The 244,768-nt window shown below is 39.9% G+C and overlaps 11 protein-coding genes and 3 long non-coding RNA genes across 40 annotated transcripts; 7 read left to right on the top strand and 7 right to left on the bottom strand.

Moving 5' to 3' along the window:
- Positions 1–18,015: 18,015 nt before the first annotated feature.
- LOC119120517 (alpha-2Db adrenergic receptor-like) lies at positions 18,016–26,342 on the bottom strand. The gene is made up of 2 exons (XM_037247489.1): positions 25,713–26,342; positions 18,016–19,519 (listed from the first exon to the last, which is right to left on the bottom strand). Exons 1-2 carry the CDS (start codon positions 26,022–26,024, stop codon positions 18,383–18,385), a joined length of 1,449 nt encoding a protein of 482 aa, XP_037103384.1. The 5' UTR covers positions 26,025–26,342; the 3' UTR covers positions 18,016–18,382.
- Positions 26,343–31,901: 5,559 nt separating this feature from the next.
- Positions 31,902–40,120, bottom strand: znf408 (zinc finger protein 408). Of its 2 annotated transcripts, none has more exons than XM_037248182.1 (9): positions 39,932–40,120; positions 38,320–38,590; positions 37,739–37,797; positions 36,375–36,589; positions 35,295–35,950; positions 34,358–34,564; positions 34,025–34,142; positions 33,673–33,906; positions 31,902–32,583 (listed from the first exon to the last, which is right to left on the bottom strand). In XM_037248182.1, exons 2-9 carry the CDS (start codon positions 38,587–38,589, stop codon positions 31,982–31,984), a joined length of 2,361 nt encoding a protein of 786 aa, XP_037104077.1. In that variant the 5' UTR covers position 38,590; positions 39,932–40,120; the 3' UTR covers positions 31,902–31,981. The 2 variants fall into 2 exon arrangements, with proteins under 2 accessions (XP_037104077.1, XP_037104076.1); XM_037248181.1 differs by having other exon boundaries at positions 34,025–34,148; positions 39,932–40,117.
- Positions 40,121–41,413: 1,293 nt separating this feature from the next.
- ppip5k1a (diphosphoinositol pentakisphosphate kinase 1a) lies at positions 41,414–74,977 on the top strand. 14 transcript variants are annotated; one of them, XM_037247613.1, is made up of 31 exons: positions 41,414–41,488; positions 43,198–43,655; positions 44,068–44,263; positions 44,438–44,528; positions 44,641–44,726; positions 45,009–45,163; positions 46,999–47,100; positions 49,941–50,102; positions 50,202–50,323; positions 50,423–50,524; positions 51,308–51,394; positions 51,477–51,552; positions 51,628–51,737; positions 52,216–52,301; positions 52,411–52,536; positions 53,088–53,209; positions 53,555–53,737; positions 53,821–53,962; positions 54,222–54,445; positions 55,288–55,415; positions 55,496–55,610; positions 55,694–55,801; positions 56,570–56,686; positions 56,783–56,923; positions 58,133–58,226; positions 59,689–59,814; positions 61,341–61,403; positions 67,789–67,968; positions 69,659–69,796; positions 69,878–69,994; positions 72,606–74,977. In XM_037247613.1, the coding sequence occupies exons 2-31, from the start codon at positions 43,512–43,514 to the stop codon at positions 73,238–73,240; spliced, it is 4,278 nt and encodes a 1,425-aa protein (XP_037103508.1). In that variant the 5' UTR covers positions 41,414–41,488; positions 43,198–43,511; the 3' UTR covers positions 73,241–74,977. The 14 variants fall into 14 exon arrangements, with proteins under 14 accessions (XP_037103508.1, XP_037103507.1, XP_037103506.1 ...); XM_037247612.1 differs by having other exon boundaries at positions 56,570–56,698; XM_037247611.1 differs by having other exon boundaries at positions 43,198–43,682.
- Positions 74,978–77,840: 2,863 nt separating this feature from the next.
- map1aa (microtubule-associated protein 1Aa) lies at positions 77,841–105,334 on the bottom strand. 3 transcript variants are annotated; one of them, XM_037247602.1, is made up of 8 exons: positions 105,110–105,334; positions 104,090–104,191; positions 88,141–88,223; positions 87,070–87,210; positions 82,657–86,976; positions 80,178–81,048; positions 79,877–80,091; positions 77,841–78,606 (listed from the first exon to the last, which is right to left on the bottom strand). In XM_037247602.1, exons 1-8 carry the CDS (start codon positions 105,282–105,284, stop codon positions 78,451–78,453), a joined length of 6,063 nt encoding a protein of 2,020 aa, XP_037103497.1. In that variant the 5' UTR covers positions 105,285–105,334; the 3' UTR covers positions 77,841–78,450. The 3 variants fall into 3 exon arrangements, with proteins under 3 accessions (XP_037103497.1, XP_037103495.1, XP_037103496.1); XM_037247600.1 differs by having other exon boundaries at positions 80,178–86,976; XM_037247601.1 differs by lacking the exons at positions 104,090–104,191; positions 105,110–105,334 and adding an exon at positions 96,830–96,928 and having other exon boundaries at positions 80,178–86,976.
- Positions 105,335–107,320: 1,986 nt separating this feature from the next.
- tp53bp1 (tumor protein p53 binding protein, 1) lies at positions 107,321–133,174 on the top strand. Of its 6 annotated transcripts, XM_037247605.1 has the most exons (30): positions 107,321–107,434; positions 112,654–112,859; positions 114,705–114,783; positions 114,877–114,973; positions 115,050–115,102; positions 115,179–115,286; positions 115,402–115,524; positions 118,165–118,216; positions 118,295–118,446; positions 118,660–118,786; positions 118,874–118,968; positions 119,038–119,225; positions 119,824–120,459; positions 120,538–120,895; positions 121,711–121,827; positions 121,920–122,102; positions 122,187–122,253; positions 122,406–122,501; positions 126,063–126,306; positions 127,211–127,363; positions 127,891–128,114; positions 128,361–128,510; positions 128,675–129,066; positions 130,108–130,299; positions 130,481–130,654; positions 131,253–131,438; positions 131,517–131,611; positions 131,686–131,882; positions 132,626–132,762; positions 132,836–133,174. In XM_037247605.1, the coding sequence occupies exons 2-30, from the start codon at positions 112,680–112,682 to the stop codon at positions 133,042–133,044; spliced, it is 5,064 nt and encodes a 1,687-aa protein (XP_037103500.1). In that variant the 5' UTR covers positions 107,321–107,434; positions 112,654–112,679; the 3' UTR covers positions 133,045–133,174. The 6 variants fall into 6 exon arrangements, with proteins under 6 accessions (XP_037103500.1, XP_037103498.1, XP_037103501.1 ...); XM_037247603.1 differs by having other exon boundaries at positions 119,824–120,895; XM_037247604.1 differs by lacking the exon at positions 107,321–107,434 and adding an exon at positions 112,275–112,547 and having other exon boundaries at positions 119,824–120,895.
- Positions 133,175–133,551: 377 nt separating this feature from the next.
- tubgcp4 (tubulin, gamma complex associated protein 4) lies at positions 133,552–140,576 on the bottom strand. Its single transcript, XM_037247625.1, has 17 exons — positions 140,397–140,576; positions 139,270–139,398; positions 138,704–138,826; positions 138,566–138,619; positions 138,423–138,479; positions 137,294–137,373; positions 136,936–137,137; positions 136,691–136,856; positions 136,492–136,616; positions 136,226–136,276; positions 135,989–136,094; positions 135,460–135,567; positions 134,845–134,983; positions 134,572–134,749; positions 134,210–134,344; positions 134,010–134,126; positions 133,552–133,932 (listed from the first exon to the last, which is right to left on the bottom strand). Exons 1-17 carry the CDS (start codon positions 140,472–140,474, stop codon positions 133,789–133,791), a joined length of 1,992 nt encoding a protein of 663 aa, XP_037103520.1. The 5' UTR covers positions 140,475–140,576; the 3' UTR covers positions 133,552–133,788.
- Positions 140,577–140,806: 230 nt separating this feature from the next.
- LOC119120597 (CDKN2A interacting protein) lies at positions 140,807–144,454 on the top strand. 3 transcript variants are annotated; one of them, XM_037247628.1, is made up of 4 exons: positions 140,807–140,891; positions 141,203–141,449; positions 141,536–141,642; positions 142,937–144,454. In XM_037247628.1, exons 2-4 carry the CDS (start codon positions 141,205–141,207, stop codon positions 143,494–143,496), a joined length of 912 nt encoding a protein of 303 aa, XP_037103523.1. In that variant the 5' UTR covers positions 140,807–140,891; positions 141,203–141,204; the 3' UTR covers positions 143,497–144,454. The 3 variants fall into 3 exon arrangements, with proteins under 3 accessions (XP_037103523.1, XP_037103522.1, XP_037103521.1); XM_037247627.1 differs by having other exon boundaries at positions 140,811–141,088; positions 141,185–141,449; XM_037247626.1 differs by having other exon boundaries at positions 140,812–141,088.
- Positions 144,455–146,734: 2,280 nt separating this feature from the next.
- LOC119120794 lies at positions 146,735–148,494 on the top strand. Its single transcript, XR_005097577.1, has 3 exons — positions 146,735–146,746; positions 147,490–147,491; positions 148,366–148,494. It is a non-coding gene; the product is annotated as an uncharacterized LOC119120794 (long non-coding RNA).
- Positions 148,495–149,244: 750 nt separating this feature from the next.
- Positions 149,245–150,522, bottom strand: LOC119120995 (cocaine- and amphetamine-regulated transcript protein). Its single transcript, XM_037248303.1, has 3 exons — positions 150,291–150,522; positions 149,866–149,949; positions 149,245–149,755 (listed from the first exon to the last, which is right to left on the bottom strand). The coding sequence occupies exons 1-3, from the start codon at positions 150,489–150,491 to the stop codon at positions 149,648–149,650; spliced, it is 393 nt and encodes a 130-aa protein (XP_037104198.1). The 5' UTR covers positions 150,492–150,522; the 3' UTR covers positions 149,245–149,647.
- A 16,939-nt stretch (positions 150,523–167,461) lies between these two features.
- cartl (cocaine- and amphetamine-regulated transcript-like) lies at positions 167,462–169,392 on the bottom strand. Its single transcript, XM_037248323.1, has 3 exons — positions 169,136–169,392; positions 168,248–168,322; positions 167,462–167,770 (listed from the first exon to the last, which is right to left on the bottom strand). Exons 1-3 carry the CDS (start codon positions 169,271–169,273, stop codon positions 167,663–167,665), a joined length of 321 nt encoding a protein of 106 aa, XP_037104218.1. The 5' UTR covers positions 169,274–169,392; the 3' UTR covers positions 167,462–167,662.
- Positions 169,393–172,929: 3,537 nt separating this feature from the next.
- iqgap1 (IQ motif containing GTPase activating protein 1) lies at positions 172,930–213,208 on the top strand. The gene is made up of 37 exons (XM_037248276.1): positions 172,930–173,176; positions 174,492–174,594; positions 187,166–187,322; positions 188,659–188,736; positions 190,213–190,289; positions 191,307–191,374; positions 191,753–191,866; positions 192,338–192,516; positions 193,002–193,089; positions 193,193–193,350; positions 193,430–193,520; positions 193,990–194,153; positions 195,422–195,582; positions 195,670–195,794; positions 195,987–196,150; positions 199,792–199,882; positions 199,985–200,152; positions 202,072–202,214; positions 202,291–202,461; positions 202,711–202,794; positions 202,890–202,961; positions 203,339–203,408; positions 203,493–203,857; positions 204,902–205,065; positions 205,772–205,996; positions 206,402–206,542; positions 206,638–206,722; positions 207,511–207,743; positions 207,829–207,961; positions 208,108–208,210; positions 208,781–208,916; positions 208,997–209,084; positions 209,692–209,901; positions 209,988–210,154; positions 210,246–210,365; positions 211,459–211,567; positions 211,655–213,208. The coding sequence occupies exons 1-37, from the start codon at positions 173,131–173,133 to the stop codon at positions 211,766–211,768; spliced, it is 4,965 nt and encodes a 1,654-aa protein (XP_037104171.1). The 5' UTR covers positions 172,930–173,130; the 3' UTR covers positions 211,769–213,208.
- Positions 195,467–197,916, bottom strand: LOC119120982. Its single transcript, XR_005097602.1, has 3 exons — positions 197,835–197,916; positions 195,927–197,415; positions 195,467–195,871 (listed from the first exon to the last, which is right to left on the bottom strand). It is a non-coding gene; the product is annotated as an uncharacterized LOC119120982 (long non-coding RNA).
- Positions 209,091–209,475, top strand: LOC119120983. Its single transcript, XR_005097603.1, has 2 exons — positions 209,091–209,276; positions 209,326–209,475. It is a non-coding gene; the product is annotated as an uncharacterized LOC119120983 (long non-coding RNA).
- Positions 213,209–213,587: 379 nt separating the features above from the next.
- crtc3 (CREB regulated transcription coactivator 3) lies at positions 213,588–243,416 on the top strand. Of its 4 annotated transcripts, none has more exons than XM_037248278.1 (15): positions 213,588–214,785; positions 220,242–220,352; positions 221,945–222,073; positions 224,150–224,211; positions 230,051–230,113; positions 231,180–231,283; positions 232,775–232,813; positions 232,905–232,990; positions 233,602–233,651; positions 235,385–235,605; positions 237,246–237,481; positions 238,911–239,084; positions 239,185–239,268; positions 240,328–240,532; positions 240,754–243,416. In XM_037248278.1, exons 1-15 carry the CDS (start codon positions 214,654–214,656, stop codon positions 240,957–240,959), a joined length of 1,902 nt encoding a protein of 633 aa, XP_037104173.1. In that variant the 5' UTR covers positions 213,588–214,653; the 3' UTR covers positions 240,960–243,416. The 4 variants fall into 4 exon arrangements, with proteins under 4 accessions (XP_037104173.1, XP_037104172.1, XP_037104175.1 ...); XM_037248277.1 differs by having other exon boundaries at positions 232,763–232,813; XM_037248280.1 differs by lacking the exon at positions 230,051–230,113.
- Positions 243,417–244,768: the final 1,352 nt, after the last annotated feature.

Genomic DNA, 244,768 nt, shown 5'->3' with positions numbered 1-244,768 from the left:
AGTATGAGACAGACATAAGTAATTTCTTTCAGGGTTTTTTTTTTTCAGGAAACAAAAACCTGAACCGAATACTGTTTGTTATATTACTTACCTTTGATTTCTGGGGTGAAATTAACTAATTGACTAAATCGACTGAAATTTAGTAGTTGCTCGGAGCTCAGGTCATTCAAGATTAAAAAAGATTTAAACATTGAAAATAAATATAATGATGGTAACAAAAACGATACATAAGCACAAACATAATGTATTATTATTTTTTCCATCCATCCATCCATCCATCCATCTTCTTCCGCTTATCCGGGGTCGGGTCGCGGGGGCAGCAGCTTCAGGAGGGACTCCCAGACTTCCCTCTCCCCAGCTACTTCATCTAGCTCATCCCGGGGGATCCCAAGGCGTTCCCAGGCCAGCCGAGAGACATAGTCTCTCCAGCGCGTCCTGGGTCGTCCCCGGGGTCTCCTACCGGTGGGACATGCCCGGAACACCTCCCCAGGGAGGCGTCCAGGAGGCATCCTGATGAGATGCCCGAGCCACCTCATCTGGCTCCTCTCAACGTGGAGGAGTAGCGACTCTACTCCGAGTCTCTCCCGGATGACCGAACTTCTCACCCTATCTCTAAGGGAGAGCCCGGACATCCTGCGGAGAAAACTCATTTCGGCCGCTTGTATCCGGGATCTCGTTCTTTCGGTCACGACCCATAGCTCGTGACCATAGGTGAGGGTAGGAGCGTAAATCGACCGGTAAATTGAGAGCTTTGCCTTTTGGCTCAGCTCTCTCTTTACCACGACGGACCGGTACAGAGTCCGCATTACTGCCGACGCTGCACCGATCCGCCTGTCGATCTCACGCTCCATCCTCCCCTCACTCGTGAACAAGACCCCAAGATACTTAAACTCCTCCACTTAGGGCAGGATCTCATCCCCGATCCGGAGAGGGCATTCCACCCTTTTCCGATCGAGGACCATGGACTCGGATTTGGAGGTGCTGACCCTCATCCCGACCGCTTCACACTCGGCTGCGAACCGCTCCAGTGAGAGCTGGAGATCACGGCCTGAAGAAGCCAACAGCACAACGTCGTCTGCAAAAAGCAGAGACGCGATGCTGAGGTCCCCAAACCGGACACCCTCAACGCCTCGGCTGCACCTAGAAATTCTGTCCATAAAAAGTATGAACAGAATCGGTGACAAAGGGCAGCCTTGGCGGAGTCCAACCCTCACTGGGAACGAATCCGACTTACTGCCGGAAATGCGGACCACACTCTGGCATCGGTGATACAGGGACCGAACCGCCCTTATCAGTTGGCTCGGTACCCCGTACTCCCGAAGCACCCCCCACAGAACCTCCCGAGGGACACGGTCGAACGCCTTCTCCAAGTCCACAAAACACATGTGGACTGGTTGGGCGAACTCCCATGCACCCTCGAGGATCCTGTTGAGGGTGAAGAGCTGGTCCACTGTTCCACGGCCAGGACGAAAGCCACACTGTTCCTCCTGAATCCGAGGTTCGACCTCCCGACGGACCCTCCTCTCCAGCACCCCTGAATAGACCTTACCAGGGAGGCTGAGGAGTGTAATTCCCCTGTAATTGGAACACACCCTCCGGTCCCCCTTCTTAAAGAGGGGAACCACCACCCCAGTCTGCCAATCCAGAGGCACTGTCCCCGATGTCCACGCGATGCTGTAGAGACGTGTCAGCCATGACAGCCCCACAACATCCAGAGCCCTTAAGAAATCCGGGCGGATCTCATCCACCCCCGGGGCCTTGCCACCGAGGAGTTTTTTAACTACCTCAGTGACTTCAACCCCAGAGATTGGAGAGTCCGCCTCAGAGTCCCCAGGCCCTGCTTCCACAATGGAAGGCGTGTCGGTGGAATTGAGGAGGTCTTCGAAGTATTCTCCCCACCGACACACGACGTCCCGAGTCGAGGTCAGCAGCACGCCATCTCCACTGTAAACAGTGTTGACGTTGCACTGCTTCCCCCTCCTGAGGCGCCGGATGGTGGACCAGAATTTCCTCGAAGCCGTCCGGAAGTCATTCTCCATGGCCTCGCCGAACTCCTCCCACGCCCGGGTTTTTGCCTCAGCAACCGCCGAAGCCGCGTTCCGCTTGGCCACCCGGTACCTGTCAGCTGCCTCCGGAGTCCCGCAGGCCAAAACGGCCCGATAGGACTCCTTCTTCAGCTTGACGGCATCCCTTACCGCCGGTGTCCACCAGCGGGTTCGGGGATTGCCGCCACGACAGGCACCAATGACCTTACGGCCACAGCTCCGGTCGGCCGCCTCAACAATGGAGGCGCGGAACAAGGTCCACTCGGACTCAATGTCCCCCGCCTCCCCCGGGACGTGGGAAAAGCTCTGCCGGAGGTGGGAGTTGAAGCTCTTCCTGACAGGGGATTCCGCCAGACGTTCCCAGCAGACCCTCACAGAACGTTTGGGTCTGCCAGGTCGGACCGGCATCTTCCCCCACCATCGGAGCCAACCCACCACCAGGTGGTGATCAGTTGACAGCTCCGCCCCTCTCTTCGCCCGAGTGTCCAAAACATGCGGCCGCAAATCCGATGACACGACTACAAAGTCGATCATCGAACTGCGGCCTAGGGTGTCCTGGTGCCAAGTGCACACATGGACACCCTTATGTTTGAACATGGTGTTCATTATTGAAAATCCGTGTCGAGCACAGAAGTCCAACAATAGAACACCGCTCGGGTTCAGATCGGGGGGGCCGTTCCTCCCAATCACGCCCTTCCAGGTCTCACTGTCATTGCCCACGTGAGCATTGAAGTCACCCAGTAGAACGACGGAGTCCCCAGAAGGAGCGCTCTCCAGCACTTCCTCCAGGGACTCCAAGAAGGGTGGGTACTCTGAGCTGCCGTTTGGTGCATAGACACAAACAACAGTCAGGACCCGTCCCCCCACCCGAAGGCGGAGGGAGGCTACCCTCTCGTTCACCGGGGTGAACCCCAATGTGCAGGCGCCCAGCTGGGGGGCAATAAGTATACCCACACCTGCTCGACGCCTCTCACCGTGGGCAACTCCAGAGTGGAAGAGAGTCCAGCCCCTCTCGAGAGGGCTTGTACCGGAACCCAAACTGTGCGTGGAGGCAAGTCCGACTATATCTAGTCGGAACTTTTCTGCCTCGCACACCAGCTCGGGCTCCTTTCCAGCCAGAGAGGTGACATTCCATGTCCCAAGAGCCAGCTTCTGCAGCCGGGGATCAGACCGCCAAGGTCCCTGCCTTTGGCCGCCGCCCAGCTTGCAATGCACCCGACCCCTTTGGCCCCTCCCACAGGTGGTGAGCCCATGGGAAGGGGGACCCACGTTTCCTTTTCGGGCTGAGCCCGGCCGGGCCCCATGGGCGAAGGCCCGGCCACCAGACGCTCGCCTTCGAGCCCCGCCTCCAGGTTATTATTTTTTATTACATTTATTTTTTATATTTGTTTTTTATTTTCACTTTTATTCATAAATTTATTTTGGCGGTTTTCGACCTCCATAACCAAATGCTGGATGTTAAAAGTGGACGTGTGGGCAAAAGAGGACGTTTGGTCATCCTATAATAAACAAAAGTAATACAATACATTAAAATAAAAATAAAATAAAAGCACATCATGTTAAATTCTGACTTGCCTGTTTAGTGTAAAATCCTGTTTAAAAATATTAAATTAATAATAATAATAATAATAATAATAAATCATTTAAAATCGGATGTAGTCAGGGCACAAACAATGAACTGTGATAAAGCAGGCCAGGATTCTTGTCCTTGCCGTCCTTACAGCAGTCCTGTATGACATTTTGAGGTGCAAGTTAATAGTTATTGTGGACAAAGCCAATGATCCCAAAAGAAACAACGCTCAATACTGTATTTTTATTCAAAGTGCAGGTGCATAATGAAAGAAAAACGTTTGATTATTCTCTTAGGTGAGCCATTGTCAGCGATGCAACTTGAATGTCCCTAAGCCGGAACCTCCAAATGAACTGAGTAAGGTAATGGATGCTGCCTATTTGCAACGAGATGAATGAGCATAAAAGAAAAGCTGGATATTGAATTGGAAAACTGATAAAAAGCTATTTTCTCAGGTTAAACAACCCTGGGAGCTTGTTTTCATGGATGTCATCGGCCCGCTTTGTGAAACAGACAGAGGAAATAAGTATATTGTGTCCATGACTGACCTCTACAGCAAATGGGTTGCTGCCGAATCCTTGAGTTGTAAGAGTGCAGACCAAATTGCTGAAGCCATCGTGACCAAAATGTATACATTTGGCATCATTAGGAAAATCATTACTAATCTATGTGCGGAGATGGTGAATGCGGTGAGACATGCTTCGTTATACATTGACGTCTTTGTTATTGTTCTTTGTTTGCATTACACAAGTCCTCCCTGTAACTGCTCCAATTGCTGAACCTTCCCCCAGATAAATGAGTGCATCTTTGAGATGCTTAAAATCAAAGAGGTCGTAGTAGCAGAGAATTACATCAGGACAAGTGGAAAGGTGTGCTTTTTTTTGTTCTTTTCTGTTATCTTACATGACGAGGTCTTGCAGGTTTAACATAAAAAAACAATTGTGAATATATTTCTGAACTGTATGAATTTGTTTAGGTAGAAAAATTAAATCATAGCGTAAAGCGTGGTTTGAGGAAATACTTCAATGAGACAAATAATGATTGGGACCTCCTGCTACCTGCAGTGGTATACGGTCTGAACACATCTTTGAAAGTGGGTCTTCTTGTTTTTGTCATCTAATCTTTTCACGTCTACCTAAATGAGATGTAAGGATACATAATGTATTTTTTACTTTGCAGGCATCCACGAGACACAGCCCTTTTTTCCTTATGTTTCACCGGCATCCTAATTTACCTGAGGTCATGAATGCATGTCCCATGACCAGTGTTGTGGAGGTTGCCGATCCAGAAGAGGACATTGACACCATTGTTCACGAAAAGATGGAACTGACTGAAATTGTGAGTTCACTTCAAACTACAAACATTAAAACAGTATGTGACCTTCCAAGCACAAAACATGGGTCAAGTTTAAGAAATTGACCTACGAGATACAAAAAAAAAAACTTCCTATTATGTAATCCTTAGCAGTGCATATCAGCATCCCAGACATAAATTACCCTCATAACCTTTATATTTCCACAAACATGACACTGACCGTCCCAAATTTTTTATACAGACAGGCCAACCAAAATTTGACCTTTTTTTCCCAATTTCGTTTTTCATGTATTTATGAATTTCAAACTGGGGGAGCAAAGTAGTTATGGCCAATCAGAAGTGGCTTTTCAATGTTTGTTTAGCAACAAGACTGTTTTGTTTCCAGCACAAGGGATTGTACATTCAGAAACTTAGAATGCTGCTGTTTGGTTTATCCCAAAGGTGTGCCAGAACCTTCTCTTGGCACTCCAACATGGAACATGGCGCACCAGTGCATCAGGCAGTACCGAAGGAACCATTTCAAGCACCTTCTATGAGAACATGGACTATGTTCACAAATTAATGGAAGGAGCGTGCGCTCGATGGTGTTAGGGCATCAGAGTGAATTTCCAAAAGCACTCTAAATCTGGCGCTGCAGGGAACCTCAAGCTTTCAGTTGATACCAGACATGACGCGTTTTTCTTTGTATTGCATGCTTATATTAGTTTACCGTTTTTTTCCGTGTATAATACGCAAAATTTAACTAATTTATTGTCCTAAAATCTGGGGTGCGCATTATACATGGGTACAAATTTTTTTAAATTTTTTTAAATTTTTTTTTTTTTTTTTTTTTTTTTTTAAGAAAATCATGGTACTGGTACGAGTATTGATTTATGTATTGTTCTCTTCTTGTCATGTTGTGAAAGAATGTGGGTTGAATAAATACCGAAAGAACAATAGTGTGTTTGTACTGTGCTCTGGTCATTTCGTCAAAGAAGGGATAATAGTCCTCTTCTCTTCTTGACTGACAATGAATGTGATAGTTTAATACAATCAGCAAATAACAAAATGCGTATTACAGGTAATATTTTATTTCACAACACTTTGCCTTGTTCCTTTCGTCTCTGCTGTTCACTTCAAATACGCTCCATACGAACGCAATGCTCTCGTATCAGACGCTTGCTCGATCACCTGCTCGTTTGCTGTCACAATGTACCCTACACAAATCCGAAACATTTGTTGCGGCTCCGAGTCACGACGAGGGGCAAGTTTTGGTTTCCAAGGGTGTTTTTATTCCTCTTCAACGTCTCTCCCATACAGAGCCGCCTTTTTCACATGTCCGCACGTCACTTTCCTCTCTTTTCATCTGATCGCGGTGGTGCCTCTAAGGGCAGTCGGAGAAATCAACGCCAACAAAAAAAAATACATCCAGCCTAGTTAAGACCATACCAAAGACTATAAAAATGGGACCCATTGCCTTCCTGCGTGTGTGACGATCATTGGGACTTAAAAAAAAAAGAAAAGAAAAAAAAAAAATTGGGTGCGTATTATACATGGGTACAGGCTTTTTTCCAGCATCAACATGACATTTTTAGGGTGCGTATTATACACGGGGGCGCATTATACACGGAAAAAAACGGTAATTGATATTTGGACTTTTGTCGTGGAGATGTCGCTGCACCTCGCATTAAGCTAGCTAATTCACTTCATTTCCAAGTGGGAAGTGAGCTTTACTATTTTTTTCTGGTGTTTGAATCACAAATATGAAAATTTATCTTTTTCACATTTGGGTATCTAGCTAGAACTGGCGATGTGACTTCTGATCAGTTTTGTGCTGGAGGTTCACATCAAGATCATTGGTGCAGTAAAATAAAAGTTAACTCACAACCAGAATCTGAGAAACTGGTTTTTTTCCCCAGTTTGTGCACTTTGTGTATGTTGTAAAATTTCAAATGTATTTTTTGCAGGTTATAGACAACATTGAAAAGGACAGGCAGAGGAAAACATTTGTTCCAATGTGCTCAGACAATACTGAAGACAATGTTTCGGTCCCTGACAACCCAAAGAAGCAGCATTTTATGGGAAGTCTATAGATTATGGGCTAAAGAGAGTGAACCAGAAAAAGGACTGATTGATTGTAAAGACTTTGCTACTTTGTCCAACACTGTCACAATCTCTGTCTCATGGATACCCCGCCCCACCACCACCCCACATACTGCCCTCTCTTGGCTTGGAGGCGCATATCAAACAAAACAAGGGTCACCAAATCTACAGTTTGATTCAATTTTCAGTTTTGTGCTAACAGTTTCCACAAAAATAAATGTTCTTTTATTAAAAATCAAGGCGTATATTCACAGCATTATTTTTAATTACTATTATGAATGATTGTTTTTCTGTCTATGTCAGTTGGATATAGTGGCAGGCATGACAAATGCTAACTTATCTTCACTTGGATGGCAAAATGTACAACAAAACTGTATAGTTTGCCAAAAGAAAAGGCATGGTTCTCAACAAATATATCAGCTTATTGTTCAACTCAACAAGACTACATTTCACACTAAACACTTTTTATTTTGATTTGGTGGTTTAACATGAAGGTTTTCTTACACAAAATGCATGTCTTGGCAACACAGGTTGAAAAACACAGATTTTATAATCAGGTTCCTAAATAAAAGCTCAAATTATTTAATGTCTTCTATGATGCACTTATATTAAGCTCCATCTGCAGACTTTGGTTGAAGAACTTTCACGATGGATTGTGGAAGTACATTTGGTTGACGTATTGCTCCATTCTCCGGACATCTTCTGTTAAAGTTCCTTGGCACAGTAGCCGAAATCAAATTAGTGTGTGTGTGTGTGTGTGTGTGTGTGTGTGTGTGTGTGTGTGTGTGTGTGTGTGTGTGTGTGTGTGTGTGTGTGTGTGTGTGTGTGTGTGTGTGTGTGTGTGTGTGTGTGTGTGGAGGGAAAGGGGGGCTGCAGGGACAACTAGTTACTGAGGACATTGGACACATGCCACCACAAGATCATCCTTTTTAAAAAGGCCTCGGCAGTAGGCCCAATATATTAAATCCCTTCTCTGTGAACCATTTGAAGGTTGCTTAAATGGCACTAGCTGGCCCTCTTCTAATTTGAAAACTCTTTTATTGTGTTTGAAATTTCCTTTGTGGTGAATGTGATCAAACTGCTTCTTTGTATCAGGTGACCACTTTGGAGAGATCAAGACTTTGGCAACATCACTTAGCCCTTGTGTGTGCAATCTAAATGACAAAGACATGGTGCAATACAAGCAATATCAACTTGCTTTTTTTATTTTTTAAAAGTGATTTGTTCTCTGCTGGGCCAGTAATGTGGTTGACTCATGCAACTGGGGAAAGACTCAGCCGGATACATCTGTCATTTGATACAACTAAATCACTTGACCTTGGACAATCAATCATGTTATACATTGCATTGGAACTATATTGGGACATCTGACAGGTGTTTCCAATGCACAGTGCACTCTTTCAGAAATGCACACATGGCCTTAGTGGGCATATGCAACGTACACCAACGAGGGGTCAACAGCATAAAAGTTTCCTGTAGTTTTACAGCAAGTGTTTGGTTTTCTGATTGGGAGCTGAATTTTGGTACCCAAACCGCAGGAGATCCTCATGAGTGATGTTTTCCCCCGATAATGATAAAGATTATGAATACCTACTGGGCATGCTGTGTCTTCTGTCAGAAGATTAAGAGCTTAAAAAGTCAATGAAAACAAATGTGTGTATTTTGCTCACACTCCAAGAGATTTGGTAAGAAAATCGTTGATGGAATTAGAATTTTTACATTCTTATCAATTCCCCATCTTTGTGAATATATTGTTCACGTTGATAATGTTGCACAATAATGATCAAAAATCTTTTAACAAGATAGGAAATAGATGAATATAAATATGCAGAACTTTAACTGAGAGACAAACATTTGCGACTGTTGGCTAAGGTAGTAAAATACGCGTACACGCCAGGACTCGTTCAAGGTCGCAAACGTTCACCAAAGGTTCAAGTACACAGTGAAATATGGTGAGTGATTTTAAAGGGAAAAGAATAATGCCTCTTGAAGCGGGTCAATATTTGAACATCGGTTGGCCATACATCCTGAGAACTACCCAAATATTTTCACTTCCGCCACTTGAATGAAATTCGTTCCTCCACGGAAGATTTTATTGGGATTTTACTTCACTACCAAACAGTGTTTTCTTTACTCCCACTTTTATTTCAGCATAGTTTGGCAATTTACTTCCTTACATTAATCAATGTCAATGAAATTCATTTGCATTTGAATAGGATTTTCAGAAAAAATACGACCAAAAATAACAAGAAATTGCAGTTACTACCAACATAAATTCAGAAATACAGTATACAGCAATCAACCCGCGCATTTGAGAGCTAATATAAAGCAGGTGATGCACAGAGCATAAGCCGCTGGTCTTACTGTCTTTATTGCCTGCCTCCTCGGGTTTGTGTTATTAACTCCTGCACATTGTGGTTTGTTGCTGCTGTAACATCATAAAGCATCTCCCGCTCTGTACTGTTCAGCCGTGACTTGGGATGCTTATTCTTTGTCTTTTGACTGACTTACTGATCTTCTACTGTATATTCATTTGTGTTTCAATTTACTGATTTTAATTTCTTTGTGGTTGTCCATTGCTATATGTCAAGGGCTTTGTTACAGCTGCAGTTGTTGTGAAATGCAATATATAAATAAAGTTGTATTGTATTGTACATTCATTTCAATTTATTCCTCTTTCCTTTTATTTTACAGACACATGTTGATTTGAAAATAAGAGTTAATGGTCATGATTAGTTTTGATATACAGCAATTATATTGAAGTTCAATTTCCATTTAATTTCTTTGGTGGCCTATGGATTCCACTGAGCCCTTAATTGGCTTCTGCCTATTTCACTTGACCTGACCCGGTGACCCCTGCACTCAAGGGGAATTCCAGAAACTACAACTCCCCACAACTCAAAACTTTTTTTATTTTTTAACTATGATTTTCTCCTGATTCACTACAGAGACAAGTCTCTATATGATATGAACTGGGAAAAAATCCATCCAAACAAGAGACACCAGTAGCCATGGGAACAAGATTTTCAACCGCATGCTTATATCTATTTAACTCTGCCTTTGTGTGAATGGACCGTAAATTGCCAATATCTATTCGACGCATCTTCTATGCAATTCATGTTATTACTGACCCAATGTTGAGTGTGTCTGTCAATCAAACGCAATTCAGTCTTGACATGTATCTCAATTTTCACACTTAAATTCAACACCTCTTGTGCTTACCGGACCTGGTAATCAAGAAGACAGGCAGGTAGAAATTGACTCAAGAAAGAACAAGAAATACATTGGTAGAAACTAATAAATTGCTTTAGTTTTAGTTACTATACTATGTACTTATTGTTTGACAAGAATCACCACCCCTGTCATCAGTGTTGGTAATAATTGATTATGGTGTGAACTGTGAAATAATTTGTGACATGTTGTACGACTGCTATATTGTATGGAGTGGTGACTTTTTGTTGTTCAAGGAGAAACAACAGGCACTTTAAACTTTCTGAAGAATGTCTGCTATCATTGACGAACAATGAGACTGCCGCTCAAGGAAAGTCGAGAGGGCGTCACAGACTCACCAGACTTTAAAAATCATCCACCACACGGTGAAACAAAACAACAGCACAACAAAATTAAATTCAACAAGTAAAAAAAACAATTACAATTGCTATAGGAAAAAAAAGAAATGGAACACTGATGACATCAAAGTCAAAGTCAAAAGTCAAAGTCAAAGTCAGCTTTATTGTCAATCTCTTCACACGCCAAGACGCACAAAGAAATCGAAATTACGTTTCCACTATCCCACGGTGACGAGATATAGTACACGATATGCATACAAGTAAACAACACAAAATAAAAACAAGAAGGCACAAACAATGAATAATAAGAGTGATGAATAAATCATAAATAAACAAATAACACAACAAATAAGAGGAGCAAAACGGAGCAAGTGTGCATACAGCAGACAGTCAGAACATAGCGCAAAAGTACAGGACGCTACGCAGAAGGGGGGAGAGAGTTCAGGATCCTAACAGCCTGGAGTACGAAGCTGTTGGCGAGTCTGGTGGTGCGGGAGCGTAGGCTCCTGTACCTCTTCCCAGAGGGCAGAAGATCGAACAAAGAGTGAGCGGGGTGACTTACATCACTCACAATCGTGGTCGCCTTGCGGGTGAGATGGGAGGTGTAAATGTCCTGATGATAACAAAATAAAATAAATAAAAACACCATTCAAATACAAAGCAGTTCATGTTCATTGCATTATAAACAAGTATGTATGCATTCAGAAAATATGTAAAAAAAATCAAGGAAAATTTTACCTAAATTGATTTATTCCGCAACAAATTTGGTGGAGCCGATTGATTGGCAAGTTATGGTTAGGGGGCCACGCCCGGTCTGACCACAGTCTCTGACCGGCCCTCACAGTGACCATGAAGTCAAAGTAAATCATACAGTGTATTTATTTTGAAAATTGAGCTTTCATTTATGTGCACACCTATGGATGCTAGCACGAGCAAGGTTAGAAGAAAGAGCTACAATTTGTGTGTGAATGTTGCAAACTTCCTGAATTTCCAACTCTTCTAGCAACTGGTGGTGGTGGCTCCTTCCGGCTTTTCCCCTCAGAGATCGCCACAGCGAACCATCTGTTTACCAGATAGTTTGCATGAGAAGTTTTGGCACAGGTTTTACGCCGGATGCCCTTCCTGACGCAACCCTCTGCATTTACCCGGGCTTGGGAGACACTGGCTTGTGTCCCCCGATGGCTGCATCTGGTTCCCTGACCGGGAATCAAACCCAGGCCACGGCGGTGAAATCACTAGTCAAGTGACTAGATCATCAGGGACATCTTCTAGCAACTACTTTTCTAAAAATATGACATTAGAAAAAATGACAACAGTGGTCTTAGCAACACTTTTATTTTTTGCACAGTGGAACAAAGAAGGCCAAGAGGATTTGGGTTTATAATACTGTATGCGTTTTTCCCATTCCAAATACTGTATGTATTGGTCGCATCATAAGTCTGGATCATTTATACATCGCTGTTAATAATACCATACTTGACTGATTATTGAATCTTTTCTCATCTTTATAGATCGTGTTCATTTGGTTCATTTGGTGTTTGCGGTTCGTCATGTATTTGTAAGTCATGCTTTTTATTTAAATATCAGTATACAATCAGAAACAGAACAAAAACAACAACAACAAAGGTTAAAGTGGAAAATCTTTACTGCCACCTGACCTTACACAACTCTAGAACTTTTTTCCAATTCTTTAAATGCAGTAGACTGAGGAGAGTGTTTTTTTTTTTCAGAACATTGTATGCACTTGCACTCCAGTGTAATCAATAGCAAATTAATGAAAGCTTCCACTGTTTCAAATGAGGCTGGGTTGAGTGAAAAGTTGAATGAAAGAGGTGAAACCTCTCACTCTGCATCCAGACAGAATTTCAGAATTTTAATAAATGAACAAACAGTCTTAATTCCATGCCTCCGATGTTCATATTTACATTTTATTTGAAAAAAAGAGTCCTCATATTTCTATCAGTTAGCCAGCACACAAGATCACAATATCTATGGAACTGAATGTCAAACAAACTGAGGCTTTCAAGACTAAACAGAATAGAATGACTTTATCGTCATTGTACAACAAAATTAAGGTATTCTACCAGAGGGGAATGCGGCCATGTACCACTGGGAGCAATTCAGGGTCAAGTGTTTTGCTCAAAGACACTTCAACATAGTCACCAGGGATGAGGATCGACTGCACAACCCACGAGTTGGGAGACAAACACTGAGCTACACCGCCCATGGAAGGTTGGACAGAAAATAAGACCCTTTTGAAAATTACACACCTACCTACTTCAAACAATGAATTCAAAATGAGCTTGATCACTGTAAGTGGGCTGTTACGAAAGTGCACCTGGGTGACATTTTCTTTCTCAGCATGCCTCCAGCTCATGCTTGTGACTGGCGTCTGTTATTTAGCATACAGCTATGTTTGGATGAGACAATGTTATGATAAGACACAAGAAAAGAACTACAGGAAGAATTTAAAACCTCTGGACGTTTTGAAAATGATTTTTCTTGGTATGAATACAAGACTGTCTCAGAAAATTTGAATATTGTGATAAAGTTCTTTATTTTCTGTAATGCAATTAAAAAAAACAAAAATGTCATACATTTTGGATTCATTACAAATCATGTGAAATATTGAAAGCCTTTAATTATTTTAATTTTGCTGATTATGGCATACAGCTTAAGAAATCTCAAATATCCTATCTCAAAATATTAGAATATTTCCTCAGACCAAGTAAAAAAAAAAAGATTTAAAACAGCAAAATAAAATCAAACATTTGAAAATGTACATTAATGCACTCAGTACTTGGGTGAGAATCCTTTTGCAGGGATTACTGCAACCAATGCGGCGTGGCATGGAGGCAATCAGCCTGTGGCATTGCTGAGGTGTTATGGATGCCCAGGATGCTTCAATAGCAGCCTTTAGCTCATTTGCATTGTTGGGTCTAGTGTCTTTCAGCTTCTTCTTCACAATACCCCACAAATTCTCTAATGGGGAATTGGCAGGCCAATCGAGGACAGTAATGCCATGGTCAGTACACCATTTACTGGTGGTTTTGGCACTGTGGGCAGGTGCCAGATCATGCTGGAAAATGAAATCATCGTCTCATAGAGCTTTTCAGCAGACGGAAGCATGTAGTGCTCTAAAATCTGCATTTACTCTGGACCTGATGAAACACAGTGGCCCAATGATATGACAAGAATGTATTGACACCAGTGTGGCATGTTGTTATGTCCGGAAAAGAGGGTCACGTGATTTGGAGAAGGCGGGACTGCTGTTTTTTTTGTAATAAGAAGGTGAAATAAAGCTGAGTGCTCAAACGTTACAGCGTGACGTTTCTTAACATCCACAAAACAACACAACCAGTTTCCTGGGTGCATGTCATGTTTATAAAACTATTGTTACAAAGCATATTTATACTGTCTGGTCTGGTTTGTATTCAAAGGTTTTGTGGCAATGGCTTCATTTTCACAATGACAATCCTTCTACTTTTCTGCTCTCAGGTGGTTATAAAAGATTCGTCTTGGTCTCTGATGATAGTTGTGATTTACATTTATAGACTTTATTGTATTTCTGTGGCATATTATCTCAGCCTTGACATTTTCAAACATTAACACATTTTATGAGCTATCATAAATTTGATATTCCACCAACTAGTTGCTGTTACATCATAGCAATATGGAGGCAGTAACAGTAATGTTTGCTGCATCCCTTACAACAGCAATGGATGAATAATTTAGGAATGATCTTTAGCCAGGGGTGTAGCCATCACAAATGAATTTTCATTCATGTAACCGGGTGACTCATCTTCTCACCGATAGCGTACATTTGTGTGCTGTCAAGCGATTAAAATATTCATTGAATTGGATTTTTTTTTAATTAAATTGGATTCATTTCATAAAAAGTCACACAAACAGCCCCACAACAGTTCATTCTAAGAATTCAAAATTTGGGCAATATAAAAAATAAATCAGGCATATGAAATGTAAACAAGGACAAGCCGTACAACGAACAATTTTTAAAGTTTGTTTTTAAATTAGTAGCAATATAATAGTCTTGATTCACCATATTAACCCAACCCCAATCACAAACAATCGCATGGTGCGATGACAGATGATCCATTCGATGAAAACTCTGTTACTTTAAATATTTTGTACATCATTTGTCTGACCACAGTCATGATTTTGTTTCAATGAATTGAAATGAATGTATTTCAGATTGTAGGGCGATAGCAGCAACTGTATACTGGGTGAAAACAATGAAAAAAAGCTCGCTGCAACTTTTTTTTTTGATTGGGGAGAAAAGAAGAACTATGAACTTTTCATTTTTAGAACGACAAACTTACTTCATAAATTTTCAATTATGAACTATGAACTGAACGAGTTCATTTTAAAAATTGTGCACTGAACTTTGAACTAGTTCATGTAGAAAATAAACTTTCTCGACACGGCACTCAGACTATACCAATTGTCCTGATTAACGTTAGGAGTTGACAACTATCCCGACTTACTTTGAGCCGCATACGTACAATTTGTGTAACTAATTTGTGTGTAATAGTCGCTCCACTTAATATGAACACATCTCTGCAGCACAACCTTTGACTTTTTTCTTATACACTATACAAGCGTGAGTTGGGATTCAGAAAAAGAGAACATACAAACTCCACATAAAAAGGCCAGAACCTAGATTCCAGCCCCAAATCTCAGAACAGCGAAGCAGATGTGCTAACCACTCATCCATCATTGTATACAAGAAATCTCACCTTTATTACTTGTATTCGCTATTACCGTATTTTCCGCACTATAAGGCGCACCTAAAAACCTCCAATTTTCTCAAAAGCCGACAGTGCGCCTTATAATCAGGTGCGCCTTATATATGGACCAATATTGAGCCACGACAGCAGGCGTGTCCAAAGTCCGGCCCGCGGGCCAAATGTACACTACCGTTCAAAAGTTTGGGGTCACAAAATTGTTTGGGTGACCCCAAACTTTTGAACGGTAGTGTATATATTTATTTAGATAATTATTTACAGATTATATATATAATCTTCTGTGTAAAAAATCGTATAATATATATGTATACTTATATTCATAGATTATATACAATCTTATACAAATATAAGATATAATTTATAATATTTAATTCATAATATTTTATTATAATAATATTTACACTACCGTTCAAAAGTTTGGGGTCACCCAAACAATTTTGTGACCCCAAACTTTTGAACGGTAGTGTATATATCTTATATATGGTCAAAGTTTTAAAATGGGTCATTCATTGAAGGTGCGCCTTATAATCCGGTGCGCCTTATATATGGACAAAGTTTTAAAATGGGCCATTCATTGAAGGTGCGCCTTATAGTGTGGAAAATACGGTACTGAATGTGTTGCTGCAATGCAACCAAAATGATGCACACATTTGGTGGCCTTGATTTCCCCCCACTACTACTAGAGGGGAAGAAAAACATCAGGAACATTTCTATCTCTTACATACATAAAGGCCTTGTCTCACTGAGCCGCGGGTGTTTGCGCATGTTGTTGCAGTTGTTTTTTGCAGTGGTTGACAACTATTAAAACTGTCGGAAACTATTAAAACTGTTGGCGAATGTCTGCCCAACGTCTGTGACCATTTGCGACCTTGACGAAAACTCAGCATTCAGGCCGTGCTCAAACCCTCGATAACCTTCGGTGCTTAGTGAGATACAGTCTTAATTGAAATTAACAGATTATCTCTTCTTGCCCAAGACAGTCTTCAGTTAGAATGAAGCAATTGATTCAATCTAATTATGTGGAATTCCTGATGCAGGCTCGACTCGCCTTGTCTTCGAAGTTAGATCCCCCCCCCCCCCCCCCCCCGAACTCATTACAGATGTGAGCTTTGTGTCTTTGTCCCACAGCAACACGCCCCATGAATTTGCGGTGAGCTTTAGGGAATTATTATCAAACCCATGATTTGGAGGATGATTACTATATCTATTGAGAAGCTGCTTCGTTCTCCTTCTTTGTCTGTCTGCTCTTTTCGAGCAGCTCAATGCATCTGATGGCTGCACTAAATGTTTAATGCATTTAGCCCAAAGCTGTGTGGTGTCAACAGTCTTGCTGTGTTCAAATACACAAAAGACAAGCAAATAAAGGCACACACGAAACTGAAAAACACATTACAAAAGATAAAACACAACTGAAAAAGAAACAAGCAAACAAGAAATGCAAATCACAAACAAAAAAGTAAGCAAACTCAAAATGGAATCGCAAACATAAAAGCTAGCAATCAAGAAAAAGAATCAAAAGCAAAAAAAACGAGCAAACAGATGAGCGACTACACAAAAATGGAGACTCCCGGGATTGAACCTGAGAACGCACACATGCAAGGCGAATGCGCTCAATTTTCAGCGATACTACGATCAAAAGCATTTGCTCGCTTCTCAAATTAACCCCCCCACCTCCTAAGAGCACATTTAATAATAGTTAACCCAAGTAAACAAAGTGCATTTGTTTAAATGATATTTTTATTTTTGAGGGTAGTTAAGCCACATGGCCCCCGTGTAACAAAAAGTGATGAATTAACTAATTAATCACTGGGTTTTTTTCTGCTGTGCAAAAACAGTGATCAATTAGTTAATTCATAATTTTTGGGACACAAAATGAAGTTGGTCAAAAAGCCTCTGAATGTCACAATATAAGAAATTCATAAACAGATAAGGAATAGAGCAATTAACATCTATCAGTCTGTAGAGCGTTACAAAGATATTCTTAAAGCTTTAGGAGTCCACCCAACCATGGAGAGAGTCATTATCCACAAATAGAAAAACATGGAGTGGTAGTGAACAGCCAGCCTACAAAAAATGACCGCAAGACCACAGTGATGACTCATCCAGGAGATCATGAAGGAACAAAGGATGCCAGCCAAGGCAGAAAACCCCCCAAATAATAATAATAAAAACAACCTCATCATCATCGCTAAGAAGACAAAATTCTATGAAATGAAAAGACTAAAGTTGCACTTTGCGTGTATCTCATTACATCTGGGGTAAATGTAACACAGCACTCCAGAAATAGAACATTATACCAAGTTTGTGAGTGTGATAGTCTGGGGCTGCTTTACTGATACAGGACCTGGACGACTAGCTGCTATAGACTGAACCATGAATCTGGCTTTTTGCAAGAAAATCCTGAAGGTGACAAGTTGGATTCTGCAACAGCACAACGATCCAAAATACACCAGCAAGTCAACTTCTGAAGGCTTAAAAAATATAGGTTTTGGAGTGGACTTTAGTCAAAATCCAGATATGAATCCAATTCATTTTTACATTTGTTTGGTGACTGTAAATATAAAGTGTGGAAAAATACTGCAAAAAATAAGAATTTGATAAGGCAGGTACTTTTATATGGCACTGTACATCTCACTAGTTTGTACAAATATAACCTAAAACAATGCTCTTAGTTTTTCAAGGTCTAAAACTTTAGAACTAAAATGTACTTTTGGCTGTCAATATTCCGATTACAATGCACAGACATTTCCAGGATGACTACCCTCCAGTCCTTTTCTCCAATGAATATTTAAACAGGTACAGTAGTTATACATGGGAACTGTTAAGTATTAAGAGAGCTGAATTAGAAAAAATGTCTTACAATCATTTTGCCCTGGCTTGTTGCTTCTACAAAAATGGTTATTAAATGAATTATTCTGTAGGTAGATAATAAATGAATCCTCAAAAGACAAGCCCTTTAATGCTCATATCACAGAACAGTTGAAAATGAGATTAAAAGTGTGCACACATTTGTGTTTGAACACATACATTCACAGTTTAAGTTTGTTTATGAGTTCGAAAAATAATCTTCTTGAAGGCCTTCCTAAAGTCTCGGTTAAAAATAGTGTAAATGATTGGGTTCAGGCAACTGTTACAGTAGCCGATCCAGAAAAAGAGGTTAAAGAGTTCATCGGGGATCGTGCATCTCTCTCCGCAGAGAGCTTGAAGACTGTAAGTAAAGAAGAATGGGAACCAGCAGAGGACAAATCCTCCCATCACTACTGCCAGAACAAACGTGAATCGCTTCTCCCTCATTTGTGCCACTTTGTTTTTGGACAAAGACATCTGCCTCCTTCGGAGCATCATGGGAGAAGGGAGGAGGAAGTGTTGGGAGCAGTGATCAGATGATACCCACGATATGGAAGCACAAGATGGAGGAGGAGGCTTCAACCTGTTTGCTGGTCCCTCAGTGTCTTTTCCCTCCTCTGCTTTCCTCTTCCCACCAGCTCTCCTGGAGATGTGGAGCGAAGCAGAAAACAAGGAGGATGTTTTGATGTTGTCCCCCTGGGTCTTCTCCTCTAAGTTAATAATGTCCAACTCTTCTCGCTTGTGGCTGCTGCTGTTACTCTCTATGTTTGAAGAGCTGTGCCTATTCTCAGGCGCTTGGTTGTCTGGCTTGTACTGAGATGCTCTGCACTTGGCTCCAACTCCTTGGACACCACCAAAACACGTCTCAGATTGAGATGGTTGCCGCTCGATCACATTTTTAGCCACAAATACAGTGGAGGCTCGCTGTTTGGCCACACGGTATATCTTACAGTAGACCAGTATCATGATGACTCCTGGTGCAAAGAAGGACACAAGGCAAGAGGAAAGGATGTACCACGTCTGGTTGTTGAGTAAACACTCCTGCCTCTGGGGGTCTTTCTGCTCATCCAAGTCCCAACTCTTCTGTGTGTGCGCCATGAGGAGAGGCGGTGAAGAGATGACGATAGATATCAGCCACACCACACTGATCATTAATTTGATCCGTTTGGGTGTCCGTTTGCGGTTGTAGCTGACGGCTTTGGTGACTGACCAGTAGCGGTCGAGGCTGATGGCGCAAAGATGGACGATGGATGAAGTGCAAAACAAAACGTCCAGAGCCAGATAGAAGGAGCACCATGTGGAACCAAAATACCAGTAGCCCATCACCTGAAAAGAAGAGAAACCATTTAGGATGTGGCAGTTTAGTTACAAGGAAGTTGAGTGGAAATCAATGACATGCCAGCGGTCCTATGTCAATCTGACAAGATATAATTGCAGTTATCAGTGAGGTGACACTGTCAATATTTTCGACTAATTTGTCTCAAAGTGAGACAAGATTTTTGTTTTCATTGAATGAAATGAAAATGAAAGTTCTCAAGCTTGTCATGGGTTTGTCTTTAATATCTACCGAGACCATCGAAACATGAGATCAGCTTTAATTAGAGTCTATATAGTTTAGTATGTTTAAGGAAAAACCCAAGAGGTGTGAATAACATTGTTGTTTAATTCATATACAAGATTTGGTATTGATCACAGCTATTGCATATCATTAACTTTATAATTACCCAAAATACCGTATTTTCCGCACTATTAGGCACACCGGATTATAAGGCGCACCTTCAATGAACGGCCCATTTTAAAACTTTGTCCATATATAAGGCGCACCAGATTATAAGGCGCATAAAATAGAAGCTATACTGCAACAAACTGAGGTTGACTAGGGTTGCGGTATGCATCCACGAGCCAATAACCAACGAGCCCTCTGTAAACAATCGCGTTTCTCAAACGATCTCCTATAAAATGATCGGAACTGACTAAAGTTCGATCTAACGCATTGGTACTACTTACCTATGTTTCCCTTCCATATCGATCCGTAGATTTACTCGAAACATTAACGGAGCAGCCTATTTTGACATGAAATAGCCTGGTACGTATAGCAGCTATCGTTATAGCATTAGCCATCCGCAAAGTCCCATGAGCCTCAGCTCGCAATCTCCCATGAGCCTCAGCAAAGTGTAAACAATCACGTTTCTCAAACGATCTCCTATAAAATGATCGGAACTGACTAAAGTTCGATCTAACGCATTGGTACTACTTACCTATGTTTCCCTTCCATATCGATCCGTAGATTTACTCGAAACATTAACAGAGCAGCCTATTTTGACATGAAATAGCCTGGTACGTATAGCAGCTATCGTTATAGCATTAGCCATCCGCAAAGTCCCATGAGCCTCAGCTCGCAATCTCCCATGAGCCTCAGCAAAGTGTAAACAATCGCGTTTCTCAAACGATCTCCTATAAAATGATCGGAACTGACTAAAGTTCGATCTAACACATTGGTACTGCTTACCTATGTTTCCCTTCCATATCAATCCGTAAATTTACTCGAAACATTAACGGAGCAGCCTATTTTGAAATGAAATAGCCTCGCGGGTACAACAGCTATTCGGTGACGCCCCCTGACTACAGTTGCCGTAATGTTGGGAAGCGATGCGACCTTGTAATTTACTAGTCGTACTAAAACGTACTGAAACATTTTGGCAGAGCACTGTGTACAACCAGTATGGATCAACAAATTCATCAATTGATCCATATATAAGGCGCACTGGACTATAAGGCGCACTGTCGGCTTTTGAGAAAATTTTAGGTTTTTAGGTGCGCCTTATAGTCCGGAAAATACGGTAGTACAAATAAAAATTTGTCTACGAGCGAGCTAAGCTAGTCAAGCTAAAAATGTTTCTGAATTGGGATTTATATGTGGAGCTGATATACAGACACACTTGACGTGTGTGCGTAAAAGAAATTTGCTTTCAGTCTCTGCGAACCTCTGAGATATCTAAAATGATTGTGGACCATTTCAGCCTAAATTGTGGGAGCTAAGACAAAGATCAGCTGAATCATCGCAAGATGGTGTATAGGTGTTGAAGCAAGGTGGACTGAAAATGCTGTGAATAGCTCAAGGCAGGCCTTAACTTTCACGAGAAGAAAAAGAGAAAATGTGTCAGGCAAGAACGGAAAATGTGCACAGCACAGGGTTGTTGCATAACAATAGTCCTCCTACAAAATATGGACCTGACACAACAACAAGCGGTCTTATGTCAATTATACAGCAGATGACTTAAGGTTTGGGTTCTTCCAAATCAGAAATTTGTTTGGCCTTCACAACCAAAATGTATTCAAATTAATCATGTAGCGCCATAGTACTGACATATATTGTACATAAGATGAATGGTAGCACAAACATAATGCAAATTGCAGACTGGCAAAAAATGTGTGCCTTTAATCAAACTGACTTATACTATTATAATTGGCAACTCAATTAATATTGACATGAAACCCACTTTAAATCTTGACCTTAAGCGTAGTTAGAAATGTTCAATTTTCATCGCAAAACTACAAAATACTCACACACAACAGGGCCATTGATTAAAAATTTGACAATGTACACAGAGTTTCTTTTACCAAATCCATTTAATGTCACAAAAATTAGTACACAGCAAAAGTGTTGTAAGGCTAAATTTTTAGATTGAAATAAAAAAGCTTAATTGTGTACTCATTTAATTTGAACAGCGTAATCCTAGAATTTAGCCTTAAATGATGTTTAACTAATTATAGAATAATAAATATTGGTTTTGGATCGGAGTGACGGATGAATTTGTTAAGAATCCACTTGGATAGACTAAAGCTGGATCTGAGCCTCGTCTGTTCTCTTCATGGTATAATTCATGTTGCAAACTACTTATGCTGCTTTCACAGCTAACGTCAGCCAGAGGAAGTGTGAAATCTGGTGTAAATACAATGATTAGTGCATCAACCTCTTTGACCTGATAACTGCGGGACTAAATGCACTAATCGGATAAATTATGATGCAAAAGAACAAGCTGGTGTGCAAGTACATAAATGAATGCACGAAACTAGCTGGTGTCTGATGAAGTGAAAATAATAATCAAACATGTTTTTTTAAAGTTGTCAAATAATTACGAAATGTAAAGAACACTTCAACAAATCAGTTAAACACATAAAAGATCGACTCAAAATCCCTTCACATTTGCATTCAGCATGGACGAGCTTGTATTCCCTTTTGTTGTGAAGCTGTTAGTAGATAATTGAAAGGAGGATTTGAAGTCTCCAACAACCTGGATCATCGATGTCTATGGCCGGGACACTCAAACTGTAATCTTGTGATCAGAGCGTCAAATAGCGCCTTGGTTCTTGGGTTCAATTTTGAAGGCAGGCAATTTTGAAGGCCACGTTTAATTGATTTGGGGATCGTGGCCATGGTAAAGCTTTAGTAAATGGTTTTGAAAGCCTTACCAAGTTGATGAATGTCATTGACTTTGTCTCATCTGGTATTTTGTTGCAGTTTTGTGATATCGATGGTGACAGGCTGTGTTTGGCTTTACGTGATCAAAATCCATCAGAACATCCTGGCTCGGGAGGGAAAGTAGAAGCTAGAGCACAGGCCGAACTTCTTTGAGCCTCCAGGATTAACGGGCACGATTTCCCCACAGTTAGTCTTTCCTCTTCTTTTTGGCTTGTCCCCTGAGGAGTTGCCTCAGCGTGTCATCCTTTTCCATCAAAGTCAATCTTCTGCATTCATCTCTCTAACACCAACTGTGATCATGCCATCCCTCACTACATCCCTTTCCCTGGCAGGTCCATCCTCATTACCATTCAACCAAGAATTCCCAATCTCTCCTCTGGGTGTGTCCAATCCATATCAATCTTCTCTCTCTAACTTTGTCTCTAAAATATCACCCAAATCATCTCCCAAATGAGCTCTTTTCTAAAGTTATCTCCAGGTACTCCTAATCACTTCTAATCATTCTTCTCCTTTCCAGCGCATGCCTCCATAACTCTGCACACCATCCATACGCTTAAAAACTGTCACGGGTAAACTTTTGCTCCATTCCTCTAAAATTCCACTAAACAGCCTGAAGGAAAAACTTTACAGCCACCTTGCCTGGATGTTTCCATATGTCTACACGCATGTTATTGGGACTGACTGACTTTCCATTTTTCATGCTTTTTAGTGCCTTCTTCCATGCTAAAAAAAAAAAAGATACCGGATTTTAGGCAGATTGAGTAACATTTACCCAAGGTGAGTTAATTATTTTAAGACGGCAAATTGTGCTGAAAACTGTATTTGTGTGGGCTGAAGAACTGAAGTTGGTTGCCATGTTAGAGTTTGCTGGTTTTGGACACTGGGATTGGAGTTCAAATCAGTCAGGGAAGGTGGCCATGGGTAGGTCACGATGCTTGCTTCTTCTCATTAGAACATTGATAATAAAATACATTTTATTCAACTATACTGATAACCTGGTAACCCATTTCTTGGTAGTGTTAACGTATCATAGTTTTTACCTGTTGCTGGACCAAAATCTTGATACAATCTGCTGGGTCAAATCTTGAACCCAATGCACAAGGCATAAATAAGCCAGCTCAGATGCACTTAGACCTAATGTTTGGTTAGATATTTCACCCAACTTTATGGGTTATTTATTTGACCCAGAGAAATAACCTGGAAAACAAGCCATTTGGGGTTTTTTGTCAGGTCAGGCATGGGGGCACGCGCTCACCATCCTGCTCCACTTGCTCAGTGACCGTCTGGCATAGGTCCGAGCGCCTGCCGGGCCCGATGCGTCAACACTCTTCAAATGACTCCCAAGTGCGGCAACCATCGTGCACGTGGCCTCCCTACTGGGTGCTTCCAGCCTTTTGGGTCCGGCTCACAGGTTATTCTGTTTGCCGGGTCCGTCAGCGGGACGATCGACTTCTGCCTTGCACGAGGTGGAGCGGTGAACCACGTTGCCGAGGTAAGTGAACTCTTCCACAATCTCAACCCTCTTGCCTGCCACGTCAGCCGACTCAATAGCACCATCCAGAATCTCGCCGAATGCCTGGATCTTTGTTTTGATCTAGGAGACACGTAGCCCTAATGGCTCCGCTTCCTCATGTTTCGAGGACATCCAGTGTCTCTGCAAAGATGGTCTCCTTGGCAACCCCAGGATTGAGTCTCTGAATCCCTCCCACAGCGCCTGTGGACCTCCCAAGGAGCCCAGCCCTCCAAGCCTCCCAGCCAGACTCTCGACGTACGCTGCAGCCACATCAGGCTCCCGTAGCTGGCCAATGTCCAGCCATATTTGGCCAGGTGCCGCCCTTCTCGGGGCCTTAAGACGGAGCTGTAGCGTAGCGATGAGGAGTCGGTGGTCAGTATTGAAGAACTGAGCACTCCCGAACACCCCACAGGCCAGCAGCAGGGACCACGACCACCTACGAGAACGTGGTCGATCTCCTTCCTGGTGTGGCCGGTATTAGAATACCAAGTCCAACGCCATGGATCCAGCCTCGGTAACCACGAACCACCAACCCTCAGACCATGACTCCTGATAAAGTCCAGCATCAGGGAGGAGTTGGTGTCGCGTTCCCCGTTGGGGAATGTTCCAGAGCCGTGAGGACCGATGCACGCCTCGTAGCTAATCCTGGAGGTGCCTGTGACAGCATTGAAGTTCCCAAGGACAATCAGGGTGTCCCCACTCGGGACCAAGCTCACCGCCGAGTTGATTTCGGTGTAGAAGGTTTCCTTAGTGGAGAGCCCGGTGGCAGCATATACTGCGACGAACGACACCACGCCCAATAAGTGAGCGAGGCGCAGTCGTATAATACACTCCGAGACCGGCGTGACTTCCTTCACCTGCGAGACTACTCGGTCAGCCACCACCAACAGCACCCCCTGGAGGTGCCGGCCATCACACCGGCCCGACCAGTGGTAGGTGTAACCACCCACTCTGGTTTCGCCCGAACGTGGCCACCTCACCTCCGTGAGGGCCACCACCACGATGGCCAACCTGCAGAGCTCTGCAGACAAGCAAGGCACGTCGGAGTCTTCCTTGAGCGAGAGCACGTTTCAAGCGGCCGCCCGCATCGGATGCCTCAGGCTTAACCGAGGTCTTCTCAATCCAGTGAACGACTCCTCATTACCGCCGCAACGCGACGCCGCACCCACACCAGCCTTGCAGCTCCGTGGTTTTTCCCCCAATCGGGCTATGGGGGTCTCGAAGGCTTTGCCCCACCGCCTTCATGCGGTGCTGGATTTTGGCATCAGGGGTACTTGGTAGTGTTTTTTGTCGTTTTGTTGCAGGGAATTTAGAGTATAGGTGGGGGCACAACTCTCTTTCCAGTCCAGAGGAACCGCCTCTAACCACCGTTTTGTGACGATAATAGAAACGTTGATTTTTTTTCTGCATCTAATACTTATCTGACCAATACATCTCATTTAAATAAACAATGCCGAAACTAAGTTTGAAAACCCACTCACTGATTTACAGATGAGATGAATCCCATTTTTTTTTCTCCTCACCTCATTGGCCAAGGAGAAGGGGATGACCAACGTCGCCACCAGTATGTCCGCTGAAGCCAGAGACACTAGAAAAAGATTTTGAGGAGCCCGCAAGGCACGGCTGGTAAACACGGCCACCACAACCAGTACATTCCCCACAACTGTCACTAGGATGATGACAGTGACAACCAGCAGGATGAGCGCTGATGCTGCCTTAGAGTGCGGAGGCAGAGAAGCAGACCTTGACAAGGAAGAGGACGTCTGACTAATATTCTCCAAAGAAGAGGTTGTGGAGATAGTGGCCATTACAGGTGAGAGCACATCTGAGTCCATTCTTCGTAAATTACAGTCTCTGTTTTTTACCTGACTGCATTTAAATCAGACTTGCCTTATGCCAGTTAGAAAAATGTGGGAGAAGAAAGCAAAACAATCCTCCCAAAAAGTCTTTGAACACAGAGAAGGTCCATCATCGTAGCAGAACAGTTGTCAAATTAAAAAAAAAAACAATTACAGATTTTAAAGTCTCATAGTCATTTCGTCGGTATAGAAGGATTTGCAAAATAATACGTTACATTCCAAAAGCCAGACGTTGATGTTACAAAGACTGTACTTGTTTCCAATATACCAGGCGCACAAAATACGATGCCAAGTTGGAGTCATGTGGAGTGAAGAAAGCTTCCACAAAATCTTTGGTAAGGAGCGAAACAGACAAAAAGGAAATAAGTAACAAAAAAAAACTGGAGGAGGAAGAAGAGAAGGTAAGGCATAAAAATATCAATGATGCAAATGGTTGAAGCGCTGAGTGAAAGTGCTGCCGTTTTCCGATGCTCCACTGCTGGAATAAGCAGGAGACGGAGTGAAATGAAAGAAGAGGTGTGCAGTGAGGAGAGTGAGAGATGTTTGGGGAGAGTATTTTAACACCCAGGAAATGAGCAAGGAATGAGAGGAGAGGAGAAGAGAGTAGCAGATGAAAGGAATCTGAGAGCGGAATATGGCACAGCGAGGAAGAGAGGGAGGGAAGAAGGAAAAAAGGAGATGATTCATGGATCAAGCAATGTAGACAAAAGAGGGAAATAAAATAGAAGTGACGTGCAGAGAGGAGGAATGACAAGTTGATGCACAGGAGCAGCTAAGAAAGGAGCAGAGGGGGAAAAATAAAATAACAGAAAAATATTGGTGGAGAAAATAAAGGAAAGATAAGGATAAATAGACTCCATTGGAAAAGGTCCAGGAGAGAGAATATGTGGAGTAACAGCAGTGGGAAACAGATAGCGCTTTCATCAAATTAATATTGTAACAAAATGTTTTACCTTTGAATTGTCCAAATCCTTTAATGTCTTTTGTGTTTGATCAAAACAAGACCTTTGCAAACGTCTGCTTTGACTTGAGAAAATAAAATAACAGCACGAGACAGTTTGGCAAGTACAGTATTTTCCGGACTATAAGTCGCAGTATGTTTCATAATTTGGCCGAGGGTGCGACTTATACTCAAGAGCGACTTGATAGTTCGGTGAATCTTAAATTTCTGAATATGCGCACCTTTAGTTAGGAACATCAAGCTTCTTGGAGATGGTCTTTTTGTCACGTCTCGTCCCCAGCTGTTCCACTACGTGTCTGTTGTCATGGTTTCTGTCTGTGTGCTCGCCCCTCCCCTCCTGTGTGCCCATGATTAGTTTGATTATTCTCACCTGCCTCTTGTTACCTGTCGTGTATATAAGTCCTGTCTGCCTCTCACGCCCCGTCGGATCATTGTTGTGTTGATGTCTTTTTGGTTCCTGTTGTCGTAATGTCCTCACGTCCTTTGTTTCACGTCCCTGTCGGCTAGTCCTTTGTTATTTTAAGTCATGTCAGTTTGCCGAGTCTGTCTTTGAGTTCCCTTCAATAAACCCTGGTCCAAGCTGCATTTGGTCGCCCTGCTCTATCCGTTCCGTGACACCTTCAGGGCCCACCTTGGTTGAACATGTCTCTTTAAAAGAATGTGTACCACCATTTTCATCCAGGACTGTTGAAATAATTCTATTGGACCACAGTTCAAAAGCAATGTCTGATTTGCGGTTTCCTTTTAATTTTCATTTTGTCAGATTCAAGGTGCAACTATTGAACCCACAACCTTCAAGTTGGGAGAAAAACACTGTACCACTGAGCCACATCACCCTTACTATGTATGCAGATTCATTCTTCTCTAGTAAATGGCTTACTCAGCTCATGTTATATTCAAAACATCACTCATAGCTCTGAGACCTTTGAAAAAAAAGCTTGGAAAGTTGATGCAACTGCTGTGGCACGCTAGCGTGTTGTACCCTTTTAATCAATGGCAGTGAAATTAATTTGTGATTTTTTAGTGGCCTTCATAAATGAATATACAAAGGCATACGTGATATTTTAAACTTATTTGTTCTTAGAATAAATACACTTGCTGATAAAGAAAGTATGCTCATTTAAATTGTAACAGAAGGTTTAGACAGCTTGGGTTGAGTTCCCCTTCAATGAACGGCTTGTTGTCCCTGTGTTATCCAAAAACATATTTTCATGCCATATTTGAAATATATTTGGGTTGAGAAATTGAGTAACCTGTCTCCTCTGGTCACATACAGTATATAATACATGGTAAGAGGAAAAGCCTACATTGAATAACCTCATGGTGCTCTTAATTTAGCTGTGTGCAAAGATGGATAGCTTGAACTCAACCTAAAGCTGTATGTATATTTAACCCAATTACTCCTGTTGCCTCTAGATGCAGCCCACACCACCGTGGGAGGTGAGTGATGCATCACTGGATCCAGTCAGAGAGCAGGTTTCAACATCAATCCATATATTTTCTATACCATTTATCCTGTTCTGTCTCACAGGGGAGAAAGAGCCTGTCAGAGACAGGTCCTCTGTCAATTGCAGGGTTGACAGGCAGAAAATCTTTTAAACTCTCACCTATGGATCCATCCATTTTCTGTACCGCTTGTCCCCACGGGGGTTGCAGGCGTGCTGGAGCCTATCCCAGCCATCATCGAGCAGTAGGCAGGGAACACCCTGAACTGGTCGCCAGCCAATCGCAGGGCACACAACCAGCAATTCGCACTCACACCTACGGGCAATTTGGAGTCCTCAATCGGTCTACCACGCGTATCTTTGGAATGTGGGAGGAAACCGGAGTAGGCGGAAGAAACCCACGCAAGCACATGCAAACTCCACACAGGGAGGGCCGGAGGTTGAATCAAACCCGCACCCTCCTAACTGTGAGGCGGATGTGCTCTAGCGTACCGCCCCACACCCATGGATAATTTACATTCTCCACTGAGAGTAATTTATATGTTGTTGGATTGTAGGAGGAAGCTGGAGAGAACCCACAAGGCTTGGGGAGTAAGAGAATACATAGTATGTACCTAGTCAGGATACAGTAACCTTTTAACTGTTTTCTGTTCTAGTTACAGGAAGAAATAAAAATGGTAATCGGATTATAAGTACATTTAATAAAATTTGGATTGTTTCGCAGGATTACAAATTTTACACAGACGTGACGCCTCCAGTTTGTTGTTTATTAACAGCTTCATACACCAGGCTGAACTCGCTCCCCCCTCCCCCCTCGGCTGCATAACGTCCTGGCCTTTTGGACCACAATGGCTGCCTTGCACTACTCCACTTGTACTTTTGCACTATTATACTGACTGTCTGCTGTATGCACAGTTGCACCATTTCCACCAAGTTGCTCTTATTTATTCATTGTACGTGCCTTCTTATTTTTACTTTTTATATTGCTGACTTGAATGTTTTGTTTGTCTGTGGACCAATTGGGTGTAATATGTCTTGTCTCCACCGTGGGATAGTAGGAAACGCAATTTCGATCTCTTTGTAGGTTTTGGCGTGAAGAAATTGACAATAAAGCAGACTTCGACTGTGATAAGCTACTTACATATCTTATCTGCGCATGAGTGAGAATCGAGTGTAAAATAAAAAAGGTTACCCAACAACTAGCAGTTTTTCAACAACTAGCCCTGGCATGGAACGCCCAGAGAAAGCGGAAGAGTGGAAGGCTTAAAAACAGCTAGAGGCGAAACAATGAGGCAAGGCTGAAGAGGTATGTTGCAACCACGGGGAAAGACAGAAAAGATCGGGAAGATTTGTAAATGACCCATGCTCCTCTGGGAGTTAATGGGCATAAGAAGACGACACTATCATCTCAAAACATTGCTGTGAACTTAGAAAGACACTAACATCTGAAAACCAAATGACATAGTTGGTCATTAAAACGAATCATATTTTTTTTATTGAAGAGGTCATATGATGAAAAAACAGCTTTACAAAATGGGCTCTCTAGGCTTCGACAGCAAACTCGTTTGATTCACAAGTCATTAACTACTGCCTTAAGGTTCATTGAGGGGATAATGAAGACTCTCTGAGAAGATCTAGGGAGCTTACGCAAATACCAAATGTCAATCATAGCTTCCTATGGAATACGTAAACAAGCTCAACCTTTTAGTATAAAGAGGTAGTAAAAGATAGAAACATGTCAACCATGACTATGCAAATGCTACAGTTAAAAAAATGGTTCAGAGAGCTTTCACAAACCAGCCCAAGTTATCTTACTTGGCTGTACTCAAATGTTCACAATCACAACCACACCACTGTTGGTATTCCAAACTAAACGTTAGCCTCCCTTTCTATGGGTTGAAGTTAGATTGCCAATGGATTAATTCCGTGAGGCGCAAACCACTCTTTTTTTGCAGGTGGATGGAAAAACAACAGCCCCCACCAATTCAACCCCCTCACCGCCACACACACCGAATTAGCCCTCACCACACCAAGCCCCCTTGGAATCGCCCCCTTATCGAACATGCCCACAACCCCATGGACTCATCACTCATCATCCGTGCTCTGGACGGGACAAGACGCACTGGCACAAGACAAGGGGAAGACTCTGACTAAATACACACAGAAGGGTAAGGGCCCAGGTGCAGACAATTAGGATCAAGGACACAGGTGCACACAAATGAGATCAGGGAATACAAGTAGACTGACGCACAGAGGAAGGACCCACGAACTGAAACGAGAGGAGAGTTATCAAAATAAAACAGGAAGTGACAATACGACAAACAGGACAAGACAACAATAACCCACAAAACATGACGGCATGACATTGTGTTTATGGTCACATTATTTTTTCTGGCTTCAACATTAACAGCTTTAATTTTCAGTTGAGTAAATCTAGTTATGTAAGTTGTCTTGCAAATCTTTGATTTCTCTCTGTCTGCTGCATCACCTTCATTAAACCTGACAATTTAATATCAGTAAACAACTGGACAAGGCTCATTAATTCTAGCATGAATTTTTGGCGAGTATTGCCTAAATGAAAAGCACCCCCCCCCCCCCTATCAGGTTTTGGTTGCGGTTAATTTTGCACCATAGACAAATCTATTCCAGACCCAAAAGCAGGCAGGAGCATATGTCCAATTCTTCCACGCTCACACATGAATGCTTATCAGATTTCAAAGCACTTTGGGTAAAGTTTAGAACAGATTTGGTATAGATTTGTTTATTTTTAAGATAAATGGATGAAGAGAAAAATAGACAGCAGCAAAAATTGTTGGATATTACTGACTTCAACGATTTATGGCTGGAAAATGTGCGGCATTTTGTTGCGGCAGCCTGAAAATCAGAAGCTTTTGGTGCTCAGAATCTCAGTCTAATCTGAAAAAAAAAAAAAAAGATAAGGAGGTATAAGGTATATTTTTTCAGGTATCGGGAACTAATTTAACATATTTTTTTGTTAGACAGTTGACAGAGACAACAAATCAACGATAACATATTTACCTTTAGCCAAAGTGTACTCTTAAACTGCTGGCGGACAGCCATTATCAAATCCTTTTTTACTCTACCATGTTAATTTCTTTTTAGTATATATAGTCAAGCTTAAAATTAATATGAATAATTTTGAGCTTGACTGTAGATAAATACAACTGAATTTCTGGATTCTTAAAAGATATTTGTATTGTATGTATTTGGCTGTGAATGAGGTTGAAGTATCTCTGTTAGTACTGTTCTCCTTAGCATAAGTACTTTTTGTCCACTCTGCTTTTGGCCCTAATATGACATGCATACTTCAGAGACTGACCATAAAATAATACACTAAAGTAAAGGGCTCAGTAGATATTCCGAATTTTGTAATTGGCAAAACTTTGTTGTATGGAGGCAGAAAGAAAACTGCATTTTCAACGGTTGTCAAATGTAAACACATTAATTTATTCAATCAAATGCATTTTGTGTCCAATGAAGATTGTTCAACCGATAATGAATACGAGTTAAAGCAACACAGTGTTTATCTCAACTGTCTGGGCCACAGAGCAGAGCTCCTCCTCTTGTACGATCATCAGATCTCCGACTGCCTGCTGCTCCTGGACCACAATGCACTGGTCTGCATCGCCTGATATAACCACTTCAACCAGCTCCTGTCCCGTTCTCGAAAGCAAGTCATCTGAGGTGAGCAGCAGAGGGCCGCAGCCTGGTGTAGCTGTAGCGTCAGTGTGAACGAATACAACGGAGTGTTGGGTGTCATTTGAAGGCTTTTCATCCTCCCGAGGTGAAGTCTCTGATGTCCTTAAAATTGTTCCTGTTCCACTTTCTTCTCCCTTTCCTTGTCCTCTTCTCTGAACCTTTTCATCCTTGGACCCTTTCTTAGGTCGGCCTTTGACTGGCCTTGAGTGGCAAGAGTTTACTTTGTGTATAGTTGGTTTGGCCTTCTGTCTTAGTCCTGCCTTGAGTTCCTCCTGTGAATGGTGCTGTGCTTGATGCCTCAAAAGACTTTGTCTCAGAGTGTAGGACGCACCGCAGTGGCAGCTGTGAGGCTTTTCTGTCACGTGAGAAGATTTGATGTGCCTCCTCAGCTTTGTTGCCATAGTGTAGCCTAGTAACCCACAAAAAAAGGAAAAGGTAAATATGTATCCTCTAGTAAGTTCATGATATGTGGAGCTGACATTTTTATCCAAACTGTTGGATACAATTTTTTCTTCATAAACCATATACTTGTCCTTCTGAGCATCACAGGTACACTTTAAATGCTAGATATTAGTATCATCAAATACACGTGGTTGGGTAGTATATAATGTTTTAGAAGCCACATTCTCTCAGGAAGAAAAGTTTAAAATAATTCACACAATATTTTTGACAAGAATGCTGTCTTTTTACAGCAACTATAATTAGATTCAGTTGGTAAAGAACGGATGACTAAAGGATTTGAAAGCAAATAAAAGTTTGCCTCTTGTGCTTAATTTTTGCTTTTCCTTGTTTGACTCCCGTTCTAGCTGATCTGGGAGCTATTGGGAACAACTCAATGAACTACATCACATTTGATTTTCGTGTGGACGAGCCTTTGAAAACATCATTTCATTATTCTAATGGTTTTCCCAAATCAGATCTTTTCCCATTCCCAGCTCAGTGGCCTAGTGGTAGAGTGTCCGCCCTGAGACTGGAAGGTTGTGGGTTCAAACCCCGGCCGGGTCATACCAGACTATAAAAATGGGACCCATTGCCTCCCTGCTTGGCACTCAGCATTAAGGGTTGGAATTGGGGGGTTAGATCACCAAATGATTCCCGAGCGCGGCGCCGCTGCTGCTCACTGCTCCCCTCTCCCCCAGGGGATGGATCAAAATCACATGGGGATGGGTTAAATGCACAGGACAAATTTCACCACACCCAGATGCGTGTGTGACGATGATCATTGGTGGACTTTAATACAGGTGTGAAAGTCGAGGTCCGGGGGCCAGATTTGACCCGCCACATCATTTTAAGTGGCTTGCAAAAGCAGGTAAACCTTTATGACCATAGCTAAAATCTGAAACAAGATTTTAATTGTCATGTGTAATAACTAATAGCGTTCACATATCGGCGGCTCGTGTCCACTGGGCTTTAGTGTGACAAACTATATTCGTTGGAGGATGACAACATTGATCAAGTTTGCTCTGTTTAAGTTCTAACTTCCACTTTATGTGCTCACCTTTTTCACAAATCGGGCAACAATGGGGCCGGTCACCAGTATGCAGTCTTTCGTGGTATTTGAGGGTATGTGGGTCCCTTAATGATTTTCCACAGTAACTACAGAGGAACACGCCTCCAGTGTGGGAAAGGCTGTGGCGGCGAAGTTCAGGCTTCTGAGCAAATCTTTGGTCACATTCAGGGCAGGGATATGGTCTCTCTCCATTGTGAATTCTCAAATGGCTATCAAGGTTCCCTGCGAGAGAGACAGATGCGTCATAGACTACATTTGTTGACGAGGCTGTTCAAATGTGTTTCAGTTCACTGATAGTCATTCAACATCAGCTCTGACTTGTTTGTTCTTCCAGAATTACCTTTTTGATTGAAACTTTTTCCACAGTACTGGCAGATGTGAGGTTTCTCTTCTGTGTGGAGTTTCATGTGATTCCTCAGAGAACCAGAGTTTGCTAGCAGTTTGGGACATATAGTACACTGCAACTGAGAGAAGAATCCCAAATCAAATTTCTTTTTCCTCTTTGTATATTCTTGGTGTTGAAAGTGGATGACAGTCAGGAATCTTGAAAGGCTACATTAAAGATTTATACATCTGACTGAGAAGTAGAGAGTTCAACATTCAATTTATTAGGGAAAACTAGTATTGAGAGTGTAATATTGATGAACTTGTCCTGGAACACGCACGCACGCACCTTTGGAGGCTGGGGGTAAATCAATCTGCAGTGAAGGAGACGGTGATTTCGCAGCGAGGATCGATGCCCAAATGCTTTGCTACAGCGCTCACACACATATGGCTTCCCTTCTGTGTGGATGACCAAGTGCTCATGGAGGTCCTGCTTTAGGCCAAACGTCTTGTCACAGTGAGGACAGGAAAAAAGACACTCCCGATGGTGGCTCAACTGTAAGGGTTCACACCATTATTAATATACAGCATCAAGTTCAAAATCTGTGTCTAAAATCCTGTTTTGACTGGTCATGTTAAAAAAACTATTTTGCCAGCCATTATTCAAATTTAAAACTAGGCAGGAAACACCAAGAAAGGTGCATAGAGGACAGAAATGGTCTGTTAATGACTGTGGATTTGATTCATTGTTGACTGGATAGCCTGATAATGATACAAGTGTGACAGATTGCAATATGTAATTGTGTTCTTTTTTGGAGCAGCATATTTTGCAAACATCCAACAACAAAACAATCTCATCTGAATTGGATAAATAATGTCCACCAGTTCAATGATATTCTATAACAGGGGTATCAAACTCATTTTTTACGCGGGCCGCATTGTAGTCATAGCTTCTTTCGGAGGGCCATTATGACTGTCAACCCAAATAAATGTATGAGCACCTCATATATTCAGTGCTCAAGCTACAAAACAAACCGACAAATAACTCGCTTTCAAATCAGATGAGTAAAAACTGGTCAAATGTTAAAAAATATATATATATTTCAAAAGTGAAGACAATTTGCAATTCTAGTAATGACACACGAATTTGATGCACAATTTGTCTTCGCGGGCCACATAAAATGATGTGGCGGGCCGTATCTGGCCCCCGGGCCTCGACTTTGACACCTATAAGATACATTTATTTGAAGAAAAAAAATAATAAAATGCATTTAGCTAAATCCTACCTGATGGGCCTTAGAGGCCTCTGCAGAGGTACACTTTTTGCCACATTCCTTACAGGTGAAGGCTTTCGTCTTTGTGCGACTAAACTGATGTTTCCTTAAGTGGGCAATCTGATCAAACTTCTTTCCACAGCTGGAATACCTGTAACGCTTCTCTTTCACCTCTGGGCACCAAATAGAAGCTTCAACTGTTGCATTTGCTGCTCTCACAGGCACGGAATCAGAATGTGATGTTGCCATGGAAACCGCTGCTTCCGCAGAGGACTTTGTAACCAATGTGAAACTCTCCTGCCTGTCTATATGTCTGTCTGGGTGTGTTTGACTTGTGAGTTGTTTTCCTTGGCTGGTCTGACAATGAACTTGTCGTGGTTTAGCAGCCAGGCGAGAGCTACAGCGGACAGAGGGAGCTGGGCCACCTAAGGTTCTCTGCCTGTCTGTTGAGTTCAACTTTGTCCTGACACTATTGGCTCCTTTAGCAGTAGTGGTAAAAGCTGTGCTACTTCCCTCCAGTCTGCCTTCCTTAGGACCAAGTGAGAGTTGATAAGGTTCCTTGTTTTCTTCTTCCTCTTCATCTCTCCGGTCATTTATTTGTTTTTCCTGAGTGGTCTGTGAGTTGGGCACAGCCATTTCTGGATCCATAAATTGTTCCACTGGGTAATCTGAAAATACGGTGTCAAAGTGTTAGTTGACTAGATTGAAAATATTTAGCCACTTAAATGTGATTTTCTTTAAGCATAATAATACAATATCATTGAAAATAATGGAGCATTTGTGTTGATGTGATGTTCCACTGTAGCTCAATTCCAATATTTTTGCCCGATTTTTCAAAAACGGCTCAATTACGATTTTCTTTCAAGACCGATCTGGGCCACTTTCATATTTTTTGCAACGCAGCCATAGTCTGAATGCGCCACAGATCCAATACTCCAATTGCAAAGTCTAATTTGGCGTTTTGATGACTATGAACTACTGCCTCAAGAAGTCAAAATGTATGGTTATGTCTTACATTTGTTTTATTTTGTCATGAATTTAAACTTGACCCTACAACAAAGCAACCGAAAGAAAATTGTAGTATCCATTTACCTCTTTGTTCTCCTTCAGAGATGTTCTGTGCATCAAATCTGTCTCTTGCATCATTTCCCCCCTCAATTTCACCACCTAACAAGAGTTCAGTTCCTGGCTGGATCTCATGACACACACGCAAACGCATACTCACACACATGCCCACACATATCTCTGCACACGTGCATTGCACTGCTACATTCTGCGAAGCTTTGCTTTCCACCTGGCAGGCAAAACTGTGGAAGACAAAAACAACAATTATTTACGTTTTTTTTCATCCATCCATTCTCTGAACCGCTTTTCCTTACATGGGCGTGCAGGACCCTATCCCAGCTGACTCTGGGGGACACCCTGAACTTGTTGCCAGCCAATCGCAGGGTACACATGGACAAACAACCATTCACACTCACACCTATGGGCAATTTGAAGTGACCAATCACCCTATCATGCATGTTTCTGGAATGTGGGAGGAAACTGGAGTATGCGGTGGAAACCCCTTCCAAGCAAGAGGTGAACATACAAACACCACACATGGAGGCCGGAGCTGGGATCAAACCCGCAACCTCTGTACTGTGAGGCGGACATGCTAAACTGTGGCCCACTGATCCACAGTCTAAAAATGTCTGCTCATACAAGGGCAGAAAAATAGTTTGCGGGGAAGCACCTGGGATCAAATGCACAGCTGTAAAATGTTTAATATTTAATATGTAGTCATTGGCTCATATCCAAAAACATATTAAAATCATAAACTCTGATTTGTGCCCCATGCCTCTTGCTTGCTTCTATCTATGTTTACTCACGGATAGAAAATGTTTTTTTTTTTTTTTTAATCAGTACAAACTCCCTAAAGCAAGTTAAAGTGCTGGCACTCTTTATCTACAGCGATGGTGATAAAGAGAAATTGCTGGAGAGGAAAAATCACGACATAAGCGATGGGAGAGAAAGGCTGTGTCTATGACAATCCTTACGGTGAACAACAATTATGCTGCTGCGCTGATTCACTGTCTGCAATGGTGATACACTTGAGCTGGGCATAACAATGATTATCAATTAACAATTAATGATGTGAGTTCAGAACATTCAGAGAACTCTTCACCCCAAAATAGCATATAATCAATGAACTGATCGTTGCTTCTGAGTAGCTGAGCAATAATGTTGTGCCAAATGCCCATTGCACACTTCTTCATGGACATCAACATCTTTGGTTTTATAATACAAGATTGCATATACAGTAAATTGGAATATTGGTGGAGGAAATAGATGATTAAAAATGACTTTTTTGAGGGATACAATTTATATTTGCTCTAAAGGATGAGATGTACATTAACTCTCAAAATAAAATAAAACAAAATACAATAATGCCATTGGTTGTGAAGGCAGCTCACCTGATCCAGACAGCGTCACGCACCGGAACAGCATTGTCCTCTGCTATTTGCGTAGGTGCCTTCAAAACAAAACAAAACAAAACAAAACACTAAAGTAAATATAAAATGAAAATATATTGTACAACACTCATCATGTATGGGTGATCTGACTAACGTATTGGCTGACATGTGGATGTTGGTGCCCTAATGTGCCATTTTGTTTTTCACTGAAAGCTGTTGGAAAAAGACACAGATATTACAATGAATTTACAGCTAATTAGTCAAATCTTCAGCGTAGTATGACTATTTGTAAAATTACCCACCAAATATTTAAAATCATTATAAACGCCGACTGAGTTATTTACATGCACACCTCTTTCTATATGTTCAGAGACACAATGCTGTTGTTCATAGCTCACTCAGTATGGGCGACAGCACTCACAAAATGTCATTAATATGAGCCTGCAGGAGTGTTGAACTGTGATTGTCCACTGTTTGCTACACTCTTTTATGCAGGTTATGTAGTTGCCTTTTTTTCTGTCTCTAGTGCCACTTTAAAGGCACTATTTCTTTAAGAAAAGAAATGCACAGATTTTTCGTACCCTCTCTTCCTTGGTGCTGTCTGTTATGGATTCCATTCTTGTGATAAGGTCTTGAGGAGCAAGTCGTCCAGTCTGCAACTTGTGTATCCATTCTGGGTCCCCTTCCCTCCCCAGCAGGTCTCCAACCTGCAGAACTCGACCAACCCACCACAGTCCAAGTCTTCCCTTACAGGATATTGAAGGCCCCACAGCAAAGCCAGGCGGAAGTATTGTAGAGAGAAAAGAAGTCAGAGCAGTAGGAACGCAAGGAGAAAGACAGGAGGCCATCATCCTATAAGAAACAGGGAGAGAAACAAGAGTCATTATTAACTTAATTGAATGTTACACAGTATTAACCAACTTTATGCGACACAATTATGTGTAGTTGTACTTTATGGTGCTTTACGGTGATGTAGACCTGTACTGCATCATAATCAGACGGCAATTTAATATTTTGTTACCTCAAGTAGTTGCATTGTACTATAAAAAAATAGGAATTAAGGCTGCACAATACTGCATGTCGAAATAATATCGTCATCACGATAATGACACATGCAATATGCGTATCGCAAAGATGTGTGATAAATTCATTATGGAATTGTGAGATATGATCTGAGTTTGACTAATAAGATATGCATCGTCATCCAGTCGGAGAAAAGTATTTAGAGGCATTACTAACACTACATAACTTAACCCATCTCACCCGCAAGGCGACCACGATTGTGAGTGATGTGAGTCACCCCGCTCACTCTTTGTTCGATCTTCTGCCCTCTGGGAAGAGGTACAGGAGCCTGCGCTCCCGCACCACCAGACTCACCAACAGCTTCGTACTCCAGGCTGTTAGGATCCTGAACTCTCTCCCCCCTTCTGCGTAGCGTCCTGTACTTTTGCGCTATATTCTGACTGTCTGCTGTATGCACACTTGCTCCGTTTTGCTCCTCTTATTTATTTATTATTTGTTTATTCATCACTCTTATTATTCATTGTTTGTGCCTTCTTGTTTTTATTTTGTGTTGTTTGCTTGTATGTATGTCGTGTACTATGTCTTGTCACCGTGGGATAGTGGAAACGTAATTTCGATTTCTTTGTGTGTCTTGGCATGTGAAGAGGTTGACAATAAAGCAGACTTTGACTTTTTTGACTTTGACTTAATTAGATAACAATACATTGAGGCTGCTTATTTTCCCACAAATCTTTGATTAGAAATAATTGTTTTAATTTATTTTGGTACATGTTAAATTTCGAATTTATATTGATATAACAATATTATTAAGAAAATGCCTGATTTGGGGCAATTAAGTTTGAGAAAATTATTTGTATCTCGGAAGTAATTTCAAAAAGGCAATTTTATTAATTCAAATGGGTCAATGGGTTTTACAAAAAAAAAAAAAAACATAACACACAAATAAGTACGATGTGACCCTGCCTTTAAAGAGAAATTTTGAGTTTTGTCACAGATTTATTCATAGTGCGACTGTAAAATCAACGGCATACGGTTTAGTTTACTCACACATCATTTGGCTAGAAATTATAAATATCAATCATTTAAATGTGTCAATTGATATACGTTTAAGTAACTGCGCGAAGGTATTGCTAGCCTAAAGCAAGTTTACAGTAGACCGATTATTTCTACCGTTGAAATTCTTTGGTATGTAATACAATATCCTTTAGCAACGACAGAATAGCCACAGGAAGTCCGTTTTTGTTATTAGTCCGGAAGGAACTGAGCGCTTCACGTCGTAAAGGTTCCGTGAATATTGCATGAGTATGATGTTACCCGAACACATATGAACTACATGCACTATATTTGTAAATTAATAACATAACATGCACATACAAAAATGAACGATTCAGCTTACATTAAGCCTATCGGTACGCGTCATGTTTGCGTATTTTGATGACCGGGGAAAAGAAATAGATGTAAAAGCTCCTTAAAAGGTCGATTTTTTTTTAACTTGCACATTCCATTGATCAAATGGTCTGCCTTTACAAAGAAAAACAAGACTCACTTCTCTGACAGTGACTACCTTAATTAGTTACACAAGAGGGGGAAAAATTATATATTTCAAGAGCTCTGTTCATCAATCTAAGGCACAAAAAGAATATACGGTAGTGTTTAACAGAATTGTAACAGTGTCGATTTGCAGCAACAACAAAAAAAAGGGAAATAAAAGTTTATTTTTATTTTTATTTACAACAATTTCTCACTACGAGTGTATAAAGCTCAGTGATTGCAGACAGTGAACGGGTGTTGAGCGTGGAGACGGATGAAAAAACAGCTTGAAACGACTGCACTGAGTCACAAGACAACGCTGATGTCATGTGTAAACCGCCCTTTGGGATAAATACAAATTAAGCATCATTTTCTTATTTCTCTGAGTCAGTATTACCGGTACATTCCGTTTACCTTAATGCGCACAGCTCTCTGAAACTCAGACTAAATGAAAGCAGTGTTTTTGTGGTTTGAATAACAGAGATGTGCCTCTATCTATCTATCTATCTATCTATCTATCTATCTATCTATCTATCTATCTATCTATCTATCTATCTATCTATCTATCTATCTATCTATCTATCTATCTATCTATCTATCTATCTATCTATCTATCCATCCATCCATCCATCCATCCATCCATCCATCCATCCATCCATCCATCCATCCATCCATCCATCCATCCATCCATCCATCTATCTATCTATCTATCTATCTATCTATCTATCTATCTATCTATCTATCTATCTATCTATCTATCTATCTATCTATCCATACATTACTTTGAGATACAGAGTAACTCAATTGAACACATTTTGTTAATTTAATTTTCACGTAAGGGGTTAAAATTATCCATCGATTTTCTCTACGCAGCTGTTGAGTTCTCAGCTGAATTAGGACGAAAAGGTTGACATTTTATGACCCCACGGTCCACGGTCTCTAATCAATGCTAACGCTAGAGGCCGCTAACGCCCCACCACGTACTTCACGAGTGAGGCCATACCCATTAGGTCGTTGATTATTGGCTGCTGTGTTTTCTGTGGAACGCCTCCCTAAAATTCTTCCCAACTGCTATTGGTTAATTTAAACGTTGCTCTTATGTTTTGTAGCGAGAAAAAAAAAAAAAAAAGTAAGATAGGTTTCACACGCAAAGTGTCAAGGCAGGAAGCAATTATTGCATAAAGGTCCAGCAGCATTGTAAGTTTTCTAATTTGAATATTGTAAAGGAAGTATTGTTGACCTTCGCCAATGCTAATATTTATAATCATAAGTCACGTTAGCAGATTTATCTGCTTCCGATGCAGACAAGAGCTTTGTGAAATCAATGTTTACATTTTTGACCCTGTCGAATGCTAACGTATGCTAACATTAGCGTTACCCTACAATATGAATTTGGACTGTGATGGGCTTTGTCTTTTAAAACGACTGTCGAGAGTTGGTTGCAATGATGACGATTGCCTTTTATGGACAAGATGAATTGCTGACAAATTTCGCACATACATGAATCTGCGTAGCCTACCTGCATTTGTCAAAGAGACGTCACAACAGCAACGTTAGCAATTGTCACCCTGCCTCGTCTATCAAGGCGACAGCGTCATTATTCACATCAAAGCAAAATATTATGTCGTTTTGATGTTGTTGCATGCTAACACTTGCATTATTTGAAGAAAAAAAAAAAGTCCAATAGGAGAACAACCGAGATATAATCTGCCAGAATCAGAGAATCAGCGAGTAAATGTCTAAGTTTGCATACACAGATGGAAAATACAACATGGTCGTATTGGATGTCTCTTCGTGCGCTTGTCATGTTATTTAAAGCAAATGTGATCTCTGCACAGCAACCTTGAAGTATTGTCATTTTGTCATTACTCTGTGGAATTTAAAACTCATCTGAGATATAGTCAGGGAGAAAGTTATGTTGCTTGAGTTTTCCTTCAGTTACGGGGACTGATTATTGCGCTATTAGTTTTAAAAAGAAAGTATTAGATGACTGGAACTTCACTTAATGTTCACAACCCATAATATGATCATTAGCTAATTTGCGTATTATCATTTTGGCAGCGCTATTTTACCATAACAACACAAAAAACGTTTGGGTGTAATAAAATACAGTACTTCAGCTAGAGCAGTCATTATTATGGAATTAATTAATTAAACATTTCCCCTACACAGTGTCCGCCCTGAGACTGGGAGGTTGTGGGTTCAAACCCCGGCCGGGTCATACCGGAGACTATAAAAATGGTACCCATTTCTTCCCTGCCAATGATATATGATGACTTAGACATCTTAGCTAGCAAGCATTGCCTTAAGCACGCAGCTCAAAAGGGGCGTGTTGTATCGACAGTAGGTACCATTACCGTGATTCAAATCAAACTCAAGAAACTAGAAACTTTCCACAAAAAAACCCCTTCTAAACATGAGAAATCTGAAGCTATCAAATTGCTATGCAGATAATGTTTTTCAGCATGGATACGAAAATAAAGTATGGTACTTAAAATTCATGTTCCAAAGAAGTTAGGTTTGTTGTTGTTACACTGCCTGCTTTACACGGGTTCTGCCAAAATGATGCATCAGAACTATGATGGAAGATACAAAGGCAAATTTATCAATTTTTGCCTTTTGGACAGAATTCAGCAAACGTGTCATATTGACGCAACATGATGCTAGCGTCATGGTCTCCTGCAACCAGATAATTGCATGTGTCAATATCACAGATGACATCTGTTATAATATAGAAGACCGTGACAAATGCTTTAGCACAGAAGATTGAGAAGTCTTGAAGGCTAAGTCGGACTCCTACCCGTTTGTTTTTTTAAGCCCTGCCTCTGTTCGAACTTGCATCCAGAAAAACTGCCAAGGTGACTTCACAAAATTATTAAGATGTATTGCTTTTGTTTTTCTGACAGAACTATCAGCCTTGTGATGGACAAAAGAAAGTCCAAGAGATAGATGTCATCATCACTTACAAATTCCAGTGACAGCTTTGTTGCAGAGGACCATTGAGACTTACTGTCTGTCCCCTGCCACTGATTTGAACGCCAATCTTTGAGGCCCATTTTTCTCTTCCGCATCCATCCTCACCTATCCTGCTGTCCCACTCGGGCAGAGTGGAACCCTTTGTGTCCTCTGGCCTCGTGCCCTTCCATCGGTGGCGCGCTCCGGTGGTGTGGTGGTGTACGATGGCGCGGTGGGACGCTGTGGGCTGCCGCGGGAGACTGTGATGTCCGAGCCCAACAGCCCGGGCGAGAGCCGGTGTGGCGCTCCCAGATTCTTCGTGGGCTGCGAAGACGATGAGAGCGAGGTCGTGGAGGATAGCATAAGAACAGACATGGAACTGTATGAGGACGACGAAGACACAGACTCTGTAAGGACTTCCACACAAACTCTTGATTAATGTAGGGCTCTTGATGTATGTTAATTATTTTCTTGAATAAAATCATATTTGATTACATTTATAAATGACGTAACTTTTAATCAGAAGCAAGCGCTTTACTGCCAAGTTAAACCAAATCAATTCTGATTAGGCTTGACTTTTATTTACATCACAATTTAAATGGACTGAACAGATTCCATGTTTTAAAAGCAATATTGTGGACATGCAGTAAATGATGAGACAAGTAGGCAGAGTCGTGTCTCTACTGTCCACAAACAAATGGATATTTTACAGAAGACGTAGTTGTGGATCATCACAATATGTGCTAAACTGTTGTTTGATATAGGGGTATGATAAATTCATAAAAATATTGTAAAAAATCTTCTCTCTCATTCTTGTTCAGCCACTTGAGCAACAGATTGTTGTGGGGATATGCTGCATGATGAAGAAGTCAAAGTCCAAGCCAATGACCCAGATCCTGGAGAGGCTATGCAGGTTTGAGTACATCACTGTTGTCATCTTTCCGGAGGACGTCATCCTCAATGAGCCCGTGGAAAACTGGCCTCTGTGTGACTGCCTCATCTCTTTTCACTCCAAAGGTGCGTCTTCACCAGATACAATAGCACACAGGCCCTTCGAATTATAAAAAAAACAGTTGTATGATGAGACTTATGTGCCTTGAACACAAACTGTTAAATCACAATTAACATTTTGCATATTTATGCAATAATGAATGAAGCCGATTGTTAATTTTTTTTCTGTTTGCAAACCAGGATTTCCGCTGGATAAAGCTGTGAGCTATGCCAAACTTAGAAATCCTCTGCTCATCAACGACCTCAACATGCAGTACTACATACAGGACAGGTACAGCTTTTCAACTCTTTGCCAGTGTTGTTTGAATCATGCTTTACCAAATAAATAGCATTGAGGATGCAATTGAATCTTTTTTTTTGACCTGCTATCACATTTTTGGCAGGAGAGAAGTATATCGCATTCTGCAAGAGGAAGGGATTGATCTGCCACGCTATGCTGTGCTGAATCGTGACCCAGATAAACCAGATGGTTAGTAATGAGCTCACATTGGCATTATGTTTAAAACAGTTAACATTAGGAAAAGTAGAATGTGGAAAGTGAAAAGTAAAGTTAGGGTTAGCAGGGGGGGGCGGGGCATTGATGTTCATGTGTGCTCTCATGTGTATGATGTGGCTCTTTGCGGTAACACAGTAAAAAATGTGGCTCTTAGTCTCTGACTGGTTGGCCACCCCTGGCTTAGATGGTGAGGTTCTTATGAAAAACAAAAAAAAACTAGCTTGCAAACAAAAACATTTGCTGTGATGTCTCCAGAGTGTAACCTGGTGGAAGGAGAGGACCATGTGGAGGTGAATGGAGAAATATTCCAGAAGCCTTTTGTTGAGAAGCCCGTCTGTGCTGAGGACCACAATGTCTACATCTATTACCCTACTTCTGCCGGTGGTGGAAGCCAACGTCTCTTCAGAAAGGTCTGGTCTCCTAACCTTCATGTATCTTAAAGGTGTTGTGCTAACTAGCTATCAATCAATCTATCTATCTAACCGATATGAATTTTTTCAAGGCCAATGCTGATATTTGAAAGAATATTAAAACAATTACTGATTAATCAACGGATTGTAAAAAACACATACGTACTCTATTATCTTATTTTTTTCATCACTTCCAATAGATATATGAATTAAAGATAACATTTGACTGTTTTACAATATGTTGCCCTTCAGTATTTTTTTTTTTAACAACGAAATTTAGGGGCAAAAACTTGCAGAAAGTAGAACTTGATAAAACCATTAAACCTTCGTATTTAATAAAAATAAATCAATTCATTAATGAGTTTAGAAATATTCCTGGTCTTGTACTTGTTGCTGCAAAAAGGAGGTAGGTTATTGTACAGGTGGAACAACTTTAAAACCTTAGCAATGCGATGCAAACAAAAGCAGACAAATGAGTGACAAAGAAAGTTCAATTAAGATTGTAGCCATTGTGAGTAACTTGATTTCACAAGTTTATCTGTAGGAATGCGCTTACAGCCCACTATTGTAAACAGGCCTGGCTTAATTTGTCTTTTTCTTCTTTATATGCATTTTATGGCTGGTGCGACTTATAGTCTGGAAAATGCGGTAGTTGGAAATTTCATTTGTACTTCTGTAACTGTTCCCCAGCTTCTTAATTTCAACAAAAGACCTCTTTTATTTTTTATCTGAATGGCCACATTTTCACAGCCTGGCAGATCTGTAAACTTACCAGCAAGCCCTCTCCAGCCTCACTCTTAGAGTTAACCTTTCAGTGTGATGAGTTGTTTGGACTGGGTCCTTTAGATCTAATTTCATCCATGAGTACGTTACCCTCCAGAAATATCAGCGCTGCTGATATATTAGGAAAACAATTTGTAACACTAGTTCTACCTCCGAGAACATCTCCATTTTTATTTAAGTAACACAGTAATATTCAACTTTTGCTGCCATACAGTACTACTCTGAGAATGCCTGAACTTTTCTGATCCAAGCAGGGTCAGACCTGGTGATTACTTGGATTGTACACCAACTGGGAATAATACCATTTACACAGCTTCTGTTGGTGCAAGCTAACTCAAATTAGTGCTGGCCGTAAGACCTGGGTAAATAGAATAAAAATAGAAGTCAGGATTAGAATAGCATCTGTTGATCGAAAGACAGCCACATGCAATAGGGAAGAAAGGATGGACGAAATAACCCACTGCCATATTGGGGTTCAGGCTTTGCAACCCGAGCTAATCACTTTTTTTTTTAGTCACTGATTCACCACTATAATGCAGCAACCGAAACTTACCATGTATTGTGCCTGCAGTATAAGCTGATAACTTTGGGTTGTTCCATGCCAAATCGCTCAGTGGGTTTGACCAAGCAAATTTGGATTTTCATGAAACTTGGTGTATATGTTGATAGTCATGGCACAACACTAAACCTCAAATTTTAGGCAAGTCAGAGCAGGGCTTTTCAGGTTATCTTTGGGGTGATTTGGCATGGAACAACCCCTTTGCTGCACAGGACTGGCGGATTTAGCGCACTCTAAATTCACAACACAGTACCGTAGAACGCAAACGCATTACTTTTGCCTGCAGATTTTGGGAAAGAAGGGTGATTAGTGTAATGTAATTATTAATTCAAACATTATACGACGCATTCTATTGTGAAAAATATCTTAACTGTATTCTTCTGAGTTTATTGCAGATCAGTGCCTGTAAAACATTCAGTGTTTCGCTCACTATAAATTATGAAGTGCGCATAAATGTTGACATTGTTTAACATCAACTTTTTGACATGTCTAGATTGGGAGCAGAAGCAGTGTGTACTCACCAGAGAGCAATGTGAGGAAGACTGGCTCTTATATCTATGAAGAGTTTATGCCAACAGATGGTACAGATGTCAAGGTAATGTGTTTTTTTTTAAAACATTTTTTTAAATCCGTATAGAAAAGGTCTGGATAAGACAATAGAGATTTAACAGTCAAGGGATTTGTGTGTGCCAATGGGGTTAGCTGTCAATTTCATATACCGTATTTTCCGCCCTAAAAGGCGCACCTAAAAACCTAAACTTTTCTCAAAAGCCGACAGTGCGCCTTATAGTCCAGTGCGCCTTATATATGGCTCAATTGATGAATTTGTTGATCCATACTGTGTACACACAGTGCTCTGCCAAAATGTTTCAATACGTTTTAGTACGACTAGTAAATTACAAGGTCGCATCGCTTCCCAACATTACGGTAACTGTAGTCAGGGGGCGTCACCGAATAGCTGTTGTACCCGCGAGGCTATTTCATTTCAAAATAGGCTGCTCCGTTAATGTTTCGAGTAAATCTACGGATCGATATGGAAGGGAAACATAGGTAAGTAGTACCAATGCGTTAGATCGAACTTTAATCAGTTCCGATCATTTTATAGGAGATCGTTTGAGAAACGCGATTGTTTACACTTTGCTGAGGCTCATGGGAGATTGCGAGCTGAGGCTCGTGGGACTTTGCGGATGGCTAATGCTATAACGATAGCTGCTATACGTACCAGGCTATTTCATGTCAAAATAGGCTGCTCTGTTAATGTTTCGAGTAAATCTACGGATCGCTATGGAAGGGAAACATAGGTAAGTAGTACCAATGCATTAGATCGAACTTTAGTCAGTTCCGATCATTTTATAGGAGATCGTTTGAGAAACGCGATTGTTTACAGAGGGCTCGTTGGTTATTGGCTAGTGGATGCATACCGCAACCCTAGTCAACCTCAGTTTGTTGCAGTATAGCTTCTATTTTATGCGCCTTATAATCCGGTGCGCCTTATATATGGACAAAGTTTTAAAATGGGCCGTTCATTGAAGGTGCGCCTTATAATCCGGTGCGCCTTTTAGGGCGGAAAATACGGTAATTAAGTCTTCAAAATGCATCGGTTATCCTGCATAGAATTTTTTTAATTCATAATAAAAAAAAATAAAGAAAAACAAAGCTAGGACGGTGATCCCTCGCCACTTCGCGCTTCACCTTTCACGAATGCCCTACTTTGCAGGTTTATAATTGACGGGAGTACGGCGTTTAAATACAAGCTGATAGTGCAGGGTGTGCCACTGAGCAATGTGTGTCACTTCGGACAAGCGCACGAACAAAGCAGGACAACCATGTGCAACACATACTGTTTATTTAGGGGAAAAGGCAGGATAGAACACCACCAGAACGGGTGCACGAGACGACTGACGAGCCGGTCAGCAAGCTCGCGTCATGCTTCGTGGTGGCATCACGTTACATAGCGGGTCAGGCAAACAGCAATCGGATGGCAGGCTGTGTGTGACAAAGCAGACGAAACAGCAAGGACTGACTGGCGAACGGTGTCTATATACATGGCCTAATCAGCGGGTAACACGGGACAGGTGGTGGCGATTAGCGCCAATTAGCACGCACAGTTTCGTATTGGCAACGCGCATCCCTGAGGTCTAGCGCGGAGGGCGCGTCAGCCGGCCAGCAGGGCGAAAGCGGAGACGTGACAGAGCTGTGCATGAAGGAAAAATGCACCACTGTGCAGAAACAGTAGGGACCGCGACAAGGGTGGGGTAAGAAAAAAGCAATGCCGTCAAGGGTAGGGACATTGGCAATGAGCCCTGATCGCACGGGGCGTGCCTCTGAGCAATGTGTTTGCCTGAGGACAAGCGCTGGATGTGCAGCCGCGCACGTAGGAAAAAAAGCACTGCTGTCCAGGAGTCGGGACAGCAGCCAGCCACGCGCAAGGGAAGAAGCACCAACAAGGGCACAGGAGGAGTTGGGACACGCAACAATATTATGTGTGTGTTTTTTATTTACTGTAAAGGTACAATACAGTAATCCCTCGTTTTTCGCTGGGGTTCCGAAAAGAACCCGTGATAGGTGAAATCCGTGAAGTCGAAACCTTTATATAACATTGAAACCAAAGGACAAAACTTGTTTTCAGGCCCAAGCGTTTGTTTAACAAAGAGAAGTAAACACTTTCTTCCAGATAACTACAGTAAAATAATAATTTCAATCATCAATACAACGTACGTACTACGTAGTGCGCCTCTGCGGCCTGACTCCGCTCTGTAGTGTCTTTTTCTTCCGAAGCCATAACACAATGCATTATGAGAAAAAATTTGTGAAGCAACGAGGCCGTGAAAGGTGAACCGTGATATAGCGAGGGATTACTGTACATGCGCAGACCAGTGTGGGAATGGTTATTAAGGGAAGGGAAAGGTTTATGTAGCATAAAGGTATTGGGGAGGGTTTAAAAAAAACTTTATTATTGTGTACTGGACCACAATGCAACAGGAGATTCATGCGCAACCATGACTCACTTTGGTTTTGCTATGCATGATGTCCCCCGGTTAGTGTAGTGTGGCAATTCCGAAGATCGACACTTTGCATTGCTTTGCAAGGTAAACCATACTTTTAACTAACTTACAATACACCCTCTAGCGGCCAACAAGAAACACTGTGTTGGAAATTTCAACACAGCGGTGTTTAAATTTCTAGATAACTAACCTTTTCTACTTTGTGGATTTCTGTTTTTCGCGGATGGTTCTGGAACGCATCTCCCGCGAAAAACGAGGGATCACTGTATTATCTTAATCTACCACCAAAGTCAGCAAAATACCAAACATTTGCACATTTTCTTCACTTCACATTAAGTTTCAGAGTTTTTCAGAGAATTGCTTGGGAATTCTAGAAGCCAGTGTATTTTCCATGAGCATCACTAGATTAGTAGTCTGTCTTGTACTCCAGGTCTATACTGTGGGTCCTGACTATGCTCATGCCGAAGCGAGAAAGTCACCTGCGCTGGACGGGAAAGTAGAGCGTGACAGCGAGGGCAAGGAGGTTCGTTACCCTGTCATGCTGTCAGCCATGGAGAAACTGGTCGCCCGGAAAGTCTGTTTAGCCTTCAAGGTAAGCAAAGCCTTTGCTGCTGTTTTCTGTTCAACACTGTTACTATACCTTTAATCATTAAAAATACAAGTGTTTCTCTCTTTCACTATTCATTTGTAGCAAACTGTTTGTGGTTTTGACCTTCTTCGAGCCAATGGGCACTCCTATGTGTGCGACGTCAACGGTTTCAGTTTTGTGAAGAACTCTATGAAATACTACGATGACTGCGCTAAGATCCTAGGGTAACAGTCTGCGTGTTGAATTAATTGTGTGTTTTGTATTCGTATTTGACCAGAACATTTTGTCTTATTGTTTTCCTTTGTTTTTTTGTTTTGTTAAAGGAATATTGTGATGCGTGAGCTAGCGCCACAGTTTCAGATTCCGTGGTCCATTCCTACTGAAGCAGAGGACATTCCAATTGTTCCCACTACTTCAGGGACCATGTGAGTACTAGGAGTACTGTAGTTTTATACATAGTATGCTATTTTAATAGCATAATTTTAGTTTAGCTAATTTTTATTTTGTAGCTGTGTTCAGTGTAATTTCTCAATTTAAAGACACCGCAAAGCTGCTACGGACTGCCCATATTTTGTTATGGGAATCACTGATCGCTGCTGCATTATCGTAATGTTGACGATTACTGATATTCATGATCAGTAGAAGCTAGCAGATGAGTCAAACGTTAGCCCGATTTATTCATATCAGCATGTATCGTGTGGATTTATGTTGGTCTTGCTAGTTGCCACGTAGCTGTAGCTGATGAGACCAGCATGAAAACAAAATCATGGTCATATATTGCGATGATCGTCCCGGTAATGTTCGTGCCAGAATTGAGAAAATATGAAATTTTAGAGCTATTATTCTGGAAGTGAATTTCAATTGGTCGGCAGCTTTGCCATAGGATTTTGCATTTTAACCTGATGAGCAAAGCATCTGTGCTTGAACAGTCATAGGCTCAAAAGCTGCAAGGATATTCTGCACTCTCACACAAGTGATGAGTATATTTAAGTATGTACTTTCTTTACGACTATTCTTTCAGAATTAGTGTCTAAGATGTTATCAAAGCTATATATAACCTGTATGAATAACTGGTGGAAAATGACATCCAACAGATTCCCTGTTAATTCTTATTCGGTGCATTTCTTTTGAGAAAGCAGTATCCAGCAGCATTTTTAAATGATTTGATATTACTAATCTAATAGTCAGTTTATATTTTGACATTCAAGGATGGAATTGCGCTGTGTGATAGCTGTCATCCGACATGGAGACAGAACACCAAAGCAGAAGATGAAGATGGAAGTTCGCAACCCCATGTAAGTTGGTAACCTTTCTACTGCAGAAACGATATTTTACGCCCATTGGATCAAATAAAGTCTGTATTTGTTATTTACATAGGTTTTTTGACCTATTTGAAAAATATGGAGGGTACAAAACTGGGAAATTAAAACTGAAGAAACCCAAGCAACTGCAGGTAATAAGTCGTCTGCAATTGTTGTGTGTTTAACTTGGTGTAAATTGATGCCGCTTGGTTTGTGAACCGCAACAGGAGGTGCTGGACATCACACGGCAGTTGTTAGCAGACCTGGGCCAGCAGAGTGACTGTGAGATAGAAGAGAAGAAGTCCAAACTTGAGCAGCTAAAAACTGTTCTCGAAATGTAAGTGATTGGTCACTTTTCTTCGTTCATTATCATGCATTTTAAAAAAAGGTGTTTTGGGAGCAGACCCCTTTTTTGGAAAAACATTTGGCGGTTTATCCCCACTTATAAAAGTATCTCTCGCTCACGCTCGCTCTCTCTCAATGATTTTATTCCTGTTTTTTCCCCACTTTGATTATTTTTCCTTTTCTGTCATGGTGGGGGTGCCAGTGAAAGCATCAGTGTATTTATTGATGGCTGAAAATGTAGTATATTAACACACTAGTTTTTTATTTTTTTTATTTCATTTTTTATAAATACCGGAAAGTTTAAAAAAAAAAAAAAAAATCTACGTAAGAGGGGAAGCATCCAAGATTTTCGAACAGGGGTGTGTAGACTTTTTATATTCACTGTATTTGCAGGAACAACATTACAAGAAGCATTTGGTAGTCATTTATTTTTATGATTCCTCAATTGTCATATTTTTCTACAATTAAAGGTATGGACACTTCTCTGGGATCAACAGGAAAGTGCAGCTGACTTACTTGCCCTATGGGCAGCCCAAAACCTCGAGTGAAGAAGAAGGCATGTACTAAACAACTGAAAATAAGCATATCTAAGAAACTTAAAAAAGAAAAAAAACATGCTGCAGGGGAAAATAGACGATTTATTTTTTGTTGTTCTTTTGTGACAGACACACGAAAGGAAGGTCCATCACTGCTGCTTGTACTGAAGTGGGGAGGAGAGCTTACACCTGCTGGAAGGGTGCAAGCTGAAGAGCTTGGAAGGGCTTTTCGCTGTATGTACCCTGGAGGACAAGGTAAGATACAAAGCAGTCTATTTCGTGTTTTTAATTGAAAACTGGAAATGCACTCTGGGTAGTTTTTTATTTTTGTTTACTTTTGAACTCAAGTATAGTCGTACTTTCCAAGAAAAAGATATTGCCTTATACCATTGTCAGAAATTGCTTTTCAAAATCACAAATAATAAAAAAATTATATAGAATTTTAGAAATGAATGAATTAACCAACCACCCTTTTAATAATGGAGTCATAGTACCGTAATTTTCGGACTATAAGTCGCACCGGAGTATAAGTCGCACCAGCCATAAAATGCCCAAAAAAGTGAAAAAACCTCATATATATGTATATAAATCGCTCCTGAGTATAAGTCGCCCCCCCACCCAAACTATGAAAAAAAACCGCGACTTATAGTCCGAAAATTACGGTATTAGTATGAGTAACAATAATGTTTTCTTCCCAAAATTGGCATGTGCCTCAAAAATCTATATTGATTGCGCCCTATAATTTATGTATTTATATTAAGCCTTGCCTTAATGCTAAAACTGTTTCGGATCTATTGTTCTTCTAGGAGACTATGCTGGCTTTCCCGGATGTGGGTTGCTGCGGTTGCATAGCACCTACAGACATGACCTTAAGATATATGCATCTGATGAAGGCAGAGTGCAGATGACTGCTGCAGCTTTTGCAAAGGTACCAGAAAATGCCGTAGTTATGCTTTTGCAGTCTTTCTTTTACATTGCTGATTCTTTTGTTCAGACAAGTAACATTTTTAGATGTCTTTCTTTTATTAGGCCAGTTATTGCTGGAGCTAGCACATCATAGATGGGAGCTCCTTCGCATCTGCACCATGTATCTATCATAATCTTATTCCAAATGAAGCAATTGGCCCATTATATTAACAAAATTAAGCCACACTTTAGCTGACATACGCCAAACGCATCAAGTGTGTGCATGCTCCCATAGTCTTTGTTTGGTAATTTGATGGTCAACGGGCGAGTGAATAACCATATGTTTTGTGTGTGTGTGATTGAGCAGGGTTTGCTTGCCTTGGAAGGTGAGCTGACTCCCATTCTGGTGCAGATGGTGAAAAGTGCTAACATGAACGGGCTGTTGGATAGTGACAGCGACTCGCTCAGTGGCTGTCAGCACAGAGTTAAAGCCAGACTCCATGAGATTCTACAAAAGGACAGGGACTTCATTGATGAAGACTATGACAGGGTGAGTTGCCCACCATGACTATTAACGAGTTTGGTGTAATGACTGATGTAATATTGATGTGTGTGTGATTCTGTTTGTGACAGCTGGCCCCAACATGTAGTGCATCATTGGTGAATTCTATGAAAATAGTGCAGAACCCAGTGGCCACATGTGACCAGGTTTACGCCCTCATTCAAAGCCTTACCGCACAGATTCGCAAAAGAATGGAAGATCCCAAGTCAGCAGGTGAGTCGTTCAATTATTCATGAATTAATCTAAAATTTCATCTTTACAAGAAAAAAACATTTTGGCACGTGTATCAGAGATGGAGGATATATGTGCGACAGAGATTGGGGACTCGAGTCATATGACTTCACTCAAGTCAGATTTGAGTTGTCATTTTTTAAATCTTTCAATTGGCTTGCCTCCAACTTAGGCAACAGCAATAATTTTGGAAATTGTGTGCATTAGTAACCAGCATGTCTTCTGTGCTTGCCATCCTCAGACTTACAACTTTACCACAGTGAAACACTAGAGCTGATGTTGCAGCGCTGGTCCAAACTTGAGAGAGACTTCCGCATGAAGAATGGCCGTTATGACATCAGTAAAATACCTGACATTTACGACTGTGTAAAATATGATGTCATTCATAATTCTACTCTGGGTTTGGAAGACACACTGGAGTTGTTCAGACTTTCTCGTGCTTTGGCTGACATTGTCATCCCACAGGTAAATCAGAGTAAACAATCCTGTAATACTAATTGTGTCAAAGAGAAAAATAGAAGTTAATCTTTTTGTTGAAACTATAGAAAGAAAAAGAGAAGAGTTAGAGATTATTATTATTATTATTGTTGTTATTATTTATTTCTTACGCAACACTTTGTTTATTGCTATGCGCTTTATTTATGACTCTCCTCTTTACTTCTTACTCATGTGCAATACGTACAAGTACTCTTGTACTATTTCTGTGTGAGCAACTGCAACCAGAATTTTCTGAGGGAGCAATCCCAAAGGATGAATAAAGTTGAATCTAAGTCTAAGAAGCAGTACGTTAAACTGTAACCAGTCAGATAAGTGAATGTGCACTCAATTAAAAAAAAAAAAAAAAAAAATCCTATTAACAAGTTTTGATTTCTCTAAACACATTTTCCCATTGAGATGAATGTGTATTTTATTTGAATCCTTGGCACTGTTGCCATTCAAATTCAAAACAATCAACTGAAACCTTCAAATCAACCCTAAAATTAACTTTGGACTCTTACCTCTGGTGGATAGCATTCTTCTCTTGACCATTCAAAATAAATGTTGGATAGAGTCAAAATTAACAGCTCAAACCATTTAGTTGCTGCTTTTCAGCTAGCTGAAATTTGGTCTTTTTGAAGATGGGCAGCAGAAAACATAGCCTCCATCCAAAAATAGCTTTGAAGGATTTTTAGTTCATTTATCTATTTTTTTCAGATCAATTTCGGTTACACTACAAACTGCAGAAATTTGAGCCTTTGTACTTCAAGTGCCAGGACATTATTTCATCAGCTCATCCTGACTATATCAATGTTGTTTTGTTGTTGTAGGAATATGGCATAAATAAAGCTGAGAAGCTGGACATTGCATATGCCTACTGCCTTCCACTGGTCAGAAAGATTCAGCTTGACCTTCAGAGGACTCATGAGGATGAGTCTGTCAACAAGCTTCACCCTCTGTGAGTCAAATGATGATGGGCACAAATCTATAAAGGACAGCTGAGAATGTTTTGGATTAACTGGCGGATCTTGTTTCTAGATATTCCCGCGGAGTCATGTCGCCTGGACGACATGTGAGGACACGTCTATATTTCACCAGTGAAAGTCACGTCCACTCTCTGCTGAGTATTTTCCGTTATGGTGGTTTACTTGATGTAAGATGTGAATCTCTTTGATAGTCAACTATGTATATTCAAGCAGGTCACACTAAAACAATTTTTGTCTTTTTTTGTCAAAGGAAGAGAAAGACCAGCAGTGGAATCGTGCTATGGATTACCTTTGTGCCGTTTCTGAACTCAACTACATGACTCAGATTGTCATTATGCTTTATGAGGACAACAATAAGGTGACATTTTGTAGTTATTATCATTCATTATCGTTAACCAAGATCAACAGCAGCAAAAATGTAAATTAATAAGAGCGCAATATATACAGTAATCCCTCGTTTATCGCGGATAATTGGTTCCAAAAACCACCTGCGATAAGTGAAATCCGCGAAGTACGGTCACCAACAAGAAGTACTGGGCAGGCTAACGAGTTAGCGGCAAGATGCTAATTCGCGATCGTCGGGATCGCTGTACTTGTAAGAAAAAGTTTGCAAACCCTTTGGAATTACCAGGGTTTCAACATTAATTGGTCGTAAAGTGTGATTTGATCTTCAAGTGATAACTTCAGACAAATGGGTTAGTGTCTGTATAAACGCAATGCTGTGTTCTTATCGCTCTGTCATTATGAAAATGTGGCACGATTATCAAAGTCTGCTCAAACATTTGCATGCATACCAGGAAAATAATAAATCTAGAATGGCATCAGTCTCTATTGGTGGCATGTAAAGCACAACCATTATTCTGACAGAAGGGGGGGTCGGAGTGGGAATAAATTCTTAACACACTTTTTCTACACTGGTATAATTCTAGGGAACATTTATTATAAGATTTTGAATTTAGTTACGATAGATGAATTGCCAAATGTAATATACAATCATATAGGTCAATATTTAACTGTTGAAATTTTAAAATGGTATGATACAGCTCCTTTTAATCTGTGCATAATGGTAGTATTATATAATGTACCTGTAATGGCAGTATTATATATTGTACTTTATTCTTTAAAGGATCTCGCCTCAGAGGAACGCTTCCATGTGGAGCTTCACTTTAGTCCAGGGGTTAAAGGTGTTGAGGAAGAAGCGAATGCACCCACTGGCTTTGGCTTTAGGCCAGCTTCGGCAGAGGTAGCACGACAGGTACAGTGCAATCATTCCTTGCAACTACAGTAGATGGTGGTCATTTGCAGATAATGTCGTGCTCACTTTTTGTTTCTCATTCAGAATGGACAAAACCAGACAGACCCAGGAAGTTTGGAGGACCTCTCACGCGATGAGACGGACAGAGCTGTACCGCTGTCTGAGCCTATCACCATACAGAGGAGATCACCACTTATACGAAATCATAAAACTGGATCTATGGAGGTTCGTTGTACACATATTGTGAATTATTGTTAATTGTTAATAATCACACTAGTATCCTCTGAGATTTGCTGGACGAAAAGTTGCCAGAACGGCTATTTTTCACTTCTCAACATACAAATGACAGCACAAATTGTAGTCGTTTATTTTATCTCTGCGATATTGTAAGCAGTGAAATCTGGTGATTGATTAGAATACAATATTGACTCAGTGAGTCAGCGTTTGACCATGCAATTGGACTACACTTTTAGAGAATCACTCGTATGTCTGCCCATCCTGCATTACTTCACATTTTAAATTTTGAAAATTTAGTAAACCTGAAAAGCTGCTCTGGAAGAGGTCAGAACCAATTGTCACTGCACTTCAAGAACCCTTGCTGACACGGGGAAATGTAGCGTTAATAGATTGTCAGTGTTTGGTGACATGACATGGCATGACTTCTTTGAGTGACTGGCTCTTGGTCAGCCCCTCGGATCGTATTTGTCCTATTTGACTCTTGGCCAGGCCGCGGAACAGTTTGAAATCCAATGACTACTGGCTGAGAGCTTTGCGGTTCTCTGCGATGCTTGCTTTATAAATCTTTGACATAATGAATGTATTCACCTGAGACCAAAATGTCATTAATTGCACTAAATGTGTTTCTTGGGGTGACAAATTCATCACCACCAAAAACAGAAATATTACAGTTCAGTCTTCCCTTGCTATATCGCGGTTCACCTTTTGCGGACTTGCTTTTTCTCAAAAATTTGGGTGGTAAACATGTGTATGTGTATCATGCCCTTATTTATTTCACAGGGTAGGAATGGTAAATGTCAATGGTGTGCACTTATATGTTGCCTTTATCAACACCATCAAAGTCTCTCATTCAACCATACACACAGCCATTCCGTTTGTGTTCTCTTGAAGCATGCCCCCATTTTGCGGAATTCCTTAAAGTGGTTGTACTACCAATATTGTGAAGTGTATTATTTATTTATTTATTTTTATTCATTTGGTCAATATAAAATAAATGAACAGAACATTACCATTCATTTCATGTAATTTTAAAGAAAAATAGAATCTGAATATATACAGTATATCAATTTGGATATATAACATTTTGACACACTTCTATCCCAAAATGTGTTTGTAGGCCTCCTCTGCTCAAATTTATAGCCACCATTGGTGACAGGAATATTTCATTGAATGTCTTGAAAATGAATTTCCCGCCAGGTCCTGTCAGAGACGTCATCATCCAAAGTAGGAAGTTATCGTCTCTTCTCGTTTTGCTCTCGTCAGTCGCCTGAGATTAAACAAAGTGGGTTAGGTAAGTATCACGTTGCTTTTAAGATGCATGTGGATAGATGATGCAGGAGAGGAATCAGTTTTGTTTTGTTTTTTTTGTCATTTATTTGGAAATCTTTGCTCAGGATACTACACCAATTGTTCTGAATCAACATTTACATTGTTACACTACACTAAATAACAATATGCGTAGAGCAGTTATGAGCCTCCTGTCAGGTAAAAGAAATTGGTGTGGCCAATTCATTTACACTGAGGGAAATATGAGAATAATGATCAAACTTTAACAATATATAAACTCATTTTACTGGTTCTTTTATCACAAACAAAATATTTAGGTTTCATTACCTGACATGTTTCGGCTATCACTTCCGCCTTCATCAGAGTGTTAGCTGAAACATGTCAGGTAATGAAACCTAAATATTTTGTTTGTAATAAAAGAACCAGTCAAATAATTGACAATTGAAAACAAGATGAACATAGTACAACTAATACATAAACTTGCAAGACTTATTTAGTCTAAATATGGCATTCTGAATTTGTGTTTGTGGATTAAGCAGCAAAATCCACACGTTTTCTATCCATCTCAGGGAGTGGCCATTTTGCCACTTGCTGTCGAAAATGACATCACAGGTGCCCAACACCTGTTTTCTGAGTTTGGTCATGTGACATTCTCACACTGAGCAATATTTGGTTGTTACATGAGCGCTGAGCAACTGCGATGTCATTTTTAGTCGACAGCAAGTGGCAAAATGGCCGCCATCTTGGATGGCTAAAAATGGGTGCATTTTGCAAAACCGTGTTTAGACTGGTGGGGCTATACAGAATATATTGACATTTTCTGGTTAGACTTCCCATTTGAAAGTTTCAACAGGTCTGCGCCCCTGTGCAATGCTGGTTTTTGGATTGCTGTTTCTCTAAGCCCTTTTAATATCACAGGATAACAATTACATCTATTTCATTTTTTAGGTGTCAAACATCTTCCTGAACTCCTCAAACTTGATGATTCTGTCTTAGAGCTTTCATGTTCAAGTCTTTTTAAAACTGAAATCTGGATTTGCATTCAGATGATTTTTGGTTGGAAGTGAGCTTGTCATGATGCCAGACACACTACCGGGACAAACAATTTGCGGATCAGTGAGCCCTTTTTTTTAATCTTAAATCTTCAGATGTACCCTAATTTCCAGCATTCATGCAGAAAGAACCTGTAACTGGAAGTTACAGATAAATCCCTTATTTTGAAGACAGTGTTTTCTTCTGTGAGCATTCAATGGTGGTTTTCTCAGCCTTGTGCAAGAAGCACAGAGAGCGGAGGGAAGACATGAGTTCAGGTCGCATGGGTTCCTCTGGTACTGTCTGCACGTTTCTCTTTTTCTATATTCTTTATTTGTCTGTGTGTCTTCTCTCTTTGTGTCGCTCTTTGGATGGTAATTTGAGTAACAGCATGTTATATGTAGTGGTGACTAACCCCCCCGCCCCCCTCGCAGGCTCTCAATGTGCCGGGCTGTTCAGCACCACTGTCCTAGGTGGGTCTTCTAGTGCCCCTAACCTGCAGGACTACGCGCGCGCACACCGCAAAAAATTCTCCACCAGCAGTCTATCCTACAAAGACGGTATGTGTTTGAGACACAGCACAGCAGAAAAAAAACAAGTGAAAATTTCATCTTTGACCTCACTATTTAATACAACATCTGGAATGAGGCCCTGTGGAGACTGGGCATGTAAATGCACTGTATACAGATATACAGCTACACATGTATGAGTTAAATTTAAAAAGATTACAGCTGTAAGGATATACAGTATAGTACGTGTTAAGCAAGGCAATGTTTATTATTCATGCCCATACATCAAAAATTAAATGTTTCCAGTCCTGTTTTAGTCACTGCATATTAAGATCCATATCCATTTTAGTCACACAAATGTGTTTTCCTCATCATTCTTTCTCCACACCACATTGATTAGCATGTTTCATTTCAGTAGTTCATATACATGCTACTTCAAGGCCAGTTCAAAACGTTATAGGATATAAAGAACAATAGTTGTTGGCTATTGCACAATTGCCTCTTATAATTTCAGATGAAGTCTCAGATCATTGTCTGTCCGATTGCGGTTTAACGCCAACACATATTTTGCAGCGAATGTTTAATGACATAAAAATCCCATTTCACTGGTTTAAATCTAGTAAAGAGTAGTTGTAGTACTGTAATGCTCTTGGTGTGTTGTTGTGTGTAAGTGAACTTTCAGTAGTATTTGTTTTTTCGTCAATAGAATCTGATATCACTTTTGGAGAAAAAAATGGTCGCCTTTGTTCATCACCTGGCTCTTACACTCCAAATCCCAACATGCCGTTTTTATTTCTCTCCATGAGCCCTGCTGCACTGACTTTCTGTCTGTCCAGTGGTCGGTTAATACAGACACTTAACTTGAGGAGCAGTCCATCTTCAGATAAGTGCAATCAAAACTAAAACAAAACATTTGTGCTCTAGAGTTAGAGAAATCATACAACGTTTTACTGTATATTAGCAGTTATATAATGTGACTTTCTGTATTTTGGCCTAACAGGTAGAAATACTTGCCATTACCTTTCCAATCAATACTGTGTGATAATGTATAGATAATTAGAACTAAGGGCGCTATGATGCGTTTGCCTCTGCTTCAACGGTTGCGTAGCTGATATTGAAGTCTGTAATATTGTTCAGTAGGTGTCAGTGTTGTATCATATAAACATTCTTCTCGTCACTGCTGCCATCCTCATCGCACTTTCGTTCGTCTTTGTCATCCATCTTGTTGCGTCTCATTTTGAGGTTTACTAGTGGAGACATTTTAGTCTTGATCCAGTCTGGATTTTTGTTTCATATTTTTATTTTATTTTATTTTTTTCATGCTAAATGCAGTAAATGGAGAGGGCCACTAAATCTAGGTAGTGTTTTTCATTGTCATTATATTAACCTGAGTACTCATAGTGACAGCTCTTAAAGTTTGTATTTGAGGAATTAAGTTGGGTGCAAATACAAGGGAAGGGAAGGTAGACTTAAAAATTTTTCCATATTAGTATTTTTTACTAGCGAACGTGCTGATAACATATGATCAACAACTTACTGTGGATCCTAGTAACATTAGTGAATTTTTGTTTCCTCAGAATTGTTGTCTATGCCGGCAGTAAAACGATTTTCTGTGTCGTTTGCAAAGCATCCGACTAATGGTACGTCTGCCTCTTTCAAGTATATTATTATCTCACCTTTTGTCTTGCATGTCTTCAAACTTTTTTTTTTTTTTACCTTGGTTTTTTTTCCCCATATGGCCCGCCAGCATTTTAGTTTTGGTTATGTTTGTTTTCAGTTTGTTAGAGATCTATCGTTGCTCTCGCTTTTCTAACATTGAAATTCTCTTTCTAACTAGGATTTCAACTAATTCATAGATTTTTGTAATGGAAAGTAGATTTTTTTTAAATTACATATGGACATTCTTTCCATTTTGGTATTGCTTTATGCTGTATTTATTAAATGTCCTTTTTGAAAGATCCAACAATTCCCTGACTGGTAGATTGACTTAATTAATGCACAGTATGAGTAACTTCCATTTTGATTAACTGGTGGAGCATGAGTTGTTTTAAAGCTCAGTTGCGCTTAAAGTCACTGAAAATCCTTTATTACGCTCGAAACATTCACTGTCACTGCTATCAACTTGTGATTTCACCCTTTCCTCATCAGAAAAGTGCATGTTCAGCAATTCCATCCACACTGCATCGATTTTGTTTAAAATATACAGTGGCGACTCTGTATGTTTTTCATGGCAGTACTACAGAGTATGAAGGTTAATGACTTCAGAGTCATGTTTTTCAGAAAGATTTTGTTCAGATTCTGGTCATTGTGTATTAACGAAGCATTGAACTTTAGAGGAAGACTGACAGTTGTTTTATAATATTTTGGGACAGTTTCTTTTGGTTTTGTTCTGTTAGGGAATAATATGTCATGTATTTGAAAATCATGGGTTTTTTTTCAATTTCTTGAATTATGGATTAAAATTCAGATTTTGTGATGAATAATGTAAAGGAATTACTAGTAATTGACTTGTTAGTTTGTGTTTAGCTTTTGAACTAATCAGGATGGATAGTTTTCTAATGGCTGTCTGGATGAATAGCAACAAATTGTATGGGCAAGTTTGTGTTTGTGTGCACACTTATAATACGGTGCAATTTTTTAAAATTACTTTGCTCTTTATTTTGACACCATGTTTATCTCTTTCTTCAACAGAGCAAATACATTTTTTGTTACAATACCTTAATGTACGCTAAGCCTGTTTATCTGTTATGACCAAGTCATTCACAAGAGGGCTGCCAAGATAAGTTGACAAGTTATGACTACATTGACAATCAAAATCATTGACATTCAAAATCCGTGATTATTAATTTAAAGTAGACATCATGCTTATAAATCTTTTCTTTTTACATTTTAATCATTCAGTTGTGGTCTATATAAAGTGGAACAGCAATGCTTTTGTCTAAACTCCTCGTTATCATAGGCCCTTCTTTTACCCCTGTTCTGAGTAGCATCTGCAACCAAGGCGTTTTGGTGCGGTCTCTTTAAATGAAAGTGAGATACTTCACACCCCGCCACCTCCAGCCCCCGGTCGGACATATTTGTAGTTTGTTAGCAGAGATAAAGTCTTACGGTGCACAAACATTTTTTATTGATTAAAATATGTCAACAACAGAAGACTTGTCCTTCCAACCATATACAACACATAACAAAATAAATCCCCTCATAATATTTATGAGCACGTCCTGTAAACAAGCACTGCAGCCATGTTAAGAAGTAAGCTAATGCTAGCGAGAAGCTAACGAATGCATTTAACAAGAACAAAACAGCACCTTCAATGCAATTCATCTGATACAACTACTCAAAATACATCCAAAAAAAGTGAAAACATACAGTGCACAGAGCTAACATCAGCAGAAAGACTCATGCTAATATTATGAAAAGACTGTGACGTAATTGTTCAAAATACGTACATAATAGAGAATTTATCAAATTGAACGGATTAAAAAATATCCTCCAAATTATTATTATGATAAAAGTATCTGCAGCACTTAGAGTGATTAGATTAACATTTTCTACTATCCTGGATACTCCAAGTGCACAATACAATTTATATAAAAGCGGATATATATAAGTGGATTTTACAATATATGTCTCTTTAATAGTTAATGAGTCAGTGCTTTATGTATTTATTTGGCAATTTGTTTTTCTTTTGAACTTTGTCTCCTGCTTCTCCCGCTAGCTAATCCGGGTATTTTAAACATAAGTATTGTGGGCAATTCAGTGCTGTCGTGCTGTTTGCAAGAGTCGGAAGTTGGGGCACGTTTCACCAAAAATACTGAATACAATGCAAACCTGCCTTTCATAGCAGCATGATGGCAATGCTCGATGGCTGATTTCTTTTCTGACATAGGGACAGTCGCGTCTGTAAGATAGCTGTATTTGGCATCTGCTAAATGTCCAAATAATGAAAGACTTTCTTTTTAGACAATTTCTCAGTACCGTATTTTAAAGAGGCTCCTCTGCAGTAAGTACCAGTCAGAAAAATGCATCCTGAAGGAGAAAAAAACCTGCCTGTCTGTGTCATACGTTTGGCAGAAATTTATTCCACAAAAACCAAGACCAAAAACTGTAGGAATTTCATCCATCCGGATCTTGTTTCTAACTACGGAAAAGTTTTTCTTTTTAGTTCAAAGTAGCTTTAACAAGAAACCTGCATTGCATTGTGGCCACAAATAGAATCCTGGTCAGTTATTGCGACTTTTGTTGCTGTAAATCAGGTTTGTCTTTAAGTTTCAAAGCTTGTTTCCATCAAGAGAATTCTCTTGCCTTGCTAAGAGTTGGGCTGTGACTCAAGTCTTTATAAGACCTGTCACTCCATCCTTGGGTGACGAGCCTAAAAACAGCCGATTGGGTCAGGAAACCTTCAAGATGAAGTTTGGTGACCCGACCATGGCTGCATTTCATTTGTATTTGGTACCATTGCCTTTTGGCAGGAATTATCGCCTGATTCTCCTGACTGAACTGGTCTAACAGAACCAGGTTTGTGAGGCTACAAGGCTTACTCATTCTTTTCAGGTCTGCCCATAATTTTTTTTAATAGGCCTGAGATCAGGTATTTTAGATGACCCTGCCGATAAATTCGACTTTGTTCTCCTGACTCCACTTTGTAACCAGTTTGGTAGTATGCTTCATCTCATTGTGAATTTGGAACACTCATTTGTGCCCAACCTTGGACTTCCTGGCTGATGTCTTGAGATGTTGCTTCAGTATTTCCACATAATGTTCTTTCCTCATGATGCCATCTATTTTGCAAAGTGCACCAGTACCTCCAACAGCAAACCACCACCTCAACATGATGCTGCCACCCCCCATATTTCACTGTTGGGGTGGTATTCACAGGATTGGCCGATAGGGGTAACTCACAATTCAATTCAATTGATTAAAGTGCATTAACATGAATATCACATCACTGCTAGACACATTAAAGAAAATGTAACTTCATAGTTTTGTAAACAAGAACAGCGTACTGCTTTATACTCTGTGATACTCTGTGCACTCGGCGACCCAAAGGGAAACAACTCCGCAGTAGTGATCGTTGGTTGACTTAAAACACTGTATAGTTTTTAATTAAAGTGCATTAACATGAATAACACTACATTGCTGGACATATAGTAAATGAAAATTGATAGTTTTGTAAACAAGAACAGCGTACTTCTTTGTGATTCTGAAACACTGGTCGAACTTGCATCACACGCATTTAGCTTCACTCCCTTCACTTTTGCTATAGCATTAGTATACAATGTGGGAATGCTGTGAAGTGTGATTGGGTAGCGCACAACTGTAGTGATCGTTGGCTGACTTGGTTTGTCTTTATTATAACCTTCGTGGCGTTCACCATGAGAGCGAACAAGATGGCTTTGTAGATTCATAGTGGTGCTGTTACGGCTCGGAAAACAGTTCTTGCAGATTGTATATTTTTTATTTTTTATCCAGTGTTTGTCAGTCAAGCTGAAGAGTCTCCACACTTTTGGGTCAAATCCTGCAGGTGGGTCTTTGCATCCTTTCTTCTTTGAAGGCCTCTGCTTCTGCCTATTTTACCCAATTTATGGGATTAGCGCCCCCGCAACAAGAACGAGCGATTAAGTACTGACGGTGACAACGGGTTAAATCTATTTTACGCATTATGTGCGTTGCGTTAGTGTGTTGTCATAAAATATCGATATTTGCTGTCAGTGTTTCAGTTATTTATTCCAACAGAGATTGCAACAATATATTGCAATATCTAATTTTTTTCCCCACCCTTATTGCACGTGCTATCATTTAGAATGAATTCTGATTCATCGTCGTACACACAGTTGCGCGGGCTGGTGATTTTGCGTCTAAACATTCCTACGCATTTATTTGAATTTGAATGAAGTACATTGTTTTAAACCACACTAACACAAATGTTTTAACCTTTCTCCTGTTCCCTCTGAATCTCAAAATGATTGCACTCACAAAATAATTGTAACCTGTGATTGAGCTCTTCCCGACAGAACAACAAAAGTGCATGTTTGGAGAAGTTTTTATACCTCCCTCATCTTCTGAGCAGGTTCGTGTCAGTGCCAAGTTAATCGTCGAAGTTTAGTGATTTTGATACCTAATGTTATGAAGCTATTTTTTATATTTTTGTTTAGCACGTGTATTGGCTTAGCAGCTTGAGCTTCTTCTAACTGTTTGTTAGTTGTTAATATTTGATGACTGATATTTTAAAAACATTTTGATTATTATTATGATTATTTATAAGTCACATGGAATATCAAAAGAATTGGTTCAGGAACAGTTTTTTCCTTCGTCCAATAATCGACCATCTTCTCTAATGTCAAATAGCTCCAATCAATCTAACATTAGCAACATCTGATGGAAAAAGTTACCTGCTCTCAAAATAGTTTTTGGTTGCATGCCAGACAAGCAATTACTGCTTTTATGGCAAGTCACATCACATAAACATCTTAAATTTCCTTCCTAGCATTTATAACTGGTTTTCATGTTCTCCCGGTACTGAGGCTTCCTCTGAAAACATGTATGTGAGATTAATTGAAGGCTGTAGAATTCCCAGGTTAGTGAGAGTAGTTATTCCCTGCAATTGACTCGCTACCCTATGTCAGCTGACCCATGACCCCATTGAGAACAAGCGGTGTAGGTAATGAATAATGCTGCACATTCTTCAATCAAGACCAAAAAGAAGTTGACTGGTGTGAAAAACGCGAACATTAAAGCATCACCTTCAACCAGTGTAGTGGTGGACAGAAATGAATGCTTGTGCCTCTGAGGTGAGTCACTATTAAGACTGAATCCAACTGATGTGTTAACTCAACCTAATTTCTATTACACCTTAACATACATGTGCAACTCAAAGTGATACAGATAAAAATAAATAAAACAATTTAACAATGTAAAAGCAACCCATAAAACCTGACCACAAAGACCCAAACTCACCACCACCAAATTCCTCCCTCACACCCACCCAACCTCGGGACCCCCTGCCCACCCAAAATAGTACTGATAAACCATTTGAAAATACATAGGTATACAATATATACATTCATTTAAAAAAAAAAAAAAAACGGCTTTTTAATGAGGCAGAGAGCACAAGTGACTAGAATGAGGATTTTTCTGTATTACTGTCAACTGTGCATTCGTCAAAAGAAATGTTTTTCTTTTTTTTCCCCTAGCAAATCAGTCTTTTGAAGGTTTTTAAATTTGACTTGCGCAATGCAAATTTTACCATGTGTGTTAATCTATAGCTACAATGATTCAGGAAACTGCCATGTAACCCTTAATTCATAAATATTACTAAATATATGACTGTTACATATTATATTATAGTATATTATTATGAAAACTTGCTACAGAAAAAACAAGGACGGATTTGGGTTCAGATCAAAAAATAAATCTACGAAGGTTTACTTACACCTCTGATTTTCAAACATATATGTATAATAATAATAATAAAAAAATAAAACTTTGTTGACCAGTGTTATTGTCAACAACAATATTGTATTGAGCAGCCAGACAGACATGTGTACCACTTTTCCATGTTGAAAATAAGTTTAAATTTCGGTCATCACAAACGTTTACTCATTGCAAAATTCCCAAATCCTGCTGCGGTGCCAAAAATAACAAAAAAAGCAAAAATGGTATATACCTTTGATATGCTCACTGTGTTGCAGTCCCACAAGATTTGCTGCTCATGTTAAAGTTGTACTTCCACACAATGACCAATAGCTTTTTTTTTGTTTCTTAACAGCTTTAAAATGGAATGTTCAGTAGAATTACCATTACTTTAAAATAACTGCACAATTGGGGCGTCTATGACTTGACATCTACATACAGCTCGCCCCCCATTGACAAACTATGAATGTCTCTCTCTTATTTTCCGCTCATCTACTGCAGTGTCTTCTTGCCATCTCATCTTTCAGCCTTACAATCTATCATCCCATGTCTTTGGTATTGTTGGTCTTCTGTTCCTTTGTGTCCATCCTCGCTCTCCCTGTTCTTCTCCAGAGCCATTGGAGGAGCACCATGTGGCCCAGTTGTTGAGTCGGTTCTCCTCAGAACTCAGTCTGGGCTGCCACCTCTCTCTCGACGGTGCACTCACCCATCATCTCCACCAGTGCTCCTACCACCTCCGCCTCTTCCGAAACTGGCTTATCTCTGGCCAGGACCCCATAGAGTACCTTCATGGTTAGACCCTGGCCCGCCCTAGATGCCCAATCTATGCCTCGTCCAACCACTGCAAACGGTGTAGTCTTGGACTGTGCTTGGCCTGTGGTGGACTCGTGTTTTGCCACTTGATGTTGATGCATGCTTGCCTGTTTCTGTGGCTATGCAGACTGCAAGCTGGCTTGGTGCAAATAAAGCTACCTATTTCCTTCCCCACCCTGGTAAATTGAAGGCAAATTGTCTGCATCTACTAATTGATTAGATACAAAGATCTTACCAAAAATATCGGGGGGGTTTTAAACTGATATGAATCAAATAATGTTTTAAATTTATTTTTTGTAATTTTGCATATGCGTATTTAAATAATAAATTTACTACGGGTACAAGACAAGCTATTAGAACTGGAATGCCAGTGATATTGGTAGAAGTAGTAGAATCTACAGCGTATAAATATTTCCATCAATAAATAAGCATCTAACAACTTCTCTTTGTAATGTCCTTATCAGCTTACCAACACAACATGCCAATACCTGTCATCTTGTGGATCTTTTTTTTTTTTTTAATTCATATTTATTTATTCATTCATTTTACTGACTTACTGACCAAAACACATTTTACTTTTATGCAATATTCTAAATTAAAATGTGTTGAAATTAGCTTTATTCATTCTTATGTTTATATATAACTAAGTGTATTATATAAATATAATATCACAAGTTTGTGAATGCGTTCCACGCCACTCACAAAAAGTTAGGGCTAGGTATTCGGTTTTCAAGTGAAATTCTGAGATGAACCTGAGATGCACTGCAACATTTATAGTTGAACTCAATTTGATCTTGTGTAAAATTTTGAATGTCCAACTGTTCAAAGTTTCAGTATTTTTTGTTCAATTTGCTGTTCTTTAACAAGGACCTGAATGGCAAAATTCACAACAATTTTTTTAATTGCCAAGGACATGCCTTTTCCAGTTTCTCTTGCTCTGTTGCAACCTGAGGATGACACTGTGACTCTCGAGGCAGGAAATGTGTTGGTTAGTTCAAGGATCAAATAACTGTTCTGAATTTTGCCATTCAGCTTCTTGTTAGAGTGCAGAAAGTTGGACATAAAGTAATGAAACATTAAACAGTTGGACTTTAGCAAAGATTTGTTTCAAACGTCACAATGCATTCTAGGTTCACCCTGAAATTTCATCCAAATGCCGAATAGCCGTAACTTTTGCTTGTTCTTCTGCATCGCTGAGATTGTAGATGATGAAGATTGAGTTTGAGCTCAATGCTGTGCAACTGAGCAGCTCTGTTGACTACTAACACCAGTTAAACTGACTTTTATAACGTGTCAGACCTGATTTTGCAGCTGCTGTGTGCTGCTCGAGGCAAGTGTGTGCAGGAGGGCTGTTGGAGTTTTAGAATCTGCTTGGGCCTCTGATTTGTAAGACTTGTTATTTGATATGGCACAATGTTGTGTTGACATCCAGCATGGGTTTTGAAACATAGCTGTGTGGAGATGAATGTTAGAATCTGGTAGCAGTTCTCACAACATGTTAACCTGTGTTGTGAAGAAAGCTGGGTATTGAGTATGAAGTGCGGAGTATTGAACCCGCTTTCTCATGTGGCACCCAGTGTGGTTCAGTCCAGGTGCTCATCTGGCCACCCAGACCAACTAAGAGCTTTTAATGTATGTCTGTCTATATCATTTCTCTCCTGTACCACAGGCTTTGAAGGATGCTCCATGGTGCCCTCCATCTATCCTCTGGAAACACTACACAACTCATTGTCACTCAAACAAGTCAATGAGTTCCTCACAAGTGTGTGTGAGAGTGCTGGAGATCCGCATACAAGGACCTCCAGAGGTTAGCCACTATATATGAAATTAGACTAGTGTGAATATTTGGACTAATCACCGCTTCATGTTTGGACTTCTGTCTCCGCAGCGCTGTCAGCCATGTTTGGGGCACACAGCCATCCATCAGGAGATGGTTCGTACATCCCCCACAAAGCCCTTTCCTCGTCCATGTCTCTCAGGTCTCGTTCGGACAGACCTCCGTGGTGTGAGTATTGACCTTATTTGAGTTAGACTGTTCAAGTGTTCCCTTTGCTTACTTACTCGTGGAAATGGGGCTCATCACCAAGCAGTACAATTAGGTCCAAGTTCAGTCACAAAATATTTTGAATATACAGTGCCGTGGAAAAAAATATTTGTGTGGGTGTTCTTTTTTATTTTTTTTTATTTGGGGTGTTTTTTAATGGCGTAATTTTTGAATGATAATTTTATTTATGAATCCATCCAGCCATCCATTATTTACCGCCTACCGGCTTGGCAGGAGTGCAATGGTACAATAACAAACGCAAATTCACTGTTTTTCACCTACCGTATTTTCCGCCCTAAAAGGCGCACCGGGTTATAAGGCGCACCTTCAATGAACGGCCCATTTTAAAACTTTGTCCATATATAAGGCGCACCGGATTATAAGGCGCATAAAATAGAAGCTATACTGCATCAAACTGAGGTTGACTAGGGTTGCGGTATGCATCCACTAGCCAATAACCAACGAGCCCTCTGTAAACAATCGCGTTTCTCAAACGATCTCCTATAAAATGATCAGAACTGACTAAAGTTCGATCTAACGCATTGGTACTACTTACCTATGTTTCCCTTCCATATCGATCCGTAGATTTACTCGAAACATTAACAGAGCAGCCTATTTTGACATGAAATAGCCTGGTACGTATAGCAGCTATCGCAATAGCATTAGCCATCCGCAAAGTCTCACGAGCCTCAGTTCGCAATCTCCCATGAGCCTCAGCAAAGTGTAAACAATCGCGTTTCTCAAACGATCTCCTATAAAATGATCGGAACTGACTAAAGTTCGATCTAACGCATTGGTACTACTTACCTATGTTTCCCTTCCATATCGATCCGTAGATTTACTCGAAACATTAACAGAGCAGCCTATTTTGACATGAAATAGCCTGGTACGTATAGCAGCTATCGCAATAGCATTAGCCATCCGCAAAGTCTCACGAGCCTCAGCTCGCAATCTCCCATGAGCCTCAGCAAAGTGTAAACAATCGCGTTTCTCAAACGATCTCCTATAAAATGATCAGAACTGACTAAAGTTCGATCTAACGCATTGGTACTACTTACCTATGTTTCCCTTCCATATCGATCCGTAGATTTACTCGAAACATTAACAGAGCAGCCTATTTTGACATGAAATAGCCTGGTACGTATAGCAGCTATCGCAATAGCATTAGCCATCCGCAAAGTCTCACGAGCCTCAGCTCGCAATCTCCCATGAGCCTCAGCAAAGTGTAAACAATCGCGTTTCTCAAACGATCTCCTATAAAATGATCGGAACTGACTAAAGTTCGATCTAACGCATTGGTACTACTTACCTATGTTTCCCTTCCATATCGATCAGTAGATTTACTCGAAACATTAACAGAGCAGCCTATTTTGACATGAAATAGCCTCGCGGGTACAACAGCTATTCGGTGACGCCCCCTGACTACAGTTGCCGTAATGCTGGGAAGCGATGCGACCTTGTAATTTACTAGTCGTACTAAAACGTACTGAAACATTTTGGCAGAGCACTGTGTACAACCAGTATGGATCAACAAATTCATCAGTTGATCCATATATAAGGCGCACTGGCCTATAAGGCGCACTGTCGGCTTTTGAGAAAATTTTAGGTTTTTAGGTGCGCCTTTTAGGGCGGAAAATACGGTATATTGAATGAGTATGATGTGCTCAAAGCTTTCCACATTTGATGAAAAATCTGTTTTAAAGGCATAGTTGACTCATTGGAGAACCGCCTGCCACAAATTGGGCTTCGTGCGTGGTAATAACTTTGGTAGTAAAGCTATATTTGAAGTGGGTTGTCTGGTATTGACTGTGCAATGCATCTTTTTTTTCTTCTTGGGCATACATAGGCTCTTGTGTTGAATCCTCATTAGGCCTTTTCCCCATTGCAAAGATACTTTCCAAATATATCTGTTTATTTTACTCATTTTGCTAGCTTGGGAATATAATATTGTCACACGACCGAAACAACTTGTCTTGTGTCAAGCTTCACATTTCAAAATAACATTAACTTATACTTTAAGGTTTATGTTTTGTCAAAACTTACCAAATAAAATGTGGATTTAAATCACTGCAGTTTCTGTAACTATCATGGTAAAATGCAGCAGAATGTGAATAGTTTTCCAATTTCCCATGTGCACCCCTACATTTATTTTTAAATCACTGCAGTTTTTGTAACTATCATGGTAAAATGCAGCGGTATGTGGATAGTTTTCCAACTTCCCATGTGCGCCCCTAAATTGTTTTTAAGCGCAACCTAAAGTAAATTAGGGGCTATGTGCTTTTTGTAAAACATGTTAGTTTGTAGACCTGACTTTACAAATGACCACAGCTACATGTACATAAAGTAAAAGTCAGAAATATAAAAACACACACAGTTAAAACAATAAATTCCTAACATAAACACCATAAAGCTCTAAAATGGTGCAGTCTCATGCTGAGTCAAAAGCCAAAGAATAAAACTGCTTTAAGGTGAGTTTTAACGATGGAGGGGGCTTGCCTAACATTTATCTCAATGTTGCAAATCACAATTTTGGCTTATTCTAATTTGTACTTTGGTTTTCCTATACCAACAGATAGCAGTGGTCCATCCAGTACCGTATCTAGCGCCGGACCATCTTCTCCGACTACAGCCGACATCTCCCCACGTTTCAGTTTTAGTGATAAGATTTCGCTCACTCCTCAGAGTAGTGAGGAAACCCATTCCTCTCAAAACCTCCCTTCCCAGTCAGCACCTCCACTGGCATCGCAGGTTTTTGACCCAAATTTCTCTGCTGTCTCAACCCTCCCTGAAGTACCACAGACTCCAAATAACTCACCAGAAGATGAGAGCGAGCAATGTCACGGTACTGATCGTCAATTTGATGATCCCGAACACACACAGGAAGGCCAAGAAACTTGTTTAGCCGCGGACCTTCCCAGTGGTGGCGTTCTCGATGCTGCTTTGAGGCCACCCTGCTCCCCACTCGCCGAGCTCTCTCTAGGTCGGATGGAAGGCTTCTGTCTCCCGAGCTCGCTGCCTGTACTGCTGGAGCTCCGAGAGAGCAGCAGTGAGGCGGGTTCCAGCTCCCAGACGCCTATGTCTCCCGAAGGACACGACGAGTTCTTCGACACCCAGGAGTCGGTGGACTTGTGGATAAACAATCCAGAGAGTCTCCCAGAGTCTGAGACACCTTTTGAGGTCAAGGCTGATCCTCCAGCAGAACCATGATGCAGATGGACAAGAAACTACCAGGCGTTAGTGGGTACTGAACAGAATACTGGCTCTCTCCTCTGTCCCGTGACTCTGTTATCTTGCCAATGCTGTTTGTTACCCGTATAAATATGCTGACATGAGCCTAATCTAACAAACTACTTGTCCAGTCCATCAGACGTAACCTTTAAAAGGCAAGTCAACCCCTGAATTTTCTTTGTAATGTGTTCTGTGCAGCCCACCTCGTCAAAACTGTTCTGATTAATAGGAATTTGTATTCATCAGGCAAAATCCACCTGTTTTTATCCATCTCTGGGCAACCAAGTTTTCTGAAGCCGAGCAATAATTGGTTGTGACCTGGCAACTGTGATGTCATTTTCAGTCGACAGCAAGCGGCAGCCCCTGAGATGGATTATAAACAGATAATTATTGTAAAGAATTTGTGGATTGACTTTCCCTTTAACAATGCTGTTCTCTAAGGACAGAGATCTCAATGTTCCCCTTCGCGTTTCCGTAAATCACAAGTGTTAACTTGGTGTTTGGAAGGTAGTGTGTTATATTTAGTTGTATGAAAAAATACTGCTGATCATTTTCCAGATTATCCTTTATGAATCGTTGTTTTTTCGGATCAGCAATTTCAGGTAAATATATAATATGACAGACAAACTTGGAGAAGGGAAATGAATTTGATTGGATTTACAGAAAGTGCAATATTAGTTCTAAAAAAGGGGGCAGTTGGAAAAAATTTAGGCAGAAAGATGACATCAATAATTTGCAGAAAGAACAGCCTTCCTACAGTTTCCAGTGAGGGAGTCTGGTTCGAGGCAATTTGGAGCATTCTTTACAAATCCTGGACATGATTTGTAAAGAATGCTCTAATTCAGTCCAGTCATCAAACAAATTACATTAACATTTATTTGAGTTGATTTGTCTTCATTTTCATTTGTTACAGTACAATTAATCCCAGAGGCTATCGTAAAGGCGGCTAAGAGTAAATCAAACCTGTTCCTATTCATGTTGCAAATCATTGTGGTAGCACCTCGCAACAATCGTCGTTGGCTCCTAATCAAACGGCCGCTTGAACTGACACTTATCGCTTGCCCAGAGCTGCATCGACAGAGTTTGTACTATGTATAAAGTGGAGATGTGTGTAGTGTACTGCTAACTGCCAAAGTCCTTAATACTTTCAAAGTTTCTTGTTAGAAAAGAAATATTTATTTTGACGAGAGAACAGTATATTCAGTAACAGTTGGGCAAAACTGACCCCGTATTGTGGCAACTTTTCAAAACAAATACTTTAGTCAAAGGTGATATTTTACTTTTGAAGGTGCTTTTATTGTGGCAAGCACTTATGTAGCAAGCATAATTGTGTTTTGCTTTGTGTTAGAAAGTTATTCAGGTATACGATTAGGCTGATGTTCCACTTTAATCTACGATCCTATATGGCGAGATGGCACAAGTGAGTTGTTGAAACTTTACAATCATCTATTCCGTGTGCACTGGGAAAGTAATGGCACCATTGTGTTTATGCGCTGCTTTTTGCTTCAGTGCAGGTTTCTTTTTGCTTCATCAATAATGTGGAAATCTTTTAGCGTAAGCGTTCTGACAACTCCCTTGTATAGATCAAGACAAAGAATTATATCAAATTTCAAAAGTATTTATGTTCAGGAGGGAAAATTATTTCATTATATGAGTGACCTAATCATGAAATAAACAAATACACTGTTTCCTTGAAACAGATGTTTTGATTAATGATTTTTTGGGTTTTTTTTTTATTGCAATTCTTTAACAATTTAAAACAGTTCCCATGGTTTGATAACATGAATATGCTTTTGTCCAAATTCGACATACCCTTTTTAAACCCCTTTGTTTAAAACATCCATGCCACATAGAGGAGTCAAAAAATACAACTGCTTCATTCAGCTGATTGGAAGCTTTGTTTTCCCAACACTACCAAGAGTAGCATTTGCTCCTTAAATGTATCCTTTCTTAGAGGTTGGCTTTCCTCTATTGCAACTTTTCACGCTGTATTAGTAACAATACAAGATTGGAAACATTTTGCTTCAGTAAATGATCATTTATTTGTCTTCATCGCACTTTCCTCTTAAGACAGTAGCTATCTTTTTATTTTTTTACTTTTACACATTTGAGGAGTAAAACAGAATATTGCACTCAAAACAGGAGATGGGGGAGGGTACGAAGCAAAAAGAATAAATAAATCCCAAGGCTTTCTTTGCAGTACAACAGTCATTTCACGTGAACTTCCACAGTACTGGACGGAGTATCCTTAATCTCGAACTGTAAAACAAAAGTTATTTTCTCATGTACTATAGTCATCTGGGAGAATTCAGAGGGTACACATGCACAGACAAGCATTGCTCAGTGGAGGACAGCAGGACTCAAATCACATTCAGTGAAAATGTAGCAGTCAAACATGGATAGTTTACTATGTCTGAATCATAGGTAGTACAGTCATGTCCTTCTCATATGCAAATATCATAGTTATTACTAGTCTGTTTAATGCAGAAGTATTACATATAACATCGCTCATAGAGGCCGAAACAAACAAAACACCATCTTGACCTTTACTCGACATTGTTTCCTGTCACCCAAAGAAACACATGGATCGTTAAATGATGCATGCTCGTTTTTTGTGAAAAGTGCTCTTCATGACTTGGAGATGTGCTGCTGGCCACAGTAAGCCGTTAGATGTGCGGTAAACAAGGCAACCAGGAGATTTCTAAGTCCTCCACAGAGAACATAAAGGTAATCTGCATCATCACATTCAAATCAACTGAAGCTTCTGCCTGCAGCCTGTTTTCTGTTAAAGAGAAGAGCCATTGTCCTTATGTACAATACAGTACATACATCACTATAGGAAACTGATTAATATGCCACAACAACCGTATAGACTTGCGGATCTAAAAATGTTGACCCTGGTTTTTGTTGGTCCTGTAATCTGTTCGATTATTCATTTGGTTCTGGTTGGTATATGAAAATAATACAAATTCCACAACATAAATGCTAAGAATCATTATTAAAGTCACCAGTTCAACAAATGAATAAATAAATCACAAAGCAATTCAATGAAAGTTTTAAAAAAAAAAAAAGCCACTTGAATAGTAATTTATTGATAAACAATCAATTATGAACATTTTCAGTCTATGAAAGAATATCAAAACAGAAGTATAATTTGTTCAATTCAGTCTTTTGTCAAGAAATGTGTTATTTACTAAAGTTTTCAGTGACAATCCTGTCCTCATCACATTTGAACAAATTTGCTTTGACTCAAGTTTTGACAGAATGTCAATTAGAATTTTACTTCAACTACAGTGATCCCTCGCTACTTCGCGTTTCGTTTATCGCGGCTTCACTACATCGCAGATTTTTTTTCCAAATTAAAAAAACATTTAAAAGTCAAAATAAAACTTCTAAATTAAGGAAACGTGTCTAACCTTTAGGACAATGTAGTATTGCTCCAAATGTTCGTTTACATTCCTTTAGAAGTCCGTTTTCGCGTGTTAGCACGATCGCGAATTAGCATCTTTCCGCTAACTCGTTAGCCTGCCCAGTACTTCTTGTTGCTGACCGTACTTTGCGGATTTCACTTATCGCGGGTGGTTTTTTGGTACTAATTATCCGCGATAAACGAGGGATTACTGTATATTCGTATTGCTTTTATTTTCCACCAGAGCCCTTTAATGTTGGAGCTCAGAAGTTTTGAAAGGGATGTTTCCTATTATCCCTGCAGTCTGCAATACAGTACAAGTCTGGACCTTTATACTGAGGCCTGGCGTGATGGATGCGAGAAGCAGAATTTTTAGAATTCTACAGCATCCCAATTTTATGTTGCGACTGTCTCGGTTTCTGGATGATAAGTGAATTTTTGGGAAAAATCTAATAAAATGATTGCGTTCAAATACATTAAATCATTTAAACCTACTAAAAAAGTTTGTAACCATTGCATTATTATTGTCATAAAGTAAATGGGAAAAACTGCTTTTAATTTTCTACACTGGTTGTTATTTGTGCTTTTTTTTTAACTGGCAGCTTGTGGAAATCAATGACCAAAACACTGATTTGATGCTTTAGAAAGTGCTATACTTGCAGTACATGCTTTTTGTGCACTCGCGTCACCGTCAAAAGTCACAAAAACTATTGAGACTAGCTTGTCAAATCCTCTTTCACAACTGCTCATGTCCAGTCTCAACAACAAATAAACATCTCCACCCTTGCACTCTCCTATCACAACAGGACTAAAAGGCACATGGGTCTCCCACTGTAATAATACCAGCCCACATTTTGTCCAGTGTGCAAACACAAACTCTCCCACTATCCTCGTACATTCTTCAACCTTGGACACAGCTTTGGAAAAAGATCCCAAAAATGCAGCAGCTGATATGAGGTTCAACGTCTTCCTTCAAAAGCACTTTATGAAAAGACAGAACATCAAGGATTGGTCGACCGTTTCTTTTGACATCACATCTGACTGCATTTCTCTAAACAGGATACCAACCTCACATAAACGGAAAACAAATATCAAAGACTATAGGAAAAAAAATTACTAAGAAATTATTGGTCAAATTCACATCAATTCTAAATGTAACGGGTTATTATCATCATAGAAATAGTTCACAACCATATGGAAGTTTGAATAAAATCGTTCCTATGCTACAGCAAATATATTTGAAAGACACTGAAAGGACACTGTGGCCTCTATTTTAATATTCTCTATTTCACGATATCAATCGGAGGCACAAAGTTCAAACACCGGAACTATGAGAAAACTGATCACAATAGTCATTTTCTACCATCACAATGTTTCAATCTGATCAGCTATACTGCAAAAATAACTTTAAACTGAGATACTGGGGAGGGCAGCAAATAGTATTGGCCTTAAGGTGCAAGAAAAGTGTGGTACTTACTGGATATATAAACCATTTGAAGGAAATTCTTTGCAGAATTGGCCTTTTTACCTTTTCTATTGTTTAAAAATTAGTGTCATGACAGTGACAGCCACTGTCTCTGAAATGATGTCATGAGGACATGTAGTAATTGTTGTGACAGACAAAACAAGCTTAATGGTTAATGTAAAGTAAAAAAAAAAAAAAAAAACGATATGAATTTATTTGAGTTTCTGTAAAGTTACCACAAAAGGGACAAAAACACATTATTAGACTTGAGATAGTTATTCAAACAGTATGGAGGCCAGGTGTATGACAGCATTCCTAAAACTCGATCTTGCAGGCGGGGAAAGATTCATCCTGCATAACAACGGTGCTGCTTGAGGCCAGGACCATGATGTTGAGCTCCTGCTGACGCTCATGTTTCTGCTGGTACCACTCACGAGTCACTTCTGTGTCATGAGTCGGGATCAACGTCACCTGAACACAAAACATCTGGATATATCACATCTGATGCGGGAAATTTATTATTCAAAAACTTCCAAATTTCTCATTATATTTCTTATTATTTTATTATTCAGTTGTTAATTTTTAGACCACCATCCTCATGAGGGTCGCAGGTGTGCTGGAGCCTATCCCACTGGACTTCAGGCGGTAACCCTGAACCGGTTGCCAGCCAACCACGGGGCCCACATAGACAGACACACTCACACCTACGGACAATTTGGAGTGTTTAATCGGCCTACCATGCATGTTTTTGAAATGTGGGAGGAAACCAGAATACCCAGAGGAAAACATGCAAACCTGCCACCCCTGATCTGTGATGTGCCACCCTATTATCTTATTAATTTCTTAGCTATTTTAATTTCAAATTTCTTATTCTTGAACTTTGTTTCACACAGCAACACATGAGAGACCTCAGACATAATAATAAATAAAAAAGGACCCATGATGGATATGAACAAAGTCTGATTTGAGGATGCCTTCCCATGGGCTGTGGGAGGGGTCCGTGTCTCGACCAGGGATCGGGAACCTTTTTGGCGGACAGAGCCATAAATGCCCATTTTTTAAAAATAATTTCCCGTGAGAGCCATACCATTTAAAAAAAAAAAACAATAGGTCAAATACAATTAAATGCATGTATTTGAATTAAGATTAGTATTCTTTTTAATAACGTTTTTAACATCGCCATAGGTTCCCGACCCCTGGTCTACACGTTGCGACTAGATATATTCTGGCTCGTTTTATGGGTTCTCTAAGGTGGATGAGATCTGCCTTGGGGTGGGGAGATGGGTCCTAAGCCCTATCCACCAAACGACAGTTCAAAAAACCCAACCTTTTAGGACTCCTTTACGTCCAGTGGGAGGCGGAAGACACTTAACGTAAAGTCAAATCTCTCACACACCGTTTCCCACTGACATATGCAAATCACAACAGCAACCACACAACTCGCACAGTGAAGTTTTTGTTTAACATCACAAGGCAAAAAGATACTTGCCCAGAAATCTCATAAGACAGAAAATAAAAATTACTCTGTCTGCTTTCCCCTCTCTACCTTTCACCTCCCTTCCTTACAGCGTCTCGATGAATATTTAAATGGAAGCTTTTACATTGATAAAACACCTTTTATCAAATCGGAATTTTTTTTGCAAACGCAATTAATTGTTCATCCTTATTTATAACTTTAAAATGTGTTAAGCAGCAATATAAGTTTCAATAAACGCAAAACAATTGAGCGCTTTAAATTCACCTGAAGATTTGACCCCCATTGGGCTTTGCCATCCAGCAGCGCATCGAGAACTGCTCGGCTCGGTTCACCACTCGCAGCATCATTCCCGCTCACCACATAGTATGCAGAGCGTACACGTTTGAAGAATTCTTGATCTACGTTCTTAGCGCTGCAGTGGTTGGGAATATAGGCCATGTCAACATAAATGGGAGCCGTCGAACCAGCCTTTTGAGAGCCTGGTAGGTCACAAGAAAGGAAAAGATGAAACACTTTCTGAAAAGCTTGTATTTTTCTAGAGCATGTACTATAATAATTCTCTTACCCAAAGTCAGCGCTTTGCCAGGGTTGTAGCTTGACCTGGAGAGATCATCATCTTTTGAGCCTTGTCCATCCGACAAGCGAGACATACGTGAGCTCTTGTCAGCTTCCTTCTTTTTCAGTGACGCAGCGCGAGGAGATGATGTCTGTTTGCCAGGCAAGGGGGACCGCTTGCGTCTGGCTGGTGATGCTGATTTCATTTTCCCGGATGCTTTCTTCAGGCCTTTAGTTTTAGGGTCTTTTTTAACATTACCCAAAGAGTCAGGATCCACCATGCAGACATCAGGGCGAGGAGGGTGGGGGCAAGGGTCTTTTTGAGGTGTAGGAACCGGATCGTTACTCTTCCAGGAGGCAGGATGACGACTGCTTTCACCTGCGGCAGATATTTTGTCGATAGGCATGTAGTCTGCATCCTCGTCGGAATCATTGTTGCCTTCTCCGGTGACTGACGGGTACTCCTCTGTTCCCGGAGGCACTTCAGAGTCTGACTGAGAAGCGAGAGACTCGCTTATTGAAGTCGGTGGCGTGTCCTCTGTCGCCAGACCCAACCGTGCTGACGTGCCGTCGGCTTGATGGAAAGAGCTGCTGCTGTGATGGTGGGGCTGCTTATGAGCCCTTCTCTTAACTGACATGTCATGTTCATCTCCCTCCTGCGACTGGTCACTTTGCTCTTCCTGATCGTCATCATCTTCATCACTACATAGCTGCTGCATGCATGGGTTGATAAAGGAAGGTGAAAGGTCAGTTTTACGCTGCTTGTACTCGCAGGATGAATATCCGGGAGAGGTGTGGCTTGCATATGGAGCGGCTGCTCCTTTGGGTGCTTTACCAGCAATATCCTGATCACTGTCATCATCATCGTCATCATCATCATCCTGCCCTTGTTGACTGCACTCATCGTAGAAGGGAGAGTGAAATGGCTGATTAGTCGATGAGAGAGAAAGTGGGCGTGCTGGGTGCTCTGGCTCCATTTCACACTCCTCTTCAAACTCATCGTCATGACGATAATGGGGAGGAGAGTCACCAGGCATCCTCCCTATCTGAGGCTTGGACATTTCCCATTCATAGGAGCTCCTGTAGCCTCCAGCACCCTCTCTGGCCTCCACCCTGGCTGTGCCTGCAGCTGCAGTGCCAGCAAGATTGGTTGAACTTGCACTGACTTGTGCGGTCTCGTTGGTTGGTTCCGGCTTGCTGGCTTGATGTGGTGACAACACGTAGGACCCGAGAACATCGGGGAATGCACTGCTTTTCTTTTCACTTTCAGTGAAAGAAACGGGCTTGTCAGAAAATGTCAAGTTACCCATGAGTCCACTGGAGGGGGATATTCGAGTCATTTCCTGCATATAATCTCCCTTGTCCTCTTCTTCGCTGCTGTCAGTTTCCTCAAAGTAATGTTTTCCTTCAGCGTCCGGTCGTGGTGAAGAAGTGACACCGAACAGAGCAGCCCTGGCTGCCTCTTTTGAGAGTGTTGTTTCTTGAGAGTGCAAAGTTAGTGAGTCCCCAAAGCCTTTTGCAGAGTCCAAAATTGACACCTGAGACCACTCAGGCTTATAGAAGCAGTCTGATTGAGGGTGTTTATCCAAACGACTGCCCAAAGATGCGTGTTCCTGTTTGTCTTCAGCAGAAGCAGTGGATGAATGTAGAGGGAAGGATTTGACTCCCTCAAATGGGTCACGGGGTGAAAAGTGGGCCAAGTTAGAGGTAGATTCTGCTGTGGTTGTAACAGTGTTCTGTTTCTCAGACACTTCAAGATAATCATCTTTGGTGCCAGTTAAATTGGAAAAGGGAGCGTCTCTAACTGGGGAATGTTCTTCTTTAAAGGAGGAGTACTCAAACAGTGGCTCAGCTGAGGCAGGTGTCTCCAGCTCTTCTCCAAGCTGACGACTTGTCGAGAAGGAGCCTGAAGTAGATGAGGAGTAGCTATAGGCAGAGGAAGAGGAGTACCCAGGGGCAGCAGTGGTCGTGTACTGAAAGCTTGTGTCTGGCGATTTCTTGCTTAGGTGATCTGGCGACCGAGGTTTGTCAAAATCAAGATCATCGTCATCATCATTCTGGTAAAGATTTCTCTTTGATAACGTCAAGGTAATATCTTCTTTACTTTTGTCTGTGGTCTGATTTGGTAAAAGGGATTCCTTAAGATCACTTCCCTCAAGGTGTAACTCTGAGGAGTAGCCAGAGAAACATGCTGAACCCTCTTTTGAATTTCCACCCAAGAATATGCAGTCTGCCTTCTTTTCATCTGCTTCTACTTTTGCGAGTGAGCCAGGGAGGTTTTCTTTCACAGCTGGTTTCTCTTGACTTTTAAAGCCATATCCAGCCATGGAAACCATGAATTCAGGCTTGTTGGAGCTAAAGATTTCACTCACAGGACTTTCTATTTCCTTCTCAGACTTTTCTTTGGTACTTTTTTCCATATCAGAATCAAGAGCACTATTATCATCCTCATCTTCTTCATCTTCCTCCTCATCATCTTCATCGTCAACCTCATCATCATCATAATCTTCCTCATCCCTGGCTGTCAGTTTCTGCATATCAATCTCCAAACATGCACCTTTGTTGTTATCATCATGACCAGCAGCTTTGTCGGCATTGATGGCTGTCATGGAGGAATACGTTGATGGTTGAGAGAGGTGGCCTTGCACTGGAAAAGACAACGGCTCTTTCTCTGATGAAAGGAAAGTAGAAGATGCTGGAGACTTATCTACCACTGAAGGAAAATGACTTCCCGCAATTGTTTCTGTAGCCTCTTTGACCACTGACTGGATAGCTGCCGTGCTTTTAGAGTCATACCATGATGGAGTGGAAGGTTCTTTTCTAAATTCATCCTTCTCTGTGACTTTTTCTGTTGCTGTTACTGTGTCTGGTGGCAAACCCATTTTATCCCTTGAAATGTCTTTCTCAGTCTTATCTAAGGACTCCTGACGAAAGGAATCGGACTCCACAGAACTCTGTTTGCTATCATAAATGTCACCGTAAGAGAATGTTTTGCCATGCACATAAGGTGTGTCTTGCCTTATATAGATGGCTTTCTCTTTGGTCTCCTTCTCTGGAAAATCACAGGTACCAAATTTAACACTTTTCTCTGGCTCTTTCAAAGACACATCTGTTATTTCAGAGGTTTCTTGACACTTTTGTGAAATGTTTGGATTTGCTGGAGAGAACCTTGATTCTAATCCACTTGGGAAATGATTTATTTCATCCTCATCCAAGTTCATAATTTGAGATTTAGGTTTGTCATCTGCACTTGGAGCCTTTTCGAAGGTTTCAATGTCTGTCTTTGTCTCATTTGTCAAGTCATCATCCAGGAAGCATCCTTCTTTTGCCTCCATAAGTTTGGCCTTAACAGCTGGCTGAAGATCTTTTTTTGTGAAATAGGCATCTTCCTCTATACTGTCCTCTTCAGATTCTTCTGAAGTCTCTGATGTTGTTTTGTCATCTGGCAGTCCAATGAAGGATGTATTATCAGAAATGGTGACTGACCTCTCTACTTTGTCAAATTTCAGTGCGGTCACCGCTTCATTTTTATCTTCAGTCTTTAAGGACTTTTCTTCTGCCGGAGAGTAGCTACTGCTTGTCGGCACTGACTGTGTGGGTGAAGCGAGTTTCATAGTGCTGTCATCTGGACTCGGACATCTGTCGTCACTGTCTTGCCTTCCGTGGGACACACCGGTGACAAGAGGTAAAGTTGGCGATACGGGTTGTATTCCAGTGATGGTCACGATTCCATCTGTACTAAATGGAGATATTTGTTTGTTGACAATCTGCATGGGAGACTGTTGTTTGGGAGGAGAAATAGCTGGAGAGGGTGGTTTCTCTTTCTCTCTAAGCAGCAAGGATGCAGCGTGTTCATAACCCTCTTGGAGTTTACCGAGTGGGATGTCAACATTGGGAGTTTGATCCTCATCCTCGTCTTCCTCATCCTCATCTTCATCATGAACAGCATTGGCCTTGGCATCGCTTTCCATTTCATGGATGTTGGGTTGGTATTCGTCAGAGGAAGGAGACTTAAAACATTTGTCGTCTTCCAGAGAGGAGGTGGGCGAAATGGTGCCTGCAGAATGGAGATAGTCCTTTCCTTGGTTGCCTTCTGTATGTGACGGTGCATTGTTAGTATCAAGAAGGAGGACGTTCCTTCCAACTTCCTCAATCTGAGGGGCTGTAACAGATGCAATGGATTGGTCTTCAGCGACAGATGTAGCAAATGAAGACATCTTGTCATATTCTGTTATGGATGTGGCAGATGATATGTGTTCTTCTTCTGCAAGAGGAGCTGTAATAACAGCAGGGTAAGATGGAATCTCAGACTCCTGACCTCCCATGAGGGCTTTGGGTCTGACATCTACAACGTTGGAAACAGCAGAGCTTTTCATTTCTTTCAAACCGTGGATGGAGTCAAAGGTTTTCAGGGCATCGGGAACCGAGACGTCATAAGATCCAACACTATATCGTAACTGTGGCATTCTCTCTTCTGTATCATCATGGATCTCCTCATCAGAGATGGTCTGTTCGGTCTCCGAGTAACCAGGGATGGTTTCATCTTGGATAAAAGAGAAGAGCTCTGAGGCTGATGCTCCGAATCCTTGTCCAGACGGTGCTGCTGTGGATGAGGTCAGTTGTGTGGTTTGTCTGTTTTCCAATTCTTTTCCAAACTTCTCTTTTTTAATCTCCTGTGTTTTATACTTGACAACTGCATCATCTTCTGTTCCCTCAAGCTCAGCTTTTTCAATTACATTATCATCCTCCTCTGAGCTATCACTTTTCTTTGACATGTCTTTTGAGTCATCCTTTGCAGAATATCTGCCATAATCATCATCAAATGTCTCGTCTTCATAATTCTTGTCAATGCCGCTGTTTGAATCTTTCCTTTGAGGAGATTTTGTCTGTTCTGATGTTTTCTTGTCTGTATTGTATTCATCTGGTTTCTCAGGGAACATTGATGAAATGGTCTCTGTATTTGTACAAAAGGATGTCATTTTGTCTTCAGGAGGAAATGACTTGGAAACTTTTGTATCTTTGTGAAGGGAGACCTCAGATATCAGGTTAGCCTCATTCTTGGGTTTGGATAGCTCTTCTCTTTTCAGAGCCTCAAAGTCCTCAGTAAGGTCCTCCGGGGATGACACAATGGACCTATCTGCAAGTGCTGCTGCTGCGACCTCTTCATGAAGGTTCTCTGGAATTTGGTTTTTACCATTCACATGCTCCTTACCAGTTGCATTTTTTTCTTTCTTGGTTTTAGTCTGAGTCTTGACCTTATGTAAAGTTTTTCTCACTTCAGGGGTGAGTGGCTTTAGGTCAGGTTTCATAATTTTTCTCAATTCTGGCTTATTGATGTCCTTTTTGAGGTCCTTCTTTTCCTTCTTCTCCTCTTTTCTTATATTTTCATCCTTTTTTACTTTGTCCTTTTTAATTTCCTTTTTCTCCTTGTCTTTCTTTTCATCCATTCGAGACACTTTGTTAATTTTGCCACTTTTGTCAGCTATCTTCTTCTCTGACTTTCCTGTCACAGGGGCAACCTCACTATTTTTCAGTTGTTTGGTAGCCTTCAGACTTTGACTTTTTATCTTTTTATCATCTTTCTTTTCCACTTTATTTTCTTTGGTAGTTTCACTACGGGACTCTTCATCCTGCCCGACATCTTTCTTGGTTATTTTTGAGTTTGGTTTTGGTGAAGCTTTGAGACTCTCTTTGCTTTCAGTTCTTGATTTCATTTTCGTTTGTTTGATAATGGGCAGCGGTGCACCAGAAGAAAGGTCTTTTTGAGTAGCTATTGGGTATCTCAGAAAGTCAAGGTGTTTTAATTTCTCAAGGCCCTCAAATATTTTATTCTGTGGTGCATTTCCAGGAAAGAGCACCCTGACTATCTTTTCTGTAGGACGGTGAGGAACCCAAACAATGAGGGCAGTAACTGATGTCAAATAGGGAACAGATATTTCACCTTCTTTTCCATTGGACATCAGAATACCAGTCTTGGCTTTGCTGTTCCCAGACCATTTTTGCATAAGAAACTGCATCTCTTTGCTCTCTTTGACAGGGTTGAGCACATACATGTCTAACTTTCCCACTCCAAGTTTATGAAAGAGCGTGATGGGTTCAATAGTGTTAGTCACCGCCCTGTGAAGCGGTTCAGGTGTGATACCGAGTTTATTGAGGTACTGCAGTGTGAGAGATGCTTCCTCAATGCTTCGTTTCACTTTTAGACTGGATTCTGGCATCCGAAGCTTCTCAGGGACATTCAAAAACACAATGCCAAGCTCAGGGGATATTAGGTTCTTCATCGACTCGGCACTGCTGCTTGAACCAGATCCTTGGTTGCCCTCCTCCTCCTGTTCTGCAATCTTTCTTTGGAACAAGCCATTAATGCCAGGAAGGTTGTCTGCCCCGATATGGGTGAGCAGAACAGAGTCAATCCTATCAAGGTGCCGAACCAGCTTCCAGAAGCAAGACTTCCTGTCAGAGCCACCATCCACCAAGATGTTAAACCCATTGACAGCAAACAAAGCAGAGTCTCCTCTTCCTCCAGGAAAGATGTAGCAGCAAGGTTTGGAAAGTTTCAGAAATCCTCCAGAAGTTGGTGGCTCTAGAAGTTCAAAGGGTGACGGCACATCTACTGTCTCTGAGACGTACTCTGTAAACGCTGTTACCCCTTCCATACTGGGAAGGTGAGGCTCAGGGTTCAAACGATATTCCAGAATATTTTGAAACTCCGGGCTTTGGCCCAGGGAGCTCCAGCCCCCGTCTCCTTGATAGGAAACAGTAAGCCTTGATGGCTGCTTGGGGGAAACCTTGGAAAGGACTGTTTGCACCTAGAAACATGTGCATAGAAGCAAAAGAAAAACGGTCTAAAAAACTAATCACGATAAAGTCAAGAAATATATAAATATATATATTCCACTTACTTGTGTGCTGGAGATGATATCAGAGAAGTGTTGCCAGGTAAAGGCCCCACCTTGCAGAAGGATGTCACCTCCCTGGTCAGAGCTCTGCCCACTTAGTATCAGCAATTTATTTCCAGCCAAGTCAATGAGCAGAGAATGGACCTAGGGAGAGTGCACAAGCATTTCACAAGAACCTGTCTAAATTTAAACCGCAAACATGACAAATGAAGAAAACGGGGTCCCACAACCCAAAATAGTCACACTTAAAAGCCAGAGAGACAAGACATGAAATTCAGCCAACCCCATTTTGAACGCCGCTGCCCACAGTTTGACAAGATTCACTCGCACAAGTCATGCTTGTCCTACAGCAACTTCACTGACTTCACGACACCAAACTGCCCATTACACCCCGCATTTCATAAAAGAACCTCTTTCCTCATATTCAAAGCCATCTTCTTCGACGTTAACATCGTCTCACATTGGTCACACTTATCTGTTTGACTTGTTCTACCTCCTGTCCGTCCGATCACCATGGGTTCAAAAGCCTTCAGTTGCTAAGCTTGCCACTTTCAAAATGCACTGCCACGTTCAGCTTTAATTTTTACAAGAGGAACTTTGGACAATTTTGAGATGACGTAGGACTTGGTGACCATGGAATGCCTGAAGGCCAACCCTGTAGGACTTGTATGACAAAGTCTTGGTGGTCCAAAGCCTTGATTACTAAAAAGGCTGAAGACCAGATCCACTGCAGAGGTAGCTGGCACTTTCAGTTGAATTACACCACAGCCACCGCAAATACTGCAGGAGAACTAGTCGTGATTCTGCTGCAAAATTTGACCCCTTTTATTATTGGGAATGTAAGAGTTAGCTAATACGTTTTGATATTTTAGTCTATTGATATTGCCTTCCACCTTGCAAATGTTTTGCACATCCCCAGAACATAATCTTTCCACTCCACCACCAAACTGAACTGTTTTCTGGGTGAATCTTGGATCCATACAGGCTCCAGTATATAAAAATATACAACAATGGGATAAAGGTTTAAGACTGTAACCCGTGTACTCATCCTTGTCTTGCACAGGTATGGCTCACCTCTGAAGAAACAGACTCTTCTGATGGGTTAACCAACACCACTGTCTCAAGGATGTCACTCTGATATTGGAGAATCCTCTGACCTAAAGAGAACACACAAAAAAAAAACATGCTGTAGAAGAGAAGTCTCTAATGTTGTGATCTGATTAGTTGAAATTATTTTTAAAAAAGACTCTCAACAACCTAAATACATTACTTTCCTGACAGTTTTAAAATGCCCGCAAGTGAAATCCACAAAGTTGGGGTTGTTTTTTATATTATTATTATTTACATATTTACTTATCCATTTATCCATCTATCATCCAACCAACCACTCACAGAATTACCTATTTATTTATTGATTTATGGGGGATTGACTAAATACTTGTTAAATTTAATAAATTGAACCCTAAAATGCCAAATGAAAGCTGAATAGTGAGCTGCAGGGTGTGAGAGGAGCCTGCTCTACCACCCCAACAGAGGACAAATACAACGGAACATTAACCAATATCGACATTAAAGTTTTGTATTTTTATCTTAAAATAGTTCATGTTACTTTAACTAGAATCATGTAGTGTATTTCAGCCAAAGGTACAATCCTTTGTATGAACGCAATTTGAAAACCTCGTTGTTGTTATTGTTGTGTAAAACTAAATTTGGTGGCCATGACTCATGCTCATGACTCTTGCTGCTCCTTTTTCTTCTTTGGCATCATCATCATTGTCATTTATGCCGTCAACTTTTTAAAAGAAGAAAGAACAACGGAGAAGAAACCCTGACAGCAAGTGTACTCATCGCGACTTACGCTTTGAACAAGAATATAAAAAGGAAGAAAAAACGTGCAATAGGGTTGTACCTTTGACGGGTTACAGTTGAGGCAAGCTGTTTTAAGACAATCTTTAAACGTTATTTGGCAATGTTTTATCGTCCTTGTCCTGTGGTCGGCTTCCCTCCCCGTGAATGCATGTTTTCGGTCATGCTCATACATATTTTTCAAATTCAAGCTTTCAACAAACATGCACTAACATGCATGTCAAAAGAATGGCCAGGACACGTAGACAGAATTAGTACACACTCATCTATACCATTTATCAATGAAAATAAAAAGTTTATTTGGGTGTGAGTACTCCTTTAAGTATCGAGAGTACAGTAATCCCTCGTTTATCGCGGATAATTGGTTCCAAAAACCACCCGCGATAAGTAAAATCAGCGAAGTACAGTCACCAACAAGAAGTACTGGGCAGGCTAACGAGTTAGTGGAAAGATGCTAATTCGCGATCGTGCTAACACGCGAAAACGGACTTCTAAAGGAATGTAAACGAACATTTGGAGCAATATTACATTGTCCTAAAGGTTAGACACATGTTTCCTCAATTTAGACGTTTTATTTTGATTTTTAAATGTTTTTTTTAATTTGGAAAAATAATCGGCAATGTAGTGAAGCCACGATAAACGAAACGCGAAGTAGCGAGGGATCACTGTATGTACTTTTGCCACCTTTGACAGCAATTATGTATATTATCATGGACAAACAATTAATTACTGAATCGTACATTGACAACGATAAATTGAAAATATCCAAAGAATGATCTGGGACAGGCTCCAAATCCAAAACCTTTCTCACCATAGTATGGCTGAGAAAACACAACCAAAATTGAAATATGGGATAGGTTAGAAATATTGTTGTATTGTTGTTCTTTAGCATATGTACTGAGTACTATATGGGCCACCACCCAGCCTTCCCCAACTCCTCTTATTTCTCCCCGGTGTAATTATAAGCCTATTAAAAATATTCTCTACACACACAGTCACACACGCACACAAAACTTAAGCAATCACAGGGTTTCCAAGCCTCACTGGCTGTTGCCATGGGGACACTGATGTGGCTGTCTCTGTAAGCTGAGTTACACTGACCCAGTCTTAGCTGAGGCAGACGCATTGCAGCATTTCTGCAAGAGGGAGGGATAGCTTATGCTGCATGACAGTGGGAACGCACCATCACATATTACGTATAGTAACTGAGCACATGAAAGCAGTCACTCACTTCTATAGTGTGAAAGACTGATGTTTATTTCAACTAAAATGAATGACACTTCATTATTTACGTTTGATTTGATGAAACCTTCATTAAAATGGTCGGAAAGAGACAATGAGCCGCCATTGTTTAGCATAATCTTTGACGACTGAACAAACTGGTTCTCTGTGATGCACTAAAAATCTGTTTGCGCAGCTGCTAACCGAATTGAGAAGGTGATAGTTTTTTGTTTTAACCAACATGAAAAACCACAGGCACGAGTGAACAATAACATCGACCCAAATATATGTGGATATATGTCAAACATTGTCTTTAATCCAATCATTATATTATGTACATTAAGTGAAGCTAGAACAGAGCTATCAGCTAAAGTTGGCACATAATCTGACAAAATCTGTCAAAACGGAGGCCAATACAAATTTCAATAACACTGCAATATTTGTGATTGTTATTAAAAGGCACCAAAAGGTCCAGTTCAGTCAGTTCACCACACCCTGACCCATTTTAGAATGAAAATACATTTTCCACTTTAAAATAGAACAGCAGCAAGCCACATTGAAAATATTAATCAGAGTGAGGCATGCAATGTTTCACCATGTGGCTGATGGCCACAGTGAGGAGACACTTTTATTCAAGAGTAAACTAAGGAATGAAAGAAAGTGGGCCATCGCAGCAATGTGGAGACTTTGGGGAACATTGTTGGAGTGGTAAAGTAAGGAAGACGTACAGGCTAAAGTTGGCTTGTGTTGATTTTATATCTTTCCAGCTATGGATTGTCAAACATTACAATGGCATGGGTAACAATTGTGCTCAACTAATGAGCAACCAAAATGCAGAATGTCCTTGTTTTTATATTTCTGATTTTAAATTCATTACAGCACTTTGTATACGGCTATGGATGTTTTTAAAGTGCTCTACAAATAGAGTTGAGTGATCTGAGAATATACAACATGTTTGATCACACAATGCTGAACATGCTGACATTCAATGTATTGATGTCTAATATATTTCATGAATCTGTGTCACATAGCCTTTCTGATCAGCCGGAAGAGAGTGCACGTGAAGAAGGTACCATGCATTCAGAACATAATGGTAGGACCAAATCTTTTTTAATTTTAAAAAAGTGCATGTATCGCGACAAGTCCATTGATGAACGTGTTACCGTGCGTTGCCACTGTTGCAATCATACGGCACCAAACACTACACGTCCTAGACGACGGCTAAATTCCGACGCCATTCTTGCAGCAACATGTCCGATAGGTCACTTATGTCACTAACCTTATCCCAGCTGACTAAAGGCAGTAGGCGGGGGACACCCTGAACTGATTGCCAGTCAATTGCAGGGCACACAAACAATTTGGAGTGCTCAATCGGCCTACCATGCACCAACCCGCCCCCCACACTGTGAGGCAGACGTGCTAACCAGTGTTCCACCGTGCCACCCAACTTGATTCAATTCAGGTCAAAATTGAAATACAGGATAATCTATTATTTATCTGGGCTCAAATTTTTATATCCGCTCCAGTGGGAATCGGTGCCTCACCACTTATGAACCTCACCGCATGTCACTAATAAAAAGATTTAATTATTGATCTAATAATTTTAGTTTTTATTAGTATATTTGATTTAGTGCCCTATAAGATGTCCCAAAAAAATAAGAAGAAAAGGTGGAGGAATTGGCAAAATTACTATGACATCACTGTTGTGGCAAAGCTCAGTTATACCTGCCAAATGTCATCAATGTGTTGCATTTCTGAGAAGTCTATTAAATGCCTCACCGCCCTTCCGTTCAAATTTGCAACAAAAAAATCTCCTGTATAGCTTCTTCTTTGCTAAAATGTTTTTATACTGATGTAATAAAGATAAATGCAGGGAACAAAAGTGCGGTTTAATCACTGGCTCAAAACACACTTATTAGCACTGATGGAATAAAAAGGTACAATGATTACAAATATTATTTGGTGTAAGACTGAATTAATGGTATATTTCCTCTTCAATGGTGGGACAAATTGACCATCACTTTAGTCAACTGCAATAAAATATTCTTTATTGCTTATCTCACCATAATTCACTGGACTTGATAGGCAGACGATGTGAATCAAACGAATGATTCTGTTTATTGCTGCTAGTGGTGATGTTAGTTATAAAACCGGTATTTAATTTTAATTTTTTCGCCATAAAGACAATTTGTAAATTCAAAAGTAAATTGAGTACAAAACTATCTTTTCTGCACCGTCAAAACGTTTCTGACGCTCACCTTGCTCAGAAATATTATTATGTTATTGTTATACAGCTACATAGTGTTAATAATTAATTTCTGAATTTTTCAAATTTGTAACCATACATTCCATGCTGCATGGCAGGTGCAGCTGCAATATTGTTTTTATTGTGTAAGGTGTGTCGATAGGCGTCTCCAAGTGATTATATCATCCCTGCACAGAGACGCAGATTTGCCTCTCTCAGATCTGCGAGCTTGCACTCGTCTAATAAACTACTATCACCGGGCCTAATCTATTTCTGCGCAAATGGAGTCTAATATATTTATGAACGACGATAGTGTCTTATTATTACAAATAATTCTGCCATACAGATTGTTACATAAATATGTTCTAGTTGGAGTGAATCTCTCAAATGAAATTGAGCGGAAAAAGCACTTTCCTCGAGCTGAAAGCTGTAAGAGAAATGTCTAACCGTGTGGGGGTGTTTAAAGGAATCAATCGAAAAGCTAAAGAAGCCTACACATTTGTGCTTCTGGAGCATGATGCAAAGTGGTTTGCAGCCTCCATCATCTGAGCTGGCAGCAGCACATCTACGGCCTACATAAAGCCAACTACAGCTTCATTTGCTGTCACCTGAACCTGAAGATGAAGTTTCCTTTTGCCTACTGATTGCCGCTGTTAGCATGTGTATTTATTTTTGGTCATTATATGTTTTCAACATGGTATGCCCAGCTGAACATCTTATGCCAATAATGAGTGAGAAGAGGCCATAGTCAACCATGTTATGTTTGGGCATCCGCTACGGCACTGTACTTTGGATGCCCCGCAGTGAGCTAGCAATCAGCCCCTTTGTTTTATGCCAAACCATCTGGGATGGACTCCAGATGCCCTACAGCGCTGAGGGGAACAGTCAAGACCTTTCAGCAGTTAACCAGCAAGCCACATTCTACTTGACATAATAGCATTGGATCAAAACTCAAACTATTTGTTCAAAATTTTCAATGACATTTTTTAGCTGCCAATGGCATCAGCAGAGACAACTTTGATAAGCTGCTGAAAAAAAATTGTTTTTCACTGTATATTAATTGCACATGTGCCTTAAACTAATTTAAAAATATATATATTGCCAACGAAAGTGTTTGTGTTACAACAAAATATTGATTATGTTGGCTACATAAAGTTTTCAACTTTTTCAAAAATTTGATTACCGTATTTTTCGCACCATAAGGCGCACTGGATTATAAGGCGCACCCTCATTGAATTTTTTATTTTAGAAATTATTTCATATATAGGGCGCACCGGATTAAAAGGCGCATAAAATAGAAGCTATACTGCAACAAACTGAGGTTGACTAGGGTTGCGGTATGCATCCACTAGCCAATAACCAATGAGCCCTCTGTAAACAATCGCGTTTCTCAAACAATCTCCTATAAAATGATCAGAACTGACTAAAGTTCGATCTAACACTGGTACTGCTTACCTATGTTTCCCTTCCATATCGATCCGTAAATTTACTCGAAACATTAACAGAGCAGCCTATTTTGACATAAAATAGCCTTGTGCGTATAGCAGCTATTATTATAGCATTAGCCACCCGCAAACTCCCATGAGCCTCAGCTCGCAGACCCCCATGAGCCTCAGCAAAGTGTAAACAATCGCGTTTCTCAAACGATCTCCTATAAAATGATCGGAACTGACTAAAGTTTGATCTAACACATTGGTACTGCTTACCTATGTTTCCCTTCCATATCAATCCGTAAATTTACTCAAAACATTAACGGAGCAGCCTATTTTAAAATGAAATAGCCTCGCGGGTACAACAGCTATTCGGTGACGCCCCCTGACCACAGTTGCCGTAATGTTGGGAAGCGATGCGACCTTGTAATTTACTAGTCGTACTAAAACGCACTGAAATATTTTTGCAGACCACTGTGTACAACCAGTATGGATCAACAAATTCATCAATTGATCCATATATAAGGCATTATAAGGCGCACTGTGTTTTTTTGAGTAAAATGTAAGTTTTTAAGTGCGCCTAATAGTGCGGAAAATACGGTACTGTAAAATGCTATGACTTTTTTCCATCACCTTTCATTTTTGTGGCTTTAACAAAGAAGAAACTGATTCATGTTTTTTTCCGGTTGCTAGGAGCGTCACATTCTCGTCTCGTGTTAGCTTTTCTTTAACTCACCAACCTTATAAACCGCTGCGCTCAACAGACCAAATTTTATGCAATGTGTGATGTTTCTTCTTTATTGGTAGATTTTGAAATCCCAGATTCCTAATTGGTTTTCCATGAGCCAACACACAAACTAAACTGAATACATTAAGGATAGCATTGCACACATGCACGACTGTAACTCAAGGTGATTTATGAATCTGAGATGAAAGCAGAAGCATGGTTGTTGTGATTTGTACTTGCTGCTTTCACTGACCAGGATATGAACACTGAAGATGCAATTTGGAGAACATTGAGGCTCACAACTGCAGCTTTTATTCCATCATATAGTAACATTGTTCTATCTACACCAGTGATTTCCAAGCTTTGTGCCCGGGCACATTAGTATGCTGTGAGAGCTCTTAAAGTGTGCTGTGGAAATGATCAAATTTCGCTTAACTGGTCCAAAGATAATCACTTCCTAACTATTCATGTATTTTTGCTAATCTATGGATGCCAGTGACTTACCGAGTCAGTCAGAAGAAAATGAATTACCTAATTGCTGGAAGAAAGTATTTAATTGACAGTGTCCACTTTTTGTGACATTTTTTGTCTGGTGCTGTGCCGTGAGATTTTTCAACCTTAAAATGTGTGACTTTCATCAATAAATGTTGGGAGTCACAAATCTAGACTATTACTATCACTATTGGTAGTAAGTCAAGACAGTCAAATGCACTATTTGACATCACACATCAAAATAACAATATAAACGCTAAAGGGTTATATAGTAACTGCAGTCGTTTTTATATTCTTGCTGTGACGTCGTCATTGATTTAGGACATAAGGGGAATCAATAAGTGGAATCATCAGGCAAGCAAACAAACGGTTAACAATTACTGGGAATGGGTTCTTTTTCAGAACTGGTTGTAATTCCCATCCCATTTGTTCATTAAATTTGCTTTTTCTTGTCATTTTAAAACTAGATTCTTGTAACAATATTTTTTACTTTTTTCACTTTTTTCCTTTCATTGTGACTATACTCGTGAACATCTGATGTTTTACATCAACACTTTCCATTTTGTCGCAGTACCTTGAAAGAAAGCTATTAAAAAAAAATGTTGATGCTAATGTTAGTACTAATTGTTATGCGTATGCAGTACCTGTGTTGTTATTTTATCTGTCCATTCATGCGGCAGTATTGCTATTATTCTAAAAGTGGTGAGAAGCTGAGATTGTTACATCAGAACTGATGACTAAACTGGCATTTCAGTGAGTTTTCCTCATGAACAATTAGTTATTTCACAGTCTTTGTTTATACCATTAATATCCCTCCACTAAAAATCAGTTAACAAACCATCTCTCCAGTGACATCATTTCTAATGTTTTCATAATTACCAGCATACTCTCTCAATGACGTCATACATCCCATGGTCATAATATTCATCGATTGTTTCACTCAATGAAATTTTACTCGTATCATGTTCCAATTGTGGTTCTAAAACCATGTGACTCAAAAACAATGTGACACAGGAAAATGTAGCCCTATCCCACTCACTCGAATGTTTCTGGATTAAAACATCAGGAGTTCAGATTTCTATTTTGGGGACTTTTTGTCAAGCCTGTTGCATAATTCCAGGGTCATTTGGAGAGTGAGATTTAAGCCACATCGCAACACAGATTTGACCCTGATGACTAATGTTGTGGCTTGCCCAATTCAGAGACTCATCAGTCTCACGACCTCAGATGTTGCATTTAGGTCAGAAGATGTTGCTTTAACTATAAATTAGGTCACCCAAATTTAGTGAACCGAAACGACAGTAGCAAGAAGCGCATAGTGACACATAATCTGGGCCCATGGCTGTGTTTACACTCCAGGTACAATGTATAATCTGGTACAACACCTGAATTAATTTAATCACAATATTAAATATCACATTATTTTAAAATACAGTAATCCGTTGTCAAGGCAGCGTCTGTCTTTCCAAAGCATATGTAGCAACAGTTATTGAAATGGCCGTGTGCTTGTTTCTGCAGCCTGTGAAATGGCCGGCAATGTCATCATCCATGATATTACTTACTTAATCACACCACGGCTCCTTAAGCGAACCCCTGACAGTGCAGTAAGATTCCTCCAGAAATCTGCATACATCGATCGTGACCGACGTGCTGTTTAAAATCGGACTATTCTACCGACAGCTGCGTCGAATCATTCGCCTGTTTCGGCATAAGAACACGAAAGAAAGGGTCCAGACGTCCAAGGTTAACAGCGTCAAACCAAGAAACGGTGAGGGTGCTTACCGTCCTGGGTTTGTGGATGGAGAAGAGGGAGGGGCGGTGATGCTGCTGGGCTACGGAGGAGAGATGAGGAAGGAAGGAGGGCAGGATCGGCCAGCTTGGCTCAAAGCCTGCTCATGCTACATTCAGGAACCGCTCGGAAAACCTAGACCGTCCCCGGATCCCGATTGTGAGTGAGGTTATTCGTTTTCAGCCAAACAGTCAATTTGGATTTGGAGGCAGTCCAAGATACTCAAAATAAATACCTCTCAAATTATGAATAGATGGATAAATAGGTGTTTCAGAGAATAGAGGAAGTGAGAATTGGTAACTCACTTCATTTCAATCTTTAATTCGTTCCGTGACCAAGCTCGTAAATTAATTTACTCATTCCATTTCCCTGTCATTAAACTGTTAAAGTTCCCCCCATAACACAATTTTAAATATTATTCTCGACACATAAAAATGTAAATAATTCACACATACACACATTACGCATTTAGTTAAACGTAAGCATCTTCTCCATGCGGTATGTGAAAAGCGCTTCACCAAAATTGTTGCCTTGTAACAAGGAAAATAATAAAATAAATATGAAAATGATACAAACTCATTAGTCAAGGGTATTTGTTTTTGTAGGTGCAGATCTCATGCCTAAAAGGCATCCACTTATCTCCATGACTCTGAAGATTAATAGCATGTAGTATGTGGGGGAATCTGTGCAAATGTGGTACCCACACAAACCAGTTCTTGGGATTGTTTTATTGTTTAAGCTCACCCTTAAACACTATTACGACTGTCCCATAAAAGACTCTTGTCATGTCACACAATTTCAGCATTTTCATTTAAGAGCTAAGTATTGAGGTTTAAACTCTTGATAGCCAGACTAGTAATAGGCAATACAATTGGGTGGTAGATGAGAGACCAAAATAGCTGCGCGTACATTTCCACATTTTTCATCAGTATGAGTCTTGTGTGATGCATGCGGATCGTCTGTTCTGGAAAAAGGAACTTTTCAAACAGTTGCTGGTGGAAGAGGGACAGAAATAATACCAGCTAAACAGACTCAAGCTTAAAGGAACTGTATCATGCTATTTTAAGCCTTTCACATCTAATTATAGGCATACATATGATTATATATTACCTTTGTCACAATGGCGATCTAGTTCCTTATGAAATCAGAGTTATTTGGGTGGCTATACAGTGATCCCTCGCTACTTCGCGTTTCGTTTATCGCGGCTTCACTACATCGCGGATTTTTTTTTCCAAATTAAAAAAACATTTAAAAGTCAAAATAAAACTTCTAAATTGAGGAAACGTGTCTAACCTTTAGGACAATGTAGTATTGCTCCAAATGTTCGTTTACATTCCTTTAGAAGTCCGTTTTCGCGTGTCAACACGATCGCGAATTAGCATTTTCCACTAACTCGTTAGCCTGCCCAGTACTTCTTGTTGGTGACCGTACTTCGCGGATTTCACTTATCGCAGGTGGTTTTTGGAATCAATTATCCGCAATAAACGAGGGATTACTGAATTTCTAACGCTGACGTAACGCCTGGCTTACTAAAACCCCACTTCCGCTGTACAGTACTCATACACGTTTGCCGGGTCGACTTTCCAAAGTAGGACATCTCAAAATTATTTGATAAAAGCTAATTTAATAAACCCAAAAACAATGATTTTTACTTGAAGACATTGCAAAACTGGAAAACTGGGCATGTGTTTAGTTTGCAGGGACGGTACGAGGGTGGACCGTCCCCGGTGGAAGAAAGCCATATTGAGAATCCAGTCCAACCCAGCGGCGCCTGGAAAGCGGACTTTAAACTGATGATGATGATGATGATGATGGTACGAGGGTGGCTCCTCACATTACACAGTGGGGACCCGGTCGTTTTCTTTCTACAAATAGTTGTCCTTCCAATTCATATTCTGTTATCCAACCCCTTTATTGTATGCTTGCTGATGCGTAAATTCGGATGCAGGATCATTCCACACACAGTAAATCTAAAAACCTAGAATTTAGTTCATGCCACAGTACACTTGGTGTACGTATTGTATGTGTTGATGTGCAATCAGGTTCAGATCAAATGGAATGGGGGCAGGTAAACTTTCCTAATGGACAGCAGTGCCCACTCAAAACTGACTGATCAATAGGAGCTGCTGAATTATTAATCGGCAGACATTCTCTTGGCTCCGGTCAGTCAGCATACGTCTAGGACATTTTTACAAAATGCCATTCAAATATTAACAGGGTAAGACGCATGAAACGACACAACTTTGACATATTTTCCTTGCATGTTATCATATCACTGTTTCTCATCACTGATGGCTGATTTTCAGCTCACTACCTTTGCATGTTGTATACTAGACACCCAGACTTGCAGCAATCAATAGAAACACCGATTCCTGTAAGTCATGCATGCAGTGGGGAACAGAAACCCATAACCAAACATTTTGTTGGCTCAGCATCATTACACAAATACCCAAGAGAGAAAAACACAATCGAAAATTTACTTTGCAGCAGGTATACTCGGATAGACTAATATTGTTGTTTTCACACCCAAGAACTACACAAGCTGATCTATTATTGCCCACTCTTGCATTTGCTTCCTTCAAAATATTTTCCTGTCAGTGTACAGTACAGGTGTCAAACTCAAGGCCCGGGGGCCAGATACGGCCCGCCACATCGTTTTATGTGGCCCGTGAAGACAAATTGTGCATCAAATTCGTGGGTCATTACTAGAATTGCAAATTGTCGTCACTTTTAATCATATATTTTTTTTAAATATCTGACCAGTTTTTACTCGTCTGATTTGAAAACGAGTTATTTGCCAGTTTGTTTTGTAGCTTTTAGCCTATATAATATGAGGTGCTCATACATTTATTTGGGTTGACAGTCATAATGGCCCTCCGAAAGAAGGTATGACTACAATGCGGCCCGCGAAAAAAAATTGTTTGACACCCCTGGCGTACTGCAGCTGTCATCTGTACATCTACTAAGAGTTAATACATGTTCACCGATTTACATAGACAGTAATATATTTAGGAAACAGAGAGGCACTAAAAATGCAAGTTCTTAATGGCCAAATACAGTTAAGAGATTCAATTTTGTGTGTAAAAGGTTTGATGTATCTCCAAGTAGCAAATGAATGAGGGACTTTCACCAATTACTCCACTTGATTTGATTTGTTTAATTGGTCAAGTACACAATCCACAGTCATTACAATTCCATTTTACGTTATGTTATACATGAATTGTCAAAAAGGGAGACGGGTCGAATTCTGCTTATCGAGTCCCATCCCGATTTCAACCAAGGATTTCACTGCCAGACACACGATCTACATATCTACAGTGCTATCTAAAATATCACCATAACAAAAAAAAAGGAAGAAACAAAGGAAACAGAAATTTGACACAGGATAACATATGATTTGAATACAGCAATGACAAGTTAACTGGAAGTTTGATAGCAGTTTGATTTGAATGCAGCAATGACAAATGAACTGACAAAATAACACATTTTGACAGTTTCATTTGAATGCAACAGTAACAAGTTAATGAATTTTGAGAGGTTTGGAGTCACAATCTTGCAGGCACCCCATACGGCGCTTGCAGCGACCGATTACAGCTAATCGTCTCCCACGCTGGCCTCCTGTCGCTTGTCCATATTATTTTTGTGTAGAGACATCTCGTGAAGGAGCAACTTAGAGTTGACTGGTTGGTTCACTTTGTTTTGTCACCTGCGTAGTAGAGATATGCTCTTTGCTAGTTTGTTTTGGAGGTATTTAAAATATGGTTTCCATCCCAAGAGGTTGTCAATAATGATGCCCATTTATGTAGTGGTGAAAGTCTGGCTTAATATCTTCATTTGGATAGTTTGTTGTTGGATGATTATTTATTTCCAATTGAATTTTCTCATATCTCGCAGCCAAGTCTGTTAGTTCTTGCAATTTGACTTGATAACGTTTCTGTTGTAATTGGGTAGAATGTAGTTAGGCTTGATATACCTCAATTAGCGTATTTCTCCAGTTCATCCATCGCTTTGATTAGAACTGGTTTGGTATTTTCTGGGGATGATCCATTCGGCTTTATGTAGATTTTGCAATTTGTCATCCAAGTGCTTTGTATTTTTCCTTATGTTCTCCATGCAATGGTTGCGTTTTGCTTGTTGAGATTTCCGTTAATGTCAACATTTGATCCTGTTTCAGTAGAGCAAATTTGTGCTTAATATTTTGTGCTTAATCTCAGTAATACCACACGATTTTCATTCACCCTACGTCCAGTTGCCCTTCTCTTGGACAGGAGTCGTCAGAAATCCACACTTGCCTTGTCCACCGATATGTTTTTTGTTGTAAGGAAATCCACCACTTGCTGTTCCACGGATTGATTTTCATCCTAATCTCCACCACCTGTCCAAATCTCAGCAATACGGCGTAGTTTCGTGGCGAGATCTTGAGCCCAGAGATGACCACATCATTCATTTTATACTGTTGGTCGATATCTTCTACTCTGTTTGTGAGAATTCTTATCAGCTGATCTTTCTTGGCATTCTCAGCTTTGAGAAGTGCGATTTCTTCCATCTTGGTTTCTAAGCCAATCGACCGAGTCTCCATTCCCATAATATGCTTCTTAATGTCTCTCCTCTCTTCTTGAAGTGTTTCCAAAGTTCTCAGCTGTTTTTTGATGTCTTCCAAGGTATTGTCCTCATCACTCCAAAAAAATTCGTTCTTCTGCTCCTCCCATGTACAAGTAAAGCTATTTTGTGTGAAGTACGTAATTTGTATTCTGAATGTCTGCGTGTTTGTATATACCGTTATCTCTCAGTTCGCAGCTGTAACCTTGCGAGGGGAGCAAAAAAGCGTCCTACTCCCACAGGGAGCTTGAACTTTGCCACATGATGTCCACTATGGTGCTGATGTTGAGTATGAGTCAGAGGCCAAGGCAGGATCTACAGTACTTATACATCGACGTCATAGAAATCAGCCTCTTGAGTTTGTGTTTTTGCACCCCATTATATCTGTTTCAAAACCTTTTTGATACAATAATCGAGATTGGACTCATCATTTTCAATCACTCAAAGGAAGAAAAACAAGTTAATTTGAGATATGTTATCATATAATTTTTTTTCACCAGCTATCTGTCTATAAATGATGCTATTTGTATCTTGCAGATGCTAGCTGCATTCAAGGAAGTGATTTCAGTCACCTTTTTCCTCCTCCTCCTCCTCTCCTGACAGGAAATGTAATCTCCCATGTGAGATTGCCTCATCAGTCGAGACACTCTTGTCTGAGCAGTGGAGATGGAGCTGACTGGGACAGTAATGGAGTAATGCAGTGATGGATGCCTGATTACCTGTGTGTCTTGATTACCGCATGTCTCGGTTTTATTATGTCGCAGCATGAGTGTGATATGGAGAGTGTTTGGGCATTTGTAGTTTGCTGAAATAGACCACCTAAGATGAAAACAGACTCCTATTTTAACTATTAGACATTGTCTACACACGCGCACATGCACGAGCACGCACGCACGAATAAGGTCTTTCAACATTTTATGCGCCATGTTCAAACTCAAAAAGAAATTTCTTCCTTAAGAGGTGGTTTGCAAAACCTAATACAAAAAGATTAGACTCACTCCATTTGATCTTACTTTGAATTTCACTTCTAATGGATGATGCCTTCACAGTCCGTCTGTGTTTTTTTTCTCACACGTCTTCAGTTTGAAAGAGTTTGCAAAATTTGGATTCCAAAACAATTCAAAAACAAGATCGAGAGTATTCTTGTGGACTTTTCTTTGTCTGCCATGATGACAGCATACAAGCTAGGTAGGTTATTTGTATTCAAGTCACAGATGAGTAGGAGCGATAGAGGCAGGCAGATTCCTTAAATAAAAAGAAAGCAGGAATATACAGTTGCCCCCTCTGGGTATTACTAACATCAGAGCCCTACTGGAGCAAACTGCTTTTCAATACAAGGGTGAATGAGATTTCCACATCCAAAAGATCAATTTTTCAATGTGACCTTTGCAAATGACTTACATATGTTCACTGGAAGCTGAGCAGTTGAACTTTGAATAAATGCATCTTCTGTAAGCCCAATAGAGTTTCAGTCAGGCTGACAATTTGACATGCAACAAGACAAAGACAACTCTTTCTTCACATTTTCCACAAATTCATTATATTTTCCTTTTAAAGAAGTGATTTATCATTTTAAATGATTGTAATTATTATAATAACTATGTTTTCAATTACATTTATAATTCTCCATGTTTATGTTCTCTTCCTACTCGCACTTGCCACCATTGGTTAAATCATTGTTCCTGCAATCATGTTTTAAATTTAAAAATAAACAGGAATCGTAACCCATGGAAACACAATACGTACAGTGAAAATGAGGCATACTTGTGTAAACAGCAAACCAGCAATAAGGTGCATCTTTGGACATATTCACTGTCTTACTGCATGGCCTAATTCTGTCTCCTCGCAATGATGTCACTGATTCCAGATCCTTAATTAGTTAAGTGTGAGAATCTAAGAAATACTGGTTGCTACATTCCCAGCACTTTGTTCATAGTACATGCATGGACCAGCAGCAGAAAACTACTATACAGACAGAGAACAATTACCGTATTTTCCGGACTATAAGTCGCTCTGGAGTACAAGTTGCACCAGCCATAAAACGCATAATAAAGAAGAAAAAAAACATATAAGTCGCACCGGAGTACAAGTCGCATTTTCGGGGGGACTTTATTTGACAAAATACATACATTAACACACAGACATGAATAGGCAACAACAGCCAAAACGATACGGTATGCCAACAGTACATAAATAAACGAGGAACTGAGAACGTGCCTGACATAACATATTAACGGTTATTAATATAACTATAACATAAATAACACGTTTATCGAACCATCCGTGTCGCTCTAAATCATTAAATCCATCAAAATCTTCGTCCTCCATGTCACTTATAAACAATGCCGCTGCTGACTCCAGAAGTACATGTGGCACTGAGGTCAGATTCATTGTCAGTGGCGGCTCCAATTATTCCACAGGCCTAGTGCGCCCTCATGCAGTTTAAAGTGAAAATAACATGTGAAGTGATCAACAATACAATAGTAAGTAAGTAATGTGTTAATGATCAAGTAATAATGTGTTAATAATTTCACATAAAAGTCGCTCCTGAGTATAAGTCGCACCCAAACTATGAAAAAAAAACCTGCGACTAATAGTCCGGAAAATACGGTATAATAATAAGGTAAATCCAAACTCAACAACAATAAACCAACCTTTGACCTCTGAAGAAAATCGTGCTGTGTGTTTGCTCTCAAACAGCTGTAGCTCCTTGTTCAGGTCGCAGATACTCAAATCAACATTCCAGGAAAGCAAACCTGGATTAAAATAAGTGAAGCATGAATCATGTAGAACGTGCTAAATGCTCAGCATCTGACTGTGTTATTCCTGATGATTTGTGTTTACAGATTTTTGCATTCAACTCGTGTTTTCCATTTATTTGGGGGGATGGCCTAAATTTACTCGACTACTTGAGGAGGAAATTAACGATCCAATTATTTCATTTCTATCTTACATGAACTATTATTTTAAAGAAACCTGTCAATCCATCTCTGAATGATTTGAACTCTTGCTGCCTGGAGGAGTTGTTATGGTAAGAGGTGAGAGTTGTTCTTATATTTATGCTGCTAACAGTTGAAACTCAATCAGCAACACCTTTGTTGGTTGCAATCGCACATCAAGTTGCGATTATTAATTCAATACAATTTACAGGTTTCTTTACTGAATGATTGATTCATTGATTATTCTCCTGTCTCTAGTAAACATTTCCCCCATTTACTTAAAACGGTACATGGAGAAAAGATCAAATAAGAAATACAGCCTTCGTACCTTTATGGGCACTAGAAAAACATTATTCATGACAGCTCAACCTCGATTTGACGCGCTTCGATTCTACGCGGCTTTCTGTCGAACACGGTTTGGTCATGGACTCCAAGATTTTTTGTCGTATTTTAAACGGACGGACGATATTGTAGAAATTGCAGTGTGAAAAGACAAGAGGCAATTTCCCAAACTCTGGACTCTAAAGTCCACGTAAAATTGAGGTTGAGCTGCCACTCACAGCGTATTCAGCTGTGCACTGAATTATTTTATTGCGTAAATTGTATGGAAGTTTGACTTGTTTTTCACCTTATTCAATATTATTTGAACATAGTACAACAGGTCCTAATTCACATGATTTTAGCAAATTAATCCACACAGGAGTACGTCATCAGACAATCCCATTCCAGTCTTACCTTGTGTGATCTGTTTTTTGGCAGAGTCAAGGTGATCGCTGGTGGAAATCTCCCCAATCACAATCAGCATGCGATATTTGTTGTGTTGTAAAGCAGCTCCAGCATGACGTTGATCCTGGTGCTCAACTGGCTTGGCTTGCTTTACTGGACTCGCTATGACAAAAGGAATTTCCATGGTAACAGTAGCACTCGTGGACGCTCAACTCTTCTCCATCTCCATGACAACTGCGTCTAGAGAAAGGATGTTGGGTGCAGGATGAACTGAGTGGACTCGTAGGTGTGGCCCTAGTGGAAGGAGCATTTTTCATTGGATAACGTGTTATGTGACTATTTGATGTCGCAAAGAAACACCAGCCGAAACAAAACAAGGGAATTGAAAATTTATGTTGATCAAATTCACAACACAGCTGAAACAAACATACTGAGATTTGAACAATGAAGGTGAATGTATGGTAGGAAGTCAATTTTTTACCTCACTATTGACAGCATATGAGCATTGATACTGTTTATCAGAGGACAATATTAAACATACAAATATATGAGGGTAATAATTAAAAAAACATAGTTGTTAAAAAGGCAAACTAGTTCTTGGGATTATGAGAGTAATTAGCAACACTACACTCACCTCCCTTAAATTGCTCATGTATTGAACTGTATAAGACAAAATGAGCTGAAAATAACACTAAAAGGATCTATTTATAACATTGGCACAAATCGTACCAGGCAATGCAATTCTATGTGACTCTTCTTTGTTCCCATTGTGATCAAAACAATGTTTCATCTATGCACAAAGCCAGACAGACAACAGAGGCCTTAATAAGCATAGGCATAGTTATTTTAGACTTTCTGGGTCATGTGAATAAGTTTGGTCTGTGCACCCCCACCTAAAAAAAAGCTCCTATTATAATCATCACTATATTAGACATTATTAGACAGAATTAAGACACGACATTACAATGTATATCATGTTAAAGTGAAAATATTGATTATGGGGTAAACTAGTGACATAAACATGAGGTATGTAAACTTCTTGTTGCTTACCTAATGTGAATTATGTGGAAATTTGTTGGGCTTCTAAGGCGCATAAAAATCAAAAGAAGACTATGAGTATTTTTTTGATTGCTCAAACCACTTTTGGGTGCCGTTCTCACAGTTGAGATTTACAGACATAGCCGAATATCCACAACATTATCGACTTTTTCATCTAAGGACCTAAATTAAAACTTTGGTTCCTCCCCACAGATCCAATTTACAAAATGTAGCATATTGCTTAGTTTACCGGCTTACTTCAGAAAAAAAAGTCCCTTTTATTAATGTGACAATAATATTGCGTGACAAAACAGTTTAGCTACGCACTCCTAAATCTCTGATCCTAGAATTGGTCCTGCAAACAACCATCCACAATTAATCTTCAGTGAACCTGTTTCATGTATGTTTTTGCACAAGTACAGGGAGAAGATGCAAACTCCAGACAGTAGGAGAGCCTCACCACTTCCAGGTTTTTTAGAATGTTTATCTTGAAAACGCTGTGTGATGTTTCCTTTAATCATACAGACAGGCAATTTGATGTAATTGCTTACTTGTTTATTGTGTACCATTATTTTCGAGAGTGCTGCAGTTGCGCTTTGATTTTCCACCGGTGAGTCAGCAAAACGACTCTGTGTAATATACTGGCCTCTGCTGGTTAGAGTGGAAAGTGCTAGATGTTGTCATCAACATGAAAGGTGATAATAGCAGCGTGGAACTTCTCCCTTGCTAAAATGATATCTAAGATGCTATTCTTCACTGTTTTGTCGTATTTTGTTGTTATTATTGTTATTAATATTTGTGCTTTGTCTTGAAAGTAATGAATGTTTAAAGTTAGGCACAAAAAGGCTCGGTACTTCTCCCTCAAGCAATGTTTAATTATATTTAAAAAAAATCTTATTGTGAAAGTAGGCAAGTAAATGAAACAATACCTTGGATGGTTACAGTGCTTTTGATTCTTCTAAAGACAAACGAGACTTACATTTTAAAGAGATAGGAAAATACATAAATGAACATTACCAATTGTTTTAATTTACATTCATATGCATTACAGTACATTTTGTAAATGTTCTTTGTTTGACGTTTATTGTGGAATGATTGCGTTTGCCAGTAGGAGAAAATGAACAAATAACAAATTTGTTTTTAAATGCCATTATATTTACGTGCACTGTATGCGTGCACTCCACACCCTGACTGTTCTCCAGAGGAAAGGAGCAACGGAGCGATGGAGGACGTGTTTTCACTGCGTGCAACGCCACACTGAAACACACGAGTGGAATATTCGTATTGTCTCCTAAGGTAACGTTCTAAATGTTCCTTTTTTTGTGGGTCGATCTATGGTGTCGATGAGCAATGGAAGTGTCGTCAAATATCTCCCGCGTGAGCTTCAGCGCGTGCCCGTGTGCTCCAGTGGAGGGGGCGAACGTGAGACATTTTGGGTAATGGCTGAGCATTCGTCTGAAAACCTCTGCCCTATCATTAGATGACGATCTGGCATTTAACTTGGCTGGAGCGTCTAAGGTTACGTTGACTGTCGCATATGTGCGTTCATTGTGGCTCCCGTTATCTATAAACCAAAGCTTCTGTATAAGAGAACAGTGCAGAGCAATGTCAATACACGGCAGTATAGACAAAAGGCATTGGACACACCTCTTAATCAATTAGGGAGCCAGACCCATGATTCCAATGTTGTTGTTTTTACATTCTACATTTTGGACAAATACTGAATATGCTTCTATTTCAGCATGGCACACTAGTAATGAGCACTGCTCTTCTGAGATTTGCTTCCTATGTGGCATTTATGTTATTTCTCTCTCTTAATATATTTAGAATGGATCATTCGATGCCATCAAATGATGGGTTCAAAATTTATTTTGCATCCAAGTGTATTCCAAACCGTATGACCTATGGTTTATTAACCAGTTGTTGGTTATTTGGTATTGCGGAGTGATTAAAGCAAAATAAAACACAAACACTACACAACAATTAAACATTATCACACAGGACGGGACTGATGTCGTACTCACCAGCCTTTTTAAAACTGATTCTGGTTTGGTTGTTGTTGATGTTTACAAATGTCTGATTTTGATTTTAAAAAAGCCCGAAGTCAGCTGGGATAGGCTCCAACACGCCCGTGACCCTCATGAGGAAAAGCGGTTCAGAAAATGGATGAATGGATGGAAAAAATATAATCAGTCTTCTTTCATGAAAGACTGCACAAATCAGAGAATAATTACTTTTGTGAGGCTGAAATCAGAAGATTTGGACATTTTAATTTAAAAAAAATGGCTATAAATGATTAGTTGACATTTTTGATTAATTTGATCATTGATTAGTTAGGGTTAGATTAAAAGATTAATCAATTAATTTCAACATATTTACTCCCCACATGCCCAAATCATGCATGTGGTGGATGGTTGTCAATATGTGCCATGTTATTGGCTGGCGAGACAGACCAGGATCAGATTGTCCTCGCTTCATCACTTGGGATAGGTTCCGGCTCAGCCACAACCCTAATAAGGACAAGTGGTATAGAAAATGGATGAATGGATGCGTCCAATCTTGTTTAAGGATTTCAGGGAAGATTTTATTTTCCACATTGGTGCAAAAATCATAGCATTAAATATGTGGAAAACTTGATCATCAAGCCCATCAAACAGGTTTCGGGTGAACTAGAGCAAAACAGACACTCTTCTGGGCGAATGGATAAAAATTCTCCACAGACAAACTCTCAGTGGGATAGCCATCAGTTCAGAAGCGGGGCTAGACAAATTGTTCAGGAGCGAGGCAATTTTTGAGCAAATGTACACCCTCTCCCATTCAACTGTTCCGCTCTCCATTGTGGTCCAAGAACAAAATAACCGAACTCTGGTTGAGGTAAAACATAATGACAGTATAGCATGAGTAGCCAAATAATCGAATGTTTCGTTTCGTTTCAATGTTCAAAGGCAACACAGAACACAATTAATTATTAGACTATATGGTTGTTGCTTGCATGTTTATTGCAAACAAAATTAAAAATGAATGATCAGCCTCTCAGATGTTATTACTTTCTTTTCCTTAGCAGACCATTTGTCTTTGGGCTTAAGCGAAACAAGACATTCAGTGACATAAGTTTGGATTGAAAACTCATCAACATTTTTGCCCAACATCTGATTGACATGTTTTGTGTCTGAAAATCCCCTGAAGCCCACAATAATCACAAGATCACATGAACTTTAAATCAGACAATTTACTTACTCAGCAATGGACACATGTTATTGCACACACAAAAAAACAGCATGGCAGTGAGGACAAATTCCGAGCAGAAAGTCAGGATCTTATTTGTTTCTAGCATGTACAGCAGGTAACTGTGCAGTATTGCAATAGTGTTAGCGCTCTGTTTGACATAATAGATGATGTTAAATCGTTAACTATTTCTGTGATGGACATCCGCATTATCCCATGTAGTAATGTAGTAACCACTACATTATCACCATGTAAATTTCATTCAAATTCATTTTCTTATTTGGAAGAATTTGTGTCTATGGCAGTGGTTCTTGATCTTGTTGGAGGTACCGAACCCCACCAGTTTCATATGCGTATTCACGGAATTTTTTTCAAATTCAAGACATCGATGTTTTTTTACTGGTGCACAAAATGAGCCGTGCATGAACGTCACCTTGTTCAAAGAACGAAACCAACACAATGCATGAACTCAAAACAAATGACATACCTGCAAATCAGTGTAACTTCTGCTGTTGCCTTTGCGAGACCAGTTCAGATATGCATTATCACAAAGTTACACGATAAATCAGGTGTGTTCGCTCCTCCGCAGTGGAGGCTCTGGCGAACCCCTGAGACCGTCTCACCGAACCCCTCGGGTTCGATTGACCCCAGGTCAAGAACCACTGCTCTACGGTAAAATATATGCAAGTATTTTTGACATGTTTTTTTTTTTTTATCTCAAATATTATGTGATTGATGGGCATAATGCATGTTCATTAATCAGTGAAGGGTAACGTTGAAAAACACATTAAGAGGTGTTGAAAAATCGATTGTTTGATTGCCAAAAAAGGCAGCATGTGGCGCACTGGTTAGCACATCCAGTTCAGAGGTGCACGGTTTGATTACCGCTCTGGCCTTCCTATGTGGAGTTTGCATGTTCTCCTTGTGCCTGCGTGGATTTCCTCCGGGGTGCTCCCACATTTTGTGTTGTTTACTTGTATGTATATTGTGTACTATGTCTTGTCACCGTGGGATAGTGGGAAACGTAATTTCAATCTCTTTGTGTGTCTTGACATGTGAAGAAATTGACAATAAAGCAGACTTTGACTTTTGACTTTGACATTCCAAAAACATGCATGGTAAGCCGATTGACAACTCCAAATCGTCCGTAGGTGTGATTGTGAGTGTGAATAGCTGTTTGTCTATGTGTGCACTGCGATTGGCAACTGGTTCAAGTGTACCCCGCCTGTAACCACACACTACACTACAGACTTTATTGAAAACTGTTAACAGCACTAAAAAACATACTTCTAAACGACCTCATTAAAAAAAATCATTACAATAGTAAATTAAGTCTGGACCGATCAGGCAGGGCATGCTTTGTAAAATGACATCTTAAAGCAGCCATTTTCTGGCAACACTTTTTTTGTCTTGATTGATGTCTTGCTGTATCGAAACAACCTAAATGATTTTGCTTTGTGCTTCCTACTCTGGTGTCTTGTGTGCTGTCTCCATGGAAACTGAGGTTGTACAAGTGATATTTGATTGGCTGTTACATCTTCAAATTATCAGCAGACTGTATGTACAAATAAAATAAAAATAATTTATGTACAAGTAAAAATAAATACATTCATTAAATACATTCATCACTTTACATTTGTGGTTTATAGCATTCATACATTTTAAAAAAACATCCACATATCCAGTAAAATGAGTTTCAGTAAATGACAAACCTGCGCTTCACTTTAGTCCAATAGGCACTTTTATACAATTTATAGATTAAAGGTAGATATTTACAATAGTGCCGTGAAAAATATTTACCTTTTCTGAAATTCTTAATTTTTTGCATTAATTTCACTTAATTGTCGAGATAACCAAACAAATGGAATGTCAGACATAAACTCAAATAAACAAAATTTCAGTTTCAGATCAAAAGATAAATTAGAAACAAAAGTTCAGAATTCCAGCTTTTATTTCAACTCAGGACATTGCACCTTTGAAGCCACTCACTTTTTAAGTCTGCAAAGTATTCATTATTCATTGTGAAAGTGATTAACATTCAATATTTGGAGGCATAACCCTTACATGCAATAACTGCATCAAGTGACCCACTGACCTAACAAGACTATTACAGTCTTCATTTGAAATGCTTTTCCAGGCCTTTACTGCAGCCTCTTCTTCCTTCTCCCTTCAGTCTCCTCTGGTGATTGACGTAGCAAGTCAGACTTTCCATTCAGGCGACTTGTTCTCGATTTGATGACTTTCATGCAGTATTTCTCTTTATCACAAAGAGCGGTATAACTCATCTTTGGCTGCCTAAAAAGTGTGTTAACGGTACCTGCAACATTTTATATTGACCATTCTACGGGACATGCAAACAAAGTTCATCAAAGAGAAATGAGCATTGCGTTGCATATTGCTTTTATGGCATTAGTTGTACCTTATGCTATACAATTGTTCCATTACCCCAGCTCTTTCCAGTGACATCCGTCTTGTTGGAAATACAGAGGATTTTAATTTTGTCACCTCCCTAGCATTAAAAAAAAAAAACTTAGAGTAATTCAAATGCAATCAACTCATAATACAGGGGTGTCCAACTAATTTTTTTCATGGGCCGCATTGTAGTCATAGGTTCTTTCGGAGGGCCATTATGACTGCAAACCCAAATAAATGTATGAGCACCTCATCTTATATACAGTAAAAGCTACAAAACAAACTGACAAATAACTCGTTTTCAAATCAGATGAGTAAAAACTGGTCAAATATAAAAAAAAAAGATATTAAATTTGAAGACAATTTGCAATTCTAGAAATGACACGAATTTGATGCACAATTTGTCTTCGCGGGCCACATAAAATGATGTGGCGGGCCGTATCTGGCCCCCGGGCCTTGAGTTTGACACCTGTGTCATAATGTATAATATCTTTTAGTAGTAACTGGCTCAAGACAACTTACGGAACCAAACATAGAAATCGAAAGTACCGGATACAAATGAAAACAAATGTTCAGTAACCATAAAACCAATCAAAAGAAATGTTCGGTCAACATAAAACCAAGCAAAGGCTTTGTGACGTCACAGCATCGCTCAAGCCAATAGGCTTGTTTTTACCGCGCTGAGCAGGAACCGGTGGAGAGGGGGTGTGTGTTTACGTGCGGGACGAAATCGACAATACATAGCCACCAAAATAAATACATGCCTATATAGGTCATTGAAACGCTTGGCTAATTTAGGTTAAGTGCGAAAACTATGTTTAAAGCATAGTAAACAAGCGACTGCTTCACACATTCCTCTTTGTATATGTCGCACTCAGTCAGCTACTGATCACGGCAAGACCACATGGATCCCGACGGAAGTGAATTGGACTCCTGCCTGCCTCAGCCGGAGAATCCGTGTCTCATTGTGGAGGATTCACAGCCGGACAGCGTCGCCTTGGAAGACGACCCCGAGAGCAGCTACCGTGCTGTGCTGGCTCGACGTCTATCAAACCTGCAGCCCAGCGCATGCAGCCCGGTCCTGGTAAGCAGCGTCGCGAAAAGAAACGTAACAATACGCCATTCTCGTCACGGCCATGAAGCAGTCAGCGACATGGAAGCCGTGCTCTTTTATTTACAGGGACGTGAAGAGTCACGGTTGACTTGCTGTTAAATCGCAAGACGGCTTTTGGTGCTTCGTGGTGGTTTGCTTTTAACACTCATGATTCTAACCTTGCGGCCTTAACATTAGGTAGGCCTCCACAATTCATCAGGGCTAACTAAACATTCAGCCTTTCGAAAGAAAATACGCTCCAACCCACCAGCGACCCTCGTGAGGATAACAGGTTTGGATAATGGATAGATGGATGTTTGGAAAGGTACTGTTTTATTGACATTGCATAATAATTATGCAATGCAGTAGTACAGCACTTCAAAATGCAGATCTTGGTCGTTTCATTTGAAACATATCTTTGCGTCAATCTAAACACCATTGCTGTACGCTAATGTACAATAGCAACAAAGCAGATTTCTTCATTGTATTTCGTACTGTGTCGGAAGTGTGTAATTACTCATGTTTGAATAACACTATATTACGAGGCCAGTTCATTGTGTTCATATTTTACAGAGAGTGGTTTGAATAAGGCTGGCATGGTGGGGCACTGGTTGTTAGCACGTACGCCTCAGTTAGGAGGGTGCGGGTTCAATTCCACCTCCGCCCCTCCCAGCGTGGAGTTTGCATGTTCTCCCTTGCCCGCGTGGGCTTTCTCCGGGCACTATGGTTTCCTCCCACATCCCAAAAACATGCTTGGTAGGCCGATAGTGCGGATTCGTCTCTGTGTGCCCTGCGATTGGCTGGCAACCGGTTCAGGGTGTCCCCTGCCGACTGCCCGATGACTGCTGGGATAGGGTCCAGCACGCCCGTGATAGTGCGGATTCGTCTCTGTGTGCCCTGCGATTGGCTGGCAACCGGTTCAGGGTGTCCCCTGCCTACTGCCCGATGACTGCTGGGATAGGGTCCAGCACGCCCGTGACCCCTGTAGGGACAAGCGGTCTAGAGAATGGATGGTTTGAATAATCCTGGTCGTGTTCCCTTGAAAGGTTCTGCCAGGGGAGACATCAGAACAAAAATAACTTTGGGCCCCATCATTTCAGTGCCTCAATTGATCGCAATCTATTTTTGAGGCACCCTGTTAATTGGTCACCAGTAGAATCTTGATCGCGTTTTGCTTCTTTGCAGTGCCCCTGGCTCCATTAATTTCTTAACAATGTTAGAATGTAATACTGTATTGGCCCGAATATAAGACGACACCCGATTATAAGACAACCCTCTCTTTTTCAAGACTCAAGTTTGAAAAAAGCCTTTGTCTAGACCCCGAATGTAAGACGACCCCCCACCTTTTTCAGTTTTATTTCAATGAAAAGAAACATCATATTCGGGCCAATACGGTAATTGTTTGGGTCTTGTGTACCCCAAACTTGGTCTTTTTAGCATGAGTAAGTACCCTCTTGCTCACGTGTTGATGATTCTCAAAAAGTAGAATGTATCTTTAAAGGAAAATCATTGTATTTTGTCTTCATTTTGAAATTTCCTTCTCAGGCATTGTCTCCTTTTTAACTCTGACATGCTGCCTTGAAACTAAATATGGGAAATAAGTTGAAAAAATATTTAATCAAAATAAATATTAAGCCTGCCTTTGTTACATGCAAAATTGCAAATCTATTTATCGCTAAAACTGGAACTTATTCGATAAAGTCCCCTGCCTCAAAACATAATCTAGATGCCTGAAGACGTTATTGGCACATGATTTTTGCCAATGTGGACCCTGCGGCAACTTTAGAATTGTATGCATAATTGACTTTTGTCTTAAGTAATCACTTACCTTTCCAGGAGCTGATATCACCACCTGGAAGTAGAGGCTCTCAAAGCCAATCTGAAAGCTGCCGCAGTAACAGCCAGGCTGGTCTTGGTTAGTTTTTTCCCCCCTAACAATGTAAGCATTCACCCACCTTGTATTTAACAGCCTTACAGAAACCCTTCTCTTGTATTTGTTTATGTCTAGGCATTCTTGCTCTGCCCAACCACAGTTCGGAATGCCAAGAGGATTGTCAAGAAGAGGAGAGTCAAGTTCTCACCATTAACCCGCCAAACAAACTAAAGTACCCATTGGCCATTGTTTTAGCAGATTGTTCATGCTCCGAAAAGTATTTTTAAATTTCTATCTAAATATTTCAGGGCTAATGTGCCAATGGATTCTGATTCCACCACACCTTGTCAGCAGGCTGAAGGTAAGGAGCCTTGTCACATTTCTAGGAAGGCCCAGTAATGAATACAAGTTTACGCATTAACATTTTTGTCTTTCAGATGCAAACTCGCAGTTTGGTTTCCTTGCACTATCTCAGAGTCAGGATTATGTTATCGATGAACTGAATAGCCAGAAGGGAGATGAACGTAATAAGCCTCGGACAGTCGGTGAGATAAATTCCAAATTAGGGATTGAATTTGATAATTTAGAGAAAATATGCAAAAAATGTTATCATACTTAATGTTTTTTGAAAGTTTATTTGATAAGACTTTTGTCTTTCAGGTGGAAACTCGCACTTTGGTTTCCTTCCTATTTCTAAGAGTCAGGATGTTGTTGAAGTAAATAGCCAGAAGGGTGATGAGCGGGACAAGACTCGAGCAGTCAGTGAGACAGACTCCAAATTAGGTAATCAAGAGTTCAATCATTTAGAAAAAATGCGAGAATTATTATTATACTGAATACATTTTTGAAAGGGAGGGTAAAGCGAGCCAACTTTGGCACTTAAGTAATAGAACTGTATTAAGAAATGATATCAGTGCTGTAAGTCCCCCTTGAAAAATTGTATTTTGGAACAGAAGTGCGGTACACTTACTGACGCCCACTTTTTGGGCCAAGTCTGCTCGATTTAACACAGTGGTTCCCAAAGTGGGCGGTACCGCCCCCCTGGGGGCGGTGGAAAGATCTGGGGGGGCGGTGAGGAAGAAAGGGGCGGTAGGGGGGCGGTAGGGGGGCGGCAGTCGATTTGTACACAACACGCCGCTCTGGCCCAGTCAGATCCGACAGCATAGACTACAAAAGCAAAAGCTCAGGTTTGTAATTTCAAGCTTGTAATGTTCAGAATTTTATCTTATAATAAAAACCGCATTCTGGCGGTCAACATCATCTTGAGTTCAAGTCAACATGAAATTGGGGACTCGCCAGAACGCGCCGTGTTGTGTTGTGTTGTGTTGAGCTGGTTAGGGCAGTGGTCCCCAACCACCGGGCCGCGGACCGGTACCGGTCCGTGGGTCACTTGGTATCGGGCCGCCAAGCCGCACAGAATTTTTTTTTTATCGACGATCAATTAACTCAGGTCAAGACACTCGTCCCGGTCACGTGACATGTTTCCCCAGTCGAGCCCGCAAAGCTAATATGTGGCGACAGGCTAACTAACCAGGCAGTGAAGCATTCAAAACTGCTTCAACACATGGAGACCAAGCATCCTGCAATAAAAGACAAACCTTAAATCACTTCGGGTGTCAAAATAAATTGGTTTACTAAATTGGGGGGGGGGGGGGGGGGGGGGCGCTAGGAATTCACTGGGGAGCCAAAGGGGGCGCCAGCCTGCAAAAGTTTGGGAACCACTGATTTGACACAACCTGACTATCTCACGGTAATTCTTGTGATATGTTGAAGCGCACCCAAGTCTCGATTTTACATGCTTAGATTCCACGCGACCTTTTGTCTAACGCGGTTTGGTTATGGACCCCAATTTCTTTCCGTCGTAAATACATTTTCAAGTAGTAATTTAAATGGATGACAAAAGGAACATATAAAGCTAAATGACTAGCACGTAAACCTTAGCGCTAGCGATTTGATAAATTTCTGTGACCAATTAAAAGGAGTTTGATAATAAGAAGTCAGGCTGTTTGATCTTTATGACTGCTTTAGTACAGTTTTACGGATAGCTTGGATTGTTTTTGATTTGGAAAGGGGGAAGTTCTCATCCACACACGTCAAAGCGCAACCGGACATAGTAGTAGAATAAGTGTGGCTGCTTTATTCTCACTTCCATCCAATTCACATAGCAAAAAACAAGACTTTCTATACAATGCCCTTTCAGGGTTAATGCGATTCCCAAATTCTGGATCCCAGAGTCTGCGTAAGATTGAGATAAGTAGAGATGTCCATGTAAAGTTTGGTGCCAATTCATAGCTGTTTTGGGACATTTTAAGTGATAGTTCTTTAAAATTGATTTCTAAGAGGGAAATTGTGATCCCTTTTTTGACATCAACTAAGACTTGGAGGGGAGGGGTGCATGCGTTCTTAAAGGCAATCTTTGTTTCATTATTTCTCCAAAATGAATGGCTAAAATAGAAAATGCTATCTTTTTTCATTTTTCCCCATAATAAAATGCATAAACTGGCTAGTTAGAAAAAATTAACCATCTGTTTACCCTCCCTTTAAAGTAAAACTGCGTTCAGAAACGATCTTGCCGCAAAAAGTAAAAACGGAGTCGGAGGCTGAAGGCACCAGATAGGCCACAAGGTCCAAATAAATAGCCCACAGGGCTACATTAAAAATCACCCACCACTGATAGAAGATTTAGATTTTCTACGTGGCAAAGTGATAAATTAAAAACAAAAACAATGGCAGACATTTATGAATGAGTTCTTGACTAAAAATAATATTAAAACAAACACATACGAGTCTTTTTATTAAAAATATGTAATTTGAGCAAATTCCATTTTTTAGAACCATGGAACAAACTTTGTACAAATCAGTGCCCAAGAAGTAGTTCTCACTTTCAAAAAGGTTGGTGACCCCTGCTTACAGTGGACCACCCCCCATACACATGGTTCATTCCTTGCATAGCCACCTATTTGTGTAATTTGTAAAATTATTTTATGTTTTGGGGGAGCTTGTGAGACAACCTCTGTTTTTTGTGGAGAATCCATATTAGTGTTTTGCTTTTTTAGAATTTTGGGGGTTATGAGTCCACTCCAATGCATCTCAGTGGGCATCAATTCAACATGGATTTCCACCATTAGGAAGCCTGCTTGGTGCCTATCCCGTGCAAAGCAAATTACATGCAAAGAAACTGACGTTCTTTGTAACTGGTCGATTTTTGTCTAATGGTTGGTTGTGAAACATTGCTCATCATTGCTTATCCTTATACAACAAACTATAACCACAAACGGTTTTATGGAATTAAAGATTCATTTTACAAAAGTATCCTTTGACAAAACAGTTCAGATTTATTGATTTTTGGGGGAAAAGAAGCACCATAAGACTCTCATAATCTCTGCTGACAACTTCGGGTAAACATGTCCCCCTTTCTCTCAGAGCACACCATCAACACTGTGACATCGCAGGATCTGATATGCAAAGTAGTCAGGTATATAACCTAATTTTTCATTTTATTCTGTTCATCTGAGATGCATTTGCCAATTCAAGGTTGTTCTATCTCCAAAAGATCTGAAGTGAGCTCCAGCAGCCAGTCAGAACAAACACTGAATGTTCAGGTTTTGCTGCAGTCACAGTGCCTCAAAGACTCTGGTGAGCCAGAACAACGGGACGGTGGAATGATGTCATCTCAGGAGGACATGTTTGATGCTGACAAGTCAGGTATGTCCCTTTGCATGTGGCGTACATTGACAATTAAGCAGACATGCAGATAAATTCAATTAGTACCGTATTTCCCGCACCATAAGGCGCTTTGGGTTAACATTGACTGTTGGATTGTTAGCTTCGCATGCTTCTTAACTAGCTGCCGAGACCACCGCTTTAGATCAGAGCGTCCTTAAAAAATTCTACTATTGTATGTTTTGTTGCCCTCAGGTGCTGCAGTAGACAGTACAGTGTCTGAGCCGGAGCAACAAGGTTATTCCACTTCAACACCAGCCCAAACCCTCCGGCTATTGCATCTTTCTGGACAGGAAACATTGATACAGCAGAGTTTATCGCAGTAAGTCACATGACAATTGTACAGTGTTATGTGGTTCAAACGACCACCACAGAGAGAAATGATCTGAAATTGTCAATTACCCACTAGGAGCTCTGTTGATTATGTTGCCCCAACCCCAGACAACTTTCTCCACGCACCTTTGATTGTCCCCAACTCACCAAGAGGAGCAGAGAGCCAACATGGTAAGACAACATTTTGTTTTAATGAGAATTCCAAAGATGAAATGAGACAAGCAAGGTTTGCTTTGTCAGGTGCCGATGAGTCCATGGATAGCCTGCAGCCTAAAGAAGAGCGAGCTGCTCCAAAGGAAGAAGTGCCAATGGAAACAGAGGCCTCCTCTAAACCACAACTACCCACCTCAACTGCTGTATCCCAGAGTTCTTTTTGTTTTGTGTTAGAGAAGCCTCTCTCTTTACCTTCTCAGCCAGAGTTCTCACACGTATGTACCACATTTTATTAGTACTCGTATGACTTGCTGTTTGTTTGTTTTTTTGGGCCATTAATGCACCAGTCAAAATGTGCCGCATGAAGAAGAAGAAAAAGTGGATCTGAAGTACAAGTCGCATTTTTGGGGGGCAAATTTATTTGACAAAAGCAAAGACGAAGAAAGGTTACATTTAGACTGGCACCCAAAATCCCCATTCCCTAATTGTGTTGACGGCTGTAAATGAGTTCAAGTTTATTAGAAACTTCCTGTTTTTCTTTTTCGTTTTTCGTTTTCATTATAGTTTCGTAATGGGAAACTGTCGCATCGTAGGAAAAGGAAGAATCTTCATCACTTATTGTGCCTTTTGGTGCTGAATTTACTATTCATAGCACCAAAATAAATCACAAATCATCTTGAATCTTTGTTTCCCCATTATTAAATTGTTTAGCCACAAGAATCAACCCCAATGATTCATCAAAATTGAAAGTTGGTACTTCATATATTGAGCACTGTATCTCTGGTTCTGGCGAGCACTATATTTTGCAGGTGTCCCAAATTTTGTAGTAGCCCTCTGTCCTCATGCTTTTTTGTTTGTTTTTGTTTTTCTCAGGACGTGTTTGTCCCAACACAGAGTCAGGAGGCTCCAAAGCCATCTGCTAACAAGACTGAGTCCTTGTCTGTTGAGTCTCCTCGCAAGGAATCATCGTCTGCTTTCACATTGCCTTTACAGCTCTCTGTGAATATGGATGACGACAACTCATCCCAGATGTCAGAAGAGATCATGGAGGACACCCAGGATACACAAATTGAAGAACTGGAAGAGCGGTCTGTAGTAGATACTACTGACTCTGCGTTTTCACACAGTGATCAGAGGAGTGAGTGCAACGGTGTCCGTGCTGAATCACAAAGTGCCCCCATTTCTAAACTGTGCACTCAGCTATCACCTTTCTTGGATTTACCCAACCTGAATGTAAAAGCATGTGAGACTGCTATCAAGGAGTCAAGCCCTCCTAAAGTTGTGTCCTGTTCTCAATCCAAGATTCAATCTTCAGATGTGATTGTAAACAGCTTTGTGCTTGAGACTCCGTCAGAAGTGAATCCCTGCAGTCTGGAATCGCAGCCAGTCATCTCCCATATGTCTGTAATGGAGGTGGCAAAGAGCGGCGTGAATGCAGCACATTGTGTACAGTCTCAATCACTGTCACAGAACTGTGGCTCCATTGGGAGTCCGATGAGCAAAGTTGAAATGGATGAACCCGCAGATATTGAACACGCTTCCTCAGAGGAGGAGGAAATGGCGATGGAGGAGATGAGCAAAGATCAAATTGATGAACCTGCAGATATTGAAGATTCCTCAGAGGAGGAGGATGTGGCAATGGAGGAGGAGGAGGAGAGTGCTTTGGGAGCGGGGGCTTCTTCAAATATGGGTTTAGTCCTCTCTCAAAACAAGCTGATGTCTTCTGGTGACAAGGAGGATGCATATGGGGATGAGAGCATTGTTACTGTTGCAGAGAGCAAGAGAGACTCACAGGATCACCCCAAAACACCCTTGCAGCTTTCAAAAGCCACTACTCCCAGTTCAAGCACAAGCAAGGTGTCATCTACGTCCACTAATGGCCATGAGCCCATGGTACAAGAACCAGAGATGCACAGAAGCAAGAGGTTCAGTGATAGCTCAGGAGGTAGGATGGCCCCATTGTTTAAGTTCATATTAGCAGCTTGTGACTGATACTGAGGTGTGACTTGAATTCAAATTAGAGCTTGGACTCGCACCCAAAATCCTTCCAATCATGTTGATGGCAACAAATGAATTCACTTTCATTTTGAAACTTCTGCTTCTCAATACTGCTTTGTCTTTTTTGTTTCTTTGTGGATTCATATCGAATTGTGGCCAAACGGAAGAAATCTGGTTGGTTATTATTTCTTTTTGGTGCTGAAGATAGTAAAAAAAAAAAAAAAATGGTGGTGTATGCTGCATGCTAAACTAGCGAGCTGGCTGGTGTTTGTTGCCTTGAAAAACGGCAGCAAACTAACAGATCATGTAACATTATTTGCCGTGGCTACTTTTCTTTCAGTTCTTCTAATTTGCTTTGGCAAATACCTGGTGTATTACTACCACTATCACATGCGGCATTTACCATGAGGATTTGCTCTTTATAGTACCAAAAGTTACAATAACAAACCAGGATTTTCCTATTCCACAATGTGGTGCAGGATTCTAGTTCAGCTAAGCCATTTTTAAACAAACAAAAAAATATGAAGTTACATTTTATAAGTGAAAGCTTCTAATCGAATCGGATCTCGTTTGCGTTCGCTCATTCTCGTCACCATGATTAAGAAACGGGGATTTTGGGTGCCAGTCTAAGCTCTATTGTTATTTGTCTCGGTTTTTGCTTTTCAGTTTCAAATACCCCTCCCCCAAAATGCGACTTGTATTCTTATGCATTTTAACTGTGGTCATCTTTTTCTTATGCTTTTTTTTTTTCCTTCCTTCCAGAAATGTCCTTCCATTTCACACTGCCTAAAGATGGTGAGTTCATCGGTCCAGTTGTTGGAGCAACTCCCCCGATTATCAGCGAGTTGAAGGGGACGCTAAGGCACAGCACTCCCATTGGTGTGTTCCTGTGAAAAGCATACAAGGCAATCTTAAATGTCAAGTAGCGACATTATTTTTAAATCGAACGTCTTTGTTTTTCACTTATCTAGAGACATTTAATGAGAAGACGGTGACAGACAATGTCAGTGCTGATGTGGTGATGGCAGCCAAAGATGATGTTCTGGAAGAATCTGGAGATGAGTTGGCCGAGACAGGAGACACAAGGCTGAGTTTGAGAATGAAGTTAGTGACCCCGGTTGAAGAGGGAAGCTCGGAACGATTCAGTTTGCAGAGTACGCATATTCTGTCTCGGTCGTAATTGTAGCCATGGATACTGCATTCACAGTACTTTCTCAGTAACTACTCTTCCTCTGCAGAACCAACACTATCAGAGGAGGATGAATCTGTTGCCAAGGTTACCACTGTCACTAAGGCTGAAACCAGGTACCATAGTTTCCGATGCATCACTCGTTTACTTTATTACCACCTCATACATTAGAAATAAAAGAAAACAGTTTTCACTGTGGGAAAAGGTAAATTGGTTGGCCACATTGTTGTGAAAACAGTTACTTGAATAATAATTTCTGTTCCATCAGTCCGTCAGTATTCAGCCGTGTCAGGCAAGTGCACAGACAGCAGGAGGAAGAGGAAGAAGATAGCAGTCTTCCAAGAGGCAACAACACACCTGTTAGGTGAGCCCTGGTCTTTTTCTATGTGCCGTTAGCTGTAAAATGAACTGTAAGAAAGCACACAGATTACATTTATTTCCAATTTGTTTCGAAGTTTGCACGAATATGCCCTCACTGTAGATTTTGAAATATTTGCCTAAATGCATTGGAGAAAGAGATATTTGCTTGACCAAGCTAAAGTGGTTATGAAAAGGTACTTAAGGAATATAACTTTGAGGAATGTTTTTTTTAATATAGTTTTCATCTATATTCAGTGGAAGATCAAATTTAGGTGTTTGACCAGGAATTGTTGCATTCCCTTGTCGAATATATTTTAGTTGTCATAAATGGGTCACCTTGAGTATGTGTATGAGAAACGAGGCAACCTACTTTTGCTTATCAGGCCGTTGGGCAAATGGTTATTTTAAGCACTACATGCCTATATATATGCTTGGAACATGCTTTGTCTTCAGGTGAAGATTTTTCCTTGTCTTTCTGAATTACGATGTCAGCAAAGTAGACTATAGAGAGAATACAGTGTTAGTACACTATCATTTGTTAATGTTTTTATGATTTAAAAAATACTTAATAGTGACACCAAAGCTATTACCGTATTTTCCGCCCTAAAAGGCGCACCTAAAAACCTAAAATTTTCTCAAAAGCCGACAGTGCGCCTTATAGGCCAGTGCGCCTTATATATGGATCAACTGATGAATTTGTTGATCCATACTGGTTGTACACAGTGCTCTGCCAAAATGTTTCAGTACGTTTTAGTACGACTAATAAATTACAAGGTCGCATCGCTTCCCAGCATTACGGCAACTGTAGTCAGGGGGCGTCACCGAATAGCTGTTGTACCCGCGAGGCTATTTCCTGTCAAAATAGGCTGCTCTGTTAATGTTTCGAGTAAATCTACGGATCGATATGGAAGGGAAACATAGGTAAGTAGTACCAATGCGTTAGATCGAACTTTAGTCAGTTCCGATCATTTTATAGGAGATCGTTTGAGAAACGCGATTGTTTACACTTTGCTGAGGCTCATGGGAGATTGCGAGGTGAGGCTCGTGAGACTTTGCGGATGGCTAATGCTATTGCGATAGCTGCTATACGTACCAGGCTATTTCATGTCAAAATAGGCTGCTCTGTTAATGTTTCGAGTAAATCTACGGATCGATATGGAAGGGAAACATAGGTAAGTAGTACCAATGCGTTGGATCGAACTTTAGTCAGTTCCGATCATTTTATAGGAGATCGTTTGAGAAACGCGATTGTTTACACTTTGCTGAGGCTCATGGGAGATTGCGAGGTGAGGCTCGTGAGACTTTGCGGATGGCTAATGCTATTGCGATAGCTGCTATACGTACCAGGCTATTTCATGTCAAAATAGGCTGCTCTGTTAATGTTTCGAGTAAATCTACGGATCGATATGGAAGGGAAACATAGGTAAGTAGTACCAATGCGTTAGATCGAACTTTAGTCAGTTCCGATCATTTTATAGGAGATCGTTTGAGAAACGCGATTGTTTACACTTTGCTGAGGCTCATGGGAGATTGCGAGGTGAGGCTCGTGAGACTTTGCGGATGGCTAATGCTATTGCGATAGCTGCTATACGTACCAGGCTATTTCATGCCAAAATAGGCTGCTCTGTTAATGTTTCGAGTAAATCTACGGATCGATATGGAAGGGAAACATAGGTAAGTAGTACCAATGCGTTGGATCGAACTTTAGTCAGTTCCGATCATTTTATAGGTGATCGTTTGAGAAACGCGATTGTTTACACTTTGCTGAGGCTCATGGGAGATTGCGAGGTGAGGCTCGTGAGACTTTGCGGATGGCTAATGCTATTGCGATAGCTGCTATACGTACCAGGCTATTTCATGTCAAAATAGGCTGCTCTGTTAATGTTTCGAGTAAATCTACGGATCGATATGGAAGGGAAACATAGGTAAGTAGTACCAATGCGTTGGATCGAACTTTAGTCAGTTCCGATCATTTTATAGGAGATCGTTTGAGAAACGCGATTGTTTACACTTCGCTGAGGCTCGTGAGACTTTGCGGATGGCTAATGCTATTGCGATAGCTGCTATACGTACCAGGCTATTTCATGTCAAAATAGGCTGCTCTGTTAATGTTTCGAGTAAATCTACGGATCGATATGGAAGGGAAACATAGGTAAGTAGTACCAATGCGTTAGATCGAACTTTAGTCAGTTCTGATCATTTTATAGGAGATCGTTTGAGAAACGCGATTGTTTACAGAGGGCTCGTTGGTTATTGGCTAGTGGATGCATACCGCAACCCTAGTCAACCTCAGTTTGATGCAGTATAGCTTCTATTTTATGCGCCTTATAAGCCGGTGCGCCTTATATATGGACAAAGTTTTAAAATGGGCCGTTCATTGAAGGTGCGCCTTATAACCCGGTGCGCCTTTTAGGGCGGAAAATACGGTAGTTACAAATTGAAATGGGGTAAATGATAAACCGGTGCAATTCCTTTGAAAAAGAAGTGTTGTGAAAGGGAAATGTGTTTTTAGAACACAGAGGGCCGTCATCTTCTTAACGTCATCGTCACAAAGGATACTGCGCTAATGACATCAGCGCAAACATGCCCACAAAGTTAAGACAGCCGAGTGCGAACCCCCCCCCCCCCGTTTGCATGCAAAGAAAAATACACTCAAATCTTGATTTTACTCGCTTTGATCCTACTCGACGCAGTTTGGTCATGGACCCCAATTTTTTTTGACAAATACATTTTTAAGTAATATTTTAAATGGACGATATAAGAACCGTATGAAGCTAAATGACTAGCGCGTAAACCTTAGCGCTAGTGATTTGATGAATTTCCGTGACCAATTTAAAGGCGTTTGATAATAAGATGTCGGGCTGTTTGATCTGTATGACTGCTTTATTACAGTGTTACGGATAGCTAGGATTGTTCTTGATTTGGAAAGGGGGAAGTTCCCGGAAGCCTCTCATCCACACAGACACAAGTCAAAGAGCGTGGCCAAACACAGTAGTAGAATAAATGGCTGCTTTAGTCTCTCTTCCATCCAATTCACATAGCATCAAAATGTCTTAACTCAAGCCGCCTGACATTGTCATCTGCGTATTAGTCTCTTAATAAAAGGAGGTGGACAGCAAACGGACCCCTTTTGGCTGCCCAACAATACGCCTGACATAAATTAACGTAATAAAGGACCGCTTTGGCTGCCTAAAAACATGCCTTTCCAAAAAAAAAAAAAAGACTATGAATCGTGCTTTCGGGATTAACGTGATTCCCAAATTCTGGACCCGAAAGGCTGTGTGAAATTGGGGTACATATAAATGCAGGCCGTCTTTAAATTTTAGCAGCCCCTTTGTGTTTTGTAATCAGTCTCCCTACAAGTTCTTATTTACTTTGTAGATCTAGATCTTGGCACGGAGTGAGGGATATTCAAATATAATTTTGCTTTAGTGTAGACATAGTTGATTTCTTTCCTAACCGAATTTTTCACACAAAAATGAACTAGTACAAGACAGTATTTGTTCATAAATCTCTTACTTTAAGTGTATTTCTGAGGTTCTCTACAATTTTTTCACTTTTGTAGGGGAGAGCTCTTCACCTCATTACGAAAAAGATCTCGGACAGCCTCGCTAGGATGTGACAGCCTGCCCAATAGCCAGTCAGAGTCTTTACAACTGGAAGTGTCGGCAGTGCCACAGGAGGCTGCTCGACAAACGGAAGCTGAGCAGTCTGAAGAGAGGCGAGGACCAGAGCTGTCTGTCCCAAACCAAAAGGACGAATCCCGGCACACCTTAGACAACACCGTTACTGCTCACCCATCCAACAAGGTTCTTCAGTCACTATATATACACGTTATTAACCTAAATTGATTAATAATTAACCACTATGGTGGACATAAGCGGCGAGCAAGTGCGCATGTGTATTGAAAATAGTCACTTATGTGCTGGATTCAATTGCTTCAGCGCGCATTTTCAGAGCCGCCCTTTGAAAAGTCAAAGTCAACAGCCAAACCGCTTGTGTGAAACGTTTATTTCGAAGATGGCATCGTGGCATGGATTGAACAAACATTACGATGGCTCGACATCTCGTTGCGCTACGGCTTTGATAGTCTGACAAAATATGGTCATTATGTAAAATCAGTCTATGGTGCAAAAAAGAGCACTGACAGCTTAAATTTTTAAAATGTGCTGTAAAAAAAACTTGCACCGGTAGCTGTTAGCAAATCAGCAAATCATTGCCAGGTTAAATTCCTCTTTCCTCGACTGCACAGCAAATAGGAATGTCGCTTGCGGACCACAGATGATGTTGATGCTATTCCCTTGAGAAAAAAAAAAACCTGATACGGTCAGAGAAAATAAATACAAAATTACATTAGTCGTGTGAAAGTATCAATTAGTTGTGAAGAGATATTTGGATTTTTTCTTTTTTAAATTGGCGTCTGAGTTATATAAATAATACATCACTAATTCAAAAAAGGCTTCTGCCAATATCCAGTTGCATGTTTTTTTTTATTAAAACCGCATCTATATTCAAAATATATCTTCAAATGTTGATTTTTTTTTTTTTTTTTGTGTTGTATCTTCAACCAACTTGTAATACGTTTATCAGCAGGCAGATGCCCATAAGTATACAAATGCCGTGCTCACCAGCAGGCATGGTGCGTACCATTATTGTTTTTCAAATGAAAAATCATCTATATTTTGTTGAATAGCTAACTTTGATCTTTAACAGGGCGAACCGGAAACCTCATCTTTTCGAAGAAAAGATGGGCCCTCCCACCGCAGACACGTGCGCACCATCCAGGAAGTACGGACCACCATCACACGGATCATTACAGATGTTTTTTATGAAGATGGCAAAGAGGTGGATCGCAAAGTCACAGAGGTTAGTGAGTCACATTATTTCTTTCACCCACGAATGTTTTCCTTTCATGAAACTTTTGTGTTTTGGGGACACCTGATATGTATAAGGGTTATTGATTTTAGTGCAGGCAATGCGACTTCAGTGACAGTGAATTTAAGTATGGGTGGTAGGTAATGTACACTGTGATTGATTGACGACCAGTCCAGGGTGAAGATCCCCTTTTGCCCAGTCAGCCGGGAAAAACCTTCAGCTCTCCACTGGCTGCTCTGTTAAGAAGTGGTTGCTTCGTCCGCTCTAAAGTTTTGAGGTCTGGGCTTTGGTTCTCTGCCCTGGCCTTCTTGAGTGATATTTGCATGTTGTCTTCATGCTTGCGTGGATTTTTGAGTTCTGACTTTCTCCCACATTGCAGAAACATGCCCGTTTTGGTCAGTAGAGACTCTAAAGTACATGTGAAGCGCGCTGAATACCGTTTGGATGCACTGTACACATTCACACATGTAGGTCATCCTATTTAAAACCCCAAATAAGTGTCTTGTCATTGTTATTAGGAGAGCGAGGACCCAGTGGTGGACTGTCAGGTCTTGGACAATGACATGTCCCCGTGCCGCACAATCAGCAGTTCCCTAACATCTGGTGACCTTGGTGACATCAGCTCCTTGTCGTCCAAGGCCTCCAGCCTACAGAAAGGTTCTGGGGGAGGGCGTAGGACCACCAGTGGTCTCTCCAGGCCAGAGTTCATCATGCCGCCCAGTCGAAGCGCCAAATCTGCTAGGTACTGGTTCATCTTTGATCAGAGCATGGACTTCTCAGATTTTCTCTATCATAGTACAGCATGGGTGAAAACACTACCTTTTCCTGTGTCACTCCTTCACCTTCTTTGACTAACACCCTAATCTCTCAGTGATTCACTAATCACACCTCCCAGGCATCAATCTGTGGTCACTCATTATTTGAGTGACCTCAAATCGGTGCCTGTGCAACCTGACTATCTCTATTTGTCCCCTCTGTGTGTCTGCAGTCTTAAAAGGGGAGGCGGACAAAAACAGAGGGGTAATAGGGGTCAAAAGGGAGGGTCAGTGGTCAAAAAGGACAGAGGTACCCCTGAGTCTGGGGCATTAGTTTCAACCACCCCCAGAGGACGGGCTAAACGTGGTCGACCCCCGTTCAGGTGAGTGCTCTCAGAGGCTCGCCATGCATGTTAACACCACTCAAGTAAAAGGAGGTCACCTGCTAATCTACACTTTTCTTCTCACTTACGTTCCTCGTGTTGGTTGTTTATTTCCGTTGTTGCTTTTCAACATGTTTGGTTTGAGCAAATCTTTTGGCTTACAGGGGAGGAGGTGCTGGCTCATTGCTGCTGCTCAGCACTCAAGGTCAGCCCCTGTCTTCCTCAGAGGATGAACCTTATATACCTCCCCCACGCGTCCCTGTCAGCCCCACAGACGATGAGGTCCTGCGCCACTCCAACTCCCCACGGTCGTCCCCAGAGGAGGCAAGCTCAGCCGGAAGTAGCTTTGTGGGACTGCGAGTGATGGCCAAGTGGTCGTCCAATGGCTACTTCTACTCTGGCCGCATTGTCAAAGATCCTGGCGAAGGGAGATTTCGCCTGCGTTTTGATGATGGATACGAGTGTGAAGTGGCGGGAAAAGATATCCTGCTGTGTGATCCCATTCCACTGGAGACTGAGGTCACCGCTTTGGTGGAAGATGAGTTTTTCAGCATAGGTAGGTAAAGTAGAAAAATGTCAACCCACTGCACGCCGCTTTGCCACCGAACTTCATTTGATCGGATATATCCGACTTGGACGTCGCTCTGTGGAGTTTTGCTCCCTCTTTTTACCGCCCAACTGTGTAAGGGGCATAAAAATGAGGGGGGGGGTGACCTAAAGTTGATCAGTTTTGAACATTGCATCTTTTGTCTTTTTGTAGTATTCAAATGAACATAATTTCTGGTGCACCTGATTCTTCTAAAGCTGCTACAGCCAAATTTAGCCATTACATTTTTTTTACATACATATATAGGTCAATTTGCGCTGGGATATTTGCAAAGCTTTCACACAGATGGATTTTTAAAATAAATTTAACCTTTACCAGTAGCCTCCCAAAAAAGTCATTGCACAGTCTTCATCTTAAATAATCTTGCTTCTCTGAATATGTAACGAACTTAGTTCTGGTTGCTGCCACCTTTCTCAAATCAAATTAGTTACACCATCTTCACTGGGTGGGTTTCCATCTACCTAGTTTGATTTGAATTTTCAAGAATAGTGAAACTAAACCTGAATGGAAATGCTACAAAATTTACCCTTTATAAACGTATCAAAACACGGAAATGTCATTCGCTTTTGCCACCAGTATCAACACAACGACATCCCCCATAAATGTTTAATTGCTAAAAATATATATATATATATATATATATTAGGCTGAGAGATAGACAACAGTCTTGTGGCAGAGAGACGCTATCGTATGCCGCCATCTCATGCCGCCATCTCATGCCGCCATCTCATGCCGCCATCTCATGCTGACATCTCATGCCGTCCTCAAAATGGTGATAAGTCGCATGTTCATTTTGCACATTTTTACAAAATTTACTGGAATGAGACATTTGAATGGAAACCCCTCTATTGTTGGTCAGCAAGACTTGGGTTCACCAGCAATGTTTTTTTGAGGTGGAAAAACCAATGAGGCTAGTAAGCCTTGTTTGTGCAACGGGAAATCAGTACCAGCCTAGCGCATCTTGATCAAGTGTATCTTCTGTGTTTTTAGGTGTGGTGAAGGGTTATAAATCAGAAGGGCAAGACCTCTTCTACAATATAGAGAGGGAGGGCCAAGAGGAGTGGTACAACAGGACTTCAGTCATCCTCTCGCTGGAGCAGGGAAACAGAATGAGGGAGCACCACAGCCTTGGTCCCTATGAGCCCTCCACTCCCCTGGCCAAGGCCTCCGACATCAGCCTAGGTAAGTACCATCACTTTGCAAGACAACAAAATTAGCCTGGAGGAATAATTCCCTCCAAAATTGTGAGGCCTAAATATCAAAGAAAGGAATGGATAGCTTTTGTTTTCTCTTCAAATCTACACAATGAATGCGTTGGGCATAATGTTTTCTTTTTAGTGACACAATCCTGCTCACTTTGCAGATAATTTGGTGGAAGGCAAAAGGCGCCGCAGAGGACCCCCTGTGGGATCAAACACCCCTGACCAAAGTTCCTCCAGCAGCCCACGTAAAGCAGGCCCGTCCACTAAGAGAAGGCTGCGGGTCTCTGATAACGAGCGCTCGCCGCCCAAAAGAAGCCGCAGGGGCGCCAGAACCGGTACAGAGACTCTCTCACCAAAAACATGTCTGGAGGGGAGGGCACGTCGTCATACTTAAAGTTTAACGACCTTTTTTTTTTTTTTTTTTTTTAACAATACCTGTGATTTTATTAGATAGAGTAACCATATTTATACTTTCCTAGTTTTAAAATAATTGCTGATGGTTTTAATAGGTTCTACTTGGTGCATTTTAAAATATTGTATTAGTTTTTCACTCCACTCCTGGGCATTTTTTCCCCCAATTGAATTATGGTTTTTAAATCATTGATATTTTTAATATTGTAAGATTTCATATGTGTGTTGGAATTGGTAATAAGTGTGTTTTGTGCTGAGACATCGGTCTTATCCATTCGAGTCCTTCCTACCATGCTGTATGCGGGCTGCTGCTGCTGAGGCTTATTTGGTAATGAACAAAGTTTCCACTGGTGGTACTGTGGTTCACAGGTGGAGGGAAGATGGGAATAAATAGAACATGCTGGTGTTTCTCATAGCAGTAATCCACTACAAGTCATCTTAATGATTATTTTTCTCTTGATTTGGGTGAACTAAATTCAACAATTTTGATACTGTATATGTGACCGTACTGTTGTCCCGCAGCTCAGCGGGCCGGTGTCTGTAACACGTCTGGCAGCGGCACAGATGTGGCTGCACAGCCAGGCAATCTGGCTGAGACTCATGGCCCAATGCCTCAGAACACATCTCTTTTCATGGGCTTCGCCTTCATGCTAACCGCCTCATCTGAGATGGACCGACTGAACAATATACTCATTAGCGATGAGGAGGGTGAGGCCGATTATCCTCAGAGCTGGCGTAACCATCCCAGTGGCCGGCTTGACATCTTTGTCTCTATTTTCCAAGCAGATAATGTTCAGATTGGCCCGTTTAACAAAGCATACACTGAGTCCCAGCTACTGGCAGGTGGAGGCTTTATTCTGCCAGACTTCAATGAAGAACAGGTAAGTGCTGTGATTATATGAATATGCGTTTGGGTAATGAATTCAGCCTCACGTGGCTCCCGTCCTCCCCTCAGTGCAAGGCGGCATACCAGAGTCTTCTCATTGTAGACCAGCACTGCCGTACCAGGAAGTACTTGCTGAGCTTAGCCAGCGGTGTGCCATGCGTGTCGCATTTTTGGGTGAGAGACTGCTGCAAAGACAACAAACTGCTCAACTACAGGAACTATCTGCTACCTGCTGGTTTGGGACCAGATGGTGCCATTGTGGAATGGTATGAAGATTTCTTTTTTTGAATGTTTCTAAATCTGAGTATTAGGGGTATATATCTCTCCAACAAAAGAATTTGCTACAAATCTTGATACATGGGGTTTGATACAATAAGTCATTTTTATGTTAAAGTAAAATTATTTTGTTAGATTTTAGGGGATTTTTTCTCATTTTATAACATGATTGAACTTGTCCATGGGTTCAAAGATGAATCTCCAATAAGAGAATATAATTTCAAATGGAACAATTCGATGCAAGCAATTTCTTTTAAAGCAAAATTGATATTTTGATTCCAAACTTTTTTTTGTTTACTGTTACATTTTATGTCATTTGGATCTTCTGGTCCGATATGCAGTAAATAATTTACTTGTATTCTAAAAAATCTTTTAAAACGTTGTTTTATTGCCCATGTTATGTTTTACAATTATTGTCAACCGGTGTGCCGTAACAAATTATTCAGTAAATTTTGACAAAAAATATATATTCTACAAAATCATGTATTTTAGCCAACCATATATAGTCACAAATAAAATGCTCTTCCACTAGATGACAGAAGGTACATCATTATACATACATACATGCACTGAATAATTTTAATAAGTGGTGTGCTATAACTTTTTTTTTCTGATGTGCAGTTTAAAAAAAACATTTCTTGCAACTATTATTTTATTTGTTGCTAATATCAAACATTGCAATTAAAAGAAACCGTTGAATAGCAATTCTTAAGTAGTATTTGTCTTTTCTCAGGCATCCTCGCTCCAGTCCTTTCAAGGACTTGCATTTTTTTCTGGTGTCTGAGAAGCCAGAGGAGCTTTGGGCCCAGCTCGTCACTATGGGTGGCGCTTCCTCCTTCCGGCATTTCTATGCCGACAAGGACGGCTCTGGTAAGATTGACATCAACTACACCAATACTCTGCTTTGACAAAGTGACCAACATTTCGTTTCCCCCACTCGTAGACGTCCCTGCAGGAAAGTATGATGTTGTGGTCGCAGACCATTCTTGCCCACCGCTCATAGAGAAAAATGTGACATCACTTCAAGTGCCGCTGGTGTCTCCCGAGTGGCTCGTTCAGAGTATTATCTGTGGGGAGTGTCTTGGGTTCCAGAGCAAGCCTCAATATCACCACAATTACTCCTCCTTGACATCGCCATCAACAACATCATAAGATACTGTACATGTATGCTGCTTTTAACCGTGATACTCACCGTTCAACATTTGTTCTGTTGCATGCCTACTGTACATAACTTCATTGTGTGTTTTTATGGAAGAATAAATGTCATCCTTGTTTCGTTTTAGTCAATTGATTTTATTTTAGACACAAAATGTTTCAGTATATATACAGTTTATACAAAAGGAAAGCCTTCAGTCTGTCGGTTCGAGTGCTCAAACGATGGAAACAAGTTTTCTTGATGAACTGGTTGCATCGAGCCATGCACATAATTAAGATTTATAAGCCGCCTCCAAAGCAAAAGCTGTTGCCACTTGAGATTTAAGTATCAATGTTTTTAAATACACCATTGTAAACAAACACTCTGGTTTTCTCAAACACTAAAAACTAAATAATTTAGACAATAGCAACAACACTGTCTTTGCTAATAACAAGTAGGTAACCTTTTGAAAGAAATTTGAAACAGCCATCTTGTTAGATGTGAATTTGTTTTGTTAGATGTGAATTTTTGTTTGTTTTTGTTTTACACAGGCAGTCAATGTTCTACTGCCTCATTGTCATACTCAATCTTCACCAAAGAACATGTCATCACTTTTATCCCTTTCAAACATCTTTTGTGACATAAGCAATAGTCAGGCATGTTTTTGTTTTAGCTCTCAGCCTTGCAAACTTGCATTGTTAAACAAAGATATGGTCACAGTTTCGTTTTGGAAGTTATATGGTGAGACTGAAGTGTGAGGTTCACCTTCCCAGGGTGCCTCCGGCCTGGGTGTAATACTTGTTGTAGTCCAGTCGCAGAAGTAGCTGAGCAAGATCTGAGTTGATCTGATGATTCCGCACGCTTGACAGGATTATGAACAGTAGTGACGACTGCCGTCTGAAGCCCTGAAAATAAAGACGGAATGTGAGGCAAACATATTTTCTCTCTTCTGTAAAAACAATGGCAAGACTAATAAGCCCACCTTGACTAGAATGTCCAACTGAGCGGTTCCCCTCTCATCCAGCGACGCCACACTTTGACTAACCAAAGAGCAGAAATTGTGACACAGCTCCAGGATCTCATTAAGGCAGTGGAAAACCTGAAAGCAGGAGCATTAGAGGCTTGGATTTGTCTCACAGGTTCTATTTCAGTAACTATTCATGGCAAAGTTGGATTCCATACAGGCTTCAGGAGGATGAAGGACTGGGCGAGCAGGTTGCTAAGGAAATGGTCATGGGCTAGTCTAATACTCTCAAAATCTCTGGTGGAGTTGATCTGTTGAAGCAGCTGAGAGAACTGGGATTCCAACACATCCACCTGAAGACAAAAGCAGCTTGTGTTAGTCCGACTGATATTGGGATACTCAATGTCTTCTGGAAAAACAAAAAATCACACCGGTAACCTTAGATGTATTATTTACAGCTCTTACTTTCATCATGGCTCAACATGCCATCTGCTGTAAACCATCAAGAAACCACTCATATTGTTTGGCCGGATGACATGATTTCCCCCATCGTTATGGGGATAATACCACAGTCAGTTACCTGCAGGTAGTACTGCAAGTTATCAATCAGGAAAGCCATGTGGTTACGTAGCCTCCACTTGATAGCGTCTGTCTGGCTGGACTTGAGATGTTTCCTCTGCATCTGCAAAGCCCAGCAGTGTTGGAGCTGGGACTGCACCCGCCGCACACTCAACAGGTACCTGAACACCACGTTGTATCTAACCATAGGGAGACAGAGAGAACACAATGCTCACCATATAGAAGCCTACTGCATTTTAGGATGGGAAAGAGAAAAATATTATTTAGTACTGACTTCTCCAAAACAGCAGGAGTGAAGAGGATGTGCAGCGGCCACTGAACCTTGTAGATGAGGCCGAGAGCAGCCCACCCAGTGGGAGGCACTTCGCGGGGAGAGATATCTTGTGGAGGAGTGGTTCCGGAGCCCACCATGTCTAAAAAAAAAAGAACAACCGAGAACAGAATCAGACAAACGAGCAGTCTTTTTGTGACTATGCCAGTTAAATTTCTTAGGATGGAGCTACCACATTTTGCAGACTAAGTCGTTAAATTGGATGTTCGGAAGATTTCTTTTACAAAAACCAAGCCCAACAACATTGAACCTTAAGACTCGCCCCCGAAATCCTCCTTCCTTAATTAAGAATGTGTTTGGAAATACTTTTTAGAAGTGATTTTATTTTACTGTGACATTTCTTTGACTTTCTGTAGCATGGAAAATACAATGATAATGACAATCAAAACCAATAATTCAGTCACTGATTTATCAAAAAAAAGTCGAATTAAATAAGCATCCAGTGACATTTAAATGGCCTAATATAAAATAATCTTTGTATTTGCTTGAAATAAATCTCAGTCATCTAAATGTAAGTAGCCTATATTTCAACATTGCTGTGGTTCACAGCCAGCTGACCTTTGCTATCTTTGCCCTGGTAGTCAACTGTGAGGTGCAGCAAAGGCAGCAAATTGTCATCATCCAGCAACACCTTATGAGCCGCTTGCTGGAAGGCCACATTCACATCTGGGGAAAACATAAAACATGAAGCAATGAAATGCATCACCTTTCCCAAAAACATCCATTTTACATATTGAGTTATTATGCAAGCATAAAAGCTCCAACTATAGCACTGTCGAATATTTAATGACTCACTAAGTCATCAAGTTCAGTCTCTAACAAAAGGCTTGGGAACTTTAGGGCAGTCACGTCAAAAGCTGCTATAGATCAACAGGATGGAAAGTAGGAGTGGTGTATAGAGAGAGGTCCGTTGTCTGAATGGAAGTGTTGCAGCGCATCAGACAGAAGAAAGTGAAGCAGACTATCTTGGGCTCCTCATGGTTTTAAACTTCAGCCTGGTAGAATTGCAAGACAAGTGGTTTGTTCCACTCCACCTTAAAGGGGAAGAAAAGGCTCAGAAAGAACCACAAAGCTTGACGTGATTTACCATGCTCCGTGACGGCTGTCGGTGGGGTCTTCAACATGTGCTGCGCGAGGTCAATAAAAACCTGGTAGAGCTCACCACGACCCAGCAAGTAGAAGTCCTTGATAATCTGAAAGTAGAAGACAGTAAGAGAAGAGATTGTTTGTGTACATATCGTTTTAACATAGCAGAACGATAAACATACCGATGTAGTCGTCAACCTCAATTTGCTATCAAAAGAAATGTGGTAGTAGATCATACCTTGAGCTGCTCAATGAGCTCTGACTCCTCCACCATCAGTGTCCAAAGATGCTGAAAAGCAAGCCAAAGTGCAAATTTTGCATTATTATGAAAGACCTACACTATTCGTAAAGTAAGGTTTTGGGTGAAATTTGAGAATAAAATAAAGTAGGTGAACATAATTTAAATCACGAATCAATAAAATAAAATCATGAAACACACACCAAATCAGAAAAGCCCGATGTTTTTGTGAGCAGTGTGTGTATTATAATCCGAGACACGTTTACCTCAGCCACTGTGCTTCTGATGCGATCTATTAAATTTTCAAAATCAGGAAGGCTGAAAAGAGGCTGTTGCTTAAGTCGGTGCAAATCAGCAGCAAATGTGTCCTCCTGGTGCTTCAAAATGGAGCCTAAAACAATCACACAGCTATATTCACACCAAGCCAAATGGAAATACGAGCCCGTTTTTGGTACAATACGGTACCTGCTCTAGAGGGACTGTGGTTATGGTTTTCAAACATCTGCACCGATTCTCCAACAAAAAGGATCTTCTCGGCCACTCGTATTGGAATGTAAGAAGGCAACATCTCCGCTCGCAGGGAGAACTGCTGCAGGGACGGAGCCAGCATGTTCTCCTCCTCGATCAGCCTCTGCCAAGCCATGCACGCACGACGACGGCGTTGAGCAATCGTTGGGAATCCCGAGTTCGATGTCAATGGCGCTTCTCACCAGGTCTTGAAGTTCTCTCAGCTGTTTGCCGCTTAAGCCTCCCAGCCCGAGATCCTCCTCATCCTCCTCTTGGTTGGCCAAAGCCCCTCCGGCACTTGGACCCTGTTTCACGAAAAACTCCTCACTTTGGTCTAGCAGCAATCCGTGCAGCATCCAGGCGGCGAGCTGCTTGTACATTACACCATGGCACACGGCAAGGATCCTAAAGAACGGCGCACAACACTGATGTTTTTTTCTGAGTATATTTGAAAATGAAAACACACAACAAAAGGCCAGTATCGCTAACTTTTTGCGCATAGCATATGACACCTGCAACGACATAACGGTCCAATGAAACAATGCAAAGGGAATAACTTACTTTTCTAATGCCATGCGGACAGGAGGAAGCCCCCCACAACTGTGCTTGTATACCGTTTCCAGGATTTGGCAGCCATGGATCTGAAGCGGAGGAGACATCGGCTTCAATGCTTGTCAGCACAGACACCTCTTTAATACTTCCTACTGGAGGTGCAACGATTTATCGACAACTCATTGATTATCAATTTGCACAATAAATATGTTTCATTTAAAATCGTCCAAATCTTCAGTATGAGTCAATATTCCTTGATTTATGTAGTCCTCAATGAAAGCAGACTGATAACCCGAGTTAACAAATTTTTACGCTTTTTTTTAAGCGATGCATGTAAACTTTTTTTGTGATGATTCTGAATCTGCTCTCGTTTTTCCCCCTAGCACATCAGGTTTTCATAATGATATACTAACAACAGTATAGCTAATATAGTCAAATACAATATTCAGTAAAACTTATGAATTATGTGTGAGGTTAAGCAACAGGTGAATTTTTCCCCTGAAAAAATATAACTGAATTGCACCACATTAAAATCCATACTCAATAAGCTTTTATAGGTCAAATTTAAAAACAAAGATAAAAAATGAAGATATCTCGAAAATCTGATGTGCTAGGAAAAAGGTAAAGGCATTTTTTAAAATAGCATCCAAACATGAAAGTCATCTCTGATTACAATTTGCTGTTGGCCAGTGTTATCTCTCTCTTGAATTCAAATTTTAAAACATCCGCTTTTACTTTGAAATTCAACAGTTGGTATATTTGCTTATTTTCCAACATGTTACGATCCAAACCAATAGCTGAACCATAATTTAATCTATGTTTGTGCCTTTTCTTCATTTATCATTTTCGAATAATGGCATGATTTTGGAAAAAAAGGGATGGAAAATAAAAGATGTTTCATTTTCCACTCAATTCATCGACAGATGTATCAATTATCAAAATAATTGTTAGTTGCAGCCCTACTTCTTATTAATTTCTTCGAACATAATTATGGTCAACTTCAGCCTGCAGTTGATCTTATTAAGTGTGGTCATTCAATTAAATTCAGTGTGCTTGAATTTGTTTCAGCTCACATACAACTCTTTTTTTTTTTTTTTTACACTATTGCAATTATGTTTGTCAAATAACCGGTCCTTACCTTTTGTGATTTAATCGTTTCGACCACCACCATCACCGAGGGAAAAAGCAACTGAAACTTTAGAAAGAGTACAAATGTAAAAGCTGCTCAACCTTACCTTGGTCAATATTCCTTTGCATTATTAAAGGGGTTTACAAGCCTACCTGATCAAGCTTATAATTCACATGGGATATTGTCAAGTGGGGATCACCGAGGAACTGAAAATGACACGCACGTGCACACGCGCAGCAACGCACATTAATCTTCTGCGCTCTATACTCAGCTTCGTATTTTTCTTTTACCTCCTGTTCAAGGTCCAGTAGGGCTTGTCTGTATGGCTGCAACATTGAGTCCAAACCTGTGCAGAATGCACGCAGGTAAATGCCATGAAGTCCCATCGGGCTGGCCTGATTTGTGTGATGCTCCTACAAAGAAACAACGCGATGAATCTAATTGTGGCAACAAAACAACACAAATTCAATCATATTACCTTGTTTGGACTAACACTCCCAAATGAGTCAAGTATTGTCTGCATGCATCTGATGACAAGATTGCTTTCAAACTTGCCCTAAAACTGGGGTCACCAATTTCGGTCCTCGGGGTCCAGTGTCCTGCATCTTTTATATGTCTTTGGTGCAACGCACCTAATGATCCGATAAAGAGCAAGGTCTGCAGAAGCTGGATAACATTAAAAACATGCAGGACCCCGAGGACCGGAATTGGTGACGCCTGTCCTCAAATTTAGTGCATCCAATGAAGGCAAGAATTCACTCTTCTGCTCTGAGAAACGTGTTTTGGCGTCCAACACCACATAAAAAAAATTAATCTTACCAGGCAAAATACATTCAACTGGCTATCTATTACTTACTTGTTGATGTACATGGCCAGTATGTTGCTCGATGAATTCCGTAAAGCGAATGTAATCCGATCCCAGTTTACAGAGCCGATTGAGGACACTGGTCTCACTAGGGTGAAGGAAAGGTAGGTCCTGGGACACCTGCACATAAAAGTTTCACATTCAATAGAAAATAGCTTCATTAGCTCATCAGGCTTTGGACATAGTGAAACTGCTGGTCAGAACTGATGATTAGCGATAGTTTGATTATCACCGATACTTGACATTTTGATAAATATCAGCATTGGTCTTTAAAAAAAAAAAAAAAAAGATGGCCAATAAGAGATCAATGTAAAACTTTTAACTTCAGGCAATCATTTGTTTCAAATTTCTGTTCATATTATAAAAATAAATTCTGCTGACCCTGGGGACTTGTACCTTTAGTTTTTATTTGAATTTTAAGCAAAGCTTAATGAAAGGTTATTATTTAACTTGGGAAATTTAAAACTTTTGTTATTGTGGAAAACTGTAGGGAGTTATATACTTATTCAGGTTTTCATTTCATTTTTTTACGACATGCTGAAGTTATTAAGCGCCCCCTAAACGTTAGTGGTTTAAAACCAAGATGTTATAGTTTCTAAAACAGTGGTTCTTAACCTTGTTGGAGGTACCGAACCCCATCAGCTTCACCGAACCCCCTTTAGCGAAAACCTTTGTTTTATTTTTTTCAAATTCAAGACATAAATGTATTTTACTGGTGTACAAAATGAGCCGTGCATGATCATCACCTTGTTCAAAGAACAAAACCAACACAATGCATGAACTCAAAACAAATTACATACCTGCAAATCAGTGTGACTTCTGCTGTTGCCTTTGCGAGACCAGTTCATATATGCGTCTTCACGAATTTACACAATAAATCAGGTGTTCGGATCTCCGCAGTGGAGGCTCTGCCGAACCCTGAGACCGACTCACCGAACCCCGAGGGTTCGATCGAACCCAAGTTAAGAACCACTGTTCTAAAATAAAGACCCACATTTGGAAAATGAAAAAATAGACTCCCTTTACTGGGATTCACGAATGAATGATTGACCGCGTCAACTGATTATTTTGCAAATAAATGTCTAAAGGTTTTCAGCTTGGGTCGTGTTGTGCTTTACCTGCAAACCTGTCCGTTTATTGCAAGTGAAAATGGTCCCAGGGTACCCACTCAATGCCAACAACAATTCGTGAATCATCTTCTTTGAAAGTATAAATGAAACTCCACAGCAGTGAAGTCTGCAACCATCAAAACAAAACAAAAAACACCGCCGGAACAGTCGCGGATTGATGACGCAATCTTCCCAAAGCATGCTGGGACGGGATAGCAACTAGCTAGTATTTCATTTTTGTTTGAATTTGTTTGCACTCCATCAACTTTCTGGTAAATATTGAGATTTAAGGTTTTAAGATGTTTTAAGTTCGACAAAATGTCACTTTATGCCACAAATGCTTCATCAAATCGATTAAACATACGGAAGCTATGCATCAACCAGTTGCTTTTTCTAGAGTCTATGGGAATTGTAGTTCTTTACGGTAAACGGAAGCTTCCTGTCGTACGTCATCAGTCGGTCATGCAGTAGCTACTAGCAACAACTCGCAGCAGAAAAAGCTTGGTAATTCGATATAATAAGTTGAAAAGATGATGTTACCAAAGTCTTAATGTTACTAGACGTGTATAGGTCGTGATTAATGTCACTATCGTTAATAAGCACTGCTCATAATACTCCGCTTGTCATCATTGTGTAACGTTACCAGTTTATATGAGTCCAGAAGTTGTCTCAAATACATCAACGAATTAATCATTTAAAAGGTACGTAAGCAACAAAACGATCGTATTTGATGACAAGAACATATACTGTTCCTCCGCCTCGGTTTTAAGGAATCTCTTCCCATGTTTACGCCATAGTGGTTTGTTAAATCGCAGGCATGGCGAAGGTGACGACGGACGACACAGTTTCGGAGTACCTGGCCCAGAACCGGGAGGTGGCCGAGTGGGTCGACACTTTGAGGGGCTACTGCGAAAACAACAAACAGTGGTTTGCCCGCAGAGAGTTCATCCTAAAAAACATGGACGCATACCCTACAGTGAAACCAGGTGTCTCCAACAGTAGTCTGGACAGGCTGCTGTCTCTCTCCATGGTTTGGGCGAACCATGTTTTCCTCGGCTGCAGGTAGGTAGAACACTCAACAACAGCGGAGCACATTGACAAACTGGATTGTAAATAGGACGATAAATATCTTCCTTCCCATTTCAAAGCTATCCAGAAGTTGTCATGCTCAAGATTAAAGATATGGCTGAAGGAATAACTGTTCCAGATCGTCCAGTTCATACTACACGCAAGGAAAAGTTCGGTGCGCCATTTGGTAAGACAAAAGACATTTTTGCAGAAATTGAGTGCTGTAGTTTTATTTTACAGTTAGTATTCTGTATAATTTTGACAGTGGAGATGGACATTCACAAAAAGAACACTTTTGTAGCTCAGCAGGTTTTAACCATTGAATACTTCATACGTACGAGATGAAATTTGAAGTGATGGAACTGAGATTGTTAGTGGAAGACAAGCAAACACATTACAACAAAATCTGGCTCCGATAATTTTACGGAAGCCAGCAACCACGTAAATCATTTTTTTGTTGAAGTCAATGTGATGTTTTAACATGCTTAATTGTCAGAGAAGTGTAAAAAGTTGTGAGTTAAATTCTTTTGGGAAACAGTGACAAGAACCCTCCAAAGAAAGTATAACACACGGGCAAGTCAATCCTCTCTTAACTAAAATATAATGATGTAGTATGTCTACACAAAACCGCCCCCACGGACGGAGTCATATAAAATAGGCTGCTATGTACTTAGTATTTGTATATAATGAGAGCTGGGAACACTAGTAGACTGACACACAGGACAGTCTCCCTTAATAAGACCCAAAATGGTTGTGGTCATCTCTAGTTATTCCCACATCACATCAGAACAATTGCACCAACGTTTTGTGTTTTATGGGCTGTTTTCTTCATGAACTTCACTGCCAGCCCAGTTAAAATGGATATTTGATGTCTATAGCTATCAATTGCAGTGATTAAGTCAAAGGATATCAGCTTCTGTAGTAGGAAAAATGTTTATTGTCCATAAAATCAAAAGTATTTGGGCAATCATTTTAATATTTTCAGAGGTAGAAGTGAGCATAAGTCGAGATGTCAGCTTAAATTTCGGTAATGATTGCAGTTTTCAGACATGAGGCAATGTCATGTTTGCTACATTACATTTTTAAGACTCACCGTTGGGAGGACACATATTACATGGGGGTCGCCAACTAAAGACCCATTTGAACCCGTTTCATAAAACTACGGGAGCAAAAAGACAGATGGCTCGTTTCCAGTCAGCATGTCGGCCACACTGGCAGTATTACCCGTAAAATCCACAAATTATATTTGTAAAGGGTGAAACAAAACCAACCTTGTGTCTTTTAATTCACAGCCACATTAGCAAAAACAAAAAGTCTGGTGGTACTATTGCAGCTTGTTTGTAAAATGGGACATAGTGTACTGTGATGTTTTCATCCTTTCTCTTCATGCAGCGTTTCCATGTTTACACGCCCACACTTGAAGCTGCAGTCTGTTACCTCATTAAATGTTGTTCTTCTCTTTTCTTGCTCATCTCGTGCAGGAGCGCCCGACGAAAGCTGTGCCAAACGATCCAGATACGCTCTTAATGAGCCCGACGGTCGACTGGCCGGGAAAACATCGGCACAATCTATGAGTCAGAAATCGGGGCCGTCCTCGCAGGCACCGGCGGAGCACCAGCCTTTCTTCAACCGCCTCTACAAGGCTGTGGCCTGGAAGTTGGTTTCGGCGGGGGGGTTCGGCCCCAACCTTGACCATTTTGAAATACTTTGTAGCTGTGTGGAGTCATGTAAGGAGACCTTGACGTGCGTCTTTGTGCCGCTGAAGGACATTGTCGGCCTGCCCACAGCTCGCACGCAGAAGGAAGGCCACGTGTGCGAGATTCGCTGTCAGACCGTCTACATGGGCACGGGCTACGGGCGCGACGAACCCGCCGCCCGAGCCATGGCTTCCAAAGAGGCGCTGAAAGTCTTTCAAGGCAGAAAAGTGACAGTAAAGATCGCCAGACGGCGGTATAAAGGGAGGGATGTGGAGGATTTGTTGTTGCTGGATGAGCAGCCTCGGAGTCAGGGCTTCCCCCCCGCGCTCAGCTACCCTTTTTAGTACGACTGTGCGGGAGATGCGGACCGACTTGTGATTTTGGGGGCCTGCTGTAATGACACATTGGCGTCTACTGGATGGAGCACTGAAGAATGACACTTTGGTTTGTGGACCACAGCCTTGTGCACTTGATGCCAGTTCGAATCGCATCAACAGCGGCAAGTTTTGTTATGCACTTTTTTGAACCAGGCCATTCTCACCAGTTCAGAGCCGTCCTTTGTTCAAGTTACCAGGGAAAATAATTTGCCTTTGCCATCCTCACATTAGCGGCTTTACTTTCCACACAGGCCAGCAACTAATATTTATGTTCAAATCTATTGTAAGGATTATGGCATTTTCTTTTTTTTCCCCCCCCCCATCTCCGTTTGCTTCGTATTTAAAAAAAAAAAAAGCATCAGGCTGAAGTGAAATCTTAAAAAATGCTAGTTCTTATTATGTTATCCTGGTCACTCTTTCCCTTTTCCCATGAATTGTACTTTCAGTCTTTTTCTTTAAGGTAACTCTTGTTGCTCTTCATTGACTTTTGACTGTTAGATATCAGATATTAATATTTGCCTCACACTACCCATGGTTTTGGTTTTCCATGGGTTACAGCGGAGTTCATATTATTTGCTAAAATCGTTGTATGTGTGACAAAACCTCAAACATACCGCTTGCTTATAGCATGCTGTCATTGTTGTAATACTGCCCAGAGCTGAGGGAAGTATTTCTTTAAATTGGAAACCATGCATTTCCTTGACTACTGTAACTTGTTTCCATTTGATTCTATTAAGTTAGGATGTGAATAATTGGGTAGGATCAATGCTGCTCTGCTTTGTGATTTGTGTTTGTTCAGTCAGGACCGACAATGAAATGCAGGTTTGGAGTGAAACGATAATTCTTCTCACCTCCTTTTGTTACCCTAACTTTATTGCAGTGCTTAAAAGTTTTCATTTTGAATAAACGTTTTAAGTCAACCCAAGGCTGATTTGTGGTCTTAGCATGAATCCATGCCAACTTGCCGTCTGCTTTTACTCCCTCAACAAATAAATATAAAATAACTTCAATCTTCACATCATTTTAGGTGGTATGAGCAAAGCCCATCAGAGTTTCTGTACATTTAATTGAAAATCAGTCTAATTTATCTTGTTTCAAGTTATTTTGTACATGCTACACTCATTTTTCAAAATTATTCATATTTAATGAAAAGTAAATTGACACTTTTGTCACTTTGAAAGCAACACGAAAGCTTTCCAAAGCATACAAGCTTATCGCGTTAAACCATTCATAGTAAACTAAGCTGTCATGTGCTGTAATGACATTCGATTTAATGCTCGGCATAGCTTAAAAAAGTGTCAACATCGTTGGCTGTTATACTTACTGTACTGCTACCAAAATTTGTTCCAAAAAATGAGGGCAGATATTTGGAGATGGTCCCTAGTATAACCACTAGAGGGGAGCATTGCTTGCATGTCTTTATAATATCACAGTACAATACATTTTGAAATCTTGCAAATATCAAGATTATTTCTGCACCGGATAATAAAAATGACAGACCACTCACACATTGAAGACGCCACACACTTATGCGATGGTTTCAATTATCATTTTAAAAGAACTAAAAAGGGCTTTGCTTTTTTAAAAATGTTTTAACAAATTTTGCAACAAATTATTTCAGCTCTTTTGACAGATTATTTAATTGCATTGAAATGCTGTTTTGTTGTATCTTGATCTGATTTGTGCAGGGTTAAGCACACCTTGAGTTAGTGAATGTAAGTACAGTAGACAGTTGGTCAGGCAACCCACAGTAAAGAATAACAATGTAAAGCAAATTGTTGCTTTCTTGTTTTTGATTAATTAAAATTGATGATACAGTGATGGGGAAACGAAGCTTCATGAAGCAATTGGGATATTATATACTTACTTGAAAAATAAACTATTCATTAAGCTTCATTTCCCCATCAGTAAATATTACACTCGTCAACAACACATTTTAATCTGATATGGTTTTGTGTCCCTGCATGTGTTTTGATACTAATTTCAAAAGTGTCTATTGTTTCCAGCACATTAGGTCAATTTAAAAAAAAATACATATTTTTGTCTTAAAGTTTGACCTATGAAAGCTTGCACAGATTTCATCATGGGTTGTAATTTATAGCTTGAACATTTCAGAAATACAACTTCCATCTGAAGTTAAATGTATTCACTTAATTCATAAATATTATTGAGTATTCTGTACTACAATATTAGACACTATAAAAATGTTACGATATTATTATTATTATTATTATTATTATTATTATTATTATTATTATTATTATCCCATCCATCCATTTTCTGTACCGCTTTGTCCCCACGGGGGTCGCGGGCGTGCTGGAGCCTATCCCAGCCGTCATCAGGCAGCAGGCGTGGGACACCCTGAACTGGTTGCCAGGGCACACAGAGAAGAATAACTATCCACACCTGCACTCACACCTACAGGCAATTTGGAGTGCTCAATCAGCCTACTAAGCATGTTTTTGGGATGTGGGAGGAAACCCACGCAGGCACAGGTATAACATGCAAACTTCACACAGGGAAGGCCGGGGGTGGAATCAAACCCACACCCTCCGAACTGTGAGGCGGATATGCTAACCAGTGTTCCACTGAGGTGGAATCAAACCTGCACCCTCTGAACTGTGAGGCGGACATGCTAACCAGTGCAACACCGAGCCGCCCATTATTATTATTATTATTATTATTATTATTATTATTATTATGAAAACCTGAAAAACAATAGTAAAAATTTGTTGACCAGTGAAATATGTCTGATATCATAGAAGTCAACAGAAATCAAGAAATACTGAGTTTTTGGACAAACCTAACACCATCCATCCATCCATCCATCCATCCATCCATCCATCCATCCATCCATCCATCCATCCATTTTCTATACCGCTTGTCCCCACGGGGGTCGCAGGCGTGCTGGAGCATATCCCAGCACTACAAACCCAACACTTAATTTGTAAATATGACTAAACATATTACTTTGTTACATCGATCTATCGATCTATCGATCTGTCTATCTGTCTATCTGTCTGTCTGTGTCTGTCTGTCTGTCTGTCTGTCTATCTATCTATCTATCTATCTATTATTATTATTATTATCTATCTATGATTATGATTATGATTATGATTATGATTATGATTATTATATATAATGATTATTAACATTATATAAGAGAATAATAGACAATGGCCTTTCTACTCGACAAAGAAACTAATCAGTATCATCAGTTTTAATTACAATTTCATTTTATTATCTTGACCATAGTTTGCCATATCAAGTGTTTGGTAGTCTCTAAATTGTTTGTAGCTGCGGCGGGCTTTGACGATGCCTATATGTACCCTCTTTTTGGCTGGCGACGAGTCTGCCCAAGAGTGACAATGTGTGATATATTCATCATATTATATGATTTGGGCGTGGAGATGGGGGACAGCATGCTAGAATAATGGTTAGCATGATGCCCTCAAATGACTTATTTGCAACCCTGAACAAGATAATGGGTATAACGTGGCTAGAAGGATGGCGGAGGAAAGTAAACTGCTACAAACATATGACGTTCAATTAGAGATGTATTCACATATTACTAATATAACATCATGTACCTCACCATCGCTGCCTCAGGAAATTTGTCGGTCGTGTTGACAGCCAGAGATGTTTCTAGCAGACATCAATCCTGTCGCAAAGCAATACCTGTTTAAAGTTCTGTCATTTGTTTACCTGTTCTATGTCTCAATCCATCACGTTCTCAATCACCCACAGCCTCTTTTTCTTATTTGACTTCATCTGTCTCTGTCAAATTATTGCACTGCCGGCTTGTCGCTTTGGACGATGTGGAGAAAAGCCATAACATTACAATTGGAGGCAATTCCTCCAGGGGATCAGTGACAAATCCTCTCTGTCTGGATGTATAAGAAGTAAGATTAAGAGGATTTGGGGTCAGGCAGAACACAATTAGCATTGCTGTGTATACAGTCGTTATAAAATGATCAGATGGATGAGAATATTTTTTGTTTTCAAGCATTTATGTATGCAGAGTTGCCCTCAGAACCTTGTGAAGCCCGTTTCAATGCTTCCTTTATAATGACTTTCAGTGTGTTGAGAGTTCCTATACTAAGCCATGGCCACATTTTACAAATGGAAAGTAGTAGTACATTTATAGTAAAATCTTAAGATCTTGCCACGTGACTTGTCTCATTATTTTTATTTTGTAGCTTCCTATTGTAACATGTGGGAACCTAACAAGATTTTTCGCCTTGTAGTTTTTCCCTAGCTGTCCGTGAATTATTAATACAAATTTGTGTTTGGCTGACAGAAAAAAGGAAAGTGTTTCTTTAGTCCCATGCGGACTTCCCAAATGGAAAGACGCGCACCCAAAAAAAAGGACAAGCATTTTGCACTTGTCTCCTCTCAATATTTATGAGAGCTGACTGGCTGCAAAAAGGATGGTTGGGTAAGAGACAAGTGATCATCAACAATTCTCAAAGTCAAATGAGAGTCAGCAGCCAAGTGCCACATTTTAAAGTACCTCTGATTGAGTAGGCTTTTCCTGAGATGTTTTTGTTTACTTGAAGAAGAATGGGCAAACACTATAGCGATCTATGCGTAATAATCTCTGCGTGTGCTTTAAGATGTGACAATAAAAAGTCAGGAAGAGTCTACTGGAACAATTGAAATTGATTTGGGGTGAATCAGAAGCACTTTTATTGGTGGCCAGAGCCTGCTAACTGCCATTTAACATGGCTTTGAATGTGAATGATAAAGTATGAACAACGCTACATGCCAACTTATGATACTAAAGTGGGCTGGTAACTTTCTCGGCTTTTGAGTACGAGATCAAATATGTGCTAGACCATAGGTGACAAACTCAAGGCCGGGGGGCAGATACGGCCCGCCACATCATTTTATGTGGCCCGCGAAGACAAATTGTGCATCAAATTCGTGTCATTACTAGAATTGCAAATTGTCTTCACTTTTAAAAATATCATTTTTTATAAAAATTTGACCAGTTTTTACTTGTCTGATTTGAAAACGAGTTATTTGTCAGTTTGTTTTGTAGCTTTTACCGTATATAATATGAGGTGCTCATACATTTATTTGGGTTGACAGTCATAATGGCCCTCCGAAAGAAGCTAGGACTACAATGCGGCCCGTGAAAAAAATGAGTTTGACACCCCTGCTCTAGAATGTTATTAAAAAGCCTTATCCAAAATTCCACAGCCACCACTCGTCTCTTCCATTTTGCATTCCATTCTAACTTGTAGGTTAGCTGCACCATCGGGGGTCAATGTTTACCTGGGCGCAGGGCAGCGACCGATCCGATGTGAAATTCTGTGGATGAACGTTCATAATTATTGTGGACAGTCGAATCATACGCCAGCTGACTTTGGTTGAAAGGCTGACTCATGTCTTGGACACGTTGCTGCTATTCAATGAGGGCACATATAGTACGTAGAGAAAAGCAATTTCACTCTCATTCATATTCATACTGCGCTTCCTGTGTGGAAGTCAGGGTGAACGACTTCATCCCCAGCGACTTTATGTAAGATCACATTTGAATATCTATCTTTATTTTGTAGACATATTTATATTGGTGTGGTTAAAAGATCAATTTTGTAGTGTCTGAGGTCAGTTTATTATATGAATGTGTCACTTGCTTTATCTCTGTCAAGCTTCATTGTGGTTGGTGAGTGATTCATCTATTTTAAAAAGATTACATGACAAGGGCACTGCTTTACAAAACACGAGTCACCATTTATTATTTCTGCCATGATAACTAAATACACAAACATTTACCTGAAACAAGATTTTTGTTATGTAACAATTTTATGCATGTCATGACAGTCTCAATCAAAATTAGCATTATTATTGTACAGAATTCGGCACTCAGTGCACATGGACATATGTGACAATAGCTTGCCTCAGCCCTCTGCGGGTTTCTGTGGCTTTATTGTGCTTCCAGTATATTATTACAGACTTGATGGTGATAAACAAAATACATACATGAAAATACATATTCTTCAACTGTCATCCTCCTGCTCATCGAGCTTTTCATCAAAATATGACATTATGATGGGAATGAGTGACAGTTTCTTATCTTGATGCTACATTCTACATTGAGAGCCAAGCAGCCTCATAAGCACTTGAGCAAGAAAAAATTGCAGAAAGCTCCTCGGGGACAGTCGCACATCTTCCCGATGCGTGCTCCTTTCCTCACCGCGCACTGTTCCCCGATGTCACACTGAAGGAGGCGCACAAGACAGCAAGATTCAGTCAAAACAGAAAAGCACCGCGTACTGAAAATCTATAATAGCCTAAAATTAAAACCATTAAAATAAAAAAAGTCGGTACCGTCGGGACTTGGCCAAATTTTTTCTCCCACACCGGCAGTCGTTTCGTCTGCAGCTTTTCAAGAACTTCCTGGAGAGCTCCAAGCTACAAAGGGCAACATTACGTTTGGTTTAACCAAGGAAGAAATTAACACATCTGAAGATCAAACAGCAACCACATAAGGGTCAAATTTCCAGAAAAAAACAAAACAAAAACGCGGGTAAATGGTCTTTTCTGAGTGAATATGTAAATGACAAAAATCTGAACTTTTCTTTTTCAGTGATACAATACAGCAATTGAAGAATAGTTTTCTAAAATATATTTCAAACTTTACTGTACACGTATATGAGTCAAAATCAGCTTAGCCATTACATATTTCATCCCCCACAAAAAAAAACACACATTTGTTATTTTTGTGCATATCTATTAGAAATTCTCAAGCTTACCAATTGCTTCTCACTTGTCAGGTTCGGACCTTTTGGGTAAAAATCCCGCAGGGCCCTGGGAGTCAGATCCTCCTCAGAATCGGTGTCGGTGAATTGGGCTTGAGAGAGAGGACAGGAGTGCAGGAGCAGCAGCAGCGATGCGCACAAGAGCGCGCCACTGAGCCGCTTGGAGCTCTGCTTGGTGCACGACATCGTCATCATGTGGCCTGTCTCACATACAGGGACAAGAGCGCTTAACACCTTTATACTTGACGCCTGGGATCATCTTGCTCCACCTCGCCCTTTCATTCCCCCCCCCCCCCCCTGCAAAGTTTTCTCATGCGTAACAGGCGCCTTGGGTGAGTCATCCATTAAAAGTTGCTGGGCAAATTGAGTCTACTTTGTCAACAAGAAAAAAACAACCATGCTCCAGGGGGTCACACCAACAAAAATGAAAGTCTGAATGCAGCGTGGATGACTGAAAGTATTTATTTAACATCATTTAACATTTTAGAATTGCAATCCTAGGGTAATTACATGAATGCTGACAACACCGACTTAATTGATTTGGTAGTTTTTAATGTGCCACCTCCAAAGAGAGATCCTGTACACAAGTATGCTAATTTAAATAGAAAGAAAATAATTACATTAAATAGGAAAAAACGTGATTTGAAAGGAAACATTTGTTATCAGTATTGAAAGAGAGAAAATAATCACAACAGTGTGTTGATTTCATTGATGAAAGCAAACAGCAGTACAAGGTTATAGTTATCCTTTGGTTCTCCTTGCTTGCATGGCGTTTCACACTTATTAACCAAAGGCTAAATTGTCACACACAAATACACACACACACGCACACACACGCACACACGCTTGCTTGCTAAGGCGGTCTATCGTAGTCGAAGATGACGTAGCTTCCATTTTGTTGGTCTGATTGGTGGCTATCGTTGCTGGCGACGATGCCATTCCATATGACTATGAAGTCCGATCCTGGAGCCACATGTCCTGCCACAGTGAGGACATCTAAGGCCTGGATCAGGGGGCTGGTATGGTTCTGGAACTGCAGGATGGTGTCTTCGCCTCCGAAGGTCCCGCCAGTGTTGATTTCGACACTCCTCTAGGTACATGATCCTGTCATGGCACAGCGAGCGCCACAGCGAGCGCCACAGCGAGCGCCACAGCGAGCGCCACAGCGAGCGGTTAGCTGCAGCTGCCTCAGGTTCATTGGGTTTGATGTTGCACCTCTTCAGTGGTCCTTTCAGTTGGTCTTTATACCGCAGCTTTTCTCCTCCGGGCTTTCTGCTGGCTGAGAGAAGCTGACGAGGCAATCGGTGTCCTGGCATCCGAATGATGTGGCCAACCCACCGGAGTTGTCTCTGTGCCAAGATTGCCTCTATGCTAATGGACTCAGTGCGCTGCAAAATGTCCATGTGAGGAACCCGGTCCTGCCATGTGATGCCAAGGATGCGTTGAATGCATCTGATGTTAAATGCATCAAGGCAGTGGATGTGTCTGCGGTATAGTGTCCAGGCTTCTGACCCATACAGCAGAGTCGAGATACACGCTCCTGGATGTTGGAGTCTGCCATCTTCGTCTTTGCCTGAAGGTGTCGGATGTTGAATAAGCTCCCATCCAGGCGAAACTCGATGGAGACACCGCTATCTTCCATGATGGACTGATGGAATAAGAGTGTGGCTGCTGCCAGGAAGAGGTTGAAGATCACTAGAGCCAGTACACACCCCTGCTTCACCCCTACTTTCACGGGGAATAAGGTTCACTGCCTACAAGTACACAGGCCTGCCTACCATTGTGAAACTGGGGGGAACATTGTGAATTTGGGGGGAACACTAAACTTCATGAGGATGCTCCTGAGCAAATCACGATCAACTGTGTCAAAGGCCTTGGTGAGGTCAATAAAGGTGATGTGTTGTTCCCTGCATTTCTCCTGGATTTGACGGGGCAGTGAAAATCATGTCCAGTGTCCTTTGGTTCTTTCTAAAGCCACACTGTGTCTAAAGTGCTTTTTATTTAGATTTGTTTGCTGCATTTTTGTCTTCTCTGGTTACACATCACTGATTTTCTTTCTGCTTCTGTTTGGACTGAGATGGAAGCGCATAAAACTTTGATCATGCTTGAGGCTGTATGACTCACATCCCCCCATTTTTAATGAGTGGGCGATCAATTTAACTTTTCATTCACAACCACAATTTCATTTGTTTTTCTGCCGTACAGTTGTCTATTTGGTCCCCCCAGTTGGTCCAGTTATGTAACTTTAGTGGTGATTCAGATTCTTTAAGCTCAACACAAAGTGAAATAGTTTGTAAGTTGGGGTAAAGTTAGGACTTGATTGTAAGGAGTTCTCATTACTTTGTCAGAATATTGAAGACCTTGTTAATTCATATATCTGTTAAATACATTCTTCAAAGTCTGTTCCTCACGTCACATCTTTGTAAAGTCTATTACTAGCGTGGCTGCATATGAGTGCTTCATAGTCAGCCATGTGCATATGTCTTGATAAGAATGTCACGAGTGCCTGCAAGGGAAAAGAAAGGGAAATTTAAAAAAAAGACCAGACTCGACAACCAGCGTGTGGACCAGGGCTTCATGCTGGTGTGGCTGCTTTAGAGAGCCTCGTTGTTGGCAGCGGAAATGGATATGTCATGGGGGGATTCTGCAAAAACAGAATTTAATTGCAGCATCCATGCATTCGTCCATCGGTGTCACCATGTTTGGTTTGTTTGTTTCCCCTGGCCTCATTGCTTCTTGTTTTTGTCACAGCCATATAGCCCACCCCCAAACATACTGTTGCTTTTTGACTGATCCGCACCACCAGTGGTAGAACTCGGAGAAAATCAGATGGCAAGATGGATTTTCTGAGTTTTGTGAGCTCCCAAATACCGAGGGAATTTAGCTTGCAGGCAAGGTTAGTTCTTGAATGACGTTGGCATCGAGCAGCAATAATAATAATAATAATAATAATAATAATAATAATAATAATAATAATAACAACACATCAGATATACTATATATAGGGCTTTTCTGGACACTTAAAGACGCTTTACAGTGGATACATTATTCATGCATTCACACATTCACACTCTGGTGGTGGTTAACTACATAGCCACAGCTAAAGAGCCAACTCTGGTTATTGAATGACCCGCTCGACCACGGCCGCCATCGCCATTGCATCGCCTTTGTGTCAATACTAATATTTCAAATTGTCTTCACTTTTAAAAAATAGAGATGTTGCTAGCAGATTTTATTACCATCCGTCTTTTTTTTTTTTTTTAATTTGAGCAGCTTTTACTAGTCTCAGATTTCAAAACTAGTTATTTATCAGTTTGTTGTGTAGCCTATACTGTATGTATTATGAGAACGTCATACATTTATTTGGGTTGACAGTTATAATGGCCCTCCAAATGAAACTATGACTACAATGCGGCCCGTGACAAAAAATGAGTTTGGCACCTCTGAATTGTAGCTGCTTCTCTTCCTGTGACCCTCAAGTGGACAAGCAAGGATTGATGCTACTATTATAGAAGAATTGAGTAGTATAGTAACTATTGAGACTCTATAGATAATTTGTCATCTGACATGTCAAATCACTAACTGATTACTCAACAACATCAAAGTGAAGCACGCAATGCACTTCCCTTGCTATTCTTGCCGAGATTTGCTTTTTGGATCGCACAGCAACACTGATGTTACCATGCTACTGTTGCTATGGAGCAAATATGGGTCTTAATATTTCTCATCATCTGCTAATTTCTAATTAGACTATGCTACAAGACATTGCCTTTCCGTAAACCAAGTACCATGGCTTTGTGCCCACATAGCATTTGTTAACCATTGCATTGATGTTGTTGTTTCCAACAGTAGAAACCAATTTACCTTACCATTGAATACACCCCAACTTAAAATGGTCATTTACAAAAAGTACATACATCGACAGCTGGGCGATTAATCGTTCATTATCGATTAATCAGAGTTTATTTTTCAGGAAAGTTAAATGTTCTTTAAAACCCCACCATGATCATCATCATTTTTTTGACTCTTTATAATTATTCTGCTGCGCAGTAGTGTTCTTAATGATTTGCAATATGCTGTCTGGAAAAAGTATTTGAGCACTCTGTGCTAATTTAGAAAAACAAATGATCAAAACAAATTTATGAGAAAAGTGCCGGAATACATTCCTTCAATTACCCCATTGAGTGTGAAGTGATATCGGCCACATTACAATGTATCAGAATCAAGCTGCTGAATATTTGGACTATTTTGTGTTTTAGATAATAGATGAAGTTACCTTTATTTTGCATCACGCTTCAGGTAAATTGGAATTTTTAAGTCAAGGAAAGGTGGATTGGGACGGATAAGACATGGTAAAAGGGCACACTGACAGAGAAGGAGCCTTCATTAAGTTCAGAATTTATGCCGGGTTCAGTGACAGGTAACAATATGGCTGCATCTGAGCTGTCTTGTTAGAGAAGGGCAATTTTATTAGTATGACAATTCATAAAGTTTATGAGTTTAACCATTCAAAGACAAGGGAATCCATGTGTCAACATCAATTCATTCCATAAAACATGAAAAAAATCATTACTTAATTAAAAATGAGGAGTGCTGTTAAACTAATTTCAGTTGTCATATGCACAGCTAAATAAAACAGTTTTTCAGCCTGTATTTAAAAAGGATCAAAGTTGAGGGCTGTTTTAAACTTTCTGACAGACTGTCCTAGATTTAAGCAGAATAAAGCTGAAAAACAGTCTTGCCATCTTTAGTCCTGGCTCTTCGGAGCCCGAGAAGGTTCATTTGGCTCTAATGTGTAAGCAATGCACATTTGCACTAGAACGTGAGACTTGTACACAAGTAGAGCTGTTTTGAATTCTATTCTCTGAGTGAAGAAGCCAGTGGAAAGACATGAGCACTGGACTAATATACTATAGTTCTATTTCCTGCTTGTAGTCAGGGTAGTTATTTTTGATGTACTGCTGTTTTACAGCCTGTCGAGAAAGCCTAGTGAACAAACTGGTACAGTTTCATTTGTCCATCAAAGTCAGGGGTAGACACTATTCACTTTATTTTGGAAATTACTTTATTAGTTTGGCCATAGAAATTCAGGTCTGAGTCCAATAGGGTTAGGTTTCTTGGGTTCGAATTTGATTATTACATTAAAGAGGTCACTGATAACATTTTAATTTGGTTTCTTTATGCCACAGATAATGGGTTTAGCTGGACTTTTTTTTTCCTCCACACGCTGATTTGTTTGATACAGTGACAGAGCTAATTCTACAGGCCCATGTTTACCTGGCATCAGTGACACAGATGTGGTAGGACACTTTTTACTGTGTATTAGCTGGCCTCATGGAAGCACATAAAGATTGAACAGTAGGGGTCCCAAGATCGACCCCTGGGGAACACCCTCGGTCATAGACATCCTGTCCTTAAGATAGGACTTGAACCAGAGTAGTACCAGAGTCCCCCCCTCCCCCAAGTGTGCTTATGTATAACAGAACTGGCTCAATCACAATACCCCACCTTACTTCTTATCTTGTCTCTTCCCCCTAGAAATGCACATTCATGAGAATCAAGACATTTCACAATTTTCCGTAAACTTGAGGGCTGTATGACCAAGACAGACCCCGACCTTCCTAGATGACAAGACTCCTACACAGTCTGCCACCTCTGCACCGAGCGACATGAATATTGTCAAAAGATAGGGGAAAACCACCCATGAAAATATTATTTATTGATTTTCATTGTAATGACACTTGTGGTTGAGTAGACGTTCTATACTTTGGTACGATTACATGCTCTATGTTGTTGTTATAGAGCCAGTTTATACGGCCTCTGAGCAAAATAGTCTGCTTACAACACAACCAGCACGCGGCTAACATTGACGACGTCACGCGTCTACTATAGTGCATTCCCAGGGGATTAAGAGAAAGGAATGGGATTGGTTAAGAGGTTAAGAGAAAGGAACGGGATTGGACCTATGTCTGAGGGCTCTATTTTCATAAATGGTGCATGCGGAAATCCTGGCGTAGTCAAATTGTTTTTGCAGACACAAGGCAAGCACCATGCTGGGCATTCCAGGTGTGTCCTTGAAGATATGCCAGGCGGGATGTCAATGTCGTGGCAGAAAGTCTGTTTGACGTTATTCCTCGTGTAAATAGTGGCAGCTGGTCTGACACCATTTTGGTGAATTTGATTGCGGCACAGGTAGGCAGAGACTGAGCCTTGCAGACACATATTTCCTTCATAGATATAAGATCAAATATTAGTAGTTCTCTTAATCATTAATGTTCGCGTAAACAAGCTCGTTTACCTGCTGGTTGAATAGAAGCATACATGGCTGTGGCTAAAGTGGCAGGGTTTTTCTAGACCCAGATATCCCATGTCTAGTCGTGAGTTGGTATCATTTTCAAATGCTTCCACAATAATACAATTAATTGAGAATAATTGTCAACTGTGGCCATGTAAAGGCCTTTGAGACACGTTTGTGATTGAGGGCTATATAAGTAAAATTGACTTGACAATTGACAGTCGACTGGAATATTTAAGAGGAGGGAAATGTGTGGCATCCGGAAATATTTCCACTCTGGAATACACTGAGCTCCATTCTTCCACAAGTGTTTGTAAATACAGTCTACAGGCTTGTATGTTTAATTCTATATACCCGTGGCCATGGAAATGCCACCTAATCCTGATTATTTGCATGGGTGCAAATACTTTTGGCAATGCAATGTACATCAAGTCCGCAGACGTGTAAGTCACAGTTAACATGACTGCACGCAGACTTACGTCACGCGCTGAGCTGGATTTGCTCCGGTCTTAAATATAAAGCCCTGACACTTGGCCTACATCTTAGCTCAGTGCTGTAGTGGGGCCTAAAGCTTGATTGGAAAGTATCCATCATCCATCCATCCATCCATCCATCCATCCATCCATCCATCCATCCATCCATCCATCCATTTTCTGTACCGCTTAGTCCCCACGGGGGTCGCGGGCGTGCTGGAGCCTATCCCAGCCGTCATCGGGCAGTAGGCGGGGGACACCCTGAACAGGTTGCCAGCCAATCGCAGGGCACACACAGACAAACAACCATCCGCACTCGCACTCACACCTAGGGACAATTTGGAGTGCTCAATCGGCCTACCAATCATGTTTTTGGGATGTGGGAGGAAACCGGAGTGCCCGGAGAAAACCCACGCGGGCCCGGGGAGAACATGCAAACTCCACACGGGGAGGGCCGGAGGTGGAATCGAACCCGCACCCTCCTAGCTGTGAGTGCGCCACCGAGCCGCCATATTGGAAAGTATTTAAAGCATTATTAGATAGGAGTAAATCAGTAAGCTTTTGGTATGCAAATCTTTCCAATACTTTCTCGGCTTAATTGTAGCAAACTCAGCCGGACAATGCTGAAGCATACTGATTTTCCACAAAACTTTTTTTCCTTAAGATGCCTTGTTTCTTTATGTGGACACACAGCGTTACAGCATGAATCAAACAATAAACATGAATGAGAGCCCTTAAAAACAGACAATCCAGTAAAAATGCTAATGACAGTCTGTAATGGGACAGACAGGACAACCAAATGCGTCACAGTACTCTCGTTTACTGTATTGGAGGGAAAGAGGAAGTGGATCGCTGGATAAGTCAGCGCAGTTGGCAAGGACGAAGCAGGCTCGTGGTCAGGACAGGCAGAAGATCGTACCTGGGCAGAGAACGAAGCAAACACAAAGCTTAACCGTAATGATTATAGGACAAAAAACACCTTTCCATGGGTAATTAAAATCCGAAGAATTTTTGATGAAACAAATCAAATAACAGAAATACCTTGTCCCTATTCCAAATCTACCACAAGCGTAATACACAACCTGTGCCACAACTTGAGCCTGGTGTCAACTAGTCTAGTCTATTTCCCGTGACCAAATTGTCAGGTGCACAGAAAACGTGTTTTTACTCCTGTCTACAAAAATGGGGCCGTAGGTGTCTTAAATGACTTCAAAGAATGTAATTGTGTCATTAAGTAACAATTTATTGCATTTTGAATCTCTTGAACTTTGTTATGAAAGACTAGTACAAACTCATTCCACTGTAGATGTACAAGCTAATTCTAAGGGTAATCCACCTGGAGGGTTTATTGATCTGTTTTCCGAGGCAAACAAGACACAAGTGTTGTTACACTCCCTTGCTTCATGCAAAGTCTGATTGAGCACAAATAACTTTTCTTTGGATATTTCTTAACGAGCCTGGAGCTTTGACTTTCAGCATTTCCAAGCATCTGCCTTTCACGTAGGGAATCGAGGGGTTGGGAGGAAGAGAGGGCGTCATGAAGATGAGGAGACATAAGAGGATCACATCACAGCTCCTTTCTCAGCTTGGAGCTCTTGAACTCATAAATCACCATGTCCTTCCCGTGCATTAGTTTGATTGGTCATCAGCCGGCGTACAATCAAGAATCAGCAGGGTGGACTTGTAATTCCTGTAGTGACTCATCACTAATTGCTGCATCAGAGTCTGTGAAATAAGCCAGGATTAATGTGCATCATTACAGCTCTGGTGTCAGAAATGTGATAAAAAAGACCCCAAAAATAATTAAAAAGAACGTAGCTTTCCTTGAGGCTCTTGAATCCAATTATATGACCGAGTGAGTCATGTGAAGACTTCGACGCACTACGTTACTTTAAATCACACTAATTGAAAGCTGTTCATTAAGAAATCCCGATAACTGCACTGAAACTTGGCACTGCTGGGTGAACATTTTAATCTTTGAGTAAATAAATCAATGTTTGAAACTAAATGTTTTTTTAATACATAGGGAGAACATGGACACAGGAAGGCCACAGCTAATAGTAGAACCCAGAATTCAGGAATTAACTGTGATGCAGACGTGATAACCACTTGTCCACGGTGCTTGCCTTGTCAATAATTCAGCATTACTAACCGACTTTCTAATAATTGAACACATTCTTCACTTTTACAGCCAAGGGCTGATGTGCTTGTTAAATTGATCTGCATGTTTAGCCCTGAAGTAAATGGCACAGCATTCCTTTGGCACTCAAATGATATGTTATATGAATGATTGTTAGATGTTGCTCACTGGCACTAAATACTGAATGGGAAGCCTCACAATTGAGACAGGTTTGTTTTATATGAATAACTAAAATAACCATGTATGTTACCTTTCTTTTATGAAGCCATACAATGCCGTCAATTAGTTGCACTGCTCCCTAGCTCATTTAAGCCAGTTTGTTATGAAACCTGTAAATATGCAGCACTACAGTATTTGTAGTTGCTGGTCAGCTGGCATTCCAAACTGATGACATATGGGTGATATTAATTATTGCTGGATTCTCACTGGCAGAGCAGCGTCTTTAATGTAAATAAATTGCATTTGACAGTTGGCATTTGAAAAAACCAATTCATACTAGATTCATGTCAATTAATTCGATTGGGAGCTCGGGGGAAATTAAATTATTGATGTCATCGTATCGCATTTCTAATCCTGATAAAATGTCGGGCAAATTTACCGAAATCGTAACGCTAACAGTTACTAACTTGCTAGCATTTCAAATGTAACTTTTGAGCCTATGTGTGGTAAGTAGAAATAAAGGGCCTTTTGATGACAAACGGACCAAAATAATCTGGATAAAAATCAAATATATGGTGGATGGGCCATGGCTCATAAAGAAGAACAATGCCAAAAAGGCATTCTCGTGCAGTATTTTATTCCAATGAAGACCATCAATGATTCATTGCAGTTTCATTCACGAGTTATTGCAGCGCAGTGTAACATAACTGCAGTACTAATTACAGTTAAAAAAAATATCCAAAACGAATCCAAAAGGTGTTTAAACTCCAGTTCTAGATATGACTAAAGTGCATTTGTTTTTCATCCCACATATGTTTAAATATGACTCAATTTTTGACTACAGCAAAGACATTTAGGTTTAATAAAAGTAGCTAAAAGAAGAGCTGAATATTCACTTTTATGATCTCATGAGGGGAATTCTGAGGCTCCATAATAGCTGGTTGTTTTGATTGCCATTACGTTACATTGAGGCATCAATCAGCAGTGTCCATATCTGACAAGATACATTTACCGTAGCAGGGGTCGGCTCCTCCATCCTAACCATGATCGTAATTATCTGTTTTCTGTCTGTACGTTTGTTATTGATGATATCAATACTCTTCCAATTAGTGGAATACAAGATGGCCTGATTGCTGCAACTTAGCCTTGCACCTTCTCTCAGACAGCTTGGTAGAAACCTGCAGGCAAAATTCATGCAGACCTCCTGTCACTCCTTCACTTAATCTGTCACAATTTACTTCAACCCCAACGTGGCCAGAGCAGCAAACGACCCGATAGTTCTTATAGAAATTCTCATTATTCTTCTCTGGAAAAACTCACATTTTTGAGGGACTAAACGTGAACTAAAATTTTCGCACAAACATCAGGCGTGACATTTGATATTTTAAAGTCGGCATACACAAGTTAAAAAAAAATGGGTGTGTCACGTCCCCCTGAGTGGTTTATTGGAGCCCTGTCCTGGTGCATTCGACCTATGGCTACAAAAACTGAAAAACGTGGGGCACCCTCAGACGTACAAAAGGAAGTGAGTTATGCAGCAGTGAGTTTGACACCCCTGTGCTACAGGAAGTCTGTCGCTTTGACTTTCTGTTGGAATTGGGCACAATTTTTGGCCTTTTATAGAGGTCAGATTTGAACAAACACCTAGAGATTTCATCTCATCTTGAAAGTTTGGGTGTTTGTTCTGAACTTAAAAAGTTATTTTAAGCTTTTTATATATTAAAGAGTTGCTGCCTTACGTAAGTACTACAAACGTGCAAGTACCCCAACGTGCCAGTACCACAACGTGGCCAGGCAGCTCTGGTTTTATTTTATGTTTTCTAAACCAATCTGCATGAAGAACGTGATGAGACAAAAGCATGTGCATCCAAAGGAGGAGATGATTAATGCAGAAGCTGTCAATCACCTCCCATTAAATCACAATGCCAAGTCCCTTGAAGGCTGGCAAGTTCAGTGAAGACACAAGATGTGCTGCATGCGTGGGTGGTCTCTTTGAACAATTTCAAGCGTTACGTTGCGTAATATTTCAAGCGCATTAAAGCAATGGTGAAGCAGCTTTGATCTGCCTTTACTTTTTGGATGAATATTCAAGCTTCTCTGAACTGAGAGAAATACATACTAAACACTGTCAGTGTAAAGATAGAATAATGACATTGTGGTAATAATAAAGAGAGAGAAAAATTCACTCTGCCCTTTTGCGTTGGAACCCTCAGGACATAAGAAGTTCACTGGATTGGTAAATATCACACACTTTCATGAGTTCTCTGCGACAACCCTGCGACATCCTGCAGAGGCCCTTTTGTGCGTCACTGAGGTAATTAAGGGTTGTGAGTTTGGGACCTTTTAGCTTCTGTCTGCCCACAGGACTCACATTTGTGGTTGAATTATGCAGTGTTCCCTCTCCAGTTGGTTGCCAGTGCAGAGATAACTTTTTTAAAACTCTTCTTATACATGCATTTGCCTAAAGACATGCATAAACACACAATAAAAATCGAGCACAACTCGAGTTGTGCGATACCTGAGATTTTGGTATTGATCGATACCAAGTAAATACCGGCGCCGGTATCGCTGATACCGATACCAAGTACTTTTAAGTTAAAAAATGATTATGCCATTTTAAATTGCTTGTCCTATTTAATAACATGTTTTGTGAAAATGGAATGTTCTTGTTTAGTTTTTAACTATGCCATACTATTTTCAATGGAAACATACCTGGACAGTTGTTTTTAGTTGTAACGTACAAAATAGTAGTAATCTGCCTAGTCTTAGTCTCTGCCTCTCTGAAATCAAGACACCTTCTCCGAGCTTGTTTTGATTTGATCCATTAAATAAGCCAATGCAACCTTATTTACCATTGTTTTGGTTTCCTTTCCACTGGCCTTGCAATCAGAGAACACAAAAGGACAAATTGCGGCTTTTGCTTTGCAGTTAACTTCAAGCTATTCTCCCTTAAACTACTATGAAGCACATGGACATATGAAAACGTCCACAAAAAGTGTTGCTCGAAGACTCAATGAAAAATCATATGAATAAATGTACACAAATGATACTGATTGGAATGGATGATATACCGATACTCATTTTACAATCAATTTTGATACTTGGATAAAGCCCAACATTTTTATAGATTTTAAAGTTGCTTGCCAACGTCTTAGTGTTATTTTAGACTACTGTTCCGACTACATCAAAATTATTACAACTTTGATATTATGGACAATTCTGTAATGTTTTGTAACTAAATCCACTTTTTAAAGCATAATGCAAATGAATCCATGATACAGTGGTATAGAAAAGTGGAGAACGGCTAATAGGATGGAGGTTTATTTATTTATTTTTTATTAAATTCGATTCCACATGGACTCTCCTGTCACTTTTATAAAGTATACACACATATTTCCCCAATGTAGGATAGTGACGTCACATTCTAATCTTTCTTGGATTATGGTGATGTCCAAAGAAATGTTTCTGTTTCCAGTCTCGCCGCTTCGAATTCAGTTTATTACTCTGCCAAAATTTACTAGGGAAAATGACTTGTATTTTATATTAAAAGAAAAAAAAGATAAACTGCTTCTAGCAAACACCAGACTCAGTAAATCTGTTTTGAGCTTTAACATAACACAGTTTACTGAATTATCAAATTGCAACGTCCTATCAAGAGAACATTTTGTATCGATATTTCTGCGAGTCCCTGGTGGTGCTGAGGCACATTCAGCGCCCAAGCGTGGTTGAAGGCATGACTGTGAGTACAACTGAAGAAATATGGGCTGATACACATTGTCCCTCTTAGACATTTTGGCTTATCTTCCATTGTCTTCCAGGTATGTGAGTGGCTTGGAAGAAGAGTGGAGATGGACAGAGCCTATATTGGAGTGAAGAAAACACAAAATGGCCATGCGGCAGGTTGCCACATTTGGGTTAACGCAAGAGGAAGAAGCTGTAAGTTCTTGAGTTTCTAATATGCTCAGTACAGATGCTCAATACGGATTTCCTACCGCTCGCATTGTTTTGGTAGTCCAGTAATTGCCCACTTGACTTCCAAAGTGGTTCCAAGTCTACTTTGACCACATTCGACCATGGTAAGTTAAAGTTAAAGTCCCAATGATCGTCACACACACATCTGGGTGTGGTGAAATTCAAAAACATGGCTTGAAATGTTTGACATTGAGTGAAATATATATATATTTTTTTGCATGAATTCACAAATCACCACGTGGCGCACAATCATTATATGAAATCACATTATACTTGGGCCCTGAAACTCACATTCACATATGCTATGCCTCTTCAGAAAGGTCTAAAATTCAGCTTTCCAATGAGATAGAAAGCTCCTAAACACTGAATCGTGCTATCTGGAAATATTGTCCAGCAATTACTGAAATGTGTCTGTGTCGTGCTCTCTATGTATCTTTGATGAATTGTCTCCCGCCACAGTTGTTGGTAGAGAGTCATGGAATAAAAGACATGTTCCTCCCTTCTACCACAGTATACCTTTAAAAAAAATAAGCCACTACAATCTTTACCTGTCTACAATAAAACAGCTTTGTTTCTGCACACAGAGACACGTGTCGTTCATTGTTCACAAAGTGCAAAGGTACAAACTCAAGTGTCCATTTTGAATTGCGACAGAACTGATGAATCAAATATTCCAAAACAAGTTTGTCATCCCTCACGGCCCACATCTTCATGGTTCAAGTTTGAAGCATTACACCAAAATGTAACCTTAGGCGCATATGTGATGAAACGTTGCCATCTTCTGGCGGCAGGAAGTTAAGTGTGACATTTACACTAACATTGTGCACAGCAGTTTTGTACTTTGATTGTTGCACTGTAATTGCACGATAAAGAGACATTTGCTCATAAAATAATATGGACCATGGCAAAGAGCTTTTGCTAGCAAGTATTTTTTTTTATTATTTGTTTGAGAAGTCATTGCATGCATTTTATAGAAAAAAATGACCTCTTTCAAAATGATGTATATATCCTGCCATCAAAGTTCTATTGCTCCACTCCTCTTGGTCATATAGAGAACAAACAACCATTGATGGTCACATATTGCTGAATATCTTTGTCATTTAAGTTTACTCTGCACAAGACCATGTTAGGGTGAAAAAGTACTGGGGAAAAAAAAATCTGCAAATACTATGTTAGGGTTCACATTATTTTGATCGTATGATTATGTTGGAATGTTGATTAGAATCATTAACTTTGTTAATACCTTCCACCTTACCTTGACATGTTGAAACTTTCCAAACGATGTGGAAACATTCTTGCTTTGTAATCTAAAAAGGCTCCACTAGTATCTGTTTCCACAATCTTGGGAAACAAAGAGCATTGATTAAGCAGTTTGCAGAGGTGACTCCCAAAACCTGTTCACTCAATAAATAGTCCCTTGCAATAGGCGAAAGTCAGACTACTTTAAAGCACCTCTGTACCACACAGGGTGATGATGGCTTTCTCCGCTTGCAAGAGGTAAAAAGGGTTTGCCCTCACGTGTGGTTCTTGCATAAAAGGTAGAGTGGGGCCCAGCCACGAATGTTTCCATGTTTATAATCCCCCACCCCAAAACAAATAAACAAATGAATAAATGAGGTGCAGCTCAAAATGAAATGTGTAAATTTAAGAGGCAACTTTTGGATTGGATTCATTATATGGACTTCATGTTTATAGCAAAACGCTTTTGATTCTACTCAATTTGTCCTTAATGTCCTTAATGTTGCTTTGGGGACGTGAGTAGCGATGTACAATGTTTATATTAAAACATTCTCATACAAATATCAGAAATAGTATGTGCAATTTACTGCAAACAACTTTTGCTGGTTAGTAGGCTACCTGGAAATGAAGGTTAGAGTAGTCAGAATACATTTAGTTGTGTGATTAAGTGCAATGGATAAAATACATTTTCATTCACGATACTCAATAATAGCAGCATTCATATCAAACACAGAAGTAAAATAACATGTTTTGCATCATGATTAATTTCCAAACAACTTCCTTGGTGCTCTCAGGTCGTTTGTTAGGTTTAAATAAAATTTTGGCCGCGAGCATAATTTCAAAAGACACTCATTTTTCACAGTTTTCTACATTGGCATACAAAAGTGCTTGAGCACCAAATGTTTGGGGTTTTGTATCATCGAGCGTGTATGTAATAATACATCCAAGTAGGAGATGTAATTCATTTTCTGCTCTCCTGGCTTGATATTTAGAAATTTTGTTTTGAATAACACTGACTACATGCACTGACTGGTGATTAGTCTTACTTTCAATCAAATTGTACTTTTATTTCGTGCTTCCGGGGCTATAATCAATCAGTAAGACCACAACATCATTAACAAAATGAGTGTGCAAATTGTACGTTAATTAAAGCATTAATTAAATTAAAATATTCAGCTCAGTGCAGATCTGTATTGCGCTGTTCATCTTGAGGTGAAAGTCACGCTATGCAGTAAAATAAACGACAATACCTGGATTATTTTCAATTTTCTATTTTTCAATTATTTCAACAAACCTCATGGGCTCTTTTTTTTAGCACATGAAGGTAAACCCAAGCTTCAGAATGTTCCACTGCAGACAGAATGAAGGTCATTAAGGACAGTCAAGAACGAAGCTGATTTGCTCACTATTGACCCGTTTGCTGACACGCCTAATTGCTTCAGGCATTGAACGACTCAACCCGGGGCTTTTATTTGTCTTGTCTGTCCCTCAAAGCCCAAAGGAGTTTTACATGAGCTTGTCAGTCTTTTATGGTTTGGTGGATTAAGATTTTGCTAACAAGTGAAGTGTGCATATCCAGCATTTTCATGTCACACCGTAGCTGGCTAAAATTTGTCTCAGTTGTATTGAATTACAGCAAATAAATATTGAAAATGTGTGGGGATGTCTACTTTTTTCCCCAACACATCAGTTTCTTTGAGATATTTTTATTTAGTGTTTTAAGTTTATACTATAAAATCTTGTGCAATACAGATTGCTTAAATTTATAGCTGTGATGTTTCAGGAAACAAAATCCACCTGTTGCTGAACCGAGCCTGAATTCTACCAATTCATAAATATTGCAAAATAAATTACTGTATACTGTATTAATATTATGTCATGATGTGCTTTAGGAAAAGCAAAGGCACATTCAGAAGTTCATCTAGAAAGTTTATTTGCCTCTCTGGTTGAAAAATGTACCTAGTAAAAATTTGCTGACCGTTGTTATAGTTTTGCTGTCATTATATTTATCACTTGCTTCTAGAAGCATACGGTTATTAACATGTGTCACTTTTTAATTTCTCACCTTTAATTACAGGTGGTTGTTTAATATTAAGCACCAAAGGTAGCGTTACACGCTCCTTAATCATGTCCAAGCAGCGCAAATTCAGTCTGACTCATGTCAAAGCAGGTTCAGCTCAGCAATTTCAGTTCCTGCTTGGTGATAGTTTTGTCATAAGTGTGAATATTTGTGCTGTAATTAACTAGTGAACATTCTAGGATAGCTTATTGATCATTTGACTCGGGTGTGTTGGAGTAAGAGGAGACACAAAACATGCAGTCTATGGCTCTCCCGGAACCAGACAGGATTGATTGATTGATTGATTGATTGATTGATTGATTGATTGATTGATTAAACTAGTAGACTTCATAAACTCTCCTCATAAAATGAATTTCTGAGTGGAAAAACATTTCCTCACCATTTTTTTACAGTATGCAGTCAAGTGCAGGTTGATTTGCTAAGCACAGTGAATGGGAATTTATGGCACCACGCTACTAACAAATTGCTTTTCATTTTTTTATTCGTTTTTTGTAAATGATTACAATTGTCAGATAAGAACAACAACAAGAATGATGCTGTTTGCCTGTGTGTGTATATAATTAAAATGTGTCAATGTGAGGACTGTGATGCATGCATGGGCCGATATCACCCTTTTACTGTATGTGCTGAGGGATCACCTTCCAGCTAAGTACACTTCCTTGTGTATTATACAAACCGCAGTAATATTCAGTTGAATAATTATTAAGATTATATTTAAGTGCATTTATGTTTTTATGTATGTATGTATTATTCATTATCCTTTGAACTTTGTATGTCAACATAATTCTGTCCGAATAAAATTCAATCTTAAATTCAAAATGTTTACTGAATGTGAAACACTTACATGCTACACACTATCAACTCATGCTGGACATCCAACATGAAGACAACCACAATGCATAACGTACAGTTAATGAGGGCACAGTAGGCCTACAACAGAATAGAACAATAGAACAGTTTTGAAAATGTGCACATTCCTGCAGACATAACTTTCATATTGCAAATGATTCAGATGCACTTGAGCAGGTAGGAATTGCAATTGGCTCCTCTGCTGCAGTCGCAGAGCTTTCCGATTCGTGGCCCGAACTTCATGGCACAACGGTCGCCCATCCCACACTAAGGGTATAACACAGATAACAATAAAACACACATGCACACACGCATATGTCAAATCAACTACAAATTTTCAATATGTTCACTTTCACAGGTTTCATTGGATTGATTCTATGACCAACAAGAATTGGTCAGTGAAATAAGTGAAATAAACAATTCTTGGTCTGCTTGATTTGAAATTCAGTTTTTTTTGTATTTGTTTCAAGAGAACTGAAAGAGAACTTTTTTTTTCCATCTTAACAAATTTGGTGTGAAAAGCAATCTAACTTGCTCTGTAACTACGACGCTCAGACAGTCTGTTTACTTTATCTTTTAATTAGGCTGGCAACTCACAGCTTTAATTAGCAACAGTGAAGGAAACACATCACACTAAATGAGCATTGACTGGTGGCTGCATTGGACTCGACCTTTTATTACAGAAAACACGGTGGATTTGTATCATGGGCTCATTTGCATAAATGTGTCAATACATTGCCTTACCAGCGGGATACTGCCTCTCTTTTCTGTGGAAATCCGATTATGCATCCTGCCCAGCAAAACATCCAGTGCTTCGACCTGCTCAGCAAGATCACCAGAACAGAAGAGAACAGAACAGAACAGAACGGAACAGAACAAAACAGAACAGAACAGAACAGATTATTGGGTGACTATATGTGGGAGATGGGTCAAAATAAAGTCGTCTGTATGGTCATACTGACACCTCTTAACCTTTTCCTCATGAGGGTCGCGGGCATACATAGGAAAATTAATCATAGCATGGCAAGTTGTAGGGATTTCTTTATGACAAAGAACAATTATTGTAAAAACTTGTGTTCGAAATGGTGACGAAGAAATATGAGTGATTCCTGATTTGTATTATTTTTTTTATATAAATTATTGTCACCATTGAAATCTATTTACAGTGCAAGCATAAATTTTGAGCACAGGATATTCGTGCAGTGAGAAAGCGTATTTATAACTGGTTTCAATTTGGAGGAACTTTTTTATGGCTGAAAAATGACAAAGTGGCAAAGAAGTGATTGTATGAATTTATGTTAAAGAGAATACAGAAAAAAAAAATTCATTACTTGCTATTCCAGATATTATTTCTTATTGTTGGTTTATACATTTTGAAAATTAATATCATAGAAATATTCAATGTACTTGTGTAGTTTTGAGCACTGGATATGCACGAAGAAAGAGTATTTGTAATTTTTATGCCATGTAATATTTTGTATATTAAAAATATGTGTACACAACTTGAGGTATTCCAAAAAATAGGTGGGTTTTGTTTCTTCTCTTTTCAAAAGACAACATTCCAAAATTCACATTAACACTTAAACAAAATAGATACATTATAGAGTTATACAGTAGTGTAGCTACACTGACCAAGTCTCGGTCCGCTCCTGGTTCGCCTCTGTCTCCTTCCATGTCCTCAACAGACACTTCCTGGGACGTCTGGCCATGACACAAGAGGACGAGCAGGCTCACCAGCATCAGCGCGCGGAGAACAGCGGAACTCTCCATGGTTCTGGTCCTGCTTGGTGGACGGAGGAGCGCCGAGGTCGCACTGAGAAAGGGGGCGGGACAAGTGAAGGAGGACAAGTCGTGAACAGGTTGACGTGAAAATGTCCAACGGTCGGATGAATTCTGCCCTCTTATACAGACTCGTGGCCCCGCCCAAAAGGCCACTGCGGCAGGCAGAAGTGTTCTCGCAATTTAGGCCTGCTATGGATGGGGTGGATGTTATCAGAAGGCGTCAGGATTTGACCATATTATGCTGTCATCATCTTATCACATCTTCATCACCACCATCGTCATTGACAATTTTTTTTTTAAACACAATTGTTACTGTGGTTAACACATTAAAATACACGTTTTAATTGTGTTGTTATTGAGACGATGATGATGATGATGATGATGACTTATTAACCAAGGCAAGTCAGCTTTTTTTATGCAGCACATTTAAATAAAATACAACATTTAAGACCATTCACAAACGGAAAAGAAATTTAAAAGCAAAGTCAAGAATTTTTTTTTTTTTTTTTTAAATCATTGATGATTTATTTTAAATCCTTTAAAACGGGAGCTCAGCGTCACGGGCCAGTGGCCATTTGCAGCCCACATATTTTACAGCTCGGTCACATATATACATACTTGACAATGTTTTGTATTTACACTGGAGACTCATTTTTAACTCCGGAGTGCAGGCAGACAGATTCTGTACTCTGCAGATATGTATGGTGGATGTCATCGTACTTCATTCACATGACAACAGCGTGCATTAAATCCTCTGAATCAGTGGAGAAATCAATTCTAGCAATTATTATTCCTATTTCTGCTTCTACAATGTCAAAGACTGTGTGGACTTTAACGGGAATGAATGGAGCCGCTTTCATTGACCAGGAGGTAAATAGGCTGTGCTTACTTTCACAACGATGCAAATGCATGTTTACCTGCGCCCTTCTACGAAAATACCAAAAGAAAGAAAACTGCATTAGACCGTGATGTATGCTAAACTTGCACAGGGCACGGAAATGCCCCAAGTCAAAGGTCACAACATCTTATCAATGTCTTTTTCCCAAACCTGCCATGATGAGAAACAACACAAACAACCAAGAAAATCAGGAGTCGGAATGTGACATGTCTTGAATGCAAAGAGAAAGTTGCGGCGCTCAAGAAATCGGATGTCTACTCAACGAGACATTCTTCTGTTGACATTTTACTTGACTAGAATGGGTGGAAAGGTCATGGAAGTCAGTCAACTTCCGGCTAATCAAAGCGGCTCCCCTCATTCTGTCTGGGTGGTCGAAGCGCACAAAGTGCTTGACATTGTGAATGGATAAATTGACTCTCTGGGGTACGTGAATGTGATGTAGACAATTGCAGACCACCCCTCCCTCCATAGCACTGGGAGTGCTATAAAACATTTTTACGATGATACCGATGATAATTTGCTCAATAAATTGATTTCTACAATGCTTCTGATGGATTGTCCCACGTTGTTGTCATGTTTATGAATAAAATACAATGACATCCACCACAGATGCTGACTGCGTCTCAAATCAAATTACTAAATCAAATCAAATCAATCTTTATTTGCCAAGTTTGAGCATTCCAAACAAGGAATTTGACTCCGGTACATCTCGGCCTCTGTACAACATTTATGTAGCTAACAACATTCAGGACAACGTGCAGAAATTGACAATTATTCTCAAACATCCCCTGTTCTTAAACTCCCAGGAGGGCAAGGAAAACTCAAAACTCCTACTAGGGAAAATAAGAAACCTTGAGAAGAGACCACAGATGGGAGGATCCCTCTTCCAGGATGACCAGGCTGCAATGGATGCAGAGAGGACACATAATATGGACAATCCAAAGGTAAAGCATCGAGAGCAGGATATTATTGCACAGTAATGACTCTGAGACTCTATGAGTGGTGTGAGTTCATCAGAGCGACAGCCTGGGGGAAGAAGCTGTGTCTGTCTACTGGTTTTGGTGTACAGTGCTCTGTAACGCCGTCCGGACAAATCCTCCAAAATCACTCCACTTAGACCCGCTTCTAGCAGATTTATCGTATAGTCTACTTTTTGCCATCAGATTGCAAAATGCGCCGGGGGCATGGCAGCTCCGTTCGTCAGAGTACCCAGCGAGGCACAACACAGTCCAAAACACAATAAACTAGCATTGCCCTGACACAAAAATGAAGATGTGGCCACAGGCAAGGTAAGTGTTTACTAACGGCAACACTCTGTATTGTCAAAACAGGGACCTCAGTTTTGTTTTGGTTTAGTTGAAGGAAATCTTTATTCATCCAATTATTAATTTGCTTTCAACAGTGACATGTCGTTTTTTGTGTGTGTGTGTGTGTGTGTGTGGGGGGGGGGGGGGGGGGGTCCAATATTACAGGGGGTCCAACAAAGATTGGTTTTGTGTGATTGTTTTGGCCCTTGGGGACAGTGACAGCAGTAAATTCCTCACTAGGTCTTGGTTGACGTGCCACCAATCACATTAGCCTCCGTCCTACTTGCAACCATCAATAACTGGTTACAAGAAATCAACCTCTTGTGAGAGAGAGAAATCGGTATTCTGTAGCAAATCTGTAAAACAATCAATGTCAGGTGCAATCAAAATTACAATGTTCAGAATTTTATACGCAATCAAATTTGGTTGCAAACAGGCAGAAATTCTTATTTGATGCTTTAAACAGGAAGCCACATAAAAAAAAGAATACTAGTCCAACATTTAAAAAAGAAAGAAAAAACACAACGTTACTTCCCAACTCATTCCCTACATGCATGTTAGGGTAATTGAAGACTCCAAATTTACAGGAATGAGAAGCAAATATTTGTTTTTCTGGATGAATAATTTGTCTTGCCCAAAGTCAACTGGAATTTGCTCCAGTTCATCCGTGACCCCAATGAGGACAGGCAGTATTGATGGACATTTGAGTGATAAAGCTGAATGGCTGAAATGAAATATTTCGCATCGTCAACAAGACCATTATCTGCTATAGGAAGCAAATATTTCCAGATGAATAAAATCCAAAGAAATAAAACAGTATGTGCTAGTGAAGGTATTGATGTAGTATTTGTATTTAACTATTTAATTATTTTTACAGTGACAGCTGTAAAATGTAGAACCAGTGAAACAGAAAAGTAGAAGAGGGACTACGATGTAGTTCCAGGCTGGGTCCCAGTTAGAAGGTCGACCAGTTGTCACATGATCCTTGAACAAAAAACAGAAGCTAGACTGCTTGAGTGAAAATTAATAATTGAGAGGCCCAGAAGTCGCGTGTACGTGTTTTTATTCTCGTGTGGGTTGTCTCCATCCAGCTACTCCATCTTTTCTGCACATTTCAAGATGATAAATGTTTGGATAATTGAAGACGCAATATCTTTCATTTCATTTGAATGGCTTTGATATCTTCGAAGGCTCAAATGGCATTGAGATCTTTGATGTTGATAAATCCTAAAGTGTTTTGAATATAAGATAAATAATAATAATAATACGATATTTGTTCTTACGAGTAAGATAATTCAGCAAAATAGAAGAAGTCGAACAACTGTTTTTTTTCTTTGAGTAGGACTTGCTGTGTCAGACAGCAGGAGTCGCTGCGCCGTCAGGTATCGCCCGTAGGAGAGCTTTCAGTACTCCGTTTCCTGAAACGCATACTTTTGGATTAGGAAGAACACACCCAGTGACACAAGTGAGGTTTGAAGGAGAAGAAGAAGAAAAAAAAGTTTCAACTCCAAGTGTGCAGTGAAGTAACAAGAGGGCCGAAAGGTCCTTGCCGGTTTTCTTTTGCTTGAATTAAGTTTTCGAGTTTGGAGTTTGAAGTGAATCTCGGAGTATAGAAGGTGGACGTTTGTCAAGAGAGGAGGATGTCAACTTCAGACGAGACAGACGGGCTGCGGCCGAGATATGGCTGTAAGTTTTCGTTCTTGCTTGCTTTTTTTTTTTTTTTTTTTTTAGATGCCAGACTGGCGCCTTTTCTCTACGTTGCACGCATGAGAGCCAGTCTGCTTTTTTTTTGCAAAGCAACGAAGACGAGAGAAAAGTGTCTGATTTATATGAAGAGTTCACACCCAGCTCTGTGCGAGTCCTGGAAGCGTGCTTACAGCCTAATTCACACTTCCGCGTTTTCGTTCAGTAATTTGTCCGTTACTGTCTTTTCTCCTTTGCACACTAAACACTACTATCTTGCCTGCTATTATTTTCCAGTAAAAAACAAACAAAAAAACATTAACAGCACTTTGGCAAGTTCATTAGTTAATTAAAAATCTACAGGTAATGTGTCAATGATCCGAGAAAGAAGAAGTTTGCAGTTTATGCTAGAGCACAGGTGTCAAATTCAAGGCCCGGGGGCCACTTATGGCCCGCCATATCATTTTATGTGGCCCGCAAAGACAAATTTGGAATGGACTACTGTCAATACTAAAATTACAAATTGTATTCACTTTAAAAAAAAATTGAAATTGCTAGCAATTTGTATTACTATTCATCTTTTTAATTGTTTTACTAGTTTTCACTAGTCTATGATTTCAAAACTTGTTATTCATCAATTTGGTGTGTAGCCTATACTGTATATAATATAATATAAGGTGTTGACAGTCGTAATGGCCCTCCGAAAAAAACTATGTCTATGAGTTTGACACCCTTGCACTAGAGCATGAAAAGTACATAAGGCGTCAAGGAGGGAATATGTATACACAACTTTGCCAGTTGTTTTTGAGAGCAGGATCTATCTGCTGCTGATGTAGCCTGTGTTGCCATTCAAGGCTACCTATGATCAGAGGATTCAAAGGGGGTCTTGTATCGCTCCCCCCCACCCCCCGCCCTTTCGAAACAACCCCTCCCGACAATTATGAAACACTACTGCGCTCTGTACCCTCACGGGAATTACCCTATAAACATCCACTGCATCGTTTTTTTTTTTCCCAATGTGTAAATAAGCACAAAAGCATACCCACATCAGACAGGCTAGAAATCAATTGCGTTAAGAAGCCACACAGATGACAAATAAACGAGCTTGGCTTCCTTTGTGAATTCCCTCAGTGTAAGGAACTATAGAGAAGCCAGCAAGCTGTGTGGAAAGTGGGCAATGCAACCAAGCAAGAAAGGTCATGTCGTAATGAATGATATTAAATTCATCGCAGGTTATTTCCATTATGTATTCTGCCACCCAACAAATGCAAATCTTTTTGTTTTTAACACATCTTATCATATCCCACTCATGCTCCAGCTGTCCTGGATGGTGTGGAGCGACTCACGGCGGAGGAGATGGATGAGAGGCGTCAGCAAAACATGGCCTATGAGTATCTCTGTCATCTCGAAGAAGCGAAAAGGTGAGAGCTAGAAGAAGTCCAATCCAGTGATCAGCGGTGCAATTCGTCACAACTAACTTTGTTATAACTTGAGAATCAGCGTGGCCTTGAATGCCGTATTGCTAGGCTATTGTTCAAATTTGGAATTGGACCTTGTGGTTCGCGATCTCATTAATAGGTAGGACTTGATTATTCACAAAACATGTAAGGCCTTTAGTACTCACTCAATGTCTAGTACTGGCCCATTCATGTACTTGAAGCAGGTTACAACTAGCTTGTAGGTTTCTATCAATTACGTGGAACGCGCCATGCATAACTCGTAACTTTGCTATGTGAAACCCGCAAGAGTGCTTTTCATTTTTTGTCCTTATCTATTCCTTGTCTGGTAAAATTGTCCTACATGACTGTATCTGGATAGAGAAGAGAGTTTCGGCCTGATGGTTTAATACTCTATACTTACGCGCTGCTGGAGTTTATGCCATTGCAGGTGAGGTCTGCTCCTTTGTTTGCCCACACATATTCATGAGAGTGTGTTAACAGCTGAATATGTTTGCTTTTGCTGCTGCACGGGTAGACTGGGGCGCCAGCAGGCTTGCAGATTTAAAAGAGGAAGGATTGTATGAGGCAGGAAGTGACTCAGTCCCCCGTTGATTTTTGTATTTACCACTGTTGCCACAGAAACAGGCCGTTGTCATAGCAACAGGTTTCGGAGTGAGTACTGAAGTTGGCGTTGCTGCAAAAGTAAAAGCTTTCATTCAAAATAGTTAAATGTTAGTTTGTAACCATCAACTCTGCATGCATCATCCAGCCGTTGTGTTCTGGAATGTTTGAGTGATATATGAATGTTGCGAGCTTTTTATAGTGTAAAACAAAGAATCGGCATACAAGTAATGTGTGGCATTCTTCAGAGAAGAATGTTTTTAAAATATCCTCCCAAGTTTTTAGTGACATGGCTTTTCCATCACATACCACCACACGTGCCAGATCACACTATGACAGATTTTCTTTTCGGAAATCAACACGTCACTGTGGAAGAGTTTGTCTGTTACGCACACATTCTCTTTCAGATGATTCTTTTAAATGTTTTCCCAGCTGTCTCACTGCATACAGTGGAACATCTCAATTTAAATCTCTCTTATGACGTACAATTTGAAATTTTGGGTAATAAAATTGATCTGCCCAAAGCTGCGCCTGTCATTGATGTGCACAAGCGTGATTTTTGACTTGTTTAAAATAGTGTTATTATAAAATGATTGGTTTTGATTGGCAAATGAGTGACACCGCATACCTTCTATCTCTGATAGGTTGTTTTTCATTGGGTGTGTTTATGCTTAGAAAAAAGAAAATAAAAATATAAACATATTACTTTAGACTTTTTCTGTGTTAGGTTTTATTATGCTTGACTCTTAAATTCCTTAAATTGTTAAAGAAAATGTGTTTTTTAATAGTGGTGTCATCAATTTTGTATTATTATTTGCAGATGTTGACACTTAAAAATGGACTCCAAAGTTTTCTGTTCTGGAAGGACACTCTGCTTTTGTTGCTTTTATGACTTTTGTACTCCTGACTCTTCTCGTGTTTTTTTTTTCATCCTTACTGATTTTTTGTTTCCCTTCTGTTTTAGCTTAAGTTTTGTTGCTTCTATTTTCGTAGAAGTTAATATTACGACCTGTACAATACAAATATAATGTATTATTATTATTATTATCATCATCTTTGGTTGTCATCAATAATCAATCATCAATAATAATGGTGGTATTTGTTCAACATAGTATCACAATAATGTGGACCATTGTGGACCATTGTTGAGCCAAAAAGAACCCCTCTTGAGTTCGCAAGCTGACTTTTTCAAATGCTCGATTCTTCCCTTATTTCGTATTTGCATCTTTCTCCTCAGTTAATAATCATTTATGTCGCCGTGGTAGAAAGAATCCTTCAAAAGTATGAAGTCATGCTGGATTGATTTTAACAAGCTGCTCATGTTGGTGTGGCACCTGCGTGCTGTCAGCTGGATTGTGGTTGACCGCATGTGGAATGAAGGGAATTCGTCTTGCAGGTGCACAGCAGGGTGTGTGAGCACACTAACCATTTGAGCTGAAGGAATGCAGTGTGACACTTTTCTTTATAGCAACGTTACATCTGATGTGTATTTATTGGAGCAGAGAAATCCTTCATGGCTTGAGTGAAGATCTTAAGTTCATTACTTTAACTGTCATGAACACATTTTTACTTGCATTGTTTGTATTTAGTTTGACATTTGTCATGTCACATGACATAATTCTGTTTGCGGTGTACATCATTGCATAGCTTGCGTGTATTTTTTTTTGTTTTACTTTAAAAATCATTATTTATTGGCGTGTGCAGGCTAAAATGACAAGTACACACAGCTGCATATTTATGTAAGTGACTTCTCTTATTTACTGTGCAAACTACAGTATTCCTTTTAGTCCTTGTTAAATGCAACCAGTGGGGAAGAAACTTGTTTTTCAACTAATTATTTATATTCATTAAACTTGTTTTTGAAGTGAATGTCGATTGGACACGTGACAATTGCTAACCTCTCTGTTGGTCGCTCAACAGCTCTGATGCCATTTGCTCTTAAGAGGTGTTTTGTAAATAGATGTATTGTTACAGCTTATTTTCCATGACAACATCGAATGTGTGACACTCACTTTATGGGAACATGAGATTAATGAGAGAAATTTGGGATTGCCGATATTATCCATACCCGACTTTGGTTGTTATCGTTCTTTAATTAATGCTCACACAGAATATGCGTGTGGTTTGAGGCAATTCTTGAGTCAATATGCAGATGAACACTCGTATATGCTAATGAGGAATTGATAGTTCTGCGTTTCAAAAAATTAATCAATCTACATTCATTCCACAGATTGTGTATTATTGCGAGTGTAGTTTGTAGTGGTGTACAACAGCACTGTATCACAGATAGCTAATATTTTGTTTACCTGGTTTAGTTACATAGGAGTGCAAATATAGCTCTTAGTATGGTGCAGTTTGACACCACTGCAAACTACAACAATGACAATATCGTTTGTATTGTTTAATACAGACTTGAGTCAATTCAATTTTGCTTACTATTTAAGCAGAAATATTGATCATGTTTTTTATTGTTATATATGCCGTCCACAGTGGTTAGGTGAAAAAACTCTTACATTAAAGACAGCCATTCGAATGTTGCCTAAAAACTTAATTACACTCACTGGCCAATAATTTCTACTTCTTTGACAGTGTCAATAGTAACTGTGATTAATTATTTTATATTAAGTTATCAACTTGATTTATATGAGTTTTAAGACAGCTTGTATTTTTTGTTTACATGGGTTTTTCCAGCCTGGTATGTGTTGCAAGCGACTTAAAACATGGCTAAAGAATTCAAAGAATTTGGCCTGTACATTGCAGCGGGTTTCATCGTTGACAGTCATCTGTTAAGCAACTTTAGTTGACAGTAAAAACACTGGCAGAACAACCCCTCACCAGAAAAAGTCTGAAATGTTGGTTTGAGAGCAGGCAGTGGAGGAAAAGGCTTTCCTTATCTTGCAACAGTCTTCACCACATTTTCCATGTAGTTTCTGCATTCGTTATGTCAGGTGACGACTGACTCTGCTTGAAATCAGATTTGATGGTCAGAAGCAAAAAAAAATATCTTGATGAGTTGGTTTTCCTCGCTCTCTTTCTTAACAGAGATGGAAACAAATGATTTTTCTTGTCTATAGCCTGTTGTACTTTGTTAGCATTTACCATGAACTTGGCAACCTCATATTTTACCTTCTGGACAAAATAGACAAAAGAAATGCATTTTTGCAACTGTTGACTTGGAGTAGCCACTGGAAGTTCACTTCACTTGACAACTAAATGGATGGCCTGGAGCAAAACATAATAAAGCAGTTAAATTTCTAAGTGGTGCTTTAACTTGCCATGGTTGCAGAGTTATAGCATTTCATAGTCACTGAATGTTACTTGTATGTATGGAGCATGTTCGTTAGAGTAGGAATAAAATGAGGTAACAAGAAAGGGGTGTTTTTGGAATCTTGCTGTTGTATCAAGCAATCCCATCACAATGTTACTGTAAACTCCTGTTTAACAGGTTAAGTTGACAGTAAACACATATGTTCTCTCTAATCCAGCATGCATAGATAAATGTTGTTTTAGATTATACCTCTTTTGCAGCTTGATATAAATGTCAATTTCCAAAAGCGACTCCTAATCAACTCTCCTAAACAAGTGATTGGATCATGGCATTTGCTATGATGCAGTAGCATCCTGATAGACTTTGTTTACACAAAACTCCATTTTTAAGGAAGCGCCATGTGTTCTCGCTGTGAGCCTCCGATGCAATACAAACCCAGTTCCTTCCTCAAGATCAGCTCATTTACTTGTAATTTCCTGTTTTTAAACTGTGCAAATACTCTTGTGAATTGCTGCTGCTGAAGTACACATTATGCAACACCAGAGCAACATATATATATATATATATATGTGTATATACATATATATATATATATATATATATATATATATATATACATACATACATACATACATACATACACACACACACACACACACAGTAATCCCTCGCTACATCGCGGTTCGTTTATCGCGGTTTCAGGACATTGCGGATTTTTTTCAAAATTAGAAAAAAAAGAATTCACAAATTCAAAATGAACCTTCTAAATTGAGGAATTATGGCGCAAAAGTTGCCCACACACCAACAGAAGGCAGGGAGTGTCGACACAATTGTAGTTCTGTCACTTGTACCTTTTCATGAAAACAAGTTGTTATAATAATACGAGCTCTAAAAACATATTTAGAGTATTGTTATAATTTTTTAATAATAATAAAAGAGTTCTAAAATTATATTTACAGTATGTATACTTTAGCTACATCTACATATGTTACATGCACGCATGCACACACACCGCACGCACGCACCAACACACACACACAAAACAAAAATATTATTTTGTGATAGGACCTGCCCTTGGGTGACTAATATTCGATCAGTGTCTGCACCTAATAAACAAAATGAACATTTCTTTTTTTTTCTCCAGTTAGTTTTTGAGCAAATAATTTTGTAACTACCGTTTTTTTCCATGTATAACGCGCCCCCATGTATAATACGCACCCTAAAAATGGCATGTCGATGCTGGAAAAAGCCTGTACCCATGTATAATACGCACCCAAATTTTGACTTTTTTTTTTTTTTTTTTTTTAATTTTCTTTTTTGTTTTTTTTAAAGTCCCAATGATCGTCACACACGCGTCTGGGTGTGGTGAAATTTGTCCTCTGCATTTGACCCATCCCCGTGTGATTTTGATCCATCCCCTGGGGGAGAGGGGAGCAGTGAGCAGCAGCGGCGCCGCACTCGGGAATCATTTGGTGATCTAACCCCCCAATTCCAACCCTTAATGCTGAGTGCCAAGCAGGGAGGCAATGGGTCCCATTTTTATAGTCTTTGGTATGACCCGGCCGGGTTACTTAAGTCCGTAAACATAAAATTATTTCAGAAAAAAAGATCATCTTTGGGAACAACCGGATGTTATTCTGCCGGTCAGTATCACTGCGCATGCAGTAGCAAACTCGATAGCGAAGAAATATGTGAGACTCTCAACGGGATCACCAATATTTGAGTGATGTTCCAGTTATTTATCACAATTATTTATTATTATAATAATAATATATATAATATATATAATAATTATTTATTTATTATTCACAATTGTCATGGTGATCTTTCTGGTGATTTCTTAACTAGGCTGGATGTATTTTTTTTGTTGGCGTTGATTTCTCCGACTGCCCAGAAAGGCACCACCGCGATCAGTTAGGTTAAAATGAAAAGAGAGGAAAGTGACGTTGTAAAGAACCATCCGTGACAAGATTTTCTTCAAAAATTGTTGTACCATGATTTTCTTCACAAAAAAAAAAGAAAAGAAAAAAAAAAAAAAAACATTTTTTTTAAATTGTATCCATGTATAATGCGCACCCCAGATTTTAGGACAATAAATTAGTTAAATTTTGCGCATTATACATGGAAAAAAACGGTATTTGTTAAACCTAAAACACACATTGAGTTTGGTCATAATCCCGCTAATATTTGTTCAGTTATCACACTCGCACTGGATGAATGAACACGTCCTTCCCAAAGCCATATTTCTAGTTTGATTAAGCAGTGGATGAAGTATACTACTACTATGTTCATCGTGGATTACATTGATAGAGAGCTAATTGTCAAAAGAAGAAAACCCCATTTCAAATACAAAAGTAAAATAGGACAGTAAAAGCGAAGTATTGTAGATTGTTGTTGTTGAGCCCTGGCAGAATAGTCGCACATTTAGATATGCAGACTCCTCTGTCAAGGCAAGAATGGCGTCATTTGAGGTTTTCGGCTGGTTGCACAACTTGAGAAGGCTGAGAGTTTCACTCCTGGCTTGGATAACAACCTGGAGAAAGTCATTGTGTTTGAACCTGGTGATGCAACTTGCCAGTCTGCTGAAACTGCTGTCTCGGTTACCCCCCACACCACCACCAGTCATCCCCTTCTCCCCATTTCCACTTGATTAGCAGGTCTACCTGACTCCAACCCTCAGGGCCACTTAGGTTTCTGTTTTTACAGCTTTTCAAATTTGTATCCAGCTGGTATTTACGCTCTGGTGGCCTCAGCAGCCGATGGAAATTGCTGAAATACTGCGGACTCATTATTTTTGTGAGCAATGTCACAGCATGCCTCTTACAAAGGCAGAATCTTCTACTTGTACTTTTCTTAATCAGGACGTACACTACCCACCATAAAACTCTTTAGTTACTATGGCAAATCATATAAGATCCAAACTATGTAACTAGCTGCTTCCCCAAGTGAAGCGAAGATAGTTGAGAGTGAACAGGAGAGAAATAAGGCTCTACGAGAGGAGTCAAAATTTGTGGCATTCCAAATCTAAATGATTTTTGTCCATGTTATTGTAAAATTAACTCACTGGTTTGGGTTTAGGATGTTGTCTTCTAATTGGGAGTTGTTAAAGATTAAATTAATGTCCATAATGACAATTACAGAGAATAAACAAAAGAAACAATCGCTACTTTTCTGTTAATTGTCTAAACTTTTTTTTTTTAATGAAATATGTTGGCTGGTATGTTGTCAGTTCACGTACTATCATTGTTTGTTTATAGGCCACAGTGCTTTCTAAACAATGGGACCGCTGAGCCCATTTGGGGGCCTCCTGCAATAAACAAAAGAATAGCACTTCACAGCCATAACTCATCTGCCAGGCTGGTCTTGTTAAGAAGGCCCCGTAATGTTTTAAAAATGATTAACTTAAATATCAATTAACTTTCAAGCCCTTTGTGTGCACAGTTAGTGAATAAGGATGCTTGTGTGGATATGAAGTCAGCAAGGTCACTCCAGGTGTCATGTAAATTGTGCTGTAGGACAGAGGATGCATTTCCACACCCGTGGGTGGAGGTAGTGCTGATCTCTTCCTGGAGAGACAGTGGTCAGTCGCAGGGCTCTTCCTATGAGACTGACCTGTGACCTCAGCAAAACTCCAGTTTCCTACTGCCGCACAGAAGGAAGATATGATAATTCCTTTCCATTGTATTCATTTTCTGCACCCACTTTGATGCCATGTGGAAGAATATTAGGATTGTTTTGGCTTTTGAGTTTCCCTGCAATTGTCATTTGTGTAAACATCTGTACAAATTGATGACAAAGTTGCTAATTTGACAACTCGGAGTACCGATATGCCAACTCCTCATTTTGACGATAGTAATGCAAGTGTGGTTTATTTATTATCCTTTGTGTATGTTGACAGAGACCTGTTATTAATTAGACACTAGGGAACTGTTCTAAATTGAGGAAGAGATTGTACAACTATTATGAATATGGAGTACTGTATTTTCCGGACTATAAATCGCTCCGGAGTATAAGTCGCACCAGCCATAAAATGCCTAATAAAGAAGAAAAAAACATATATAGGTCGCACCGGAGTACCAGTCGCATTTTTGGGGGAACTTTATTTGACAAAATACATCAAGTACAGACATGAATAGGCAACAACAGACTAAATGATATAGTTTGCTAGTGTTACAGAAATGAGGAACTGAGAATGTGCCTGATGTAACATATTAACAGTTATTCAAATAACTTTAACAGAAATAACAAGTTTATCAAACCATCCATGTCACTCCAAATCATTAAATACATCGAAATCTTCATCCTCTGTGTAAACAACGCCGCTGCTGACTCCGGAAGCACATGCGGCACTGACATCAGACTCGTCAGTTGCAGTTCCAATTATTCCACAGGCCTACATAATTATATATAAACTGTATATCAAATAACTGTAAATAATAAATAAGTGTATCGAACCATCCGTGTCACTCCAAATTATTAAATCCATCGAAATCTTTGTCCTCTGTGTCACTTATAAACAACTCCGCTGACTCTGGAAGTCAGTGCATGGATTCAGACTCGTCAGTTGCAGTTCCAATTATTCCACAGGCATAGAGCGCCCTCCTGCGCTTTAGTCTGAAAATAACAAGTGAAGTGATATATACTGCTAGTAAGTAAGTAATGTGTTAATGATCAAGTAATAATGTGTTAATAATTTCACATATAAGTCGCTCCTGAGTATAAGTTGCACCCCCGGCCAAACTATGAAAAAAAACTGCGACTTATAGTCCAGAAAATACAGTAGTTAGTGGTTGCAGTTCAGTGTAGGTTAAAGGGGAAGTCTGGTAAAAAAAAATGCTTTACAATAATATGGTCCATGCGCCTTCAGTAGTCTAGACATGATATTCCAATATTTTTTTTTATCTCAGGGGGTGGCCATTTTGCCACTTGCTATCGACTGAAAATGACATCAGTGCATAAGTGCGCAGGTAACAACCATCATAGCGCGCCCGTTTTCAAGGTTTGGTCATGTGACAGTTGCAAGCTGAGCCCTTGGGCACTGTGATGTCATTTTCCGTTTACTCCAAGTGGCAGTACGAGACAAAATGGCAGTCCCCAGAAATAGATGAAAAGGGTGGATTTTTCAGCTTAATTCATATTCCACAGACACAGTATTCATCAGAATAATGTGTTTAGAATAGGGATGCACCGAAATAAAAATTCTTGGCCGAAACCGAAAACCAAAAATGAGGAAACCAAGGCCGAAAACCGAAAACCGAAACACCGAAAGAAATGATTATGCCAGTTATTAGAACCACAGCATTTATGGCTACATGTGTACTAACCTCACTAAAATCAAGGCATTGCAATAAACCAGTTACAAAAGTATGAAAATATTTATTTAGCACTGACATTACAACAATGCACAATATAAATTCAAATTCAAAAATAAAATGAAATAAAAATAAAATGTTTAACTTGACCCCACTCATGTGTACATTAAATAATAATTTACAGGCTTATAACTGACTGGCCTGCTGAAAGACTGTAAAATTAAATATGTTCTCTTGGCAGAATCACTGGAGAACTTTCTTGCCTTTTCAAAAACGTTTGCCACAGACGGAGTGGGCGTGCTCGGTGTCAGTTTCCTTTTCTGTGTCGCCTTCTTCTCATATTCAGAATGGCGATCGGGATGTTTGGATTTCAGGTAATGAATTAAACCCGACGTGGAGAAACTTTTTGCAGATGCACCCCTCTTGAAATTTCAGCATTGCATGTTTTGCAAATCGCTATCCGTGGGTCTTTCTCTGAGATAGTGAAATCAGTCCACACCGCAGACATGCTGGCTCTTATCCCGTTTTCTCGCGTGCTGGCTGCGCTGTTTGCTCACGTCATCACAAGTTTCGGCCGTGTTGTTTCGGTGATTTAGGTCTTTCGGCCAAAAACCGAAAATGCACTTTTGGGTCATTTTCGGCCGAAAATTTTTGGTGGCCGAATTTTCGGTGCATCCCTAGTTTAGAATATTGGGGGCACATAGAACATTAAAAAAAAAGACTTTTTTTGACTTGACTAGACATACCAAAACACCATTGGTCCCAGATCTGTCAAACACTGCGGGCTAAATGCTAAATAAATGGCATGCTAGCTCACTAAAAGAGAAAAGAGAGAAATTTAACAGTACCAAAATAGTGTTCTTGTTGAGACACTGGCAACAATGTTTTAGACCCTTCAAAAGTTTTAACTACTGTTTTGTGTACTATTCTTATTTGTTGAGACTTGCATGTTACTAATTAAAACTTCAAATGCATTTTGGCTACTTTCCACTTTTGTTGAAACCACTCACCAGCTTTCAAAAATCTCAATTATAGCTGCTGTCTTACAGATTTAGAGGTGGGTGTGTGTGTTTGTGTGAGGCTGGAAAGGGTGTGTCGCCTGATAAAGGAGCCATTAGTCTTCACGGGGCCTTTCACTGCTCCAGTGCATAGTGAAAGGGGGAGTTTGTTCCTGTCTGGCAGGCCTAGCCTTGGCACTACGGGACGGCCACCCCAACTTCAATAGAAAGCCTGTGTCCCTACATCTCTAGTTGTTTCAGCTGAGAGGGCGCTGGCTGCAGAGAGACATGTTGGTGTGTAGCCGTGTATGTGTACGAGGTCCAAGTATCTCAAATGATTTAAAGTGTAATATTTTTAAGATTGTGACTAGACTCAAATAGAGTAAGTCACTAAGGTATGTACACATAGCTCCGGTTCCGTAAATAGGTAAGCTTGAGGTGTAGATGTTGTAAATGATTATTAAATGTTCCAACCATGCCGTTGCTTGACAAAGACCTCAGTTGTGGATAAGTGGGAGTGTTTTCTTAGCAGCATGAAAACAGTGAGACTGCATGTGCCTATTTCTAAAAGGCCAAGTGTGACCTCACTCCGTCTGCCCTCACTCTGAGTTTCCTTGCCAGCCAAGATCATCTCAAGGCTTTCCTTATCAGATCTGATACAAGAAGGTCTTAATGTAAATAATTCAAATTGAACATCGGTGACGGGAGTAATGTATGAAAGTGTAAATGTGAATTTTACCTTGGCTAAGAAGTTTGGAATGTTATTCTTTGTGTGATTAGAGGACTTTCCTGTGACCAATCTGAATGTCCTTTCTTCCTTATCTTAACGGTACAACATAGTTTCTTCCTTGCCGCTAATCTTATTTTAACGGTACATTGTATCGTGCCTGACTCCTGACAGGCTTAACACAAACCTTTCATGTGCAGCCGACAGAGCAAGCAATGCTAATTTGTCTTGATCACCAAAACTAGATGGCCAAGTCGTCTCATTCTTTTGTTCAATAAGTCTTTCCTGAAATAATTCTTCAGATTTATTCAGACGGTGGTGGTTGTTTTTTTTTCTTTTTTAGAGCACTTTTAGTTTTGCATTTAGTCCGAGAACGTTTTCTTGACCTCTTGGCTAAAATGAGTCTCTTGAGTGTGGTTAACAAAGATATGCCAAGACCATCGTACTTTTGCATTGTTCACGTTTGTCATAACTGGCTTGTTCCGGAAGATCTATTCAATGTAGCACTTTTTTTGCAGTTCTCTGCGCTAAAAGGCAAACCAAAGACTAAAAAAGTGAAGCAAGTAGAGCTGAGCTAAGCAGAACCTGTTTAAGACAGGCATTTGACATCCGCCATGTCTTCTACTTCAACACAGAGTTGCAAAAAAATGATTGTATCAGTGATTTCTTAAGCGTTCAACTTTGTTATTGAAAAGCTTGATTACAGTTTCTCAAGTGTTAGTATAGTGTGGGCAAAGTAATTAGTGCCTTTTAACTTACTGCAAGCTTGTCTAAAAAAAAGACATTGAATCAGCAATTTGTGCTGGATGTCATTTCAACGTTCCAAAGGACCAAGGTGAACTGCTGAGTCACTAATACTAATTTTCTTAATCTGTTTTAGTCGTAGACCACCATGACACATTTACATGTTTCAGCTTGTTTACGTAACTACTTGATTTCATCACACTCATTTGAATGGAACGATGTGTTGCCACACCAAAAAAAACCTGTCAAAGCAGGTGACTTGTGAACCCAGAGATTCTTCATGTTCAAATAAATAATATGCCAATACAATTATTTGTTAAAGCTTCTTTTAAAAGTTACACATAAGTTACATGCAAACACATTAATAGAAATATTTATAAGCATATTCTATTAAGCTAAAATGTATTTCTTCTGCTTAAAGGAAGTATATTTAGCTACACTACCCGTTTGTTCAAGTTACCGGGCGCTGAAGACATGAGTTTGTGGAATTCAGTCACACCAGGAGGATCCATGTAGCAGAGCTCAGCAGGTCTCCCTGATGGCTAAGGCCTAACACAGGGCAAGAATGTAGTTTCACATTATGACCTAAAAGAAATGAAATGTGACACATGAGGAATGCTGGGAACTCTATTTGAGGGGCTAAACCGGACTGGGTTATTTGTGTTAAAATAAAGGCGCTTTTGGAATGGAATGAGCTATGAATTGAAAAATTGCTATGAAAAAGGCATCTCGACTTCAACGGAGAACGTAATGGTCTTTGTGGAACTTGTGTTTTTTTCCTTCTGGCTAAAAATGTCATTTAATCATTTGTGATAATAGCTTCTTAGCAATAATTTAGTCAAACAGACAATTGACTGACGTGGATCTAATGTTGAACTTGCAGATGGATGGAGGCCTGTTTGGATGAAGAGTTACCTCCAACCACTGAGCTGGAGGAGGGTCTGCGGAATGGAGTTTATCTGGCCAAACTTGGCAACTTCTTTGCACCACGCACCGTCTCCCTTAAGAAGATCTATGATCGTGAGCAGACTCGTTACAAGGTGATGGCAACTTGTGTATTTCAGCAAATTTGGTATTCATAAAGGTTGTAAAAAATGTTCACCCCTGACCCTAACCAGCTTGACATGCAGAAAAGAATCTACTGACAGACGATTCAAAACACCTTTATTTACATTTTCCTACACGAGCTAACTCAATATGCTTCACACAAATAAAAGTACATCATTTAAAAGCATTTACAAAACAAAGGAGTTCAAGACATTGAAAACCAAAGTAAAGGAATAAAAGTAGCTTCCTAAAATTACTAACAGAACGTACAGTGCAAGCGAACATGATTTTTAAAAATGCTTTGAAAGACTTTAATCATTTGTATGGGAAAAGAGCATAGTTTTAAACCTGGATGTAAAAGCATTCACACTTGGGGCTGACTTCACTTCTGTTGGCAACTTGTTCCATTTGTGTGTTGTGTGCTGCAGAACAGCTAAATTATGCTACCATGTTTGCTGTGAGGTCAGGGGCTCCACTAATTGACCAAAGAGGCTTGTGTTCCAACACCATTTCTTGATTGTATTCCAAACCGTGATTTATAGACCAGTAGCATGAGCTGCAGTGTTCTGAATGAGCTGCAGCAGTTTGATGCTCTTTGGTAAAAGCCCAGTCAGTAGATCAAAACACAAAAGCCAAAGGAAATGTTGGTTCAACTAGTCATTCATTTCTTTTAGACAGTGACACAACACTTTAATTTAACTGGTGTCATTATCAGCTGCATAGTTCTGAAGAATTTGACTTTAGGCATATAGGGACTGAACAGAAGGACACACTACCACACTATGATATTCTGTACAGTGAAACATCAAGTTACAAACTTAATTGGTTCAGTAAGTCCGTTTGTAATCTAAAATATTTCAATAAATAACATACACACTGAATAGGTTACCAAATATTGTTCCTGTTATTAAGGGTATGATACATCAAAGTTTGTTAATCACGCTGAAACGTTTCCAGAGAGTATGACAATGCAGCGTAAATACGTAATTCATCAAGATGCTGAATGCTGTATGCAGAAAAGTGATTGAAGCGATGAATCATGTAATGATGCTGAACTTTTGCTCTTACTCCTATGAATGAACATGCAAGTATTGTTGAACCTGCCCCAATTGTTCTTGAAGGTTTTTATGACCTTTTGCCTACAAACCTCCTATGACCAAATTTGGTCAATTTCATTATGTCAATTTCCACAAATTGCTTCTATTGGGCAGTCCCCACCTGCATGTGTTGATTTGACAACAGATTGATTGAACTGTTGAAAATGCCTTGGACAATGCCGTTTCTGATTATCATTATAATCTCAACTCTTTTCCCCTCCGTCTCTCACAGGCCACAGGGCTCCATTTCAGACACACTGATAATGTCATCCAGTGGCTCAATGCCATGTCTGAGAAAGGCCTTCCAAAGGTGAGCATGGCAATATATTTTTGTGTTACCTATACAAATTCCACCTCATATTATGCAACAGATACAGTAATCCCCCGTTTATCGCGGATAATTGGTTCCAAAAACCACCCGCAATAAGTGAAGTCCGCGAAGTACGGTCACCAACAAGAAGTACTGGGCAGGCTAACGAGTTAGCGGAAAGATGCTAATTCGCGGTCGTGTTAACACGCGAAAACGGACTTCTAACAGAATGTAAACGAACATTTGGAGCAATACTACATTGTCCTAAAGATTAGACACGTTTCCTCAATTTAGAAGTTTTATTTTGACTTTTAAATGATTTTTTTAATTTGGAAAAAAAATCCGCGACGTAGTGAAGCCGCGATAAACGAAATGTGAAGTAGAGAGGGATCACTGTATTTAGTTGAGTGAATGAAAAACAAATTTTTTTGGTGTATCACCATGAGCAGCTTAGCAGTACATCCTGGACTGAACTAATTGCCATGCAATAGCAGGACAAATTTCTAATGACTAAATAATAATAATAATGATATAGCCTAGCACCTTTTTACTACTAACATGAACTACTTAGTAACAAAGAAAAACGAACAGAAGACAAACACATCGTCCAGTTTAAGCCCCGGCTACTGTAGTTAAAGATGTGAAAATCTCTCAGAGTCTCATGTATTGAGCAGAATAATGTGGTCCAGAGGAGTTGTGCCATTGCGGAGGTACCCATGAAATTTAGTAGTTAAGCTTTTTATGCTTGTACAATTATGCATTGGATTGCAGCCTCCAAAAATACATTAGTCCTTCACACTTCGATGAGCAGAGATTTGGTCAGATGTCATATTCTGAAGAACAATTAAAGCTTTTAGTAATATTTTGATAACTAGTATCACATATCAGCGCACTGCTTGGCACGCCCGTCTCACAGTGCAGATGTCGTAGGTTTGATTCCGGGCTTTGACCTTCCTGTGTGGAGTTGTTGTTCTCATGCCTGCGTGGGTTTCCTCCCTTATTCCCAAAACATGCATGTTAGGCCGATTGAGCACTCCAAATTGTCTGTAGGTGTGATTGTGAGTGTGGATGGATGTTTGTTTGTCTGTGTGCCATGCGATCGGCTGGCGGCCAGATCAGGATGTGCCCCGCCTACTTCCCAAACACAGCTCCAGCACACCCATGTCCATCGTGAGGATAAAGTGGTTCCGAAAATGGATGCATGGTATCACATACAGCTATTGGCACTTAGATGGTTTTAAGCTTTGGTAACTGTTCCTTTGTGACCAGTAGCAGTACCTATTCTGTTGAAGTATACTTGAGCAATACACCAAATGGTCTATTATTCACATTTTTAGTTTCAATTGTTCTGTAACGTGCTCATCAAATGACTCTGATATGGAATTGAACATATTCAAATCTGACAGAACGCCTCCTGCATGATGTTGACGTGCTTTTATAATTGCACTACAGCATGAATTGTTCTTGTTGTTTCAGATCTTCTACCCCGAGACAACAGACATATATGACAGAAAGAACATGCCACGTTGCATTTACTGCATACATGCACTAAGGTACTCAGTTTCCGAATCTTCTTACAGTTGCTATTTCAAATTCATGTCTGATTGATCAGTTAGGCTGTGGGGCACACGCATTCGGAATCGGGCTTAAGTGAACAAATGAGTTAAATATGATACACATTCTATTACTGGTAATACAAAACACACATGACAAGCACAAATGTCCTCAACTTAATTATTTAAATGCATCGCGCCACGCAATGCATTCTGGGAACTGAAAAGGAAAGGTTTTTTTTTTTTTTACACAGCATTTGATACCCATTTAAATGCATTGGAGAAGAAAAATTGTATTTTTTGCAATATATACTTTTTAAATTAAGACACAGACAAACACCCATTCACACTCACAATCACACCTAATTAACTATATGCAATAAACTATAAATTAATCGTCTGTTTAATCGGTAATCAGTGTTTGTTTTCTCTACCAAAAAATTTTGCATTGGCCAAAAGAAAATCGCGAATCCGCCATGTTTATTACTTGGATTTTCGTTTGGCAACACCCATTACCTTGTTTGGTTTGTCCCGCTTCAACGGATGTGATGTAATGTAATTGTGATGTAATTCTGAACTGAGTCAAAAATAGCCCCCCAAAACAATCATAACAGTATCTCTGCAGCACCTGGAGGGATATATTACAATTTTCTACACTCCTGGATACTCCAGATACACAAGAAAATGATTTTAAAAGCAAAAAAAGTCAATTTTCCTGATACATGTCCTTTAAAATTGAAGTTGCGATTGAACATGTTATTATTGTATACCAGTCGTCATGGTCAGTAATAAATATTGTCTCATTATTAAGTATGTAAAAGAGTTTGTACAACCAATGCATGGAACTTTGAACAATTACGTTATTGCTGCCACATGAGTAATATAGATCAGATCACTCAACCATGTTGCCATAGCGAGGAGACGGCTGCTGTTCTCCATGTTTTTGTAATAATACAAAAAATGAAAAGATACTAAGTCTTGTCGACACTATTTTAATGTTTCATCTTTGTTTTACAGCCTGTACCTGTTTAAGCTGGGCCTTGCGCCGCAGATTCAGGACCTCTATGGGAAAGTAGATTTCACTGGTAAGACTGTGAACCTGCAAACAAGCCTCCTTTTGTCTGCGATTCTGTGAACTTAGCCACATTGACAAAGTTAACATGCATACGCTGAATGTATCTGCACACTGCGCAAGGTTAGGGTTGAACATTTTCCAGCCAACTGTGGTGCGCAGGAGCTTCTGGAAATGTGAAAGTCATTAGTAGTTGTGAGCACTTTTTCCCGTGTCTGGACTTACTGCTTTGCTCCGTCCCAAAGCCAGAGCCAGAATGCACTTTACCACACGTAAGCCAGGGACAATCTGTCTTAGTCTCCCAGCTCCCTACCAGGGCCCATGTGTTTTTGCCTCTCTCTTTTCCCTACCGTCATGGTCTCTTACTTCTGCTGTGTCTACTCTTTCCCAGAGGAGGAGATCAACAACATGAAGAGTGAGCTGGAAAAGTATGGGATCCAGATGCCCGCCTTCAGCAAGATTGGTGGAATCCTGGCCAATGAGCTCTCAGTAGATGAAGCTGCATGTGAGAGTTGCTCAGATGTCAAGGGGGGGGTTCCCCCATTAACCCCATAAATGCCATTGTTGCCTCAGTTTACTTATATATTGAAAGAAGATATTTCCTACATTTATTTGTAGCCTGATCTGATTTAATACTATTGTTTTTTGTAATATTCATTGACCGCCTTTCTATGACAACAAAATACATAAGCAGGATATTTGCTGTAATATATTTCAAATATTGCATTCCTAAGGGTCATTAGTTTTACTGTGTGCCCGCAGGGAAGCTATTAAAGACAACAATGTGAATGCGATGACAGTGCAGAAAGTATTGCGCAGCGCTTTTTTTTTTTTTAGAGGCCATACTGAAAAAGAGAGTACTGATCAATAATATTTGTTGTTTATATTTATGATCTTTAATAAACCAAATTAGATGAAAGCCCTTTTCTGATTCATGCGAGCCACTTTCTCATCAGGCGTCCCTTTTTGCCCTCAGTACATGCTGCTGTGATCGCCATCAACGAGGCTATCGACCAAGGCGTCCCAGAGGGCACAATGGCCGCCATGCAGAACCCCAATGCCATGCTGGTCAACCTGGACCGCAACTCTGCCCGCCAGTATCATCAAACATTATACCAGGCCAAAGGCGAGAAGGTGGCCAGTTCGCGCAAACGGGTAAGATGTGTGTGGTTAATGATGTGCAGATGTTTCACTTGGCTTGATATGAATGGTGACCTGAAGCTCTTTTTTCCAGAGAGAATAAAAAGTGATTGAGGATAAACACATAGTTGAATGTGAAGTAGCCTGAGGCAACACACAAAGCATCTTGACAACATGAAATTGAACATTTATTGTCCTGCGTGCAACACATGATGACCTCTTTGACATTTATGTCTCTAACTGCAGAAATTAATGTGGGGTGCATAATGTTTCAGGGAAAAAAGGTTAATTTTACCAATTCTGGAGGACATACATCGAACCAAAGAAGTGCACGCAAGCCAATGATTAATATGATATATGCACTACCACTTTTACTTTGTTTTTGCCCATAAACTGTTTGTGTATATTGTTTTGTCATAACAGCAAACCCAAGTCATATTTAAGGTTATACAAATATAGTACTGGAGTTTAATTACATGTATGTTGTTCTGGTCAAACAGCAAATGGAAAATATTGATGCTGAGAGAGATATCTACGATGAGCTTCTCACCCAGGCTGAAATCCAGGGCAATGTTAACAAAGTTAATGGTGAGTGATTAGTCTGGACTCTACAACAAGTTCCTTGTTGTGAAAGTTCTGTACAAGTTCTGTAGTCAAATGTCAATGTCTTTTTTTTTTTCCCCCCCAATAGTGAATAATGCCTTAAGTGCTGCTGAACAGGCTTTGCTGAGTGGGGATGAGAATAAATTATATGAGGCATTAATGGCTATGGGCATTCAGAACCTGCTGGCCCATAACAAAGCCTGGTACCTGAAACAACTCCTGGCTGACAGAGAGAACAAAGAACTAGTAGGATGCATGTTGTGTCTATTGAAATTCTTTGTCTTTTTTTGCTAATGTAATCTCATAGACATCTTCCACATTAAAGTATCAGGCATCTCCCGGCCAAGCGCTGACGAAGGATGAGCTGCAGGCCGGTGTGGACGCGGCGAATGACTTAGCAGAGAGCTACATAAAGAGTATGTGCACCCATCAAAATAACAAACGAACGAGCGAACGCACGCGTACTTAGACAATATTATTGGAATTCTTCCGCATTGTATCAGATGTTCTGGTAAAAGCAGTATTAGTGCGTTCATACATGGTTTCCATCCTATAGTTCCTTCCCGTCATTATATGACCGGCATCGTCTGCGTTTCAATTGGTCCTGCACCGCAGCTTCGATTAAAACAACACCATTAGATTTACTCTCAAAGGCTGTTTATTTGGACGCAATGTTATTGATTCGGTGTTGCAACCTAGAGGGCTGATGCTCCGTATTAGCTCATTCAATTATTTAAGGCCGTCTTTTAGCAGAATTTATTTGCATTACCCCTGAAAGTGCTCATTTTATCAAGTGATCTTTTATTTACATGTGAACTGAGAGAATATTGACTTGTTTTACGCAAATAGAATTTGTAATGCCTTGCTTTTTTTAATTGGATGTAGTGTTAAAGGCAGTGGAGCGCATCAACTTTGCCATTAGGGAAGGTGTACCAGAGAATACTGTAGAGGAGCTGATGAACCCTGACGCTCAGCTTCCTGAAGTCTATCCCAGTGCTGCAAATCTTTACCAGCGAGAGCTGGCCAGCTTGCAGCAGCAAAGCCCAGAGGTACCCACAACAAAACACACATAATTACACAGAGCAAAACCATGACAGTAATCACCTGAGTTGAATTAGGGTTGGCCATTACAGTAATCCCTCGCCACTTCGCGTGTCACCTATTGCGGCCTCGTGGGTTTTTATGAAAACAAATATTGCTGATATATTCGGTGCATCACGGCTTTGTCTGCCCATATGACTTTACAGCACACTATTGGCCGGTAGAGGAGACGAGACCAATGGGAACATGTTGATCTGTATCCTTGCTGCTAATTGCCTTAGAACTGCAAGAGCAGTTAATTCATAATCCACAAATTAAACATTAATCAAAACACTGTGTTTTGACTAGTTGGGCTGTACAGAACATATTATTGCAATGGAACATTTTGTGTTCACTTCCCGTTTAAACTCAATTCCAGGCACTGCTACTGTACACAAATCAGCATACATACATAAATTCCAGGTTTACAAAAATAATATTTGGCTGTATTTTATGACAGTGGTGTATGCTTATTTCCCTTGTATGGCACTCATATTCAACTAACCTGTGGCCCCAATGTGGGCAACATCTAAAAAATGGATTGATGGCTCCAGAAAAACTAGAAAAATGTTCACGACCTTGCAAACCGAGTTCAGTGCTGAGAAAAATCAGTTGAAGGGTAAAAACCCTCTATAACTGCCCATCCGTGCCTTATCAAGATTATATTCCACTCCCATTATATTATTGGTGCTTGCAGTCGCGGGTGGTGCATTTCAGATGAAGGCCTTTCTTTACTTAGCCCGCCTACGCTTCCTTGACAAATATTCTTCAATAGGGAAAGTTTTATTAGCAACCTGGCTGTGTACTTAGTGAACATGAAATCTGATTGGGTCGCATTGGTTTAAAAAAAAAAAAAAAAAAAAAAAAAAAAGACAAACCATTTTGACTATGCTTATTTGGTATTGGCCAGCAATCTTGATTCTGGCTGCCCTGGGAAGTTTACATTGATATGGTAACACATACAATAGAAACTGATATCTGGACAAAAAAATATATATATATATATGTGTAAACTGTCTGTGCTTTTGAGAGTGATCAGAATAGCAGAGAAGGCTTTGAAATGCTTCAGTGCGCCACTTTGTGCTTGAAAGGTTAAAAATGTTAGATTTTTTTTTATGTGAGTTTACATATTCCAAGCTTTAGAAAATAAATAAATCAATTTTTCTTTTAAGCTTTGATCTTAATCTTGGGAAAGATACATGAATAACGTGGAGAATTTTGGGTATCTATTCTGCAGAACTCTCTATCGCATCCAGAGCTGCTCGTTGCAGTTGAGATGTTGTCATCAGTGGTGTTGATAAATGAGGCCATTGACGTTGGAGACCGGGCCACGCTCTGGAGACAACTGTCCAGCTCCATCACAGGGCTTAGTAATGTGGAGCCTGAATATGCACAGAGGTGAGTACAGGCACACAGGCATCAGTAAGATTGTCAGATGGGTTTACACAATGTAATATTGTGCCTGTTGTACTAATTGTGCCTTAGGTACATGGATGAGTTGATTCGTCTTAAGGCAGCAGCCAGGGAGGAGGGCTGTGATAATCTCACCTGGAATGACATACAAGCTTGTATTGATCAGGTCAACATGTCCGTACAGGAGGAGCATGAACGTAAGACACGTACCCATATTGGCACAAATACTTGAAATAATCAACCTAGAGGTATCATTTTTATGGAATAAAAAAAGCTACCCAACACTTGACCATTAATAGCTTAGATATCTTCTTCCATATACACTCAACTGCAGCATTTGCACAAAACATTTTTCTCTCTCAGTATCTTAAAACACTTGTGTTTTGTAGGAATTGCAGCCATCGGACTGATCAATGAGGCCTTGGATGAAGGGGATCCTTTGAAGACCCTGGCCATGTTGCAGAACCCATCAGCCAAGCTCACCGACGTAGACCCATCTGTAGCTCAACACTACCACGACAAACTTCTCGAGGCCCGCAGGGAGAAAGCGCATGTAAGATCTACCTAAATATTACTCAAGGAGGTTAAGCAATATTTCCATGAAGGTAGTGTTGAAACAAACTTGAAAAAAATGATTGCACATAATGTAGCACTTTTTCAAAACAATGAAAGGTCGACTCTAACCAGAGATGATGCACGCAGTAAATATGCACTGCTTGAAAATAATTCAACAAAATAGATGCATACTACTGTGAATGTTTGATCACAAGGCTCACAGACATATGACACTTACAGACGGCTTGGTTTGACTCAGGCCTATGAGCAGCACATGATTCATGCAGTCGGATGATGTCATGCTGGGATCATCTCCGCCTCTCACTTCCTGTCGCTTCCTTAATACTTGTTTTCTTTACATGCCTTTCCTTGGTTTTATTTGCGCAAACTTTTATCAAAGACGAAACACTGTTGATCCCAGTCTAGGAAACCAGACTGACTGACTCATTGTCCTTTGTTTTGCATGTGCACACCATATTTGGTTTGGTGCTCTGCCACAGAAAATAAATTGTTAACCAAAGTAATGCTAAATTTCTTTTTCCCTCTCCGAGCTGTTTAATACGCTTCATGTTTCCAATTTTGACACTGTATTTCTCAAAGACTATTTCTAGGGACACATGCCATTAATCAATTTCTGCAGTTTTGCAGAATTTGCAGTTCAGACGACAAATAACTAAATGTTCTCAAGCCCCCCCCAAAAATATTAAGTTGCTTACCAGGGCTAAATCTGAGGATGCAGTCTACTTATCCCCAAATATCAACAGCAGCGTTCACACAAACCCTTAAATGCATACAGTATTATGTGAACTCCTGACAAAGAAAACAAAGCGATTGAAGGAGAGCTATTTTCATGCCTTTTGACAGGAAATAACAAGCACAAGCTCCAAAACCTTTCTTCCATAAAGGGACAGAAAGTTTGCCGCTACAGTTGATTGGCTCCACCCATGAGCACAGGCGTCTTGTTCTTCGTCAGGCAGTGTGAGGTGATATGTTTTAAACAAGAGTTAGTTAGAAAAGTGCAATATTGGATTTCTGAGGCTCGCTGGAGCATTGCTCTGTTTAGACTTAAGAATCAAAGCTACAGTGGAGGTGTGGTTAGGCTGAAAGTGATTTTAGGTCAGAGGAGATGAAACAACATGTGGTTCTTGCTGGTTCATCATTACCTTTGCACTATTAGAACTGCGAGATAGAGAGAAGGTGTCATGAGGCTGGAAAAACAGCAGGAAGTTCTGCAGACTCGGCTCTATACTGTCTGCAGTCCTTCTGAAAATCGACATATCGCAAACTGACACATTCTGCTTTTGTAGACTTGTAATTTGAAATTAAAACAAAAATCAGATCGTAGTTTCTAAGGAAGCACACGTGTGAAGATGAGTTATTATTTTTCTGACCTTCCGGCTTTCACTTCCTCTTTAGTTGTATGACATGTTAATATGTGACAAGCTGTGCCACAGTTATTGCGCCGGTTGCCTCACTTCTCAGGCACCACACCCTTACTGGGTGCCTCCTGCGGTCATTATTCACCTTCTGCAAATACGATGTAAAACACCTACTGCCAGTAACACTAATCGGGTTTAAATAAACCTGACAAGATAGTTTGGGAGACCAGATGCATGTTGCTACAGATGTTTGTAGCTCTGCCTGGCCCTTTGGACTTAAGATCAGGTATCAGTTTGACTCACCCGCCCCTTCTCCAAATGCGCACACCTCCTCTCTTCTCCTCTGCCCTGCAGCACAACAAGAAGGGCAGGGCTGGAACCACATGAGGTGGCTGTTAGACACAGGGCAACAGTGCCTCGTATAGAGAAGGAGTGCGCCATCTGGATACACAAAAGAGTTACTACAGTGTATTACGTAGCTTATCGGTGTGACTCACCACAATTTCACATCAAATGTTATATCTATTTTTTGCATCTGTTTCAACATTCATTGGTTGATTTTGGAGACATGCCTAATATTGTGCAGAGTGAATGAGCATATGTGGCCTAATGTTTTGAAATGTTTGTTTTCAATACAGCTAAGCCTCTATTTTACACTGACTTTGCGGTCCAGAATCTGGAAATCGCGTTAACCCTGAAAGCGCGTTATTAGAAAGTCTTGGAAGGGGAAAAAATTCAGAGCCATGTATACAAGTGTATCGGGAAATTGCGTACGAAGATTCACGTGTTGGCGGGAGTGAGGAACACGGAAGGAGAAAAAGCACAACACACCGTTAGGTAGTCACAAGTAGAAATTACCTCTTGTCTGCTCACACTGCAATTTCTACAATATCGTCCATTTAAAATACAATGAAAACGATTGGGGTCCATGTCCAAACCGTGTTAGACATAAAGTCGCGTAGAATCGGAGCGCGTAAAGTCGAGACTTAGATATATGGGTAATATTATATACTAAAAAAACATTTTGAAAGTATTTGTGTTTTTTTTAATTGGAATGAAAATAAAATCAATGTTGACGCTCCATGTTCTACAGTTTGCTTAGGCATCCTTAGGTTTGTTGGAATTTCAAAAATGTGTAAAGAGGCTTAATGATAACAAAAATTAAACTCATTACAATAACAGCGACACCGTGGAGTCCCCCCCCCCAAAAAAAATAAAGTGGTTGATTTACCATGTTTTTCCATGCATAATGCGCCCCCGTGCATAATACGCACCCTAAAAATGGCATGTCGATGGTGGAAAAAAGCCTGTACCCATGTATAATACGCACCCAAATTTTGACTCTTACTTAAGTCCGTCAACGTAAAATTATTTCAGAAAAAAGATCATCTTTGGGAACAACCGGATGTTATTCTGCCGGTCAGTATCACTGCGCATGCGGTAGCAAACTCGATAGCGAAGAAATGTTTCGGATTTGTGTAGGGTACATTGTGACAGCAAACGAGCAGGTGATCGAGCAAGTGTCTGATACGAGAGCATTGTGTTCGTATGGAGCGTGTTTGAAGTGAACAGCAGAGAAGAAAGGAACAAGGCAAAGTGTTGTGAAATAAAATATTACCTGTAATACGCATTTTGTTATTTGCTGATTGAAACTGCTAATTAAACTGTGAATTGAAACTAATAGGTAGAGAACTGAACTCTCGCTCCTTATATAGCTGACGTGTCTTGCGCATCCGTTCTGCGCATACTGTCATGGCGGCCTCCGTATGATATCCGGTCTGCGATGGAGATTAAAAAACAAACAATATTTGACAATAACACACCATCAAGGATTGCACCATCGCATCAAACAATGTGTCGTCAATTATGAATTTTACTGACTAAGTGTGTTGGGCAGGATGGCTGAATGCGATGCGCGATTGACAACAAACAAGAAGAAAGGTGTGATTTCAAGTTTTATTTCGAGGGAGATTTTCTTCAAAAATTGTTGTACCCATGCATAATGCGCACCCCAGATTTTAGGACAAGAAATTAGTTAAATTTTGCGCATTATGCATGTAAAAACACGGTAGTACTATGGGCGTTCACCCATTAAAATAATATGTTTTGATATACTGTGTTTAAAGCGCAATGATTTAATTTTGTAAGAGTGGATACACTCGCATCTTTTCAATCAAAACCTTTTTGATCCAAATTGTTCATTGTTCCACTCCTAGTTAGTACATATGCACGCTCAGCATGTTTTTCATTGTGTATCCAGGAAACGCAAGATCCTTCTGCTGTGCTTTGGCTGGATGAGATCCAGGATGCTATTCTCAAGGCTAACCAGGACACAAAGGATGCCTTGTTGTGTAAGCACACACTTTTGTTCATGCAGCATACAATTGGGGGATTAGAAAGTTTGTGACATTGTGCGAGCTTGCTTTTTTTCAATGCTGTTTTTATGTCAACAGTCGCTCAGTCTGTTCACGCCATAAATGAGGCTGTGGACACTGGCGATGCCGCTCAGACTGTCACAGCGCTGCGTAACCCTGGAGCAGGACTCTATGGAGTCACTTCTGAATGTGCGCAGACCTACCAAGATGACTTGGCCAAAGTTAAGGAAGTGAAGAAAAAAGATGGTAAGGACAGAACCAAGTAGGTTGAAGAATTACACTGATTACATTTTTGTCACAAAAAAAAGCGCTTTTCTGTATTGACATCATGTTTTTAGTTGATTCACAACCACATTATTCAGTACTTTTGTTGTTCACGCCCAGTAGTCATCAAATTGAAGTGAAACGTGTACTAGCACTTTACACTAGCTATATAGACATGTCCTGCATGGGAAACATGTCTATCTACTCTTTCTTAAAACTTTTATACACCCGTGGGAATTTGGGCCATTTCATCTAGGGGTGTAAATCGCGGGTTTTGTCACGATACGATATCATATCGATACAAAGAAACACGATACGATATTTGCCGATATCTTAAAGCCTGCTGTGATTCATTCACGATACATCACGATATAGTGCTCCACGATCGATATATATATATTTTTTTTAAATAAAAAATATAGAACAATATCCTGATTTATAACAATTCATACGCAAAATCAACAAGGTACTGCAAACTCTTTATTTAGGAAATTACAAGAGTATTGTAGTATACAAAGTGCTTATTTTAACACTGAACTTTATCAAATTCCTATATTTTTTCTCATATAAGTAAAGAAAAATGAATATTCTTTCTTTTTTTGTAATACCATTAACTTTAAAGTGCATTACTGAACTATTTATTTACAATAATTTTAATTGTCCGTTGAGCCATCTTTTCTTTGGAATCCAAAGTGCTTCCAAACGAATGACTTGAAGCCCAAAGGGGAGCGAATTTCCTCGTCTTCTTGGACACTAGCCATAGCACCAGCCCAGGAGCCGCGTAGTTGTCGGCTCCCCTTTCACGTGCCTGCTCTGCTCACAACACAACACGCCGCGTACTGCTCCCGGAAAGAGGAAGCAAGCGACAATGAACTGGATTTCAAAATAAAGTCGCGTCTAATGTCCGAGGTCAAACACGGCGATATAAATCGATGTTTACGTTTAGCATCGATGCCAATAAATCGTAGAGAATTATATCGATTAATCGATGTGTATCGATGAATCGTTACACCCCTAATTTCATCCCATTAGGCCAGGGGTGTCAAACTCTTTTTTTTTCGCAGGCCGCATTGTAGTCATAGCTTCTTTCGAAGGACCATTATGACAGTCAACCCAAATAAATGTATGAGCACCTCATATTATATACAGTAAAAGCTACAAAACAAACTGACAAATAACTCGTTTTCAAATCAGATGAGTAAAAACTGGTCAAATATTTAAAAAAAAAGATATTAAAATTGAAGACAATTTGCAATTCTAGTAATGACACACGAATTTGATGCACAATTTGTCTTCGCGGGCCGTATCTGGCCCCCGGGCCTTGTGTTTGACACCTGTGCATTAGGCAGTTCAACTGGACGGCTGATTGTGTAATATTGGTCAAATTTTTCTTGCCAAATTAATTTAGATTTGTGCTCTGAAGAAGCATTTCCCTATCTGCTTTCGCAAAGTCTAACTAACCTGAATGAAGAACTAATGGTTAAAGATTAACGTCTCAATATTTAGTTGTACTAAGTTCATTTTGTCTTCACTTATAGATTAGTTGACTAGTTCTTTTATCACAGACAAATGATTTAAGTTGTTTTATTTACCTGACATGTTTCGGCGTGCCTTCATCAGAGTGTCACTGGTGTAGGTGTGACGCGTCTTTATCAGCTGATGAATGAAGGCGTGGCTCATCTATCATAAATTTAAATTAATGTTATTATTAATAATTAATAAATTTCTTAAATCAGAGTCATCATTGACATCCTGATCCACTGAAGAGGATATAGCTGATTGTCCAATCAAGCATTTTTGAAATGATCCAATCATGTATCCAAGATAAAACATAAAACAACATTCATTTTAGCCCTGGTTGAATGTTAACCTTTGCCTTAAATTTTTTTTACCATATCCAGGTGATAACGGCAGTGAGTGGGTACAACACTGGGTGAAAGGTGGACACAACTACTACTACAACCTAAATACAAAAGAGGGTACCTGGGTGGAGCCAGCAGGTTTCCTCCAAAACAACACACCGCTCAACAAGGAAGACATTCAGGTATAATGTACATGTGCAGTGTGGCATAAATCACTGCTGTTTTAACTTTTTTTTTTTTTTTTTTTGCTCCCCTCAGTCCGTAGTTTCAGGGGTAACAACAGCTTACAATCGAGAGCAGTTGTGGTTGGCGAACGAGGCTCTCATTACTAAGCTGCAAGCTCGTTGCCGTGGCTACCTGGTGAGGAAGGGCCAAAAGAAGAGGATGGACTTCCTAAAATCACAAGAGCCAGCTGTTACACAAATACAGGTGAACTCGGGGTTGTTTAATGTGCATACTGAGAGACAGCCCCAAGATACAACTTTACAAAAAACATTACGTTTCGTATTTCCTGACCGAAAACACAATAAAAAGCTGTGCTCTGTGCTTTGCGGTGGATTTTCGACACAATACAAAAAAAAAACATATCACAATGTATTGCAATATCAATATTGCACAACTTGTTAAAAATATTTTTGAGTCCTAATATATTTAGCTCTCTAATCATTTCCCCCCCAGGCTCACTGGAAAGGCTACAAACAGAGGAAGGATTTCAAGGACCGTAAAAAGTATTTAGAAGACCACAGTGATGATGCTGTAAAGGTGAAATACAGTCTTATGGCAATAATGTCAATGCAATAAGAAGCAATACAAGACTTTCCGCTTCAGCATAAATGATTACTATTCTTCTCTCCCAGATCCAATCAATGGTTCGAATGCATCAAGCTCGTAAAAAGTACCGGGATCGTCTACAGTACTTCAAGGATCATGTAAGTATTACCTATACGTGTTTGTGTGTGTGTGCGGAGAGAATCAGTGTTTTGTATTGTGATAGCTTACATGCAAAGGAAAGTTTTGTTGAATATATAATCCTTTCTCATGCCAATCCTAATAATTCTTGGTTGTAATGTCAAGAATGCAATTTAATCATGTCATTTAGAACAAAAAGTAATAATACGATGTAGTGTGTTGTGGTTTAATTAATGGTTTAAATCACTTCCTGTCACACACGTTTCCTTGAGGTCCTTCGGCGTTTCGGGGGCAGTGGGCTCATTTAGTACACTTTAGCGATGTGATTTGTATTGGATTCTGTGCCGTTCCTAACATGGACTATTGAGCGGCCGAGTGATAGATGTTTTTACCCCAGATCAAAGATGTGGTGAAGATTCAGGCTTTCATCAGAGCCAACAAGGCCAGGGACGACTACAAGACGCTGAGTAAGATGGAAATGCACATTTTATGTCAACAAATGTCTGGTTTTAGTTTTTCCTCGGTTAACATCGCAAAACATCTTCACACAGTCAATGCCGAAAATCCTCCGATGGCAGTGGTGAGGAAGTTTGTGCATCTGTTGGATCACAGTGACCAGGACTTCCAAGAGGAGTTGGAGCTAATGCGGCTCCGCGAGGAAGTGGTCACCAACATTCGCTCCAATCAGCAGCTAGAGAATGACCTGAACCTGATGGACATCAAGATTGGGCTGCTGGTGAAGAACAAAATCACCCTGCAGGAGGTGGTGTCGCACAGCAAGAAGCTGACCAAAAAAAACAAGGGGCAGCTTTCAGACATGATGATGATGAACAAACACAGAGGAGGTCTCAAGGCCCTAAGCAAAGAAAAGAGAGTCAAATTGGAAGCTTACCAGCATCTCTTCTACCTACTACAGGTATTTGAATTTTTTTTAACAGGTTTCAGTTACCGTAATTTTCGGACTATAAGTCGCACCGGAGTATAAGTCGCACCAGCCATAAAATGCCCAAAAAAGTGAAAAAAAACCATATATATGTATATAAGTCGCTCCTGAGTATAAGTCGCCCCCCCACCCAAACTATGAAAAAAAAACGCGACTTATAGTCCGAAAATTACGGTACATAGTCGGTGTATGTATTATAAAAGGTCTTCACCCTCCAAAAGCCTGATTTTGTGATTTAAAAAAATTAAGATTCATATAAATAATTTCAGAACTTTTTTTCCCCCAACATTTTATGACCTATAACATGTCATTAAATTTGGGGTGTTTATATTTTCCAAAAAAAACAACAGCAGCAATAACAAAAAAAACTAAAATAAGATAATAATAATAATAATAATAATGAGGTTGCGCACCTTTTTACTGTCATTGTGGTTCTGCCAATCACATTTAATCGCCGTATTCAAATGGAAGTAAGCACAGACCTGCAACATTTTAAACTGCCCCTGACTAATCCCAAATGAAGTTCTGATGATGTACATTTTTTTTGGCAGATGCCTGAAAGCTTTGTGCCAACACTGACTGGCATTTGGAACTGTTTCTAATCCCCAACCACATTGTCTGAGGGAGGCCACAGTTTCAGATGAAGCAAAACAGCCCTATTATGTGATGTGATTGCGCAAACAGAACTTTTTCAAATTATAGCGAAATAGTTCAATTTACCATAACAGTTTTTTTTTATGCCGCAACAACATGAGTTTGAATGGAATTGGTTTATTCAGAAACACTCCCACTTAAAAAAGCGTGCCCACTTGTGAAATCAAAGTATGGTTCTTTTTTACATCCGCTTTCAAAAAACCCACAAAAAGAAAAAAAATCAGCACTGGGGAAAAAAAGTATTAAAATGATTTGTTGTTCTCCTTTTTGACATCACAAAATCCTGGCATTTAAAATGATTTGAAAACGTTTGTATCCACTGTACCAATGATATTCAAAGCACCCATTATTGCCTGTTTTCAGACCAATCCAACATATCTCGCCAAGCTGATCTTCCAAATGCCTCAGAATAAATCCACAAAGTTTATGGACTCTGTTATCTTCACCCTATACAATTATGCCTCAAACCAAAGAGAGGAGTATCTGCTGCTCAAGCTCTTTAAGACGGCCCTGCAGGAGGAAATCAAGTAAGTTATCTAAATAATTAGAGAATTTGTAACTCATTTTTAACAATGAATGTACTTTTAAATTCAATACAATAATAATAATGATAATAATCATCAACCAAATGACTTTGTTCTCCTTTGTTCTTTCTTCTCAACATTTTATTGGCATTTAATAACAGCACCCATTGACCTCACAATAATGCTCAAGTCTATTTCTGCTTATCTTTCAGCCACTTACAAACAGACAAACTGGCCTTACTCTTACTTTTGCCGCCAACGTGACCTACGGTGCTCATTCTTGTTATAGCATGTTTTGCATTCATGTGATAGCGCAAGCTTGAAGTGTCTCGGTAATAAGCAAAGTCTTTGTTGCTCAATTTGTGTCATCATAGTCTTCCCTCTACGCATTTCAAAACAACTAAAGCTCTTTATTGGTCAACCGAACATTCTGGTGGGCTAATGTCATTTCTGTCAGTGTCATAATTAAGTCAAAGGATGACTGTATTAGTAATTATTTTTTTTCCCGTAATTAATTTGTCCTCAAAATTAACTTGTTCCGGCCCTAATTCAAATACATTTTAAATGTATTATAGGTGAGTGAGTTGAAATGTGAGTGGCAAATTAATTGATGTATAAGTTGAAATACATGTGTCTTATAAATATGGAGTATTAAAGGGAAAACTTTGCCTATAAAAGGTATAACCTCGTGTTCATTAACTGTCTGCAGGTCAAAAGTTGACCAGATGAAGGAGATTGTCACAGGAAATCCGACAGTCATAAAGATGGTGGTAAGTTTCCACCGAGGTGCGAGGGGCCAGAACGCACTGAGACAGATCTTGGCACCAGTTGTGAAGGAGATCATGGATGACAAAACACTTAACATCAAGACCGACCCAGTGGACATTTATAAGAGCTGGGTCAACCAGATGGAAACGCAAACTGGAGAGGCCAGGTGAGATTGGCAGCGTTTGGCACTTTAGTTAAGCAGATTTGACTGTCAAGTAGACAAACTGGTCAAGTTAAAATTGACTTCAGTTCATCTGTGAATGTCAACAAAGGTGTTCTTTCACAATTTACAACATCATCCTACAAAGCGATATTATTGGCTTTGAAAGCTGGGTTGAGTCTAAAGCTAGGAGTTTCAGTGTTACAAAGGTGGCTGGCTCTCTTAATCTGGTAAGATCCCCACAGGAACATGCTAAACTCATAACCTGGTCATGAGCGATTAACTCGGCTATAAAAGCGCATTCAGTGGGTGATGCTAAAAAACGGAGCGAGTTTTTCTTTCGGAAACTCTATCAAAACTCCGCAAAAAATCACAGCAGAATCTCTTTTTTTTTTGCCACGTTTTCTACAGCAAGCTCCCATATGATGTAACACCCGAGCAGGCAATGTCCCATGAAGAAGTCCGGAATAGACTGGAAGCCTCCATCAAGATCATGAAGACGGTCACGGACAAGTTCCTTTCTGCCATAATTGTTTCTGTTGATAAAATTCCGTGAGTATTTATAGGCTTTTGTCGGCTGATTCAGAGCAGCAATATATTTATTTCAAATTCTTGTGACTCAAACTGTCCATTTATGTATCCTATAGCTATGGGATGCGTTTTGTCTCCAAGGTCCTTAAAGACACCCTCCACGAGAAGTTCCCAGATGCTGAAGAGGATGAACTGCTTAAGGTTTATTGACTTCATTTGTACATTGTTGTATGCCGACACAGTCTTTACATCTCTTTAAACAAACTAAAGAAATATTTGAATATATATAGTCAGAAGCGACATATCAGATTGAGGGAGAAAACTGCTGTCGGGTGCTTTGCTTTTTTCCCTTTTCTCTGTTGTCTTCTTTCTGCCTGACCTTCCTGTTTCATAATCATTTCTTTATTTTGTTTCTCTTGCCTTTCTGCTTTTTCCACCATGCCAATACCTTGGTGTCGAGCCATACCTCTTTCTACTCTCTAGCTGTTGTCTCAAGGTGAGCTAGCATATTAATCTCTCTGCTCTATTCCTCTCTTCTGCATGTGTTCTTATACAGTCATGAGCTTTGGAAGAATATTGCGCATTATTTGTTTTGTTTCAAGGTCAGATGTTAAAAGATGCATTTGGACCACAGGCGTCAAACTCAAGGCCCAGGGGCCAGATACGGCCCGCCACATCATTTTATGTGGCCCACGAAGACAAACTGTGCATCAAATTCGTGTGTCATTACTTGAATTGCAAACTGTCTTCACTTTTAATATCTTTTTTTTTAAATATTTGACCAGTTTTTACTCGTCTGATTTGAAAACAAGTCAGTTTGTTTTGTAACTTTTACTGTATATAATATGAGGTGCTCATACATTTATTTGGGTTGACAGTCATGGCCCTCCGAAAGAAGCTATGAATACAATGCGGCCCGCGAAAAAAAAGAGTTTGACACCCCGGATTTGGACGGACCTTTTTCTAACGGAAGCATTTTGCTATTCCAGATCGTGGGGAACCTTTTGTACTACCGTTACATGAACCCGGCAATTGTTGCCCCCGATGCCTTTGACATCATCGAGATGTCAGCAGGTGGTCAACTAACGACCGAGCAGCGCCGAAATTTGGGCTCTGTCGCCAAAATGCTGCAGCACGCTGCCTCCAACAAGATGTTTCTTGGAGATAATGCCCACTTGAATCCCATCAATGAATATCTCAGCAACTCTTATCAAAAGTTCAGGTGAGATATCAATTGCAACAGAAAAAAATGTTGAGCAACCGTTTGTCAAATTTTATATTGTTGTATATCTTCCTCTCCTTCACAGGCGATATTTTTTGACAGCGTGTGACGTCCCCTCACTGGAAGATAAATTCAACGTGGATCAGTACTCCGACCTGGTCACTGTCACCAAACCTGTCATTTACATCTCTATTGGAGAAATGATTAACACACACACGGTGAGTTAGATTTGATCTCTTACATCTTTCGAACATTAATCCCACTGTGGGCTCACTTCCAATGTAGCCAATAGTTTCGTCATCCGAACATAATGCACTCAAGTTCATATTTTGTCATTTATTATGTGACTGTTCTTTGCTATTAGCTGCTTCTGGACCATCAAGATGCCATTGCTCCGGAGCACAATGATCCCATTCATGAACTTCTGGAGGACTTGGGAGAGGTTCCCACTGTAGAGTCTCTCATTGGTGAGTGGATATAAAACCGGCCATTGATGGACAAATGAAATCAATTGCAAAAATATTTGGCTGGTTAAAAGCAGCAAGAGTCAAAATCAGCAAATAAGGAAGTCCTAGCAAGTCCAGTCAAGAACTGAAGTTCCGCTCTCATGCAACTTTTCCGTTCACAATCGTTCTGCCTATTTAAAAGAAGGTCTTCTATAATTTCAGATAACTAAACTGTAGAATTGAGTTGTTAACAGCCTGCCTCATGCCCATAAATTGCCCGGGAGAGGCTCAAGATCACCGGCAATCAGGAATAGAATATTTGATTGCTCAACAGCAATCAGGAATAGTGTTGATGTGTTTTTGTTGTTGTGATTTACATCTCACCCTCATCAGGGTCTGCCAGAGCGAGCTACTACTTTGTTTGGCTCAGGTTTTACACCAGATGTCCTTTATGACGCAACCCTCTCATTTTTCTGGCTGGGTATTGGGGCGCAGCTGCATTGTATTCCTGCAGTGACTGTGCAAGAATTCAATGTCACAAATTATATACAATATTATAATGCTTTACTGACAAAGTGTTGTGTTAAACAGGTGAAAATCCTCTCCCACCCGGTGACCCCAACAGAGACCTAATGGGCAAAACTGAGGTTTCACTTACACTGACCAACAAATTTGATGTCGCTGGTGAGGCCAATAGTGAGGTGGATGCCAAGACCCTCCTACTCAAGTGAGTTCATACAATTTGATTCATGTATCTTTGAGTCATGCAATTGCTTATATATGTAATTTTTGGTCGTGTCATTTTAGCACCAAGAGGCTGATTGTTGATGTGATCCGGTTCCAGCCTGGAGAGACGCTGACTGAGATACTGGATTCATCAGCTGGTCCAGATCAGGTTACAATACACCAAAAAATTCTTTTCTGTCAGTTTCAGTGAGTTATGACTGTTACCAAACCAGACCCTCACCAGATAACAAGCAGAGTGTCACATTTGTATTTCATTTACAGTGGAACCAACGTTTACATTTTCTTAGTAGAAAATATGCCTCCTGTTACACACTTGTACACGTTTTGTTATGCGACCCATGTCAACATGGATGAGCGGATGGATGTAAATTAATCTGTCCCAGACCCAGATTACGACAGATTAAGTGCATTTCAAATTATTTTATGAACGTTTCAAGTTACAAACAGGCTCATGGAACGAATTAGGTTTGTAACGTGAGGTACAACTGTCATTTGAAAGGGAATATTTCCTTGTTTTCCGACAGTTTGGGCTGTAAAAACATTTTACGGAACTGCCATTACACTATATTGCACATTGGGAAATATTGGAATTGGGAATTCCCGTTCTCGTGCTATTGTCAAATTTGATTTCCTTTGAGCACACTTGAATGAAAAAAAATCTTGATGCAAGTTTTTGAAGTAACAAAAAGAAGCCGTGGCTCTGTTCAAAAGAACATGTTCCTATACGCATACTCTAGTTTATTTTGTGGTTACAGGAAGCAGAGTACCAGCGTGCTATGCAGAGGAGGGCCATCCGCGATGCCAAGACTCCAGAGAAGATAAAGCAAGTCAAACCGGTGGTGGACGACAGCCTAACATTACAAGGGAAAAAGGAGAAGATCAGAAGTAACCTGCAGCGGCTAGCAGAGCTTGGCAAAGTTAATTCTGAGAACCGCCAACAGGACCTCATCAATGACATAGCCAAGGTTTGAAAGAATGCAATATCATCTTGCTGTCAATTATCAAAACATTAATTTTGTACACTATTACAATTTGTCTGTGCGCATGACAGGACATCAGAAATCAGAGACGTTATCGTCAACGCAGAAAAGCGGAGCTCGTTAGACTCCAGCAAACCAACACGGGCCTGAATTCAAAAACTCAGTTCTACAATGTGCAGATTGATTCATACAATCAGTATATCAAAACATGCATGGACAACTTGGCCAGCAAGGGCAAGTAAGTGTCGTCACATTTCTTGTTTTCATTCATCTCTTTTAAATATTGATCTTAATCATCCTTTGCTGAATGATGATTGTTTTCTTCTCAGGTTGTCAAAACCTGGTGCCAACAAGGCCAAGAAGAGCAAACAAGTTTCACAGAAATACACTGCCGCACGTCTATATGAGAAGGGAGTGCTGATTTCAATCGAAGATCTGCAGCCTAACCAGTAAGTTTTACACTTGCCAACAAACCATATTTTAAACTTCAGGGTGTCTTCAAAATGGAGACCCCACCAGCTTATATGAGAGAGCACAAACATCAATTCCAATGAAGTTGGGAGCCTAACTAAAATGGAAATAAAAATGGAATACAATGATTTGCAAATTATTTTCAATCCATCGATTGAACATACAGTAGAACCCCGGAACTGAACCCAACAGGTGGGTGTCATGAATGGGTATTAAAAAAAGCATCCCAGGAAGGTTCCGATTTTTCACAAGCAAGGATGAGGCGACAATGTTTTGAAAACTTTTTGAACAACTCAGTGAGGAAATAATCCAACAAGGAATTTAGGGATTTCTTCATCTGTAGGCCATAATATTATCAAAACATTCAGAGAATCTGGAGATATCGCTTATTTGGAAGCAGCAAGGCCAAAAAGCAACTTTGAAAGCTCATAACTTTTGATTGCTCAGGCAGCATGCATTAAATAGGAAGTCAACCCAGAAGTTTTTTTTGTAATAGTATGCTCTGATAAGACCCACTAGTCAAAACAGTGTTCTGATTCATATTTTGTTTCTGAAATATGAATTAAACAGGGAACATTTTTGGGTCGACTATCACAAAATGGTATCACTGTGTAAAGGATTGTCATGCAGGCTGAGGAACTTTCTAGTAAATGTTGACCATGCAGTTCATGTCTGGGGAATTAAAATAAGTCTGACAGGTTAATTGGGAGGGTAAAGATGGATTCCAGATCCACAGTTGCCTGAAGTGCTCACTTAAACCTGTGCTTACATTATTTTTCGCAAGAACGAAACATTATCCAAGTTTTTTTTTAAGCAAAGGTGTGTTGATCCCTAGTGATGGAGTAGTTGTGTTCGTCACAGATTTGGCCCATCTGCTGTATGACAGCAGTGGGGTGCGTTTGTTTTCAAGGTCAGACCAGAAACCTTTGAGACACCTCTCCTATAATGAATAGAATGCATTTTTCATGTAATAAGAAGATTTGTCAATAAATGTGTAGGATTGAAGTGTTACGTTTTTAAGTATTTCAATAAGTCAAGCTAAAAAAATTGATACTAATGTTCTCCTCATAGGTTCAAGAATGTTATTTTTGAGATTTCTCCATCCGAGGCTGTTGGAGTCTTTGACGTGAAGGCTAAGTTTATGGGAGTACACTTGGAGACATTACAGCTGGAATATCAGGTATGCTTGATTAACTCTTTTTACATAAAGTATATTGTACACATATTGTAAGTGGATTTTGATTTGGTTTTCTTTTATTGCTCCCAGGATCTCCTCCAACTGCAGTACGAAGGTGTGGCAGTGATGAAAATCTTCGACAGGGCGACAGTAAATGTCAACCTGCTTATTTTCTTGCTCAACAAGAAATTTTACGGGAAATAAGGAAAAGAGTTCCTAAGAAAGCAACAGACTTATTTGACCACAAGTAGGCTTGCTGAAAGCCTTGCCTTAAATATTATGGTTGTCTCACACTTTTCCCAGCGCACTTGTCTTACATGCCTTTGCAAATGTACTTTTAAAACATGTGCAGCCGTTTCCATTCCATTTGTGGCACTCAGGCCAACACAACAGATAATTGCTTGAGGATTTTATGTAACTGCAGCCGCAGCGGATGTTAGAGTTGTATTTTTTTCTCTTGACATAGTATCTTGTGCACAGGCTTTGATCACTCATAAAATGGATGTTTTATGTAAAGAGGTTGTGTTTTTCTTTGCTTTGTAATGAACCCCTGTCAATAGTGCCATCCCATACATGCATATACACATACACGTGAAATCCATCCATGTATTTTCTGAACCGCTTTGTCCTCACGAGGGTCGTGGGCACACTGGAGCCTATCCCAGCTGACTTTGGGCAGTATATTAAAATTAAAGCCCCCCCATAAAAAAAACAACACTGCATTGTTTTTTTAATGTATCCACAGATATAGATTTGATCCAACTCTATGTGGAAAACATTTTCTATAACAACATAAAGCGACGTTTCATCTGGCTCATGTCCCTCCTGTCCAATAAGTTTAATTTAAATCATCTTAGAAGAACCTTCTACCATCTAATTACCCGGGCAACAAACAAATAGACGCAGATAAACGTGAAAACAAAAGCTTCTTGCTGGAGAAAACATTAACGACCTGACACCTTCTGCTTTGGCTGCCTTTTTTCTTCCTGAAAAAAAATTCTGTCTTTGAAAGGGTTCAACATTTCTATGCTTTCTCATATTGCTTCATTTGTATTTTGTTCATTTGTGTTATATAAGGGAACCTTGATGATGTTACAAAAGTAACAAATATAATGTATTTTTATCTGTTCAACATAAAAGGGAATACAAATACGTAGACTGCACACACATTTTATGACTTATATTTTGTTTACAAATGTACCCTTATTAACTTTAATTTATATTTTAGTTTTAGTCAACTAGCATTCATGTTTGGAAAGCTTATATAGGTCATATCAATTGAACTGGAGTATTTGCAGTATTACAGTAGGAATATCAAAGAGATGTCACTAATGTCTCTGTTTTTTTTTTAAAATATTACACAGGATGGTGCAAAAGTAGTTATACAGCTATATGAAAAACATATACAATACTTATTTGTATCATCATACAAAATAATGAAAATTAACTAAACATTAAATGTCACAAATTTCACCTGTGTTACTACTGTATACCTATTATGCACTCTAATACAGTATATTTGCTATATGTGACGGCTCAAGATGCCTTTCATTCCACTTTGGATGAGTTTTTAGTATAATGTAATGTAGTCCCAAAAATACAGTTATATTTTATGTCCTTCAAATAAAGCTCGTAATTATGTACTGTTTCCTCCCAATCTGACATTTGTTTTGCGGGCTGTGTTGCAATATAAGTTTAAAAAAAAAAAAAAAGCTACAGTAAAGTGTTAGACAGTTTTAACCGTGTAGTTATTGTACCATACAAATGCTAAAAATAACTTGCGCACATTTGATGACGATTTGTGGGTTTTTAGTGCGAGGAACGAACAGTCTATTTCGTTATGAATGAACATTATGTGATTTCTTTGAATATGTCGATACCTAAGTGTAATTTACCTTTGCTTGACAGAAAAGTATCACTTTGTCCGAAACAAGACGTTATTATCACAGTACTGTACAGTACTGTTAAAGATGAACGTTCTGCCGTCACTCAAATCATGATTGCTTGCCGTCGTCGCCCCCGTGTGGTCGTTGAGAGAATCGATGGAATTTAACAAGGCAATGTTTTTCTCGCGGCAGAGAATGTGAGACTGGATAACAAGCCTTTGGGTCAGACCTGCTTGTTCAAGCCGTGTCAACGGACATTTAGTGGGGTGACACCGATCGCGGCAACCCGACAGAAAAATTCGGCTCAATCCGCGAAGAGGAAATGTTTTAACCTTTGGCGTCGCTTGTTTCTCTTCATGGAGTCATCGGGTCGGAGTTTGAGGTCTCTTCTGCTGTCCGTGGATTAACGCAAGACTCGACTTCACTGTAATCGTTCAGATGTTCAAAGTGTGAATTTGTGGAGTTAGTACCGTTTCAAGTGCAAACAGTTACTCGCGTGGAGGAGCTTTTTCTCTCTTTGTGGTCGAAGAAACTCGACACTGACTGTGTCCGGATATGGACCAGCGGACACTTGTTGCAATACAATTTTGCGAGAAACGCTTGGCTCCATTGCTTGGGAACTGAGCTAACGTTGTTAGCAAGGTATTTGCTATCGGGGCGCTCCACTTTCTTAAGTATAAGGGCTAATTGTCTCGAGCGAAACTCGCACAGATATACGTCTGCTGTTTGCTCAAGTATAGTTTCGACAAGTTGGCAAAGTGGTTTTGTGCAAAATGTTCCAGGCGGATTTGACAGCAGCGTATAGCTAGCCTAGCTACTAGCGGCAGCAGCGCCTCTTCTGTCCGTCCACTTCCATATTATGTTGTTAGCTTTGACAGCTAATGCTATGTTAACGTCAAACTAGTCCAAGTGGTCGCTGACTGTGTGTCAGTATGAACTTCTGTTGTATTGTGAACGTGGCTTTAACGAAACTCCCCTGTCAGAATTTTCGGAGAATCTTTTTCAGTCAAAATCATCGTTATTAAGAGTCACTTGCAGATAATTAATATTTGCAAATAGTCAATTTATTTATTTATTTTTCGCCACCGTCGATCTACAGGTTATGTGTCTTTTCCAATGGAGTGCCCAGTAAGAGACCTCGAAATATAGATTCAAGCACCGCCACCGACTTCTCTGCCAAAAAGTATCTCAAGTTTGAGAGCGATGTCAGGCTCCCCGGGCACAGGGGGTTCGAACCCCAGGAAGTTCAGTGAAAAGATTGCCCTGCATAACCAGAAGCAAGCAGAGGAGACGCGAGCCTTCGAACAGCTGATGACGGACCTCACTGTCTCCAGGGTAAATGCTCTTTGTTTATTCTGTTATCTTGACCTCTTGTGTGCGCCACTTATCAGTTACATTGTTGTGCCCCTTGAATTTTATGGAATGTTTCACTTTGGAATTCAACAATGATCATTGTGACTGAAACAGAAAATGGGAAAGTGGTTCCTTAACATCGCATCAGTAGTCACCAGTTCCCCTTGCTGGGCATCTCAAGTACCAAAGAGTGCAATATGCTCCCATTTGTGCTGAGTTTGCATCTGGTCTTTCTTTTCTACTGGCCCCTTCCGTTGGAACTCTGAGAGGCTCCACTGCGACAGTCGAAATTCACTCTTAATTTTATTCTTAGCAATGGATTACTAGCTATACCTTTATTTGGACATAGAAACTTGCTATTTTTGAACATAGGTTTATTGATTATTACAGTTATAAATTATGATTACAAGTCCACCTACAATTATGTGTCTGTTAGATTGATGTATTATATTTATTTTTTTGTTCTTTTAAACCAGGATTGTCAAACTAATTTTTTTTTCACGGGCCGCTGTGTAGTCATAGTTTCTTTCGGAGGGCCGATATGACGCTCTACCCAAATAAATGTGTGAATAACTCGTTTTCAAATCAGACTAGTAAAAGCTGGTCAAATATTTGAAGACAGTTTGCAATTTTAGTAATGACACACGAATTTAATGCACAATTTGTCTTCGCGGGCCACATAAAATGATATGGCGGGCCGTGTCTGGCCCCCGGGCCTTGACTTTGACACCTGTGTTTGAACCGATTGAACTTGACGTGCTTTGTAGTTAGGTCGAGATGTATTTGGACAGTTTGTTTCCTTGATAGAACTAGTTAGGTCGAGATGTATTTGGACAGTTTGTTTCCTCGATAGAACACCTTTATACAACGCCTGCACAAAGAAAAAAGTCAAGTTTTGATTTAAGTGTAGACAGTTTTGAGTAATCCAATCCAGCATTCTTTTCACTTTTTGAAGACAAAAGTGTCAGGAACCACAGACAAGTAGTAATTGAATGTGGTACATTGTTGAAAGCCGTATGCAACGTAATTTTGTTTTGTGTACACCCAGTGTTGACAAAATGACAATAAAGTTTGTCTAAGTCTAAGTGGTAGAATTTAGGTCATGCCCATGGGTTACACATTTAAAATTATATAGTTATGTCACAGAAATAAAAATAAATACAAATATTTTGGTATCCTCATAAATGTTTTAACATTAACTGGACAACAATATCTGGGTTCACTCATTTAATATCCACATTGTGATGTTTATCAGCAACGTCATAAAAAAAAAAACCTCAAGGCATTTGTCAAATTTACAGTGAGTAATTGTGGACAATAAACTCACTATCTTAACTTGAAGGTCTAATGGTCATTGAAAAAGGATGTGTGTTTGAGTTAAAAAAAAAACCATGGTGCATGAGTGCCTGCCTCTGTAAGACAGAAATGTGTAAAGCTGAAGTTGACCACTGACACACTGCCAGCAAAACAACTGGAGTTGGAAATATAGTGGACCCCTGCTATTTATGGGTGTAAAGGACTCAGCAAAAATCCACATAGAATTGACCTCGATTAAATATCATTGTGTGGAAAAAGAAAACAAAACAGTGTAGTTGCAGCAATATTTACATGACCTGGAACATGGAGTGGAAAGACTCTGCAATCATAGTGTTGAATGATTTGGCATCTAACCACTGTATGTGAACCATAAGTGGGTTGAGAGATTGGTTTCTTAATCCCCCCCCCTTGGAACGATGAAGCCCTTTGGGTGCGTGGTGAAACTTCTCACAATTACTTTGGATATCATGTTTTGTAAATTGCCAGACAAATTGTTTCTGGAGACTTCAGAATTCATTCTGCTGCTGCCATCATGTGGCCTTTTGAACTTTTGTCCCATATTAATCTTTTGATCTGAAACCAGAATTTCTTCAGTAAGTATCAAAAGCAAAGAGGTTCACCTTGCCGTTCCCAAATTTTGGGAGGGACTGTAAAAAAACTATGAATACTCAATACTCAGCCGTGGAGATGGTCTTTTTTGGTTTTAATTTAAGTGTGAATAAAACGAGTAAAGATATAAAAATTTTATATAGTGAGCTGCCTTTCCCCACTATATAAAAATTGTATTGCTATTTAAAGCTTTTGTTGTACTGTTTTTTTTTTTGTGGTTTTATGTGCTGTCTTAGACAAAATTAGACAAATTGTTTAGCAACGCGACGGCTCCGCTTCTCGACGCTCCTGGAACGAATTAGCGTCGAGATACGGGGTTCTACTTATATCAGGGGTGTCCAAACCTTTTGCAAGGAGGGCCAGATTTGCTAAAGTGAAGGGGCCCGGGGGCCAATAGTTTTTTCTGACATTTTTTAACTACAAAAATTTCCTGAAAATACACACTGTTATAAAACAATTTTCATTGTCACAATTGTCTTTATTTTTCAAATGACAAAATAACCAAATATAAGCCACTCAGGCAGATGTGAACAACTCTAACAACACAAATTCTGCCTTTATTTCATATCTGAAGAGTCAGATAACATTGAAAAAACTGTATGAAATACTTTAAATGTAATAATTTAAGTTTAAAATTATTTTTGCCTCATGAACATTTTAAACTGGAGTTATAAGTAATGCAAAGTTGTCTGTTATTAAAACTTAAAACAAGTGAATTTTGCTCTTGTCATTTACAATACCTTTCAGAAAGTAATAGTTTGTGTCACTTCTACAGGTTCATAACATCAACAGTATTAACATGGCCACTTCGTAATATTTAATATTAAGTCATATTTACTTTTTATTTAATTTTGACTCACAGCCCCGTGTGAAGAATCGCTGTTGCGATGCCAGTTCAGCTTGGAACTGCTTCACTTTATCAGCGCGGTCACTCCCTGTTAGCTTGTCGTATCTGTTAGCATGTTTAGTCTGATAGCGTCTCTTTAGGTTGAAATCCTTAAACAAGACAACCGTCTTTTTAGAAATTAGACAAACACAATTGCCTTGATTTTCAGTGAAGAAGTATTGTAATTCCCATTTCTCTTGAAAGCGACGGCCCTCAATGTCAACTTTCCTCATTTTCTTTGCAGTCGCCATGGCAGAAATGAGCGCAGAGGGGTGGTGCTTCCACCTTCGGTAATGGGAGTAATTACAGTTTCAAGATTTTTTTTATTCAGTTTGACAGTGCAGGCGGGCCATAAATAATACATAATAAGACCGAAGCTGCGGGCCGTATGAAATCTGACCGCAGGCCAGACTTTGGACAAACCTGACTTATGTCTTGCATGTGCTGCTGGCGGTTGTACTAACAAGCAGAATTTTAATGTGACAACAAGAGCATTGATTTTGACTGGCTTTCCTGGATGAGAAAAGAGTGCTCGGTGTGACCCTTCAAAACTAGATTAGAGACTACCCGGAATGAGGAACACAGGCAAATTAGTCTGAGCGTTTGAAAAGACCAACTTGATGTGCTGCTTTTAACTTCATGAACTAATAAACGTGTCGCAACACTTGCGTTGAATTTTGTGCCAATGTGCTTGCACACCAGTGGCGCAGACCCGTTAGGCGAATGCTACAATAACATCAGGTATTGTTTAAATGTGTGTGGGAGACTTTAGTGTTTGTCAACCTCAGAATTGTCGCAATAATTTGGATTTTTTTGGACAGTAACTAGTGTGTTTGTTGGTAAGCTATAGTGAACGAGGACGATGTTTTTCTCATAAAATTCAAAATATTGACCCCCATCATTCTAATATTTGCGAGTGTTTGAAGTTGATATAGAAATGTTGACATGAAAAATGATTGCAGTTTTATGACATCAAGCTTGTTTACATGAAGCCTCCCTGTTATTTGATTAGCATGCAGTGAGAAGTTGCTCCAAACAGATACATCAGCTTGAAGCTAAATAAGATGGCGTCCACCCTCTTTTAACAAAACGACCATAGTGTTGCACGGGATACCGGTACCAGGACCATACTTAGATATTTTGGGGTAAAAAAACGGCTTGTCTTAAAGTATAGATTCACCCAAAGCCGCCTGTCTACCGACGTGTTAAACACCTTCAGAGCCTGGCATGCCTTCTTCTGCATGTGTGCACTGTGCAAGAGGGAGAGAGCTTCAAGCTGCCGTGGCTCGAGGTGGGAACACATCCATTCTGGCAATGATGCAACTGAACAATGTCTGTGTGAATGGCGGACAATGGCAATGCTACGAAGCAAACAAATGTGCATTGCATTTTTTGTGGTAGATTTGGTCGACTTTGTTTTCGCAGCCCTTTTAACAAGCTCATTATAAACTAGCTGCATGTGATGGCATTGATACCTAAAGGTACATGTTATGCAAATTGACTTAACAGCTAGCCATTTAGCAATCCTATGCCAACAACAGACAGCTTCACCCTCGTATTTGCCCAGTCTTATGTCACTCAGTAGACAGGCCAGGTCCCAGCTTATGAAGGCAAATACATTCAAAATCACAGATACTATAGTAAAGAACAGGGGTGTCAAACTCGTTTTTTTCGCGGGCCGCATTGTAGCCATAGCTTCTTTGGGAGGGCCATTATGACTGTCAACCCAAATAAATGTATGAGCACCTCATATTATATACAGTAAAAGCTACAAAACAAACTGACAAATGACTCGTTTTCAAATCAGACGAGTCAAAACTGGTCAAATATTAAAAAAAAAAAAAAAGATATTAAAAGTGAAGACAATTTGCAATTCTAATAATGACACACGAATTTGATGCACAATCTGTCTTCGCGGGCCACATAAAATGATGTGGCGGGCCGTATCTGGCCCCCGGGCCTTGAGTTTGACATCATGGTATAGAACGTCAGTATGGCAACCCAAAATGGACAAAAATGACACATGCACCTTACACGCATTTAATGTATTGGCATTATGTGTCACACTTTAAACTTTATATAAATAATAAAATTGATAAATGGTCACTAATTTGGGAATTGTTGTCTACATTTTGCAATGTAACCCCCATGATAAACCTCTCGACCTTTGTATTTCTTTTGACCTCCCAATTTCGTTGTAAAATGACAATAAAGGCATTCTATGCTATCTTAAACCGTACAGTACCATTTTGACCCATTTGCTTCAAGATGTACGTTTTCATTTCCCCACATTTTAACTACTTGATTGAACAACCTTAATAGTAACGTGACAATGTTTTCCAAAAATTTTTTTCACCTTTAGAAAATTTGGTGGAAAAGTACAACTTCAAATTAGAGTAAAATTGTTAGGCTTATTTTTTGTCAACGCGCTCATCGATCTGTCATTTCCTTCTCTGTAACAAACTGCCTTTACTGATTGGCTGACTACTTTCATTAAAAAAAAATAGATGGTGGCCACCTGTCACCTTTTTAATCTTGTGTTCATTCCTACTTCAAACTTCTCATCTGAAATTAGTTTGTGTGCTATCACCACCCTTAATATAATATTTTCTTTTTTGGATGACAGGTGCAGTTCCAGAAGATCCAGCAACTCCGGTTGTCTCAGTCACGACCACAGTACTATGGCGGCTCTTTGCCCAATGTCAATCAGATTGGCAACACAAGCACTGAATTTCAGGTAGGAAGTGGTTAGTTGAAATGTGCACAACTGTGTCAAAGTGTATCACGATGCTTGTAGCAAGCTGAGTGTGCAAGTACTTCTACTGCCCATTCTGTTGTAAATTATGTCAAGCAAATGTCCTAAAAGTTCAATATCTCTTTTTTTTTTTTATTTAGTATGAGTACTTAAATCCTCAGTAGTCATTGATACTGATACAAAGTACTGGTGCCGCTAGTACTTTTGATACATAAAATCGTTTAATCGATATGCGTTTGAGCGGTTTGACCAATGACATTGATTATCAATGATTTCGGGGTTATCAAATTGCTAAAATCAATGATTAATCAATCAACGATGACGTTCCAGAAGTCTCACAACGGAATATTAAATCATTTTGTTTTTGTCTATAGTGAGAGCATTTAGGTCTCAGATCAAAACATGAATGTAAATTCAGAAATGCAGCTTTAATTTCATAGTATTTACATCTATTTGTGTGGAACAACTCAGGACCAATCCACCAAAGGTATTGTATTGTAGCAAACATTAAAGCTTAGATATCACGGTAATAAATTCTATTGTTTTACATTTTACTCATACAGTTGTGGTCTTTATAAAGTGGAACAGCGATGCTTTTGTCTGAATTCTTCATTTTGATAGCATCACAGGTCCCTCTTTTCTACTTGTTCTGAGGTACGGCTCAGAGCAAGCCGTTTTGGTGCGGTCTCTTTAAATACAAATGTGATACTTCACACACCACTCCCTCCAGGCCGCAAGATGTGTGCCTCCCTTTCCGGTCGACATGTTTGTAGTTTTTTCTCCGCGGTAGCGTTTACTTGCACTGCAAACTATTTGATTGATTAAAAGATGTCAATGGCAGAAGACTTGTCCATGCATACATAACACGTAACATAATAAATTCCCTCACAATATTTATGAACATGTCTTGTAAACAAGCACTGCAGTCAAGCTACAAAGTAATGCTAGCGAGAAGCTAACGAATGCATTTAATTTACACTCTAATTTGTGTTGTTCAATTAAGCCTTTCCGTGTCTGTAAAGAATTTGTTATAAAAGGGTTATAGGAGTCTGTCACTTGGTCTCAACTGAGCAGCTCAAAAATAATCAGATAAGGAAGGGCCAATCCCCTTTTCTAATTGCAATATTATGGTCTCAATTTAGCAGCTCAAAAATAATCAGATAAGGAAGGGACAATCCCCCTTTTCTAATTGCAATATTATGTATGTATCTTACTCACCGCCTCTTTCTGTCTTAAATGTATCTAGAAAGGGTGTTATCCCACTCTGAAAAGTAGCATGTCACTGAGTAAAATAAGTATAAAAGTCTTCGTAAGACTTTCATTTTAATGGGGCAAATTTGTGACTTAATGCTTAGATCGGGAATTCAATTACATTTGCTAATGTCTGCACTAATTTCTTTAAGAGTAGTTCAACTTTTCTGTGTTAACATATATCTTAATCGTTACAAGCGTACTATTCAGAATAGAATTCAAAATTTCTACAGAGAACTGCATAATACACATTTGTGTGTAGCTTTATATCTGAATGTGTTTTAAAAACTAATGTGTCTGCTGTCTTTTTGTCTGTTTCTCAGGGAGGTTTTCCATCGGGGTTGGATTCTGTAAGAGGTACTCGCCATCATGGACTAGTCGAGAGGGTCCACAGGGAACGTAACCGCATCAACTCTCCGCATCGCAGGCCCATTGACAAACACGGACGGCAGATATCCTACCAAATCTGAGTCTTTAAAAATATGATATTTTCATGTGACATACTGCAGATAGTAATGTCGTCTTTGCATGTTCATTTTTGTTTCGAACGTGTGGTTTGTAGCTGTATGTTTGTAAAAAGATTAACGCGATGACTACACAATTGTAGGAAGTCGTCGTCTCTTGAACAGAATTAGCTATCGTGTTGATTGAAGTGATGCAGAGATGATGAACCAGTATAGGAAGGGAATGTATAGATGTACAATGGTCCTCAATGGGCTGAAAGCCTGCAAGTCTAATGAGCAATGTGAGCCTTAAGCCAATGTGGGACAGGATATGGACGGTGAATCTCGGCCAAGTCTGGTAGCGTTCAAATGGCCTGATGTGAATACGCCTTCACAGAACCCAAAAATAGTAGCTGACTGAAAAACACATGGCAATTCAGTTCATCTTTAATATATTCTCTAGACCTCCAATGTAATATGGGAACACATTTCTATTGGTTAACTTGTTGCCAAGTGATACAGAAAGGATCTCAAAGTGGAAGGAATGCAGTGGATGTTTTTTTTTTTCTTCTTCACACCCAATATGTCAGTTTTGCATGTAACACATTTTGCCCACTGATCTAATTTGTATGAGTATGAGTGTTTTGGCTTGCCATAGGACAGTAATAATTCAGTGACCTGACAGTGCGTCGTTCACTTCTGCATGTCACTCAAAAATGGCGATTGACTTTTTAAGAACGTGAACCCATTTGACTTGGTTTCCGCTTCTGGTTCTTTTCAAGTGGAGGAACTGCAAAACTATCTTTTTCCATTCATTTGGTTTATGTTCTAGTGTTTTAAATAATAAGCACTATCAGGTCTTCGTTTACACTATATACATGCAAATTCATCAGTTCTCAATCCACATTTAGCATTCACAAATACATTAAGATGATCGTATGGCAAAAACTGAGTCTTAATGAACCTTTTAGTGGAGAACTTTTTCAGAACTTCATACTTACAGTAGCAGCCTCACAGGGGGGGGGGGGAACTCGGGAGCCAGCAGTTAGACAATACTAATATTGATAACAGAAGACAGCTTAATATTAATAAATAATAAATAGATCATATAAATAGATTAATAATTAATGGATCAAATGAATAAACCATAAACAGTGTCACGACCCAACCCACACGACAAGTTCAAAAGTCTCACGGCATAGGGAAGGAATGAACCCCTCAGCCTTTATGTGGAGCCAGACTATGACTGAAATATAATACTAAAAGCAACAGAATGATAATTATTTTTATTAGCCTTTAATTTTCTCAAAGGAAAGAAGGTGTGCCTTTTAATAAGGTGCGCCTTTTGTGTGGACCAAATTCCAAAATCTGTAAAGTTGATTTGTGTGACTTCCGACACAGAGACATAATATATATACAAGCGTAATGTGATGAATCAATCAGAGGATATTACGTTTTACGTAGCTTGGGGCGGTAAACCAACCAGAGGACTGTACATACCTCCACCACTATTGATAAATAAATACTATTGTTTGTGCAAAGCAAACAGCATTAGGACCCTCTAAAATGGCACTGACAAAAAGACATGCTTACGAGGCACAATTAGAGCTTTCTGGAAAGCCAGGATCATTGCAGAGGAGCAATGTGACAACGACGAGACGATGACAAGAGGGAACTTGGCATGTCTAATGGCGAACTTCCCCAACTGTTTAATTTGGAAACAGAAGATATCTAAATTTGATGGATCTGCATATTAATATCGATTAACAATGTGAATACAACACCAATACATGATTAAATCAAAGTACAACGGAACTGACAGCCTTGCTCCTGTGACTTTTTTTTAATTTTTTTTTTACCGTAAGTCATGGCATGCATGCGGTGCGTCCTATGTGTGGATTAAGTGCAGAAAAGTCCCCGTAGTTGAGTTTGCGCCTTTTAACCTGAAGCGCCTTATGGTGCGGAAAATACGGTACATTGTTTGCTTGCACCCCTTTGCTTCTTACTGTTATAGCAAAGTGATGTATTTAACCATCAACACCATTCATTTTCCAGCAGCAACAATTTCCCTTGACCAAAACCCACATAGAGAGTTCTCCATATGGAAACATGTACCTGTCCCCACCTCCAGACAACAACTGGAGAAGGTGAGTGTCTCATTTGACAAAAATGCTTTTTCTTCTTTTTACTGTCTTGTTTTTTTTTCTGTTTGCTGTCTCTGCCTTACGTCCTTCTCAGTACAAACCAGTATTTGTTATTTTGTTGTTGTTGTTTTAATCCACACACTCTCGCCCTGGTCGGTACTCCAATATGAAGTAAAGATGAAGTGTTATTTAGTTATCAGTTCTTGCTGGTGCCCTTCATTGTTTCTGCAGCAATACATTCACTGTCAGGATGCTGCGATAACCCTAAAGATGTGTTTCTACTGTAAAGGTCTGTGATGGATGGATGGATGGATGGATGGATGGATGGATGGATGGATGGATGGATGGATGGATGGACTTTAACATGAAAGATATAGCCCAACAGCACTCGTCTTGCTTTTGTTGGATGTTAATTTGTCCTACAACAAATACTTAGTGGACTCTCCAGCTTAGCAGAAATTGGTTAAAAAAAAAAAAAAATCCAGACAAAACAGTGCAAGGCTAGAAGTAATACTTAGTCATAAATTGTGGGTGTCAGGCTGGAACCTCCTTTGTCACAATTTGGTAAGTTTAATGTTTGTCCACAAATCCTATTTTATGTTTTAACAAAGTACTGACCAATATAAAGTTCTAAAAAGGTCTTGCTCGCATTGATCATGGAATTTTATTGGATGAACATGCCCTCTTTAGACGATTTTTGATGACACCCAACACCGATGATATTGTATTAGTACATATGAGTTGGCAGAGCCTTTTTTTACTATACCTGGTTTTGCCCATATTTAGAAGTCAGTATAGGCAACCTTGTCTTGGTGTTGACATTTAACAAGGAAGAACAGCTGTTGCAAAAGCTGAACTTGGCTCCTCCCTCCTGACTTTGCGTCACTCTTGAGTTTTCAATGCTTGCTTGGCTGAACGCTAGTCGCTTTTGGTTTTCTTCATAGTGCCTAAACAGACATTTACCAGGCTCAGTGTTGAGAACAACAGACTAGCTTGTGCTGAAGAATGAGTAAGAGCCACACCCACTTGTCTTTCATGAAGACACAAAACAGGTTGGCTCCTAAACATTCAGAGCAACCAAACAACAGTCTTGTTTTATTATTGGGCGTGTTTCTGTGTACCATGTGACTAAAAATACATCATAACATAAACAGGTTTGTTTTTCTTACATGTATTTACACTCTGCAGCCTAAGACATGACAAAATGTAGGCTTCACAAGACCTAAAGGATGAACATAAAATGGTTCTCGTGCTTTATCTTGTATTGTTTTTGATTTTACTGCTATAAAAGACACTATGATTGTCAAATATTACAACAAGAAATTTAAATAAGACTTACCAAAGGTGAGCATTCCATCCCAGGGAAACTATCCGTCTGTCCATCCCTGACGAACGCTCATTATGTGGACAAGGGACGAAAAAACAAAAGGGGGGGAGGGCAACTAAGGACAGTGAAGTGTTTATTCGTCCATCCGTGTAATCGTCCCTATCCGGGTCAAGGGCCGACTAACTTCTCATTCAATCAATGAACTGTTTTGGCACACTAACATGGAAGTCTACCAACGATAGGGGTTTTGATTTTTATTGGAAACGGAAACACGCTCCTTTATGTCACATGTGTAATCCGCAGAATCTCTACATTCAGACCAGATATGAATATTAACACAAAAGCAGATGCCAAGCACGCCCGCAATCTTTGTGAGGATAAGCTGTTTGGATAATGAATGGATGAATAAATAGTAAATTAGCCAGGTAATGATCTTGAAATGTTTATAATGAATTGTGAAACCTCTCCCCCTGGATAAAGTAAGCCATTTTAAACGTAAAACATTTTGACGTTTTATCCTTGCAAATATGAATAAGTGAATGTGAGGCTTTGTAAAGCTCTTTTAGCAGCCACCACATTGTTTCTTCGAGCCCTGAATCAGAACAACTAGTTGGGCTGCACAGAACATATTATTCCAAAGAAAATGTTCGGGTTGAATGCCCCATTAACGCAATTAGGAAAACCTAGTGTGCTAGATAGCTCAATTTCCGCGGGCATTAAAAATGTCCTCAAATGACCCATTATAAAGCAAATTAGTGCAATAATGTAGTGAGATCTTTTCAGGATTTTTTTTTTTCTAAACACTGTGTGTGGAACATTTTGGTCATAAAATAATCAACATCAATATTCTCTTTGCTCCTCTTGGTGAGATTTATTTAATATATTTCATTTCCATTGTACATAAAGTGGAAAGTTCCTTAATCAATAAACAATGGGTTTGAGGCAGAACGAGTAATATTAAAGCAAAGATTTGAACAAATTATAAAGTATCTACTTCAACTGGATATTGTAAACATACTGCATGCAGTATGAAAGTAAATACGTACACATATTATTTATTAGACATTATTATTTATTTATTATACATTTATTATACACTACCTCCTCCCGCATTGCTCTACTGTCAATAGAAGAAAAATATGAGGTCCATAATTACTTTCATAAACACTGTAGCTTGTTGTCGTCTGTTGTGGGTATTGTCTGATGCCGTGCTTTGTGCGCATGCATGACTCATAGCGTAAGTGTTTTCTTCATATTGTCAAGTTTGTTATTGTAATGTGAACAACAACAGAAAAAGATCAGATTTAGAAAATCTATTAAAGACATCACACGCCATTCAGTGTGAAGCTTGCCTATTTGACCACAACATCTAGCTCCCTGGATGAAAGCTACATGTTAAGGTAATATTCTACACCTAACTTTAATTTCCTTGGACTGCTTTCAATTACGCAGAGGGTTTTGAAATCTGTGGCAAATTCTACAAATGGAATTGCAGATTCCTTTGGGGACATGCTAGAGAAAAAAAACAAGGGCAGATTCGGAATAAGTGCCAAAAGACATAGAAAAGGTTACTTGGTTCTCTGATTATAAAGTTGAGTAAAAGTGTCGTGTAATCGACAGATTAATCAATTAAAATAGTTTGTTGCAGCCTCACTACTGACAATTATTTTGGATTAACCTCAATCCTTTTTGTTTTGTTTTTAATTGGTACTTTTTATGTAATTGGCACCAGATTTGTCAGGGCTGTACAGACCAAACATATCATCCTGTGCCGATCTGTAGCAGATTGTTGCCACAGCGTGAATCATGGCTACCTCCCACTCAGTTGTGAATTTTGGCCCAGTTAAATAAATAAAATAAATAAATCAAGCTTACTAAGCACAACATATCCACAATACATTCCAAATTGGTTGAAAGGATGTTACTCAAGCACAATTTTGTCACCATTGATGACAATTTTATTTTACTTTATAATTTGCCACTGAGCTCACCTCATAATATATTGATGAATGAACTTTTAATTTCCACAGAAAACAGTTCACTGAGCAAAAAGCTGATTCAATTTGTCAGTGTATCATAATGTACTGTAGTTTCATTTTTGCCTCCAAAAAGGCATGTACTATGGTTGGTTATGTTGACTGGCATTTGTTCATTAGTTATAGGGTTATGTAACTGATTTTCACAACACTGACAAATGGGCCCTATGACCACAGAACCGGATCAGAAGACCAAATTGTGCAGATCCACATAAGATAAAGAGAGATGGATCTCTGATACAGTGCACCAGTGGTTTTAGTTTTCATTACTAACTTAACTCTTAGCAAATAAATATGACACTTCTTCCTGTAGGCTGCTGGAAGAACCTAGCATCAGAGAGGGAGCTTGTTAAACTTCTGAGACAATATTTTGTTTCTACTTTATATATTTACTTCTTTTCTGCTTTCCATTATTTGGCTTTTCCAAAGAATAGATCCCCGGTTCACTCTAATAGTCATCCAGGGAAATTATCTTAGGGTTGTTTTGTTATGCAGGAATAATTGCCTGGTTCTCTGCCTTTGGGGGTAGTGGGGTGGGAAGTGTTTACAACACCAACCACATGTGTATTGTGTTAAAGCCAGTGCAATCTAGAGAAGATTTTTGTTTGTTTTTACATCTGCATTACTAGTGCCAGCAAATATTTGTTCAACAACCTTTCAAATACTAAAACGTTACCCAATCATAGTATTGAATGGAGTTTTTGAAATATTACTACTTTAAAGTTGTCATCATCGAGGTTGCTGCGTGTTGCTTAAAGATAGCAAAAACCTGATCCTTATCCTTTTACCCGCAATCAACACTGACTGTTGAAGATCGTAAAATATGGCACAACAATCAATGCTTTCATATTATTCAGAAGCTCCAAATTTGCATTGCTAAATAAACCAGAAGTCGTAATTTTTGGTTAACAGAGAGCACACTTTGTGCTCCCAGTTGGTGTCTTTCTATTTTTTATTACATTTCTGTACCGGTGTTTGGGAAAATCTGAGATTTGTACGAACCCATCGCCTTGAAGATGTGAAAATGTCAAAACACCGTTGGAATGCAATTTACATAGTTTTTGTTGCGGCACATCAGTGACTTGAAATGCACTGCTGCTTGCAGCTGCGCTACTTGATGATACCTAAAAAAAGAAACCTACAGAGAGTTGGTTTAACAATTCCAGAAGACTTAAGGTCATATCTCGTCAGACGTATTGAAAAGAGCAGCCTTATCACATAGTGACGCTTGTGAGTATAAAGATTGAATTTGCTCATAAATTGTTGTATCAGGAATCATTTTTTTATGATTGATTCATATTTTATTTAGCTTGTTGTCAGTGTTGAGTTGTGGAGAGGAGTTGTGTGTCTGCTTTAAGGTCAAAACCATGATCTAGTCCCACGCTCCCCCTTCATTTCACCACTCTTTGGCCTTCTGTACTTGGACTAGCCTCTCTTGGGATGGAATCCCAGACCAAGCTCCCTGGAGATGGCAGTCTATTGGAGAGGGATTTTAAAATGCCTTGTTTGCCTCTTAAGATTTTTTGTGTAGCCATTCTTTTTGCAGTTTATTGAAGTGTGAGGTGCCCTGTTTAAAAAAGGCTAGTGTTTGTGTTAGTAAATACAAATCCAAAACATAAGATCGTATCGCAGCATAGCTGTGTTAACCAAAGTACAGAAATTGAAATAAAGTATTGCTGAATTGCCTTGTACAGGAGTATTGTAATATGTACCAAATGAGTCAGCTTTTGGTTAAGCAAAAAACAGTACATGATTGTTCAATAGCTGAGTTGTAAATCATTTTCATAAAATCCTTGGCCTTATTCGTAAAAATTCTTGAGAACACTGCTGCCTCTTTGAATGCATCCATTGTATTTCATCTTGTTTAAGAGCGTGTAACTGTTCTGCTTGTCACTGTTTGTGCTTTCCATATATAAATTAGCATGCTTTTCAATGGAAGGTAAATCATTGCTCATCCAAATATGTGTGACATGATGATTTGAATGTATGAATACATACGACATGGTCCTTTTGAACTGGTGCCTACGAGGATGCTAAGCTAATATCCATTGCTTTTACATGACCTTTTCTAGGAAACTCAGCCCTGCCCACAAGATTGCCACCAACAATTACACAACGGTGACTAATGCTGGAAGAAACAATTGACAACTAGTGTAGAAAGGGTGGTTTTGAGTATACTGCAAACTATATTCTGTGTGGTAAATCCGAGGTCTGTTGGTTCCGGGGTCTGTTAAATTGAGATTCCACTGTGTATACCTAAACTGAGATCCCAGGAATATATATGTGTATCCTACCACAGTATAAGGAGCAAAGGGTTGCAGTGCAAGACTCTTTAATTCTGTGGTACTATGCTTCCTATGACTTCACTCCGGGGCCTTTCTGCTTCACGGCAGACACAATTGAAGATGTGCTTTACAAACACTTTCTCTCCAATCACCGGTCTCTGCTTAACTCAAAAATACATTTGTTTCTTTTGAAGGGATCAGCCCCCGTGGAGTGAGGAAAAGCGGCCTGGCTTTAGATTAATATCACAACTTAACAGGTGACCTTTGACCTCTCTCCCTCTATCATCGCTTTGCTCTAGTCTCTGGTGTTTCTGTCTCTCGTCTCTGCTTCAACCCATGCTCACATAAAGTAACGACCAAAATTGTCACGTTGCCATGTCGTCTTGCTTTTTGATTCTGTTGAAACTGCTTCTTTAATTCTAACATCACAGTAATTTCTCTTTCTTCCAAAGCACTGAAAGCCAACCAAGTTTCATGTCTTTTTTTTTTTTAATAATTTATTAATTTTTTTCCTCCCAATTGTCTCTCGATCTTCTATGCAGTTTGGTACCCGAGATATTAATCACTTATTTTTCTTTTACTAACACAGCTTTCGGAGTCGAGGCATTCTAGCATCCAGCATCATGATTTACGCTTTAATACTTTCATTCTCTTCCTAACCTTTGTTGTCAGAACAATCTTTTATGTTTTGATTTTGGTGTCCACAAACCCTAGTTCCTTCAACAGTCTGTTTGATTGATTCATATTTTGTAGGTTTGTTACACATGGACAAAAATCCATTGGAGAAAGGAGAAAAAAAAACAAAGTTCAATGAAATACAGTTTTCGCTCATTTATTGCAAGGGTTACGTTAAAAAAAATCCCTGCAATAAGTAAAAATACCTTTAAGAGGCAACAATAACAGCAATTATGTCCTTTCTTTTGGAAACTCAAGTCTTCTGTAATATTAAGGATGAACTTAAAATGTCATTGCAAACTCAAACACAACACACAAACACAATACAGACGCTGTCATCAACCGTAAATAAATGGTTCATTTCACCCAGAGAATTGTTAAATCTAACACAAGCAACCCTTAAATTGTGTTGATTAAATAATACAATTGTGTTTTAGAGTGTGGTGCCCCGTGTACCACCACCTTTGAGAATCACTGGCATCATGCTTTACACAATTGTTTGTTGTGTTCTATTAGGTCACCATGAGCATACAGGTTAATGCGGAGGAAGCAAAATGACTCACAGAAGTTATGGCCCGAGGAAGTCATCTGCCTCTGTCCAAGGTGCTAGAATACATTAAATATTTTCCTCCTTATCCTCCTACACAGAACCAACTCAGATTCTGCTCTTCATACAAGTGCGATGAACCCAAACCCACAAGACCCCTTCAGCGTAAACCAGCAGATGAGTCGAGGTCCCCTGCAGCGCAATGGTGAGAGTCGCACTCGCATAGGCACTCATAGCACGCAATGCGCGGCACCGCACGTGTTTTCTAGTAGTGATTTAAAGGTTTTATTTATACTATGTTTTTCAGACCATTGAGCACACCGTAGTATGAGGTGCGATATCAGTGAACTGATTTATTTTGAAATATTTGAATGTAATTCTAATTGTACGGTATGTTCATTTGATAGATTTAGCACTATTATGCTAAGTTCTGACTGGTCAAAAACATCGGACTGGTCAAAAGCATCGGGTGGCGACGTGTTTCCCACTTGATTGAGTTCACCATGGGTTGCTTCAAGCGGAGGAGGGGATCCTCCAATAGATGAAAAATGTGTTTGAACACTGCTAGTCAAGCTGATGACCGGTGATAGTCTTATTACTTTGGCTAATGCTAAATGCCATCTTTGATGCGCATTTAATCTTGATTCAGTTTTACATATTTGGTGTAAAGATGCGGATTTCAGTTATAAACTATGTGCCTAGTCTGAATTTACACTTCCACAGACTAAGGTTGTGATATACAGCCGTGGAACCGCAAAGTTCGAACAACTCGGAACTGGTAATAATCGGACTTTGACCACAAAATCTGAGTAAAAGATGCCTCAGAGTTCAACCTAATTCTCAGAGCCCGAACATCTTAAGGCCTATTTATACTTGCACGGGCAACAATGGCCGCATTGCATCTAATATTGTCGCTTTGTACTTGTTCAAAGAGTAAAGTAATAACGGCTTCCGTAGTCTGCACACGCCTATTCACATATCACGGTTTTGTGATTCTTTTTTTTTTTTATTGAAGATGGGAAATAAAAATAAACTGAGAAATGTATTTGCACTATGTCCACTGTGGGGATGTGTTCAGAATTACACATTTAAACTCGCGTTAAATGGGAGTCATCATTCTTTTGTATGATTCTCCTGACTGCTTTGAACAATGATTGTTCAATTGTTTGGAACCTTTCTGCGGACCATGGCTTGTACTGCAAGACGTGACGACAAAAATTTCAGGAAAAGTCTTCTGGAACAGCAATATTTTATCTGCCATTTAACACTTGAAATGGTGGCAGGTGTGTGTTGACTCCCTTTAACATTAGATTTAATGTGACGTGTTGATTCTAAATACAGCAACGTTTGCAATTATAAGAGGGATTTAAAAAAAAATTATTTCTCTATTTTTTCATGATAGTTGTAGAAGTTGAAAATATTCACATTCATAGTGGAAAAAATATTGCAATGATTTATCTTTGTCACAAAAATGTGGCATTTGAAAAGTTGCGTCCACTGTACGTAAAATTCTTGTTTGATCATTAACTTTGGAGACATTTGGGAAACAATTAGCTTAACAAAATCTAAATGGAAAATAAAATCAAAGACGTGTCTAGCATTGAGACCACAGTACAGTAATCACAGTTGACTTTTTCTACCTTTCCCATTTTTTTCTGCTTGTTTGCATGCATTTCTCATGGAGGCTGGCATCCAGCCAGTGTGAATGAGTCAGAAGTGGATGGGTCCGGAGACGGTAAGTAATGTGTTCCTTACGCACAATCTATGTAATAGGTAGTATGACTGGGCAGAAAATTGCTAATTCAAGTATGTCATGCTTTCCGCAGTTTTTTCGTTCCCCAACCTTCCTAATGAGGAAGGTCTCATTGGTGTCAGTAAACCCCTCCCCAAGCAACTGTGGGAAGCCAAGAAGGTGAGATTGATGGTATCATTAATACATTATAAAATCTACTTAACCCATGTATGAAAACTTCCATGAGACTTGGTTCGATCAGATAGAAATGGTTCGATCAGATAGAAATGTCCTGGTACAAAGTGATGACTGCAACATTTGTAAAACAGGAGTCTTGAGAGAAAAATACGGCAAAACTGTATGGTTGATGTCACTGGTCAATAGTAAATTTTAATCATAGATGGCTTTTTCATCCGTAAATGTATTTTTTACATTGCTTTAAAAAAATATCTTGCCTTTTTATTTTATTTTTTAGCACATTAGGTTTTTGAGATTTTTTTTTGGTTTACAAATTTGCTTGTATTAAAAGCTTGCACAGTATGAATTTTTACCATGCATTGTCATTAACAGTAAGTGTATTCCTATATTACATATTATATTATTGCTATTATATTGTTGTTATGAAAACCTGATGGGCAAGAGAAAAGATGAGGGCAAAATGGAAAACGACAGAAAAAAAAAATCTAGAAAATTCTGATGAAATCTTTGATTTAAAATTGTGTAAATTGTTGATTGGGAAGAAGTATAGTAAATTAATACATGCCCATTCATTGAAAACAATTATTTTTCAGGCCCAATCCCTCGCGTCAAGGCCTAAATCATGTGAAGTGCCTGGTATCAAGTAAGTGGTATGCGTGTGTGTGGTTGTGTATTTTTTCATTCGGCAACATCTGCTTATTCATGCACATGCGTGTGACAGAACTCGGCTAAAGATAAGCATTTCTTTTTCCGCTTTGCCTCGCGTGTGTAATCCGTACGTTCAAACCAAAAGTTAATTCCGTTATGCACGAGGTGGCAAAAAAAAAAAAAAAGTGGTTTTCCTAAAATTGCAGTTTTTCACCACGTGCCTGGGGAATGTAGGAAACGTGTTGAGTGGCCATTTTAAGAATCTGATGAACCACACAATTATGTTGGGAGTATGGGAAAGAGTAGTAGAGGCTGGACTCAGGAGAGAAAGTAGTTATATCTGTATTTGTGAGCAACAATATGAGTTCATGCCTTGGAAAAATACCGCAAATGCATCATTTGTCTTGAGGGTGTTGACAGAAAGGTACAGAGAAGGTCAGAAAAAGTTGCGTTGTGTCTTTGTAGCTTTAGGGAAAGCCTATGCCAGGGCACCCGCAAAGGAACTATGGTACTGCATGAGGAAATCGGTAGTAGCTGCAACCTGCATGGTGCATGTTGATAACAGAAAACTGTTCACAGACAGTGGTCCTCATTCACGAATGAAAGCGTAGAAATCTTTCAAAATGCGTACTGCTACATTTTCTTCACACCACTGTGCGTACGTATGTTGATGAATCAGAATACAGTAATTCCTCATTCATCACGGATAATTTGTTCCAAGACCACCCGCGATAGGTGAAAATCCGCGAAGTAGTGTCACCGTCTCATTTTTAACATACGTACATTTTTTGTGTATCAAAAAGTGTAAATGAAACCATATAAGTGCATATGTTATCATTAGAACAAGAATAGTTTCAAACATGTAAATAAAATATTAATAGTATAAATAACATACAAGAAAGAATGTATAAATAACATAAATATAAACGTGTGTGTGTGTGTGTAAGTGTAAAACATACGTATATGTAACTACAGTATACATACTGTAAATACATTTTTAGAACTGTTTTATTATTATAACAACTTTTTTTTATAACAAGTGTACATCCTGTAAATATGTTTTTAGAACTCTTATTATTGTACATACTGTAAATATGTTTTTAGAACTCTTTTATTATCACTTCTGCTAGAGTGCGGGTGACGTTTGTGCCCTAATTCCTCAATTTTGGATTTATTTTTTCAATGTTTAAATCCGCGACTGTGTGAGCGCACCCTGCCTTCTGCTGGCGTGTGGGCAACTTTAGTGCCATAAGTCCTCAATTTTGAATTTTTTTTGTTGATTTTTTATTTTTTTTTTTTAAATCCGCGATTTACTTAGGCCGCGATAAATGAACCGCAAAGTAATGAGGGATGACTGTACTTTGTAAATGACAGCGCCCTATTATGCATAACCCAGAGTCATTTTTTCTTTTGTAAATGGCATGCGTGTCATTCAATGTGTAGAAGTTTAAAGTTGTATGAGATTTAAAAAAAGAGCTTGTATGTAGCTTGCAGAACGCACAACCTGACAACATATAATAATCACTTTTAATTAAGCAATGGTACTGAGGATAATGCTCATAGTTCTAAAAGTCACTGAATGGTTGTTTTTCTGTGTGCCCTGTGATTGACCGTCCACCCTGTCCGGCCGGCCTTTGTACGCAGGGACCTGGGAGATAGGTTCAACTATTACAATGCTCTGTACGAATAGGTTGAATAATTTACATATATGTTTTTTCCTCCTTGCAGTATTTTCCCATCTCCGGAGCAAAACCCTGGGCTATCCCACTACCAGGGTTCACTAAATACAGGAGGCTCCCTACCCGATCTCACCAACCTGCACTTCCCGTCCCCTCTCATGACGCCATTGGACCCCGAGGACAATGGCGGATACCCCAATCTCAGCGGAGGTAGCAGCACTGGAAATTTGCCAGCCGCCATGATGCACCTTGGTATTAGCAATTCTCAGGGTGAGTTGAAGCTTCCAAGATCATTTTTATTAAGCTAGTATTGTTGGAGAACTAGTCCGATTCCCATCACGTAGTTGTCGTAGAGGTCCCTAACATTGTCGTAGAGGTCCCTAAAAATGTTAATTCTGTAAATGAAACAACTGTGACAGTAGATGGTGGACTGCATCTACTGTACTGTGCAGCACAGAAGAGACTTTGGTGTTTGAGTTCATGTGACATGTTTTCTTACACTGAATTGTGATTACATGATAAGTGAACTTAGTGAAGACCCTAATTTGTCGATCAATATTTACCTACATATCCCCAGCGATTTACAGGCAACGGGTACCCTGTCTCTTGACCAAGGTAAGCTGCGATAGGCTTCAGCTCACCATCATTCCTAGAATGGATGCTTACTTAATCAACTATTACATAAACTTGTAATTTTAGCTCTTTAGTTTTCAGAGATTGAAAATTGTTTTTTTAGACAATATGTAACTAAAATGAGTTAAAACTGGGGCTGCAGCTATTGAATATTTTGGCATTTGGATATCCTACTGAAAATATCAAACCGAACCATCTCCAAATGACTGAGCCATTGCTTCTTTTTTTTTTTCTTCTCTGTCGCCATTGTTGCTCCATGCTTGTTGACGAATGCCAGAGTTTACTTACTGCCCCTTTTGTGCTCAAAAGAAGAGGGTCGTCCGTTGGGTAGTGCAGACTGCAGAGGGCTCCCAATTACAAGCACAGCAGAACAAGGATCACAGCGCAAATTTGAACTATATCACTATTGTAAATAACCCCTTAAAAAGATTGTCATGCACGCTCACTAGTGAGTTTCTCTCCTTCCAACCATTCTGCCAAACTCGATTGAGTCACACTAAAACTTCAGCTTGAGATCTTTATCTCTCTCGGTCGACCATGTGTTCCGGAAAGCTCAGTGAATGATCTCTCTGTCACAAACATTCTCACTTTGTACTTTGGCTGCCATGCCTCCCTCTGAGTTTCTGTAGTTTGTTTCTATGTGTGGCTGAGAACAGTTCAGCCTGGCTGAGCAGACAGAAACATTTGACCCATTGCGCTCCACAATGAGCTCTTTTCTTCTCACTCTGTTTGGCTGTTTTCTCATTTGGTCTGTCTTACTTTCCTCCCAATCACACAGTAAAGTTGCCCATTGACACAATATGGGCCGGTGTCCTTGCCATGGTGTTGGCAAGCATGCCAGAAATGTAAAACACAGTGCATCAAACTGTAGCATCCATAATTTCTCTTGGATTTCAAAGGCCTTCTGTCACCTAGGTTTCATGTTAGGTTGAATTGTTCCAAATGGTACCCACTATTACTGAGTCATGCCACTTTTGGGGTTACCGACATTAATGAGTGGTGCATTGCAAACACCATTTGCAAGCAAGTTCGAAGCTGTTGATTCATATTGTTACAATGTGCTCTTGCTAAGTTTCCTCCTGTTTGTTGAATATAATGAGTGTAAGACAGTGCCACCATGGTATGGCCACATCATATTTACATACTTCCATTGAACCTAGACAACCTGTTGTACAAAGGCCAACCACGCTACAACACTTGAATGCGACATGACTCAGTTAAGCCATTTGAATCTGGTTCGTCAACAGTTTGATGTCTTACATGTGTTTGTTTTGCAGGCCTCTCCTCTTCTCTGAGTAATCCTACAATTCAAGCTTCCCTCAACAACTGCCAGCTGCAGTCTTCTCTCAGCAATCCTTCCATAAATTCTTCACTGCGTCTTTCTGGTAACTCCCCTCGGCGAAGACCAGCACCCATCAGCCCCCTCACTCTGTCTCCTGGGGTTGAGCAGCGTAGGGGTCTGTCTAAGCAGTTGTCTCCCACCATGTCCCCATCATTGTCTCCCATCACACAGGTACGGCATTTGAATAAATACTGTAGCAGTATAACATCATATTTATTAGCGGGAAAATACTCAAATCCAACAGCATCATTACATGGTGATTTAAAAGGGATGGTGTGTTGAATAGTTTGCCATCTAGTGGTGAACTAATAGAATGCAACGACTTAAGAATGTGCATTTTGAAGCACGCACACTACGGTCTAGCAGCGAGAACACACTCTGCAAGTCCACCAATTTATTAAGCAAAGGTGCAAGCAAAATGTCATTACAAATGACTTGCAGTAGTCCCTCTAGTGACAAAGTGTATTTTGTTGTCTTTGTTACACATGCTGTGGTCCAGCAAGTATGTGTCCGATTTATTGTCTCCTTCTGATATCCATAGCAGAGAGACGACGGCAAATCTTGCAGGATGATGTAACATAATTAATGATTATTAGACCTACGATTACATAAAAAGAAATGCATGTTGATGAGATAGAACGTTAGAAATATATATATTATTGAAATTATTCTTGGGCTTTAAAAATGAACAATGAAAAATGAGAACATTCAACACACTGTCAATCTAAAGTCATCCAGCCTTTGTATACGAAGTTCTACCATGGCAAGAAGCAATATAGTCTTTTATTTAGGGTGTGAAATATTATAGGGGTCAGACTTCAAAGACCATCAGATGTGGCTTTTGGTTTACAACTGAGTTCCGTTGCATTCAAACTGAAAATTACTTTATTTATCCGTTTGGAACTTAATTTGCAGACAGCGCTAGCACAAGCATGTGTGTCTATGCTTCATATGATAAAGTTTCATTAAGAAAAAAAAATGTTGATGTGATCTGAATTCGTGCACAAGTTGGAAAGTCATCAATGAGAAGTCTGTGCTAATGCAAGATCATAATTTTAGTAACTATTTGTTTGGAACAAGACAATTCTGGCCATAAGTACATTGAACAAAACGTTTCAGAACCTTTTCGTCGGGCCCACTGTAAACCGATGGGCCCATATTTGAAGTCTAAGGGTGTATTCAGACCAGAAACGTCCTTTAGTCAGCTTGTTTGGTCCGGACCAAAAGCGGACTTAATTTTTTTCGTTTGGTGCGGTTCCTATTCAGACTGTACATTTTGCAAGTGAAGAACACCTACCCGGAAATGGAGGAAAACATGCGAGTCCTACGCTCTGCATATTTGTGCTGTTGGTTCAGATCTACGCTGTCACATTCACACCTGAAGCGAACCGCACCAGAGTTCGTTTAGAAGCAAACCGTTTCTTTAATCCGCACCAGGATTCGTTTGCGTGTTTTCACAACTGCACAAAATGTCCGGACCAGCATTACAATCAAACCTTGGTCCGTTTAAAGTGGTCCGAACAGTCAGGTCTGAATACACCCTTAATTAACTTCTAGTCATTCACTAGTGACCCCTACTGGCTTTTTTTTTATTATGTAGGGAGTTGCTTTGGATACCAGCAACATGCCAAGGGAGCCACCCCCTCCCTATCCACTCTACCAGCAATCCCAGCATGCAGTGGACCATGCACGTCAGTGCCAGCAGCAACACCAGCATCAACATCAGCCTGTTTCCTCTTTGCAAAACGCCGCACTGGACTTCAACCCAAACCAAGTCAGTGTTGTCTTATGACAATATTACACACTTCACTTTTCATTGTATTGTTCAAAATCAATCACTTTGTCTTAACAAAGTCACATTCTGTTCTTTCCAGCACAACAATTTTGCACCACTCTTTAGTGACTCATTCATGGAGCAACAGTTCTGCAGTCGCCAAAACAAAACCTTCCAGTACCAGGTGGGTCTTTAACCATGGACACACTCTCGCTGTCAATAACTACCAGCATTGAGACTCAAGAAAAAGTCAATCAAATTATCTGACATACAGTAATCCCTCATTTATTGAAGAAGATCCGCGATGTAGAGAAAATATATTGTTACAATATCCACAAAATACTTTTATGAACCTTTATTGTATTTTTAACACTCTATTGTACTTTTAAACTCTTTTTTTTGTGTTTTTAAACATTTGTAAACATTTTAAAGTCAAACTGACTTTCAGAAACATTTTCATTTATTCAAATAAATAAAAAAATAAAGAGAAAAAATATGTAAATATATTGTTACAATCTCCATGCAAGACGTTTATGAACCTTTGGTTTAGTTATAAACACTTTTTTGTATTCTTAAACATTTTTGTAAAAAATTTAAAGTCAAACTGATTTTCAGAAAAAAAAAAAAATAAGAGTAAATATATTGTTTCAATAGCCACACAAGACTATTATCAACCTTTTATGAAGTGTAAACGTGTCAGGCTCCTCTCTGGTCTTGCGTGCTGGACGGCTGACGTACCCCCACGGCGCAGTGCGAGGGTATCCGCACAAGACTTGTATACTTTTATTTTTAATTACTTTATTGTATTGTAAACACTTTTTAAACATTTTAAAGTGTAAACGTGTAGCGGCTTCACTCTGCTTTTGCCGTGGTGGCCAGTTGACGCGCCCCTGCGGCCCAGCGTGAGGGCATCCGCACAAGACTTTTATAATTATTTTTAATTGTATTTTTAAACACTTAATAGTATCTTTAAACACTTTTTGAACAGCTTTAAAAAGCTTGCTCTGCCCGTCTTCTTCGATGACACACGACGCGTGCTCGCTGACCAGCTCGTCAGCTTGCCTCGTCGTCCTGCTCAGCCCTCCTTGTCTCCTTTAAACCTTGTGTGAGCCCATTTGGTTGTCCTGTCTCGTTCGTGTCAAAAGGAATTGCATGCAATGTTTTAATGACTATAGGACGCATGAATACTGAGATGCTTTGTTTTGTCCTTTTTGCCTTCGCTTCCCTACCATCTGCTGACTAGTCGGACCAGTTCAGTCTGTTGGAAAATGCGATGAGCACGTCAGGTGGCTCTTGCTTCGACCCCTCCCCGTCCTCTCTGTACTACTCTCAGGCCGCCATCGGCGGGCTCGGGGGCAGCCATGGCAGCCTGCATGATCCCATGCACATGGCTTCAAACATGCTGTACTCCAACTGCAGCGGAGGACTGCCCAACATCATACTTACTGGTGAGTGTTCACCAATAGGCTTCTGCAACTGAAAGTAAAACACAAGATGACAAGAAGAGAGTTAATAATGTTATAGTTTTGATGAGCTGTAATGGCTCACAAACAATTTCAAATGTTTTGATTTAAAATGTATTAACACTTTAATTTAGAGCGCCAATGTAGCAGCAGCCTCATAAAATGGAAGGCAAAGCAATGCACTCACTGGCCCTTTCTCCCCACAGATGAGTCCAACCACAATCTGTCAAAGGACATCAGCGGTGTGCTCTCGACAGTGCCAGAGTGTTTCGACTCGGAAGGAGGCTTCCCGCTGGAAGACGAGCTGCACATTGAGCCGCTCAGCCTGGACGGTCTGACCATGCTCAGCGATCCCAACATGGTGCTGCCAGACCCATCTGTGGAGGATACGTTCCGCAGTGACAGACTCTGAATGGGACCAGTTACTTCCCCCCCACCCCCACCCCACCCACCCACCCACCCACACACACGCACACAGTCACATTTGCAGTATGAAGAGCAAAGTGCATGAATATGAATATGCATGTGTTCACAAGGGCACCCGTGCATGCATTGACTGCCACTAAAAAAAATCATCAAATGTGAATGATGTGGACGCAGTGCACACAGACACAAATACGCATGCTTTTGATGAAGATGGCTGCCGAAGCCTGGTTTGAAGTTCTGCTTCACGCAAAGGCGTCGTCACACTTGCTTAAACTCAGAGTTGTCATGGGAGCCATCCCCCGGGCTACCTTGCCCACTTGAATCAAAAAGTCTTGAACCAAACCATTGAGGAGTCTGGGCCATCGTTCACCCCTCCCTTCACAGCCAACCTTCGTCGCCATGGCAGCATTGTTGCCAAGGTTACAAACCATGGCAATCTCTTTACTGCGCTGAAGAGGAGTAAAGATGCCAACACACAATTGACTTTTCACAGAGCTCCAGTGAGTGAGTGAGTGAGTGAATGTCCGATGAAAGGTGGAGCAGTGGCGTGAGATTGAAGTAAACATCCGCGTCCTTCCAGCTGAGGTATCAAACAGCTTCACGCCGGTGAACAATCATATGAGGAAAAAGATTAGAAGCATCACAGATGTTTGGAGTGGAGAACTGATTATTTTGCCGCAGAGATGTACTAATGTACAAGTTGCAATTTTAGTATGATTAAAATTTAGTACGAAACAAAAAGGGCAAACTGTTTACAATGACATTATTTTAAGTACGTACATGTTACTAAGAAATATAGATGTTTGGAATCATAACTAAGAGCTAAAATTGTCATGTGCTGCAAAAAGGCTACATGCCCTTAGCGGGGGACACAATATATGTATCCATTTTAAAAGATGAAAATAACATTTTTATTATGATTACAGCAGTGTATTGTATTTTGAGTTTTGTACCAACTTGTACTGGCGCTTGCACTGTGCTTAAATGTTGTGAGAAAGGGCATCCGCTGCGCTGCTGCGGATCACTTGTTTGCAGTACAGTAAACCCCCATGTGTGGCTGACAGGAGTGAGCGCAGACGACTCACGTGGACATGAGACACCATGTAACATTGCACTTCACGTCTTTTGCACTGATTGGTCCACCGTCTCTTAGACCTACTCGAATGTTTGTTTTTTTACATGACGACCCAAAGAAGTTGAATGAAGCCATTGTGAAGTTGGCACTCGTGTGAATTCAATTAATGAGAATTTCACGCACCAGTTTAATTGAGAAACTATGAATTTTTTATGAGAAAAATAGAGTATACATATACGTAAATATATAATATTTAGGAACTTGGAGATAATTCATTTTTATAACCAGCTGATATAGAGAATTTTGGGCATTGAGTGCCTCTGCTGTCTGTTTCACTGAAAGTCAGGGACTGCAATTCAGAGAGCTATATTTTTAATATTTGAAAGGATAAAGATCCAGCATTGTTCTGGCTTTGCTCTTTAAGCTATGCAATTGTTTTCTGGGTATCTTTTTTTCCCCACCTGTTGAACAGGTGCATCATGTACACTATGCAGTGTGTGAGATAGCTATATATATATATATATGTGTGTGTGTATATATATATATGTATATATATATGTGTATATATGTGTGTATATATATATATATATATATATATATATATGGACAGAACATATTGTGAAGTCACAATATTACATGTGTCCAGTGTCCACAGTGTTTATTGTCCGATCTGCTCTTGCAGGGTGTCACCAGCTAGAGAACTGGAGTGTCTGCAGTGCCATTAGGAATGGCACTAAATTTAGAACACCTCTTAATGGCACTGTTGGTGTTTTACTTTTCAGCCAAAAGGGTGATGCATGGGTACAAAAGAGCCTCACCTTATGATAGGTTGTCAAAAATGAAGGGGGTCTCTGGGTTTGTGTATTAGAGTTAATATTTACTTTGAGCTTATCTACATTTGTACTGGCTATATGTTGTAAACAGTGGAATCACTGTGAGTGATGGAGCCACTTTTATGTTTCTTTTTGTCCAAAGTGTATTTTTGTCTGTCTGTCCCCGTTTCCGGCTTTCTTTCTCTTGCTGTCTCTCAATGCCTACCTTCTGCTGCCTTACAGTACATGTGTGTATTTGTACTTTTTATATTCAAGCTAGCTACTGCTTCCCCTACAGCCTTAGTTGTTTGTATCGGCTGCCTGTGGTTCTTTTTGTCACTTAGTATCACTTTTTTGGAGCGTGTCTTACTTTTAACTACATATTATGTACAGTTCTGTTATTTAAAAAATGTCCACTAGTGTTAGTACTTATTTTGTAAATTGATCTGCGTCTTTATTTTCCTCACATAAACTGTCTTGGTTTTTAATATATGTTTTGTGCTTACCCCTTTTTGTTTAATATAAACAATAAAAGTCATAACTGTGTACCTGAGAATGACACTTGGTTATGTTCCCTTTTTAACCGTTAGAGGGCAGTAAAGGTGCAGATGTTCGTATCCACAAAAGCATTTTAAAAGATTCTTCGGCTTCATAGGTTGATGACGTGATAGTTTCATTGATTTGGGCCTTTTGATAGTTGACAAATGGAGATAATGACACTTATTTCTTATTGTATTTCCCCTTGTGCTGTCAATTATAATTCTGATGGGACTCACTAAACAAACTTGTCATCATTTAATCACTTGTCCAATCTCAGCTCCAAAAAGTTCAAGAGTTCTTGAAAATCATTCACCTCAATTAAATCAAATCAAATTCATACAAGAATACAGAAACTTTGAAAATAATTACCCTACGCTTTTGATATCAACTGTCCAAGGTAATTATAGTTAATGAGAATTAATGAAATAAATAAAACAAAAATAATATTTTGGAAATGAAATAAAATCTCCAACTGGATATATGTGGTTTATTGACAAACGGGGAAAAAAGCAAGGAAAAAGAAAAATTCCCCGTATGCTTTGAAGGTGGCATTTTGAAACTAAGTGGTCCTGTTGTTATGTGCTTGTCTTTATTTTAGCAACAGCACAGATACTTCTTGCTTTGATCTGGTGCGGGCCTGGGCAGTGCACATGGATGTGATATTATGACATGTTTTGGATGGGATGCTGGCCTAATAACTGTAGGAGGATGATAGCGTTGGCAGGCGTGCTCCAAGGCCATATAGGTTTGATGCATGCTGGTCATAAAACAAAGGGGAGAGGGAACAGAGAATACAATAACTGCCAGTAAGAGGGTGCTACACAATTACACAGTCCATATAATTCATGGAACACTGTGTGTAGTCCAGCTTGTTTGTCCAGACATGAGTAGTTCATGTTTTAATGTGCGTTCCAAACTTTTCATAGGGAGAACTCCTCACTAGCAGCAAAGTCACCAATTGCTTTCCTATAGCAGTGGATGTGCAGATCTATTGTATATATATACGTAACAGGACATATAGTATATACAGTATGTAGGTGGTTCTAGAACCCAATAAATTCCATGTGGCATGTTTACTATAAATTTCATCAAATGAATATCTGTGAAAAGTTTATATATATCAACTGTCACAGTATATCAGCTATGCCCACTCCTGCTAGTCAATGACACCCACCTTTGTTGAGTACACAGATTGATTGAAATGACACGATCGTCCCCATGTATTGCATCTGCCAAACTGTAAAGATCTAGCTGCGTCAAACCAAATATGCCGCCCGTGTCTAAGTTTCATCTTATTGTATGTACTCTCAGTGGCGTGTGAATGGATGGATGGACGGACGGACGGACGTATGGATAGGCAGACAGATA

The sequence above is a fragment of the Syngnathus acus genome, chromosome 3 (genome assembly GCF_901709675.1).
Source record: "Syngnathus acus chromosome 3, fSynAcu1.2, whole genome shotgun sequence".
In the NCBI taxonomy this organism is placed as follows: Eukaryota; Metazoa; Chordata; class Actinopteri; order Syngnathiformes; family Syngnathidae; genus Syngnathus; species Syngnathus acus.
The sequence above is the reverse complement of the archived record's forward strand: the minus strand, read 5'-3'. Positions and strand labels throughout refer to the sequence as shown.

Coding starts and splice junctions, on each gene's coding strand:
- map1aa (XM_037247600.1), bottom strand. CDS start 105,284: ATGGAAATTCCTTTTGTCATAGCGAGTCCAGTAAAGCAAGCCAAGCCA. Junction 86,977..87,069: donor ATATCATCTCCAGCACACAA/GTAAGTGGAATA, acceptor ACATGTTTCTAG/GTGCAAACAGTCCTTTCCAA. Junction 78,607..79,876: donor AATGGGGGTCAAATCTTCAG/GTGAATTTAAAG, acceptor TTTTGTGTTCAG/GTGACGTTGATCCCGACTCA.
- crtc3 (XM_037248277.1), top strand. CDS start 214,654: ATGTCAGGCTCCCCGGGCACAGGGGGTTCGAACCCCAGGAAGTTCAGT. Junction 214,786..220,241: donor CGGACCTCACTGTCTCCAGG/GTAAATGCTCTT, acceptor TTTGGATGACAG/GTGCAGTTCCAGAAGATCCA. Junction 240,533..240,753: donor GCCCAACATCATACTTACTG/GTGAGTGTTCAC, acceptor TTCTCCCCACAG/ATGAGTCCAACCACAATCTG.
- ppip5k1a (XM_037247610.1), top strand. CDS start 43,512: ATGTCCGAGCCCAACAGCCCGGGCGAGAGCCGGTGTGGCGCTCCCAGA. Junction 56,924..58,132: donor ATAAAACTGGATCTATGGAG/GTTCGTTGTACA, acceptor ATTTCCCGCCAG/GTCCTGTCAGAGACGTCATC. Junction 58,227..59,688: donor GATTAAACAAAGTGGGTTAG/GTAAGTATCACG, acceptor CCCCCCTCGCAG/GCTCTCAATGTGCCGGGCTG.
- LOC119120597 (XM_037247628.1), top strand. CDS start 141,205: ATGGCGAAGGTGACGACGGACGACACAGTTTCGGAGTACCTGGCCCAG. Junction 141,450..141,535: donor CATGTTTTCCTCGGCTGCAG/GTAGGTAGAACA, acceptor CCCATTTCAAAG/CTATCCAGAAGTTGTCATGC. Junction 141,643..142,936: donor AAAGTTCGGTGCGCCATTTG/GTAAGACAAAAG, acceptor CATCTCGTGCAG/GAGCGCCCGACGAAAGCTGT.
- tubgcp4 (XM_037247625.1), bottom strand. CDS start 140,474: ATGATTCACGAATTGTTGTTGGCATTGAGTGGGTACCCTGGGACCATT. Junction 137,374..138,422: donor AAACGATTAAATCACAAAAG/GTAAGGACCGGT, acceptor CCTCCGCTTCAG/ATCCATGGCTGCCAAATCCT. Junction 134,127..134,209: donor CCTTCATCCTCCTGAAGCCT/GTATGGAATCCA, acceptor TCCTGCTTTCAG/GTTTTCCACTGCCTTAATGA.
- LOC119120517 (XM_037247489.1), bottom strand. CDS start 26,024: ATGGACTCAGATGTGCTCTCACCTGTAATGGCCACTATCTCCACAACC. Junction 19,520..25,712: donor CCTTCTCCTTGGCCAATGAG/GTGAGGAGAAAA, acceptor TCTTCTTTTCAG/GTGATGGGCTACTGGTATTT.
- cartl (XM_037248323.1), bottom strand. CDS start 169,273: ATGGAGAGTTCCGCTGTTCTCCGCGCGCTGATGCTGGTGAGCCTGCTC. Junction 168,323..169,135: donor CAGGAGCGGACCGAGACTTG/GTCAGTGTAGCT, acceptor CTTGCTGAGCAG/GTCGAAGCACTGGATGTTTT. Junction 167,771..168,247: donor AGAGAGGCAGTATCCCGCTG/GTAAGGCAATGT, acceptor TTATACCCTTAG/TGTGGGATGGGCGACCGTTG.
- iqgap1 (XM_037248276.1), top strand. CDS start 173,131: ATGTCAACTTCAGACGAGACAGACGGGCTGCGGCCGAGATATGGCT. Junction 192,517..193,001: donor TGGCCAGTTCGCGCAAACGG/GTAAGATGTGTG, acceptor CTGGTCAAACAG/CAAATGGAAAATATTGATGC. Junction 209,085..209,691: donor CATCAGCTGGTCCAGATCAG/GTTACAATACAC, acceptor TTGTGGTTACAG/GAAGCAGAGTACCAGCGTGC.
- tp53bp1 (XM_037247603.1), top strand. CDS start 112,680: ATGGATCCCGACGGAAGTGAATTGGACTCCTGCCTGCCTCAGCCGGAG. Junction 130,655..131,252: donor CCGCAGGGGCGCCAGAACCG/GTACAGAGACTC, acceptor GTTGTCCCGCAG/CTCAGCGGGCCGGTGTCTGT. Junction 131,612..131,685: donor CAGACTTCAATGAAGAACAG/GTAAGTGCTGTG, acceptor TCCTCCCCTCAG/TGCAAGGCGGCATACCAGAG.
- LOC119120995 (XM_037248303.1), bottom strand. CDS start 150,491: ATGATGACGATGTCGTGCACCAAGCAGAGCTCCAAGCGGCTCAGTGGC. Junction 149,950..150,290: donor TGACAAGTGAGAAGCAATTG/GTAAGCTTGAGA, acceptor TGCCCTTTGTAG/CTTGGAGCTCTCCAGGAAGT. Junction 149,756..149,865: donor AATTTGGCCAAGTCCCGACG/GTACCGACTTTT, acceptor CGCCTCCTTCAG/TGTGACATCGGGGAACAGTG.
- znf408 (XM_037248181.1), bottom strand. CDS start 38,589: ATGATGGCCTCCTGTCTTTCTCCTTGCGTTCCTACTGCTCTGACTTCT. Junction 37,798..38,319: donor ACAGCACCAAGGAAGAGAGG/GTACGAAAAATC, acceptor TTTGTTTTGAAG/GCACCTACGCAAATAGCAGA. Junction 32,584..33,672: donor TTGCCCGATTTGTGAAAAAG/GTGAGCACATAA, acceptor GTGGGTTACTAG/GCTACACTATGGCAACAAAG.